This window comes from Sarcophilus harrisii, chromosome 6 (assembly GCF_902635505.1).
Source record: "Sarcophilus harrisii chromosome 6, mSarHar1.11, whole genome shotgun sequence".
NCBI lineage: Eukaryota > Metazoa > Chordata > Mammalia > Dasyuromorphia > Dasyuridae > Sarcophilus > Sarcophilus harrisii.
The window spans coordinates 107,709,994-107,998,351 of NC_045431.1; the positions used below are offsets into that span (position 1 = coordinate 107,709,994).

At 33.3% G+C, this 288,358-nt stretch overlaps 1 protein-coding gene and 2 pseudogenes across 1 annotated transcript; 2 read left to right on the plus strand and 1 right to left on the minus strand.

Annotated features, from left to right (window-relative positions):
• Nucleotides 1-16,445: 16,445 nt before the first annotated feature.
• On the plus strand, nt 16,446-17,682 carry LOC100930728 (annotated as a pseudogene).
• A 39,855-nt stretch (nt 17,683-57,537) lies between these two features.
• VEGFC (vascular endothelial growth factor C) lies at nt 57,538-212,539 on the minus strand. The gene is made up of 7 exons (XM_023505844.2): nt 211,593-212,539; nt 103,832-104,042; nt 101,820-102,010; nt 82,580-82,731; nt 71,830-71,939; nt 70,828-71,161; nt 57,538-58,061 (listed from the first exon to the last, which is right to left on the minus strand). The coding sequence occupies exons 1-7, from the start codon at nt 211,734-211,736 to the stop codon at nt 57,947-57,949; spliced, it is 1,257 nt and encodes a 418-aa protein (XP_023361612.1). The 5' UTR covers nt 211,737-212,539; the 3' UTR covers nt 57,538-57,946.
• Nucleotides 132,091-133,513, plus strand: LOC100929003 (annotated as a pseudogene).
• Nucleotides 212,540-288,358: the final 75,819 nt, after the last annotated feature.

The window sequence follows — 288,358 nt, forward strand, 5'->3', positions numbered from 1 at the left end:
GCTCCAGCCTTTTACCTTTACTCCATATGTATTGTGTTTCCTGTAAACAACATATTGTAGGATTCTGGCTTTTAATCCAGTCTGCTATCCACCTCCACTTTGTGGGAAAGTTTACCCTATTCACAATTATGGTTAAAATTATTAATTCTGTATGTCCTGCCATCTTGTTAACCCAGCTTATGCTTTTTTCCTTTCCTTCCCCTTTACTCCCCTCCCCAGTATTAAACTTGTGAGCATCACTTGCCTTATGCAGCCCTCCTTCTTTAGGATCCCTCCTCCCACCCTAGAGTCCCTCCCCTTTTCTTAACTCTTTCCCTCACAATTTATGTATTCCCTTCTATTTAGTGTACTTCTTCCCTTTTCACTTTTCCCCTCCCACTTTTCAATGAGGTGGGAGAAGTTTCTCTGTAAATCGAATATGTCTAGTATTTTTTCTTTAAGCCAATTCTGATGAGAGTAAAATCCACACTGTGTTCATCCCCCTCCCTTCTTTCCCTCAGATATAATAGGTTTCCTTTGCCTCTTGTGAAATGTAGTACCTCCACTTTTTGCTTTTTCTGGTACAATTTCCTTTCCACCTCTAGCTTTTTTTTTTTTAATATTATAACAGTAAAACCAAATTATACATATGTTCTTTATGTATACTAATAACAGAAATATAATTCATAAGATTTATTTTTACCTTTTTATGCTTTGCTTGAGTCCTATATTTGGAGATCAAACTTTTTGTTTAGTTCCAGTTTTTTCATCAGAAATAAATGAAATTCACCTATTTCATTGAATGTCCATCTTCTTCCCTGGAAAAAAAATGATTATTTTGGCTGGGTAAGTTATTCTTGGCTGCATACCAAGTTCCTTAGCCTTTCAGCGTCTCACATTGCAAGCCCTGCTAGATCCTGAGTAATCCTTATTGTGGCTCCTCTATATTTGAATTGTTTTTTTCTAACTGCTTGCAGTCTTTTTTCCTTGATCTCATAGTTCTGGAATTTAGCCTCAATATTTCTTGGAGTTTTGATTTTGGGGTCTCTTTCTGTAGATGATCAATGAATTATTTCAATGTCTATTTTATCCTCTGTTTCTATCACAGTTCTCTTTGATGATTTCATGGAAAATAGTGTCTAGGCTCTTTTTTTCCATCAAGAAGTCCAAAAATTCTCAGATTATCTCTCCTAGATGTATTTTCCAGGTATGTTGTTTTCCCAAGAAGGTATTTAACATTTTTTTCATTGTTTCATTTTTGTGTTTTTTTTTTTTTGGTTTTGCTTGACTGATTCTTGGTGTCTCCTGAAGTCATTCATTTCCATTTGTTCAATTCTGATTGAATAATGAATTATTTTCATTTACTTTTTTTATTTCTTTTTGTAATTGTCCAATTGAGTTTTTAAATGAGTTGTTTTGTTCTATGGAATTTTTTTCCATTTCATCAATTTTATTTTTAGAGAGCTATTTTCTTTTTCCAATTCACTAATTCTGTTTTTCAGGGATTTGATTTCTTTATCCACTCTATCTTTAAATGAGTAGGATGATTTATTCAGACCCTCTTGCCAAGCTTCCCTTTCCTTTCCTCATTTTTCTTCTAGCTCTCTTGTGAGAGCCTTTTTAATTTTTTCTATGAGAGCTTTGTGAGGTAGGGATCATATCATATCCCCCTTTGGGGTTTCATTTAGAGACAATCTGTTTTTAGTCTCCTCAGGGTTTGAAGTCGGTTCTCTATTGGTATAGAAGTTATCTATAGTTAGAGCTCACTTTAACTTTTTAGTCATTTTGACAAAAAAGACACAAAGAAAACAAACAAAAAGACCAATTGTGGTCTGCTTTTGGGGCAGTGTGGTATTACCAAGCTTCCTCTACAGACAATAGGAAGTAGTAGTGAAACAGCAGTGGGACATCAAAGACTGCGCTGCATCTGCACTCTGAGACTCTGAGAGTGTGCTGAGTCACTCCTGGTACTGGGTGGGTTTGGCAAGGTCCTGAGAGACCCTAGCATTTTGGGATTATAGTCTTTACCTCCTGTGTTTATAGCTTCTCTGCTGATCTACTGGCTTGCTGCCAGAGTCAAGTAGCTCATACTCTGGTAAAGTTCTCCCCCACAAAATTTTCTGCTGGCTGAGGCCACACCTCACCCCACTCAGGTCTGCTCAGCATTAGCTGCCTTCTGTGCTCTCACTGCCAACTTGCCTGATGCTGCACTTGGTCTAATTTTCCTCACCTGCTAGCAAAAACATACCATTTCTGGCAAATTTCGAGGATATCTTCTGTTGGTAATTTGTTGTACTCCCAATATTCATGGGTTTTTTAGTCAAGCACTGATTCTGAGGCTTCTCATAAAAGAAGTAGTCTGAGGGCAAGGAAGAGCTTAGATAGACATGTGTCCTCTCCACCATCTTGGCTCCACCCACTGATTCAAAGATATTTCAAGTAATTGTTTATAATTCACCTTCTTTTGAGAAATATTTATATCTTTTAACCTCATATCCTAGAGAATGACTTTTAGTTTTATATATTTTTGTTCCCTACATAGTTTGGATGTCATTCTTTTATCAGATATTTTAAAATGTATCTTTCAAGAACATTAATTTTAACTTACAGATGTCACGCTCTAACTGGGTTCAACTCCAGGTCAATTATGCTACTCAAAGGGGCAAGAGGGATTTAGTCACAATGGCTGCCCAGGAACTTTTGTCTTCAAAAGGCATTCATAGTTGCCATTGTTTCTGAGTACTCTTGCATTTCATACCTTGACTGCAGTTCATTCTCTGTCTAGAGCAGGAGTCTTTAATCTGGGGTTTGTAGATTTGAGTTTAATTTGTTATAACTATTTCAATATAATTAGATTTCTTTGTGATCCTATATATTTCATTTTATGCATTTTAAAATATTATTTTCAGCAGGGATCTATAGCCTTTATCAAATTGTCAAAGAAATCCTTTAATTAAACAAAAAAGGATTATGATAATCCCTAATCCAGAGAGTGTGACAGAGGGTTGTCCTTAGTTTAACAAAGGTATGGCTGCATCTGACACTTGTAATAAGGAGAAAATCACTTGTTCTTTCTGAACTTCAGTTTCTTCAACTGTAAATTGGGGCTAATAGTAGCTATTTCAGATGATCAAGATTATATAATTGACTTTACAGACTTGAATGTGGAATGTAAATTTAAGTTGTTGCTCATATTGTAGGGATTTTGTTGGAATCATATGGTGTGTTTTTTTTGCTTTTTTAACTTGAGGTATTCTAAAATGTCAACTATTATCAGGCTTAACTTTATTTTGATAACTTTCTCCTTGGGATTTATTGACTTTGAGCCCTGAATTGTCCCTTTTTCCAGACTGACTCACCTAGTTCCCAAGAATGCATTGATTCACAAAGACTCTCTGGTCTCTCCCTCATTATCACCATCAATTGTCAGGTAATCACGGTGGTATGACAAACAAATGAAAAGGTCTGCCCCCTTTGCAGGTCTTTTCTGTGCTTTTTATTGCCTCCAACTTAGTCTTATTGCATTTAGCTCTGGATAAGTCTCACACAGTTTAAGCTACCCCCAGTAGAACTGATTTTCCCTTCTCATATGACATAGGCAGCACAGCACAATAGAGAATGACCATTGGCTCTGAAATTGGAGGTCCTAGGTTTGAATACTCTCTGATACTTGCTACCTCTGGGATGGTGGACAAATCACTTTACCATTGTATCGGAATATCATTGTATTGGAATCTGCTATTTCAGGGTATTCATTACTTGTGTTTGCTGTAATCTAGGTAATTGATGTAAAAAAGGTGGAATCATCTAAAGTATTTTAGTCACAATTCAGTGCCAATAATTTAGAGTTGGCTTTGCTTTCATTGCCATAGCTAGCTTGGTGACTGGTAGTTTCCTTTACCATGCTTAGCCTCATTTTTTCCATCTATAAAATGAAAAAAAATACTATTTGCATTTGACAAGACAGTTTTGAGCAGAGTTATATAAATTGTAAAGGCCTGTGTAAAAAAAAAAAACAACTATTATTATATGCCAAAATTAAAGAGATTCTATGTGATTTCTTGATACACTTGAAAGTCAATCAGACATGATGACAGAGGTAAAACAAAAAGAAGAAATAGAGAATTGTGGGCTTGTGATCACCTGGATCAGAATACATAGACACATACATTATCATTTTCTCTCTCTCTTTATCTTTCTTCTCCTCTCCCTTTTCTTTTCCTTCTCCCTTTCCCTTTCCCCCTTCTGCTTTTCCCCTTCTTTTCCCCCTCCCTCTGTTCCTCCCTTCCTCTCTCTGACATAGGCCTGGACATGTTCAATCTCATGCCCATTTTCAGATTGGATGTACTTTTGTTTAAATGTCGAAGTGGACTGTTTAGAGTTATGACAAGCCCTCCCACTTGACCTTAGTAGAAAAGGTAAATTCCTCCCATGTAAAAACCAGTTCATTAGACTTAAGAGTGACTCAGAACTTTATCTCACAAGAACTTTCTAATAGGTCTGTTGTGCTGGTTATTCTGTGTGCCAAATCAATAAGCATTTGTATGACTAGTTCCTCATAAAATGACTTTTTGGTCTTACATTGTAATAAATGATTCTTTGCTTTTAGGTAAGATTTCTTTTCAAAACAGCAGGTTTCAATATCATGTATGTTAAAGGAATAGAGCACCCATAAAGAGTAGTAAACTTTTCCATGCTAAATGTTCTCCTTCCCTTCCTTTCTTCCTTCCTCCCTTTCTCCCAATTTTCTTCCCTCTTTTTTCCCTTCCTCCCTTTCTCTCTTCTCTTCTTCTTCCCTATGTTTTTCTCTTAATTCCTCCTTTCCTTTCTCACTTCTTTCTTCCCTCCCTTCCTCTTTTCTTCCCTCTCCTCCTCTTTCTTCCCTCCCTTCTTTCCTCCCTCCCTCTCTTCCTATCTTCCTTACCCCCTCCCTTTCATTTTTTGTAAAACTACATCTATTTATTTTTCCTTAGGCAACCTGGTAGCCCTACTGTTGACCAGGGGTAGAGCAAGGGCTAACTATATTAGTGTCAGATTTAGTAAGGATTTACTTTACCCCTATTATAGATTAGAAAACCCAAATTTAAGTGATCTACTAGTTTCAATTTAGGAAGGGATTATAGACAAAGGAGTGTCAAGCCCAGAATTTTTAATTTTCTATGATTCCTAACTAATGACTTATGTAACTTGTATTCAGGGTAATTAGTACAATAACTTGTTAATTAAAAAGAAACTCTAAGTAGAATAGAAGTATGATTGAGCCTGTGTCCTTTTACACAAATTATACTGGCATATTAAAAGGGAGAGAAGAACAAAGGAAAAAAAATAATCTGGAGAAAATATCCAGACAATAAATACATTATCCACCAGCTAGTGTTGTTTAAGGTTTTCCTAGAAGTTAATTTATGTTTTTTTGATTAGATGTTAAAATTTACACATTCTCTTCCAAAAATTTGCCATTTTGTGACATAACAAAATAAGATTCTTGAAACCGGGCAATACATTTTTTCCCAATCTCATCAGTGACCTATTTCCAAAATTCTTGTTTTTTCTCTTTCCACCCTTCAGTGATAGAAACCAGCTCTGTGTCTCTGGAATTCTCAAATAGTTCCTGCTACATTGGTGTCAAATGCTTATTCTCTGATTCTGCTAATTACAAAGGGTATCCATTTCTGGGCTAGTGGTCGGTGCTGGGGGCTTTTGAATCAATTTATAATGAAACATTAAGCTTTATGACTGATTTTTTTTAAAGACAAAATAATGCACTAAAAAAGGCATGTTTTAAAACTTTCAATATGAGGAAGAAAAGAAACATCTGTTTTCCTTCAAGTCTATGTCTGTGACTCTCCATTTCCATTCCTCAGCTATTACCAACAACGAACTATAAAGTGTGTGATTTTTCTAGAATGCTTGCTCTGTAATGGAGCAATGGGAATAAACAAACTAAGCAATTTGATATTTCTGGACCCATCAGATAGGCAATTTGGATTGGCAACTAGTCCTTATCCATTTTGAACAAAGCAAACTGTTACCTGAATTAACTAGCTAGACGGACCTGGTTTATGCTTATCTCACTTCATCAGGTTGACATGATGCATTGAAATTGTCATACTGGCACATTATGGATTTATGAGTGAGTGCATAACTTAGGACTGGGACTGTGGTAAGAGATGGTGGCATTAAAATCAAATCCTGCTTTTTCCATTAACTTACTAGGCTACCCCAATGAAACCTTTGAATGAATCTGTTCCTCAAATTTCATCGGAACAAAGAGCAAAAGAACCCTGGCCTACCTTGTTGGTCTGCTCTGAGCAATAGTAAATACAGATGTTGGTAAAATATTTTGTAAATTTTAAGTGACAGAGATATGTTTAGAAAGAGTCTAAAATCCAAAATATTAACTTTTAATAAAATAAACAGAATATTGTCTACAGTGTTGGCATCATATACGAAACTAGACTTTCCAGATGTGAGTTTACTTAATATTTAGGAAGAATGAAATTTTTGGTTGGATCCATATTAAATGTTTGAAAAAGATATAATTTGCTAGTTGACTGACCTGCCAGAATTCCACCAAAATTTATACACACAACATATGTTTTAACTGTTTTTTGAACTAATGATTATCAGCTGTGATCATGTTTTCCCTCTAATATTTTACTAGATGATACCCATGAATTTCTTGCTTACCTGAGTTTTCATCATTCTGCATCTATGGAATCTTGTCCCTTACAACTCTGACAAGGACTGCTGAGGATCCCTGGAGAAAGTAAGAAAATACTGTCTTTACCCATTGCAAATTCACTGTACATAAATTTTGCTGAGTCCTCATTGCTTTGGCAATTATTTATCAACCCCTATTCCTATCCCCATTTCATGGGGATCCCCAAAGAAAGAAATCTGTAAGTATTTTATATCATTTTCTCCCCTATTTACAATGAAATAATCACACTTGGATTTTTTTTTTTTATATTATAACTTATTCTGCATGTGGAGATAGAAATAGTATTGTAAAAGTTGGGAACAATAGCTGAATTAGATAAAAATATATCAGAAGTCTATAGAAGAGAATAGAAATTTGAAGGTATTTAAAGATGAGTTCTCAACATGAAAACAAAATAGTAAATGCTTGGAAAAATTTTTAAAAATTTTATTTGGCAAGAAAATGGAGCAGTATATATATAGAGTTTTAGACCTAGAGTCAGGAAGAGTTAAGTTCATATCTAATTTTGTGTACTTACTAAATATATGACAACTGGGAAAGTCACTAAATTTCTACCAGTTTCAATTTTCTTTTCTGTAAAATGGATCTAATAATAATATCTACTTCCCAGGGTTGTTGTAAAGATCAAATGAGGTTAATATTTATAAAGTGCTTTACAAACCCTAAAGTTTTATATAAATTTATGTAAAGTTTTATATTCATAAAAAGGTGATTGAGACTTTTCCTAATCACTGTCCCATATCCTAAATTTTCTTCTTTCTATAAAACATTTGTGAGAAAAATCTACCTACATATATTAAAAGATATATATTGTTGATGGATATATCAGTAGGAAACAGATAGGTTCTCACAGGTATTATTTTGTTGCAGACCATATCCTTGTAGTTGTACAATTGACAGAAAGTATAGACAATATAATTTCTTTCTGTTAGCTGACTATAAAAATAATTTGATTCAACAGAGCAAAATGCTTCCTTAAAGGCTCTACTGCAAGGTATCTTCCATGCTTATTTTAAATCCACACAAAATTTCAGTAAGATGCAATATTAAAGGTGACTTAATTCATGCTCACACAAGGAAAAGTTTGTGACAAATACCACACATGTATGATATACATGCATATATATGTACACACACATAAAATGCTATTGAAAGGCACATATATGTCTGTACACACATGTGTCTATACACATACATATGGTATTTGTAATTGTCATGAAATATGTCCAGTGACAAGTATATAGTAAGAGGAATTCCCCATAGAAGCACCATAGATACTTTTCAGATGGTACTGTACAGATCTATTAATTCCTGGAACAATGTAGAGCTTCTTAAATAATTGCTATCATTATTCAAAAGATTATGGTCTAAATATCCAACTAGGAAAAACCAGAGAAAAGAAGGATACCTGTTGTTCAGTTTGAAAGGACAAAATATACTTGGATGGATGGTAATCTATAACTAGAATAAAAAAAGGAATAGAGAGGATTAGATTGTCTTTAGGAAACTGAATTTTTTTTTCATAACCCCATCTCCTTAAGGGGAAAAAAAAGGCTCATTTTTAAAGTATTACTAGTCTTTAAATGATGTTCTCTGAGTAAAAAAAAAATTGAAAGATATCATAGGTCTTTGAAGAATTAAAATTGAAAGAAATCCAAAAGGCAATTAAAAAGTCTATGGTAGGCATGATTAGGATGAAATAGATTACTACCAAAAGATAAGAAGTGTCACAAAGGATATCATTAGATGCATTTCTGGAAAAAAAGATGGACAAGATATGCCTTGGATGGACAGTGATCTATATTAGAACAGAGGAAGAGGAATAGAGAAAGTTGGATTGTCTTTGGGAAACTGTGAAATGTTTTTTTAAAAAACAATCCTTACTTCCTTGAGGAAAAAAAGTTCGTTTTGAAACATTAATATTCTTTAAATGATATTTGCTGACTGAAAATTCTCTAAAGTCTTTGGCTTGGTCAAATGATTCAACTTCAGAAATGGATATGACTTATCAGTGGCAATAACATTAAAGAATATGCATTACTCTTTGTTCTTGCTGCACCCTAGAGGCTATGGGAACTATCCATCTGAATTGAAATATTGTCTTCCTCATTAGAATATAAGCCCTTTGAAAGCAGGAATTATTTCTGCTTTTCTAATTGTTATCTCTCACTCTTAGCAGATCACTTTTCACAAAGTAATTAGTCTTCTTTTGATTAGTCATCTTCTTGGCTTCCTTTAAGTCTCAAATAAAATTACAAGTTCTACAGAAAGCTTCCTCTCAACCACTTTTAATTCTGATGTCTTCCCTCTATAAATTATTCTTTATTATTTTTGAATATAGTTTGCTTTTTTTGTATTACTTTGCATGTTGTCTCCCCCATTGGGTTGTTAACTGCTTGAGAGTAGGGACTATCTTTCATCTCTCTTTTTTTTTTAAATCCCCAACACAACATAGTACTGGTATATAGTCGGCACTTTATGTTTATTGATTTTTGATTGAATTAAAACTTTTAAAATTCACTCATGAATTAATATTCATTCATCTAGCATGTATTCAATGTTGAGAGCCGTAAGAGGGCATTCATAAGTTGATTAACCCCTTCCTTCACATCCCCCCTCCCTGTGAGGAGTCAACTTCTAAGAGGAAATGAATAAGAAAATTAGAATACTTATGATGAAAATCAAGTAATTACAACCTGGCATGAGGACAAAAGAAATGTGGGATAAGAATCATTGGGGGGGGGAACATGGTTTGTGATATTCATAATTATAGGAAATCTCCACTTTAATTGAATAACAAATCTATTGAAGTATCATTCAGAGCATGAAAACATAAGCTCCTTTATCATAGAGTATTATGTATTATAACTGACTGCATTGTGTTTTTGATATACTTTTAAGTTCTAAGAAGATAGAGACACTATCTAAACTTCATATCTTTGCTTGTGCTTAGCATAGTGCTCAATAAAATTGTTGCTATTGTTTATTTATAATTCCCCTTTTCAGAAGTTACACAAAATTGAGTGTTTGGGATGGGGTTAGAACAAAAAATTTTTTAGAAATAAATTTTATGGTTAGATGATCTTTGACTTCCAAGATTATATAACCTCTGTCACAAACATTCTCTTGTGTTGGATAGCAGAAGTTATCATCAAGACAGCAGAGCCAAGATGGCAGAGAAAAGACAGGAAGTTGCCTGAGTTCTCCCCAGTTTCTCTCAGAAATATTAAATCAAGTCATTAACAGGTTCTGGATTAACAGAATATATAAAAAGATAGAGCGAAACAATTTTTCATCTTGATAAGTTATTTTTAAAATGTATTTTTAAAAAACTTAGAGTATAAAAATAAAAAATTATGTGTCCAGAATAACATGAATTAAAAATATGAAACAATAAATTACTATTTCAAGAAAGTAGATATAATAAATATTACACATTGTGTTCAGAATTGTCCATCTTCTCTTTGCTTCCTTGTAGGCTTTCTTTTGTTCTCTGCTGTGCAATTTTCATTTTATTTTTTTTTCTGCCTTTTCTCTTCCCCCCAATAGGCTACAATTAAGCACAGATATATGTGTGTATAAATATATATATATATATATATATATATATGTACGCATACATGCATGCACATACATAAACCCATGTCCAAATACACATACATATGCATATATAGGATATAGCTATAGCTGTCTATAATTGTACACATATACATTCTTATGCATCTTTGCAAAGCTGTACTACACTTATTTGTCATCTGTTTCTTTAAAGGTGGACTTCTTAGGTTCAAGTCTTTACATATTTTTCAAATTTTACCATTTCATCATTTCCTATATCACAGAAAATTTCAACCACATACTATCTAGTTGTTTTAAGTAGTCTAGAACAATATTGATTAATATGGTTGACATACAGTGTATTTTCCCTATTTTTCTCTTTTTATTGAAAATATTTTAACTTTAACTTTGAGCTGATTTGTTACTATTTTTTCCTAATATATTCTACTGCTGATCATTATTATCATGTTTGTGTATATCTCTTGTTTCTATCCCTGCAGACTCTTCTATTTTATTTCTACATTCGTCCTAGCTTTGTTATTACTTAATCTACCTCCCAAGATCCTTTCCTTATCCTCTTCCCCCTACCTTTTCTTCCTTTACCTCCATCTTTATTCCATTCTCATTATCTACATACCTCATCTAATTCTCATTAATTTATATACCCTTCCATATCCCCCTTATTCTATCTCCTTTCCTTTTTTCTTAATAAATTAAGAAGACTTTTATACCCTTCTAGATATATCTATATCTATCTACTTCTATCTATATATCTCTATTTATATGTATTGTTCCCTCTTTAATCTATTCCTAATGTGAGTAGGATCTCAGAACTACCAGCCTTCTTTCCCTATCTAATTCTTCTCTGTCAGTTCTTGCTCTTGATACTCATTTGTATAACATAATTACTCTTTTTATGTTTTCCTACATGATTTTGCTTGCTTTTAGAATCACATCATACCCAGCTGTATCATGGTCTTTATTTTGAACTATTCATTTATTAATGACAATCTTAGATATATGGTTTATATTCCTATGCATAAAGCAAAAAACGTTTGTCCTTATTGAGTAATATGTGATATTTACCTGATATTTTTCTTGAATCTTATTTGTCAAATTTTCTATTAAGTTTGGGTCTTTTGTAGCAAAATCTTAGAGATCTGACAATTCATTGGATGTCCATTTTTTAAAATTCAGGATTATGCTTAATTTTTCTGGGTAAGATATTTTCAGTTGCAATCTTAATTCTTTTATTCTTCAATATATAGAGTCCAAGACATGTTTTTTTTTTTTTTAATATAGACACTCCTAGATCTTGTGTGTTCTAATTGTGGTTGCATCACATTGCTTTTTTTCTTGTTGCTTACAATATTTTCTCCCTGACCTTGAGTTTTTGGAATTCAGCTATAATGTCCCTGTAGGATGTCCTTGTAGAATCTCTTTCAGGTTGTGATTAGTAGATTATTTCTATTTCTATTTTATGCTCTTGTTCTAAAACTTTGCAAAAAATTTCTTTTTTTTTTTTGTATTATTATATCAATATTCTTTTTTGGTCAAAACTTTCAAGTAGTCCAATTATTCTTATGTTTTCTCTTATTTATCTGTTCTTCATATCTGCTGTTTTTTGTGAGATGTCTCACATTCTTTTCTTTTTCATTCTTTATATATTTTAGTTTTACTATTTCTTGGTCTCATAACTTTGCTATTTTCCCCTTGACCAATTCTGGTTTTCAAAAAAATCATTTTTTCCCTTAAGATGGAAGATCTCTTTTTCTTGTTGGTTGACTTTCTTTACACAACTTTTTATTTTTATTTTTGGATTCTCCTCCTCCTCCTCCTCTTCTTTCTTTTCATTTTCCTTCTTTTTCTTCATTCTCTCTCTTTTGATTTTTAAAGTTCTTGTATGAATATCTTTTTGGGTAGGTGACTAGTTGATACAACTCTTTGGGGTAGGAGAGGCTTATTTCCTTATCCTCCCCTGCAGATGAAACCTGGTATTCTATATTCCCACAGTAACTTTCTATGATTGAATTCTTCTTCCTTTACCTGCTCATTTTGTAGCAGGGGTATGAGGGATAGTTCCTCTGACTTCAGGTCTTCCCTCTTGCCTGGAACCCAAAACTAAGAACACAATCTTCTTTTTTTTTTTTTTATTTTTTTTTTTTTTATTTTTATCTTATAATTTTATTAAAGTTATCAATTATTTCTTTTTTTTTATACATGACCAAAACATTATTTTGATGTATAAAAAGAATCAGACTCTGAAATATTGTACAATTAGCTTGTGAAGGAAATCAAAAATGCAGGTGGGCATAAATATAGGGATTGGGAATTCAATGTAATGGTTTTTAGTCATCTCCCAAAGTTCTTTCTCTGGGCATAGTTGGTTCAGTTCATTACTGCTCCATTGGAAATGATTTGGTTGATCTCGTTGCTGAGGATGGCCAGGTCCATCACAACTGGTCATCATATAGTATTGTTGTTGAAGTATATAATGATCTCCTGGTCCTGCTCATTTCACTCAGCATCAGTTCGTGTAAGTCTCTCCAGGCCTTTCTGAAATCATCCTGTTGGTCATTTCTTACAGAACAGTAATATTCCATAATATTCATATACCACAATTTATTCAGCCATTCTCCAACTGATGGACATCCATTCAGTTTCCAGTTTCTAGCCACTACAAAAAGGGCTGCCACAAACAATCGTGCACATACAGGTCCCTTTCCCTTCTTTATAATCTCTTTGGGTTATAAGCCCAGTAGTAACACTGCTGGATCAAAGGGTATGCACAGTTTGATAACTTTTTGAGTATAAGAACACAATCTTCTTGTGAGTACCTGAAGTAAGTACTGTTTCTGCCCCATTGCTTCATACTCACCTGATATGTGCTGTTATTTCATACCCAGAGCCATATCTTGGCAGCACAGCTGGGCCTGCCATTCCTTATCAACAGACGTTCCCTTAATCTCAACTCTCCATATTGTCTGAGAGGTGAAAATTTCTAAGGCTAGGACCAAAGTTACCTCCCAAACTAGACAGCCACAGGGCTTACCTCTTGCTGTTTCAGTGAAACTAGCCTGGAGCTGTTTATATTTCACATGGGCCAAACCTGCATCCTGAAATCTTTGTTTGGATATTCTTTGATTGTTTTAGGAGGACAACTATTCTGCCCTATCTCTTATTCATTTTAATTGATCATTCATCCTGAGGTGCAATTTTGTCTCCTTTATGGGGGAAATCTAGAGAGCCTGGAATTTTGTGATGTACTTTGCCATCTCCCCAGAATCCTTTTCTCAGTTTAATTAGAAGGACTTCCAGAAAGTTCTATCTCACTTAGGTAAAGGGGGAACACAGCCTAGTGCAGATATTGTCTGGACCAGCCAGTGAAAAGCTTTTAGCTGCTGCAAAAATAAAAAACTAAGCTTCATCTTATTCGCCTCAGATGTGGCTAATGGCATAGCAGGCCAGCTGTGAGACCCCAGTGTGGCACACAAGCTATCAGCCTGTGAACCCCTAATGCAACAGATGTGACTAGGGTAAGCCACCACAGTGCCATGAACAAGCTATCAATATTAGAGACTAGTGCATAAAGTCAGTAAATAGGCCCCTGATCCCTGGCACAAGAAGCTGGAGAAAGTGCCTCCTGTGCCCCAGGAACAGAGCTCAACTTAAAAAAAAAAAAAAACAACTGATCCACCCATTCTGTAGAACAATTTGGAACTATGCCCAAAGAACTATAAAACTGTTCATACTCTTTGATCTAGCAGTGTTTCTCCTGGATCTGTATCCCAAAGATATCATAAAAAAGAGAAAAAAGGACCCATATACACAGAAAAGTTTGTAACAGCTTTTTCTGTCGTGACTAGAAACTGAAAATTGCCTCTTGGATGGGGAATGGCAGAATATGTTAATGGTACAGGTAATGTAATGGAATAGTATTGTTCTATAAGACATGATCAGAAGGATGATTTCAAAAAGACCTGGAGAGACTTCCATGAACTGATGCTAAGTGAAGTGAGTAGAATCAAAAGAACATTGTACACAGCAACAATAAGAATAATGATGATCAACTGTGATGGACTTTGCTCTTTTCAACAACAAGGTGATTCAGATCAATTCCAATAGACTTGTGATGGAGAGAACAATCTGCATCCTGTGAGAAAACTATGGGCACTGAACATGGGTCACAACATATTATTTTCACCTTTTTGTTGTTCTTGTTTTCCTCTAATTTTTCTTCTTTTTTGATCTGATTTTTATTGTATAGCATGACAAATGTGAAAATATATTTAGAAGAACTGCACATGTTTAACCTATATTGGTTGACTAGCTTTATAGGAGAGGGGAGGGAAGAAGAAAAAGATGTAACACAAGATTTTGCAAGAGTAAATGTTGAAAACTATCTTTGCATGTACTCTGAAAAAATTATTACTAAAAAGAGAGAGATAATCAACAGTTTGGAAAAGGAAGGACAAAAATTGACTGAAGAAAAGAAGTATTAAAAAAAAATGAAAAGTACAATTAGCCAAATGGGGGAAAATAAATCCATTAAAGAAAACAACTTCATAAAAAGTAGAACTAGCCAAATGGAAAAGGAAGTACAAAAAGTACCTAAAGAAAATTCCTTAAGAATTAAAGTTAGGCAAATGGAAGCTTATGACTCTGAGACATCAAAAATCAAACAAAATCAAAAGAATGAAAAATGGAAGAAAATGCAAAATACTTCACTGGAAAAACAACTGACCTGGAAAATACATCCAGAAGAGATAATTTAAGAATTAGTGGGCTATGATTCTTTTTGTATAGCAAAATAACGGTTTGGACATATATACTTATTTTGTATTTAATTTATACTTTAACATATTTAACCTGTATTGGTCATCCTGCCATCTAGGGGAGGAGGTGGGGGGAAGGAGGGGAAAAATTGGAACAAAAGGTTTGGCAATTGTCAATGCTATAAAATTACCCATGCATATAACTTTTAAATAAAAAGCTATTAAAAAAAAGAATTACTGGACTACTTGAAAGCCATGATAAAACAAAAGTCTGGTTAGCATCCTTCAAGAAATTATCAAGGAAAACTGTCCTGATACCACAAAACAAGAAGATAAAATAGTCACTGAAAGAATTCATCAATCACTTCCTGAACAAAAATTCCAAATGAAAATTCCAAAGAATATTGTCATAAAATTCCTTCAGGTCAAGAGGAAAGTACTTCAAGCCATCAAAAAAAAAAATCAAATATCAAGGAGCCACAGTCAGTATATAAGATACCTTCTACACTAAAAGATAGAACACACTTTATATTCTGGAAGGCAATTCCAGATTATAACCAATATGCAACTATCCTGCAAAATTGAACATAATCTTTCATGGGTAAAAATGGATATTCAATGAAATAAGAAACTTTCAAACTTACCTGATGAAAAGACCAGAGCTGAACAGAAAATTAGATCTTCAAATACAAGATTTAAGAGAAATGTTACATGTTTAACATATTCTGGATTACTTGCCATCTAGTGGAGAGGGTGGGGGAAAAGGAGGAAAAAAATTTTGGAGCACAAGTTTTTGCAAGAGTGAATGTTGAAAATTATCCATGCATACATTTTGAAAATAAAAAGCTTTATTTTAAAAAAAGAGAAAAAAAAAGTAAAAAAGAGGTGTTAAAATGGAAACAGAAAAAAACAAACAAGCATTATTTTTCAATAAGGTTGAACTATTTGCACACCTAAATAGGAAGATATTTGTAACTTTGAGAACTCTATCTCTATCAGAGCAGTTAAAATGAATATACATAGAAGATATGATTCTAAGTTGATTTGATGTAATCATATAAAAAGTTAAGGGATTAAAAAAAGTATTATACTGGAAGAAAAAGAAAGCAGGAGGCTTTCCTTAATAGGCTATCCTTAATAGGATAAATTATATCATAAATTACATCATCTGAATTAGTGCAAAAGACCTATTAAGTAGAGAGAAAGAAGGGATTGGGTAAGTCTGAATCTTATTCTCATCAGATTTGATGTGGAATAACATACCAAACTCAATTGAATATTGACATTTATCTTGGCCTATAAGAAAGTGGAGAGGGAAGGGGAAAGAAAAGGGAGGGAAGTGGGGGCATATTGTTGCTAGCTAGCTCTAATCATCTCCAGCCCTGCTGCTGCTGCTGCTGCTGCTCTGGCCAATGGAGAAAGCCAGCACGCTACCTGGTTTTGAAAAAGAAGAAAAATCGTCCTTATATGATAACTTGGGAGTGGAGACCAGTGATTCAAAAACAGAAGGCTAGTCCAAAAATTTCAAACTGCTACAGTCTCAGCTGCAAGTCAAGAAGGCCATTTTAACCCAAGCAGAGTCAGAGAACAAAACAAAGTATAGTCCTTGTTCCAGTGATTGATCTGATTGGCAGATCATAGATACTCCACCTTATGTTGCAGCAGGCTTAAAGGAGCCTGTGGCTAGTAGATTTTCTGCAGGAGAAGTTTTGATTCCATTAGCAATAACTATGAAACCATGTTTCCTAGTGATTATGAGAAAGTAGTAAAACACCAAAAGGAGAAATTCCAAAGACATCAGGGAGCTGAAAAGCAAAAAGAGATTGAAGAAAGAGAAAAGAGGCTTTATAAAAACAGGCATGAAGCTAGTCTTTTTTGAGAGATCAGATGCAGATTCTGATGAAGATGAAGATTATGTATGAGAAAGGAAGAAAGAAAGTATAGGAAATGCTGCCATTGCACTACCAACTTTTCTTGTGGAAAAAAACAAAGAATTATCCAGAAAGTTTCCATTTGAAGAGGAGTTAAGACCTTGTTCACAGTCTTCCAAAGCTGTTATTCCTCCCCTATGTATGATGAACAAAAAAGACCATGATCCTCAACAGGGCTCAGTAATTCCTTCCTTGCTAATATGGGTGGTATCATTGCTCATCATACAGAAGGATAATTTCTGAGAAGGTCAGGGTCTTGGAAAACATGATCAAGGATTGATGCTACAGAGAAAGATGCATCTAACAAATCAGATTCAAATGCATTAATTGAGATCCTTAAATGTCCTACTGAAGTGGTTCTGCTAAGGAACATGGTGGGTGCTGGAGAAGTAGATGGGGATCTAGAAGGTGAAACCAAAGAAGAATGCGAAAATATGGCAAAGTTGGAAAATGTGTAATTTTTGAAATGCCTAGTGCTCCTGATGATAAAACTGTATGAATATTTTTAGAGTTTGAAAGGGTTGAATAAGGAATTGAAACTGTTATTGATCTGAATGAGAGATATTTTGGTAGATGCATAGTAAAAGCTTGTTTCTACAACTTGGATAAATTCAGAGAATTGTATCTGGCAGAGCAAGCCTCATTTTATGAACTCAGAAGACAATTTCTGACAATCCGGAGGCTGAATGAAAAGAGGAAAGAAGGCAAGCCTGCTTGATTATCGGGTACAAAGAATTTTGGAAAGGACTCCAAAAATTCATGTTGACCGATCCTTTTTTTATTATTTTGTGTTTTTTTTTATATACTATAAAATCCTTTAAGCAAAAAGGAAGAAAAAGGAAGGTTATAATGAAAGGCAAAACACTGGTAAGGAGGGACAGGGTGAAAGGAGAAAGGAAACTATAAACAGGAAGGAAACAGGGTGAAGGGAAATACACAGTTAGTAATCATAACTTTGAATGTGAATGGGATGAACTCTCCCAGAAAATGAAAGTGGATATCAGAGTGGATTAAAGGTCTACAATGTATTGTTTATAAGAAAACATTTGAAGAACAGATAAAAGGCTACAACATTTTCTTAAAGAACAAAATAAAACACTAGTCCAAAACATTGCCTAAGAAGGCCTGTACTTCTTTCTTTTCCTTTTTGACCACTTTTTTTTTGCAATTCTTCTAAATTTATTTTCATATTTGTCATGCTGTGCAAAAAAAAAATCAGATCAAAGGGAGAAAAACACAAGAAAGGAAAAAAAAATCAACCAAACAACAACAATAAACATGAAAATACTCTGTTTTGTTCTATATTCAGTCTCCATAGTTCTTTCTCTGGATGAGAATATCACTTTCTATCACAATTCTATTGGAATACCTTGATTCATTTCATTGTTGAAATGAGCCAATCTATCACAGTTGATAATCATACAATTTTCTTGTTACTGTATACAATGTTCTTTTAGTTCTGCTCATTTCACTAAATATCAGTTCATATAAGTCTTTACAGTTTTTTCTGATATCAGTTTGCTCATCATTTCTTACAAAATAATATTAATTCCATCACATTCACATACCATAACTTATGCAGCCATATTCTAACTGAGGGGCAATTGTCAGTTCCTTATTACTACAAAAAAGAGCTACTACAAACATTTTTGCACATATGTGTCCTTTTCCCTTTTTATGATCTCTTTGGGATATAGAACCAGTAGAAACACTGCTGGATCAAAGGTTATAAACAGTTTTATAGCCCTTTGAGCATAGTTCTGAATTGTTCTCCAGGTTGGTTGGATCATTGCACAACTCCACCAATAATGCATTGGTATTCCAGTTTTCTCATAACCCCTCCAAAATTCATCATTATTTTTTCCTGTCACCTAGCGAATCTGAGGGGTATGAAGTAGTACCTCAAAAAGTCTTAATTTGCATTTCTCTGATCAGTAGTGATTTAATTTTTTCATCTGAAAATTGTTCATAACATTAGGCCATCAATTGGGGAATGGCTTGTGTTTGAGTCAGTTTTCTATATATTTTAGAAATGAGAGTTTTATTAAAAACAGTGCCTATAAAATTTCCTCCCTTATCTTTCTGCTTCCTTTTTTTTTTTTATTTTTTTATTTTGCTGAGGCAATTGGGGTTAAGTGACTTGCCCAGCATCACACAGCTAGGAAGTATTAAGTGTCTGAGGCCACATTTGAACTTAGGTCCTCCTAACTTCAGGGCTGGTGCTCTATCCACTGTACCATCTAGCTGCCCCTTCTCCTTCTTTTCTAACCTTGGTTAGAAATGTATTGGTTTTATTTGTGTAAAAAAGCTTTTATTTATTTATTTATTTATTTTCAATGTTTCTTTTTTTATTATTATTATTTAATAGCCTTTTATTTACAGGTTATATGCATGGATAACTTTACAGCGTTAACAATTGCCAAACCTCTTGTTCCAATTTTTCACCTCTTACCCCCCACCCCCTCCCCTAGATGGCAGGATGACCAATAGATGTTAAATACATTAAAATATAAATTAGATACACAATAAGTATACATGACCAAAACATTATTTTGCTGTATAAAAAGAATCAGACTCTGAAATATTGTACAATTAGCTTGTGAAGGAAATCAAAAATGCAGGTGGGCATAAATATAGGGATTGGGAATTCAATGTAATGGTTTTTAGTTATCTCCCAAAGTTCTTTCTCTGGGCATAGTTGGTTCAGTTCATTACTGCTCCATTGGAAATGATTTGGTTGATCTCGTTGCTGAGGATGGCCAGGTCCATCAGAACTGGTCATCATATAGTATTGTTGTTGAAGTATATAATGATCTCCTGGTCCTGCTCATTTCACTCAGCATCAGTTCGTGTAAGTCTCTCCAGGCCTTTCTGAAATCATTCTGTTGGTCATTTCTTACAGAACAGTAATATTCCATAATATTCATATACCACAATTTATTCAGCCATTCTCCAACTGATGGACATCCATTCAGTTTCCAGTTTCTAGCCACTACAAAAAGGGCTGCCACAAACATTCGTGCACATACAGGTCCCTTTCCCTTTTTTATAATCTCTTTGGGTTATAAGCCCAGTAGTAACACTGCTGGATCAAAGGGTATGCACAGTTTGATAACTTTTTGAGCATAGTTCCAAACTACTCTCCAAAATGGTTGGATTCGTTCACAACTCCACCAACAATGCATCAATGTCCCAGTTTTCCCACATCCCCTCCAACAATCATCATTATTTTTTCCTGTCATCTTAGCCAATCTGACAGGTGTGTAGTGGTATCTTAGAGTTGTCTTAATTTGCATTTCTCTGATTAATAATGACTTGGAGCATCTTTTCATATGACTAGAAATAGTTTCATTTTCTTCATCTGAGAATTGTCTGTTCATGGAAACTAATATGGCAGAAACTAGGCATTGATCCACACTTAACACCGTACACCAAGATAAGGTCAAAATGGGTTCATGACCTAGGCATAAAGAATAAAATTATTAATAAATTAGAGGAACATAGGATAGTTTACTTCTCAGACCTGTGGAAGGGGAAGGACTTTATGACCAAAGCAGAACTAGAGATCATTACTGATCACAAAATAGAAAATTTCGATTATACCAAACTAAAAAGTTTTTGTACAAACAAAACTAATGCAGACAAGATTAGAAGGGAAGCAATAAACTGGGAAAATATTTTTACAGTCAAAGGTTCTGATAAAGGCCTCATTTCCAAAATATATAGAGAATTAACTCTAATTTATAAAAAATCAAGCCATTCTCCAATTGAAAAATGGTAAAAAAGCTTTTTAATTAAACATAAGCAAAATTATCCATTTTGCATTTCATAATGTTCTCTTTGGCCATAAATTCCTTCTGTTTCGACAGATTTGAGAGATAGACTATCCCTTTTTCTTCCAATTTACTTATAGTATCACCCTTGATGTCTACATCATGAACACATTTCAACTTTCTCTTGGCATAGAGCAGGGGTCCTCAAACTATGGCCTGTGGGCCAGATGCAGCCTGCTGAGGACATTTATGTGGCCCACCAGGTTATGGCAAATATCAGACTGGAAGTGACATTCGATGTAAAGTCGAGTTAGCAACACACACTTTCGGCACTGGGCTGCGGCGGCAGAGACAGAGTGTGAGGTGATACCGAGGTGAGTTGAGTTCCCAGGCCAGGGTGTGTGGTGTGGGGAAGGCAGAGAGATGCAGAAGATGGACAACTGATGACCTGTGGCCTTGTACAGTTACAACAGCCACGACAACAGACAGGCGCGGGGGATGTACAGTGCATGCTGCACATGTCACTACTGCTGCAGGGGGAATTCACTGAAGCAGTGAAGGTCGGAAGCGGGAGCATGAAGAGCAGGATAGAGAGTATGGGAAATGGAGGCATCACAGAACAGAGGCAGCTTGGAGGAAGTTGGGCATTGCAGTCTGTATGTCTCTGTGTGGGCAAAGTTATTGCTGGTATATTGTTTTTGTAGCATTGTATGTATATATATATATATATATATATATATATATATATATATATATATTTATATATTGACATTTTACTAATAGCAATTTGGAATTCCTAGGAAATAATGATGTCAAGAAAAAGAAAAATTGACTCAGAGTGTAGGATATTCAAAGAACAATGGACTTATTACTTTTTCATGCAGTACAAGGAAAGAGCTGTATGTCTGATATACCAGAATATAGTGTCTGTGTTCAAAGAATATAATTTGCATCAACACTATGAAACTCAACATAAAGATAAATATGATTGTTTTGTTGGAGAAGTGAGAAAAGATAAAATATTAAAACTGAAAAATACATTGACAACTCAGCAAAATTCTTTTGTGAAGCAGAAGCAGCTAAATATTTCATCACTGCAAGCAAGTTTTCAAGTTGCCAAGCTGGCACACCATTCGTGGAGGGAGAATTTGTTAAAGAATGCCTTTTTTCTGTTGCCAAAGAGATGTGTCCAGAGAAGGCTGATTTATTTAGTATAGTGAGTCTTTCAGGATCTACAATTATACAGAGGATTGAAGAAATGGGAGACAATCTACATCAGCATTTTCAAAACTCCATAAAGAAAATTTCATACTTTTCCTTGGCACTTGACAAAAACAATGATGTTCGTGATTCTGCACAATTTCTAATTTTTATTCGTGGGATGAATGATTATTTTGAAGTCATAGAAGAGCTTATTGCACTGCAAAGCATCAAAGGAACAACTACAGGAGAGGATATCTATGAAAAGGTTTGCCAAACTATGAATGGTTTGGAGCTGGATTGGGCTAAACTAGCCAGCGTAACAACTGATGGTGCTCCTAACATACTCCTAAGAAAGGAGTAATTGCTTGCATTAACCAAGTGATGGACAAACATAACCATTCTCATCTAATAGCCATACCCTGCCTCATCCACCAACAAGCGCTTTGCAGTAAATCACTGAATTGGGACTCTGTTATGAAAATTGTGGTATTTTGTGTTAACTTCATTAGAGCTAATACACTAAATCACAGACAATTCCAGGAATTTCTGTCTGAGCTAAATGCTGAGTATGAAGATGTTCTATATCACACAGAAGTTTATTGGCTGAGTCGAGGGAGAGTTTTGAAATGTTTCTATGACTTACTTCCACAGATTACAAATTTTTTGCTTTCAAAAAACAAAGAAGTACCAGAGATCAATGATGCAGAATGGAAATGGTATCTTGCCTTTCTGATAGATGTAACAGAGCTACTCAACAATTTCAAAATGCAATGTCAAAGAAAGGGGAAGCTCATCTGTGATATGCAATCACATGTCAAAGCATTTGAAGTAAAATTAGGCCTCCTCATCAGAAAAGTGAAGGAGGAAAACTTCTGCTATCTCCCCACAACTCAAAATTTGTTAGTGGAAAAAACACTGATTGCATTCCCAAACAAAACATGTGTGGATTCACTGTAAAAATTGCAAAAGGAGTTCCAATTTAGATTTAAAGAGCTTCATCTCCATGAACAGGACATACAGCTTTTCCATAACCCATATTCTATTGACATTGAAAATGTGGATACAATTTACCAAATGGAACTGGCTGAACTGCAGAATTGTGACTCTCTGAAAGACGCATTCAAGTCAAGCAGTCTTCATAATTTCTATGCATCTCTCCCCTCTGAGACATATCCTCATCTCAGGAACCATGCACTCAAAATGGCAACCATCTTTGCCAGCACTTATGTCTGTAAACAGACTTTTTCAAGAATGAAACATTTGAAATCTCCAACCAGATCAAGACTAACAGATGCACACTTGCATCACTTGTTACAACTAGCAGTGACAAATATGGAACCAGACATTGACCATCTTATTAGCCAAAAGCAGGCCCATAGTTCCCATTGAAATACTGGTAAGTTTGCTGATTTAACTTTACTTCATTTTAAATATTGCATTTGTTCCCATTTTGTTCTTCACTTCAAAATAAGATATATGCAGCATGCATAGGGATATGTTCATGGTAATTGTTTTTACTATAGTCTGGCCCTCCAACATTCTGAGGGACAGTGAACTGGCCCCCTGTTTAAAAAGTTTGAGGACCCCTGGCATAGAGTGTTAGATATTGTTGACCATATATGATAAGAATGGCTGATTCGTTGGGCAATATTGTTGGCAGCAAATGGTGTCTTCCTACTTCCACAGCACCATTTACTTTTCATAATTGAGCCACCCTTGAGTTCTGTGATAACTTCTGTATATTTACAGTACTTCTGCCACTGTGTAGTTATTTGGAGTTTTTTGGACTTTAGAAATGGGGAATGGGTCTTTGGAAGATTAACGGCATGACTCTACTAGTGTTGTTTATATGTGTATGGATATAAAGCTAAATCCAATACAATATCCTTGTTTTCTATTTAGCACATTAATTCAGCATTAATTATATTTGGCCTTCTCACTTAAAACCAAGGGCTTTATGCAATTCTTGAATTTAATATAGTTCAGCTGACAGATTTAGCACTTGAGTTTTCAGATAAGTTGACTATTAGCAAATAAGAGACAAATGAATTGATTTTTTTTTCTCTTGTATTTTCCAACATTCTCTCGTTTAAAAATGGTTTGAGGCTTTGGCCGAAATTAAATTTGTTTCATGTTTGGAGAAGGGTATGTCTCTTTATACCATGCAATATACAGAGACACAACTGGTGTCAGAAAGGTATCTTTCTAATAGGTACATTTTTATTCTTGATAAAGAAATGAATAATCACTATGGAAACAAATTATATACAGTTGAAAATTAAAAATGCTTATTAGATACATGGTGGATCCAATATTGGACCCAAAGTGTCTGGCAAATTTGCTATGCAGTCTTATTGTCATTAAATTGGCTTGGGCTAAACCTTTTTTGATATTTTAGAATTCCTTTACCCATATCATCCTTAGAACATTACTGGTATTTTAGCCGTTTCAATAAAAATTTAAAAATATACTCTCTCCTCTTTGTCTTTCCCTTTCTCTTTCTGTCAGTGTCTCTCTCCCTTTCCATATTTCTCAAATGTTTTTGTGAACTGAAGCTAAGAAAAAGTATTAAAAAGTTACATCAATCTCTTTAAGTTGCTGTTAGGCACATGATATGTTACAAATATCAAGTCAATTGGATTGAACTCTTTATGACAAATAAGCTCTAGAGGGCAGAGAATACCAATTAAATTTTTTAGAGTTCTGTTTTTATCACAAGATTATACTGATGGCTAGAACTACTTAAAAATATACTACTATAGGGGCAGCTAGAGGACCAGCCCTGAAGTTAGGAGGACCTGAGTTCAAATTGCTCTCAGACACTTAACACTTCCTAGCTGTGTGACCCTGGGCAAGTTGTTTAACTCTAATTGCCTCAGCAATACACACACACACACACACACACACACACACACACACACGAATTTGTTAGATTATTATCTTTGAACTTTTAGGACAAGTCTGTTCAATACTAATATTTGCTTATGCTATGTCAGTAGAATGGAAAAATCACTGAAATTGAAATCAGAGCAAGGACCTATGTTCTTAGCACTGATTTTTACTGCTTGTGTATTTTCAGAGAAGTAATTTTACTTCCTTGGTTTCTGTTTCTTCCTCTATAAAATAATTATTAAAATTAATTGGAATAAAAAATCATTTGAAACACAAGAAACTGCTGTAGATATTAATAAATTTCCCTTTACAAATGGAATAATATTGCCTCTTAGGGGAATCAAAAAGAATAAGATATTTCAAAGGATACCAGTCCTTCCAGGAAAGAAACAAGGCATATTTCATTTAGAAATGTACCAAAAGCATTTTTACAGCGGGATATGCAATGTGTGATCATATAGTTAAAGCTGGAAGGAACTTTGGAGGTCATTGAGGACCACCCCTTAATTTTTTTCTAGTTTAATCATTACTTATTTTTTTTTAATAATAATAATAGCCTTTTATTTTTCAAATTACATGCAGGTGTAAGTTTTAATATCCACCTTTGTAAAATCTTGGGTTCCAAATATTTCTCCCTCTGTCCCCACCTTCCCCCTCCCCTAGCCAGCAAATAATTCAATATAGGTTACACATGTGCAATTCTTTTAAGCATATTTCCACATATATCATGCTGTGCAATAAAAATCAGATCAAAAGGGGAAAAATAAGAAAGAAAAAAACAAACAACAACAACGGTGAAATATTATATCATTATAAGGGCACAACCACCTGTTAATACCATTGTTTTTTAGATTATTTTAGCATAAACATCTTGGCTTATTTTCCTCCACTGAAATGAATTCTATTATACTCATGATACACAAATCACTATATATTGTGATCTACATTGAGTCTCCATAGTCCTATCTCTGGCTGCAAATGGCTCTTTCCATCACAAGCCTATTGGAATTGTGTTTAATCACTTCATTGTTGAAAAGAGCTAAATCTATTACAGTTGAACATCACGTAATTCTTGTTACTATTGTGCACAATGTTCTCTTTGTTTTACTCACTTCACTTAGCATCAGTTCAGGTAAATCTTTTGCCTTTCTGAAATCATCCTGCAGATCATTTCTTATAGAACAATAATATTCCATTATATTTATATATCATAACTTATTCAGCTATTTCCTAGCTGATGGGTATCCACTCAGTTTCCACTTCCTTGCCAGTACAAAATGGGCTACTACAAACATTTTTGCACATGTTGGTTATTTTCCCTTTCTATGATCTCTTTGGTTTATAGACCCACTAGAAACAAAGGGTATGCACAGTTTGATACCCCTTTGTGCATAGTTCTTTATTGCTCTCCAGAATGATTGGATCTTTTGTTACGTGTGTGTGTGTGTGTGTGTGTGTGTGAGAGAGAGAGAGAGAGAGAGAGAGAAAGAGAGGGGGGGAGGAGGGAGGGAGGAAGAGAGAGAATGAGAATGAACATTTCAACATTTCCTTGCATTTTGGTTTTGGAATCTCTGGGCATAACTGATTCTTTCATTTTCTTGCATTCTTATTCTTTTTCTTTTTCAAATCCTGTTCAACAGTCACTTATTAAATGCTTACAATGTTTCATGCATAGTCCTAGGCCCACATAAACAAGGAGCTATTCCCAGAAGATATAGTATCTGTATAAATGAACAAGACCCATCTGTCTCCTGCCCTTCTTTCAAGAAGTGGCTGCTCCCTAAGCCAAAGAATTAAAGACCAGAATTTGGCTGCAAAATAGCTTTGAAATCTCCTTGTTTTCTCAGGTCAATAATTGTTAGTATTTTGGAGCAACAAGAGATCTAGAAACTTTATTTTAGCTAAATGACATTATGAGCATAGCACCTGTTAATACCATTGTTTTCTAGATCTTAGTATAAACATCTTGGCCTATTTTCCTTCACTAAAATATATGAATTCTATTATACGCATGATTTAAATTTATGATACACAAAACTTGAAATATTCTTTATATACTTTTTGCTGTCAAATCTTTCACACAATCCAAACAACATTGCATTAATTTAACATTCATATACATCTCTCATAATTATTCAGGTTTTAGAATCTTTTTTGATTAAATTTTAAGTGATTAGATAAAAAAGTGTTACTCAAGAAAAAAATATTGTTTCTTCCTCTTTGGTCATATTTACAATGAAATGTATGAGATCACTTTTCTGCAGAAAGTAATAACTTAGAATACTATGAAATATGAGAATTTATATACAAATATGTATGTGTGTATATATATAGATATATATGTATATGTATGTATGTATACACATATGTATTTGTTATTAACCACTGGTTGCCTAAAAGTAACAGTAAGAGTAACAAGTCAGCACTGACCACTATTACTACCACCTTAAGAAAACATCTCTCACCTCTATCCAGAGTTGCTAATAGCGGTATACAGCCTTTTGATTTATTTATCTATTTTTTTTTAAATTTATGGAATAAAATAATAATTTCTATAACATCATACAATAAAAAAGATGATTGCACATGAAACTACAAATTCACTATATAAAACTTGATTTTCCATTTTTTTTTTTTACATACACAACTGGTTATCATGTAAATTTCCTTTTCCTCTTTTTTTCCTCCTCCCTCTCCCTAGCCTCAGAAATGTCTACTGTTAGATACAAATAGCTATATACATATATATGTAAAATTATTCTATGATAATTTCTATTTATCAATTCTTTCTCTGGATACAGATAGCATCTTTCTTCATATGTCCTTTATAGTTAATTTGGGTATTTACAACAGTCAACATGATTTATTCACTCAAAGTCATTCTTCAAACAGTATTGTGTTGCTTTATACAATATTCTCTTGGTTCTGCTCATTTCATTCTTCTTTGTGTGTGCACATCTTTCCATGTTTTTCTAAAATCATTGAGCTCATCATTTCCTAAAGCACAGTAGGATTCCATCACAATAATGTAGCACAACTGGTTCAGTCATTCTCAATTGATGGACATTCCTATAGTTCCCAGTTCTTTGCCACCACAAAGAGAGCTAGACAACTTTTTAATTCAAAATGACAACCCCAGAATTAGAAGGCAACTTCATATGGTTTTATGTAGCATAACTTAAGAAAGTAAGGAATCAAGCATTTATTAAGTACCTACTATATGTTGGATGCCATGCTAAGATTACAATAAATATTATCTCATGATTTTCATAATGATTTTGGGAGATACAAGCTGTTATTATTTTCATTTCTCATTTGAGGAAGCTGAAGAGGCCAAAGCTAAAAAATCCAAAGCAGAGTTCAAGGCAAGGTCTACAATTTTATACATCTTAGCCAAAAAAAAAATATGAATTTCAATGTCTCTCTGTCTCTCTCCTTTTTTCCCTCTCTCCTTTTTTCTTCCCTCCCTGCCTCTTTCTTTCTTTTTCTTTTTCTTTTTCTTTCCCTTCCTTCCTTCCTTCCTTCCTTCCTCTTCTTTCTTTCTTTCTTTCTTTCTTTCTTTCTTTCTTTCTTTCTTTCTTTCTTTCTTTCTTCCTTCCTTCCTTCCTTCCTTCCTTCCTTCCTTCCTTCCTTCCTTCCTTCCTTCCTTCCTTCCTTCCTTCCTTCCTTCCTTCCTTTCTCCCTCTTTCTTTTTATCTCATGCCCAGTCTCTCTTGACTTATTTAGGTTGGGCAATGGATAAAGCATTTGGCTTAGAATCAGGAAGACTTACCTTCATGAATTCCAATAAAGTGGCAGACTTGTAGTCGCAAACATTGTTGTCCCTATCTTTTAAGAATTCTAATTTTTTTCCAAAATTCATTAACCAATTCATAGCTCCAAAAGCAAGACACTAATGTTTCTTTATTGTACATTGACTATTCCCATAAATTATCATTTTTACCAGTTTTTAAATGTGGAGTTATTTTGATTTAATTTTTCTCCTTTTGATGCTTTGAAACATTCTTCATAATGTTGTTAATAATTTGTGTTTATTCATATCCACTGGTTACTCATCTATTGTTCAAGTAGGTGGTAAAATAGATAGAGTGCTAGATCTGAAATCAGAAAGACTCATCTTCCTGAGTTCAAATCTGTCCTTGGCTACTTAGTAGCTTATTAGTAATCCTAGGAAAGTCACTTAAACCTGTTTGTCTCAGTTCCTTATCTGTAAAATAAACTGAGAATGAAATGGAAAGTCACTGCAGTATTTTTTTTCATAATTATAACTTTTTATTGACAGAACCCATGCCTGGGTAATTTTTTACAATATTATCCCTTGCACTCACTTTTGTTCCGATTTTTCCCCTCCCTCCCTCCACTGCCTCCCCCAGATGGCAAGCAGTCCTATACATGTTAAATATGTCACAGTATATCCTAGATACAATATATGTATGCAGAACTGAACAGTTCTCTTGTTGCACAGGGAGAATTGGATTCAGAAGGTAAAAATAACCCTGGAAGAAAAGCAAAAAATGCAAACAGTTTACATTCATTTCTCAGTGTTCTTTCCTTGGGTGTAGCTGCTTCCATCCATCACTGATCACTGATCAATTTCCACTTCCATCAGAATATATCCTCATACAATATTGTTGTTGAAGTATATAATGATCTCCTGATTCTGCTCATTTCACTTAGCATCAGTTCATGTAAGTCTCTCCAAGCCTCTCTGTATTCATCCTGCTGGTCATTTCTTAAAGAACAATAATATTCCATAACATTCATATACCACAATTTATCCAACCATTCTCCACTTGATGGGCATCCATTCAGTTTCCAGTTTCTGGCCACTACAAACAGGGCTGCCACAAACATTTTGGCACATACAGGTCCCTTTCCCTTCTTTAAAATCTCTTTGGGCTATAAGCTCAGTAGTAACACTGCTGGACCAAAGGGTATGTACTGTTTGATAACTTTTTGAGCATAGTTCCAAATTTCACTGCAATATTTTTGCCAAGAAGACCCCAAATGGGGTCATGGAGCATCAGACATCATCAAAACAGCTGAAAAACAATAAAAACTTTTCTGTTAAGAAATGACTTTTGGTCTTATGTTTCTGTTAATTTTCCAAAAATCTTAGTTTTCATAGTTATCAGTGATACTTGTTCTAATTTTCCTTGTCAGTGACTTTCTCTTATTAAATTGGTTACAATAATTTTAAAAGAAGACATTGATTAACCATAAAGACAGGCTATGTAGAAATACTTAACAATGATAGCTTTGTAAGAAAAAACATAAATAAGAAATACTAATACTAAGAAAACTAAGAAAATATTAATACCAAGAAAAGAGCCTCCCTCATCCTAAGGGAAGTGTGTAGAATGCATAGTCAAGTTAATAAAATGGTAAGGTTTGATTCTAACTTGGGAGCAGATCATTAAACTCTTAGATAAATTAGAATACACATCTCTTTGGTTCTCTAAGGAAGAAAAATTAGAGCCAGATAAGTGGAAACTAGTGGGAGAGCAACTAATTAAATATTACAATGATAATGGTCCTGATTCGATTCCTGAGGAAACATTCTACATATACAATATAATATAATTGGCTATAAGGAATGATCTAAGTTCTAAAATAAGGACAAATGAGAAAGAGCAGATGAAGGATGAAGAATTGGATAAGAAGAATTGGATAAATACAACCAGAGTTAAGTACAGTGCTGATGAAATTGAGGAGTGTGGTGCTTCTCAATCAGCACTACCCATGCAGCAGCTTTGTCTACCCCTTATGACACGATTTCAAAAGGCATTAATTAAAGCTAAAATGATTTGAGAATAGAAGTGTATTCTGTGATTGAAGATTTTGACTCTTCAGGTCAAGAAAAAAGAAAATACACTCCATTTAATTTGGAAATTATCAAAGATTTGAAAAAGGCTTGTACTTTTTATGGGTCTACATCATCTTATATTAATATGTCATTAGAGGATTTGGCTTTTCAAATTTTAACCCCTAATTACTGGAAATCTATGGCAAGGACAGGTCTAGAACCTGGACAAAACTTGGTGTGGCTTTTTGAGTATAATGAACTACATAGAATACAAGCCCAATGAAATAGGCAACATGGAGTTAATATGCCAGTCACCTTTGATCAACTAGCAGGTTTAGGTCTTTATGCAGACATTTTAGCACAGATTAATTACACTATAGCAGCATATGAGCAAATTGTTGTTGCTGCTATCAAAGCATGGGGCACCCTCCCAGGAAGACAAGATAGAGGGGAAGCCTTCATGAAAATAGTGCAAGGTCCAAATGAACCCTTTGCTAATTTTGTGGGATGTGTGCAGATAACTATCATATGAACTATGGGTGAAAATGTAGCAACAGAAATTATGGTAGAGCACTTGATAATAAAAATGCTAATGAGGTTTATAGAAGACTTATACTAGGACTACACAAGGCTGTCCTTTAGGTGAGATCATAAGATGCTGTGCCAAAATCGGCACACATACCTTTTATACCCAGGCTATGATGAAAAATTCTTAAGATCTGAATATGGGCAGATAGGGTCCCTTTTGGCAAGGGACTTACAGAAAGACTCATCAATGCTTTCAATATGGTAAAGTAGGGCATTTGAAAGCTCAACATTGGCAGAGAAGATAGGGTGGGAGAACAAGACCCAAAACTCTATGGCTAAAATGCAACAAAGGCTTCTATTGTGCATCAGAATATAGATTGACTCGGGGAAATGGGAAGCGGAGCCCACCTCCAGGGCCCCAGGTAAAATATACTTGGAGAATAATGGTAACTGATGTTATACCCAGAGTGTCTTTAGAAATTCAATACTCCGATATGATCAATCAGCCAAGAAGCAACATGATGGGAGAAAGGGATTACGTGATCAATCAGCGGAGAAGGAACCTGATGGGGGTAAAGAGACTACAAATGGGGAGAATAGAGTTGTATGCAGCTGGGCCTACTTAGATATCCCCTGGAGAGGTGAAATCTGTCCCTGTCCAGCCTATGGATCTTTTGCCTCCAGGCACAGTAGGCTTGACCACTTCAACTGCTGAGAGTGCTTACAAAACAATGTTCATCCATTCACTGATATGGGAAACTGGAAAATGTGTAGATAATATCCCTGTCACTAATACAGGTAGACAATCTGTGACTTATCAACCAGGAGATGTAATAGCATCAGGTTTATCGATACATACTTCTAATAGGCAATCTGGTGATATTTGCCCAGATTTTGACTCCCAACAACAGAATCCAGGAATATTCTGGACTGCAGCTGTTATAGCTGACCATCCTATGCTCACTATCTATGTAAATGGCATACCACTGGTGCAGATTGTACAGTCATTAGAGGTGACATAGCCCAAAGATTAAGGCAGACACCTATATGTCTGTCATAGGAGGATCAATAGCAACTGAATTTAATGCTACCCCTTTGAGGTGGATATTTGAAGGTGAAACAGGAGCTTTTATTTCTTTTATAGTTGAAAAAATCCCCATCAATCTATGGGGAAGAGACATTTTACAACAATTAGGATGACAATTGAGGACTTTGGCTTTTTAGGCAGGGCTGCTGTTGAAGTCCTGCCTGCACTCTCACCTGTTTTCATTCAATGGAAAACTGATACACCAGTGTGGGTAGAACAGTGGCTCTTAGCTAGTGATAGAATTCAGGCCTTATTAGATATAGTACAAGAGCAACTTGACCAAGGACACTTACAATCTTCTCTAACTCTTTGGAATTCCCTTGTATTTGTTATAAAAAAGAAATCTGGAAAATAGAAGATAGTGACTGATTTAAGAAAAGTAAATGAACAGATGGAAACTATGGGAACTTTTCAGCCTGGACTTCCATCTCCCATTCAATTGCCTAGAGAATGGCCTCTTTGGGTTATAGACATTAAGGATTATTTCTATTGTATCCCTCTAGATAAGGAGGGTATGAAAAGATTTGCCTTTGCAGTACCTAGTGTTAATTTAACTGAGTCTTATAAAAGATATGAATGGACAGTTTTGCTACAGGGAATGCAAAATATTCCTACTATGTGCCAAATGTATGTGGCTACTGCTCTTACTCCAGTAAGAAAAGCATTTCCAAAAGTTATATTGTTACATTACATAGATGATATCTTGGGTTATGCACTTGAGGGGCAAATATTAGAAGCATGGCTACAAAAGACCATAGAAACACTAAGGAACTACAAATTGCATATAGCTCCAGAAAAAATTCAAAGGCATGCTCCTTTTCAATATTTAGGATATGAAGTATATCCTAAGATGCTTACAGTACAAAAACTTTCTTTAAGAACAGAGAAGTTGAACACCTTAAATGACTTTCAGAAATTGATAGGAGATAGCCAATGGATGCAGCCAGGGTTAGGCTCAACTACCTATCAATTACAACCATTATATGACATTTTAAGGAGAAATACTGCTTTAACCTCATTATGTCAGCTTATGAAAGAAGCTCAAGAGGCTTTGAGAGAAGTTGAACTGGCTTTATCCAATGTGGTTGAAAGAGTCACTCAGAAACCCTTGGATATATCAGTTTTTGGTTACAAAAGAGGCACCCACAACACTCCTTCATCAAGGAGACAGTGGGTGAACCTCCCAGCACAACCAGAACAAAGCCTTACTCCTTACACAGTGCTTATGGATAGAATTTTATTAAAAACCATTAAGCGAGCAGTACAATTATCTGGAATAAGGCCTGACAAGATTACACCAATGCACAAATTAATGTATGCTGTGAAATCATCCCAAAGTGGCAAATTTTATTGGCCATGGCTCCAAATTTTACACATGGATCTCCATTAAAGATAATCAGACTATTACATAATTGGCAGTTGATTCTTGAAGAAAAGATTTCTAAAGTTCCTCTTAAAGGACCAACTATCTTTACAGATGCATCCAAACATAACATGTGTGCTGTATACTCTTGTGACTCAACTATAAAGAGAGTAGTCAGAACTCTGTAGTACAAAGAATTGCCACAGCCCAAATAAAATTTGTAGATTCTAACATATATCAGCTCTTTAAGGAACTTCAAGAGCAAGTGAGAAAGCATCCAGGTAATATTTATATTTTGCATGTCCACTCACATAATGGACTACCATTTTTGATGATAATTCAAAGGCAGATAGCCTTCTAACCATGTTGGCCAATACGCCTTTATTTCAGGAAGCCCAAGAATCTGATTCTAAATATCATCAGGCTGCTCAAGCTTTACATTTAGAATTTGGGATAACAAAAGAGGAAGCTAGGAGCATAGTAAAAGCCTATACAGCTTGCCTTCCTTTCCAACACTCCTACACTCCCTTCAGGGAAAAACCTTTATGGTTCGAGACCCAATGAAATTTGGCAAATGGATGTGACCCATTATAAATCTTTTTGCTGAAAAGATTTTATCCATGTTGTAGTTGACACCTTTTCAAGATTTACTTTTGCAATACCAGCAGCAAAAGAAACAGCCCAAGTGGTCACTGAATTGCTTATACAAGCTTTTGCAATCATGGGTGTGCCACAAGCAATAAAAACAGATAATGGACCTGCATATACCTCTAAACATTTTGCACACTTTTGTGCACAGTATAAGATTTTATACACCACTGGCATACCTTTTAGTTCTCAAGGACAAGCAATAGTAGAGAAGAAAAACAGAGACATCAAGATGCTCCTCGAAAAACAAAAGAAAGGAGGAGCTACAGGCAACACTAGAGAACTCCTAAATTTAGCTTTCTATACCATTAATTTTTATTTATTTTTGATAAAATTGCACTGCTCTGGCAGACAGGTTTTATAACCCACCAGAAGGGCAGAATCCAATGCGAGCAGCTCCACTATCTTTAGACAATTACCAGGTGATGTGGAGAGATCTAGAAAGTGGTGAATGGAAGGGACCAGATAGGTTAACTGCTTGGGAGAAAGGATTTGCTTTTATTTCTACAGATGGTGAATGAATCAGATGGGTGCCAACGAGTTGTATTTACCTTGTTAATCAGAGAGAGATGGAGAAGACCCTTGAAACAAAGAAGAGGACCCAAGAAACATCGGGTGGTTCCATCTCTGTCTACAAGTGCCACTGAAAAAGCATAACTGTTAACCTTATATGTATGGCAATTGACTCATGGACATCAAAAATTGTTGATGAGACTGTTGCAGGACTTCAAAACTTGCAGGAATCATTGGATTCCCTGACACATGAAGGAATGGATAATAGATTGGTTTTGAACTATCTCTAGGACTTATGTACATGTGTAATTCCTCATGTAGATTCATGTTGTTTGTCATATCACTACTATCCTGTGTTATATTACTATGTGCTTTTGTAATATCTCCCAGGCTGATGGATTTATGTATACCCTTTTCAGGTAAGACCCTTCAGCCTAGAGGAAACCTGCTAACAATATCTGGTTTGGTGTTCTCACCTCCCTTAGAAGTCAGGGAGGACTTGATCACCTCTTTTTTTGGTTGTTTTTCACCTCTGAGAAGTCAGGGAGGGTATGACCACCTGGGTTCTAAAACAAAAGAGAGGGAGATGAAGAGAATGGGAACTCTGGAGAAGTATACTTGAAACAAAGTGTTAACTCAGTTGAATTGATGAGATAATGGTTCTCTAGTTCACATGTATACTTAGTACTTAGTATGGTGATGTAATGGTTCTTTAAGTTCACACATAATCAGTATGCTGTAATGATGTAATGACAATAAGATATATAAGGGTTAAGAAGGACTGGAAGATAGGCATTCTATCATTTACCAGCCTCATGGTGGCTGTCCTGCCTCCTGCACTCCTGCACTAAGATCAAGGCTAGTCCCAGGTCCTCCAGAAAGCTAGCCTGAACATTACACCCACTTGTTTGGAATCATAATTTTATTATGTGGTCTACATCTTTTCAACTTCATAAAAATAGTTTGGCATATAATACCAAAAGTTTTACTAAAATCTTGATAAATCATATCCATAACATTTTCTTGATCTACTTATTTAATAAACCTGTCCCAAAAGAAATTTGGCTAATTAGGAGTTTTCTATTTTTAATGAAGTCATTCTACTTTTTTGTAAGTAGACTTCTCTTTTTAGATACTTAGTTATATGTTAATTGCTGACTGACATAACACACACAAAGCATTTTGCAAATACTAGCTATTATTATTACTGTTATTATTAAATCCAGAATTTTTGGAAGTTGAGTACTCTGGCCTGTATTGTGTAGCTTGCTCTCTAATTCTTTTTGAAAATTGGTTTATTTGCCCATTTCTACTTTTAAGATGTGTCTCCTATCACCTCTGCTAGTTTTTTTTCCAGTGTCTTAGAATGTCCATCTTAACCAGGTGACTTGAATCCACCAAAAGCAACTAGATGCTCACTTAATTTTGCTTACTTGTTTTGAATATCAATTCCTTATTAGAAGCTATTCTTGTTCTGTAATTTCCAATGCAAATTTCATTGGCAAAGAAAACCACATCAATAGAACAAATGATCTCCTCTACCTTATGAACAGAGTTGTTTGGGACAAACAGAGCCTAAACTATGAAGCTAATCGTTTTCAAGATAGGTCTTGAACTGAGATCATCTTGGCTGGAGGCTTAGCTTACCATGCACTTGTTGGATAAGTGATTTTTAAAAATCCATTATTTTTGAATGACTAATAGTCTTCAGTATTACATTGCCATGTGTAAAAGTTATGTGACCTAAATACTTCTGGATTTCTTCTTTAGTTGTCTATTCTCAAAATGCCACAAAAAAAAATTTGACTGTGCTCAAATGATCTCTAAGGTCCTTTCTAGCCTTAAACAACTATCATTCGATGTTATCATATTAGGGTCAAGTCTACACATAGAAAAATTTGTCTATATATCAATGAACACTATCCAATAAAATGCAAGCTCCTTAAGAATAGGATTTTTTTGCCTGAATTTCCAGCATTTCATTCAGTACCTGGTATATAGTAGACATATAATAAATACTTGTTGCACACACCAGAAAAGTTAAATTTTCACTCAAACCAATTTTGAATCAATGTTAAAACAAAAGTATTTGATTTAATTTTCAACAAAGTTTGACATCTAGAAAAACCTTGAATCATGGCAATTCACAGCACTATATATCTATTTAATCAAGTACAAAATATTTGTTTATTGTGATAGAACATCAAGTTTATAAGGACTATGACATATAAGAACTGTTCATGTGTTTATTGTATGCCTAGTGAAATAACTTTATATAAAATCATATGAATTCAATATAAATGTAAGAATCACCTAAAAGATAGATGTTGCCTTTTCTAGAACTGATTGTAAGCAGAGTTTGGGGTATTTTTTCTTAATGTCATAGATTTCTGCTTGCTTTCACTTTATTCCTTAACATCTTTAAGACCTCAATAAAGACTATTTGGTTTGAAGACTTTTTTGTAGCTTTATTCTTAAGGTCTTTACCACCTCCATCCTACACCCCCCCCACCAATTCTCTGCACTTTAACCTTTAACCTTCTCCAGAAAACTATGCTTTGAACTTCATTGACTGAGCCTTCTGTTGTTCATCTTCAACAAAATTTACACTGAATTTTAGTAGACCTCTATAAATTTTCCCCCACTTTGAGGAGGAAAAATGTTTTTTTTTAAAAATAGATCCAATCAGCATAGAAATAGATGATGATTCCCAGGGCTATTTTATTGAGTTATGGTATATTTCCAGCAGCCATTTAATTGTTAGCAACCTTTAGATCTAATCCTATAAGGGAGTTACATATTGGGAAATTCTGTCTTCCCCTCCTCCTCTTTTTTATTAATCAGAGACAGCAGAACAATCTACATGGAGCAGAATTGCTAAGTGACATTTGCCAGACCACATTATTTTGAAAAGAATGGAAAACAATTCTTACAAAGTATTCAACTGTGGATTCAGACTTAATCACAGAGAACTATAATTGAAAGAGTTTTTCATAAAATCATATGGGTCTCACTCCATATTCCAAGTCCAATAGTCAATAAGCATTATTAAAAACTTTTCACATGCCAGGGAGTGTGATAAATTCTGGGGATCCAAAGAATCACAAAGTCCCTGCTTTCAAGGACGAATGAAATTCTAATGTTACTTAGTTATTATTCATCAACCTGGAGATTATTTGAAATGTGTGTGTGTATGTGTGTGTGTGTGTGTGTGTGTGTGTGTGTATCACTCACACATACACATGTGAATATACACACATAGTATTCAATTTCACATCTATAATATGAAGAATATAATATGGTTATAATTAATATTTTTAAAGAAATAGATTCTCCTTCCTGCCTGGAAACTTTCTCTGGTTCTTGCAGCAAAATTGTAGTTCTTAAATATTCTATGGTAAAAGAAAAGAATTCCTTATTTTTGCATTCAGTAAAGAATTTGAAAGATCTATAGTCTCATTGAAGAAAATGTAGTTTTTAACTATAAGGTCTGATAATATATAAAAAGAATATATAAAATTGTGTATATATATATATATACATTTATATAAACAATATAGATTACTCTGATAAGAATATATAAAATAACATATAAAATAATATATTAAAATATTGCCTAACACTTCCTCTCCCTCTTTCTCACTCAGAAATAGTACCCTACAAGAAAACATTGTTTCATTTCCCCTTTGCTTTTCCAAATATCTAGAAAAGCTTTTTTTTACCTTTTGCCCCAGGTGAGTCTGCTATCTCATTTATCCAATAACCTTTATTGCCAAATATTGTGGAACACATATTTTGCTTTTTCTTGAGAATGCCACATTATATACGTCTTCATTTTTTAAATTCACCTTTTCTATAGGATTTGTAATATTACAATTTTGATTCTACTTTCACTTCTCTGCTTTTTTCAGTAGTGATTCTTCTTCCTCCCTTATTCCCTTGTTTCTCCTTATATGGAATTGAGGTTCCATGAGGACAGGAAGGGTTTTAATCTTTTTACTTTCAATAGTGTTTTAAAAATAGTAAGTACTAAACAAGTCAGTCAACAAATCATTTACTAAGTTCTTTATATGTCTCAATACTAAGCTATTTACTGGTAATAAAGAGTAAATTGAAATAGCCCCTGTTCTCAAATAGTTTATAATCCATGGGGGAAAGAAGGGAGAGACAGCATGTATATACATAAAGCAACTGATCTTTGAAATTTCCCTTGAATCCTTTCTAAGCAGTCAAACCATATAATAAGTAATTTTAGAGAAGAAAAAAATAAAAAGGAGAAAGAGAAAATAATTAGCAAAACTCATTAATACATTCAGAAAAATGTGATCATATTGTTGTGTTCCATTCTTAAGAACACCATTACTTTTACAAAGAGTGAAAGGAGATGTGTCCTCTGTGTCCTTGTTAAAGTCATACTTATTCTTTGTCATTTTGAAACATTTATTTTCAGTTGTTTTGTGGTGGGGTTTTTTTCCTTTTACATTTGTTATTATTAATTACATAGATTTCTTTCATTGTTTACTTAATTTTGAATGAGTTTATGGAAGTCTTCTCTATATTCAACATATTCATAAGGAATTATGAATTCCTTATAACATTCCTTATAACAGATTCATATTCCATTATAATTATTTAGCAAAATATGCCCAACATTTCCCTAACCAATGAATCTTGTTGATCCCAGTTCTTTTGTATCATACATTTGTGCATGTATACACACACTCAACAATATCAATAACAACAAAACTCTGAATAAATATGTGGTTATTTATGGAGTTTGTTTATTTGTTTGTTTTTGCTTATTATTTACCTGTTTGAGATATATGTCTACTAGTGAAATTTCAAGGCCCAAAGGTTATAGACATTTTACCTACTTTTTATGTTTATTTCAAAATTGCTTTTCAAAATGATTTTTAAAAGTACTTCACAGTTCTAAACTGACTAGTCCTATCTTTAGTCACCCTTTCCAACTTACTGAGTATATGACAAAATCAGAGTTATTTGGATGGATTTTTCTCTTCTTAATAATGATTTGGAGCATTCTTTCATATGGCAACTAACCCGTGTGAAATTTCTTTGGACCTAGTCATGTAATTTGACCATTGATCTATTGAGGAATGACTTTTGGTCTTAAATATTTCTGTTAGTTTTCTATTAATTGTCTAAAAATCTAGGAAATTGGATAGCAAGATTTTCCCCCCACATTTTTCCCATTTTATTCTTACCCTACATACAAACCTTTTTTTCTTTTATTCAGAAGCATCTCAATTTCATGTTATCAAAATAATCTAATTTATCTATTTCAATTGCCACTATGTTTAGTTAGGAATATATCTCCTATTATAGCTGTAAAAGGCATGTGATCAATATCCCTTCTATTTTTTTTTTTTTTTGGCATAGACTTTAACAGTCAGATTGTATATCCATTTTGAATTTATTATAAAATATTCCATGTAAAGTCTTGATTTAAATTCTACTTTCCAGTTTTTCCAGAAAATAAAAAGTTCTTTCCAAAGTATTTTTGTTTTGGCATTTACTGAAGACTGGGTTTTTGAGTTCCATTATTTCTAATTATCTAATTTGTTCCATTGATCTATCTCTATTTTTAAAAAGTATATTAAATGGTTTTGATAACTGCTACTTTTTCACATAGTTTGAAATGTGGAAGTATTAATTTCTACTCCTAACTCAATGAATGAATCAAGAAATATCCCTTGATATTGTATACCTTTGGTTTCTCCAAATGACTTTTATTATTTTATTAATTGCTATATAATATTATTTGGATAGTTTGGTTAAGTATTAAAATGATAAATTTATGTTATTATTATTATTTTTACTATATTGGCATGGCTCAGGATGACTTAATATATTGAATATTCCTTTAACTATTTTGATCTTTTAAAATAATTATTAATTAGCATTTTCAAGGAACACATAGCAATACAAAGGGTACTGAGTATGCTTTTCTAAATTTGATTTTTAAGATATTGAATGCACTTTTTATTATTTTGAATTGGATTTTCTTTTTTATTGTGCTCCCTTGGATTTTATTGCTTTATTTCAACATGAAATTGATTTTTGAGAGCTTATTTTGCAGTCTGCAAAATTGATGAATCTATTTATTTCTCAATTAGTATATTTTCTGATTGCCTAGGATTTTCTGTGTAAACCATCATGCAACATTTTATTTTCTTTTTACCTAACTTTATATCTCTAATTTTTTTGTTCTTAATTTCTTTTAATTATCTTGTTATTATTGTTATTGAAAACATTTCTAGAGCTATATCAAACAGCAATGAAGGATTAGGGGTAATGTTCTCTTTCTTGGTTTGGGTTTTCTTGGGGTCTCTGGGAGCAGCCTTCCTTTCAGTTCAGTAATCACCACTATCAATTCCACTGACTTAGTATCTCGTAAGAATCCTTTGTTTCCAAGTTCAGAGTTCTGGCCCATAACAGTAGGCATTCTTGCTTTACTCCTGTTTTTACTGGTAAATGTTTTAGTGTGTACCCCTTTGCATATGACATTTATTTTTGGTTTTAGATAGATACTTTTCATAATATTGAAAAAGATCCCAAGTCTACACTTTGTAAATCCTTTCTCTCCTTAAATGAGTGCTATACTTTGTGCAGGGATTTTTCCTGAATTTATTGAGATAATCATTTGGTGTGGGATATTTTTGGTTTTGAATTAATTAGCTATGTTTTTTGTCTTCCTAGTATTAGATCAAATTTGTATTTGTGGCATGAATCTAACTTGGTCATAATTATTATTAATTCAACAATTGTTATAGTCTGAAATATTTTTTGAAAATTTTTGAATTAATATTTACTATTGATATTGGTCTGTAAATCTTCACTTTACTCTTTTCTGATCTATATACTAAAGACAGGTTTGTCTCTGAAAAAAAGAAATTGGTAGAATGCTATTTTTTCAATTTTTCAGAATAATTGGTATTCACATAAATAGCATTGATATGAATCATTTTTTTAAAAAAATTGAGTATCAAAAGTTTTTTACTTGTTAGTTTATTTGTAGCAGTGATTCTCAAACTTTTTGGTTTCAGTACTCCCTTTACACTCTTTTAAAAGAGTATTTTTTTCCTTTTAAAAATTGGGTGCCATAAAGAGCTTCTGTTTATGACAGTTACTTCTATTGATAGTTATTGTATTTGAAATTAGAATGAATTTTTAAAAAAATATTACATTAAAAATAATGATAAAACAATTACCTAACATAAATAACATATTTTAAAGAGGATAACTATATTTCCTTTCTGAAAAATGAGGAATAGCATTGTTTCATTTTATTTTAATTTCTGCAAATCTCCCTAATGTCTGACTTAATAGAAGACAGCTGGATTTTTATATCTACTTCTACATTTAATGTGTTACAATTTGTTGTTTTGGTTGAAGTATACAAAGAAAAGCTGGCCTTATATAGCTTTGTTGTGGTAAAAGGCAAAAGTATATTAGTTAGCAAACAACAACTAAGTGTGATTATAAAAATAGTTTTCTTCTCACAGACTTATAGAAAGGATCTCAGAGACCTTGAGGAGTTCATTGACAATAGTTTGAAAGGTGCTGTTTGTATCTAACTTTATTTTTCTTTTGTGATTGGATTAAGATCTCTAATTAGCCTTTTGTTAATTTGGATATTTTACATTTTTGAAGATATAACCCATTTCTGATGTGATTCCAGTTTTGTTAGGCAATAATTGTGCACAGTAGGTTCTTATAATTCTTTTTATTTCTCCTGGTTTAATTATGGTTTCATTTGCTTGTTTGCTTTGGTTTGCTAAAGGTTTATGTTTTATTAGTCTAAATAACCAGTTTTTAGATTTGTTCATTATTTCAATAGTCTTTTTTGAATTCTAATTTATGTATTTCTCCTCTGATCATTAATATATCCTTGTATTTATTTTCTTTCTGCTCTCCTTTCCTATTTTTCTTGTATATGTGTGTGTGTGTGTGTGTGTGTGTGTTTAGTGACACAGATTTCTGCCTTGATAACTACTTTAATTGCTTCACAGAAATGTTTGGTATGTTGTTACCTCATTGAAATTTTAGTTCACATAATTATTGTTTTCTATGACTTAGGCTGTCACCCACTTATTTATTAAGCCTTCATTTGAGATTATTTCTTTTGTGCTCCCTGAACTGATTACTATTTTCATGCTTTGTGATCTCCAAGGATATCTTCATTATTTCTTCCCCTTTATATTTATGTCATATATTTGTACCCTGATACAAGGTCCACCCCCCAAAGCACCATATAGTGTTGAGAAATGTGTAGTTTATTTAGTTGTTGCATTCCAAAGACATCATGATTCTTTTAATATTAATTTCTGCAACAATTGATTTATGAAGTCAATTTTTCCGTCTATCTTTGTTATATTTATCTAGCTCACAGAAAGGGATACTGGAGTCACCTATTATTATTGTTTTGCTTTCTCTTCTAATTTTATTTTTCATTTATGAATTTGTGTCATGGGATTTGCAGCATAATATTAATTTTGATTTGTCTTTTATTCTTTTAACATAATAAAATTTTCTTATTTATCTGTTTATATTATGAATTTTGTTTTTGCCTTTTCTAACTTTATGGTTGCTACTCCTGCTTTTCAGATTCACCTGAGATAAAATAAATTTGTATTCCTTCCTCTTTTTTTAAAATTTTGTGTTCATGTTTGCTTTTTGAGATGCTTTTCTTATAAGCAAAAGATTATAAGGGTTTATTTTTCTAATCCTTTATGTCATTAACTTTCACTTTATTAAATTGTTTAGTTCATTCACATTTAAACTTATGAGAATTAGGTTTAAATTTTCTTTACTTGTGTCATTGGTATTTTATTTTCTGCATTAGAATTCTTTAAATTCTCTTTATTATTTAATTTATTCTGAAAGTGTGCGTGTGTGTGTTTAATTTGCTTTAAAGCAATTTAATTCTCACATACTTTCTTCTCATCCTCAATCCCCACCCTGCATTAACTTTTCATTTTAGAGTTACTTGTCCTCAATTTCTTTTTCTTTGTTCTCTTTATTTAATTATGTAATTATTCTGTTCTCTTTTCCCTCTCAATTAAATATTCCATTTATCACCACTCTTCCCTTTTTTCCTCTGATGAGATTTTGTAAGTATTTTCTTTTCAGCTCTTTTTCCTAAAAATGATTTAAAAAATCCTGTTCTCATTAAAACTTTTCTCTTTCTAACTGTTAAATTTTTAAATTCATTGTCTTTTTATTTATTTGTTCTTTAGTATTTTTCTGTTTTTGATGGAATTAAAGTCTCTAAATTTCCAAGTTTGAATTCCCTCATTCAAACTATTGCTTTTATTGTTTTGTAGATCTTGTTCCCACTTTCCCCCTTATTTTCTGTTTCATCTCAATTTTAAATGTATAAATTCCTGAGGAGATAAGGAAAATTAAGATTAATGGAAATTATCCTGTGTGCCAATTCGATCCTTCACCTTTTCATAATAATTTTCTTTCCCCTTTGCAATAAAAAACCTCCTCTTTGGACCCATGCACTCATACCTTTGATATATGATGGTTGTTTGCAATATTTTCCATGGGGGGGAAATTCTCAGAATTAATGATTTTCATCTCCTATATCTGAAGTCTTTGAAAATGATTAGTCCTGGCGGCAGCTAGGTGGCGCAGTGGACAGAGGACCAGGCCTGAAGTCAGAAGGACCTGAGTTCGAAACTCGTGTTAGATATTTAACACTTCCCAGCTGTATGAACCTGGGCAAGTCATTTAATCCCAATTGCCTCAGCGAAAAGAAAGAGAGAAGAAATTAATTTTTCCGCAACTCTCCAATATAAAATTTCTCCCTCCACTAATGGGAAATTACTTCAGTGGACTCTGACCCACCATTACAACAGAATCTCCCTTCCTTTTCTTCATTACTCCATTTGCCATTTTGCCCATTCTCCTGTAACTTCTTCCTTTTTTTTTTTTTTTTTTTTTTTTTTTTTTTTACTGAGAAACTATAGGGCCACTTTTTTTCTTTTGTGCTTAATCATGAACTTGATTCCTTCTCTTATGCTAAATCCTATTCTACAATTTAGTCTCTTAAAATACATTAATTCACCAGTAAGATTGTTTGTGAGATCTTAGTATAGTGTATTTCAGGTTGTTTTTCAATATCATTTCTATTTTTAAAATGGCATTTTATATTTTTTGCCTTCTGTACAAACCATTTGATAGATCCTCTCATTTCTTTTTTTAATCTCATAAATTTATATATGTTTTTCTAGCTTTTTTCTTTTAATAGCCAGTAGCTATATAATAACTTGTTTGGTTTCTGCTTTCCTCTATAGTTACAGATTACTGTTATTTTGGAGTGTTTGCAAATCAAATAATCTCACTTACTTTTTTTTAAGGATTTCAAATTCTTCTCTATTATTTACTTTCCATCTTTTTTTCATTGATGATTAGGTTGAAGCTTGTAGTATATGTTATTTTAAATTGAATCTTGAGTTTTTTTGCCATATACATCTCATTTCCCTTTGACATTTGAGGTGAATGGATCCAAAATGTTATTTGACTTTTCTTTCTTTAATTAAAAATTTGAAGGTCTTTCTCATAGTCATTTGGAGAATTTGCCACTTGTTAGAATTGTTTAGTTTAATTACTATGAATATTGAAGTTTAAGACATATGTTAGTTTTTTAAAATTGTTGTTTATTTTGTTTTTTGGAGGTAATTTGAGACTTCTTTTGATGCTTTGTTATTTATTTAGAAATCTGGTTCTTTAAAATTTTATTTCTTATATTGCATTATTAAGTTTTTTTTTTTTTTTTTGACATGCCATGGATTTCTGGTATGACATAAATTTTCTCTCTGTGTCTTCTTTTAGAGATCAGTGTGTTTTGTTAGTATAGAGATACGATATGTTCTTTTAATATAACTGCATTTTCTTTCTCTTCTTCCAAATTATCCTTCACTTGAGTATATTTGTATTCCCAATCTGGGATACATTCTTTCACTCATTTGCAGAGATTTGACACTTTAAATGCAAAGTGTTTTTTTTTTTTTTTTAATGGTGTTAATTATTTATGCTGCGTAGGCCATAAATTCTGCCATTTGTCTTTGGCATCTAAATTCTTTTCTCAGTCATCTGATTGTTCTCTTGAAGCTTAGGGAATGTCCTTTTGAGAATCCACACTATCTTTTGAATTCAGAGTTCTGTGTTTTATCAGGTGCTGGTTCAATTTCCTACAAGATATTTTTAAATGGCTTAAAGGAAACATTTAAATTATGACTGTTGGACTGCCATACCTGATCATCCTGTTTCTAATGTCTTAAGCTGGGCCAACAAAGAGTCTTAGGCATGGTTTGTCTTCCAATTTAAACAGGCCCTTTACTTAGGAGGGAGGTGATCTAGAGGTTAAGCAGAAACTAAAGACTAATAGACATAAATGCTTTCATATTGAGAGAGTAACCTAGGAATTGCTTTAGAAATATACTTTGTATTTGTAGGAATTCTGACTAGATTTGTCAATTTAGGGTTGTTGGGAGTAAATCAAATGAGTCTCAAATTTAGGGATAATGAAGTCATCTAATGTTTATAGAGTCTTCTAAATGTTTTCTGGCAACATGATTTTTTTTTTTTTTGAAAGTTGGATCATCATTTAAACAGCTAAATTGCAACTAGATTAGGTACAATCCCAGTTGACCTAAAATAGAGGCAGTCATGTGATGGATATCAAGGATATACTTTTGTGACATTGGAAACCTGATGCTATGAACATGCTATGTTGGCTTACCATGTGTTTACGAGAGGCCTTCTTTCTCTCTGCCCCCTCCATTGACTACATGACTTAGAACTGGCTTCATCTTTAAAACTATATAACTTAGATATTATCTATCTTTTTCCTAGCTGAATCCCGAGATAAGTGAGGACCCCATGAAGTAAGCAGAAAAGTCAATAATTACCATCTCCTCCTAGTCTTATGGGCTCCCGAAAAATGGGTTCAGGGTTTATTCTACTGAGATTATTATTATTAACTCTAGACATATGGAATGAACTCCTGGACTCTGGAATTGAAGACATGGGGTAGTTGGATCCCAAGATTCCAGACTATATGTTGCAACCAGTTTACCATAGAAGCCAGAGTTCTAGGATGCAAAACCAAGGATAGGTTTGGATTTGGATCTTAGTCGAGACTAATGCTACAAAAGAATGGAACTAACTCTTCCCTCACCAGAGTCAAAGTAGAGGAAAATGTTCCATGTTTTCTCTTGCTATTCTTTTGAAGCAAATTATGCCTTCATAAGAGCTATTCTTACTTTTAAGTGATAAAGTTCTATGTATATTAATAGAAAAACTAGGGAATTAACACAGGATATCAACAGAATTGATTAACAAGTCAAAACCAGGAAGATGAATATGAGTTTTATGTGAATTTTATTATTTCATGACTTATTGTCTGATTTTCAGATTCTCTTGTCTTGGAACCATGTGATGAAATACAGTGGTACAGTGTTTACCATAATATTTTCAGAGACCTCTGAATCTTCATAGCTTCCAGGTTTAAAAATGAAAAAGATTGGCATGCTATTTAGCCTCATGTGTTTGGGACTTCAGTGCAATGACTCAAGAGCTTCAACCCATTACAGAGGAGAATTTTGATAGACCTGTCTTGAAAGACTAAAGAAAACTTACATCATCTTAAAAGCAATAAAAAGATATTTCTTTTTTTTTATCCTGAGGCAAGTACATATTTTTTTCAAAAAAATATTTCTTATAGAGTCAAGATAAAAGTGTCTGCTCTTTCTGGTAAAGCTGTGATGTATCTCATTAAGATGGTCACTGATGAAAGCCATATCTACAAAATTCCAGTGATTCCTGCTGGTTTTGAAGTTCTGTAACAGTCTCATTATCAGCCATGCTCTTTCAGGGTCAGATATTTCTTAAGTCTTCTCCTTTGTTTTGAGATTTTTCTCTGTTTCTGCTTCTCTTGGATGGATAAGGCAAATACAGCTCATTGGCACCCATCTGATTCCTTCTTCATCTGTAGAGATACAAGCAAATCCTTTCTCCCAAGCAGTTAACCTATCTAGTCCCTTCTATTTACCACTTTCTAGATCTCTCCAGTTCACACTGGATACTGCCCTTCTGTTGGGTTAAAAAGCCTGTATTCTCCCCAATTGTAATCCCTTTCTCCCATCTGATTTCTTTTTTGCTGATTGATCATATCAGAGTCCTAAACTTTTAAAGACTCTCTGAGTGTAATCTTGATTGCCATCATGCCCCACCTGTTTTTTTGTTTGTTTGTTTGTTTGTTTGAGGTTTTGGAGCTGGGCTCTGCCTCTCATTTCCCTGGGTCAATCTACAGTCTGAGGCCCAGTGGAAGTCCTTGTGGCATTTTGAACATGGGATTTGGGGTCTTCTCTTACCCTGTCTTCTCACTTTATTTCTTTGCTTACATTGAGCTTTCAGATGCTCTATTTTTCCACAGTGAAAGCATTGACAAGTCTCTCTGGAAGTCCCTTGTAAAGAGTGGACCCTGTCTTCCCATGTTCTGCAACATAGCGTGGGTATAAAAGGTCATTTGAGCTCATTGTGGCACAGTGTCTTATGATCTCCTCTAAGGGAGCATCTTTGTGTAGTCCCAGTATAATTCTTCTATAAACCTCATTAGCATTTTCCTTAGTTAGATGTCTTATCATTATTGCTATGGTGGCATTTTCTCCAATCATTTGTATGACAGCTATTTTCAGATGTCCCACAAAATCAGCAAAAGGTTCATTTGGACCTTGCTCTATTTTCATGAAGACTTCCCTTTGATCTTTTTGTCCTGGGAAGGAGCCCATTTTTTTATAGCAGCAGCAGCAATTTGCTCATATGCTGCTATGGAGTAAATTATCTGTGCTGAAGTGTCTGCATACTGACCTTAACCTTCTAGTTGGTCAAAGGTGATTTGTATGTAAACTCTAGTTTGCCTATTTCATTGCCCTTACATCCTGCATTGTTCACTATACTCTGAAAGCCACAACAAGTTTTGTCCAGGTTCTAAACATGTCCTTGATATAGATTTCCAATCACTAGGGGTTAAGATTTCATAAGCCAAATTCTCTAGTAACATCTTAACAGAAGATGAAGTAACCCCATAAAGAGTGCAACCCTTTTTCAAATCTTTAATTTTTCTAGATCAAAAGGAGTGTGTCTTCTCTTTTGTTGACCTGAAGAATCAAATTCTTCAATCATAGAGTATGCATTTATTTTTAGAACAGATACAGCCTGTTCTTTTTTTTTCTCTAATACCTTTTATAATCTTGTCATAGGCTGCTTCATAGGTGGTGCTGATTATGCCACTGCCTCTCCCCCTCCTCCTCCCTCCACCTATGAAGGGTTAATTGAGGGGGGTAGGTCAGGGGATGGGGAATGCCCTAATGACTGTGAAGCACCACACTCCTTAATTTCATCAGAATTGTACTTGACTCCATTCTTGTCTAATTCTTCATCTAGTTTGTCTGGATCCTCCCCCTCCTGCACTTTCTTCTTTTTCCTTCTTCTAGAACTTATATAATTTCCTAAAGCTAATTGTATTAAGTTATATGTTTCTTTGGAAATTGAATCAGGTCCATTATCACTGTAATATTCACTTAGTTGCTCTCCCACTAATTTCCACTCCTCTGGATCTAATTCTTTTTTCTTAGAGAACCAAGGAAATGTGTACTGTACTGTTTCTAAAAGTTCAATGATCTGCTCCCAAGTTACAGTCAAACCTTGGTTTTTCATAAGTCTAACAATGCTCTCTACACATTTTCCTTGAATTGGAAAAGAAGGCTGTTTTCTAAATATCTGTCCCAGTTCAGCTGAAGCACTAGTTTAGCCTTTTACAAAGTTTCTGTCTTGTAATCATCCTAATTTCTGGGTCATAGATGTAGGTCCCTGGTCCCACGTTCAGGTGCCAAAATGTAATATTCTCTGTTCAGTTTTCTTGGGGTCTCTGGGAGCAGCCTTCATTTCAGTTCAGTAATCACCATAAGAGTAGCCAGGCATTAAAGTCCAAATCTTTTATTGTCTCCTTGCCTGGGACTGGGCAGCTTTCTTAGAGGCCTTCCAGAGTCTTGGTTTTAATGGAGAAAATGCAGGAGGAGAGCCTGCCACTAGGAGCCTGACTAAAGGTGAAAAAGAATGTCTGTCTCCTTGGCTCCAAGAGCTTCCAGTGTGTTTGTCTTCTTTAGCTCTGTGTGAATGAATCTAGCTGAGGCTCCTAGCTTATATGCTCTACACTGAGTATAAACCAATCATTATATTACTAGGAAACCATTATAAGATTAAAGATTAAATCAATCATACTGAATTTAGAGAACTATTAAGCACCAGGCTAAACTAGATAAACATTGTCTTATCAATTCCACTTAGTTAGTACCTTGTAAGAACCCTTGTTTCAAGTTAAGAGTTCTGGGCCATAACATCCATATTCATTAAGAGCAGAATTAGCAAAAGCTTATGAAAGGAGAGATCCTATCTTTTGGCTTTAGAAAGGATAAATAGGTTCCCAGTTAGTATAAGGAAGAGGCCACTGGGGTTACATAATATTTTTTAGTGTAACATATTTTGTTCAATTCCAGAATGACATTTTTAGTAAAAAAGATGAAATGTATAAATAGCTAAATGGAAAGATAGATCCTAGGTTTTCCTAGAACAGATGAATAAAATGAATTGACAGTTATTTTTATCAGGTTTCTAAAAATAAGAGAAAACAAAATTTCATGGGATCCACATTATTCCTCTCTATTAGAATAATGAATATAAACTGACCACTGTGAAAATAAATGCAGAATATATGCTATTTCTTATGTAGAATGAAGAATAAAAATTAGATAAAAAACTGATCTTACACTGTAAACTATATGAGTATATACTTGGATATTTTCTGATGTTAATGTAAAAGTGGGCAGAAAGGAAGATGATGAAAAATATGATTTGGGATTAAGATATAAAGAAAGACAGGATTAAAAATGTTATACTTATTAAATCAAAAGAAAACTTTGATAACAATGAAGAAAATTTAAGGATTAATTAATAGGATTATTATTACGGATTAAAGTTAAGTTAATTAAGTATTAAGGATCAATTGATATATTTTTCAATGGTGCCATATCATACAACTTGATATTTTTTATGATATCATTTGTATCATCAAATGATTAATATGATATGCTGGTACTCTATTACTTGAACATTATAGTTGTATCGAATGATTATGATGCATTTAAGGCTGGATAAAATTATAGATAATTTAAGAAATGGTATCCTAGAAGATACTATATTATTTATAGTATATTTTTTAGCCATATTATTATAATAGTAGTATGTTTTAATGAGAGGACGGTTTTCCAATTGAACATCCAATAATCCAACTTCTCATTATACTTGGATTTATTTATATATTTGCATTATAGGACTAGGATGTAAGTTTGGACCTGGGTAAAAAGGGTTTATGATCATCAAAAATGGTTGTATAAAGATTGCTTTCTAATGCCTTTTTCAACAATCAGTAACTAAATTGGTAGTGGCCTGCTGATTACAACCCTGGAAATTTTTGACACATACCATTTTTGTTGGTCAATATATTGTCTCTGTGTAAGATTGTGTGTATATACATACATATGTATGTGTATATATACTTTATATATTATATGGAGGTGTATAACACAAGCTATAAATATTATATGAAGTATATAAATGCTTAATTGACAAATATTTAAAGGAAAAATTTCATTTTTTGGTAATGAATTTGGGATATTTCCTGCTAACAAAAGTAGAGTAAAATGTATCAGAAAGGAAACCAATAAATTGTTTTGCTAGTCATTTATATACCATTGTGAAATATTTAGACTGATAATTAAATATTTTATTCTGACCTATCATTTTTCAATTTTGTAAGAAAGCTAATGTTTCAATCACTTTTTTGGCATAATTATTCGGCCTTTCATTATATTAATAGCATATAATATTTCTCTTTATGTTCTATCTCATCCATGCTTTCATTGTGTTGCATTTCTTTAAACAGAATTTTGGACAGAAAAATAATGATAGTATACATATGAACATGTTAATCACCTTGTTAATGATGCAGAATGATGACTTACTTGTACATGCATATGCTGATGATTCAGTGAAGCCAGAAAACATAAGTGCAAAGAAGTATAGTTCAAGGATACGAAATGACTTGGAGAATTATGCTGAAGACCTTAAAGCTGCATGGAATTATAGTTAAATAGCTTATTAGCATATGATTGTTTCACATTTACAAAATACAATGAGAACTCATGCAATCATTTGAAGACAGATATTACTTTAAAAGATGTGTCAATTAAGAAGGGAAAATTTTGAGACTAGGCATGTTTATATGAAAGATGATACACCTAATACTGGGATACTCTTACCTAAGACACTAAAAAAATAGGAAGCTAAAGTAGGCTGGAGATAAGAAGAATTCAGTGATTGAGATTGAAGAAACAAACAAGGGTACAAAACTGTGGGAACATCTTGTCCTTGTTCATATTCTTCTAGTTTTTGATCCCAATAATTATAACTCAAGAGGCAAATTTGTGTTACTTTTTCTGACAGAATTCAGGCTGCAATTTTCTTTTCTTTTTTTCCTTTTGGGAGGGAGGGGGGGTAGCAACAGACCATAGGAAGCTAATTTGTCAACAGTCTTTTAGATTTTTATTTTAAATTGATAACGTAATTGGACTCATTAATATCTGGTTCTAGAATTCCTTACCAATACTCAGAGTGTCACTTGAAGCCTGGAAATAAATATTTCTTCAATTTAATTTGAAAATTAATGTATTAACAATCTTCAGGCAAGAGACACTTGACAGCATTAACAGTGATATATTAGATCATTCTGAGTTGTTCTTGGTCTTGATCTAAATGTTAAGAGAAACCATGATGACTGTGAGATGAAGTGGCTAAGGACTCCTCTTGTAATTACAGAGAGACAATCATCTTTGTCTTCTTCTGTTTCTCACATTAATTTGTGACATTGATTTTTTTAAACTTGTCCCCTTGGAGGAATTTTTAGGAAGTTGTAGTCACTTTCAAATTTGTTTCTCTTTTCCAATGCTCAAGACTTTTAAATTATCTTTACATAAACTATCAAGAGGATGAATATCAGGTAAAGATGTTTGCCTGTTCAAAGGCCTCAGAATCTCAGGTATTAAAATGAAGGGAGTAGTACATGATTAATGCAATAAGTTTGTTTAAGAAAGCATTCATGGCTTTACTTCTCAAAGCACAAAATACTTGAAGCTTCTTTTTGAATTATACAGCTTTCTATAATTCATTGCAGCACAACATAAAATTTATACTCAGTTATTGTTTAATGTTAAAGTGGCCTATAATCAGTATCTTCATCTTTCAGTGTATTTTTAGAGCATGATTTTGAATCTTTTTATGCTTACTCTAAATCATTAAAGTATTGAAATACATATCATAAATGAATGTTCATGTAATTTTACTGATTTATATTTTTCTAATTTTTAAAATCCATTTTGTATAGTTAGATTGATGGTTCTATCTTCTTCACTCATGTAAATATGCTTCTCCATGGTCTCTAAAAGATTTTTTTCTATTAATATAAAGGAGACATTTATTATTTCTTTAAAAACTTTTATGAAGTTCTTTCCTCAAAAAACTCTGATACATCAGCATTATTAGCACCATTTTAAAATGAGTCAAGTGAGGCACATAGAAGTTAAATTATTTATTCCCAATCACAGCTTTCCATAAGGCAGCATGGTACCATGAAAATGGGGTTGAATATGGAGTAAGAGTATCTGGATTCAAATTCTGAATGCACTACTTAAATAGTAGTGACTTTGGATCATCCATTTAACCTCTCTGGCCTCATTCCCTCACTTTTAAAATGAAGAAAGTTGGATCAGATAACCTCTGAGATACCTTCTAGCTCCAAATCTCTGACCTACAATTATATGAGCCAGGGATAAAACATAGGTCATCTTTGTGTTAAGTTCTATGTTCATTCCATTATTCTATTCTCCTTTGACATTTGAGACTAAACCTTTTCCTGCAAGTGTTTTATTTGAAGTAAAATAAATAACAGTGGGAATATCTGCTCCCAAAGAAAAGCACTGGAATGTCAAACATTTTCATTGAACTGAAGAGCATGTATAATTCTTATATTTTGTCTGTTCCAAGTGCAGACTAGACTTCCTCCTAGAACATTAAATAAAAGGTGTTGAATTATTTCTCACTACTCTTTAGGTTATCCAAGATAATAAAATTATTTTCAAAATAAATAAATAAACAAAAAAAGCAAAGAAGGCATAGTACTCCATTGTGGAGGGAAATATCTACATATCTACATCTATCTGCCTGCCTGTCTGTCTCTCTGTCTCTCTCACTCTCTCTAGCAATTTGAAGAGGTAGAAGGGAATTCTAACCTATGCTAGGAGGTTAGGAGGTAGAAGTTTGTAGTGTAGGAGAGGAAAGAAAGGTCACAAAAGTTTTGGTAATAAATGATTAATCTACTCTGCTTGAAGAGAAGGGAGCTAGAAACGCTGATGTAGAAGTTACCTGATGATTCTCCAAGAAATGATAGTATTGTACCCATGAGCATTATAAGGTCAGAAATTATCCAGATGCTAAGGCTGAGGCAGCTATTTTTGATTCTATAATGATAAAGGAGTCTTCTGCCTTTCCAAGGCATGTATCTAAGATCTGACAGTACATAACTCCCAACAAATATAATAATCATCATGTGGGCATAAATGATACTGTCAGAAGGAAGTTAGAGAGTTCCCTTCCTGAATCTTCAATAGGAACTAGAAAGCATTAGGGCTGTAGTTGTTTTTGTTAGCAACGTCTGCTGATATCAAGAGATTCAAGAGAGAAGAGTATGGGAGTAAAGAGATAGTTATAATTATATTGTCTGAGAATGACATTGGATGTCATAGTTTAAATTATGGAAATGAAAATCTTCTGACAAGTGATGGAGTGGCACAAATATGGAGTTATGCAAATCTAATTTGAAGGGTTTAAAAGTGAAAATGAAGAAGAGAGAACTCCGTAGTCATACTCAGTTAAATATTAAAGTACAATATATGAAGAATCAAAATTCAGACACCAAATAAGAAATTAGATCTAAGAAAGAAGTTAATAATAAAACTCGTGGCCTCAGATGTCTATAACACAAGTATTACTAATAAGCAAGATAAAAATGACATGGTAAAGGGAGTAATTTGATCTTTTGGTTATTACTAGAATTTGATAGAATGAAATTAATAATTTGAATAGGATCTGGAAAGATGCTTTATTTAAAAGATATGGAAGAGAGGAGAGCAAAACAAAAGGAATGGAGAGTTTAGTGATTATTGATGTATACTAAGAACATAGGAATCATATGAAAATATGAAGTAAAGGAGATAAACATAAAAACCATTTGAATGAGTTTCAACAAAGACAGAAACAGAAAGAACATTGACATTGGAATGTATTCAAGAAAACCAGAATGGGAAGAGGAAATGGATAACAAACTGAGCATTTGGATAACAAATCTGATCCATCGGGCATGATATAGTTTTGAGGAATTTAAATTATCTAGATATATGCTGGACAGAGAGCTGCAAATATTTTCCTGACTAACCTTAATCATTAGACTTCATTCTCAAAAAGATGGAGGAACCAAGAAAGGTAAAATTATTTTTTGGATATGATTTTCATCAATGAAGAACTAATTATTATTAAAATGGTGGGAACTTTGAGGGAAAGAATTTTGATAGCAACAGAAAAATAAGTAAGTTATGGTTTGATAGGAATCCCAAATTTGAGGATTCAAAGTATTCATAAAATGAAAAGATAGGATTATATTTGTTAAAATTCTAGGAAGTTTGGAAAATGCAAAAGAGAAATTATTCTCATGAAGAAAAGAGGTAGTTTTCTCAAAAGAGAACTCAACAACCAACTTAGATTTTAAAAAGGCATAGAAGAAAGTAAAAAAAGAAGAAAGCAAAATAAAAATGTAGAACAATCTTCTAAGAATGGTATCCTGAGTGCTCAATCTGAACAAAAGCTGATAATACCCTATATCCAATAACAAGAACAAAATCTTTTTAAAAAAGTTCTATTTGGGAATAGGGTAGAATCAAATACAGAACAGAACCACTGATTGTGATGGATGGAACAATCAAAACTAAAGAAAGGAATAAGACAAAACTCCCCAACTCTATTTTTCTCTGTCAAGTAACATAATTGAATTGGAAAGGACAGAACAAAAATGGCCACTAAAATGTTGGCATTTAGTATATTCAAGGAGATAACAAAGAGAGCACTTAACTTTGATGAACTCAAATTATTTTACATAAATGATCTACAACTTAGGGTAATATAAAGGGGAAAAATTCTTAATGATAGCCATCCAAAAGAGGAATTGACTTCCTCAAGAAGTTGTAGATTATCTTACCCTGGATGCCTCTCCAAGCAAGGGCTGGGTGGTTCTTTACAAGGAAAATAGAATTCTTATTAAATTACAGATTAGACTAGGTACCTTTTGAGAATCCTTCCAACTCTGAGGTTTTGAGATTTTTCTATGATTTAAAAAATATTTCTGTGATATAATCAAAATAAATATTTCTTTTGGTTCTGTAAATACCAATTCTTTTCTGATTCTTATTTAAACTGAGGAGTTATAGCAACTAGCAAAATATATCCATGAAATCATACTTCTAGTAATATACAACAATTTTGAAAATACTTTAAGCTTACTATCTCTTAGGCCATGAACTTCTTCACCAAATAAAAATGTTTCCATCATCTATTTTGATTGAATGATAAAGAAAAAAATATTTTAAAATGAACATTTTTCTTCAATAAGGTTAAATGGATCTGAAGATAGTTTATGCTGTACAGGAAATGGAAGTTTGTCAAAGATTAAGGCCAGAAGAGTCTGGAATGGCTTCCTAACATTGGTATCAACTAAGGTCCTGAAGATGACCTGGTTATGTGTCTTCGTAGGTGTAATATCCAGATTAGTTCCTTGGAGGGCTTCAGGATCAGTCAGAGTCAGGATCAATCAAAGTTCTTGGTCTTTAGGGGAAGAAGCGAAAGAAGCAGGCAAGAGACCACACGGCTTGCCAAAGATGTATCTTGATTCTGAAGTCCAGAGTTTCCAACTTCTCTCTTCCTCATCCTGCAGCTGAATGATTCTGACTTCTCTCCCCCAGCCATCCAATCCTTGCCTATGATTATCTCACCACCAAAACATTCAGCAAGCATCAATGGTGAGGAGAGCCATCACATCACCATCTCATTTAAATATGTATATAGACATTATCTCACATCAAATAGGTAATTAGCCTTAAGTGTTCTGCGGTCTGATACCTTTTCAGAGTTTCAGTCCTCTACAATAGGAAGACTCTAAATTCAAAGAGGTTCCTCAAGATTAAGTGGCAATATTTACATTTTTTCCAACTATAGCAACTCTAATTTCTAAGTTAGAAAGTTGTTGTGGTCTGTGAAGATGAATCCCCCAAAGTACTGAAATTAGTCTCCCTGGCTATAGGTTTTCAAAATAGTGATTTATAATATTATAATGTTATGGGTAAGGGCTAAATAGAGCAAAAATTACTGCTTCTTCATTGATACTTCTCATACAACTATACATTTTATAGAAATTGTCACATGGTATTTGTTTTCTAAAAATTAAAAAAAAACTGATGGTTTTGTCAAATGTTAGTGAATACATAATGTATAATAGGATAATGGACTAAGCATTATTACAAATTTATAATACATTTTCACTTTATTTTAAACATACTTTGAATGATATAAAAATATTGATCACAGTGAGCTTTAACAATTGTTATTGCTATAAACAGGAATGCTGCACAATATTTTTTTAGTGGAAATAAATTATATAATCATTATCTTTTTAAAAATCACAATGGAGAAAAAACCGAGACTTTTCAGTCATTGGCAGAAAACAGGTCCTTAAATGAGTTCTTTATGCAAGTTCTTTGTGAGTTCTTTATGCCCCATCCACATTGTTCAGTAAAAAAGTTGTGTCTTTATAATGGTCCCACCAGGGTCTCTGTCTATCAAGAATTCCAAACAATAGCAATATAGTCTGATTTTCATCAAAGAAAAATATATGATCAACTGGCAAATGATGCTGTTTACTTAGTTCATATGCGGTCTTTTCCAATGTGAAGGGACACATCGACATACTTCTTCACTGAATGAAAATCTTGGCTCACAACGCTTCACTTTACCCAGACATGGTGGTCTATAACAACTGGGAAGAAAAAGCAGAAGAAAAACATACTTTGGATAAAGACAATAGAAAATAACGTAGCAGCACATTTATTCACATTATTTCTGTCAAAATCATATTCAAATTACAAACATGTCATAAATGTTATCAGATTTTAAAAAGAAGGGGGGACTTGCCCAATGCACAGATAACTTAGTAACTAGAATGATATTCATAAAAACCCATATGATGGGTTCATTATGAAAATCAAACCTTTTGAAGTGCAACTCTCTTTTGTGATGAAAGTACCAAGTAAAGAATTTATAAGAAGAAAAATGTAAGGGCTGCTGATTTACTGTGATCACAAAATCATGGCAGAATTTGCAGGAATTGGGGACTGGAATGAACCCCAGGCTTTTATGTCTTCAAACAGAGTCATGCTATGACTGAGTGAGTAGCCACACCCTCACTCTTCTTTTCTAGTTAGCAGATGACTACAAGGATGTCTTCCAACAACTTCCCCACTCCCACTTTCCCATCTGCCTTTCTGCCTGGTATTCATGTGAAACATATAAAACAAGAAGAAATAGGATTCAGGGAAAAGAATAAGAACTCCACTTGTTTTTGTCCCAAATAATAGAGAAAGCAGCAATCTCCACTTCAATTACAAGAAAAAAGTTTATGGGATGGATAAAAAAAGAGAATCTTAAAATCTATTGTTTACAAAAAAGTAGGATGAATTCAGAGAATTTAACATTGATCAGAATTTAAGTATTCCTCTAAAAACTATCATGCCCACAAACTCACAAAAAGGAAAATTGTTAATGATGATAATTGATAGAAATCCAAATAAAAATATTGAGATATTAATAAGGGAATCAAATTATGCTTAAAGATTATATTTAAAAGAACATATTATTTTAATTACAAACACAAGAAGTAATAAATCTTTTAAAATATATATAGTAATAACAGGAAATTATGGACAAAGTTAAATGGGCAGCCACTCAGTTAATTCATCGGTCAATATGTGTTGGTCAAGCACAATTAAAAAATAATATGATGATCTGAGAATTGAACAGGAGGAGAGCAAACTATTGCATTTGGGAAATTTGATAGTATTCACAATGATCCCAAGTTGCTTCCTGACATAAATGTCCATTTGTTTAACACCTATATTCTCTGTTATGCTATATGGCTATAGATTATAGAGTTGATAACCAAAACCAGTGAAGAAACAGAATTAGGACTGACTGGAAGGACAAAAAGATCTGACTTAAGCTGACTTTAAGTAATTTACATTCATTTCCATTTATTATATATTAATATGCACAAATCATTCAACAAGCACATGACATGCTCTTACTTGGTTCTAAGCACTGGGAAAGAATCTAGTGAAACTAAGGGGGGGGCGGGGAATGGCCTTTCCCCTAAAGTAGCTTACAAGGGGACACATAGGGACACACACAGAATATCTACCTAAAAAATCTGGAGAAAAAAAATCCTAGAACTCAGGGTATCCAGAATGGTTTTGCATAGAATGTTAATAGATGCATGATTGAGCTGAATCGAATCAATGCATTCTAAAAGCTGGAGGTGAGAAGGGAGGGCATTATAAATATAGGAGTCAGACCGTGCAAAGGTGTATGAGATGGACTATCCCATGAGGGAAACAGCAACAAGATCATTAGCCTAAATCATACAGTAAGAAAAGGAGCATTATGTATAAGGCTAGAAAGGTAATTTGGAACTGATTTATATAAGGTTTTAGAAACAAAACAGAAGAGTTTGCATGTTATCCTCTAGAAGCAATAGGAAGCCACTGGAATTGATAGAGAATTGATAGAGCATAGAAATTGAAGAGCAATCTGACATAGTTATCAGATCTACATTTTTGGAAAGTTGTTTGGCAGCTGTGTAAGTGGAAGATGAATTGACAAAGGGAGAAAGAAAATGCAGGGAGATCAGTTACAAGGATATTGTAATACATAGTTGAAGTGATGAGGATCTTAATTCAGTATAAATATGAACACAAGAAGGGGTAAAATGTGAAAGCTATTATAAGGAGGAAATGTTATAAAAGATAGCAGGAAGGATATGTGTAACTGACAGAGCAAATGTAATAGTTATATGTGTATGTGTGTGTATATATATATATATATATCAATAACAAAGAATAAGTTATTCCAGATATTTTACTGGTATTCACAATTTTTGAAAAAACTTATGAGGACTATCAGTGTGCTTAGGAGATCTTCTGTGGTGGATTTCTTGAAAGACTAGGAAAAAATACTTATTGATGGAATAATAGACCTATCTAAGTATCATAATGATATTGGGATATTTTCATTCTATTTTTATCAGACTATGATAAATTTAATGTAATATGAATAAGAAAGAATTATGGAACTAAAAGAAAATTCAGCAAGAAAGATAAAAATATACATTTTCCCAATTAAAAATGCTTGTTACAGTATGGCAAAAAAAGAAAAAGACAAAGAAACTTAGTTGAGTTTCAATTAGAAAAAAGAAAATAAGTAAAACATAGAAATGGAATTAATTAATATATCAAGAAAAAAAAAGAAAGAAAAATGATGTGAATAAAGACTAACTGGAATTTTTTAAAATGGGATTAAATATAAAACTAAGAGGTTTTTTTAAAGAACTCAAACCAATTGTCAACCAAGTAGCAAGTCTACTTTTCAAAAGAGAGAAAAACCCTAATAACCAACATAAAAATGAGAGAATAATGTCAATATAAACAAAATAAATTGGGAAAATTATCAGTAACTCTAAAAGTAGAACAGTGGTTTTTAAAAAAAGAAATGGTATGTTAATCATATTTTTTGTGAAGAGAAAAAAAACATGAAAGAAATTTCTACAGATAATGTTGATGGCTTTGCTATTATCAAGTTAAAATTTTATAAAGTGGAATAGTCATGCAAGTATGAATCTGGAATCAGGAATATGTGGATTCAAATGTCACCTTTGCCATATATTGGCTGTTGAATCCTGAACAAGTCAAACATAATCTTTAGTGTCTCCAGGCAACCAGGACAACAAGTTATAGAAATGGTACTGATCTGATTTGTATTGGTAGATGACTTTCCCCTCAATGAACTCCCTTTACTAAGGAAATCATAGACGCATTCTTGTTGTTCCTGTCCTATGTAAAATTTTGAATGACAAATTTAAAATAAAAACAAAAATATCATATTGGGAGGAAATATTGTAATAAATATAGCAAATATCAATGAAGATAGAAGATGTAAAGAGATAATATGGCATAGTGGATAGATAAATCAGATCTCTAAAATCTGGTTCAAGTACAGCCTTTGAGACACTGAATGGCTTGGGCCAAGTTGTTTAAACTTTCAAGATAACATAAGTTGCCCCCACCAAATTGGTAAGGATTTTCCTCACTAGAGAGGTCTCTATACAAATGAAATAACAATTTCCAGTCCTACCCTTTTCACTATATGGCAAAAATATGTGAAATCCAGAACTTACAAGAACTGACACATTTATAATATCAAATTTTAAAGTGGGAATAGTAAAACAAAATGAACAGATAATTTTTGAAGGAAGAAATACAAATTTTCAATAGCCACATGAAAAGCTATTCAAATTCTCTAATCTCAGGAAAATCTAAATTGAGAAAACTTTGAGATATAAGTTTACATACATTAAATGAGTAAAGGTAACTTTAAATGATGTAAGCCATCATGGGTGGAGTTACAGAGAAATAGGCCCTCTGTTTTGTTATTGTGGGGACCACAAACTGATGTAGGCTTTTTGGAGCACAAATTAGCAGTGTATAATAAAAGACACAAAATTGTTCAGAGGAACTTTTGATCCCACGGTCCTAAGTTTATAAAAGGAAAAAAAAAAAACTTAACCTGGTTAAAATATACAAAGCTAGATACTTTATTTTTAATAATGTAAAATAACTAACCTACACAGCCTATAATTTGAGAATGACTGAATATGTTAAAGAACATTAGTAAAATGGGATGTTATATTTTCAGAGAAATGATCAATGTAAAAATGCAATGTAATATGGGAAGACATGATGTCAGTAAAAGTGAAATTACATGCATATATGTATACATACACAAAATATATGTAAATTCAGATTTTAAGGTTTTCATTAATTTCATGATAAACTTCTGATTCCAGGGTTTATCACAGTGTGGAGTTAACTCTGTGTTCCCTGGTGTGAGGAGGAATATACATTCAGTCAAGCACTCTTTATTCTGGAACATCACTCAAGTCCTGGAATTCACCTCTCAATACCTGGTGAACTTTCCAATTATTGAATGTATCCCAAGACCTCCATTTAAGAATAGCACCTAGGCCAATTTTCTTTTCATGACTCTGGCTGTGATAAAACGATTCTATCCAAACTATGCCTCCTTTCTAATTGGCTTATTCTTTTCAGCAACTCCTTGGGGTAGGACTCCTTTTTTTACTTGTATTTAAATTTCAAGCATTTAGCACAGTCTCCAGAAGGAGTTAAAAGTCTAATAAATCCTTGTTGAGAGATTGACTTTGAAGTTGTCCTGTGCTAGAAAGACTCTGAGTGTCATCCTGTTGATAGATTGAATCTCTTAACCAAGGAACAATCAACTAAGTATACACAGATTGATTACCCAAGTGGTCCTCTAGGTGAAAACATTTTGACCTTATCAACACATCTTAAAAAAAGGAAAATTTTAAATGGCTTTCAGTTCCATGAAACTTGTTTATCATTCCATAGTAATTAGGAATGGAGTAGTTATCCAAAAAGAAGGTTATAATGCTTTAATAATCCATATAATTGTTAGGCTGTCAATAAACTTTAATTTAGTTATTGATATTTTAAATGTGAACACTACAATACTATTAATATATTTGTCATAAACTAACCAAAATATTGGGCAGTTAGGGGGCAAAGAGAATAGATTTCAGAGTCTGGAGCCAGAATGACTCATATTCTGTAGTTTAAATCTGGCTTCAAATACTTAATAGATGCGTGACCCTGGAGAAGTAACTTAATTCTATTTATTTACCTCAGTTCCTCATCTGTAAAATGTATTGGAAATCGAAATGGAAAACCATTCTAGTATCTCTGCCAAAGAAAACCCTAAAGAGGTCATAAATATTTGAACATTAGCGAGAACACTGAACAACAAAAACCAAAAGATAAAAGAAAACTGTTAATTGAAAGATCATTCACATCTTGGAGATGCAAAGGACTTTTTAAGAGTTGACTTTATTGAGTATCCAAAGGCAGTAAGAAACATTTTTTCAAATGGTACAATGAATAGACCACTGGATCAGGGACCAGGAAGACCTGGTTTTTGAATTCTGTTTAGAAACATTAACTGTGTGAACATAGACTGAGTTGTTTTAACCTCCCTAAGCCTCAGTTTCTTCATGTGTAATATTTGGTTTTTAATAGTACTTATCTCACAGGATTAGAGTAAGGATCAAATGAGATAATAAGCAACATACTTTGTAAAGATTAAAGTGGAATATAAATACTGGATATTATTTTCATGGGACACAGTGGTTCTGTCTTATAGCATTCAAGATGAGCACAAATAAAAAGTGATCATACGACAATGACAGGTTATATATCCTAATCTCTTGAAGAAGAAAAGAGAGGATATTTTCTGAAGAAGTTCACAAAGATACCCTTTTATATTTGATGACTTCAATATGAAAATGAGCATAAAGAAGGATGTTGAACTATATAGGGAAATAATGACTTCAGTTTAAAAAAAGAAAGGCCAAAATGTTGTACAATATTCAGATGCCTCTTATTTATATATCATGGATACTATATTGCAGAAAAGGCTGAACTCTTGGGGACCTCATTACATTTATTATATTCATGTAGAATTTTGATATTTACACAATAGTTTGTACACATTCTTCTACTTGATTTATTAATATGTGTGAAGTCCAAACAGATGGTTTTGATTAACAGCATTTTTGAAAAATATTGGATCCATTGCTATTTGCAATCTTGAAAAGAAAGGAAATCCTAAAAGCAAACATGATTTTTCAATCACTTAAAAATCATCTGTTGCTAAGTATCTGTGTGATTCTGAAGCAAGTAATTTGATCTCTCTCAGTCTTGGCTTTTTTTGTTGTAAAATAATGGAGTTGGGCAAGGTGATTTCTAAGGGACTTTGAAGCTATAATATTCCATGTGAATTGAGGTATAGAAAAATATCAGTAGATATAGAAGATTCCAACTAATTTTGTTATTGGTGTGAGTAATATCAATCAGGTGATTTTATTACTAAAGAGGAGTCAGAAAATTTAAAAGATTGCCATGATGGCAGTTTAGATCTCCAAATTCCATTTTCAGAATAAAGTTTCTGAAAGTTTCTCTTAGATATTGTTTTTCACACTTGTACCCACATAAAATACACATAAAAATATGTATCTCAATGTAATAAAGGGTTATGGATATGACTTATAGCAATGAATGCAATTTAATGAACTGCTCCATGGCACTGAAGAAAATAAATCTGATTTGAAAATTTTCTTCTGGCTCAAACTAAAAAGTCTATAGGCAATACATCCATTGACTAGAATATAGTACAAATATTGACTTTTAAGGTCATTATGAATATCTTCAAGTATTTTTATGTTCAATTTGTAAAAAAAAAAGTAAACTAAATAAATTAAATATAATAAAGAAATAATGTGCAAATCTGATTGGATCTATTGTATTCTCATTAAATACATTTGTGGAATATAATTTTTGAGCCAGCAGAAGGGAAATTCATATAACTGATATATTACTTCAAACATTAATAAAAATACTAATAGTGGTATAACAAGGTATTTTGAAACTTTCTGAAAAATAAAGGATGCCATTATATACATATATAAATCTAGTTTGTTTTTTGGGTATATTCTCTTTCCATTAAGAGACAGTCATTGATGTAAAGATGAAGTTTGATTAGAGAAGATACAAGGTAAGATCGCAAATCAGTGTAATAATGAAGAAAATCTTTTCCTCAGTGGTTCTTGTAAAAACCTAACACTGGTTATTTATAGGGTAAAAAGAAATAATAAAGATAAATGAAATTGCTTAACCACTGAGGAAAAAAGAACTCCAATGAAGATAATTGTAAGCTTATGCCTATCAACTTAATAGCCATCTGCAAGATTTATTAAAATGAAGAGATCTGACTTTTTACTTTAAATAAGCATGTGCCCCCCTCCTATGACCCACTTATTGGATGACATGTATGATCAAATCATATAGGATGTCAGGCTTTGATAGGTTGCAACCTGAATCATTGAAGGGAACATTCATATTGAAGAAAACAATGATTTAAGAAACCGAAACAGTATATTGATTCACAGTTGTTGTAATGGACTCAAAAAGAGAATCAGTATTTTTTTGTGAAGGAAATTTATGGAAAAAAACTCATAACAAACATGCAAAAGCATTCCTAAAAGATGTTTCTCATCATCTTATTTTTGTGGAAGGGAGAAAGTTTTTTTTTTTTTTTAAATCATGTCTGCTATTATCATTCATATAAATTTATTCTGACAATCCATATGCTACATTGTGCCAAATAGCTGTTTTGACAATTAATAGCATTTTCTGATAACTGGCAGTAAATCAGAATGTTTCAGGTTTCAGCATGATCTTTGTCTAAATCCTTTTAAATTATGCTTTTTTATGTAAATGGTAATGATTTATTCATATAATTTTACTAAACATTTTGCTTATAACCTTCAGTTTCTAGATACAACATCATAATGCCTTATATTGGAGTATCATCAGTGTTTTCCTTTCTAGGGCAATTTCAATGGTTATTTTATGCTGTCATGCTAGAGATTCATTTCAGGCACAGCACTCGTCTTACAGAACCGGAAATCTTATATGCCACTTACATGTCTACAAGCTGGTTCACTGGCTGACCAAGAATGTGCAACCTAAATTCAGTGCATGCAATTAGTAATAAAGACAATAAAAACAAAACAGTTCACCCATTTCCACTGAAGTTCTAGCTAGTTGGATGTTTTTAATGTGACACGGGCTTAATTTGCTTGCTAGCTGAACAAAGTGTTTAAATAGGATTCTGAAGTACTTTCTGATTTAAGAAGACAAATAATGACAAATTCTAAATGGGCATTATTTTTTTAAGTGCTATGTAAATGTTAATTTTTATTATTATCTTTCCCTTGGCTTTAAGGGTATTATTATTTAAATGGTTGGATCTTGTTCAGTGCAAATGAAAACTATAATAGGCAATCAGATTCTCTGGCTTTTAAAGATTCTCTTGTAAGCATTTAACTTACTCTCTAAAAAATTAACTTTATGAATACATTAATTCATAAAGACTTCTAAAATTTCTGTTGTTCAGTGCCAGTTTTTCATACCCATGGAAAAAAATATGGAAAAAAAAGGGATTTTCTTGGCAAAGGTACTAGAATGGTTTGCCACTTCCTTCTTTAGTGAATTATGTCAGACAGAGATTAAGTGACTTGCACAGAGTCATGCAATTAGTCTGAGTTCAGGTTTGAATTCAGTTCTTCCTGACTCTATGTCCAGTGTTCTATCCAGTGAACAATTTTAGCTCTCTCCTTCTAGGGTAATGCCAAGTAAGCCACTACAGCAAGTATTATCCGTTTCAGGACAGTCAGTGCAGTTATTAGCTAACACCAGTTCTTTATACTTGCTATCTCAATCACTCAAAGTGAGCAATTTATATCCTAGGAGAATGAAATTCTTGAGTATGAAAAGCAGAACCTGACAAGAGCTCTTAGACCAGATGGCTCCTTAAGTTGTTACCTGCTCTGGAACCATGATCTTGTAAGAGGTTATCTTTGGACATTTTAATACTTAAATGAATTAAACACATCAACTCCTAAACTTTCTCTGTAGTTCTCATTTATTATTCCTTCACTTATAAACCTAGTAACTATGCAACAATGCTCTAGGATTTTCAGATGATGCCAATGGATTTGGTCAGCTGAATGGTATTTTGTTACCTTCTAATTCATCAATTTTGATTCTTAGTCTTTCCAATGGACGGTTTGGTTTCTCTAAAGTAAACATTACTTCTTTCCATTAAATATATAGCTAAAACCATGAGTAGGAAGAAAATATCAATTTCATACAATCTCCATGCAAAACATTAAAAATAGGAATCAAAGTCAGAAGCTCCCTACTGGAAATGACTGATCTTATATAGTTGAATGGTGAAAAAATATTAGAAATTTTCATAGTAAAGGGAGAGGTAGACAAAGTAATATTACTACAACAGAAGAAATTTAATCTATGTACTTAAGGGTAGAAAAAGGCAATTTAAGTTATACAATGCAATTACTTAAATTAATTTTTAATCTTTTAAAGAGAAAAGTTGTATACATATAGCAAGAGTTCAATGGTCAGAGAAAAATGCAAATCATGTTAAAAATAAGAACAAAATAAAAACTGCATGCTTTATCATGAAAGCCCTTCATAAGTAAAATGATTCTTATGTTGTTAATTTATACTTCCTTTTATAAGCAGCATCACTAATCTGAGAGTGAATGAGATATAGAAAGAACACCAGACCTTATGTCTCATTTCCACCACTTATTATCTGCAAAATTATAAACAAATTACTTAGCTTTGGTGAGTTTCATTTGTAAAATGGGGATGGCAATATTTATAATAACTTTCTTGATTGTTGGAAGAAATGTGTTTTTTAAATTGTAAAAAAATACACACACACACACACACACATACACATATAGGGGCTTTCTAACTTTTGATGATTCTAAGGTTTTGTAATCTAGGAAGAGGTTTATTCACTGCCTTCCTGCTATGAGCTCTTTGTTGTCTGTTGGATTGTGTGTGGTTGAGTTTCAGTAGACCCCTGCTGGACTCAGTAATTCTATAGATTCAGAGTGACTGATTTCACTTTCTTTGTTGTTGATTCCCTGCCCTAGTTATTCTATTGTAGACATGTACAAGGCTAATGGTTAGAAATAAGTCCTGCTCCAAGATTCAGAGCTTCAGGGTTAAATTTGGGAAAGTTGTTTCTTGCTCTGTATGCACAGCTAGGATCTCGTCATCTGGAATGGTCTATTCTTTAAATTAACATAGATTCTACTCTTATCTTGGTAGAGGTGTTCTGGACATGTTATTCTATTAAACTTGCTACATCTTTTCCTGTTAACCCTATTTCCCATGGCAGAGTCGTCCAAACCTTCTATCTGCCTTCTATATATATCACATTCTTTTTACCTTGTTTCCCGTTAATCCATTCATGCTTGATGGGTCTCAATATCTAAATAATTCCTGTTTAATTTCCACTTAAACTGCAAACATCCTAGGAACCTATTAAGAGTAAAACTAAATACTATGTGACCAGGAAATCTTACCCATTTCTTGTGTCATAGACACTTTTGGCAATTTGGTGAAACCAATGGACTCCTTCTCAGAATAATGTTTTTAAATAAAATATATAGACAGAAAGAAAACCAATTATATTATAATAAGAACATATTTTTTTTCCAACTATGTTTGTGAATCCCCTGAAATCTATCCATTAACTCTTTTGGGGCCTATAGACCCTAGATGAATAACCTCTGATCTAGACTCATTAGACATCAATGGCCAACAAATTGAATCAATCAAGTTGGCTATTTTGATCCTGTAGTATTGTCAATAGGCCTCCATGTTATTATTTCATTTTCCTCAATAGCTTCAGCACTTGACTCTCTCTCTTCCCATCCATAGCAATATCTCTGAATTTTCCATGTTACAGTTCTTCTCATGTTTATCTTCATTCATCTTTAGTTATCAGCTTTTAACTTGGAGGTCTTCATTACTCCTCACCTAGACTATTGGTTTCCATATGTTTTGAGTATTAAGATTTTCTAATTATCATTAAATAATTTTCTAACCTGCTCTTTACATAATAATATCTTAATTTAATATCCATTGAGAAAGTACATAGTAATAAAATGTTATTATAAATTCATAAACGCTTTGAAATGAATTTTTAGTATTAATCACAATATCAGTTAAATGTATTTTAAAAATAACAAATATCTGTAATACGATATTATTCAGTCTACTGAAGGTATATTTTCTTACTAAAAGACTTGATGACCTAAGGCTCTAGATCAAAAGCTGAAAACACTGTAGCAATAGCCTCTTAACTCCTCTTTCCACTATTATCCTCAACTTCCAATTTTCCAGCATGCCTTTACATCCAAATAATCTTCAGTTTAGCAAATTCAATTCAATAAAGCAAAATCTATTAAATACCTTCTTTATACAAAGCAGGACTTTTGTGTTGCTTCCCTATTCAAAAACTTTTAATGGCTCCCTCTTGTTTAACAATAAATATACATTTTTTTTCCAACATAGTATTAGAGACCCTCAATTTTCTTTCCATAATCTATTTTTCCAAACAAATCTAAAACTCTTCTATCTGCCTCATTATAGTAAACCAGATTTCTCATTGTTCTTTGAAAGTCTCCTTCTGTTCCCTTTGTTTCAGAATGCCTGCCCCCTTTTCTACATGTTAAAATCTTTTGGTATCTATCAAGTTTTATCCTTTAATCACCTACCAAAGAATAGCGAAACTTACCCATATATCAAATCCACCCTTCTTCTGAACTTTACTCTTTGTTGGGACATTATCATATTTTCAGTCACTTAGGGTTGCAACTTCAGGGTCATCCTCAACTCCATATTTTCCCTCACATGAAATATACAATTAGCTTTCAAATCCTATGAGTTCTCTACCTTCATGATATCATCTGTCCATTCATTCTACTCATGTAGCCATCTTGTCCTACTGGAATGCCCTCTGAATTGGGTCTCTATGCTTTAATCCTCTTCCCTTTCCAATCATTCCTTCACATAGTTTGTCAAGGTGATTTTCCCACTCTCTCATTTGCTTAGTAAGCTTCAGTGACTCCATATATCCTCCTTTATTTGGCATTTAAGGTTTTTTTTTTTAACTTAGATTTCTAGCCTACTTATTATCTTTAATTTACATACAATTCAATCTGATTTTCTTGCTATTCCTCATACCTAATACTACATCTCCTACCACACATGTACTCTTTTCTTACCTCACATACTTTTGGTATCTCTGTTTCTTTCAAGCCTAAGTTCATATTCCATCTTCTGAATGAAACCTGACTTGATCCCCAGCTTCTTTGTTTTCCTCCTCTCCTTAGGCACATTTACTTTTGTGTTTGTATTTTATATACTGGACTCATATATTTTCAAAAACTCCAAATGGAAAGAGACTATTCTTGTTATCATGCCCTAGCCATGCCTATTCATCCAATTAAGTCTGCCTCTTCTGGGTTCCAAAAGCTTATACCTCTTTTTAAAAATTTAATTTTTTTTAAATTAACAAGTATTTATTTTTTCTTCCTGTTATTTCTCACTCCACACTTTAGAAAAAAGAAAGCCATTTTAAAACAAAAACTCATCATAAATCAAAACAAATTCTCTTAACTGGCCATATCCCAAAATACCATATCCATTCTTTCCCAACCAGTGCAACAATCATAGCACCCAGTGAACCATAAAACATTTCTTTTCTAGGATTTAGGTCTTGTCTTTATTTCCTGAGTTAGAAATTGGAGTTTTTCTCTGAAATTCCACCCTTATGTGCAAATCCATTACATTCTTTTAGACTGTTCTGATACCAATGGCTGAATGTATGGGATCTTGACTATGATTTTCTGCTTAAATCACCCCTGCCTCAAGAGAAGAAATTACATGTGATTTGTGAAAAGTGCATCAATACTGGAAAGATTTTGATGCTTTTACCTGCAGTTCTGTTGCCGAAACTTCTTTCCTTTTGATAAACATCTACTTGGAGATTCTGTACATTCACAGATACACTTTCCAGGATTTAGTGGCAGATGCCTTGGACAACTTTTCTTGCATACACACTGACATGTTTTTTCATCAAATTCTCTGTTGGCTCCGCATGAACTTGGTAGAAGTTTGTTTTTACACACACACTGGCAGGAATTTCTGTCCAGTTCTCTATGTGGTCCACAGCTTGAAGGTCTAAGTCCTCCTTTGCATACACACTGGCAGGTTTCTTCATCCAATTCTTTATTGGGTCCACAGATATCATGGAATCCATCTGAAGTTTCTAGAGAAAAGTCAAGACAAAAAGTACAGTAAGAGTACCTTCCTTTGTTCTTGGGAAGGTATGAAGAACAATTTAGTTCTTCTTGTACAGAGATGTTATTTTACACAAAACAATTTTTTAAATGTTCAACAACATTTTAAAAATGGGAACAATTACATTCTTCATGATTATATCTTTTAACTAATCAATAATAAATGCTATTTTAATATTCCCCATCTAGCTTTAATGTAATTTAATATGTATATATAGATACATATTCATTATTTTCCAATTATTTGTACAATTATCAAATTCATTTTGGAAAAATTTTGAGTTCCAAATTCTTTCCCTCCTAGCCTACCCTCTCAATACGTAAGCAATATTATATTGATTATACATATGAAATCATACAAAATATATTTCTATATTAGGCATACTGCAAAAGAAAATAAATACTAAAAAAAAAAAAAAAAGAAAAATTAAGGCAAAAAACCCAACTATGCTTAAATCTTCATTCACAATTTATCAGTTCTTTTTCTGGAGATGGATACCATTATCCATCATGAGTCCTTGGTTATTGTCTTGAATCACTGTCTAACTCAGAACTTTGATCTGAAATCACTTTATATTAATAAAACAAACAAACAAAAACTATGTGCAATTAATCTTTCAAAAGAAATTTTGCTTACCACTGTCTCCAACACTGGAGGAAAAAATGAAATCTTGCTGATCCAGGCATCTGCAGATGTGATTATTCCAGATATGATTTTTGGGGCAAGTCTTGTTTGTTGCATGACACCTTTTGACAAAATACAAAGTTTAAGGAATAACATAGATGTAACAGAAAATAGTTGGGTGGTTGCAGATATTATATGCAACTATTTTAACCCGATTCATACCTTTATAACAATACTTCTCAACCATGACAAAAAATAAACCACACTTTTTCAAAAAGTAGATTATATAGAAATGTGTAGAGGGCTGAAACTATTGAGTCCTAACTGAGAGATCGGTTCAAGCACTTAGGGCTAATTACTGATTGGACAATACTCTATGGGCATATGCTTAGAAAATGGTCCTTCCCACTATCCTGTGCTGGCTCAATGATTGATATATATAGAGGATTGTAGGAGGGACTAGGGGGTGGAGTAAGACAAGGCAGGGACACTTGGCAGTAGACGAGGAAGAAGGCTGTCACGGAGATTCTGCTTTCATCCTGTTCAATCCTGCATCTAAAGACCAAGAATAAAGACTAAGGACTTTTGCTTATCCTGACTCCAGCTGATTCTGGGGTGTCCTGAGTGCTAGCGCGGTCATCACAGAAATGTAGTTGAAACTTATAATGGGAGCATCAATTAAACTCTCAGAAACTCAGTTTTACCATCTGTAAAATTCCTTTCCTATCTCTGCCTCTGATTTTGGACTTTCTACTGTTCTCTTAGCTGCCTTCTTAATCTAGAAGCTACCTTTGGTCTTCTAACCTTGTAACAACTCTCTTCCACTGTTCCCCCTTTCTCTAGTTGGTGAGTTTTTCCTTCAGAACCATTTTGAGAAAAAGCCCAGGCCAGCCATCCTTGATTCTCAGCTTTGCTTCTGACTCTTTAGACTTTGCTATCACTCTCACATCCATTTTTCAGCTCCCTTTTTGTGATATCTTGCTTTATTAAAATACAAGCTCCTTGAGGGCAGGATCTATGTTTCTTTTATTTGTATGTTTAATATTTAACATAGGACCTGGAAATTAATAAGCACCCAAATGCTTCCTGATAAATTAGAATGTGAAGAAGACAAACAAAAAATGAAGCAAAAATATTTTAGGAAAATTGAACTAGGGAAAGATAGGTTTTATTCAGTAGTGATGGTGGGAAGAGTATGGATTTTATGGAGGAGATGGACTTTAAGGAGGATCTGGAAGTATTTTGATGGGCAAAGATGAGGAGGAATTATGTAAAATTATGGTGGAGGAAAGATGTTCCATGTAGATACATACAGATGGATAATAGTGCCATAGATTTAAAGTTGTGAAGGATATTAATGATTATTGAGTTTAACTTCATTTTACAGATCAGGAAAGTGAAGCTCAGAAAAGTGAAGATGCTTGCTCAGGTTTACTTAGCATCTGAAGCAAGATTCAGTTGCAGTTCTTTTTCATGACAAGTTCAGTACCCTCTCCCCATGCCAACTGCCTCAGAAAAGACAGAGAATAGGAGAATTGGATGAAATCAAAGAATAATTGCCAGGAAAATCAGGAATATTAATGTGTGAACAAGAAAAACATAGTATAGTCAGAACCGTAAGTCACATTTAGAATGACATTTCAAAACTTGCTGAAGAGATTTATATTAGCCTATTGATAATAGGGAACTACTGAAAGTGTTTAAACTGGGTTAGATATTGGAAAAGTCACTTAGCTTCTTCAGTCCTTTGTTTTCTTAATTCCTGGGCTATTAAATATGGATAAAGTCACTCAATTTTATTAACTGAATTCACTATAAAATTTGGTAATGTGATCTCAGCTGAGGCCTCCTACTACATTATAATCCTGATTCTCTAATTGGCTATTTTAGCCCTTTTCCTCCCACCCTGTGTCTGTTTCCAAACACTCATACTTTTCTCAAGTTATGTATGCCACCTTCTTCCTGCTCTTTCTCATCAGAGGACCTCCCCAGCTGCTTTACTAAAAGCATTGAAACCATCTGTTGGAATCTCTCTTTTTTCCAGTTCTATGCTTGAAATAACTAAGAAATCAATCCTCTACCTCTCTCTGCTCCCAATAATCTCCTTCATTCTCAGAGGAAGAGATATCACTTGCACCTCTATTGTTGGATAACTGTCCCTCCCTCTCTACTTAAATTTATATATATATATATATATATATATATATATATATATATATATATATATATATATATATATATTTAGTTGTACCTAGGGCTCTGTCCCAGGCCCTCTCATCTTCTCTCTATATACTTTCTCTTTGATAATCTCATCAATTTCCATGGTTCAACTTTCATTTTCAAGAGTAGGGAAAGTGGTCATATCCACAACATATAATTAATAATTGCCAATAACTATTTCACTCTCCTATGAAGTCAGCCTTAGAATAAACTAAGTTAGCCTATGAAAAAGGTAATGTACGATTCAGCCTTTGTATTCGTCGAACATCAGTGCCTACCATAGTATCTGTTGTATATCTGTTTGTTAAACAATTAGTTCTTGAAGTGTACATGACATTGAATAAGAAACAGACATACCCTGGCCATTTAAAAGGTTTTTTTGTTTGTTTGTTTTTGGGAGATAATCAAGGTTAAGTGACTTGCCTAGGATCACACAGCTAGTAAATGTCAAATGTCAATTTGAACTCAGATCTTCCTGACTCTAGGCTCTATCCATTGCACCACTTAGATGCTCCCTTTTAGAAAAAATAATCCAAGTGAACATTTTATTTTTCATTGAGAGCTACCTACTTTGTTTCCTTGTTATTTTCTTATGATTTATTAGCTGATAATTAACACCTATTTTTCCTTTACTACTTTTAAGGTGGCAGAATTTAGGCAATATAGAGGCAGTGAGATTTTTTTCCCCCTAATATCTAAATAAAAATGCCTTAGAGTCTGAAATTTCTATATGGACAGTGATTTTGGGAAACTCAAATTGTTTAATTCAAATTAATAAGCATTTATTAAGCAACTACTTTATTTATGGCACTGTATAGTAGGAATGAAAATAACCAAAACAATCCCTCCCATCAACAAAAACTATTCTTATGTTTTTTTTTTTTTTTTTTTTTTTTTCCTGAGCAGGACACAATAGATACTTGATAAATGTTTATTGGATCTGATTAGATGATTTCAATAAAGTGTTGTTTAGTCATTAAGTTGTGTCTGACTCTATAATTCAGTGGACCATGGCATGCCAATACAGTCCATGGGGTTTTCTTGCCAAACTCCTTGGAGTAGTTCTGACATTTATTTCTCAGGATTAAGACAACTGGAGGTTAAGTGACTTGTCCAGGGTCAGAGAACTAATTAGAAAGTGTCTAAGGCTACATTTGAACTCAAGTTTTGTTGACTTCAGGCCCAGAACTCAATCCTCTGAGTCACCTAGCTGCCCTGACTTCATGAGTAGATGTGGCTAAAAACAACAACAACAAAAACAGTAAATAGAGTAACATCTAGTGATGAGACTTTTAAAAGTTAGTTAACTGATACTCTAATTACAGATATAGCTGACTGAGTCCATATGTGAAAACTATGCAGAAGTGTTATGAATAGGGCCTAGGGCAAAGCCAGGCAAAGTTTGATTAACTGAATTTAGGGGAGCTTATGAGATCATTATGTTAAATATAAGAGGGGGTGGGGGACCTGATAGTCCTGAAGGAATCAACCCACTGGCATTCTGTGCCTGGCTAACACTCCAAAGGACATTTTGAACTGAATCTGGCAGAATATCTAAACATAAACTAGACAGACCAAATGTCTCAGCTCCCGATTATCTATGGCCAGGAAATGTACACATTTAATGGGCAGCATAATTACCACATTCATGTCTGCTCCTTTGCATTTTACTGAAATCTGTTTTGCAGTTCCATCTTTATTACCCGATTCTTTTTTATAAAATCTTTAAAAAAAAAACAACAACTTTAAATTAAAAGGAAGAAAGAGAAACTAGTTGGTGCAGTGGATAGAGAGAGCAGCAGCCCGGAAATCAAGAGGACCTGAGTTCAAATCTGATTTCAGATACTTAATACTTTCTACTTGGGTGACCCTGGGCAAGTCACTTAAATACAACTGACTCAGCAAAAAAAAAAAAAAAAAAAAAGGAAAAAGGAAACTTAAAAATTGAAAGATTTCTGCCTCCCCCCCAAAAAACAAAACAAAACAAAACAACAACTAAGGGAGGGTGAAGTTCCTAAGCATTTAGGCTGAGTGTCTATTACAGACTAACAGTCCAAAAACACTTAGGTCCCATGTCCCACGTCAGAGTTGCCCAACCTATAAATTCATTCTTTGTTCTTTAGTAAAAAGAGATGTGTTCTCATAAGGATGAAATTTTCCTCAATGAACTCTACTAGTTGTAACTTCTCATAAACAAGCACATTTTATATAATGTTGCAGCAAACATTACTGATATTTTTACAAAAGAATTACAAGATTGTAAATACAACAAACTAGTCCTCAAGTTAGATTTAGCCTTTTGTTTCTCCTTTTCTACCACTTTGTTCGCCACCACATGTTCCAGTTTGACAGTGACTGATATGTTTATGATCAGGTTGAAAGAGCATAAACCTAATTGATTCATTTTCTCATCCTCTGAATGTTGGTTGGCTGACTTTTCCTGACAGTGATCATTACCTTCCATGGATTCTCAGTGCCCAGATAACAAAGTCCAACTCTTAACATTCAAGACCTTCCACAATTAGGAGCTAATGACCTATCTGACCAGATTTTGTTCTGCTCCCCCATGTGAATGCTTTTTTAAAAAAAAATTTAGCTAGTCTACTTATATCTATGATCACAACACACTAATTTTTTTTTTTTGCCTTTGAACTCATATATTTCCATAAAATACAAAATATAGTTACTAAGCATTTTCATTCTCCTTTTCACTTCACTTTCCCTTCATTTCACTTTTCACTGACTTTTTAATCCTTTGAAATCTTCCTTCTCTATTACTGCCTTTGCATTATAAATGTCTCAATTCATAGGATTTCATTCACCTATGAACTCAAGAATTTATTGTCCTGTAATCCATTTGACTTTGCTGTAGGTGCTCAGTTTTTTTGTGATATGCCATTAAGTCACAACTTTTACATAATATATTATTTAGAATATGTTTGTTACATCACATCATTGATTATGGAACATTATTGTATGTGTAGTCAATGCTGAACATATATTTTTTGAATGGATAGACATATTGTTCCACTGAATTTTCAAGGGGTAATTATCTGAAAATGCTATGTCTCTCAATTTTCTTCCTTTCTTTTTTTTTTTTTTTTTGCAAGACATTTGGGGTTAAGTTATTTGGATCATATAGTTAGTAAGTGTTGAGTGTGGGCCAAATTTGTACTAAGGTCCTCACCTGAGTTCAGGGTTAGTATTCTATTCATTGCACTATGTAAGCTGTCACTCCCTTTTTTCTTCATATAATTTTTATTTCAGAAAAATATAAAAGTAATGTCAACTTATGCTTGAAAAGTCATGAATAGTATTCCTCATAATAGTTTTCAGACTGTGCCTAGCATAGAGAAATGAGTCGTTCCTATTCAACATTGAAGAAAATTTGATTTGTCAATTCTTTTATATCTTTGATCTGTATGACCTTTTAGATGCCAAAAATATCAGGACATTCAAGAGTAAGAACTTTTATCATCATTGATTTAGACCTAGAAGTGACCTTGGAGTCATATTCAACGATATCTTTTTTTTTTAAACAGGTATAGAAACTGAGTTTGGAAAGTTAAGTTGCCCAAAGTCACAGTGATACTGATTTGAATCCAAGTGCTCTATATCTAAGCCAAGCACTCTTTCTACTAAATCATTATTTGACATTGTTGTTCACTCCTTTTTTCTTGATTCTCATTTCTCAGTCTGTCATTGAATCTTGTTCCAGTCACCCCCACTAATGTGTGTATCTCCCAAGTCGTCTTCTGCTCCCTTTATACTATTTCATCTGGTAACTCAAAAGCTCCAATAGATTCAAATATCATCTCTCTAAGATGATGATTCTCAGATCTACTTAATCAGTCCTCTATTTTCTCCTGACCTCCACAATTGTACTTCTAATTGCTTATTGGATGTCTCAAACTGGATGTACTATGGACTTTATAAACTTAATATGACAAAATCGAACAAAAACCTCCTCTTCTGCCTCCTACATTCTCTATTACTATTGAGTGGCATATCCATCCTCCCAGGCTCAGAATTTGGGTACCATCCTCTACTCACTTTCTCTCAGCCCTCCTCTTCTGTCCTCCTATTCTGTTGCCAAGGAGACCTGTCAACACCTTTGTGACTCCTCTTCTCTTGTCTGACTCTGTCACTACTCTGGTATGGTGCCAGTCCTCATCATTTCACTGCTGATCTGTAGCAATGACATGCTGGTTAGTCTCCCTGACATAAGTTTCTTTCATTCCAGTTCATCTTCTACTCATTTGTCAAATTAATCTTCTCTAAACCACAGATCTGATCATGTCATCCTTCTCCCCTCTCCCATCCAGTAAATTCCATTGGTTTCATATTTCTTCCAGTATTAAATAGAAAATCCTTTGACATTCAAAGCCCTTTTCTGGCCCCATTCTATCTTTTTAGTTTTCTTAGATACTCTTTCCCTCTTTTCCCCACATATGCTGCAATCAAATGATACATGCTTCCATGCTGTTCCTCAAGTTGGATACTCTATTTCCCAATTTGAAGCTCTTTTTCTGGCTGTCCCCTAAGCCTTTCTCTCCATTGCAGTATCCTAGGTTCCTTCAAATCCCAGCTGAAATAGAAGAAATTCAAGTTCTCCTTCAGTATTTGCTTCTGCCCTCTATTATCTTCAGTTTGTCCTTATATGTCTTATTTATACACAATTATTTTCATATTATTTCTTTCATTAAGATATAAGCTCTCAGTAGATAGAAATTGTTTTTGCCTTTGTTTCCTCAGTGATTAGTTCATTGTCTGCCACATAATAAGTATCTAACAAATGCTTATTGATTGACACTAGATTATCTTCCGGAACACTTCAAATTATAAATATTGTTTATTTAAAGGCAACTAGGTAGTAGAGTAGATAGATTACTGGGCTTGAAAACATTTTTCTGAGATCAAATTTGACCCCAGACACTAATTGTATGACTAAATGTAATAATGTGCTTCAGTTTCTTCAATTGCAAAATGAGCTGAGAAAAAAATGTCAAATCACTCTAGTTATTGCCAGGAAAACCCCAAATGGGATCACAAAGAATTGGAGTGACTAAATGACAATTTTTAAAATTGGTTATCTCAATAGATGAGGAAAAAGCATTTGATAAAATCCAATAACCATTTCATTAAAAACACAAGAGTATAGAAATAAATGGACTTTTCTTTAAAATAGTCAGTAGCATCTATTTAAAACCATCAGCAAGCATCATATGTAATGGGGATAAACTAGAATCATTCCCAATAAGATCAGGGGTTAAACAAGGTTGCCCACCATCACCATGACTTTTCTATACTGTATTAGAAATGCTAGCTTCAGGAATAAAAATTGAGAAAGAGATTAAAGGAATTAGAGTAGGTAATGAAACCAAATTATCATTCTTTGCAGATAATATGATGTATATTTAGAGAACCCCAGAGAATCAACTAAAAAGCTATTAGAAATAACCCACAACTTCAGCAAAGCTGCAGGATACAAAATAAATTTACACAAATCATCAGCATTCTTATACATCACTAACAAAATCCAACAGCAAGAGATACAAAGAGAAATTCCATTTAAAATAACTTGATAATATAAAATATTTGGTAATTTATCTGCCAAGGGAAAGTCAGGAACTATATAAGCAAAACTACAAAACACTTTCCACACAAAGTCAGATCTAAGTAATTGGAAAAATATCAAGTGCTCTTGGATAGGTCAAGCAAATATAATAAAGATGACAATACTTCCTAAACTAATCTATTAATTTAGTTCTATACCAACCAAACTCCCGAGAAACTATTTTACTGTACTAGAAAAAATAACAACATTCATCTGGAAGAACAAAAGGTCAAGAATTTCAAAAGAATTAATGAAGAGAAAAGCAAATGAGAGTGGACTAGCTGTACCAGATCTAAACCTATATTATAAGGCAGCAGTCATCAAAACCATTTGGTACTGGCTAAGAAATAGACTAGTTGATCAGTGGAATAGGTTAGGCTCATAGAACAAAATAGCCAATGACTATAACAATCTAATATTTGACAAAGCAAAAAGCCCCACCTTTTGGGATAAGAATTCACTATTTGACAAAAACTGCTGGGAAAATCAGAAACTACTATGGTAGAAAGTAGGCATAGACCCACACCTAACACTGTATTTCAAAATAAGATCAAAATGGGTTCATGATCTAGACATAAAGAATGATACTGTAAATAAATTAGAAGAATATAGGATAATTTACCTCTCAGACCTGTGGAGGAGGAAGGAATTTGTGATCAAAGAAGAACTAGAGATCATTATTGATCATAAAATAGATAATTTTGATTATATTAAGTTAAAAAGTTTTTGTACAAACAAAACCAATGCAGGCAACATTAGAAAGGAAGCAATAAACTGGGAAAGCATTTTTACATCCAAAGGATCTGATAAAGGCCTTGTTTTAAAAATATATAGAGAATTGACTCAAATTTGTAATGGTTCAAGCCATTCTCCAATTGATAAATGGTCAAAGGATATGAACAGACAATTTTCAGATGAAGAAATTGAAACTATTTGTAGCCACATGAAAAGGTGCTCCAAATCACTACTAATCAGAGAAATACAAATCAAGACAACACTGAGATATCATTACACACCTGTCAGATTGACTAAGATGACAGGAAAAGATAATGACTAATGTTGGAGGGGATGTGGGAAAACTGGGATACTGATACATTGTTGGTGGAACTGTGAATGGATCCAAGCATTCTGGAGAGCAGTTTGGAACTATGCTCAAAAAGTTATCAAACTGTGCATACCCTTTGATCCAGCAATGTTTCTATTGGGATTATATCCCAAAGAGATATTAAAAGAGGGAAAGGGATCCACATTGTAAAAATGTTTGTAGGAACCCTTTTCATAATGGCAAGCAACTGGAAACTAAGTGGATGCCCATCAATTGGAGAACGGCTGAATAAATTGTGGTATATGAATGTTATGGAATATTATTGTTCTGTAAGAAATGACCAGCAGGATGATTTCAGAGGCTGGAGAGAACTACATGAACTGATATAAACTGAAATGAGCAAAACCAGGAGATCATTTTACACAGCAACAACAAGACTATATGATGATTAATTCTGACGGATGTGGCTCTCTTCAACATTGTGATGTTTTGGATCAGTTCCACTTGTGCAGTGATGAAGAAAACCATCTACACCTAGAGAGAGAACCCTGGGAACAGAGAGTGGAACACAACATAGCATTCTCACTCTGTCATTATTTGCTTGTATTTTGTTTCTTTTTTCTCAATTTTTTTTTCTTCCTTCTTGATCTGATTTTTCTTGCGCAACTGGATAGTTGTGTGAATATATATACACATATTGTATCTGGCATGTATTTTGGCATATTTGGCATGTATTGAACTGCCTGCCAGGTCGGAGAGGAGATAGGGGAAGAAGGAAAAAATTTGTGGCAGGGGGTTATGCAGGGGTCAATGTTGGAAAAATTACCCATGCATATGCTTTGTGAATGAAAAGCTTTAATAAATTTTTGTTGTAATATATGATTTTAATTGAGTTATGTAAACTTGCATCCTATATATCTAGTTTATAAATATGAATACTTTGTATTTATGTCCTTTTTTTGTTCATGTATACATTTCTTTATTGCCTTTAAATGGTGGAGAACTAAATGTTATCCACAATTGGGAGAGGGGAGAGAGAAGAGATGGCATGTCAATGGTATCTAACTATAACTGATAATGGGTAATGACTATATTCTCAAGATATAAATCTACTTTCAGACTCTTGTATTTGACCTTGGGGCGTAAGCGCTGCCATTTGTGAAACTATCAAAAATATGGGTTTGGAAAAATAAAAATGAGGGGCTATGGTTCTTCTTTTCATTTAAAATTATCTACATATATTGCTCAATATGCATGTGTATATGGATAAGAATATGTGATCTAGATATCTAATTTTACAAAAGGAAATGTATTAGAAATAGGAAAACTTTTAAATAAAGCAAAATTATTTCTTTTCCTTTATAGGAAAGAGATCCTTGGTTCATAGGGAATATGCCAAGGGAATGCAAATTCTAGCAGATCCTACAAATCTGGAAAGATTTTAATAATAAGCCCAGCAAAAGAGTATACTTTTGTTATCCAAATATCAGTCCATATAAATTTGAAAAGACTTCTCATAAGACTGGCTTTAAAAACTCACAAATGCTGGGAAACATCTCTGTTATGTGTTGCTAGCATCAGAACCTATATCGCTGAAACCATGCATCCTACAACACTCAAAGTATAAATGATTTTTGCCCCATTGTTATGTGTATGATTCATATTATATTATAGCTTATGATATATTATAAGGTATATTTATAAATATTACATATATATATTTAGCTATATTATTAGTTTGATTATGCTTTCATAGTATTCTATACATTTGACTTTACCTTAGCTTTGTGAATAGGATACTGGTAGCTTTGTTGTTATTTTTTAGATTGTTTCATATTGGTGGCATAGGATTCAGAAACAAAGATTCAGTTAATACTCACTGTGACTGTGTTGCTGGCAGGGAACGTCTAATAATTGAATGAACTTGTCTATAAACATCCAGTTTAGACATGCATCGGCAGGAGGTATGATTGGCAAAACTGATGGTAACTGGCTTGGGGCCATGAGAAAGAGGCACTGTAATCTCAAACAACTACAGAGAAAGGGGGGAAAAACAGCAGCAATTATATAGATTCTGTTAACAAATGTAAATAAAAATCCAGTATTTTGTTTTTATTAAATATGCATATATAGATTATATGTAAGAACATTTTACTTTTTTTGCCATCTTTATCTCATTATAGAGAATATTTCATATATTTTTAGTGGTAAAAGCAATATGGACCTTATATTAGAAGAAACAAATGTTCAATACTTTTAAAGAAACCTTTTAAAAAGTATTACAAATACATCTCTCTTAGTCACAAAATTATGAATTTAAACAGAACTAATGGGTTTAACTTAAGACATTTAATATAATTTGAGTACATAGGTTTTGTAACAGAGGTTTCCTGATACTTTAAGAATTCATTCATATTACCCTTTAAAAAATTGGAAAAAAAAAAAGAGAATGCAATGAATGCTTACTAATAGGCATTACTAATGAGCAGCCATTGACATTTTAATGGAAAAAGATTTCAGTTATAATGAACAAGATTAAGTTGAATTTGAGACAAATCATTTTATTTCATGCTGAGGGCAGAGATTTATAAAATGATCCTTGTTATAACAAGTCTGTTTTGGATTTTCTATTCATGAAAAATTCCAATTTTTCTTCCCTCTAATAATATTTATTTCTTATGAAACATACAAATAAGAAAATATTTCAGTGTAATAATGTTGATTTGAAACTTCAGAGATTTTAAATATAATTTCCAAAAGAATAATAATATTGTGAAAATGAAATGAAATGTTAAATGACTGATGAGCTTAGACTTAAAAATTTTAAGTATAATTTGGCTACATTTTCACATTATTATGTTTTGTATTCAGATAAGGGAAATATCATTAGAACTAAGAAAGCTCCGTGCCCTCCAATCACTTGCTATGATTTCAAAATTTTAGGTGAGATTTAGTTTGGAAGACAGATTTAGGGATGGGGTTGCATTAATCATTGCTACTCCTGCTATAGTATGAGCAAAACTGGTTAATCTACACCCACTTCTTATTTTGATTCCTAAGCCAAATCTCATGACTAGGTATATGTGTACACACACACCAACACACACACATACATACATACACAAGCAAATATATATATAAATATCAATATATACATTTTATGTTTATATATATATATAATACATAATACATACACATATACATATAGAAATTTCCCCAAGATCTTTGTATATGTGTATTTTATATACTAATGTATTGATATATGTTGTATATGTGTATTTTACATACATATGTATTGATATATGTAGAGGGCTGAAACTCTGAAAAGGTGTACTTGAATCTCAGACACAGAGCACTTAAGATTAATTACCTATTTGATATGCTAGATGGTGCAGTGGATAGAGCACCAGCCCTGAAGTCAGGAGGACCTGAATTCAAATCTGGTTTCAGACACTTAGCACTTCCTAGACAAGTGGCCCTAACCTCTCTCCCTCAACCCTCCAATCCTTGTCTATGATTACTTCACCACCACACATTCAGCAAGTACCAATGGTGAGGAGAGCTATCACATCACCATCTCATCTAAATATATGTATATAGAGGAATTATCTCACATCGAATAGGTAATTAGCCTTAAGTGCTCTGCTGTCTCAGATTCAAGTACACTTTTTCAGAATTTCAGCCCTCTACACCTATATCTATATCTGTATATGGATACACACACACACACACACACACACACACACACATTTTGGAGCAGTCAAACCTATGATTTCATTGATATAGAAAATTTCAACTGTAGAAATAATGTTTTGTTGAAACTCCCTCTACTGATTTCTATCAGTAATTCTATGTAATATAGTTTTAGAGAGTTGCAAGGACACAGACAGATTTTTGAATCTTGATCTTCCTCAGTCTGAAACCAATTATACCATGCATTTAAAATGTAGATTTTGAATATTTGTCTTTACAAAATATATATAAATATATGAGGATAGGAACTGGACTTATGATTTTATGCTATTTGGAATTCCCAGATAAGGAAAATGTTATTCTTCCCTGTAATAAAGGGATTTAAAGAATTGTCTAGGCCATTGAGAGGAAAAGGAACTTGCCCAGGTATACAATTGGCTACTATGTGTCAGAAATAGGATTTGAACTCCAACTTCCGGGCTCTGTAACCTGCCCTCTACTCGATATTATTGTTCATTCATTTCAGTCTTGTTTGACTCTTCACAATCCCATTTGGGATTATTTTGGCAAAGATATTAGAATGCTTGGCCATTTTCTTGTCCAGGTCATTTTTCAGATGAAGAAATTGAATCAGGATTAAGCAATTAGCTCAGGGTCACAGAGCTAGATGATTCTCTGAGTACATAATCCCTTGAGCAGAGGTGATCAACAGCTTTATATTCATTTCCCTTCCACAAAGGCCTAATTTGTTGATTTCATTTATTGCCGGAAGGACTTTGGGTTTTCAAAAACAATGCCAATATACTCCAAACTATGGCAAGTTTGATCAAGATAGAAACATTTTGAGTAAAGAGTCAGTGATGCACTTGTGTCTTTCAGCTGAAAAACAAATTAATCCTTTAGACTCATGATCAGAAAGTGACCACCAGGTTGTCATCATGACATGTAAATAGCTGCAAAGGTATTGATGGGTTTTAAACTGTATCAAATGAACAAAATACCATACTAATGAATTATGCATCTCAGGTTATGAAATCAGTTACTCCTAAAATTCAAATTAATCTTTCACTATTTTGAGAGGGAAGAAAAAAAGGGGGAAATCAAAGATTTGATTTTGGCTAATGAAAAAAGATAAGAAAGGAATCGCCTTCATCTCTTTAGAGTAAATAAAAGGAAATGTAAAAAAAAAAAAAAAAAAAAAAAAAAAGCAAAATAAAGAGCAAATCTCTGCCATGAAAAGAAAGAAATCTGCTACATCTGCTCAACAAATACATTAATTCAACAAATATTTGTAAACAAAGGTATTTTGATATATAAGTGCTCTCTCTACATAACACATATATACACAGAGAAATAGGTATATGTGTATACATACACATTTTTCTTTCTGCATATATATATATCTACATATATATATATGTATATATAGTCTCTGGGGAGAATAGCAAGCAAGATAATACAGGAAAAAGAACCTCAAGATGTATAAAATGTAACACTTGCTATTTCAGTAAGGTTCTTTTATAAGTACTTGTATAATAGCTTTAAGCAGTATAAAAGAAGAAAAAAGACATCTCAACACAAAGACAAAACAGAAAAACATAAATAACAACAGATAAAGGAAATAATTGCAAGGGTAATTAGGGAACTAAGTTTGTTTGTATGATGTTCACGGATTGCAAACATTTAGAGAAAGTGAATCCTTCACTTTGAATACAGCTTATGTTCTCTATTTTAAAAATAGCTTTATCTTACTTTTTGCCTATATTCTTAGTCACTTGCAATATGTTTTTTAACAGTACATCATTCTGTACTGTTAAAATTGTGGAGTGTTCTTAGGAGTTATGCAGGGTAGGTGTTTAACTCATGGTTCTTGAATTACTCATTGACCTAGACTGGTCATCTCCTATGATGTCTTCTCACCATGCTAACAAACACAGCCTTGAGATTTAGTTCCAGTGCATGACCAAAATACTTTCAATTAAAAGTTGGAACCAGATAATTAACAGCTGGCCCCCATGGCATCTTACTAAAGCAAATGCTATTTCCTGGCCTGTGAAAAATAATCAGATTTGTATAATAAGAACAGAAAGAATAGCACGAAAATTAGATATAGGATAGTTTAGAAAAGTTTTTTAAAGTGCAATCTACATATCCTATGTATCCTATGAGGATGTGCAAGACAATCATTTAGGGAAGTCAGAAGCAAATAGCTGAACTTCTATTTATAGTCACTTGTACTTTAAAAAGAAATTAATTTTTGATATTATATAATGCATTGATTGACAATGTCACTTTGTTGTTGTTATTTAGTTGTTTCAGTCACATCTGATTCTTCATGATCCCATTTAGAGCTTTTTTGGCTGGCAAAGATACTTTCTGCAGCTCATTTTATACATGTGGAAATTAAGGTAAACAGGGTTAAGTGACTTTCCTAGAGACACAGCTAGTAAATGTCCGAGATCAGATTTGAATTCATGCATATAGTATGCCAGGAATCTTGAGGGAGGAGTAGGAGCTAAATAACATGGAAGATTTGACTATGGAACCTTGATATAGTTTTTGTCTTTCAGCAGACTGCAAGTCCAAATGGGATCACAAAGAATTACCACTGAAAAGGACTCAGCAATTACAAAAATGTAAATGTGTAATTCTAAGGAAAATATGTTTCAAGTAAGGATATTCCTGTTTAAAAATACTATCTGTTTACAATTATTAGAAATGCTTCCTTTGAGAATTGCAGTTCTACCTGGCTAGTGAGTCAAGTATGAAGTAAATATCTTCTCTCATTGTGATAAATAAGAAACATCCTATTCCCATGTCTCATTGTGACATGGAGCTGATGACATTGGATCTCAAAACTACTGGCAATTGAGAACAAACTCTATTAGTTCCTACTAAACTAGAATATTTGATGGGTCTAGAAATATCTATCCATTGACCAAGACCTGGCCTAAGATCAGAGAACTCATGAGGAGACTTTTTTTTTTTTTTCTAATCACAACAATGCTATTTCATATGTATTTAGAAGACTTATGATCAGCATTAATAGAAAGAAGATTGACCTTGCTGAAAAAATGAAACCAAAATGTACTACCTCTTTAATAACTTTTTAATTGGTGTAAAAAGCTTATTCAGTGTTCATTAAATATTTTTCCTTCTCTCACATCAATCATTACTTTCGGTAGCTGTCATTTACTCACTCTCATAGAAAAATAAAAAGAAAACTTCACACCCTCTTTCCCCCCTTACTTTTTTCATTTTTAACTTCTCTTTTCCTATAAATATGTGCCAGGATGCTGTTTGGCAAAAGTATCTGAACTGAGAAATTTCTTTATAGTTTATAACTGAAATACTTACTGAGTCAGTAAAAATATTGAGCCAAAAGAAGAAAAGATAATTATTTTTAGAAATGAATAAGTCATTTCCCTGGAACTATATCTGTTTACTTAGAAACAGAAAAGAACCAATATTATGATCTAATCCCAAAATTTATAACTATCATTGTATTCAGCATAGTGAATATAAATATATGTATATATTGCAATACACATCTATTCACTTATCCACTTCTCTATCGACCAATCTATTGATATTTAATTATATACCATACTGTGATGACTTTAGGCGGACACCTATAGGAGCTAGATTAATGTAAAAGAAATTGTATAGAGTTGGAAGTAAAGCAACCTTATTCATGTGCCAATTATCTTTCCAATTAGCTGTGTGTCTATGGGTAGTCACTTTCATGTATCAGGGAATTTCTTGCCTCCTTCGTAATATAAGAATAGTTGACTAGCTAAGATGTTCATTAATGCCCCTTCTAGAGCTAATGTTCTATAATTTTTTTTCTGTAGGGATTTATTTCCTTTTGATGAATAAATATATATAAAGCAAAACCCTACTTGAAAAAATGGCAATATCAACCATCAAAAATAACAGTTACTGGAAGTGAAGAAAGCCCAACTATATTTCTTTGTTAAAAGAAGTAATGAAATAATTTTTTGTTCAATTTTACATGAGAGATGAAGAGTAAAGGCAGTTACAATAGATTCAATATTAAGGTGAGGGGCTAGAAGCTGACAGGTGGTCAGGATTAAGAGGTGGGAGAGCTTCCTGAGAAGACCTGAAGAACTGAAACATCATAGCAAGCTAATCTGAAACAGTAGCAAATAGTCTCATGCAATCCTATAGCCTCAAAATACAATAGATATTATTAATAATGATCTTTGTTCCATTGTTTCAATTATGACCAGCTCTTCATGACTCCACTTGAGGTTTCTTTGGCAAAGATATTGGAGTACTTTGCTATTTTCTTCTCCAGCTCATTTTACAGATTGAGGATAGTGAGGAAGAGTGAAGTAACTTGCCCAGGGTCACACAGATTAGTGTGTTTGATTAGACACTTGTCTGAGGCTAGTTTTGAACTTAAAAAAAGATGTATCTTCCTGACTCCAAGTTGGGCATTCTAACTCCTGTGCCACCTGCCTGACCTGTTGAAATGATACTAAGTTATCAAACAAGAGTGAAAACTGGGAAATCAGGAAAATTTGGCTTTTCAACATTGAGAAGTTTGACTTTGTATAAATTAGTTCCCCATTATCTCTGATTTTCAAGTTCTGCATCTATAAAAAAGAGGGAGTTGGACTAGTTTCTGAAGTCAGTCCTCTTCTCCTCTCCTCTCTTCTCTCTCTGGCAATTGGGATTAAGTGACCTGCCCAAAATCACACAGCCAGGAAGTTTTAAGTGTTTGAGGTCATATTTGAATCCAGGCCCTCCTGATTTCAGGGCTGGTGCTTTATCCACTACACTAACTAGCTGCCCCTGATCTCTGAAGTCTCTTAAAACTCAGATGTACTGTGTTTTTATTATTATATTAAGTCTAATAATGATGTTAAGTATTCCCTGCCCTACTATAATGCTTTAATGTAGCATTGAGTTCCTTGGGTCTTCTAAAACTATTTCAGTACTGCACAAGCTTTGGCAAGATCTATTTAAGTTGGAATGGTTGCATTTATGGGCAAGCCAGTGGATTAGATGTATATATATTCAAGGCTCAATGTAGCTATATTGAGGAAGATAACTAGGGATCATTACTTTCTTTGTGACACAACTCTTTGGCCACAACAATTCACAAATTTTGTTTGTTTTTTGTAAAGGTGAGAATTTGCTACAATCTTTTTTTTGCAGAGGGAATGAATGACAAGCTTACAGATCCTTGAAGAGTGGAAGCAAGTATACTTGCTGTTGAAAAGCATACACACACATATATGTGGATCTAGATATATATTCAATAAGAAATGGTTCCAATTAAAAAATTCTAAAAATGTAAATAGTTAAGTCTTAGTCAAATGGAAAATCAACTCATTCAGAATTCATCATTCCCAGAATATTTAAGCTAGAGACAATATTGTACTCATTACACATATATTGTATAATTGATTCTGAAACACTTTAGATTCAAATTAACCAGACTGTATAAAACAGTTGATAAAATTTATGCTTGCAAAAACCTACAAAATAGAAATTATTCTTGATTCTTTTGTTATTGATTATATAGGTATTTGCAAAGTTTATTTTGCATGTAAATGTATTCATAGTTTTCTATGGAAATTATTAGATTGATGATGTAGTCTTTGCTAAGAGATCCCTTTTATTAAAATATGACATATGGCACTGGGGAAAAAACAACATAGTTGCAATTAGAAGACCTAACTTGAGTTGTAGTTTTACCATTCTTGACTTATATGAAACTAAGAAATGCAGCTTGATTTGGTGGATAGAGAGCTAGCCTCAGAGTCAGGAGGCCTTGGGTTCAAGTTCCTTTCTAAAAAAAAAAAATTGGTTTGTAACCATGGAAACCTCTCGCTGTGCTGGGCTGTTCTCTAAACCTATAAATTATAGGGCAAGTATTAATCTGCTTTAGTAAATTCTATTACTTCATCAAGTCTTCCCTATTTCAATAACATTCCAAGTTAGGTCTAAAAAATAGAAGCCAAAACTAATTGGAATTCCCTCAGTTGCTGCTGAATATTTTACACACAATGAATCCAGACAAACTATTTCATAGACATCAACAGCAACAACAAAAATCACACTATTCACTTGAATTCCTTAAAGAGACCATAAGAATTTAACCTTCAGTGGTGAGATTAGTGTTAGCTAAACAAAATGTTAACTAAATTATGATAAATAACATTGTTCCACATGACCAATTTGTTTGAACTTTAAATTGAACTTCTCAGTTACTAATGTAGCAACTTAGTCAAACAAGCAATCATCAATTGGTTAGCAGCTTATCATTTGCACCAGTGATGGTATATGTACACATTTCTCTCACAAAGATGTAGGTGACAAATCCAAGACTGTTGGATGATTTAAACATTAATAATTCAGGAATGGTCTTCAAAGTATAGTATCTAAGTGGAAGATAATGACCAACTCCTCTCTATTGGCATTGAGTTAAGACCATAATGAAATGAAGTTAAACTAAAGCATAAGGGATTTAGGGTGGACTTAAGGAAGAATTAGCTGAAGAAATTGATAAACATGGAAATACTTTATTGAAGGCAATAGTGAAATATCTTGATTTGGGAATTTTGTCCAATTGAGACAGCAAAACTTTGTCTTAAAGTTACCTGGGAATTTTGTTTTAGATCTTCTCTCTCTCTAACTTGCTTATAGAATGGCAATAGTTTGATAGAGTATCTAATAGTTGTATGCCAGTATGTTATATTTATAGCTCATAATATTCCTCTTCTGTTTTTAACGGAAAAGCCCTGATGGAATTAATTTTAAACTCTTTGGAGAAAGATGCTTTTCTTCAGAGATTATCCCTGATAATGTGAATGTTTTAAATAGAGTTCCTAAGAAATTACACCCTTAAGGTTCACTGCTCAATTTTTCATCTCTCTTCGAAAAATGTTGATCCTGAAAGATCTACAAACCTTTCAAAGTAAAGTATGTGTTGGCAAAATTACAACTATGCTGCTGGGTATAAATTAACTATGAAACTTGGTTTTCCTTTTTATAGAGCAGGATTTATGAAAATTTTGAGTACTTGGTCTAATAAAAAAGATATAAAAGAAATGGAACAGAGAAATCTCAAATAAAGACATAATTTATTCTTTAATGGAAAAAACCCTGTAATTTTTAAGGAAATGAATGATGCTGATATTTTTAAAGGTAGTCTACAGTATATTAATGATTTATATTTCAAATGTATGCTTACAAATCAGAAATTTGATATTCAGAACACATATTATTCAAGGAAAGAATGTTATAAATAACTATTAAGTTTCTAGGCAACATAGAAAAACATATTTAATCAATCAGATTTCATTTATTAAGTGTCTACTGAATGTCATGTATCATGGTAACCTATAATACAGGGTATCACAAAAGTCACAGTACTGTTCTATAATATTTGGAACATTTTTAATGAGTACTACTCTTCCATTAAAGTCTTCCTTTGATGCCTCATCAGGTGGATAGATGAGCCTGGGTATACAAGGATCAACCTAGCAAAGTTTCTGAAAGGCTCATTATAGAGCAATTATAAAGGAGCTGACATTTTGGATATAGTCACTCCCAAATATTAATCAATAAACATCTATTAAGTACCTATTATGTGCCAAGTCCTGTGCTAAAGTACTAGGGATTTAAAAAAAAAAAAAGGAAAACACATTCCTTGCCCTCAAGAAACTCACAATCTAATGGGGGGGGGGAGACAATATGGAAACATATATATATATATATATATATATATATATATATATACATAAATAAGTTATATACAAGATAAATGGGAAATAATTAAGAGACAGAAAGGTCTAGAATTAAGAGGAGTTAGGAAAAGTTTCCTGTAAAAGATGAAATTTTGCAGAAGAGATAAAGAAGGAGTACATTCCTGGCATGGAGGTCAATCACAGAAAATGCCAGGAGCTGTGAAATAGAGTGTCTTGTTTGTGGAACAGCCAGGAAGCAAGTGATCTGAATTGAAGTGTACATGGCATAAGAAGATTGGAAAGTTTCAAGGGATTAGATTATAAGGAACACTGAATGATAAAGAATTTCTTATTAGATCCTGGAGGCAATAGGACACTATTGGAGTTTTGAATAGGCAGAATAGAGTATATATTAAAGTAGGGAGGGATTAGGCAAGCAGACCTATTAGTGGGCTATTGCAGTATTTTAGGACCTGCACCAGAGTTGGGATAATGACAGAAGAGAGAAGAGATCAAATTCAAGAAATGTTGGAAAGGTGAAATCAACAGACTGGATATGGTGGGGGGGGGGGGAGAGGGTGAGGGAGGGGGCTGTAAGAAAAAGTAAGGAGTCAGGATGATCCCTAGATTGCAAGCCTGAGGGACTATGAGTATGGTTTTGCTCTCTACAATAAAAGGGAAGGTAGGAGTTGGGGTGAGGAGAGAAAGTTTAGAGAGAAAGGTAATTAGTTCTATTTTTGATCATACTGAATTTAAGAATGTCTACTATATATCCAGCCTGAAATATTTGAAAAGCATTTGAAGATATGAAATTACAAGTCAGCAGACAGGTTAGGGAAAGATATATAAATGTGGTAATCACCAGTATAGTATAAATGGTAATTGAATCCAAGGAAACTAAGATGCAATTAATGTAAAAGGAGAAGAGAAGACGGACCAAGAAGTGAATCCTGTGGGACTCCTAAGGTTAGAGAGCATAATTTGAATAAGATCCCAAATAAGGAAACTAAGGAGTTGTGGATAAACTGGAAGAGAACTAGGAGAGAATGATACCCTGAAAGCCTAAAAAGGAGAGTATCAAGAACAGAAAAGTGATCAAATTCCAAAAGCTTCAGAGAAGTCAAGGAGGAAAACTGAGAAAAGGCTATTAGATTTGGCAATTAAGAGATCAGACTCATAAGTGGGATTATAAGGCATTAAGAAGAGACTGAGAAAAGTTTAACCACAAAAGCCAGAAGAGACATATTCTGTTACTTACCAAGTATGGAAGGATCAAATAAGAGTTTTTTTTTTTTTTAATAATAGAAACAAATGTTTGTAGGCAGTATGTAATAAGCCAGTAGAAATGAAGAGATCAAAACTAAGTGATAGAGTAAGAAGAACATAGGCCCATCTGTTGGAAGAGATGGGAAGTAATGGGATTAACTAGGTACAGAGCAGGTAAGAGTAAGACTACCCTATTATGTGAGATGGGGTGAAGGGGGACATCGTGGAAGAAGGGAATATGAGTGATTTAAGATGAGGATTGGAGAAAGGAGAAATTTATAGCAAATAGCCTCAACTTTTCATGGGGTGATGTCTTTTACTTGCACGTGAATTGGATTTAAGTAAGGCAGAGTTGCACAAAGTTATCAGTCTCATTCTCTTCCAGACTCATCAAAGGCCTGGAATGCAATGGATGACCTTGGCTTTTTTGATGTCTTAGTAGGCTCTAAGTGCTCCCTAAAGCCTGTTTCATGGCCTTTGGAACAAATTGTTCTCATCTATCCATTCAATTGGGGAAAATAGTCATATGTTTGGGATAGACATTGCACTAATGGGATTTGAGGCCTGTTTGGTGACCATCCTTGTTTAGTCTCCAAGGTGGTTTTACTGTGGTGTGCCCCCTATACACATTACTGCTTCTTGGAGCCACAGGTAAAATTTGCGTGGCAAGTGGACATGAAAGAAGAATGACAAGCCTTTCAAAGGCCTCAACAAGCCCTCACACCAGAGATGGGAGGGGGAGAATTTGAAAACAGCTTTAGAGAACAAGGATTAATCCAACCTCCCACCTAGATCAATCAGCTGAAGGGAATGATACTGAATGGTAGCAGATCATGTTCTATAAACATGATCACATTATATGTTCAGGCAGTAAAAGCTGGGCTGGGTAGGGTATTAGTATTAGATCTAGAAGCTATGAGGAAGTAAGGCTCTGGCAACTTTAGAGAGGGTGGATGTGTAGAGACTTATGTATATAGATAAATATAATATAGGAAACGGTGGTGTAATGAGCTGAAGCTCAAGTTGATGCACTGAGGTCCCAAGCATGTGAAGCTAAATAGTAATTGGACCATACTCTATTAATATATATGCTTGGAGAAAGAATGGCCTCGCCTACTCTTTGTGCAAGTTCTGATGTGTTGTATAGGAAATGACGATTTTGGTGGGTGGAGGCAGAGGGGCAGGAACAGAGGCGGAGAGAGACTGCCAGCTGGCATCTTGTCGCAGCTGCTCGCATTGCTATCTTCACCTCTGATCCCCCTTCACCTCTGATCCCCCTTCACCTCCAATCCTTCTTCATCTCCACAGAGAATAAAGATTGAAGATTTTCCCTTAACCTGAATTCCTGACTCCGGCTGATTTTAAATACATGGTCATCACAAGGTGGTGCTAAGCACCTTTGCAGGCAAAGGCTCTAGGGATATTTATTGAAGAAGAGAATGTTTTTAATTGTGCTACTTCTGAGAACACCTCCCAGATTATGACTGTGAACATCTCCATGGTCTTTGAACTGAGCTTTCAAGTAAAATTAGACTTCTGAAAGGTTGAAAACATGCATGTTTGCTTCCCAGGTTGGAGATAATGCAAGATAGGAGATCACAAGTTAAGTTTGGAGAACTATTAGTAATCAAATTTTGATATGACATTGGCTTTTTGAGGCTAGTTATAACTGAAATAATCAAGTATGTGAAAGGAAATAATGAGAAATAAAACTAGAATGAGGCAAATTGGAATTAGATCACACAGAGCCTTAATTACTTGGCTAATGAGTTTTATCTTAGAATCACATAATATTTTTGAAGATATAGTGATATGTCTTTCCTGATCTGTGCCTGTGGCAATTATTTTATCAGCTATGGGAAATATGAGCTTGAGAAAGAAGACACTGGATTCAGGGAGATTAATTGACAGGCTACTATCATAGTTCATATAAGTAGTAATTTAGACAGTAACATGGAGATTCAATTGGTGAAATTGCAGGGCTATAGGAACACAGCTCTAGAGTTGAAAAGAACCTTAAAAGGCATCTAATGCAGCCTCTTAATTTTATTGATGAAAATACCTTGAAGACTTGGCAAGGTTAAGTGATTTGTCCAGTAGGAGTTGGTAAGTAATTTAACATGATGGGGCTATGGGATGAAGGAGAGGAAAGAGTACTCAGAGTTGCAAAGTTGAATGAGTATAAGGATGAAAATGCCCTATGAAAGACTGGGTAAGTAGCAGGTTTGGTGGAGATTATAATTTTAATTTTGGACATGTTGGATATGAACTTCTGATGCAACATCCAGATGGAGATGTCTTAAAGGCAGTCAGGAAGTAGGATTTGAAGAAGATTAGGGCTGGATATATAGCACTTAAGAATATCTGTATATAGGTAATAACCAAATCCATGGAAATGGATAAAACAACCAAACTACAATAAGGATGTTAAAATAATTATTTTGTTGATAATAATAGCAAGCATTTTTATAGTACTTTGTAGTTTGCAAAGTGCTTTCTATATGTTGTAGCATTTGATTCTTATTTCAATCTATGGAGATATTTGCTATTTTTATCTTTGCTTTACAAAGGCAACTGAGGCTGTTAAGTGACTTATCTAGGATCACTTACAGTATCTATGGTGGAATATGAATTCAAGCCTTTCTTACTCTACATTCAATAATATCTCCTTTATTAGCTAATAACCTAGTATAAAAAAAGAGAAAAGAATTCAGGAGTGAGTATTAGGTGGCAACCAGTCTAAGGTGACAGAAGATTTAAGATAAACCATCACTAAATATATTATTATTTGGGCAGCTCAATGTAGAATATCACCTGCACTTGACTTTGCTCTGTAGTCAGAGATTCAATAATGTGCTTGGACAGTTTTAAAAAACTTCTCTATGCCTATCATTTTCCAAGCTTGACCCAAGCCTTATGTGGCAAGGTGGCCATTTGAAAACAGCTATTTGACTATGTGAATTAACTATACTATTGATTTCAGGAGTGATAATTCACATTTATGTGCTAAAATTTCCCTGCTTAAATTCTACCCAAAGCAAGGGCTTTTAATACTTTTCCATGTTGTGTCCCTTTTTGGCAGCCTGGTGAAATCTCTGGATCCCTCCTCAGAATAATGTTTTTAAATGAATGATATAAAATATTATATTATAAAATTATAGAGGAAAGCAGTTTTATTGGAGTGCAGTTTTTAAAACAATAATTAAGAAAACCAGATTCAAGAATTGAGGTTAATAAAAATCTAACTAAAAGCTTATGTTTCCATTTTGCTTACAAGGAAACAGATAATATTTCATAAAGAGAATGGAATTGGGGGCTTATTGACATCAGTCAAAATGGAAATTGAGTATTTTACTTACTTTCAAAGTTGAAAGACAATTAAAAGGGGTACACTTAAAATTTGCAACCATAAATCATTAAAATATTTATTGTTAGATGAAAAGGTCAGCTTTTCTCATGATAGTAAAAAATAGTTAAGTGTAGACCAGGAAAATGTTTTTACACATCTTTGATGAGCTTTGGAAATCACTCCTGGTAGCATTCCCAACCCCCATGACTGAAAAATTGCCTGTTTGCTGTTACTTACCAAAGGCTTTGAGCCTTCATTAAACACATATGACTTGCCTTATTATGAAATAAATATCAATGTGTCATGGAAAGTGGCATTTTCTTGGCATTAAAAATAAAAACAATATTTAAAATGTCCCTTGTTTATCCCTTGAAAAATATGTCTTAGGTATCTCCTTACTTTGCATACCTCTATTTTCATTTTTGTTTAAACTAACAATGTTCACTATTCAGATGAGAAGGAAATATAAATTTTTTAAGGAGATGATTTTTAAAAATCATAAGAAAAATGATTACACATTTGTTAGGGTCATGCAAAGTACTTTCCTCTCAAGAATCCTATGTAATAGCCAAGTAATTTGTCCATTACCAATCAACTAAGAAGTGTCCAAAACAAGATTCAAACCCATATTTCCTGATGTCAAGTTCAGCATTTTTTCCTATTAGCCACCATGGCTTTAGCTCCCAAGCCAAAACTTTTAGACAGGCAGGCTTCTGATATGTCGAACCTCAGTTCCAATCCCCTTCCAAGGGATTTGTCACAAACAGTCATTTGTTTGTATAATGGTTAAGTACACAAAGGATCTTCAATGTGAGAACACAAAGTAGTAGGATAACTATAAAAATAAATAAAGTGAGTCAGCTTTGGAAATACTAGGTATTAACAACATGCAGGTCATTTGTCTTTATGCAAATAATTTAACTGTGGTATAGTAACACAGAAGCAAAAATAGGTCTTGAGAAGAAAAGTTTTTCATCCTTATGCTAAAGGTGTGGAGAGATACAGAAGCTTAAAAAATTCTAATTACTGAAGGTATTAAGACATATTAGAGAAGTTGGCTAAAGCCACCTAAAAGATTAAATTTTGCCTTATTTGGTAAAAAGTATTCTTAAATCCTTTAATATTTTCTCCAGTTTTTTCCCTTGGCCCCTTTCCAATATATGCCATTCATTAAATTGATGCAAATTAACAATTTTCCTGTAATTTATAATTTTGCAATTACCTTATTCACTGGAAAGTTAAATGATTTGTTTAGGGTCATAAAGTTAGTATGTATCAAAGCACTTGAAGCTAAGTGTCCTAAGTCCTAGATAACCTTTATCATATTTAAAGATGTATATGGTTGAATCTGTAAAAAAAAAAAAAGGCAATAAAAATTTCTGAAGATCAATCAGCTTGACATACTTTTAATACAACATTTTATCAAGAAATGATATTACATATTGTCCCAAATTAGAATCATGACATCTTAAAATTCTATTTTCATGGATATTCCCTTTAAGTGAAACAAAATGATACTTAAAATGAAACTGATTTAAAAAAAACTAGACTATGGGTAGAGGGAGCAGCTAGGTAATAGCATGGATAGATGGTGATTTGAAATCAGAAAAATTCATCTTTTTGAGGTCATTTCCTACCTTGGTAACTTAAACCTGTTTAGTTTAATTCCTCATCTGTAAAATGAGCTAGACAAGGAAGTGGCAAACCAATGCTGTATCTTTGACAAGAAAACCCCAAATGAGGTTATAAAAGTCAGACATCACTGAAACAAATGAACAACACAGATGATGGGAACCTTTTGGGGAAAAATAATCTCCAGAAACATACTTTTATGATATTATAAACAAAAGTATCTATCTTTTAATTTCCCAAAGATCTGGATCATCTATTTGATTTTAGGATTAAAGGATCATAGATTTAAAGGTTGAAATAAAGGTCTTTGTGATTATCCAATCTACCCTCTACATTATACAAATGAGAGAGAGGAAGAGCAAGAAAAAATTGACTTAGGATAACAGAGCTGGAGAGTTTTAGAACTGAGATTTGAACACAGGACTTCTGGAAATGAAGCTTAGCAGACCATTTACTTCAACAATTTCATTTATAAAAAAAGGCAGAAAAATTTCATACATAGAGCAGAAAAGAAATGAAATCTAATTCTTGTATATGTAACTTAATATTAATGCAAAACAGCAATATTTTTGCAATAATGAGAAATTTGGTAAAGAGATCATCCTTTTTGAAGAATATTTGAGCAACATAATCATTTTCTATTTAATAGTGCAATGCATCAGTGACTTAGAAAATAGAGATTCCAAATACTTAATTGATAATACAGTCCACACTTACCAATGCAGGAATTTTAATATTTATAAAAGGATTTTGGAAAGAATGTTTATGTAAGATGCACAAGCTGTACCAAGTAAAATCTTGTTAAGCTAATATCAACTTATTCAAAATAATACAAATAATTGTTATTCCTTAGTTGATTGGCTAGCTATTATTTTAATGAAATGCCTTATAACAACAAAAATTTAAAATCCTATTCTTTCCTGGTCTTTTGCATTTAAAATTTGCACAATTTTTGTACTGTACTTTCCAATGTTTATATATCAAAGTTTGTTAACTAGTGAAAAGCCTTCCAATTTGATTATAACTCCAACTGTTAACAAATGCCAACCTTATAATTCTATGGATAATCTCTTTATAGTTTTATGAGAGTTAAATCAATTTCTTTTCTTTATATGTGACATGAATATGATTATATCATTTTTGCTATATTAAATGGTACAATCGATAGAGTGCCTGGGTTGGAATCAGGAATAGTTATCTTCCTGAGTTCAAATCTGTCCTCAGACCTCTTATTAAGTGCGTGACTCTGGGCAAGTCACTTAACTCTGTTTGACTCAGTTCCTCATCTGTAAAATGAGCTAGAGATAGAAATAGCAAAATACTCCAATGTCCTTACTAAGAAAACCACAATTGAGATCACAAAGAGTAAGACACAATTGAAAGTAACTTAGCAACAACAAAATCAGGAAATGTTTAAAGACTAGAATACTTATCACTTCGTTTAAAAAGCTGTGTGTAATGGGGCAAATATAGGAAGAATATAAGGTCCAAAATCACCCTATACAATTTTTCTTTTTTAGGGTTTAAACCCCGGAAATTAAATAGGAAATTCAGGTTTATAGAATTATTTTTTTCCTTGCAATTATTATCTGAAAAGGATGGAAAGAAATTAAAAAAAAATGTAGATTTGTTCTTTCAAAATGATGGTGAGCAGATATGGCAGAAAACAAGTCAACTAGAATTTTACATTAATGATTCTCAGCTTATTTCTTGCAAAGACATGTAGAATTCATTCAAGAAATCGTTAGTATGGTAAAGAGTTACAATACTTCTATATGGGTAACAGAATACAGGTAGGGGAAATGAAGTAACAGAGTATGGATTTGATTAGAGTTCAGGCTTCTCCTCTTCACACCCTCCACCCACATAGTGGCTAATGCCAACACCATACATATCACATTCAAAAAAGAAAGACTAGATTTTCAAATTACCATGTATTTTAACAAGATTCTTCTGCTGGGCTCTTGCAGGTAATTATATGAGAGAATATGACCAGATTACATTTTAAAGTTGATTTGAAAATTTTTTTTCTGCCAACTCTAGCCTTGAAAATTTGTTGGAAAAATATTTCAATACCACAAGAATTTACTTTGGCTGTGTAGTGTAAAGGGCTAAAACTTTTGAGTTGATGCACTGAGGTCACACAACCAAGCACTTAATCTAATTACTAATTGGACAATACTCTATAAGCATATACTTGGAAAATGGCCTTTCCCACAATTCTGTGCTGGCTTGATAATTGGTGTATACAGAGAATTGTAGGAGGGACTAGGGGGTGGAGTAAAACTAGCCAGGGTCCCTTCTGGGCGGGAGATGAAGAAGGAAGGTCAAGGAGATTTTGCGTCTATCCAATTCAATCCTACCTATAAAGACCAAGAATAAAGACCAACTATTTTTGCTTATCTTGACTCCGGCTGATTCTAAGGTATCCAGGGTGCTAATGCAGTCATCATAGTGTAGAATTTGAATTAGTCCAGCCTAGATCACCATTCTCCTACATATTTTTGTCTATAAACACATGCCATTTCAAATCTCCATAAACAATATGATACTCAGTTACATAGTTATAATAAGCCAAATACACAGCTGCTTTGACAGTGAGTCTCTTCTTCCATATATGACCCATAATACACACACACACACACACACACACACACACACACATCCCTTGACCCCATATACATTAATTAGGAATGGGCCGTTTATAAATTTAAACTTTACATGTTTCTTTGCTCACCAAAAACCTTAAAATTTAAACTTAGAGAAAGCACATATTACACAAAACACTCTATATGTAGTATCAGAACTACTTGTTTTGACTTTGTATCTCTATTATCCAGTACAGAATCTTGCAGACACTAGGCTAAATGACTGCAGACAGTCTGCATGAAATGCAGACACTTAGTAAATGTTGAAATGATTTTGATTTTGTTGAACTCTAGTCAATTTCCGTTCCATTGATCATTCTAGATAACCTTACAAAATAATTTGTCATATTTCCATGTGTAGAGAAACTAAATCTGTACTTAAAAATAACCAAATCATTATATATATATATATATATATATATATATGCATACATACATGCTTTATTTGTTATATATCTATAGATATAAACATATCTATGGATATATATGTACACATATGTACCTAAATTACAACTTTTATGCTTTAAACCTAAAAATAATTTTAATTTTATTTAATTAGCTTTGTACCAGCCATATCAAGCATTTCGGGTTCTCTTTAAGGCTTTCCTTTAAAAAAAAAAAAAAAAAAAGCATCACAGTCTTAGTAAGAAATACTGTTGCATTTTGATTCCCAAAGAAAAATACAACATACTTTCTGAACTGGTTAGATCTCTCTTCAAAGCTCCTATAAATACACAATCAAAACATTTCTATTGTGACAGGTATATATTCATTAAGTGTGATCTCAAAGCATGGCTAAAATACCTACCGTCTTGCTGAGGTAACTTGTGCTGGTGTTCATACACTGCAGTCCCTCACTGTTGCAGCAACCCCCACATCTGTAGATGGATACACATGGAGGTTTAAAGAAGGTGTTTGTTGCTGCTCCAAACTCTTTCCCCACATCTATACACACCTCACGTGGCATGCACTGAGTCTTTCTCCACTCATTATCAATACCTGCCGAGTCATAGGGAAGTCCATAAGTTATAAAGAAAACATGGCAGCAGGAGGTCACTCACATTTAGAATAAAACCAACATGTTCATACTCTTAGGTGCTTTATCTGGTGAAATATGGAATTTAAACAAAGAAGTGGGAGCTAGAATCCCAATTATTGGAATAAGTAGCAGAAGAGCTCACATACCATCTGAGGAAATTTTCAAAGGAAAACCTTTCTACAAATTTCAGCAATCCAAGATTTTATACTTTATGAACAACTACAAAGGCCAATTCAAGGAATCGATGTGAAGTTTTTTCCTTTGCTTCAGAGATTGAGAGTTTAATATCTACTATTTACAAATTATGAGGCAATGTAATCATGTCAGTTTTCTTCAGCGTGCTCTGTCTTTATGATTTTCAAGCAAAAACAAACATTATTACCTTGTTCTCATTAAACCAAATGTAAATGAGGAGAAGGTGCTGGATGCTGTTCAACACCATCCTCAGAAGAATTTTCTGGGAAATTTAAAAAGTGGCAACACTGCATCTCCATAAAGTGTAAATATCCTGCTCTCTTTTTGCAAACTAGTTGTCTTTGCCTATGCATGGTATAGTGGAAAGAGTAATACACTTATAAGCCAAGGACTTCTAAGACTTGAATTTTAATCTTGGCTCTGCTTTTTACCGGGCTTCAGCTTTCTTTACCTGTATGACCCCTTTTGGCTCTAACATGCAATGGTTCTGGGCCATTCACATTGAATTACTCTATGGCTCTGAAATGCAAAAGGCCCATTTATAAACCCATATGTTTAAATTATAATCCCTGTTATGATTGATGCAGTTTTCAAACTTATAGTCTGTTCTGTATCACTAAAACAAACACAAGAAAACAAAACAACAAAAACAAATAAAAAAGTCAAAACTCAAAATACTTTATTAGAGAAAAATATATTTTAATATGCATTGATTTTTTGCCTCAAATTATAAATATCAACACGTTCAAGTCCAACAAAACTATGAAATATGGATTATTTTATTTAACAACTTAAAGAAGCGCCATTAATTCAATATAGCATCATCCTCTAAAGGAAACTGAGGAATAATGGACAAAAGATGCCTTACTTATTTTATATGTCCATTTTCTCCCTAAGGCTTACCTAGAAAATGTCATGGAAATCACAAAGATCCAAAATTGAATATTTCACTGGAAGTGGCTTCTATGGCCATGTAGTTCAACTTCTTCATTTTAAAGGTGAAGCATATGAGACTGAATGAAGTTAAGAGGCTTATCTAAAGTCACACAGATACTAAATGAAAAAGGCAGGATTTGAGCTCAGTTCTCCTGATTCCAGATCCAATACTCTTTTGACTGTATTATTCTGAGTCTACTGAAGCCAATCATTATCTCTGAACAATCAATCATACATAACCTTTAGGAAACCTTGCTTTGAAGAAACAATCAGATGATTCATAAGATGGAGAATACTTACACTGGTAAGAATGAGCATGCATAATAGATATACACTTATAGGTATATAGATAAAAAGACATTCACTGTTCCATCCTCCAGGACCCCACCAACAAATGATGGAACTAAACCATCATAAGAAACACAAATTTATTTCCCACCCAATTTGGTTGCAATGAGGATTACTAGTAAATAAGATATAAATGTTTTCTTTTAAAATCAATTGCTTTCTTTTAGCACATGAAATTCTAAAGGCTGTATATAAAAGTTCAGATATTCATTTGGTGGGGTGGGGGACATCTGAGGAAGGATATTCCCCCCATTCTGATTTCATTTGCAGGACTGATTATACATTTTCTTCTCTGAACTTACTTTTCAAGATCTCTGCATTATAATGTGCTGCAGCGAATTTGACATTCTCTTCTCTTGTGTCAGGACTGGGGTGTTCCCCATTTTGCTGCCAGCCCCCTTTCCTCAACTGACATTTAAACATTTTCCAATATTCTGGATAAAGGACTGTCATAAGTTCATCCACACTGGACACGGCCCGCAACTGTTCTTCCAGATCTTTGCTTGCATGATCCTGTTAAAGAAACATGCAATATCAATTAATTTTCAGATTGTAGGATTTAGGAATCAAGATGCCAAAATGCTAAAGTTGTCTATGCAATGATTCTTTTTCTTGAAGATTGAGGTTATACTGATTTGCACATATTAGATGCTAAATGAAGATTTGAAGAAAAGATGAAAAAAGGACTTATTTTTGTCTTGGCTACAGTATTCATGTGAAAAACAGTAAGTTTTTAATAAATAAATTAAAAAGTTTTAAAATTAGACATGAATTTCAGTAAATTACTACTTGGAGTTATAATTATATAATTAATTATAACTTTTTGCTTATTTCTACAATAACTATTTGATGAATAAAGTACTTATTTTGTCTTAACTATGGAATTCTTGCTGAAAACAACATTTCAAATTCTTAGCAATCAATTCAAAGTTTTTAAAACTAGCTAAGACTTTTTTTTAAAGCCAACTACAATTTGGAGTTTCAATTTGATGATTAATTTTAACTTTTTGGTTATTTCTGCTCTTTAAAAAGATGCATATTTCCACTAAAATTTCCTTCCAACTATAAATATATGATCTTAATTTCAATTTTATAGACAGTTGCTTTTAGGAGTTTGATAATTAGATGTTTGCCCTTCTACTATTCTCTAGTGTAAGTCAAACAAAACAGCAAACTATTATGTGACTTTCATTTTACTCAGAGATATCATCAAGAACAACAAAAATCTAAATACAGATTTTGAAATAATATCAGGGAAGCAGTGGTCTTATAATCACTAAATAAATATAGGAGAACAAAATTCCATTTTAAAAATTTGATTTCTCATTATACTAATGACAGAGAATATTGAAATTTTTTGAGGAAACAGTTTTCCTATACTAGTGCTGATATTGCTTAGTTGTAAAAAATGTGTATTTCTCAAAACATAAAATAGTTCAAATAATATTTACTAGTTGTTTACAAGCATTTATATGGCTATATATGTGTGTATGTACATATATTTACTAAATATAATATTTTGAAGCATAAAGAGTCATATCAACAAAACTCATAAAACTTCTAAGTCTACTAAAAAGTGGAAGATAAGTTTTTTTAGTCTTTCTTAATCGGAAAACTATGGGGAACATATAAAAAACTATTTTCTATAATGTAGCATGTTCCCTAAAATTTTAGACCTAAAATGAATGAATTACTCTCTCCAAAGCAGGAAAAACAAAGAACAGCAGAAAATGATTTCTACTGCATGATATATACATATGTGAATATGTATGTTTATGTGTATATGTTGATATATATGTATATATACATACAACATACATATACATATATTTATGTATATATGTGCAAACTGCTTTTTGTATCATAGGTATTATTCAGTTGGAAGGGAGCGGTACCTCTACATACTATAATAGCATAACACTGCCATGTGCTCAATGTTCATAAAGCAAGTTCCATGTCTATGGAACATGGACAGATTGAAAAATCACTGAAACTGTTAAATGAAATGTTGAAAACTGAGGCAATTAAAAGACTAAATGATATTTTTGGATTTTAACTTTCCAAATTAGTTCAAGTCAGAGTAACTAATTTAATTTAATTTCATGAGATCATACTTTTGGTTTCTTAAAGGTGACCATACTAAAAAATAAATTATTTTAATATTTTAAAGTATCTATGATCTCACGGTTGTCAATATCCAATCTTTTGATGTTCTACCAATTTTATTTTGCCAATATGAAAAGAGCTATTAAAACAACTTTCAATATTTGTTTGGCTTATAACATAAACTAGTTACCATGTCTTAGCATATAGATATTTAAATTTCAATTGACAACTTAGGCAAAATTGACCTACATGGCAATGTATTAAAATTAATTAAGCAACAAACATTTATTAAGCACCTCTTATGTACAGTAAATTAGGTTAGGTCTTATGTATACAAAGCAAAAAATGAAATAGTTTCTGCCCTTAGAAAGCTTACATTCTATTGATGGAAATTATATATACATATATACAAACATATACAAACATATATATGAATATACATGAATAGATGTACATATAAAACATAAATGCACTTAAATATACCTATGTACATATGCATCTATCCACATAGCATAAAACAAAGTAATTTTGGTAAGTGAAAGTGATTAAAATATGTGAATTATTTACAAATCTTGACTAATTGCTTACTTCATATAGGAGGGAAACATACTTATAGGGACACAACATTGGAAAGATAGTCAAAAGGATTATCTGACAATTATAGTCTGGCATTTTTTGTTACTAGACTACTGGCTGCCTCAAACTATAATATTTAAGAATACCCATTCTTTTGTCTGATATGCTATGTATTTACTAAATAATGAAATGGAATTGTAGTAAAAAGAGGTCATATCATCACCTGCTATAGTTTGGAATTATATGCCATTTATATATAAACATATATATGCATATATACATGTTACTTCAAAATTTATTTCTGAAGCTTAATTTGGTCAGCAAGAACCTGGTAGAAAGTTACTGAGGATTTAATAATTCTAAAGTATGTACAAAATTTCATTTTCTTAAAAAAAATTCAAGGAATTGGGCCATATTTGCTATTGACATTTCTGCCCAGCATTTATTTTATCTGTGTCTAAATTTATTATAATTTGATTATTTTAAGTTGTAATATATATCACCAGCTAAAGTATAGGCTAACAAAGGATTTGTGTAGGTGTGTGTGCATGTATATATCTACTTATGTTTATGTGTGTAAATATACACACAGATATGTATATTCAGGTTTTTGTGGCTTATTTTGTGAAACTGGTAAAAGAAGGAGATAAGCATTTAAAGGGAAAAGGCCTACTGTGGAACCTCTACTGTGCTAAATGCTTTACAACTATTATCTCCTTTGAGCTTGATAAAAATCCTAGAAGGTAGGTGCTAGCATTATCCCTATTTTACAGTTGAGGAAACTGAGACAGAAAGATGTAAGCTACTTGCCCAGTTAGTGTCTGAGAGCAGATCTGAACTCAAATCTTCTTGAATCCAGGATAGAATTACCCAAATGCCTCCTTGGTGATACCTAATAAATGTTATTTGAGTGATGGAAGGCAGAAAAAAATAGATTTTAAAGGAAACGTCTGTTGTGAATTTGAGATGACCTTTGTCAGTTTAAATTATTATGATTTTTTGAGGAAAAGACAAGTGAACAAACAACTTTGTAATAATCTTTCTTTTTCCTACTGTTCTTTGAGAGAGAAATAAAAGACAAAGGGGTTTTGTAACATAATGGATAGAGCCCTAGCCGATCTATGATACAATCAACATTGTATTGGCTTGATTGGCTAAAAATGAACATGGGTTTGGAGGAAAGAATAAATAGTTCCAGTGAGTCTAGATCTAGTCTACAGTCTTAAATCTACCTTTAAAAAGTCAATTTCATCTATATTGCTAAGTAGGCAGTGATTGAAGGGTTCATGGGCCGCCATTATTATCTTAAAATAAGGTTAGATTGTCGATAATATAAAATATTTGGGAATCTATCTGCAAGGCAAAGTCAGGAACTATATGAGCAAAACTATAAAATACTTTCCACATAAATAAAGTCAGATCTAAACAATTGGAAAAATATTAAGTACTCTTGGGTAGGTCAAGAGACATAATAAAGATGACAATATTACCAAAACTGATCTATTTATTTAGTACTATACCAATCAAACTCCCAAGAAACTATTTTAATGACCTAGAAAAAATAACAACAAAATTCATCTGGAAGAACAAAAGTCAAGAATTTCAAGGGAACTAATGAAAAAAAATCAAATAAAGGTGGTCTAGCTGTACCTGATCTAAAACTATATTATAAAGCAGCAGTCACCAAAACCATTTGGTATTGGCTAAGAAATAGACTAGTTGATCAATGGAATAGGTTAGGTTCACAGGACAAAATAGTCAATAACTACAGCAATATAGTGTTTGACAAACACAAATACACCAGTTTTTGGATAAGAATTCATTATTTGACAAAAATTGCTGGGAAAATTGGAAATTTGTATGGCAGCAATTAGGCATTGACCCATACTTAACATTGTACACCAAGATAAGATCAAAATGGGTTCATGATCTAAGCATAAAGAATGAGATTATAAATAAATTAGAAGAACATAGGATCGTTTACCTCTCAGACTTGTGGAGGAGGAAGGAATTGTGACCAAAGAAGAACTAGAGGTCATTATTGATTACAAAATAGAAAATTTTGATTATATTAAATTTAAAAGCTTTTGTACAAATAAAACTAATACAGACAGTATTAGAAGGGAAGCAATAAACTGGGAAAACATTTTTACAGCTAAAGGTTCTGATAAAGGCCTCATCTCCAAAATATAGAGAGAATAGACTCTAATTTATAAAAAATCAAGCCATTCTCCAATTGATAAATGATCAAAGGATATGAACAGACAGTTTTCAGATGAAGAAATTGAAACTATTGTAGTCATATGAAAAGGTTTTCCAAATCATTATTGATCAGAGAAATGCAAATTACATGTAATTTGTATGTATGTATGTAATTTGTCAGATTGGCTAAGATGACAGGGAAAGATAATGTGGAATGTTGGAGAGGATGTGGGAAAACTGGGACACTGGTGCATTGTTGGTGGAGTTGTGAATGGATCCAACCATTTTAGAGAACAATTTGGAACTATACTCAAAAAGTTATCAAACTGTGTATATCTTTTGATCCAGCAATGTTAATACTGGTCTTATATCCCAGTTAAAGAAGAGAAAGGGACCCATATGTACAAAAATGTTTGTGGCAGCCCTTTTAGTAGTAGCTAGACACTGGAAATTGAAGGTATGTCCATCAACTGGAGAAAGGCTGAATAAATTGTGATATATGAATGTTATGGAATATTATTGTTCTGTAAGAAATGACTAGCAGGATGAATACAGAGAGGCTTGGAGAGATATACATGAACTGATGCTAAGTGAAATGAGTAGAACCAGGAGATCATAATACATTAAGCTTAAGTGCAGAAAAGCTTAAGTGCTACTCACTTTGGAGAAAAGATAGTTTTTTTTTTTAAAGGTATACTTCTAATAACAGTTATGTTATTTTTTTTAATTTTATGAAATTTCTGTAGTGTTTCTTCTATTAATAAGTCCTAAAAAAAACTTCACTGAAAATAAAAAAGAAACCAGGACACTTGAAAACGATGGCATAAGAAGAGCAAGATGGATTAGGTGTAAATTATCTCTGTGCTTAGAGAGCCAAGGTCTAAGAAAGTTTAATAAGAAAGCACTGGTTCCAAGAAGAGGGGCTAAGTGTCCCAGGAACCTAACTTCAAGGCATTAAAACCTAAGGCTCAGGGCCAAATCATGCAAGTATATCAAATCTCTCTCTTTCAGCCATGGAAATGGGCCTAGACAGCTGTACTTGACTAAATAGTTCCCAATCTTTCCATAGCAGCCCTTTGCCACTTCTGCCTTACTGACATCATTAATGGTCCTAAACTTATCAATGAAGCAGAACTAGGCACTGACCTAAGAATAAGAAGCCAGAGTCAATGGTACATCCAGCTGACTGGCCAAGATTTATATGAACTGCCCCTTATGGCTCTAAGAGTATCGCTCACTGGGTACTCCCAGGAATCTTTAGAAATTCATAGGAGGAAAAGTACACACATGGATCATGTTAAAGTAATTTGCCACACCTAAACCTTTTCAGATATTAAGGATCAGAGAAAAAGAAATTGATAACAGACAGTGAAGTTCACAGCTGCAGCTATTTATTCACCCAAGGCCTGACTCCATGACTACATTCTCATGCTGTGGCTACAGAGGGTCAACTGGGTATCTAGCAAATCTGCATTTTTTAAAGGGTGATCTAATATGGAAAAAAAAAATGTAGTTTTTTTCCTCTGAGAAAAGATACTCACACAATCCTAAGGCTGAATGGAATTTCTCAAATGTTAAAAAGGAACAAAATACTAGATGTCACATGCTCTTTTCCAGGGTTAAAACACAGATCCTTGCTGTTCTCTACTAGAGTTTACTGTTCAAAAAAACCAGCGCAAAAACACAGATATTCCACACTTGGGTGGGGTGGAAGAAATATTTTTATTAAATCCAAGAGAACAAATGACTTTTGCTAAAAATAAATTTTTAAAAGGGGAAAAAGGGGAGGGGGGCTTTCTTTTTTTTTTTTTTTAAAGACATCTGTCAACTTTATTACTTCGAGGTGAGAAAAGAGTAATCATATACTTTACTTTTTGCATTTCTACAGCTCTAATTTCTATTTTCCTATCAGCCTTCAATAATCTCAATCATAATTATGACAACCACACATGTCAATTAGCCCATTCCTCTCCCAGTACTTCTTCATTTCCCCCATTCAACTCTTTCACTTTTTGCCCTCTCACAAGTAGGGAAAAACCCAACCCCACTGCTGTAAGTGATTCTTGCTTAAACCCTTCAGCCCAAATTAATTCAGCAACAAAAATTATTTACATATTCCCTTCTCACCTGACCTAAGGAAACTTTCCTCCTAAAAAAAGGTAAGTGGTCAAGTAGTTCTTTGTATTTTTGAGGTAGTTAGTAATAAGTAGAAAAGACACAAGGCATACGGATAAAAAATGAAAAGAACTGAGGTCTAGTTATATTCTGGCCATTTATAAGGGATGAGATCTTGGAAAAGATATTTCATCCTTCTGAAGCTGAGTTTACTCAGTTTGGACTAGTAAATCCCTAAAATCTCTTTCAACTTTAAAGTCTTAGATTTAAACATAATGTGATTTTTAGTCATCAAACTATTTTAGATACTAAGGAATTTTTATGAGAGGAGGAAAAGGGGGCAAAGTTGAAGGGATATGAGTAAAGATGCCATCTAATTTTACACATTTTAGACACATGGATATTCCCTTCAAAAATCACCATCTTAAAAATAGTTGCATTTATCAGTATTAGACTTGTTGTTATTAATGAATATAACTCATATTTCCATAAATGTCTAAAGTTTACAAAGAATTTTTCTCATAGCAATCCAGAGAGGTAGTTAGCAGAATACAAGGACGCATCCTTAGAGTCTCAATGATGTTTATCTCTCTTAAAAATTAATGATTTAAATCCCCATGGTAAATCTTTTTGATTAATTTTTACAAGAAGTAGGTGATCAAGACCTTTATTTACCTGTCAATCATTTTTGCATTAATGTTTTGGTATATTGCTGAAAAATCAATTCACTTCTTAGCAGCCAGATCCACAGGATGAAAATTCCTGTAAATTTTGTTTTGTGAAGTAACACAGTAGATTACATTGAAGCCCTATGGGAATCCAAAATTTCTAGAGAGACTGGAAAGCCCTATCACAGATCTTTTGATTGAGAAAAACTAGGTATTTTTCATTGCTATACTCCCTGACCTGTAATAGAGAAGAAAATTCACACACATGTTGTCTTCTGCTCTAGTACCTCATTTTGATGGGTAAATAGCACAACTTCATTATTATTTTCACTTGAAAGATGACATTTTACCTCTTAAATATTTATCTAATTTCAGAAACACAATATTGCTATAATAAAAAAAGTTATTTAGGAAGACATATGCCACCTTTGAAATTAAAATCATTGGACAATTTCTTTATCTTGACATTTTAAGACATCTATTTTTCTACTATTTTATTAATAGAATAGTTTCATGGATTTACCTGGGATGACCTTGCTTTTTACAGTGGTCAAAAGTTCCCTCTCTCTTGAAAAATTTCTGCATCTTCCTTTCTCTATCTTTCTGAAAATTACTTCTGTTTTAGCTCTCTTTGTATTGACTCTGCTTGCCTTGTTTTCTCTCTCCTTCCCTCCCTCTGTTTCTCTCTCCTTCCCCCTTCCCCTTGCTTCCCTATCTCTTTCTCCCTCCCCCACTTTATGTGTGTGTGTGTGTGTGTGTGTGTGTGTGTGTGTGCCCCCGCGTGTTCATCCCATCACTCCTTCAATTTCTTTCTGTCTCTTAGGACTGTTCTCCCTGTTTTAGGGTCATTTATTGTCCATGTCTTGCTTTCTTTTTGTCTCTGTTTCATGTAATGGGCTGAGGTTTGAGCTGATGCACTGAGGTCCCAAGTACATGAGGCTAGATAGTAATTGGGCTATACTCTATTAATATACATGATTGGATTAAGAATGGTCCCTGCCCACTCTCCTTGCAAGTCCTGATGTGTTGTATAGGAAATGACGATTTTGGTGGGTGGAGGCAGAGAGGGAAGAAGACAAGCTGGGGGAGATTGGGCTGAGTTCGAGACTCCGAGCTGCTGGTTGTGTGGCTGCTGGTCGAGCTAGCTTCTTGACTCAGCTGCACACATTGCTATCGCCGATTCTCTTCCACCTCCGATCCTTCTTCACTGAGAATAAAGACTGACGATTTTCCCCTAACCTGAATTCCTGTCTCGTGCTGATCTTAAAATACACGATCTTAACAGTTTCAGGCAGGTTCTATTTCTGTGTGTCCATCATTGTTCATTTGTTTCCAAAATACCTGTTTTTTTTTAAACCTCTCTGCTGTTTTTTCTGTTTATTGTTGTTGTTAGTTTGTTGTTGATTTTCACTGATGTTATAAAATACTATGCCAAAAGAATGTAAGGTTCTTAGGTTCTGAGTTTCTAATGATCTAGAAAAGTTTTGGGTTTGTACATGTGTATATTAGAATAAACTATGTATGTGGTCTGAAGAGCAATCTACTTAAACAAGATGGGGGGCATTTCCAGAAGTTTCATTGATAAATAATGAATAATCTCTACCCTTAAACCTATGAAATATAGTAAAATACTAAGTAGTCCTCGATTCTGGGTGGTCCACTTTAGTTTCCAAAGTGAAGATAGAAAAGACCAGAGGGTCTAAGAATGATTTGATTCATGGACTACTTACAAGTATTTAACTAGCATTATTCTCAAAGTCTAATTTTTGTCTAATGACAAATAATTTAGTATATTTGTGGAAAAAGTGGACCACATTCATAATAGCAAACATTATTAATGAAATCTAGCATGAAATGGTGACTAAATGGTAGCAGAAGCTATAGTTTCTTTTTGGTATATGGAATTTAATAAAGTCCAAGAGATCCTTGTTAGTTCAAGTATATAAACTCCTGTTTGGCACTTGTTAAAAGCTCTTCAAAACCTAGTCATGTGCTACTTTTCAGATTTCATATAAATCAGTTCTATGTACATAAATAGTGCACACCAACTTGTCTTGCTGTTTCTTAAACATAGTACCCCATCTTCTGAACGTCTGTTCTTGTACACCCTTCTCCCTATAGGAATGCACTCCCTCCTGGAATCCCTGATTTCCTTCAATACTGAGCTGCAGTTTTGTCTTCTGCCTAATGCTTTCCTTTGGTTCCCCTCAGATAGTGCTTTCCAAGATTTCCTTAAGTCAGCACTGTTCATCTTTTCATTTACTTCTAGAAGTGCATGTTGTCCTCCCTATTAAAATGTAAGTAAAGTGCTTGGCACATAGTAGGCTCTTAATTAATGTTTATTAATTTGTTAATTACTTCTCAAAGAACAAAGCAGATAGAAAATATGTAATATGTAGAGAATGACAAAAAGTAGAATGTAAATCCCATTTAGTCAGTATGTCAATAAACATTTATTAAATACTTACTATGTAAGTAGTAATAGACACTGTAAGATGCTGGAGAGTTAAAGACTCAAGGGAGTCTTAAAGAGGTCACCTTCTAATAGAGAACATAACAGGCAAACAACTACAAGTTACACAGGCAAACCTTGTTATGATGGCCTATTCTTTATTGAGTTTTTCAGATATTTCATTTTTTGCAAATTGAAGGTTTGTGGCAATTCTGCTTTGAGCAAGTATATCGGTGCCATTTTTTCCCCAATAAGACGCATTCGTATCGTGTTTCTGAGTCACATTTTGGCAGTATATCTGGCAATCATTTTGGCAACAATTCTGGCAATATTTCAGACATTTCAATTATTTTTCATCTGTTATTCATTCATCTGTCATCAGTGCCTTTTGCTGTCACTATTATAATTCTTTAGGGGTGCCACAGATAGTGCTCATATAAGATTGAGAACTTAATTGCTAAATGTTGTTTGTATTCTGACTGTTTCATTGACTAGTTATTCCCCATCTCCTCATAGAAAATTCATATTAGAAATTTCCCTATTTCTGGAAATAACATTGAAATTAGGTCAACTAATAACCCCCTACAATAACCTCTAAGTATTCAAGTGAAAGGAAGAGTCAACTGATATGGTAAACGGCATTGTTTTCTTATTTTAAGAAGTTGCCACAGCCAGTTCCCAAGCATTATTCTTATTATTATTTAGTGTTATTATTGTTTTTCTATATATTAAGGGATCATTTTGTTAACAGCAAAATTGATGAGCAAGTTCCTAGTATTTAAATGAATTAATCCATTTGTGTCCATCCTATTGTTTAGGCAGATTATTTCAATTCTCTAAAACTCATTTTTCTCAACTTTTAAAAAAAGTAAAGTGTGCATACTAGAGTCTCTGAAGGCTTAATAAAATACATTGGAAAAAGGAGTTCACGCAGACAAACTAAGTTTGAAATCTGGTTCTGTAAGTAATTCCATTTGGGAATTGTGGCAACTCTGAGCCCTAAGGTTTCTCATTTGCAAAACAACAACTACAAAAAAGGTGATAGACCGGACCATTCTGCAATCTCTTTTCCAGTTCTGACTCCTATGTTCTTTCTTTTACTTTTACCAATGCCAAAAATAGGAGAAACAGAGAAACAGAATAAACATTTTAGGTTTGCAAATACACTTTATTTAATTTGTTCTTTAAAATAATTTCAAGAGATAGGTGCTATTATTATTTCCATTTTACAGATAAAGAAACTGAGGCAAACATAAATGACTTGCCCAGGGTCACATAGCATTGTCTAAAGCTGGATTTAAATTCAGGTCTTTCTGACGCCCAGTGCACCATTCTATCCAGTTTGATGTCTTGCTGACTCTATGTAATGGCAATTCCATTAACTTCTTAGATGTTAACAAGGTGGGATGAAATGATAAAAGCATAAGAAAAAAATGCTTTAATATTCAACAGTCCTTTCCCAAATCATAAATTTAGAGGTTGAGGAGCTTTAGAAAACCATATAGTCTAACCTCCTTCTTTTACAGTGAGGAAATCTCAGAACCATAGAAATTGTGAATTTGCCAAGGTTTCACAGGTTGTGTCAGATTTGCAATGGGAACTTAGTTCCTCTCCCTTCATGTTCTTTCCTTTACCCTAAATTGTGTAACACTACTTGTCCCACATTAATCTTAAATTAGATGTAAAAGATAAAATCTGATGAGTTAACTAACTGAGTACAAAGAACACAATTGTCTTTTTAATGAAAGACATTACAAAGATAATGAGACCAGGATGATTTCAAATAGCTGTATAGATTATTTGGAGATCTGAGTACACTGTACTTTTCAGTTTTTAGTCTGATCTTCACAATGCTGAGAGCTTAAAATGCACACCTGTTTTATATATTGCAATTAAATCCAGATGAATTTGTGATTGCTTATGTGCTTCTGTCTCAAAAGGATTCCAGATTCCTTACTAACATAGCAGGGAGGAGAGTTGGTTGCTATGAAACATTGTTGAATAAAACAAAGTTGAATTATTTAACCAGAAGTGCTCCATTTGAAAATACCATAATTTTTCTCCTGTTTTTTTCTTTTTACTAATCCCAGAACTGTTAAATCTTCCTCCACAGTTATGATATACTTAAAAATTAATAGAACAAACAAATCCACAGATAGTGTTACAAAGGCATTTATAGTAATGATGTAAAAAGTGGGTGCTTTGATTTGTGTCTCCTTTTATAATTCCTTTCTTTCCAGAGTTATTTTTTAGTTCTTTTTTTTAATCACTTAAGTTTGATGTAGTTTATTCATAGAGATTTATAGGACTAGATTTTTTGCTGAATGGTATAGTGGAATGAAGATTAGAAAGTGATCACTTGAATTAGTGCTTAATACAGCATCACATATGTTGTAGATGCTTAATAAATGTTTAATGACTGATTGATGGAGTTGCAGATATGCTGCTTATAGGCTATGGGACTTTAGAGAAGTCGCTCAGTGTCTTTTAAACTCTCCTATTAGTAAAATGAAAAAGTTGAACTAGATAACTCTTCCAATTCTGCAATTCTGTGATTCATTAGTATTTTTAAAAAGCATTCATCTAAGCAGTGATTCTTAACCTTTTTTGTGTTAGAGAAATCTTTAGTAGCCAGGTGATGCCTATGGCCTCATTCTTAGAATAATATTTTTACATGCATAAGATGCACACGATTACAAAGGAAACATATTGAAATACAACTATCAATAGGTTTAAAATTTCCAAGTTCCCATATTCCCTGAAGCTTTATTTTTTTTTTTTAAAGTAATGTTTCCTGTGGATCTTGAAGGAAGCCAGGAATCTTAAGAGGCAGAGATGAGGAGGAAGAGTATTCTAGCTTTGAAGGACAATTCTGTACAAAGATACAGATATATATGAGAAACAGCAAGTAGTCCAGTGTATCTGAACAGTAGAAGATGTGGAGGGGAATAAATATGTACAAAGATCAGAAAGGATGTTTCAGATTGTAAAATGTTCTTGTTCTCTCCATACTAAAAATCAGGAACTGTCAGTGTAGTGCTCTGGAGCCAAACATGATTGTAATACTAATTTAGATTGCAATCCCTTAATTACTTAAAGCAGCCATCATGCCTACCTTCTCCAATAAATCTGAATTTCCTCAAGATAAACATCTTAGTTATTTCAATTGAGCATCATGTAACACCGTATCTAGTCCTTTCTTTATCATTGCTTGCCTTTTTCTGAGTATGTTTCAGTTTATCCTATACTCAAATAGGTGTGATAAAGACCTGAACTATGGTTGTGTTGCATAAGTGGAGTGGGTAACATTCATAGATGTGTTATGAAGGTAAAATAAGAGGTGGAAATAGATCAACTATGTGGCACAAGTGAGAATATAGTGTGTAAATGACACCAATGCTGCAGGCTTGTATGTATAGCTTTGTCAGTATAAAGGAATTTTGGAGGGAGTTGGGAGAGTAGAGTAAAGATGATGAGTTCAGGTTTGGGTACATGTTGAATTTGAGGTGCCTATTGGACATCCAGTTTGAGATATCTAAGTGGCAGCTGAAGAGGTTAGAACTAGTTAGAAAGATCTGAGAATTGTCTGTATAGAAATGAAAATTGTATACATTAGAACTGATGGGATCACCAAGTGAGATGTTGTTCAGTTTTCCTGACTTTTTGTAACCCCATGGGCCATACTGTACATGCAGTTTTCTTGGCAAAGATACTCAGATATTTAACCATTTCTCTCTCTAATATGTTAAGGCAAATGGAGATTAAATGATTTACCCAGAGTCACATAGCTAGGATCTGAGACTAGATTTGAACTCATATTTTCTCACTCTAGGCCAAATGCTTTATCCACTAAGTCATCTAAGTCACCTACCTGTCTCCTGGGCAAATAGAGGATAAGTGACTTGCCCACAGTTACAAAGCTAATAAGTGTCTGAAGCTGGCTTTGAATTCAAATCTTCCTGAATCCAGTCCTAGTGTTCTATCCACTGAACCATCTAGCTGTCCCACACCAAGAAACATAATAGAGATAAAAGTAGAAGTGGGTCCAGGAGAGACCCTTGGGGGATGCTCAGGGTTAATATGACATGGATGAAGATCTAATTAAGGAAACATCAAGGGAGGAATAGGAAAGGAACCAGGAGAGAACAGTGTAACAAAAACCTATAAAAAGAGAAAGAATTCAGAAGATAGTGATCAACCATGTCAAATTATTCAGAGAGGTCAAGATTGATCTGCTTTGAGAAAACATCATTAAATTTTGTAATTATAAAATCATAGGTAATTTTAGAGTGGGTAGTTTCCTTTGAAAGATGAAGTTATTAGTCAGATTGTAGAAAGTTTAGATGTGAGAGATAGCTTTGCACTCTCTCCACTCACTCCAGTAGCTCACTCCAACAATTTAATAGCACTACAGAAGCTCTGACTTGTCCCAATTTCTGATCTGATCTACTTCATTTTTTCTTAGGCAGTCTGGTTGCTCACTGCTCCCAGAGATTCACCATATTTAGTCTTCGTGAACACAAATGACTGGCTTAGCACATTGTACCTTGGGATTCCTGAGCTCAAGCGATTTGCTGCATTCAGCTTTCTTCAGTATCAGGAATTATGAGACTATACCTATCTTGAACAGTATAATTTCATGACATTCACTATAAGTTATTTTGTTCTTTCTAATTATTTTGTTTTACTCATTGTGTACATACACATACACCTATATGTTACTTTCCTTTGTATCAGCTCATATAAATTATTTTCTATATTCATTAGATTCGCCATTTCTTGTGGCATGGTAATTCCAAAATGCTGGAGAAATATTTGGAATATCCTTTAATTCAGAAATACTGCTACCAGGTCTATACTCCAAGGCAATCAACAAAAAGTGGAAAAAAACACATCTACAAATATTTATAATCGCTTTTTTTGTGCTAGCAAAGAATTGGAAACTGAGAGGATGCCCATGATTTAGGGAATGGCTAAACAAGTTATAGTATATTGATATGATTGAATATTATTGTGTATTGACCAGCATGATTTAGAAAAACCTGAGAGGACTTTATATGAACTGATATAAAGTAAAATGAGCAGATAGAACCAAGAGAACAATTTACACAATAGTAGCAATATAGTAAAGATATTTAATAGTGAAAGACTTATTAATTCTGATCAATATAATGACTCGCCACAATTCCAAAGGAATCATCACATAAAATGCTATCTGACTTCAGATAGAGAACTGATGGTTTCATGGTATAGGTTGAAGTGTGCGTGTATATGTTAGATATATGTGTGTGTGTGTGTGTGTGTGTGTGCGTGTGTGTGTATTTTCCCCTTCAACTTTTTTTTTTAAACATGACTAATGCAGAAATGTTTTATATTACTATGTGTATATGTGTGTTTTTGTGTGTATATTTATGTACATATATTTCTCACCTATTCAATGGCGAAGGGTAGGAAAAAAATTTGATTAAAATAAAATTAAAAGTGATATACTCTTACTCATTCAAATCAAAATATCAAATCTCAGTAACTGGTTTCAAGTCTGACTTCCCTATCTCTTTTGATCCACTGGAAAGCACAAATAACTACTTTCTAAATGTTTGCATATCACTTTCCCTGATAATGTCCTTTGCATTTCTCACTCTATTATAATTATATATGGTTTTCTCCTCAAAAGTCATTCTTTCAAAGCACTCTCCTTATGCTTTTGACCCCCAGAACCAAGTAGAATCTCACACATATAAGAACATGATAAATATAAGTTGAATTGAAATACAACAAAATTGTCTTTTCTAATTAAATAAGTTTGCACTCCAAGCATTTTATAACATTTTATTTTGCATAACTTGTTACTTGTCTTTTTGAAATTAAAATTCAAAAAGCCAATATAGTACTTGGTTAATTCATTTTGGGACCATTTAAATTATCTCAGATTGATTGTGGGTAACCTAGAATAGTTAATAGACAGAGACCTGTAGTTTTATCTGGGTAATAAACTCCCAGTTTTCATATAAACTGCTTCCTTTGATGTAATAGGCTACTTTTCTGTAAATGTTAGTAAAGAATTACCTAGGATAGTGAGAGGTTAAGTCCTTTTTCCTTGATCACAAAACAGTAAGAGTCAGAGGCAAAGACCTGAACACAGATATTCCTAACTAAAATTTTCATTTTTCTCCTTAACTTTCACACTCAATTCTACACCTATTCAATAATTCAATCAAACAAAAAACAAGTGTAACAATTATTTTACTTTATTTAGAAAATCTGTTCAATGTTCATCATACATGTTGATAGTAAATTATTGAAAAAGTTTCTTTTTTTCCCTTAAAGAGTATCTCATGAGAATAAAATGCAAAAACAAACCAAAATAAAAAAACCTCAAAGAGGTCAAGACATGAGCAAAAGGAAAATATTGAATGTATCTGAAGTCAGATTAATGAATAGTAAGTTAATAAAATCCCTAGAGTCTTCCATCACAAATCTTTTAAATGGTAATTTTTCAAGCAAAAATTTTTATCCTTTCTTTTCTCTTTATAGCCCAAAGAAAAATAAAACTGATGGCCTCAGCTGTGTACCACAAAAATGGACGAACTTTGATTCTATTAGAACAGAAGAAAAGAATTACAAAGTTAAGATCTTTCCCTGAGAATGTCATGTTCTAAATAGTTTTCTCAAACTAGTGATTATAGGGAACTGCCAAGATTACTGAATTCTTTTGTGCTTCTGCTCCTTTAGTCTTTTTTATTCCAGCCCAGTAATCCCAAGGCCAAAAGATCCTTCAAAGAGTACTTTCTTGTCCCTCTTTAAATTCTGCTCTATTTATTGTGGGTGGAGCACTGATTTAGTACTGCCCCCTCCTTGGTACTAAAGCATATACACAAATTGTACAGACATGTACCTATTACGCATTCAATATCATCAATATACCTTTCAATTTCTAAAGCCATGGCAAGATTAGTGCGTATAGCCCCCTTATATAATAAATGTGGGTGGTATTTATCTCTTTTCATTGTTAAGAATGCTATTGTTTACTCTTTCAGCTATATTGAAGTGGAAAAAAAAAAGTTAGAATTCATTCCTGTAGGAGTTTAGTTGTGATGACCGCATTAGCATCCTGGATACCTTAGAATCAACTGGAATCAGGACAAGCAAAAGACCTTGGTCTTTGTTCTTGGTCTTTATAGGTAGGATTGAATTGGATGCACACAGAATCTCCACGACCTCCTTCTTCCTCATCTACTGACAAAGTGACCCTGGCTAGTCTTACTCCATCCCCTAGGCTCTCCTACAATTCTCTGGATACACCAATTATCGAGCCAGCACAGGATAGTGGGAAGGGACATTTTCCAAGTATATGCTTATAGGTAATTAGCCTTAAATATTCAGTTATCTGGACCTCAGTGCATGAATTCAAGAGTTTCAGCCCTCTACATTTAGCCCTCCTTTTTGGTCTTATATTTTTAAATATATAAATGAAATGCACAAAGTAAGGCACACAATCTTGACAGCTTCATCTTTCTTTTTTCAGCACCTCTATCTTAGATAGAGAAGCTCAGGGAAAAAAATCTCTCCAAATTAAATTGCTCATTTGTAACTTTTCATTTCATCACTATTAATGAAAAAGGGGAAAACAGAAAGATATTTTAGAATACTCTTGCAAACTTCAGTTAGATTTAGCACTGAATTAATCAATAGATTCAGAGGGGAGAAGGGAGAACATTCTAGGCAGAGAGAACCATAAATGCAAAGGTAAAAAAAAAATGGGAAGTAGAGAGTGAATGATTTAAACAGAAGAAGTATGGCTCAATCACAAACTCCATGGAAGGGAGTAATACATATGAAGACTGGGAAAAGGTCAGGTTTTGAAGATGTTTGAATTATAAATAAGGTAGATTATATTAGTTCCTAAAGATAGGGATCCACTAGAGTTCACTGAGAAAGGGAATGACATGTATATATATGTAATTTTAAAAAAAAGAATGAAGGATGAATTAAAGAAGGTAGAGACTTGGGCAAAGAGACCAATCAGAAGTAGTTCAGACAAAAGGAGATGACAATTTGAACTAGACTAGTGTCTGAGTTAGTATAAGTAGAGAGAAGGGCACATGTATAAGAGATACTTCAGAGGCAGCAAAATAACTAAATAAGTGTTTGGTGATAGTAATTAAATAATGTGCTAAAGCTCAGTGATTGGAAGGATGATGATGCTCTTGACAGTAATAGGGAAATTTGGAGTGACAGAGTTTTGAGCAAAGATGATAGGTTGTTTGGAATATTTTGCATTTGAAATGTCTATGGGACATCTGGTTCAAAATATCCAATAGGAAATAATGGGTGAATAAAACTCAAATCAGAGAAGAGGATGCATATTTAAATCCAGGAATCATTAGCTTAGCCAATGAATTCACAGTAGCTAATAGGTGCATCAAGTGAATTATTGTAGAGAGAAAACTGAAGAGACCTAAAAGTTTGAACGGCATTCACATTTACAGGGCATGATAAGGAATGGTCAGAAAGGAAAATGAAGAGAAAAAAATATACAAAAAACTTTAGAGAAGTACACAGGAAGAGAAAATGAACAATACTAGCAAATTGCTGCAGAGAAGTCAAGAAGGATTAGAATTAAGCACAGGGCATCAGAATTGGCAATCAAGAAATTATTGATAACTTTGAAGAGAATTGATTGGTGAATTATAGAAGAAAGTAAGAGGAAAGGAAAGCTGATGCAGATGACTTTTTCATAGAACTTAAGTGAGATGAAGTGGATAAATAAAAAATATATGGAGAAAATACAGAACATAATATGCCACCAAATTTAATAATTCCCATATAACATTTTATATATTTTTATCCAATGATAACAGTTAAACCATCTCACTTCAATTTTCTTTTTACAACAGTGCAATTTAGCTGGGACTTGAGTTAGGAGGTGAAGAAGAGGGAAGGCATTCCAAACATAGGTAAATGAAAATGCCTGGATTAAAGAGACTTTAGATTAGATTATTTATTATAATTTAGATTCGTGAGAATTCTAATAGCTTAAAGAAGGGTTATACAATTTACAGATCTGAGTAATAATATTAATTAGCCAACCACATTGTCTATCTAAAAAACATAAATATAAATGTAAGCCAAAATTTGAACATTTTTATAAACTTTTATAGATAAGGATTAATAGAAGTGTGAAGAAAAAATTTAAAAAATCCTTCCCCCAAATTCTGGATCTTTTTTGATGGTAATTTATTCATTTAACAAAATACTATTTTTTCATGAAGTATTCTTTTTGGATGATTAAATTATTTCTAATTAATTATTATTATTATTTTGCTTTTTAAAAAGTAGATTACTAACTTTATGGCAGTATTTTGTGTTGTTTATAAGAATAAACAATTAGATATTCTAACCAATCTGATTTATGATTTAAAGAATAATAGAGTTTTAGTTGGAAGGAAGTTAGTCAATCAATAAGAATTTATTAAGAGCTTACTATATGGCAAGCACTGTGCTAAATGATAGAAACATCAGGCCAAAATAATACCTCACCTCAAGAAACTCCCATTTGAATAAGGGAAACAAACATGAAATTGACTAGGGACAAAAAGTAGAATCTATAGTCAATGTAAGGTTAACCTCACAGGGGAAGGAATAAGTAAATAAGGTCTCTGAAAATGACCTCTGGCAAAAGGTAAGACTTGGGCTGAGCTTTGAAAGAAGTCAAGAAAGCCCAGTGGTAGACAGGTGGAGCTCCCCTCACAATTCTGAGAGGTAGTCAGGCAGATTCTACCTCAAGTAACTCATTACCTCACAAAATAATTAACTCCATTTTTTAATAGTTTTAATAATAATAATAATAATAATTTTGGGGTGGTGGAGGGAAGAATCTAATACAGTCTTTAACCAATAGCATCACTCTGATAATTCTTATCCTTTTTTGTTCAGTCTAGAGCTATAAATATTGTCTGATTGGTCTTCTAGATGACCATATTTCAGATAAATATAGGAGAAGCAGTCTCCTAATGTCTTTTCTAAACATTCCCAATTCTTTCAATCATTTTTTAAATGCAGAACTGAGAACAGGGTAGGCAGTATGATATGAAAAATAATGATGATTTTTAAAAAAATAAACACCAGTTTTGAATATCAAACAGTTGTACTTGCTGTAGAACATAGGTAGTCATTTTGTGATTTATCAAGTTTCATACATTCAACAAGAAGTCTAAAAATTCCACTAGACTAATGTTTCAGTTTTACTTAAGGTATACTAATGCCTCATCCCAAGCAGTAAGAAGTTAGGTGACTGGTTCAGACTTAGAAGAAAGTTGTCTGTCCCACTATGCTGCCTCTCTTCAACTGTTTAAAAAGAGGAGAAGTTTTTTGTTTGTTTTTACCTTCACAGAGGTTTAACCTTTTTTATTTCTTGTTTTGCTTCACATAAATTGTAATATAGAAAAGAAAAAGATCATTTTTTACAATTTTTACTCATTCAACTTCTCTATCATTGTGAGAGAAGGTTGTGTTGTCTTCCTCTATTACACTGTATGCTTCTTGAGGGCAGGAATTATCTTTCTCTATCCTCAGTGCTTGCCACATGACTGGCACATATTTAGTGCTTAATAGATGTTTATTAAAGAATACTCATTTAGATGAGTATTTAATTTAAATTTAAAATTTCAAAATGTACATAATGGATGGGACTGGGAGGTATTTGATCAAGATCTTCCTATCCATTAAGTAACCCCCCTCCCCCCAACCACTTGATATGACTACAAATTGTAAGAGACAGGTAACAAAAAATAAAACATAAGACTAATCTTTCAGACTTTAGGATCTGAATCTTCCCTATTTCTACTAGAATTTTTCCTCTGAATTAACTTCAACATACACTGCATATGTCTTTTATGTACATAGTTATTGATAACGTTTCCTGTTAAACTGGTAGTTCAAGGTGATGGACTGTCTTGTTTTCATATTCTAATTATACTAAGGTAAAATGGTAAGAAAATTAGCAAAGACTTAATAAATGTTTGTTGACTGACTGAATAGTTTCAGTCTGATGACTTAGAGCATCAACTTAGATGCTTGCTCTTATATTGAAGAGCAAGTCAGGTAGCTCAGCTCTGAAAGGAGGAGCTGTGGCAGTTGAGATGAGAAAGCATCACTCCTTTCCTATTTCCTGCTTAGTGCAACAGGGTAGAGAATGGAATTTCTCACTCTCCCTAAGTCAAATTACAATGGCATCTTGCAATTGATGCACAGAGCAGAGTCTAGCTGTGGGATCTATTCTCTGATCTGGGATCTGATTTGTGAGATGACAAATGCCAGAGTTGAGACTCCTTGTAATGAGATGTGTGTTCCATTTCTTTCCAAAAATTCATAGTATCATAGACCTTGATATCAGCTGGAAGCAGTGAGAACTACAATACAATAACAAAGACATGGATTACCCTTTCTCAAATGTGCCCCTAACATTTATTTCTTACATATGCATTTCTCTACTTAGAAACTTTTTGGTAATCTATTCCTTCTGCCTTTGCATTTATTTATGGAGTAGGATGGTCTAAAATCATAGGGATGATATTGCATTACTATTCTTTTTCCTACATTACAACATACTTTAGCTTAAATTGTGTCCTCTGAATGACTAAAGAACCTAGAGCAATCATCCGCCAGCAAATATAACTCATGAGTGTGAGTTGAGGTAGGGATTGTCTCACAATGGGGATTATATAATTAAAAGAATTAAAACTTTTTGGTGTAAGTACTTTATCTGTTGACTCATTACTAACATTGTCAATTAAAATTTCAATTAAAAATATGTATTAAATATGGTTAATTATTACCTTTTGTTTTTGCACAAGTTATTTCACCTTAATCTGATGCCTACTATTAAACCCTGTTTCATAAAATAAAACATTTCAACAAAGCCCCACTGATAAAGCAGCTACAACTGATTCCATATCTATGGTTCCTACTTCTCTTCTGAGAAAAGGAAGTGTTTGATCTTACTGAATTCAGATTATTATCCCAGTCTATCAAGATCTGGAATCTTGATTATTATACCATTAATTGAATGAACTGAATACTTTCTCCCACATTCCATTTCGTATGTAGTCAATCAATGTCTCCATCTAAGTCATGAGTAAATTTTTTTAAACAATTTGACAAGACAGAGTCAATAACATCATATTTTAGCTTTAATATGTCTATTAACAAATATCATAATGAATATTTTCATACAGCCCACTATAAATCTCCTGTACTGTAAGATTATCCTGTTCACATTTTGTAATTTTGTTGAAAAATGTATCATGAGAGATTTTGTTAAATACCTTCCTAAAAATCAAGTCACATTATGTTATATAAAGTAATTCTCTGTCCTTCTGATCTAATAACTCATCAACAAAGAATAGGTGAGTTGGTTGAGTTTTCAAAACAAATCCATGTCTTTTAAAAATGGTTATATATTTTCTATTGTGCACAGATAATTTCAGAAATGAGCAGCTAGGTGACATAGTGAATAGAGCATTGTGCTTAGCATCAAGAAGACTCATATTCCTGAATTCAAATGTAGCCTCACATACTTATTATGTGATTTTAGGCAAGTTACTGAACCCTGTTTGCCTTAGTTCTTTGTATATAAAAATGAGCTGGAAAAGGAAAAGTTTTCTTTGTCAAGAAAACTCCCAAATGGGATCATGAATTGTCAGATATGACTTAAGTGGCTGAATAATAAAAATAATGTTTTTTTATTAATAGTAAAGGTTATCTAAAAATAGATAATAAATAAGGTTATGGGTCCTTACTGTTTAGGGCTTAATTCTTTCCCCACCCTTTATTTTAGATGACTATAATATCTAACCATCTCCAGGGGCTTGTCACTGCTCTTTTTCTCCACAATGCACTAAAGCTAACTTTCTTAATTTCACAGGTGAGTTAGGAGTAATGGAGTAGCAGTAGAAGTATTCATCTACTTAATCCAGAAGTGGAGATAACACTAGGCTTGGAGTCAAGAAGAACTGCATTCATACCTCAGAAAATTACTAGCTGTATGACCCTGAACAACTCACTTAACATCTCTCAGATTCAGTTTCTCATCTCTAAAATGAAGATGGTGAACCTTTAGGATCCCTTCCAGATCTAACTCTATAATCCTTTAACTTTAATAAAGTGAAATCCCTCTATCAACAAAGAAAGACTCCATCACTTACCATGAAATTATATGGGGTATATGTGAACACATTGCTTTGTCCAAAAAGTATTTTTTCCTTAATTTTATTTGTGACCATTAGCATTAATTCACAAATCAGTATCCAAGCATTGAATATTCAAAACAGTTAATTATGACATGAAAAATGGATAAACCAGATCATTTGAAAAGCATTTATGGGGAAGGATTCTGAGGATGGCAGAGTAGGTTGGTAAATTTTAAGCTCTCTTGATTTCCCTCACAAATAGAACAAATTTGAGCCTCACATTGAACATAGACTGATGAAAAATGAAGATAACTTGGGACAGAACAGGGGTTCTCCTAATACATCTTGAGAAGATCTGAAGAAAGAGCCTTCTGAAGAAAGAAGGCTGGGGATTGACATGTTTGAGGTACAAATACCTTCAGGCTAAGTGGGGATCCCTGGGGCTGTTTGGTAGTGGCTGGAACTTCAGCAGGAAAAATTGAGACTTTCACCTCCCGGACTGTTGGGGTGGGGTTTGAATCCAGGAAGACTGAATGAACCTCGACTGATTGGGAATGCCAGGCCCAGTGGACACTGGGCAAGAAGGAATCAGCACCCGGTTGATTGCAGAAGCAGTAGGGGCAGGGACACTGCTTTCTGTGGGCACTTATAGGAGGGTGGAGCTCTTGGTTTGGAGTTCCTGGTGGGAGTGGAGAGTCAAAGAGAAGTTTGAGGCAGCATCCGCCTAACCCATGATTTGAGGTGCTTACACTAATACATCTCATTAAAAAATGAATTGACAAAGAAAGAACCTCAACACTGAAACATATTATGGAAACAGGGAAGTCCAGGGTTCATCTTCAGAGGAAGACACTAGTAAAAAAAAAAAAAAAAAAAAAAAGCTTCTACCTCCCCCACCAAAGAGTAATGTGAAATTGCTTCCCCCCCCAGAGAGAATTTATAGAAGAAGAACTCAAAAAAGAATTTACAAATCAAATGAGAGACAAGGAAAAACTAAAAAAAAAAATTAAAAAAAAATATTATGAAAAAAATGTTCATCAACTGGAAAAGGAGGTAGAGACTCAAATTTTTAAGACTTTGAAAATTAGAATTGGGCAAGGGGAAGCCAAGGAAGCTATGAGAGACCAAGTAAGAACAAAACAGATTATAAATAATGAGAAAATAGAACAGAATGTGACACATAATAAAAACGATGGATCCAGAGAACAGATCAAGAAGAGAAAATATAAGAATAATTGGAATGCCAGAAAGTTGTGACCAAACAAAAAGAACCTTGATACAATAATGCAGAAAATAATCTAAGAAAATTGTCCTGGAGTGATATAACAGGGAAAACAGAAATAGAAAAAATGCACCCATTACTACCTCAAAGAGTTCTTTTGTGGAAAACACAGAGGAATGTTATTGCCAAATTTTGAAATTCCCAGATCAAAGAGAAAATTTTGCAAGAAACAAGAAAAAAATTAAAATGTGCTGGAGCTACAATTGTAATTATACAAGACTTATCAGCAGTTACAGTAAAAAACCTGGAATTATATTGACCGACAATCAAAAGGAACTAGGCATGTGGCCAAAAATATCATATCCAGCAAAATTATCTAAATTTTGAATGAGAAAACATGGACCTTCAATGAACTTGTATGTTTTCAGGGCTTTCCATTAGCTAAAACCAAACTTAACAGAAAATTTAACATATAAAAGTCAATATCAAAGATCAATTTTAAGGAACAAAACATGGACAAACTGTTTAAACATGAACATATAGTTTATTTTTTTACATGGGAAATGTATATTATAGATGTAAGATTCACATCAATAGGGAAGCTCAAAAGAAAGATTGGCAGACAGTGGAAAAATAATAATCATGTTATATAAATGGGGTGCTGAGGAAGAATAGACACAGAGGCATTAGAGGGAGAAGAGGGCTCATAGTTCTGAAAATCTACTCACATCAGAAATTGGTTCAATAGGTACACCCTCCAAAATCTATAAAGAAATAAGGGGGGGAAGAGATGGGCAGATGGGGAAAAAAACAGTGAGGGAAAACAACAAGGGAGAGATCCTTTGATGGGGGGAGGTGAAGTAACAGCAAGGCAAGTTATGGAGCAGAATTTAATTAAAGAATCAGCAGGGATAGGAAAGGTGTGTGTGTGTATGTGTATGTGAAGGGGGCTGTATGTATGTATATAACTATATATTTTCTTAATTGCAACTTGCTTGGAGGTGGTGAGTGGGGACAAAAGGGGGGGAAAGTATAAAATAAATAAGGTGTGCAACAGAGAACCAAAGAATAATTTACAAGGAAGTAAAGAAAAAAATGGACATTCCTGGATATAATTTCTTCTACAAATATATGTGTGTATGTGTGTGTGTGTGTATATTTCTTGATCTAGTAATTCTTGTTGTATATTTTGAATCCTCCTGGGCACATGTTTTGCATTATTTTGTCTTGTGTTCCTTTTCTCTTTTGCTTTTTTCTTATTGAGTTTTCAAATAAAGTAAATTTTAAAAATTATATTGGCTTTAATTACCAATGAATAATAAATACCCAGTTATTTAGATCTAAATTTATTAGAATAAAAAGCATTTTATGTTTATATTCACATAGTTCTTATCTCTGGTGGGTGTATGCTTGGTTTTAGGTAATTCAAATGGTTTAAAACAATATTGAATGATAGTACTGACATATAGTATAGATTTTTCTATTTTCACCTTTGATTAAATCTATTATAACTTTAAAAAGAAGAAAACCATTTATAAAAGTTGAAGGAGGATAATGAAAAGTCATGGAATGAGATGGATTTTTCAGTATTTTTTAATGTTATCAATCTTAAGAGGAGAATTACTTTATTGTCACTCTACTCCCTCAGTATCTTATAGACAGACTGAAAATTTCAAATGAAGTTATAAGAAATGTTTGAAACTGATGATCCTGTATCTACAGGGGGAAAAAATCTATGTATGGTACAGCTATATTTAAAACATATTCAAAGGGATCAATTTGCAAAATAACTCAAAGAGGGAATGGATTTTTAAAAGAAGGGAAAGGATTCCATAGTCTGCTTTATACCAAGAAGTTACCAGCAATGATCAATTCCTACATGCCTACTTTTTCATCTCTATAAAATCTTTATGATAATGGTCTGTGCATCTATCAAAAAATCTTGATGATCTGTGCATCTTGAGAAAAATATGAGAAAGGAACAGGTGAGTTTTTACAATTTGTTACAGAAAACTGTAGATGTGGGAATTTATAACAGCCCACAATATTTATCATCTGTTGCTGAAAAGAAGTATTTAATTCAGGATAACCAAATAGAGCTTTAAAGACTCCAATATTAAGATTTCTTATATATTTTTCATATATGATAGGAACCATACATATTTAGGATAGATATCACTATGGAAGTTATTTTTGTTGTTGTTGTTGTTTGTTTTTGCTGAGGCAATTGGAGTTACCCTAGGTAAATACCTAGGGTCACACAGCTAGAAAGTGTTAAATGTGTGAGATCACATTTGAACTCAGGTCCTCCTGACTTCAGGGCTGGTGCTCTATCCACTGCACCACCTAGTTGCTCCTAGAAGTTTTTTTTTTGTTGTTGTTCATTTGTTTGTTTTGTTTTGTTTTGTTTTTCAACAAAGATCATCAAGTAAGGAATAAAATAGAAACATCCATTTCTCTAAGATCAGGGTCAGTAAATCTTCCAAGGGACAACAGAAAAAAGATCAAAGTTTTCTCATGCTTCAAAAGAATATAAATTCTTTGAGAGCTGGGATGACTTCACATTACAAGGCTATAGTTCCTGAGATATAATGAGTACTTCTTACCTTTTTATTGAATATCAAATGGCATTGTATGTAGTTCACATTGTATGTAGTTCCACTGAGGTAAAAAACAGAGCAAGATTTTCTTTGTGAAAAGTACAATCATTGGAGAGAAAATTTACATACAAATTAAGAAAAAAATTGATGCAAAATTTCACAATTCCTAGATCCCATGTATTTGGATATAAAGTACATATATAGTTTTTAAACAATGACTACAGGTGGACAACAAGCTATACACAAAATTGAATGGTAGGAGGAAATTGGGCTGGATTGGGTTTGGGAAAATGTCACAATTTTAATTACCCTAAATGATTCCCTACCACTAAAGTCCATTGCTTCAATACCAATATGTTCCTGGTGACAGTCAACATGACCTTAAAAGAGTCAAAGTAAAAGCAACCTAAAGAGCAATGTAAAGATGTATAACAAGTATAAGTAATTGCAGCATATTGGTATAGAAGACGTAGAACATGAATGATTCTTTAAGAAAACAATAAATTAAGGAAACAAAAAAAAATTGTGTATGTGTATGAATAGTGAAGAATAGCTTATAAACACAGGATAGCAAAAGACTGAGTATTGACAATTTATCCTAGAAATGAATGAATATATAAGGCATTAATAATTAGTACAGGGGCAAATTCAAGATTATGGAGAAGAGCCAGGAAATTGCTTAAGCTCTTCCCAATTTCCCTCAGAAACAATTATTCAATCAAAAAAGAACTTTGGAGTGACAAAATCTACAAAAATACAGTGAAACAATATACCAGATAAACACAATTTAGAAGGACTTCAGGAATTTGTTACTTATTTGGGTAGCATAACAGAGATGGTGTCCAGGCAAACCAATGGGGGACTCAGCCACAGCATAGATCAGTAGTTCTGGCTCAGCAGGCCAGTGGCACATAGGCCACTTAAGTGGTCTCCAATTCCAATGCAGAGGTAAACTGCCATCCCCAGAATCCAGGGCATAAAAGGTACAAATAGACTGGTTTAGCACAGTGTACAAGCTGGAAGCCCAAGAGGCCCTGTGAACAGAAAACCAGTGAACAGATCCCTGGTCTGCAGTACAAAGAAGATTGTGTAAGTACCCCTTCTGCCCCAGGAGCTGAGCTCAACTTTAAAAAATAAGCAAAAAACCAAAAAAGAGCCCTGACCATAACAAAGCTACTATGGCAACAGGGAAGATCAAAACTGAAACTCTGAAGAAACAATTTCAAAATGCCTACATGTGTGAAGCTCAAAAGATAATACAAACTGGTCTCAAACCCCAAAAATCCTCTTGGAAAAGCTCAAAAAAGATTTTAAAAATCAACCAGGAGAGGTAGAAGAAAAAATGAGAAAAGAAATGAGAATTAGCACAATTGACTGTATCAATAACAAAATCAACAGATATATGATCTAGATTGATGGAGAAAAAAGCTTTTAACAAAATACAATACCCATTCCTAATAAAAATGCTAGAAAGAAGAGCAACAAATGTTTTTTTTCCTTGAAATGATGAGTAGTCCCCTTTCTCTGCAGAATCACCATGGAAGCCGGGACCTTGTACACGTACCCTAAAAACTGGCGGGCCTTCAAGGTCCTTATTGCTGCATAGTACAGTGGGGCCCCGATCTGTGTGCTATCCACACCTCCCCACTTCCACTTAGGTCAGACCAACTGCACCCCTGAATTCCTCTGAAAATTTCCCACTGGCAAGGTTCTGGCATTTGAGGGTGATGGTGGGTTTTGTGTGTTTGAAAGCAACGCCATTGTGCACTATATGAGCAATAAAGACTTTCAGGGTTCTACTCCAGAAGCAGTTGCCCAGATGATCCAGTGGATGAACTTTGCCGACAGTGACAATGTTCCTCTGGCCAGTACCTGGGTGTTTCCCCACCCTTGGCATCATGCATCACAACAAGCAGGCCACAAGAACGCAAAAGAAGAGGTGAGGCAAGTGCTGGGGCTCCTGGATGCCCACCTGGAGACTTGGACTTTCCTGGTCGGGGAGCAAGTGACTCTGGCTGACATCACGGCCATGTGCATCCTGTTGTGGCTGTATAAGCAGGTCCTGGAGCTGTCGTTCCAGTAAGGTCTTTCTCAATGCCAACCACTGGTTCCTAACCCTAAATTCATTAGCACCACTTCAGGACAGTCTTGGGAGAGGTGAAGGTCTGTGAGAAGATGGCCCAGTTTGATGACAGAAAAAGTTTGCTGAGAGTTAGCCTAAGAAGGAGATCCCCCAAAAAGAAAAGGGACAACAAGAGGAGAAGCAGAAGGCCCAGGTGGAGCAGAAAGAAGAGAAGAAGGTGCCTGCAGCCCTGAAGGCTGAGGAGGAGATGGATGAGTGCAAGCAGGCATTGGCTACAGAGTCCAAGGCCAAGTATTCCTTCACCCACCTGCCCAAGAGCACCTTCATATTGGATGCGTTTAAGTGGAAGTACTCTAACGAGGACACCAGCTATGGTGACCCTGCCCTACTTCTGGGAGCACTTTGACCACAACGGAGGGTCCCTGTGGCATGTTGAGTACCGCTTTTCCCAGGAGATCAGCCAGACCTTCATGAACTGCAGCCTCATCACTGAGATGTTCCAGTGCCTGGACAAATTGAGGAAGAACGCTTTTGCTAGTGTCATCCTTTTTGGCACCAACAATAGTAGCTCCATTTCTGGAGTCTGAGTCTTCCAGGGCCAGGAGCACCCCATTGCTGCAGAATGGCAGGTCGATTATGAGTCTTACACATGGCATAAGTTGGATCTTGGCAATGAGATGGCCCACACAATGGTCCTAGAGTACTTTTTCTAAGAGGGAGCCTTCCAGGACGTGGGCAAACCCTTCAATCAGGGCAATATCTTCAAGTGAACCTCCTACTCTGTTACCACCTAGCTGCCTGCTTCCTCCTCTGCAGGAGGTGCCCGTCATCATTAAGAAAACTGAACACAGAAAAAAAAAAAAGAAATGATACGTAGTATCTATCTAAAATGATCAGCAAGCATTATCACTAATGGGCATAATGCTAGAGGCCTTTCAATAAGATCAGGTGTGAAACAAGGATGCTTATTATCACCACTATTATTCAATATTGTACTAGAAATTTTAGCTTTTGCAATAAGAGATGAAAAAGAAATTGAAGGAATTAGGATGGGAAATGAGACAAAACTATCATTCTTTGCAGATGACATGATACATAGAGAATCATAGAGAAAATAAACTCATGTAAATCACCAACATGTCTATATTTTATCAACAAAGTTCAACAGCAAGAGAAAGAGAAATTCCATTTAAATAAATGTAAACAAGATAAAATATTTGTGAGTCTACTTGCCAAGACAAACCCAGGAACCATAGGAACACAATTACGAGACAATTTTCATACAAATAAAGTCATATCTAACAAATTGGAAAATATCAATTGTTCATGGGTAATGTGAGATAATGTAAAGAAAAAATGGCAATTCTATTAATTTATTTATTTGGCACTATACCAATCAAATTACCAAAATTATTTTATAGAGCTAGAAAGAAATAACAAAATTCATCTGGAAGAACAAAAAGTTTAGAATATCAAGGAAAATGAAAAAAAAAGTGGCTTAGCCATACTAGATCTAAAATTATATTAGAAAGTGGCAAACATCAAAATTATTTGGTACTGATTAAGAAATATAGTAGTGGATCAGTGAAATGAGTTAGGTACACAAGAAACAATGGTAAAGGACTATAATAATCTAATGTTTGATTAACCCAAAGATGCCAGCTTCTGGGTTAGCAACTAATCACTAATTACTTGACAAAAATTTCCAGAAAAACTGAAAAATAGAAAGGGAGAAATGAGGCATAGACCAACATCTCCCACTGTGTACCAATTTAAGATAAAAATAGATACATTATTTAGATATAGTGATCCCATAAAAAAAATTACTTGAGCAAAAAATAATTTACCTGTTTGATATATAGAATAACGAAGAATTTATGATCAAAGAAGAGATAGATAACATTATGAAATACAAACTGGATAATTTTGATTACTTTAAGTTAACTTTAAAGGTTTTGCACAAACAAGATTAGAAGGAAAACAGAAAGCAGGAAACAATATTTACAACTAGTGTCTCAGATAAAGGGCTCATTTCTTAAGTATAAAGAGAAGTGAGTGAAATTTATAAGAATACAAAGTCATTCCCCAATTGATAAATGGTTAATAGGCAGTTTTCGGATAAAGAAATTAAAGCTATCTATAATCATATTAAAATGCCCTAAACTACTAATTGTGAGGGAAAAGCAAATTATTTTAGTCTGACAAGTCCTAGATTCTACTTATTCATATGAGGTAGACAATTGTCCAAGGAAAAATTATGGGAAATTTCTATCAAGAAGTCCATATGTAGCTAAAGTTTACTTGTGAAGTGCAAATAGTACCACTCTGACTCAACTTACTAAATATATTTTATATGTCTAATGCTTACTATTATGTCAATTTTTTGAAGCTGGGAAGCTTAGTGCTGTGAGCAAAAATATTCTACCTACCCATCCCAACTACTCATTCAAGCCACTTTCATTGAATGATAATAAGAGGAGCTAAGGAAACTACAAATTGAGACTGGTTCCTTTTCCTAAGAATCTAGACTTGGGATTAGTTTCAAGAATGTGAAGGAAAATAGAAAACAAGATTTTTTTTAAAACCATAGCCTAAAATTTTCTTTATGAGTTAATAAATGACACAAACAAAAGTTAAGCTCATTTTAAAAAAAAAATTGGTACTGAGTTAGATTAACCAATCAGTTCCATAAACCTGACTCCAAATGACTATTTCCATAAATTAATTTATCCCTACCTGTTATGAGTCAGAACTTGAAACAAGGTGTTAACTCAATAGAATTGATAGAAACAAGGTTTATGTTTATACCTTTGAGAGTTCACACATTAGCTCACACATTAGTTCACAAGTTTGAGAGATTCACAAGTCAGTATTCAGTATGAGATTCACAAAGTTTACACCTCTCACAATCCCACTCTCTCAGAGGAGGAGTCAACCTTTGGGTTCACACCTTTAAGAGATTATATATAAGAAGCTCTCAGACTCAGCAAGGGTCAGTTGGAGGTATTGGGAGCCAGGAGTCAGTGGGAGAGGTGAGTCAGTCAGTTGAGGGGATTGAGAAGCCAGAAATCAGAGTTGAGCTAGAGGCAGAAGCTGGCAGAGGGAAAAGACTAGCAATAAGAGCTCTCGGAACCAAAGAAAGTTAACTGGGCTATTTTGGAAGAGACAATAAAGAACTGAAATTTAACTCCTGGCTGAATTTGAGGTGATTATTACTCTGAACCAAAACTAAGGCTACCTCCAGAAAACCTCCCCAAGAAATCTGCTCCCAGAGAACCATCATATTTTAGAAGAGAACACTACACCTACCCCCAGTAAGGAACACTAATTGTCATTATTAATGATGTTTTGATGGTATTGTAATTTCATGATGGTGGTGTTGCTTTCACCAAACCACTCATTTAGACATTTATTAACCCTCAATATATGTGAAGTACTATCTTATGCATATAACTCCCTTCCTCCATAATATTTGATTCTGTGTAATTATTTTCTTTGTTTTTCCTTATAAATCCTTCGTAAAACTTCCCAAAGGAGGAGGGCCAAATTATGCCAACCAGCAACAATTTGCAATTTTTCTTTGTCTTTCTTTGAGGTTGTGAGAAATGTTTTTTTTTTTTTTTTTTTTTTTTTTTGAGGCAAGTATGTTATTTCTTACCCTGTCACTTACTAGATTTTACATATTCTGGAAAAAACCCCACAACTTTAGAAAAAAATCAATATTCTACTGGTGATGTGAATTAACACATGTAAATCACTTTACAAAACTTAAAGTGATATATAATTGTTCCCAAAATATGACTTTGAATTTTGGAATATTATGATTTAAGATTAATAAACAGTGTGAGTGGCCAGAAGAGCAATAGCGAGATGCTACTGAGTAGCAGGTTATAGAACAGATAAAATCAAGAAAATATGTCTTAAGGAAGTAGGATGGCTATATGCCAAAAAGTATTAGTATTAATCTTTTACTTACAAAATGCTAAAAGCCGTAGAGGAAGGAATCCAACATGTTGGGAAAAATCTGAAGTATATGAATGAAAGTTGTACAGGATAAAGAGGAATGGATAGGTTGCCATTTGAACCAGTAGAGTGAGTACTCTCTTACCAATGACAGTAAGATCAAGGTTATCTTTAAATATGTATGCATTTGCGGATATATAAACTCATTGGCATTTTGCTATACATTGTGCAGGAAGAAAAATACATAGCTCATCTAACAATGCTCACTGTTGGTCATTATCATGATAAAATTAAAGATTTAAGGAAAGATTCTTGCTTTTGTGTAGAACAAAAAGCATAGTCATTTATTCTGAGAAAAGGAGAAAGGCTTAGTATCAGGAAAGTACCAAAATAATGTCCTGTGCCCTTGAATACTTGCACCAGAAAATTCCTGAAATAGGAAATACAAACTGACATCCTTAAATGTGGTCATGAATGAAACACAGTCAGGAGGAAATGGAGTGAAATAGTGTTTGTAATAATTGTAAATTTCTTGAGGACAAGAAAAATATTTTCTCTCTTTCTTTCCTTTCTTTTTTTCTGACAGCACTTTGCAATGATATTGTTTTTTCATTAATCACTGAGACCCATTTACTTAATGTTTAAATCACTGGACTTAAACTGTTATTTTTTTTTGAATATACAGAACTCCAAAGCAAAAGCTTTACCCTCCCACAAATGCTGGCAGCTACTAGCATCCCTGCTCCACTCATCAGGTGTACTGACTGGTTCCAGGGCCATGTCTCTGCAGTACAGCTGGGCCTAGTGTTCCTATTCTTCCCCAAGTCTTCTACATTTTTCGTCTGTGTGTGTTTGTCCTGAGGCACAAATTTGTTCTGTTTGTGGGGGAAATCTGGAGAGCTCAAAATTTACTGACTTCACTGCTTTCCCATAATCCTCTCCCACTAAAAAGATTTTGCACAAATAAAACAAAATATTGCAAAAAACAATTAACTAGAGGGAAAAGTGTGTGTGTGTGTGTGTGAGAGAGAGTGTGTGTGTGTGTGTGTGTGTAGCAAATTTATAAAAATAAAAGTCATTCACTTAATGGTTAAAGGACATGAACATTACTGAGAAATCCTTGAAGTCTTATAAAGTGAAATTAGTTGAACTATAATCACAATTTGTACAATAACAACAACATTGTAATGGTAAACAATTATGAAAAACTTACTCTGATCAAATCAATTATCAAGCACAGTTCCAGAGATCTAATGATGAAGCATTCTATTGACTTCAGGATATGATAGGAAATATTTCACATACTACTACTGGATTTAAATTTTTTCGAAGCTTATTAAAAAGACAACCATATTCTAGAAACTTGTTAACTTTGATCAATAATATCCTTGGTAATTCAACAACAACAACAAAACAACTGCACTAGAATCATTTCACAGATAAAATATTATCCACAATTGCCTATTTGTAATGTAGATTCATATAATTTGAGAATGTTTTTAATAGTTGCATAAAATACCCATTCTCTAAATTAGATGGAATAAAAAAAATTTCTAAAGTATATGAACCTAGAGGAAAAAATGAAAATCACACACACAAAAAAGGATGAGTTACACGCGTATGATTTTTATCAACCTATCTGTTACTGGAGTTTTCTCAAAGTATATCCACAGAAAAAGAGCTTGTATTCCCAATGTTTTTATTTAGTTATAGAAAATAGTCATTTCATCTACCTATTCAATAGTATATTGAATATTAACAAAAGAAGAATAAATAACAGAATAGCAACCTGTCTCTGGATTATTTCTGAAATCCATTGAATAAGTTGAGAAGAATGAAGTTATAGTGATAACAATTACAATTCATATTTATATAGTGTTTTAAGAATTGGAAGAATTTCCCCTACAACAAGCCTTTGAACTAAATGCTACAAATAGCATAATACCATATTACACGTAATTAAACTGAAGCTCTGGGAGTTGAAGTGATTTACTAACGATCATATAGCTAAATAAATACCCAAGATATGATTTAAACACATATCACTTGTGTCTAGAACCAATTAAATGAAACCTAAACAAGGAGAAACATTGTAAACAGCAACTACACAAGGCAGAAAATGGTGAAGGTAAAAAGAGCAAGAAAAGACTAATGTGCAAAATCAAGATCTGACAAAGAACTATGAGAAACTGGTTCCTAAATACTAATGATAAAAATTTGATAATTCTGTCCATGGTAGCCACTTGAATTCTCTCTCGATTAGCCTGATTAATATAGCACAGGGATAATTGCCAGAGTATCACTTTGTTTTATGTGGTAAAGATGAAGGTTCAGGTTCCTATTAAAAAAAATGAATACAATTCCTGGTATGCCATATATCTTAAACACATTAGTCTGTGGCTAATGAAAAAGATGAAGTGTAACCTTTACTTGACAAAACATTTAAAATAAGTGTAAACTTGCTTGTTCTGTGCAACTGTTTCTGATTGTACTGATTATTTTTATCTGAATTTCAACCAAGACCTACATAGGGAAAGTGAAAGGTAAACTGGGAAAACAGGACCATGTTTTCTGGAATTTATCAACAGTTTCCAAAGAAATAATCGCCCAGGAAAAGGGGTTGTAAAACACAGGGGATATCAATTTCATCCACTTCTTTGGCAAGAATTTATTTCAAACATGGCATTCTGTGACTTCTCTGATATGTCCTCAACCACGTTGACACCATATTAAAGCCGTTTCAACTTTCTGAGAAATAACCATACTTTTAACAAGGTCAATGTTGCAAGTGAATATCTAGTTTCTGGTGCTCATATTTAACAAAGTGAACATTAGCAACCCTTGGAGAAAAACCAAACAAACAACAACAAATAACTTCTCTAAAGCATTAATAAAACAAATATGACATAGTGGACAGAGTATTGATCTTACTGTCAAGAAACTCTGGCTTCATATTCTGACTGTGTGACACTGAGAAAATAAATATTTTCAGGATTTAGTTTCCTCATTTGGAAAGTAAGATGGCCTCTGAGACCAGTTCTACCTCTAATAAGGATCTTATAAGGCCAAGAACAGATTCTGGAGAGCCTTCAACTCCCCACCCTCTCTCCACTCAATGATAATAGCAACTTCTTAATCATTATTCTTTGAGTCTAATCATTCAGTCTGTTTGAAACTACCTAAATATATAATTGTCTAGCCATGATCTCTCTCATTCACAAAAATCATATGAGAGACATCAAGTGTCTTAAAATCTGATTATGCTGTATGGTATCTTTTAATAAGTAACTATAATAAAAAGAAATCACAGTCTTTGAAGTGGCATTGTAGAGAATAGGCTAAGTATGAAATAAAACAAACAAACAAACCTGAGTTTGAATTCTGTTCATACAATCACTAGTTATCTGCCTCTCTCAGTCTTAGTTTCCTCATCTATAAAATAGGGATAAAAACACTAATTTTATATAGTTATTATGAGTTTCAAATGAGATACTACACGTAAATACCTTACAATTGTCACTGAATTATCTTACTGCTATATTTTATTGTTGTTATTTTTCAGTGAGCTTAGATATCAGTGATCATCAATACTCTGCTCAAATGCTCACAAATCATTTCTTTAGTAAAATATTCCAGGACTTTGTCATTAATTGAGCTCAAGCTCACTGGCTTGAGCCAGTGAGTAAAATCTAAGATTTCATTGCAGCCATGAAAGCAACCTCCCTCCTTCTTCTTCCTCTCCTCCTCCCCATTTTCCTCCTCATCTTCCTCTTCCTTTCCTTTCTCTTTTTCTTCCTCCCTCTTTAGGAGAAACTATTATGATACAACAGAATGAGCTGCTTCCAAAAGCCCCCCAAGAAACCTGCTCCCAGAGAACATTACACTTTAGAGAAGAACGTTACACTTACCCAATTGTAATTTCTTGAAAGAATTATTTTTTTCAATAAGATTTTTTTTTACCTCTTTTTCCATTTGGCCAATTCTGCTTTTTAAGAAGTTCTTTTCTTTGGTGTTTTTGTACCTCCTTTAATATTTTGCCTATTCTGATTTTTAAAGTTTTATTCTTCAGTGAACCTTTGTGCCTTTTTTGCCATTTAGACACTTCTAGCTTTTAAGGTGTTTTTTTCTTCAGTACTATTTGTATCTCCTTAGCCAAGCCATTAATCTCTTTTCAGAATTTTCTTACATCACTCTCATTTCTTTCTCCAATTTTCTTAGTGGAAGCAGCCTTAGTTTCAGTTCAAAGTAATCACCCCAAATGCAGCCAGGCATTAAAGTCCAGATCCTTTACTGTTTTCTTCAAAATAACCCAGTTAGCTTTCTTAGAGGCTTTCTCTATCCTTGGTTCTGAGAGCTCTTAATGCTAGTCCTTTGTCTCTTCTAGCTTCTGCCTCTAGCTCCCTCCAAATGTGTCCAGCCAGCACAGGGGTGGAAAATGGAATGAATCTGTTTCCTCCTCTGACAGTGGGCTTGTCCTTTAGTGGTCTCCTCCTTATATAAGCTCTCTTAAAGGTGTGAATCTTGTGGAACTCTAATAAGTACTATGTACATTATTGAACTAGAGAACTGTTAAGTACCATGGTAAATTAGATAATTAGTGTCTCTATCAATTCCACTAACAGCACCTTGTAAGAATCCTAATAGGTAAGTAGAAGCTAATTAATTTCATGACACTACAGTAAAATAAAATCAAAGGAATGAAAATAAATAGAAAATATGAAATATTTCATTGGAAAAACAAGTGATCTGGAAAATGGATCCAGGAAAAATAATTTTAAAATTATTAATCTAGCTGAAAGAAAAGATCAAAAAATAGCATAGACATCATCTTTCAAGAAATTATCAGGGAAAACTGCTCTGATATCTTAGATCCGGAGGCTAAAATAGAAACTAAGAAAATTCACTGATCATCTCCTGAAAATACTATCACCAAATTCCAGAGTCCTATATCAAGGAGAAAATATTTTAATCAGCCAGAAAAAAACAAAACAAAACAATAATTCAAATATCATGGAGTCAGTCAGAATCACAAAGTTTCCATGTTAAGGGAGCAGAGGGGCTTAGAGTATGATATTCCTGAAGGCAAAGGTGTTAGAATTACAACTAACCATTTGTCATTTCTGATAGGTGTGAGATGGTATCTCAGAATTATTTGTCTTTCTCTAAATCAGTAGTGATCTAGGGTTTTTTTAAATATAAGATCATCAGATGAGGTTTGATTTCTTTTGAAAACTGCCTGTTTTGCCAGTTAGGATATTCTTGATTACTTTTACTCTCTTTTCTCTTCTCTCTCCCTTTCTCACTCCTCCTTCATCTCTCCCCCTCCCACTTCTCTCTCTGTTTGACCTTCATTTCCAAGAGGATCAATGGCATCAGGGGTGATGTCTTGACTTAAGCATGAATTGATTTAAGTGAGGCAGAATTACACAAGTCCTCAACCTCATACTCTTCTACTGTCACTGAAGTTTAGTGGCAAGAGAAAAGTCAAGATGCCTGGCAATACCCAAGATACAGTAGATGAACTTGGCATGTTCAATGTCTGACTGAGCTTTAAGTGCTCTATAGTACCTATATCAGCTGGCTTCATGGGTATTGGAACAAATTATTCTCAACCACCTATTCAACTAGGAAGTCTTCAGATAGACATTCCCCTAATTCACCAATGAGTTTGAGGCCTATTGATTCCCCTCAATCTTGTTTATCCCATTTATTGAAACAGTTTTATCAGGATATGGCTGCTGCTTATAGTACTATTTCTTAAAGTCACAGATAAGAGTTGCGTAAAAGGTGGACACAATAGATGGTTGAGCAGTTCTGAAAAAGCCTTGGCAAGCCCTCATGCCAGAGATGTTAGTCCTCCTTGAACACCTTATATATGTATCTTTCTGTCATTCTGTCTGTCTCTCTATTTTTATATGTATATATATGCATGTCTTTATATCTATGTGTATTATATAGTACATACATGTATGCATATACATACAAATAGATAGAGAGACATTTATATACAGTATTCCTGTGATTATTAAATGAGTGTGCATATTCACATATTTTCTTTTGATTATATATCTATTTGTAATCAAAAGAGTAGATGTAGTCATCAAATAAGTGTGTATACAGATACACTAACTGCAGTTTACTGTTTTATCCAATATGCTACCTAGCTACCTATAATTAACCATTCTTCAATGATTTCCAAGATATTCAGGAAGGCACCTAAAATGCTAAGCAGACTCTCATAAGAGTATGTGAAGAATGGTTGCACAGAAACAAAAATAGTGGATGGGTTTTTCCATTGGAGGCAGTATCCACATCAATGAGATGGTGGATCCATTAAAATATTAAAAACATTTGAGAGGAACTGAAGGTTTTAAACATATTTCATGTGAAATAGTGTCTCCCCTCATCATGGTTTTCAAACAGAGGCTGTGATCATCTTTTGGTGATACAGTAGGAGGTAAGCAGCATATTATTTCATCAGGAAATGTCATCAAGGAATATGTACATGTGATTAGGTATCACTTGGATATTTCAACTCTTCTAAATTCTGAAATACTAAAATAACCACAGATTATAATTTTAATGCTTTCTCCCAAATATGTATTCAGAGAGGTTAAATGGCAATTAACTTACAAAATAGATACAACCTTCCCAATTTCTGAGGAGTTTGTTCTTTTCCTGTATGAGCAATATGTGAGCAATAACATAAAATTCAGGATGAAGGTAGACATAAACATATCCACAGCTATAAAGATGCATATTATTTCCTCTTCTTATGGCTATAGCTTCTATTTAAATATTGCTATTTTCAGGTATGTTAAGCTTTGGAAAGTTGAACAAGTTTGAAATATTTGCTTAAGTAACTGACCACATTATAATGTCTGAATAGAAAAACTCTGATTTTTTTTATAGTAGGTGCTGCACAATTTTAGCATGTAAATAACAACCAATAAGATCAAGGAATAGATAAGAATATTAAAATGTGTCATATATGGAATATAAAACCTGTGAGAATACTAGGTAATCTCAAAAATTATCAAAAGTCAGCATGCACTAGTTGTTCATATGAAGCTACCAAATAAAGGCAGATACCAGATGGTGATAAAGTATTGCTTGCTGAATATATTAACTAGATTCAGGAATTTTCTTGTTGCTTCAGTGCCCAGATAGCATGCTGATATACACCTTCTAAACATATAGATTGGAATACAAATATCACTACATGACTATGCATACTAAATAAGAAGCATGATTTAGCTTTATTTTTTCCACTTTGTACAATCCAAAGCTTTTACAAAATGCAAATTTATAATGGAGTTTTTATCATGTAACTTCATGCATAATATTTAACAGCATGGTCATTGAAGCATTAAAAACTAAAAAGATGATAGATAAATGAGATGTACCTAATAATTAATTAAGATCAATATGAATCATGTTCATGATCCAATTTTGTTTTTCTGCTAGTGATCTGGACTTACTAATAGCTTCCTTTGATTTTGTCATCCAATAATGATAGTGTAAGTCCTCTGGCTGGTAGCTGTTAGGTAAAGAGAAATATTTTTTTAAAATAAAAAAAACCTTCCATATTTAACAATGAAAGTCTTAGATACTCTGATCAAGATAATGATCCAAGACAATCCAAAGGAGCCATGATGAAAAATATCTTCCACCTCCAGAGAGAAAACTAATGAATTCAATGCAGATTATACTTTTTAAAACTTTATTTTTATGGTTGTTTTTGTTTTTGTTTTCTTTTGCAATATGGCTAATGTTTTGCATGTTGATTTTCTGCCTCAATTTATCTAGATGTATAGTTATGAATAATATTTTTAACATATTTTATGACCAAAGCTTTATTTTTATTAAAATAATTAAATAATTTTGAGATAATTTTTGAGAACAATTTAAAACAAGTAGTGCTAATTTGGAACTATGCTCAAAAGTTACCAAACTGTGCATACTCTTTGGCCCAGCAGTGTTACTACTGGACTTATATCCCAAAGAGGTCTTAAAGGAGTGAAAGGGACTCACCTATGCAAAAATGTTTGTGGCAGCCCTTTTCATAGTGGCTAGAAACTGGAAAATGAATGTATGCCCATCAATGGGAAAATGACCAAATAAATTAGGGTATATGAATATTATGGGATATTATTGTTCTGTAAAAAATGACCAGCAGGATGATTTCAGAGAGGCCTGGAAAGACTTGATGAACTGATGCTAAGTGAAATGAGTAGAACAAGGAGATCACTGTACATGGCAACAAGACTGTGTGATGATCAATTCTGATGGACGTGGCTCTGTTCAACAATGAATTGATTTAGACCAGATTCAATTGTTGAGTAATGAAGAGAGTCATCTACACCTAGGGAGAGGACTGTGGAAACTGAGTGTGGACCACAACATAAAATTTTCACTCTTTCTGATGTTGTTTGCTTGCATTTTTGTTTTCCTTCTCAGGTTTTTTTTTCTTTTTAGATCCATTTTTTCTTGTTCAGCAAGATAACTATATGGGTATGTATACATATATTGGATTTAACATATATTGGAATATCTGTCATCTAGGGAAAGGGATGGGGGGAAGAAGAGGAAAATTTGGAACAAAAGGTTTTGCAAGAGTCAGTGTTGAAAAATTACCGATGCATATGTTTTGTAAATAAGAAGCTATGAAAAAAAGAATAGAAAAAAAACAAGTAGTGTTATCTGTTAATATCACTGGAAACAAATATAGTAAATTGATCCTTGAACTTGAGAAAAGTGAACCAGAAGTTGCAGTTTCCTTTCCATCACTTTCCAGTGCCAGCTGTGCTGCCTTCATGCCTTCACCATATCTAGCAGGGAGTTAAAAGTCTTTGCTTACCACCACTTGCTCTCAAGTACACATTCTACCACTAGCATCTTGTAGCCCGTCTTCTTTTCAGTTTCACTTTATATCATTCACTTCAGTCATTTGTTACTATAAACTCAGATTCTTTCTGATAAATTATTAGGCCCTGGCAACAGATTAAATACCGTGGGCAAAAGTGAGGATTGAAGAATAGCACAAATTACAATATTGTCTCTGGACAATAATAGGAAATTTGGGAAGAGATCTGGGTCTGAGAGGAAAAATAATGAATTCAGTATTGGACGTCTTGAGTTGGAAATGTCTATGGGACATCTAGTTGAATATGGGAATAGGCAGTTGGAAATATAAGATCTGAGGTCAATAGCAGAGAAGCTAAGGCTGGATTAGAGAATCCTATGATGATTTAGTAGGTGTTAGTTTAACATGCACAGTCAGTAGAGTGATGTGGTAAATAGATGAAAGGTATATAGTTTGGTGAATAATTAATGAAAGTGTAAATACATGGGAGAAAGTGAGTAGGAACATGGGGTGAAAATGATTAGGTGAACAAAATAAATTTATTATCAGCAAATGCTGCTGATGGTGATATATGACTTTTATATGGCACATTAAGGTTTACTAAGTAAAGGTTTACAACCTCAATCCTATGAAGTAGTTGCAAGCTTAGACGGGGTCAAGTAACTTAACACAACAGCTTGTAAATGTCAGGAATGGTATTCACACCTCACACTTTCCTGATCCCAATTCTAGCTTTCATTACACCATACAGCCTAAGAGCAAAAATAAACATTTATTGAACATATCCTATTTGCCACGTTGTATAACAGAAGAGAAGCTCCTTGAAAGCAAAGAGGGACTTTTGTTGTTCTTTGTGTGTTCCCTTCTGCCTCTGGCACATGTTCTTTGAGGGATGTATTCATTGAACTGGATTTATTAGAGCGTGAAAATACAGAGGGATAGCCTCAGAAGTCCCATTCTAGTTGAGTAGACAGAACACAAATAAAAATAATATTACAAAGAAGTATCTCCCAAGGGTCAAATGAGTAGGAGAAGCAATAATTGCTTCAGGAATCTAGTCAGAAGCAAGGTCAGCAAGGTGAGCTCAATAAGCTAGAACAAGATCCAAAATTAACTAAACACATATTTGGTGAAAAAATATACTCATTAGGATTATTTAGACTCAATACAACTGGTTGGTAGACAAGATAACATTATAGATATAGATATGTATTATAATAATATATAATTAGATATAGATATGTATTATAATAATATAATAATAATATAATATATATATAGATATGTATTGTACATATGTGCATTCATGTGTGTGTAACTTACATTTAAATGAGTGCCAAGAGTTTAGAGCTTCTGATTTTGAATATAGAATAATGATCAACAGGTTTCATGTTAACAACATACTAACTTAATTCATTCAACTCATTTGTACCCAAGCATGCTACTAAACATAAAAATAAACTTTATAATATTAACATCATTAGAGGGATGCCAATACTAAAAATTTGCTCCTCTAACCCTTTGACTTTCTCAGCCCTTGACATCATTTAATGATAATTCAGCATCTTTTGAGTAAATTTCAATTCATTCACTAATGTTTCCCTTTCTCCTCCAATTCACAGTTAGTAAACTTTCTATCAGTTCTCTTCATTCTTTTCTCAGTTACTCCTCTATACCTTTTCTGATATTTCATGCATTTAAAGCTCTTTCTTAATTACATACACCAACATATTCTTCCTGCTGAAATTTTATTTAGCCACAGAATCATTGTCAAGCAGCATTTATCTACCTACTTTTAAAAAAAAATTCACTGGATATGGATTCCACAATTAATCTTTAAAATTCCTGTACTTGGTAAGAGTAGCAAAGTTGTGTACAGTAGTTAGAGTGCCTGGCCTGGACTCAGAAAGACTCATATTCCTGAGTTCAAGTCTGGGTTGAAACACTAGCTTTATGATCCTGAGAAGTCAGTAACCCACATTTGCCTTATTTTATTCACCTGTAAAATGAGCTGGAGAAGGATATGGCAAACCATTCCAGTATCTTTGCCAAGAAAATGCCAAAAAAATTATAAAGACTTGGACATGAATGAAATGCCTGAACAACAACAATGTAATGAAATTCTTCCCATTACATAACCAAATTCCTTTTTGGAATCCATCAAGTTATATTTGTAAAAGCACTGAAAATGAGAGCAGAGCCAAGATAGTAGAATAGAGGAAGCAACCTTGCTAAACTCTCTCAAAATTTCCCTTCAAATAACTGTAAAATAATATCTTATATCAAATTTTGAAGCAGAAGAGCTAAAAAACAGGTCACAGTAGGACATTTTTTTCCAATCTAAGACAATTTAGAGAATCAGCAGGAGAAGTCTCTAACACCATACTAGGCACTAGCCAGGAGCACAGTATGATAACATTAGTGATGGACTTTAGAGGCAGCTACAACAGTTGTAGCAGTAGCAGCTTCAGAAACTCTCAGCCAAGAGATGGTAGGAGGGTCAGCCAACTTGTTGGAAAGAGATTACAGAGGACCCTTTGTTGGCATTCTATACAGCTGGTGTGTACAATTCTATTATAATACACATTTCTGGGTCACAGTTCCAGGAGAAAAGAGAAATACATGTGAAATGTCAAAAAAGGAAGCAGACCCAGGTCACATTTCCAAAACCAAAAGGAAAACTAGTGTTTGTGGTTAAAGGGGGACAGAAATAATAAAGAACTTGACTATAAAAAGTTACTCTTTTTGGCAGGGAAGACCAAGGCACAAACTCAGAAGAAAACAACAATAGCTACAATGATAATAGCTACAAAGAAAATAGCTTCACTAAATGTCAAACAAAAAACCCAATTGGATCTGAAGCCAACAAGAATTCCTGGAAGAGTTAAAGATAAAGCTGAAAGTAGAAGAACAAAAATTGATAAAAAATGTAGAGGGCTGAAACTATTGAGTCGATGCACTGAGGTCAGGACTGCCAAGCACTTGAGGCTAACTACCGATTGGACAATACTCTATGGGCATATGCTTGGAAAATGGTACTTTCCACTATTCATGCTGACTCAATGACTGATGTATACAGAGGATTGTAGGAGGGACTAGGGGGTGGAATAAGACTAGCCAGAGTCACACTTGGGCGGTAGACGAGGGAGAAGGTGATTGGGGAAATTCTGCTTCGATCCTGTTCAATCCCACATATAAGACCAAGAATAAAGACTAAGGACTTTTGCTTATCCTGACTCTAGCAGGTTCTGAAGTATCTGGGATGCTAGTGTGGTCGTCACAAAAAAGAAATTAGGGTAATGCAAGAAAACTATGAAAAGATAAATAACAGCTAGGTAAAAGAGGAAAAGGAAAAAAAAATTTAAAAGAACAAAAGGAAAATTGGCCTAATAGTGAAAGAAGGACAAAAATTCACTGAAGAAAAGAACTCCTTAAAAAGCAGTACAGGCCAAAGGAAATTATTGGAAGAAAATTATTGGAAGAAAAAGATTTAAAAAAGTAGAATTGCCCAATTAGAAAAAGCTATACAAAAGCTCACTGAAGAAAATTGTTTCTTAAAAATTATAATTGAACAACTGAAAGCTGATGACTCCATGAGAAACCAATAAATCATAAAACAAATTGAAAATAACAACAAAAAAAGAAAAATGTGAAATACCTCCTCAGGAAAACAAGTAATCTGGAAAATAGATCTAAGGGAGATAATTTAAGAATTGTTTTAAACTACCTGAAAGTGACGATTCACTTTTTAAAAAGAGTCTAGATATCATGTTTCAAGAAATTTCCAAGGAAGAACTGTCCTCAATCTTAGTTTCAGAGGATAAAATAGAAAATTTAAAAGTCCCTTGAACATGTTCTGAAAGACATCCCAAAATGAAAACTTCTAGGAATATTGTGGCCAAATTCCAGAGCTCTTACATCAAGGAGAAAATAATTTAAGCAGCCAAAAAAAAATACTTAAAATATCATGGAGGTATAGTTAGGAACACATATGATTTATCAGCTTCCACATTAAAGGAGGTCTTGGAACATGATATTGTGGAAGAAAAGGAGTAGGATTACAATCAAGATCAACCAAGTCAGTAAAACTAAGTATAATAATTCATCAGGAAAATAGACATTTAGTGAAATAGAGAAGTTTTAAGCATTCCTGTTGAAAAGACAAAAGAATAGAAAATCTGACATACAAGACTTAGTAGAGGACTATAAAAGGTAGAGATGAAAGGGAAATGAGAAGATAACAAATATACCTCCTAAAAATTATCATTATTAGGGCATTTAGGAATCTACCTAGATAGAGGGCATAGAAGAGTTATTTATATTGAGGTTAAGTGTCTTGCCCAGAGTCATGCGTGGTTAGGAATTATTAAGTATCTGAGGTCAAAGTTGTGCTCAGGTTCTCCTAACTTCAGGACTGATGATCTGTCCACTGCACCATCTAGCCACCCCATGAAGATGATCTTTAAAAAATGAAGGTTTAAGAAAGAGGAATGCAGAAGGGAGGTTAAGCAATAGAAGGACAAGTTAAGGAGCTGAATTAAAGCAAAAAGTTAGCAGGGATAGGAAAGATATGTGTGTATCTATATATGTATTCATAAATATAAACTTACTATAGCCTGCTTGGGAGAGGTGGAGGAGATGAAGGGGGAAAAAAGAGGAAAGTAAAAAAAATGTGTGTATTAGAGAATAAAAGAACAACCTACAAGGAAATAAAGATGGTCACTCATGAATATAATTTCTTCTACTATTATATATACTTTCTTGAACTGATAATTTATTGTTATATTTTTTGAATCCTCCCTGATGTTCTATTGAGCCCATGATAATGTTCTGTTTTGTTTTGTATTCCTTTTGTTTTTTTTTTTCTTATTTTTTTTTAATAAAGTAAGTAAAAATTTTTTAAAAAGGAAAGAACAATGCCTTGGAGAAAAGGTATAGGGAGAGGTCAAAATGGGGGAAATGATCTCATTCAAAAGAAGCACACAAGAGTGCTTTTAAAGTAGAGGGGGAAATGGGTACTGTGATAGACAATCTTGAACCTCATTCTAATCAGAATTGGTTTAAATATAAAAGAACACACACATACATATATACTCAGTTGAGTATAGAAATAGGAGAAAATAAAATGGAGGATTTATAGTTAGTAATCATAACTATGTATGTAAATATGATGAAGTCACTCATAAAACAGAAACAGCAGAATGGATTAGACCCAGAATTTAACAATACATTATTTACAACACTCATACTTGAAACAGAAATACACATACACGTGGTTAAAATAAGGAGCTGGAGCAGAATCTATTATGCTCCAGCTGAAGTAAAAAGGCAGGGGCAGCAAACAATCTCAGATGAAGCAAAAGCAAAAATAAACCTAAGTTAAAGAGATAATCAGGAAAGTATATTTTGATAAAAGGTAACATATGAAATAATATTCAAAATTTCTCTGATATCAGCCTCTTTTCTCAAACATATAGGGAAATCAATCAACTTTTCAAAAATTAGAGCCATTTCCCAATTGATAAATTGTCAAGGGATATAAACAGGCATTTTTTTCAGAGGGAGAAATTAAAGTTATCTATAATTACATGAAAAAAAAAACCACTCTAAATCACTATTGATTATAGCAAGGCAAAAAAACAAAAACAAAAACCCACCACATCACAATACTTAGGTATATCTCATACTTATCAGAAACAACAAATTCTGGAAGAGATGAGGGAAAATCAGAATGCCATGATTGTTGGCAGTGTTGTAAAATAGTCCAACCATTCTGATGAACAATTTCATACATTAATAGTAATATTGTAATGATGGCTAACTGTGAAAGACTTGGCTACTCTGATCAGCACAATCATCCAAGACAATTCCAAAGGATTCATGATGAAAAATGCTAAATATCTCTAGAGAGATAATTGATAAATTCTTAGTGTAGATTAAATATACTTTAAAAAAATCTTTATTTCTCTCTGTCTCTGCATCTGCCTCTGTCTGTCTCTCTGTCTTTATGTTTCTCTCTGTCTCTCTCTCTCCCCCTCTCTTTCTGTCTCAGTTTGTGTGTGTGTGTGTGTGTGTGTGTGTGTGTGTGTGTATGTGTGTGTGCTGTATATGGTGTTTTCTTTTGCAACATGGCAAATATGGAAATAAGACAACCAGGTTGTGCAGTAGATAAAGCCAGGCTGACATTCAGAAAGATTCTTCTTCCTGAGTTCACCTTTGGCCTCCAAAAGTTACTATCTATGTGATCCTGGAAAATCACTTAACCTTATTTGTCTCCATTTCCTCATCTATAAAATGAGCTGGAAAAGAAAATAGAAAGCTACTTTGGTATCTTTGCCAAGATGGCAAAAGGGGTCATGAAGAGTCAGATGTAACCAAAAAGTGGCTAAACAACAAAATATGAAAATAGGTTTTATATGATTTAACATCAATAATTTATATATTTCTTTTCTTCTCCATGAATGAAGGAGAAGCAGGCAGGAGGGAGAGAATTTGGAATTGGTAATTTTTTAAAATGTTAAAAAAAAAAATTTTTTTGGGGGGGGGCAAAGCACTGAGCATAGTTCCTAGTTCATAGTAGGCCTTATATAAATCTTAAATCTTTTAGTTTCCTTTGCTTTTTTTTCCCTTTTATGCCCTTTGGTATTCAAGCATTCACTAGTTCAACAAACATTTATTGAGCATATATCCATCATGTCCAAGATACTGTGAGGTTTATACAGATAAACAAGAAATAGTTCTTGTCCTCAAGGAGTATGCAGTCTAGAAAAAGAGCTAAAGAGAAAAGCTAATAAGCAGAACAAATGGAACTTCTTCATATACTTGAAGACCCAAATCTTTTCAGGATTTAATATCCCTAATTTTTTAAACCAGGTTAAGATATATATCACTATTACAGATTTCATCCTGTTAGTTCAAGATAATCATTCCAGTCCCTTTAGCTTTCCTTCATATGTCATATTTTCAACCATTGTGATGGCTATCCTATTTTCACTAAACTATTGGTTTGGAAAAGTTCCTAATCTATTCCCAGATGTTAACTTCACACTCAAAAAATTTAGCTGAATAAGCTCCAAAAACATCAGACACTTCATGAAGCATAATATGTGTATTGGGATTACAGAAAAATCACACTTTTTAAAGCACAGTAGTAGAAGCAGATGAAGAAAATTGAGTAGATATATATCCCCAAATTGTGTTCAAAGATCTAGCTGTTTTTTCTGCAAATGAGACAAAAGCACAGAATAACTTGGTGTAAATATCATCATGTGTTTTCAAATTATTTTAGAAAAGCTTTTAAGCAACTGATGGAAAATTACACAGCTTTTTGTGTCAGCTCAAGGCCTAGAATCTGTTATAGATTTGCAGAGACAAGACAGAAGACAAAGACAGACAGGAACAGAGACAGAGAAAAACAGACAGACAGACACTGGGAAAAGTATTGAGATTGAAATATATTTGATACTAATTTGTTAAATGGTTATAGGTAAATCATCTCACTTCCCTGAAACTGTTTCCTCATTTTACAAATGATGGGGTATGATTTGATGATATCATAGGTTGCTTCTATTTCTAACATTCTAATACACACATACACACACACACACACACACACACACACACACAAACATTTGTTATCTCAGACAGAATTAAAGCTAAAAGAGATTTAATCAAAAGAGAAAAATAGGGAAACTGCACTAAATGTCAGTCATATTAATCAATAGGGTTTTAAATTACTTAAAATAACTAGACAGTATGGTCTGTGGGACAGGAAAAAATTAATTGGTGGAGTTATAAAAACATGGAAAGATTTGTACTTATGAAGGAAGATGTTATCTGCCTTCAGAGAAAAAGAGGAAAAACAACTATGGTATGGCCTCACATAGATGTATATGAATGTATATGTGTATATGTTTATCATATATATGCATGTGAATGTAAATATATATATTTGAATATATGTATGTATATGCATATATAAATATATCCATGCTTAATTGTAGTCTTCTTGGGGGATTTGGGGAAAGGAAAGGGGAAAAAAAAATTTTTAAGTGCACAGCAAAACAAAAAAAAAGAAAGAAAGAAAGAAAGAAAACCTATAAGGAAGAAAAGATGGACAATTCTAAACATAATGGGTAGTATTTATTACATAGGCTTTCTAGAAATGGAAATTTATTTTTCATACTTTGAATCCTTTCTAATATTCTGCTGTACACATGATGAATTTTTTCTTTTTTTCTATTTTGTATTTAAATTTTTTGTGATTTTTTCTTTTTTATTTTATTAAAGTTTTTTATTTACAAAATATATGCATGGGTAATTTTCAGCACTGACCCTTGCAAAACCTTCTGTTCTAAATTATCCTCTCCTTCCCCCATCCCCTCCCCTAGATGGCAGGTAGTCCAATACATGTTAAATATGTTGAAAGTATATGTTAAATCCAATATATGTATACATATTTTTTATTTATTTTTAAATTTTTAATAGTTTTTTATTTACAAGTTATACACATGGGTAATTTTACAGCATTGACAATTGCCAAACCTTTTGTTCAAATTTTTCCCCTCCTTCCTCCCACCCCCTCCCCTAGATGGCAGGATGACCAATACATATTAAATATATTAAAGTATAAATTAAATACAAAATAAGTATACATGTCCAAACCATTATTTTCCTGTACAAAAAGAATCGGACTCTGAGATATTGTACAATTAGCCTGTGAAGGAAATCAAAAGCCAGGCAAGCAAAAATATAGGGATTGGGAATTCAATGTAATGGTTCTTAGTCATTTCCCAGAGTTCTTTTGCTGGGTGTAGCTGCTTCAGCTCATTACTGCTCCATTGGAACTTATTTGGTTCATCTCATTGCTGAAGATGGCCAAGTCCATAAGAATTGATCATCATATAGTATTGTTACTGAAGTATATAATGATCTCCTGGACCTGCTCATTTCACTCAGCATCAGTTCGTGTAAGTCTCTCCAAGCCTTTCTGAAATCATCCTGTTGGTCATTTCTTACCAAACAATAATATTCCATAATATTCATATACCACAATTTATTCACCCACTCTCCAATTGATGGGCATCTATTCAGTTTCCAGTTTCTGGCCACTACAAAGAGGGCTGCCACAAACATTCTTGCACATACAGGTCCCTTTCCCTTCTTTAAGATCTTTTTGAGATATAAGCCCAGTAGTAACACTACTGGATCAAAGGGTATGCATAGTTTGATAACTTTTTGAGCATAGTTCCAAATTGCTCTCCAGAATGGCTGGATGTATTCACAATTCCACCAACAATGTATTAATATCCCTGTTTTCCTACATCCCCTCCAACATTCCACATTATCTTTCTCTGTCATTCTAGCCAGTCTGACAGGTGTGTAGTGGTATCTCAGAGTTGTCTTAATTTGCATTTCTCTGATTAATAATAACTTGGAGCATCTTTTCATACGGCTAGAAATAGTTTCAATTTCTTCAGCTGAGGATTGTCTGTTCATATCCTGTAGAAGGCTGAAACTATTGGGTTGATGCACTGAGGTTGGGGCTGTTGAGCTCTTGAGGCTAACTACTAATTGGACAATACTCTATGGGCATATGCTTGGAAAATGGTCCTTTCCACTATCCATACTGGCTCAATGATTGGTGTATAGAGGATTGTAGGAGGGACTAGGGGGTAGAGTAAGACAAGCGAGACATACTCTTGGCGGTGGACAAGGGAAAAGGTGATCATGGAGAATCTGCTTCCATCCTGTTCAATCCTGTGTCTGGGGACCGAGAATAAAGATTGAGGACTTTTGCTTATCCCGACTCTGGCTGATTCTGAGGTGTCCTGGATCTAGCGCAATCATTACAATATCCTTTGACCATTTATCAATTAGAGAATGGCTTGATTTCTTATAAATTAGAGTCAATTCTCTATATATTTTGGAAATGAGGTCTTTATCAGAACCTTTGACTGTAAAAATGTTTTCCCAGTTTATTGCTTCCCTTTTGTCTGCATTAGTTTTGTTTGTACAAAAACTTTTCTATTTGATAATGTATACATATTTATACAGTTATCTTGCTGCACAAAAAAATAATCGGATCAAGAAGGGAAAAAACTGAAAAAGAAAACAAAATGAAGCAAACAATAACAGAAAGAATGAGAATGCTATGTTGTGGTTCACACTCAGTTCACACAGTCCTCTCTCTGGGTATAGATGGCTCTCTTTATCACTGAACAATTAGAACTGGTTTGAATCATCTCATTGTTGGAAAGAGCCATGTTCATCAGAACTGATCATTGTATAGTCTTCTTGTTGCCATGGTTCTGTTCATTTCACTTAGAATCAGTTTATATAAGTCTCTCCAGGCCTCTCTGAAAACATCCTGCTAGTCGTTTCTTACAGAACAATAATATTTAATAACATTCATATACCATTATTTATCCATTCTCCAATTGATGGGCATCCATTCAGTTTCCAGTTTCTTGCCACTACAAAAAGGGCTGCCACAAACATTTTTGCACATTTGGGTCCCTGTTCCTCCTTTAAAATCTCTTTGGCATATAAGCCCAGTAGCATAGCTCTAAATTGCTCTCCAGAATGGTTGGATCTGTTCATAGTTTCACCAACAATGTATCAAAAGTTTCAGTTTTTCCATGTTGCCTCCAAAATTTGTCATTATCTTTTCCTGTCATCTTAGTTGTATTTAAGTTTTGAATAAATTTAAAAGTAAAATAAAATAAATAAAATTAAAATTAAAAAGAAGCATTTGTTAATTGAATATCCCCAAGGGAGCAGGAAATAGAGAAAGAAACTTTTCATCAACGTTTCAAAGATCTACAATTTCTTGACTGTGGATAGGAACAGCATCAGCTGTTATATGGACTACAAATATTTCCATATCATAATAGTTATCATGAAATCCTGGGATTGAAAGAATTCACAATTCGGTGCCCAGTCTTTTAGTGGCAAAGCTTTCTATGTTTATCTTGAACAACATACACTGAAAATTACTCATTAGATACTCTAGTTCTTTCCAATTTGGCAAGACTTCGTTTAAAAGCCAGTATGACATAGTGGATTGAGTCAACCTCTGAGTAATGGAGACTGGAATCAAGTTCTACCTTTTATAAATAGTGACTATGTGTCCCTTAACCTCTCAATACAGTCACTAGGTTATTGCCTGACACTAGAAATTCCAGTACAGGGTACATCTGCACAGTTAGGAGTTTTCCTTTCTATGTATTCTATATAACAATAAAACTCACATAACAGGTATAGTCACATATAAATCTACTGCTTGAGTTCCTCTGGCATATTTTAAACAAGATTTTTATATATTTTATTGATGCTTTCTTTTTTCATCTATAACTGTCATATCTCATTAACTTAAAACATCTCACTCCACAAACCAAATCTGCCTTATAACAAAAAATATACAGTCAATTAAAACACAGGCCATCTGAAAATGTAGGTTATCACTTTGTCTGCATACCACCATGGATCAAAAGAATATAGCTTTTGTCAGAGGACACTGCTTATAGCATTATTGAAGCCAGTCCAAATGTGTTCTATGAAATAAGGAAAAACCTATTCCTTTTCTCACTTAGTCTATGACTGCTTTGTTCCAATGAATATGATTTTGTAAAAGTCCTTTTTATCCCCAGTCATATTCCATTCATTAATAATATCCTTCTGATTACAAAACGAAAGAAATATTTTCGTAGACTAGACGACAACCACATTGGGGCAGATCCAAACTGAATTAATCTGAATTAGACTGTAGTCTAAACTTATACTTACTAAAAACATCAGCAACAGTTGTTATGTACATGGTTAAAGAACTCAAACAAAGTCTATATAAAAAAGTTTGGCAAACTGAAAGCCCGACTCATGGATGAGTAGCTGAGATATCATGAACTTGAAGTGATTTATTTTGTCAAGTCTAAAAACTTTGGCAAATTGTCCTGTTCTTGATCATGCAAAAACAAGTGATAAGCACACACCAAACAACAGCAAAAGAAAAACAAAACACTGCAAACTTTTTTACATTTTTAAATGGCTATTGTCATCTATAAAGAATTTGCCCATAATTAAGCATATAAACGTATTGTATTTGTATTAATATGTACAAGTTGCCTATTAAATAAAAATCAAGAATTTCTACACTATTTTTTCTCATGTAGGACTGATATAGAAGGGGGAAATATCAGTTGAAGGTCATAAGTAATAATATATATTAAATATATATATATGTAAATATATATGTAAAAATATATATATATAATAAATATATATATATATATGAAATTTAGAGAGAAATATATAATTTCAAATTCACATATTTAATTTTGCACATCATGGAGCACAAAATAACCCAACAAACCCAATGAATGGGTTTAATCAATGAACAAACACTTATTAACTCCTTGATAGATGTCAAGATTCTGTCCTAGGTACCTGAGGGATAAGGTGGTACGGCGCTAAGGAATAAGCATATTTATTAAGCACTTGCTATGTGTCAGGCACTGTGTATTATCTTATTTGATATTCACAACAATTCTGGGAAGTAGACGCTATCATGATTCCAATTTTAAAGGTGAGGAAATTGAGGTAGGATCATTAGATTGTGAGTTCCTTGAAATCAGGTACTGTTTTTTGCCTTTCTTTTTATCCCCAGAGCTTAGCAGAATTCCTGGCATGTTAACAGATGCTTTTAGTTGCTGTACAGTTGTTCTCAGTCTTGTCAGACATTTTGTGACCCATTTTTGGTGTTTGCTTGGCAATTATACAACAATAATTTGCCATTTCCTTCTTGAGCTCATTTTACAGATGAGGAAAATGAGGCAATCAGGATTAAGTGACTTTCCCTGGGTTACACAGCTAACAAGTGTCTGAGGCTGGATTTGAACTCCAGGTCCAGCACTCTATACACAGTTCTATTTTAGTTGCCCTATTGGATGTTTAATAAATGGTTAACCATTGACTGATTCCAACCCAGTACTCTTTTCAATGAAATACCTACTTGCTTCTTTAATTCCAAAGAATGAAATGATGTTCATTCACAATGAGTTTCAATTTTAATGAGGAAGATGAAAATTATAGATAGGAATATATGTATCATAAATATAGTTAATAAATACAGATATATAAAATGAATTAACCATAAAGGAGTTTGGGATGAAGGGTACTAATAAGTACATTTAATTCCTTACTGTGAGATGCAAAAGAATAACAGAGATGGTAGAAAAAAGCAGGAAATGTAGCAGAATGACAAAAGAAGAGAAAGACAGGAAAGAGATCTAAGGGAAAACAGAAGAGACTAAATTACTATGACTAAAATGGGTCATCACCTGGAAGCTCCCTGATAATGGACTTCTCCAAACTTGGCCATTCCAGTTTCCAGATGATAGATATTTATTGCATCTTAATGGCCATATCTGAAGTCTTCACTGGTTAGTAAGACTGATTTTTTTTCTCGCACTGGAAATATGAGTTGCTATAATCATTCTAAAAAGCAATTTGGAGCTATGCTCAAAAATTTACAAAGCTAGGCATACTCTTTGTCCCAATGATTAAAACACTAAGCCAATGTTCTAAAAGAAAGAGAGAAATGATGTATATGTTGTAGTAGCTCTTTTTTGTGGTGGAAAATGATTGGAAATGAAGGAGGTATCCAACACCTGGAACAATTTACAGCACATAAGCATAATGGAAAACTATTATTCTGTAAGAATTGGTAAAAGTGATGATTTTAGAGAAATCTGGGAAGACATATATGAACTGACACAGAATAAAGTGAGCATAATGTAACAACACTATACAATACAATACCAAAAAAACAACAACTTTTATAGATTTAGGAGTTCTGATCAACATAATTGCCGGCCATTATTTCAGGTGATAAAGAATGTTGTTCAATTCTTGACAGAGAAATTATATACTACACTGAACATATATGTATGTTTGTATGCATGTTTCAACTAACATGTGCATGGATATGTATACATGGATACACACACATACGTACACATAATATAGAGAGGGCCAATGTGGGCATTTGTTTTACTTGGCTACACATATCTATTACAATATTTTTCTTTTCTTTTCTTCTCCCACCCCCCACAATGGATTTGGGATGGGACAAAAATATAGGTTTCTTATTTGAATAAATCAATTTTAAAAAGTGGTTCTGAGCTGAGAGACATAGAGGGAATACATTTCTGAAATGGGGGAAAACTCATGGAAAGGCATAGACATAAAAGGTAGACTGTATTACGAGGGGAACAATAAGAAGACTAGTTTATCTGGCCAACAATATCTATAGTGAGTAGGGATATTCAATAAATTTGGAAATATAGTTGAATCCAGGTTGTGAAATACTTTAAATGCAGGTCAACAAAAATGTGTAATTCACTGATTTAAAGTTACCTGGCATAGTCTTCCCAGAAATCAGAGTAGCAATGTCCAAATCATGGTGGAACATCATAGGACTTTGTTGGAGTTTATAAAAATCATTAGCTTTGCAGAGAAACTAACAATTCAGTAGTTATGAGGCATTAGAAAAAAATAACTGTACAGTTTATAATATTTAGAGTAATATGCAATATACAAAATTGCATGACAAATTATACACACACACATATATACACATTTATAAACATACAGATATCAATGAAATATATCTTAACAACTATCAGTTTCTCTGTCATGTCTCTTCTCAAAGAGAGGTTCGTATTCTCTACTAATTTTTAAAAAATCTTGAATTAGGTATTTTATCAAACACTGACATTTTTGTATAACACTTTAAAATTTTTAGAGACCCCTTATATACACATTTAATCTCATCTAAGCCCCACACAGTTAAATGACATGATTACAATAAATATTATTATTTCCCATTTTCTAGATAAGCAAGTAAAACTAAGGTCACAGAGGTACTAAATAGAAGAGACTGCAATGGATCTCTGGTCTTCAGATTCAAACACCAGAACTTTTTCCCATTATACCATACTGTCTCTGTTTCTTTTGGTTAAGAAAAGTAAAAAGGGGAGGAGTGAATATGAATGACTTTATTCCCGTTTTGCCAAAGAGAAGCAAAAATAACTTTGCCTACAGATAAAGTATAGATAGAATGATACAAAGATGATAGCTAAAAAAGTTGAGAGATGATAAAGAAAGATGGTAAAGACAAATTATAAATAATGATAAATAGGACAATAAGAGAAGACATAGAGAAAATAGATATATGATAATGATATGATGTTAAAGAGAAAAAAAGAGAAAAAAACAGTTCAATTCATACAAAATTCACTCTGTGTTGACTGATTTCAGACAAGATGACCTAGAATCCTGGTCCACCTCACTGTTTCATGACTTCAAGAGAACACAATTGTGATAGCAGTGTGATGGTGAAGAAGGGGGACTCAGCCATCAATATTATTGGTGGCATGTTTGTCTGAGCAACATCATTCCACATGTAGACAAAGAACCCCAAAAGGGTTGTTTACAATTCTTTAAACTCACAAGGCTTTAACAATAGTCATAAAATTACCATATATTAAAAGTAACTTCTTTTATTTCTGGAATCAGAAATGCAATACTTATAACTGCGGGTTTCCTTTGTTTTTAATTGTGAAATTTTAGTTATTGGACTTCTAATAATTCATCAAATTTATACTGTATGATTGAACATATTGAGAATGCAGGTTAGGAAATGCAAAGTAAATAGAAATAATTTATAATTATCAGTTGATTTCTGAAAGTCAAATTAATTTGGATGTACTTTAATTTCCTTAATTTGAAGCTAGAACTAATATAAATAAGTCACAGTAGTAGAAATCAGAAGTTCTGGCTCTCTCCCTAATTAGCTATATGAATTTGGACAAATTCCTTAACATCTCTTGATCTTCACTTCACCACCTTCCTCCACCATTTTTCCTTACTAGCATATATTGACCATATGATTCTATGATTTTTTCTAGCTATAAAAAATTTGATGAAAAGTAGCCAAAGAAAGAAGAAAATTGGGGACAGAAATTTTATAGACAGATTCTCTGATAAAGTTTTATCTAGTGGGACTTAATGATAGTTCACTTTATTTTATTTTATTTTTTTTTTGCTGAGGTAATGGGGTTAAGTGACTTGCCCAGGATCACACAAGTAGAGAGTGTTAAGTGTCTGAGGATAGATTTGAACTCAGGTCCTCCTGACTTCTTTGCTAGTGTTCTATCCACTATGCCACCTAGCTGCCCCAATTTTCTTCATCTTAAAAAAAAAACGAATTTGGGACAATTAAACAAGGCAGAGCGCAGTATAGTACATTATTGAATATTTATAATGAAAACATTGCAATTATATAGACAAGCTCCTTTATTGCTGTCTAATTTCAAAAGTCAGTGTAGGGTTGGTAATTTACCATATATAAACCAATTTGTGCGTTTATGTGTTGACAGAATTTTTCCTTTTCAAAGCAATTTGTATTCTCAAAGGCTACTTATATTTTTGAAACAGTCTTAAATTAACATTTCTGTTTAAATATAGAAATACCAGCTATATAATCATTGCTTAGGGAATACATCAATAAATATTGATTCAAAGAGAGGCAGCATGGAATAGGAAGTAAAGACCCTATCTTGGAATAAGGAAGACAAGTTCCAATATGTCTTTGGCACAGACTAGAGACTGAGCCTCTTAGGGTCTCTGGTGACTCTCTAAAACTAAAAGTTGTAAGTCAGTTTTTGATCTGCAAAATGGAAGAAATCTCCACACCAGGGAATATGCTATATGGATAAAATTATACAGATATAAGTTTCTCTACACCAAAATGAATAAAAACATTTTAAAAGATTTTAGATTAACATCTACAAAATACTGAATAAGGCCAGAATTATAAGTATGAATTTTTGCCCTTGAGACAAAGTAAGTTAGGGTAGGGATCAGAGAAGTAGGTTTAGAGAGCAATTTGATGTCAAATGCAATGATACCAGGAGAAAGAATGAATTTGATTTGACAAAACGGAAAAAGAAAACAACTCCTTGAAAAACAAAATTAGTGAAATGAGAAAAATTCATTGAACAAAACAATTCATTTAAAATTTTAATTGGCAAAATAAAAAAGGAGCTAAAAAGGGTAACTTCAGAAAACAATTCACTAAAAATTAAAACTGAACAAATGGAAATAAATGACTCAATGAGACATCAAGAATCAGTCAAACAAAACCAGGGGGAAAAAATGAAAAAAAAATAGAAGAAATTGTAAAATACCTCCCTTGAAAAAACAGCTGACCTGGAAAAAAGAGATAATCTAAGGTTATTGAACATGATGAAAAGAGAGCTTAGACATCATCAAGGAAAACTACCCTGATGTCCTAGAACAAAAAGATAAAATATCCATTGAAAGAATTCACTGACCATCTCCTGAAAGAGACCCCAAAGGGAAAACTCCAAGGAATATTGTAGCCAAATTTCAGAATTATCATATCAAGGAAAAAATATGTCAAGCACCCAAAAGGAAACAATTCCAATATGGAGGAGCTACAATCAGGATCACCCAGGACCTGGAAGCTTCTACCTTAAATGATCAAGGGCCTGGAATCTGATATTCCAAAAGGCAAAGGAACTTGGATTACAGCCAAGAATCAACTATCCAGTAAAACTGAGCATTATCATTCAGGAAAGAAGATGAACATTCAATGATACAGGTGAATTTCATTTATTTCTGAGAAAAAGACCAGAGCTGAACAAAAAATTTAATTCTGTAAAAAATTTACAGAATTCAAGAAAAACATAAAAAGCTAAAAAGGAAAGAACTCTTGAAAACTATATCTCTGACATGGGTATACTTAGAGAATGCCATTATAATTTGATTGGTGTTGTGATAATATATATATAAAAAAAAACTAGTGGTGGAAAGGGGATTGTAGTGGAAAAAGAGAAAAATGGAGGTAAAATGGAAAATTACATCTCATGAAGTGGCAAAGAAAACCTATTATAATTGAGGGAAAGAAAGGAGGGGAATGAACATTGTGTGAATCTTACTCTGATCAGATTTGGCTCAAAAAGAGATCAGACATATTTGGTTTCACAGAGAAACTTGTCTCACTTTAAAGGGAAGTGGGAGAGAAAAGGAGAAAAGAAAAGGGGAGGTACATAGAAGGGAAAACAGAAGTAGTAAGGAAAAGTATAAGAAAGGGGGAAATGCTGGAAAGGGAGAGAGCTGTTTGAGGGAGGTGGTGGTTAGAAGCAAAATACTAGGGAGAAAGGAAAGGGGGAAAGGAAAGAGAAAAGCATAACTTGGGGTAAATACAATGGTGGGAAATAAATAATTAGTCATTTTAACTGTGAATGTGAATGGGATGAACTCTCCCATAAAACTGAAGCAGATAGCAGACTGGATTAAAAGCCAAAATTCTACAATATGTTGTTTACAAGAATCACATTTAAAGCAGAGTGATACATTTAGAGTACAGGTACAAAGCTTGAGATAATCTTATGTTTCAGATGAAGTTAAAAAAAAAAGCAGAATTAGTGATCCTGATCTCAGATCAAGCAAAAATAGATCTAATTAAAAGACATAAGGAAGGAAACTATATTGTGCTAAAGGGTACCATAGATAAAGAAGTAATATCAATATCAAACATTATTACACCAAGTGGTATAACATCCAAATTCCTAGAGAACTTAAGAGATCTGCAAGAAGAAATAACTATAGTAGTGGGGGATTTCAATTTTGCTCTCTGAGAACTAGATAAACCAAACCACAAAATAAATAAAAAGTTTTAAGGAGGTAAATAAAATTTTAGAAAAGCTAGGTATGATAGATCTTTGGAGAAAACTTAATGGAGACAGAAAGCAGTATACTTTTTTCTTGATGGGTCAAAATTGATCATGTATTAGGGTATAAAAAAACTTCAAAAATCATAGGAATAGTAAATGCATCTTTTTCAAATCATGACACAATAAGAATCACATGTTATAAAGAGCCAGGGAAAAATAGACCAAAAATTAATTGGAAACTAAATAATCTGATCTTAAAGAATGAGTGGGTGAAACAACAAATCATAAACAGTCAATAATTTCATCCAAAAGAATGACAATGATGATACAATATACTAAAATTCATGGGATGCAGCCAAAGCAGTTCTCAGGGGTAGTTTTAAAGCTCTACGTGCTTTCTTGCATAAAAAAGAGAAAGGGAAGATCAATGAATTGGGCATGCAACTAAAAAAGCTAAAAAAAAGAACAATTAAAAACTTCCAAGTAGATACAAAATTTGAAATTCTAAAAATAAAAGGGGAATATTAATAAAATTGAAAGTAAGAAAATTATTGGACTAATAAACAAAACTAAGAGCTGGTTTTATGAAAAAAATCCAACAAAATTGATAAATCTTTAGTTAATTTGATCAGAAAAAGGAAAGAAGAAAATCAAATTGTTAATATCAGAAATGAAAAGGATCAACTTTCCACCAATGAAGAAGAAATTGGAGCAACAATTATGAGCTACTTTCCTCAACTGTATGCCAATAAGTATGATAATCTAAGTGAAATGGATGAATATTTGCAAAAATATAGATTGCCCAGATTAACAGAGGAGGAAATAAATTACCTAAATAGTCCCATTTTAGAAAAAGAAGTTGATTGAACAAGCTATTAATGAACTCCATAAGAAAATATCTCCAGGCCAGATGGATCTACATGTGAATTCTACCAAGTATTTAAAGAACAATTAATTCCAATATCATGCAAACTTTTTGGGAAAATAGGGAAAGAAGGAATTCTACCAAATTGCTTTTATGACACAGATATGGTGCTGATACCTAAACCAGGTAGAGAGGAAATAGAGAAAGAAAATTATAGACCAATTTCCCTAATGAATATTGATGGAAAAATGTTAAATAAAATATTAGCAAAGAGATTACACCAAATTATTCCCAGGATAATACACCATGACCAAATAGGATGTATACCTGGAATACAGGGCTGGTTCAATGTTAGGAACATCATTAGCATAATTGACTATTTCAATAACCAAACTAACAAAAATCATATGATTATCTCAATAAATGCAGAAAAAGCATTCGACAAAATCCAATACCCAATTTCTATTAAAAACACTAGAGAGTATAGGAAAAATGGAGTTTTCTTTAAAATGATCAATAGTATCTATTTAAAGCCATCAGACATAATGGGGATAAACTAGAACCATACCCAATAAGATCAAAAATGAAACAAAGTTTTTCATTAATACCATTACTATTTAATACTTTACTAGAAATGTTACCTTTCTTAATAAGAGAAGAAAAAGAGATTAAAAGAATTAGGATAGATAAGGAGGAAAACAAATTATCACTCTTTACAGATATCATGATGTACTTAAGAGAATCCTAGAGAATCAACTAAAAAACTACTAGAAACAATTCACAACTTTAGCAAAGTTGCAGGATACAAAATAAATCCACATAAATCATCAGCATTTTTATATATTTCCAACAAAGTCCAGCAGCCAGAGATACAAAGAGAAATTCCATTTAAAATAACTATCTATACATAATATAAAGTATTTGGGAGTCTACCTGCCAAGGCAAAATTAAGAACTATATGAATAAAGCTACAAAACATTTTCTACACAAATAAAGTCAGATCTAGTTTCTTGGGAAAATATCAGATGCTCATGGGTAGACCAAGCTAATAAAATAAAAATGACAATATTACTTAAATTAATCTATTTATTCAATGTCATACCAATTAAATTCCCAAGAAATTATTTTATAGAGCTAGAAAAAATAATAACAAACTTCATCTAGAAAAACAAAAGGTCAAGAATTTCAAGAGAATTAATGAAACAAAATGCAATGAAAGTGACCTAGTTGTACCAGACCTACAACTATATTATAAAGCAGTAGTCATAGAAACAGCTGGTTTTTGGTACTGGATAAGAAATAGAGTAGTTGATCAGTGGGATAGGTTAGATTCACAAGACAAAATAGTCAATGACTATAGTAATCTAGTATTTGGCAAACCCAAAGGCCCCAGCTTTGGGGATAAAAACTCACTATTTGACAAAAACTGCTGGGAAAATTGGAAATTAGTATAGCAGAAACTAGGAATTAACCCATACCTAATACCCTTTGCCAAGATAAGATTGAAATGAGTTCATGATTTAGACATAAAGCATCTATCATAAGCAAATTAGAAGAATAAAGGATAGTTTATCTCTCAGATCTGTGGAGAAGGAAGGAATTTGTGGCCAAAGAAGAACTTCAGTACATTACTGAGTACAAAATATATAATTTTGATTATATTAAGTTAAAAAGTTTTTGTACAAACAAAACCAATGCAGACAAAATTAGAAGGGAAGCAATAAACTGGGAAAACATTTTACATTCAAGGGTTCTGATAAAGGCCTCATTTCTTTTTTTTTATTTTTATTTTTATTTTTGGCCTCATTTCTAAAATACATAAAGAACTGACTCAAATTTATAATAATTGAAGTCATTTTCCAAGTGATAAATGGTCAAGATATGAAAAGGCAATTTTCAAATGCAGACATTAAAACCATTTCTTGTCTTATGAAAAGGTGCTCTAATAATTACTGATCAGAGAATTGCAAATTAAAACAATTCTGAAGTATCATTGCACATCTCTCAGATTGGCCAAGATGACAGAAAAAGATAATGACAAATGTTGGAGGGGATATGGGAAAACTGGAACACTAATACATTGTTGGAGTTGTGAACTGATTCAACCATTCTGGAGAGAAATTTGGAACTATGCCCAAAGAGCCATCAAACTGTGCCTACCCTTTCATCCAGCAATACTTCTATTGGGCTTGTATCCTAAAGAGAACATAAAGGAGGAAAAGGGACCTACATGTACAAAAATGTTTGTGGCAGCCCTTTTTGTCGTGGCAAAAAAACTGGAAGTAAATGGCCATCAGTTGGATAACAGGTGTCAAAATTATGGTTATATGCATGCTATGGAATATTATTGTTCTATAAGAAATGATCAGCAGGATTATTTCAGAGAAACCTGGAGAGACTTACATGGACTGATGCTAAGTGAAATGACCAGAATGACCAGAATCAGGAGGTCATTATACACGGCAACAGCAAGATTATACAATGACCAATTCTGATGGACATGGCTGTCATCAACAATGAGGTGATTCAGACCAGTTCCAATGGAGTTGTGATGAAGAAAGCCATCTGCACCCAGATAGAGAACAGTGGAAACTGAATGAGGAGCACAACATATACAGCATATTTTCACTCTTTGTTGTTATTTACTTGCATTTTGTTTTCTCCCATTTTTTTCCCCTTTTGATCTGATTTTTTTTGTGCAGCATGATCTTTGTGGAATTATGAATAAAGGAATTGCACATGTTTAAAATATATTGGATCACTTGCTAACTAAGGGAGATGGTTGGGGGAAGGGAGGGAAAAATTAGAATACAGGGTTTTGTAGAAATAAACATTGAAAATTATCTTAGTAGATGACTAAAAACCATTACATTGAATTCCCAATCCATATATTTATGCACACCTGCATTTTTTATTTCCTTCACAAGCTAATTGTACAATATTTCAGAGTTTGATTCTTTTTGTACAGCAAAATAACGTTTTGGTCATGTAAAAAAAATAAATAAAATAAAATGGGGGGTGATGGTGTCAAAGTAAGGTCCACAAGATTTGGAAACTTTCAGAATATGGGGAGGGAAGTTAATGGATAAAGAAGAATAAAGAATGACTGCTTGAAAAAAAAATAAAAATAAAAAAAATAAATAAAAAAAAGAAAATTATCCTAGTATATATTTTGAAAACAATAAGTCTTCATTAAAAATAAATAAACAAATACATTTTTGATCCAGATTAAATGAGAAATATACAAAATAATAGATTATGATACAGGCTATCATCATTTTCTGGAGAAGGTTAAACATATATACACAAACTAATACAATGTATTAGTGGCCCGGTTTTCCCATATCCCCTCCAACATTTGTCATCATCTTTTTCTGTCATCTTAGCCAATCTGAGAGATGTATAGTGGTACCTCAGAGTTGTTTTAATTTGCATTTCTCTGATCAGTAATGATTTAGAGCACCTTTTCATATGACAAGAAATGTTGTGTATATGTGTATAAAGATATACACACATACCTATGTAACTTTTGTCTTATAAATTTTTCATAAGAAGTCAGCTAAATGTGTTAGGTCAGAGATTTTCTGTAAATTTATTTATTTTTAAACAATACAGGGTACCAGGGCAACCTACCTGTTTCCTCTATCGTACATAGTCCCAATTATATCTTTTAATGCTGTTTCTTGTAAACAAGTCATTACTGGCAAATTTTGCTGCAGGTAATATTTAAACCTATTATGTATCTCCTCACAAACTTTCAAATGAACCAAAGTTCACTTATTTGGCGAATGTGGAAATCTGCTATTTGTAGCTATAGGCCATCACTTGAAAAATAATAGGACTTACAAAGTTGTTTTATTGTTTGTTTCAGGAACAATCTTAGGGTCCACTAACAAGTTTCTCAAATTCATTCCACCCTGTACTCCTCTTTTTCCTGACTTCTATGAGGTCTTTCTTTAATAGTGGGGACTTTTTCATTCATTGTATTTGTAACTTCATTACTTAGTAGAATGCCTGATATATATTATGTGCTTGAAAAAAATGCTTTGTGATTGATTGTTTAATTCACTGTCCAACTTTAGTGTCTTTCAACTGGTTAAAAATGATCATAAAAACCAAATATCAGAAGCAAAGAAGCAGGAGAGAAAGGGAGAGAACAGCAGGAATGAGAAAAGAGAAGAAAGCGTAAAAAATTCAGGGAGAATTAAAAAAAAAAAAAAAAAAAAAAAGGAAACAAATAGTAGATTTGGTTGTGAACACTGGAAGCAGTAAAAGAGAGTAAAGAGCAGATAGTGAAGATCAGCTGAGACATGACAATTAAGGGTGTTCTAAATGATAATCCTGAGCCATGAACAAAAGGTGAAATTATATTCAGCACACATGCTTCCTGTCCCAAGAATTTACACAACAGAATTTAGAAAGAATTCTCATAACCATTAAATTTTATAAAGCATTTAAAGGGTTAAACTTCAGTTTATTGGAAAGTATGGGTCATACCTTAATCCTAAAGACCCTGAATAAATGAAATTATATTGAACTTCTTTTGTAACTCTATCACTAATTAAAAAGCAGGTAGTTAAAAATATTGATTGATGTGTCCAGTTCTTTGAAAAATTTAACATGTTATTATGGCAAAATTCAATATATAACAACTCAAAAACATAGTTTAAATTTATTTTGACTTCTCTCAAAATATTTTCATAAAGATTTGTTCATATACTAAGCCTGAAAATATAAACACTAAAGATAACTAAAATATTTTATTGAAAAAAATTATTTAATATTTTCCCGTTACACATAAAACAGATTTTAAGATTTGTTTTTAAAACTTTGAGTTCCAAATTCTCTCCCCCTTTTCCCTTCCCTCTTCCACCCTCCTCACTGATAAGGTACATGTAAAGTTATGCAAAATATTTTTATAAAAGTCATGTTGTGAAAAAAACATTCCCCCCACTCCCACACACACAAAAAAAGTATGTTTCAATCTGTATTCAGATATAATCAGTTCTTTCTCTGGGTATGGATGACAATTTTAATCCTAAGCACTTCAGAATTGTCTTGGATCATTGTATTGCTGACAAGATCAAAGCCATTCCCTGCTGATCATATTATGTTATTGCCAGGTAACTAAAAACTGGAATTACAGAAAGTAGTGTTTAAAATAATCATTGTAAATTGCCTAAGAAATATTTTCTAGGTGACTTTTGCAAATTGAGTTTGTTTCTAAGGACCTTAATTTTTGAATTAGATTATTTCTAATATACCTTCCAAGGTTAATGTTCTATGATTCTAAAACTAAACTGCTGTTAGTAAGGTGGGAAAATCATTTCTATTTAAGCCCAGCAATCCACAAGTAAAACCCACAGTTCTATACTTTAAAGATATTATATCCTTTTACATACAGAATTTCAGTTCTGCACTCCACTTATAAATAGGCAATGAATTAGGTTTCTAACAGTTTTAACATAAGGTTCACATATTTAAAACTCAATAATTTGAGAAATAGACAAAGAAATCCATTTATTGCAGCTGATGTGCATTACCCTCATATGATACAAAAGTCTGGTTGACCAGAATTTGATTGGATTCACTTCTTTAATGGATGTTTACAAATTCTAAAATCTGGAGCTTTATATGTCTTTATCCTTTGCTAGTTCATGAGAAGGAATGGTGACAAAGAATGACTAAAGTACATCAGCCACAGATTACAACCAGTTTCTATGTATTTAATCAATATCAGATTACACTTTTGACAGAAGAGAATCTGCTTATATTTTCATCCATACTCCCAAGAATAGACTCCAATGGACACTAAGTAAATCTGATTGACTTACAGATATTCTAATGATTTGTCAATTTATCTTGCACCCATTGGGAAACGATGTGACAAAGTTGAATTTAAGATAGTCCCACTAAAATTCAGGGAAATGCTTAACATCCAAAGGAGATGAGAGTAGTCATTAGAGAAGTGGCCTTTCCAGTGTAAGAGCACTCTTTATCAGATCACTGAAGCCTAGAATACAGGCTCAAGCTCAGATACTTGCAGACTGAAATAACTGCCCAATGGAAAGTGAACTTTCACTTACAGTGTGTTTATAAACAAATAATTATTTGTTTATAAAAACTGGCTTTTATTTGAAACTCAGTCTTTTCTCTTTATTTTTTACATTGGGATTGCTATTTTCCTCCTAAAATACTCAACTTGATCAGTACAAAAAGTAAAAGAGCAGCTTGCATACATTAAAAACAGGTACTGGACAGAGTATTTCCTAAGAATTAGTAACCTCTGTGTTAGCCAATGAGATTTCTTAAATCACCTCTGAACATTCCATTTAGTTTTATAATTGTAGTTAAAATGTTTCATATGACATCTGCAAACACTTGCTGACAGACAAGAAGATAAGCTTTCACTCCATGAAATGTATTCCCCAGCTGGTCTAAATAAAAAATTTGCATACTTTCCTAATTTCTCATCATGATAAATATGATGAAAAACTCAACCTTGCAAAAGATCTACATTTAACTAAAGCCATGAATAACTTAAAAGTTTAATATTTTCTCTCCTTTGACTGAAATGTATACAAATATTTTTTTCTCACATATTTTCCCTGTCAGTTCCTAGACTCAGCTTTTTGCTTCCCTTACCTCTAAATCCAGGATGGTGGAGGTTAGTAACTAGTAACATTTTTCTTAATCAAATTACATCTGGTCATAGATCACTCAAAAGCTTATTAATATTTTTAATAGTTAAAAGGGCCAAACTCTAAAAACTCCTGTAATAGTTTACTTAAAATCAAATTTGAAATGTAGTCATTGCATGGAGACTCTGGAAACATGAACATAAGGCGAACACAACAGTTAAATGGAATCCAGCAATTAAAATTCCCCTTCAACAAAGAGCCAAAGCACTAATTGGTAAAGAATGCTGGAGTAGAAAGATATATCAGGCATAATATCCAAAGGTCACTGATAGACTAAGGATAAAGAGAAGCTTCAGAGTCAAGAGCCCTCTACAGGAAATATTCCACCTCAAATTCTGAAGACTATCTGAACAATGGGAACAATATTTATTCTCCTATATCACAGAAATGTTGGGAGAAATTAAAAAAAAATTAAAATCACACAGCAGCCAGAAAGTAACTTAAAAAGGTGAATTGTTGTTCCTTATCCTCCACTATCTCTTGTGATAGCAGAATACATTTCATTTACTAAGTGTTTGTGTTTGCTAATACGTTTGCTTAGCATACTTGTTTTAAGTAGCTAGCTGATTCCATTTACTCTTATGAAGGAAGAACTCCCTACCAAAAATAGAAGAAGAGATGATGTTCAAATTTGGTCCTTCACTAGTTCTAACAAAGAAAGAGTTTCTTTCATTGAAAATGGATTCAAGGAGACCCTCAAATATGAAATGTGCTGGTTTTGAAACTGTTGATCTTTTTACTTGTTTTGTTCAATACTTTTTCAGTCATATCCAACTTTTCATGAGTCATTTTTTATGTTTTCTTGGAAAAAATATTGGAGTGGTTTGCCATTTCCTTCTCCAATTTAATTTACAGATGAGGAAACTCAGGCACAGTTAAATGACTTGTCCAGAGTCACACAGCTAGATAGTGTCTAAGGCTAGATTTGAACTCAGGTCTACACAACTCTAGAACCAGTGTTCTCTCTACTGAGCCACAGATCTCTTTGCTATATGTTACAATTCTGAGGTCTGTAGCTATCCCTTACACATTGGGGGATTCTTACAAAAATTGGAGAAAATACAAAAGAAAACAAATCCCTTTCAAAGAGGGTAGTGATTAGTAATCAGATGACTGGGCTTCTGAGACTGGATCTGGGGTAAGTGAACTGTGTAAGTTTGCAAGTTAAGCTTAGGTCACTGTATTCATATAAACTGAGTTTATTAATGTAAAATTATGGGACTGGAATAGCAATGTTATGTATACAACCCTAAAAGTTGGTGTCTCTGGCAAAAATGCTGTGGATTTTTAAATGGCACCAACTACATGTAAAGGTTCCAATTAACACCTTGGGTCACTCTGAGAAAGGAATAGGAAGCTTTGAGGCCCAAGTATAATACATACCAGATGATAGATTCCAGAAAGAAAAAAAATCTGCCACATGTGCATGAGATGAAACTTCCCAGCTGTTGCCAAAAGCACCAAAAATTTCAGCACAAAAAAAAGACAAAAATTGGATGGACCTGAAGAGATGAATGTAGGTCCCTTTGGGAAAGATGGTCACTAGGTACTGGCATCTAAAAGGAACTGATAGTATGCAGACCAACTCCTAGTTCAGTGCCTAGCATTTACCAAGTAGAATGAAATGTTGGCACACATGTTGCTAATAAGAAATTCACTATTGTGGACCATTTTTTATTGTTGGACATTTACTTTAAATAAAATAATGTCCAAAAGTATTGCTCTCAAATTTATTTGGTTAAAAAAAGTTTGGATAAATGGTCAAGTTGTTTACTCTAATGGTAGGCAACATTTCATCTTTTGTAAGTGTTATAAAACATCTAACTTTCTATTATTTCAAGAGGAAGCAAGGTGGTGAAGTTGATAAGAGTGCTAGGCCTAAAGTCAGGAAGATTCAGCTTTCTGAGTTCTAATCTGGCTTCAGGCATGGACTTAATAATAGTGATTTTTTGAGCTAGACACTTAACTTTGTTAGTCTCAGTTTCTACAACTGTCAAATGAGCTGGAAAAGGAAAAGGAAAACCATTGACTATCATTGCCAGGAAAATCCCAAAAAGGGTCAGGAAGAGTCAAATACAACTGAATTGACTGAATAAGAAATGCTGTTATAAGGATTACTGAGATCAATTAATTGGTTAGTCCCAATCATGGTGCCAAGTGCAGTGCCAGATGCTAGGGATACACACAACAGTTAAACAGGACCTACTGTTAAGGTGCTTATGTCTCAGTGGGAGAGGCAAAAGATACATATGTAAATATATGTGTATGTGTGTATATATATGTATATATATATATATATATATATACACAAAGTTACATTATATATATATACATATATATATGTAAAGATACATACAAAGTACATAAATAAATACAACTTTAGTGAAGAAAGAAGTGACATCTAAATGGAACAGAAATGGTAAATCTTAAGGCAAGTGCCAAAAGAAACCAGGATTTTCAAGAGGTAGTGTGAGACAGATAAAATCATAAAAAAATGGGATGTATGTGTGGCATAGCTGGTGCAAAAGTATGGAGATAGATGCACAGTATAGATTCTGTAGGACTATTTATTCCTATATCAAAGGCCCCAAATGGCAGTTATTTGGAATTATTTCTTTTTAAAAATTTGTTTATTTTTAATATACATTGCTTTATGAATCATATTGGAGAGAAAAGGCAAAAGGGAAAAACCATGGGAGAGAAAAAAAATAGAAAAAAATGAACATAGCATATGTTTATTTATATTCTTTTTCTGGAGGCAGATGGCATTTTCTTTCCAAAGTCTATTGGGATTGGTTTGGTCACCGAACCACTGAGAAAAAACAAGTTTTTTGTAGTTAATTATCACACATTCTTGCTGTTATTGTGTACAAGGTATTCCTGGTTTTGCTTGTTTTGCTCATTATCAGTTCATGTAAATCTTTCCAGGCATTTCTAAAATCAGCTTATTCATCATTCTTTTTTTCTAGAACAAGAATATTACATTATCTTCATGTAGTATACAACTTATTCAGCCATTGCTCAATTGATGGACATTTAATCATTTTCCAATTCTATGCTACCAAAAAACAGCTGCTACAAACAATTTTACACATGTGGGTTCTTTTTCCTCCTTTAAGATTTCCTTGGGATACAGACCCAACAGTGGCAATGCTGGATCAAAGGGTATACACAGTTTGATACCCCTTCAGATATAGTTTCAGTTTGTTTTCCAGAATGATTGGATCATTTTATAACTCTACCAACAATGTATTAGTGTCCCACTTTTTCCCACATCCCCTCCAACATTTATCATTATCTTTGCCTGTCATGGTTGCCAATCTGAGAGGTATGAGTTGTTTTAAATTGCATTTCTCTAATCAATCGCGATTTAGAGCATTTTTTTCATACAACTACAGATGGCTTTAATTTCATCATCTGAAAATTGTTCATATTCTTTAATCATTTATCAATTAGGGAATGACATATTCTTATAAATTTGACAGTTATTTATATATTTTAGAAATGAGATCATTATTAGAAACACTGGCTATAAAGATTTTTTTATCACAGCTTTGCATTTCCCTTTTAATCTTGCTTCTTTTGTTTTTGTTTGTACAACATCTTTAATTTAAAATAATCAAATTTGTCCATTTTGCCTTTTTAAATGTTCTCTAGTTCTTCTTTGGTCATAAACCTCTCCCTTCTTCAAAGATTTGATGGATTAATTATTGCTTGCTCCCCTAATTTATAATGGTATCATCCTTTGTGCCCAAATCATGTACCCATTTTGACCTTATTTTTGTACAAAGTGTGAGATGTATGACTATCCTGAGTTTCTGATGTATTTTCCAGTTGTCACAGCAATTTTTGTCAAATAGTGAGTTCTTATTTCAGAAGTTGGAATTTGGAGGTTTATCAAAGAATAGATTGCTATAAGCCTTGATTATTGTGTCATGTGTATCTATTTTGCTGATCCACCACCCTATTTCTTGGCCAGTATCAAATGGATTTGATAATTGCTGCTTTATAATATAGTTTTAGCTTTAATACTGCTAAGCCACCGTCCTTTGTATTGTTTTTCATTAATCCTCTTGATATTCTTGACCTTTTGTTCTTCTAGATAAATTTTATTTTTTTTTCTAGTTTTATAAAATAATGTTTTCGCAGCTTGATTGGTATGGCACTGAATAAACAGACCAATTTAGGGATTGTCATTTTTAATATGCGAGCTTGGCCTACCTGTGAGCAAATTGATATTTTTACAATTATTTAGATCTGATTTTATTTGTGTGAGTAGTGTAATTGTGTTCATATAGTTCTTGGGTTTGTCATTTCAAAAGATTGATAGTTTTATTTCTTCATTACCTCTTCTAATTCCTTTAATTTCTTTTTTCTTTTCTTATTACTAAAGCCAGCATTTACAGTACAATGTTGATTAATAGTGGTGATAATTAGGCATCCCAGTTTTACCCCTGCTCTTATTGGGATGTGTCCAGCATCTCTCCATTACAAATAATGCTTGCTGTAGGTTTTATATAGGTATTGCTTATTATTTTAAGGAAACCTCCCTTACTCTATACTCTGTAGTGTTTTTTTTTTTTTTAAATAGGAATGGCTGTTGTATTTTGTTATAACTATTTGCTGCATCTATTGAGATTATCATATGATTTTTGGTTTCTTATTGATATGGTTGATTATGGAAATAATGTTCCTGATATTGAACCAACCTTGCATTCCTCTTATAAATAAAACTTGGTCATAATGTATTATCCTGCTGAAAAGTTGCTGTGGTATCTGTGCTAATATTTTATTAAAAAGTTTCATATCCAAAAAAAGATAAAATAAAAATTTACATCAATATTCACTAGGGAACATGGTCTGTAAATTTCTGTTTTGGCTTTTTCTGATTTAGGTATCAATACTGTATTTGTGTCACAGAAGGAATTTGGCACGACTCCTTTTTACGTATTTTTTCCAAATAGAATTTTTAAGTGTTTTTTTTTATTATAGCTTTTTATTTAAAAAACATGTGCATGGCTGATTTTTCAACATTGACCCTTGCAAAACCTTCTGTTTTAACTTTTCCCTTCCTTCCCCCCACCCCATTTTCTAGATGGCAGGTAGCCCAATACATGTTAAATATGTTAAAGTATATGTTAAATCCAATACATGTATACATATTTATACAGTTATATTGCTGCACAAGAAAATTGGATCTAGAAAAAAAGAAAAAACTTGAGATGGAAAACAAAAATGCAAGCAAACAATAACAGAAAGAGTGAAAATGCTATGTTATGGTACACACTCATTTCCCATAGTTCTCTTTCTGGATGTAGCCAGTTCTCTTCTTTACTGAACAACTGGAACTGGTTTGAATCATCTCATTGTTGAAGAGAGCCACATCCTTTAGAGCTGATCCTTGTATAATCTTCTTGTTGCCATGTATAATGATCTCCTGGTTGTACTTATTTCACTTATCATCAATCATAAAAGTCTCTCCAATCTTCTCTGAAATCATCCTGCTGGTCATTTCTTATAGAACAATGATATTCCATAACATTCATATACCACAATTTATTCAATCATTCTCCAATTCATCTCTCTTCCTTTGCCAGCTCTCTTCTATGCATTGTATTCTGCCAGTAGAATGTAAGTTCTTTGAGGGCAAGAACTGTTATTTTTTCTGCTTTTATTTGCATTCCCAGCATTAACATAATGTCTGGACATCATAAGTGCTTAACAAGTTCTTGACTGTTGCCTTTCAGGTCAGATAGGGAACTGTTATTATTGTTCGGTAACTGTTATTATAGCATATTCATCAGCAATTCAAAAGGTGTTTCATTCATCCACTTATCACATAAGCAATTATTAGGCTTTTAGAAAATGTAGGTCATGATTACACGAACTGATGCTGAGTGAAATGAGCAGGACCAGGAGATCATTATATACTTCAACAACAATACTATATGATGACCAGTTCTGATGGATCTGGCCATCCTCAGCAATGAAATCAACCAAATCATTTCCAATGGAGCAGTAATGAACTGAACCAGCTACGCCCAGAGAAAGAACTCTGGGTGATGACTAAAAACCATTACATTGAATTCCCAATCCCTATATTTATGCCCACCTGTATTTTTAATTTCCTTCACAAGCTAATTGTACAATATTTCAGAGTCTGATTCTTTTTGCACAGCAAAATAACGGTTTGGTCATGTATACTTATTGTTAAATATATTAAAATATAAATTAGATACACATCTACTGCCATCTGGGGGAGGGGGTGGGGGGTAAGAGGTGAAAAATTGGAACAAGAGGTTTGGCAATTGTTAATGCTGTAAAGTTACCCATACATATAACCTGTAAATAAAAGGCTATTAAATTAAAAAAAAATTAAATTAAATTAAATTTAAAAAAAAAGAATATGTAGGTCATGGAGTTCAAAGCCAAAACCAAATTAGTTCTTTCCTTCCTTCCATTAGTAACTAAACACTTATTAAGCATTGTCTATGTGCAAACACCAGGAGAAGTACTGGAGATACAAAAAGAGGCAAAAATAATTTCTCCCTTCCAGGAGCTTCCAATCTTAGGGGAGATAACATGCAGATAAATAAATACAAAGCAAGCTTATATATAAGATAAATAAGAAATACTTAGCAGAGGGAATGCTACAGTTAATTTTCCCTTATTGGAAAAGGCTTCCTGTAGAAGGTGAGATGGTATTTGGGGCTTCAAGGAGCTTATAGTGTACGGGGAAGGATATATATATGTGCATATATGTAAATGGATATATGAATATTTAGATCAGACAGTTCTTCCTTTATGTAAATTTGCATTACATAAATTTGACTTGATGTAAAGAACTCCTAAAGATTATATTGCTTGCTTTCCTCAAACATATGGGGGGGGGGGAAGAAAGCCAATATCCAAACATCTTTCAATAACTTCATAAAAAAGGTTACACAACCAACTGCCAGTGATAAAGGTTAAATGCAGTGGGTGGAGAAGGGGCAACATATTTGTATGCCTTTATTGTATAAAGGTTAACTTTATTATACAGTATTGTACATACTTTATCATTAACTTCACCTTTAATTTCAGAATTCTGTTTATTATCATGGCACAGTATTTAATATTTCCACATGTACATTTTATAACTTGTGTAAAGGGTATTATTTTGTATATGCCTTTCTTATACAGGCTAAGGGAAGTGGGTGCCTAGGGGCAAATTAGCATTACATGACAATTCATAGAAGTCTGTGGAAAGGTCAACTTATATAAAGTGAGATCTGTCTGTATATATGTGTGTGTGTGTGTGTATGTATGAGTATATATTTATATGTGTGGGTATATATGCACACAAAGTAATTTCTAACGAAGGAAAATAGTGACAACTTGGATAAAGATAAGATTTTTCTAAGAAGTGATATGGTGGTACTGGAACTGAGTTTTCAGGCAATCGAGAGGTTTTTATGAGATAGAAAAGATGGTGAACACAGACAAAGATATGTGCTATTTCCTGCATTGAGAACTTGTATACACAATGGCTTGGTGGTCTTTCATTGACCTGTCCATTCATTTACACACTATTTTTTTCCACAGACTAGAAGTCTGCAAGAGATAATTCAAATTTCTTTTTCTCAAGTGATACTGAAGAGACATTTTAGACAGCTGCATGGGTATAGCTGTGATGAGTGACGGTCAGAGAGCTGACTCTTTCAACAGAAATTATTTAGGGATGAAAAAAATTACTTCTTTTCAGAGTCAATGGTAGAAAGAATCAAATAATTTCAAATTTTAATCTGCTGATAGTCATAGATGGGAAAAAGTAGCAGAGTGTCAGGATATAGTGGTTTTTCACCAACCTAGTTTACATATATAGATATAGATATAAATATATCTTTAAGAAAAACAAACGAGTACTCGTTTGTTTTTCTTAAAGATATATTTTGTCTAAAATTTTCTATTAGTTGGTTGCAGATCTCCATTGCTTATGTAGAAATTGAAAACCAAATTCTCCTTCCCTAGAATCTTGCCCTCCCTACTTATTAACATATATTCAGATCATGTCAATATATGAATGGAATACCTTCATCAGACTATTCCTGTGTTACAGGTAATGTATGTGCTATTATCATTACTTTATAGATAAAGCAACTGAAGCTTAGAGAAGTTATAACAAGAATCAGTAAAAAGTAATTAGAATAGCTGGGATTTGAGTCTAGTCCTATTGTTTTTTAATCCAGGACTCAACAGACTTCACAAAGCTGACAATTCTACTATTTCCCATCCTTCAAGATCTTATATTCTCTGTTAAGTTTTGCCAGGCTAACTCAGTGTATGCTGGGTAGTAACTAGGTAGATCATTAGAATCAAGGGCCTCTGCTTTCTAAGAGCTGAAGAATCTCCCTGCAATCTCTGCTTTTCCATTAAAATGGGACCTTTCAATCTACCTACCTCAGAGATCAGATTTCTTCTTTACAGCTTTGAGCCCATAGTAATTTCCCTCTGGTTTCTAATAAGATATATAATATATATATATATATATATATATAATATATCTTTAATATATATTATATATCTTTAATATAACATATATATGTATATATTATATATTATATTATCTATATATTATATATATATATTATAGCTTTTTATTTACAAGACATATGGATAATTTTTTAGCATTGACCCTTGCAAAACCTTCCGTTCCAACTTTTCCCCTCCTTCCCCCTACTTCCTCCCCTAGATGGCAGGTAGACCAATACATGTTAAATATATTAAAATATATGTTAAATACAATATATGTATACATATTTATACACTTATCTTGCTGCACAAGAAAAATCAGATTTAGAAATAAGGTAAAAATAACCTGAGAAGGAAAACAAAAATGCACGGACAAAAACAGAAGGAATGGAAATGCTACATTGTGGTCCAAACTCATTTCCCAAAGTTCTTTCACTGGGTATAGCTGGTTTATTGAACAACTGGAACTGATTTGGTTCACCTCATTGTTGAAGAGAGCCATGTCCATCAGAATTGATCATCATGTAGTATTGTTGTTGAAGTGTATAGTTCTGTTCATTTCGCTCCTGATTCTGCTCATTTCTCTCTCCAAGCCTCTCTGAAATCATCCTGCTGGTCATTTCTTACAGAACAATAATATTCCATAACATTCATATACCACAATTAATTCAGCCATTCTCCAATTGATGGGAATCCACTCAGTTTCCAGTTTCTTGACATTATGAAAAGGGCTACTACAAACATTTTTGCAATGTGCATTCCTTTCCCTCTTTTAATATCTCTTTGGGATATAATCCCAATAGAAACATTGCTGGATCAAAGGGTATGCACAGTTTGATAACTTTTTGAGCATAGTTTCAAACTGCTCTCCAGAATGGTTGGATCCATTCACAGTTCCACCAACAATGTATCAGTGTCCCAGTTTTCCCACATCCCCTCCAACATTTGTCATTAACTTTTCCTGTCATCTTAGCCAATCTGACAGGTGTGTAGTGATATCTCAAAGTTGTCTTGATTTGTATTTCTCCAATCAATAAGTGATTTGGAGCACCTTTTCATGTGGCTACAAATAGTTTCAATTTCTTCATCTGAAAATTGTTCATATCCTTTGACCATTTATCAATTGGAGAATGGCTTGATTTCTCATAAATTTGAGTCAATTCTCTATATATTTTGGTGTAATGTTTTTCTCTAAAGTATAATATTCTCTGGGAGCAGATTTCTTGGGAGGCTTCTAGAAGCAGTCTTCCTTCAATTCAAATCACCTCAAATGCAGCCAGCTGTTAAAAGTTTAGATCCTTTATTGTCTCCTTCCAAATAGTTCAGTTAGTTTTCTTGGAGATCTATCTTTCTCCTTGGTTCCGAGAGCTCTTGCCGCTAGTCCTTTGTCTTTTCCAGCTTCAGCCTCTAGTTCCCTGTGAATCCAAATCCTCCAGCCAGCACAAAGGTAGAATAAGAAATGAATCTGTCTTGCCTCCTCTAGTGGGCTCTTCCTTTAGTGGGCTTGTCCTTCTGACTTGTGAATCTCCTGGAGTGCCTGTCAATTCCAGTGACTTAACATCTTGTAAGAATCATAACATTTTGGAAATGAGGCCTTTGTCAGAACCTTTGAATGTAAAAATGTTTTCCCAGTTTATTGCTTCCCTTCTAAGACTGCCTGTATTAGTTTAGTTTGTACAAAAACTTTTTAACTTAATATAATCAAAATTATCTATTTTGCGATCATAATGAATCTCTAGTTCTTTTTTGGTCACAAATTCCTTCCTCCTCCACAGGTCTGAGAGGTAAACTATCCTATATTCTTCTAATTTATTTATTATCTCATTCTTTATGATTAGATCATGAGCCAATTTTGACCTTATCTTGGTATATGGTGTTAAGTGTGGATCAGTGCCTAGTTTCTGCCATACTAATTTCCAATTTTCACAGCCGTTTTTGTCAAATAATGAATTTTTAGATGATTTTTAGAATAAAGACCCCCAAAGCTGGGGTCTTTGGGTGTGTCAAACACTAGATTGCTATAGTTATTGACTATTTTGTCCTGTGAACCTAACCTATTCCACTGATCAACTAATCTATTTCTTAACCTTTACCAAATGACTGCTGCTTTATAATATAGTTTTAGATCTGGTACAGCTGGGGCACTTCATTTGATTTTTTTCATTAGTTCCCTTGATATTCTTGACCTTTTCTTCTTCCAGATGAATTTTGTTACTTTTTTGTAGATGAATAAGATAATTTCATGAGCATTTGGTATAGCACTAAATAAATAGATTAGTTTAGGTAGTATTGTCATCTTTATTATATTCACTAGACCAATCCAAGAGCACTTAATATTTTTCCAATTGTTTAGATCTGTCTTTATTTGTGGGGAAAGTGTTTTGTAGTTTTGCTCATATAGTTCCTGACTTTTCCTTGGCAGATAGATTCCCAAATATTTTATACTATTGATAATTATTTTAAATGGAGTTTCTCTTTGTATCTCTTGCTATTGAATTTTGTTAGTGATGTATAAGAATGTTGATGATTTAAGTGGATTTATTTTGTATCCTGCAATTTTGTTAAAGTTGTAGATTATTTCTAATAGGTTTTTAGTAGATTCTCTGGGGTTCTCAAAATATACCATCATATCATCTGCAAAGAATGATAATTTGGCTTCCTCATTACCTACTCTAATTCCTTTAATATCTTTTTCATCTCTTATTGCCAAAGCTAGGATTTCTAATACAGTACTGAATAGTAATGATGATAGTGGGCAACCTTGTTTCACTCCTGATCTTACTGGGAATGGTTCCAATTTATCCCTGTTACATATGATGCTTACTAATGGTTTTAAATAGATGCTACTGACTATTTTAAGGAAAAGTCAATTTATTCCTATACTCTCAAGTGTTTTTAACAGGAATGGATGTTGGATTTTATCAAATGATTTTTCTGCATCTATTAAGATGAACATATGGTTTTTATTAATTTGGTTATTGACATAGTCAATTATGCTAATACTAGAAATGCTAATAGTTTTCCTAATATTGAACCAGCCCTGCATTTCTGGTATAAATCCTACTTGGTCATAGTGTATTATGCTGGGGATGGTTTTCTGTAATCTCTTTGCAAATATTTTATTTAAGACTTTTACATCAATATTCATTAGGGAGATTGGTCTATAATTTTCTTTCTCTGTTTTCAACCTACCTGGTTTTGGCATCAGTACCATGTCATAAAAGGAATTTGGTAGGACTCCTTCATTCTCTATTTTTTTCAAATAATTTATATAGTATTGGGGTTAATTGTTCTGTAAATGTTTGATAGTATTCAATGTAAATCCATCTGGTCCTGGGGATTTTTTTTTTAGAGAGTTGATTAATAGCTTGTTCTATTTCTTTTTCTAAAATGGTATTATTTAAGCAATTTATTTCCTCTTCTGTTAATGTGGACAACTTATATTTTTGTAAGTGTTCATCCATTTCACTTAGGTTATTGAATTTATTGGCATAAAGTTGGACAAAGTAACTCCTAATTATTGCTCTAATTTCCTCTTCATTGGTGGAAAGTTCTCCCTTTTCATTTTTAAGAATAAATTTGATTTTCCTTGTTCCTTTTTCTAATCAAATTTACCAAAGATTTATCTATATTGTTAGTTTTTTCATAGAGCAAACTCTTAGCTATACTTATTAATTCAATAGTTTTTTTTCACTTTCAATTTTATTAATCTTTCTTTTAATTTTTAGAATTTCAAGTTTAGTATTTCATTGGCAGTTTTTAATTTGCTCCTTTTTCTAGCCTTTTTAGTTGCAAGTCCAATTCATTGATCTTCGCTTTCTCTATTTTATGCAAGAAAGCCTTAGAGATATAAAATTTCCCCTTATTACTTCTTTGGCTGCATCCCACATATTTTGGTATGTTGTCTCATTATTGTCATTCTCTTGAATGAAAATATTAATTGTGTCTATGATTTGCTGTTTCACTCATTCATTCTTTAGGATGAGATTATTTAATTTCCAATTACTTTTTGGTCTATTTTCCCCTGGCTTTTTATTGAATGTGGTTTTTATTGCATTGTGATCTGAAAAGAAGGCATTTACTATTTCTGCCTTTTGCATTTGATTTTGAGGTCTTTATGTCTTAATATATGGTCATTTTTGTATAGGTTCCATAAACTGCCAAGAAGAAAGTATACTCCTTTCTGTCTCCATTCAGTTTTCTCCAAAGATCTATCATACCTAACTTTTCCAGTATTCTGTTTACCTCTTTAACTTCTTTCTTATTTATTTTGTGGTGTGATTTATCTAGTTCTGAGAGTGCAAGGTTGAGATCTCCCATTATTATAGTTTTGCTTTTTATTTCTTCTTGCAGCTCTCTTAACTTCTCCTTTAGGAATTTAGATGCTATAATACTTGTTGCATATATGTTTAGTGTTGATATTGCTTCATTATCTATGGTACCCTTTAGCAAGATATAGTTTCCTTCCTTATTTCTTTTAATTAGATCAATTGTTTTGCTTTTGCTTGATCTGAGATCAGGATGGCTACCCATGCTTTATTTACTTCATCTGAAGCATAATAGATTCTGCTCCAGCATCACCTTCTTTAAATGTGTTTACTGTAAACAACATATTGTAGGATTCTGGCTTTTATTCCAGTCTGCTATCCACCTCTGCCTTATGGGAGAGCTTACCCCATTCACATTTACAGTTAAAACTATTAATTCTGAAAAAAATCCTGCTATTGTATTATCCCCAGATTATACTGTTCTCTTTCCTTTCACCCTTATCTCCCTTACCAGTATTTAACTTGGGGCACCACTTGCCTCAAGTAGCTCTCCCCCTTCAGAATCCCTCCCCCTTAGAGTCCCTCTCCTTTTCTTATACCTTTTCCCTACTATTTCTGTATTCCCTTCTCTTTATCCTACCTCTTCCCTTTTCACTTTACCCATCCCACTTTTTAATGAGGTGAGAGAAATTTCTCTGTAAACAAAATATGTCCAATATTTTCTCCTTGAGCCAAATCTGATGAGAGTAAGAGTCACACAATGTTCATCCCCCTCCCTTCTTTCCTTAGATACAATAGGTTTCTTTTTTCTCTTCCTGAAATGTAATTTCCCTCTTTTTACCTTGCTTTTCACTTTTTCTGGTATAGTCACCTTTCTACCTCTATTTCCTTTTTTATATTATAACAGTAAAATCAAATTAAATATGTACTCTCTATGTATGCTCATAACAGAAATACAGTTCTCAAAAGTTCTTTTTACCTTTTTATGCTTTTCTTGAGTCCTATATTGGAGGTCATTTTTTTTGTTTGTTTGTTTGATTAGCTCTAGTTTTTGCATCAGAAATAAATGGAATTCATCTGTTTCATTGAGTACCCATCTTCTTCCGTGGAAGAAAATGCTCAGTTTAGCTGGGTAGTTTATTCTTGGCTGTATTCCAAGTTCATTTGCCTTTTGGAATATCAGATTCCACACCCTTTGATCCTTTAATGTGGAAGCTGCTAGATCCTGAGTAATCCTTATTGTAGCTCCTTGATATTTGAATTATTTTTCTTTTTCTTTTCTTTTTTTTTTTTCCTAGCGGCTTGTAATATTTTTTCCTTGGTCTGATAGTTCTGAAATTTAGTTACAATATTTTTTGGAGTTTTAATTTTGGGGTCTCTTTCTGGATGTGTTTGACAAATCCTTTCAGTGGCTATTTTACCTCCTGATCCTATAACATCTGGGCAGTTCTCTTTGATGATTTCATGAAAAATAGTGTCTAGGTTCTTTTTTTCATTATGATTTTCAGGAAGTCCAATAGTCCTTAGATTATCTCTCCTAGATCTATTTTTTCATTTTTTTTTTTTTTTGGTTTTGCTTGACTGATACTTGATGTCTCCTCAAACCATTCATTTCTATTTGTTCACTTCTGAAGTTTAATGAATTATTTTCTTCATTTACTTTTTTTTAATTTTTTTTTTTACTACTTTTTGTATTTGTCCAATTGTGTTTTTAAATAAGTTGTTTTGTTCTATGGAATTTTTTTCCATTTCACAAAAATTTTTAAGGAGTTATTTTCTTTTTCCAATTCACAAATTCTGTTTTCCTGGGAGTTCTTTACCTTTTCCATTTCACATTTCAGAGAGTTGTTTTCTTTTTCCACTTTATCAAATCTTTCTTTTAATGAGTTATATGACTTTTCCAAACCCTCTTCCTCTCCTTACTCCATTTTTCTTCTAGCTCTCTTTTAAGATCCTTTTTAATTTCTTCTAAGAGAGCCTTGTGTGGTGGGGAACAAGTTATATCAGCCTTTGGGGCTTTATCCTACGTAGACAAACTGGTTTAGTCTCCTCAGGGTTTGAAATCTGTTCTTCTCTTTCACTATAGAAGCTGTCTATAGTTAGAGCTCACTTTGGCTTTAGGGGCAAGGAGGTTCCAAGCTTCTACACACCAGGAAGTGACATTGGCTGCAATAGGATCACAATGAGTCACTCCGGGTGCTGGGTGGGTGTAGCCAGGTCCCATGAGACTCTGTTGCTTTGGGGTACACTCTTTACCTTTTGCATTTGTGTTGGATGTTTCTCTACTGATCTACTGGCTTGCAATCAGGGCAGAGTAGCCAACACTGTGCTAGAGTTCTCCCCATAAATTCTCTGCCCCATAAAGACCACCTTGCCCCCAGTCTGCTCAGCATACACTGGCCTCCATGTTCTGCCTCCCTGCATTTGCCTGGCCTCCTCCCATGCTTGGATCCAATCAAAACAGACCTTTTCTGGTGATCTTCAAAATTATCTTTTGCTAGTAATTTCTGCACTCTCAATATTTGTGGATTCTGCCAATCCAGAGGCTGAATTTCACAATGGAGGTGAGGGTAGTAGAAGAGCTCAAAAAGAAGTATGTGTCCTCTCCTCCATCTTGGCTCTGCCCCCTTTTCCAAATATTTTTACAGTATTGGAATTAATTCTTCTTTATATGTTTGGTAGAATTCACTTGTGAATCCATCTGGCCTGGAGATTTTTACTTAGGTAATTAATTAATGGCTTGTTCAATTTCTTTTTCTAAAATGGGACTACTTAATTTATTTCCTCTTCTGTTAATCTGGGCAATTTATAGTTTTGTAACCATTCTTTCATTTAGATTAGATTGTCAGATTTGCTGTCATGCAGTTGGACAAAATAGGTCCTACTTATTGCTTTAACTTCTTTTTCATTGGTGGTAAGTTTGCCCTTTTCATTTTTGATGCTGGTGATTTGTTTTTTTTTTTTTTTCTTTCCTTTTTCTAATAAAATTAGCCAAAGATTTTTTTTTTTCATAAAACCAACTAAGTTTTATTTGTTAGTTCAATAGTTTTCTTAGTTTGAATTTTATTAATCTTTTCTTTGAGGTTCTAATTTGGTGTTTAATTGAGTTTTTTATTTCTTCCTTTTCTAGCTTTTGTAGTTACATATCCAATCCATTGATCTCTTCGTTCTCTATTTTATTTATGTAACTATTTAGAAGTATAAAATTTTCCCTAAAAAAAGCTTTAGCTGTATCTCATAGGTTTTGGTATGTTGTCTTATTACTGTCATTTTTGTGGATGAAATTATGGATTGTTTCTGTGATTTGTTGTTTGACTCACTCATTATTTAGAATTGGATTATTTAATTTCCAATTGGTTTTTAGTCTATCCATGCCCCTTTATTGAATATGATTTTTATGGCATTGTGGTCTGAAAAGGAAGCATTTATTATTTCTGCTTTTTTGCATTTGATTGTGAAGCTTTTAATTCCCTAATACATGGTCAGTTTTTGTGTAAGTGTCTTGTACTGCCCAGAAAAAGGTATATTTCTTTCTATCTCTATTCAGTTTTCTCCAGGTCTATCCTAGCTAGGTTTTCTAGGATTCTATTAGCCTTCCTAGTTTTTTTCTTGTTTATTTTGGGGTTAGATTTATCTAATTCAGAGAGGGAAAGGTTGAGGTCCAAGAAATGGATAGTTTTGCTATTTCTTCCTGTGACTGGCTTAAAATCTTCTCTATGAATTTGAAATTTATAATTAAATGTTCAATTAATATTCTTTAAATTTGAAAACTCAAGTTCTTTACCAAAGTTTAAATTAAATCTTAGTTTTCATTTTTTAAAAAATGAAGGCATGCTTTTAATACCACCTTTCTATGCCCCTAAGAGGAACTAAAAACTAATTTTGATAAAATTAATTTTACTTTGCTTTTTTGTAAAAGGTCTTTGTTTTAATGTTGTAGCTTTGTAAATCTGTGACATCACAATTCAAAACACTGATGAATAATTAGCATTACATGTGACTTAGAAAGACTTCTATTGACACAGGCCCCCAACACTGAATGTCCCCATTTCAACTAAAATTGGCAACACGAACAATAATGTGTGAGTGTCTTCAGAGAAGAATAAGACTGCATCTGGTAAAAGGGAAATCTGTGTCAAGGTTTTTCAGGTTTCTGTAGAGCTCTCTACAGGGCAGCTAGATGGCATAATGATTAGAGCCAGACACAGAGCCAAAAGTACTCATCTTCATGAGTTCAAATTTGGTCTCAGGTACTTACTAGTTAGGTGATCCTGGGCAAGTCATTTAACCCTGTTTGCTTTGATTCCTCATTTGTAAAATGAGCTGGAGAAAGAAATGGCAAACCATTCTAGTATTTTTTCTAAGAAAACCCAAATGCAGTCATGAAGAGTCAGACACAGCTGAAATAAATGATCAACAATTCTTTCTCTGTTTTGAATGACAAAGCAAGAAAGGAACAAGACAGATGAAAGATTAAATCCCAAGCTACCTACTATAGAGTGCTATAGAAAAAAACATGAAAAAGTGGGATTTGGCGAGTTTTTCTGAGATGAAAATTTGTTGAAATCCAACAGAAACCATCCAGGTATAGCAGCATGGAAAATGGAGTAGAAGAACTTTAAAATGGGTGCCTTCTCTGTAGACAGCCTAGGATTCCTTTTCATAAGGATATGAGTCAAATGACTAATGGTTGTTCAGGGAAAAGGGTTTCATATAAAAGTTCTTAGAATACTATATAAATTATAATTTTATTTTAAAAATGGAAACTAAGTTCATTTTAATAATGTTTATATTTTAGTAATTTGAAAGTAATATAGCCATCAGAACTATCCCTAGAGAGACAAGAGCTGTGAACCATATATAGGATTCCAAAGGCAGAACAAATTACACCACACACCATCACTCTCTATTCCCTTCTATTCTCATTACCATTCCCTTCTCTTCCCCAAATATTTCATTAATATTCAAATGATTATCTAGAACAGGAAAAAGAAAAAGTCTTGATTGGGTACACTTCAAAATTCAGTTTTGTGGTATGGGAACTTTTCCCACTGACTCAGGACAAATCTTTATAACTCAATCTATAAATTAGTTGGTTTTTTTAGTCACATTTAACTCTTCATGACCCCGTAACATCTTGACAGAGTTATTAGAATAATTTTCCATTTCCTTCTCCAGCTCATTTTACAAATAAGGAAACTTAGGCAAACAGAGTTAAGTTACTTACCCAGGGTCAAATAGATAATATGTTTGAGGTTAGATTTGAACTCAGGAAACTAAGTCTCCCTGATTCCAGGCCTGACACAATTATCTACTGCATTACCTAGTTTCTAATAAATTAATAGCTATATTTTAAAAAGGTGCATGAAGTTCAGAGAAGTTAAATGACTTGCCTATGGTGATTCAGTGAGTGCAATATCCTTCATATGAATGTACATATATAATATACATGTATATTATATATGTACATGCAAATATATAATTTTAACAAATAGCAAAAAAAAGCATTTTAACTTATAGTAAGGATCTTGATAAAAAAGATCTTGTATGAAAGTATGAATCTCTATTTCATATCATTTGATTGTTTTAAAGTAGGTAATAAATTTTGCATATTACTTTCAAAACTATGTTGCTTATCTGTGTTTCCTTCTAATCCTTCTGTTCTGTGTTTTTAAAGAAAATATTGCACTTTGTAATGTCATCATCCTTTCAGAAGTCCCCTCCCCCAGTTCTTCCCTTCAATTAACTAGATGAAAGGGTGGAGGAAACTTGTAGCAAATAAATATCAGCAAGTAAAATAAATTCATGCAATTGCCAAGTCTAAAACAGATGTGCTTCCATCTTGTATCCAGAACCTGATGATAATTATCAGGAACAGCATAACATGCTGCATCATAGCAGACTGATGGCTTTCTCATCTTTGGTGAATAATTGATGATTGCATCCCAATTTGTTTATTTTGTATGCTTAAGTAATAGCTAAACTTTAATATAGCATTATGTCCTCAAAACAAACTTGTGAGGAAATGTTAGCTAGACAGCTAGAACTGAAGGCAGAAAAACCTGAGTTCAAATTCAGCCTTAGATACTTACTACCTGTGTGAATTTGAGTAAGTCATTTAAGCCTGCTTGCTTCAATTTCTTCATCTGTAAAATGAGAAAAATAATAGAACTTCTTTCCTTCTTAGGTTATTGTGAGGATCAAATAAGATAAAAATTGTAAAGAACTTAGCATAGTGCCTGACACATAGTAAGCACTATGTAAATGTTAGTTATTATAGACATCTTCCTTAAAGATGAGGGAACTTAGGCTTAAAGAGATCAAATGACTTATTCAGTGTCATGTAACTCATAAATGTTCAAAGTGGTTCTTGAATTCAGATATCTCCTAGATCCAAATCCCTTATTTCATGTTTCTTCTCAAAAATCACTCAAACTTTTAGGGAATAGAAAAGAGTAAGAGAATAAACATATATTATCCATCTATTAAGTACCAGGTGTTTTGTAAATATTCTCTTTTGATTTTTTAGTTATAAGAACACTAAGAATAAGGGATTTTTTTTAATCCTTAGATAGTTTTGGCTTTATTTAAAAATTCTAGCTTGGCAGTGGTTGTCATACTTAAAAGAAAGATTAAGAACTCAAGAAACACAAACAATGAATCACCATCATGTAAAAAATTAATAAGGCTCAAACTCAACAGGATTAGTATGCATTTTAGAGAAGGCACGATTGTCTTGACCCATAAGCAAATATGAATCAAAATATGTGTTCCAATTTTTAAACACAAACTTGGAAAAGGTTTTTAAAAAAAGGATAAAGTAACTAATTACATACAGCAGACACAAACACAAAAAAGAAAACAATTTAAAATATTCTGCATAGGCAAGTGATATTGTAATAAAATAAACAATGTTGACTTTAAAGAGTTATGCATCTGGCAACTGCTATTAACTAACTATTCCCCATGAAATTATTATGGCCTGGGACCTCAGAATTCTGTTAGAGAATATCTCAGTCAAAGCATTGTTTTGTTTTTCTCCACTGGACTCCAAATAAATTCAAACAAAAAAGCCCTCAAATGTCTCAGTATAGTAGCTGACTTATTGATTGTCCATTCAAAAAATAAATAGTAATTTGGGATGTAAATTACTGAAGACACATAAGAAGTCAAGCAAGTACCTGTTTAAGGTTAAACAAGAGAAAAAGTATACACTCTTCTTTCCTTTCTGCTCATCCTACAGATCCAACTAGGTAAATAGGCAAAAGGTCCTAAGAAATACTTATCAATTGATCAAACAATATGACTATTTCTAAAAAAAATATCAGTGCCAGATCAAGACAGTGGAAGTCGTGGATTGCTTTTAATAATGTTGTTATAATAAATACAATAACATGCATGTAGTGTTTTCAGTTTTGAAAATCACTTTACCTGTTTTATCTCATTTAATTTGGTCCTTACATTAACCCTGTGAGGTAGGAATTATTAGTATTCCCATTCTACAGATATTGAAAGCAAGACTGATAGAAGTTAAATGACATACCCATAGTCATCATTAAGTATCTGATCAAAAAAATTACACTTCTGTCTTGATATCAAATTTGGTGCTCTATATACAATATAACATAGCTGCCTCATTATTTTATTAATCTAGCACAGTCCATTGTGAGATAAGACTAAAAGTCTAGTCTTTGGTGGCAGAGGCTATGGTTTCATTAGTGAGAATTCAGAAAGCTCCTATTCAGAAAGTATGGAAACATCATTACTGGTCAGAATTGGAGGTTCACTGTTGAGGATATGATGCAGCACTGACCTTCTCATTATTGTATGCATACTTTCAAGGCCAAGTAGAATATATGAAGCAACCCCTTTTTTAGATTATCCTTATGTTAGTTATATATACACACACACATACATACATATAGAAATGTGTGTGTGTGTGTGTGTGTGTGTGTGTGTGTGTGTGTGTGTGTGTATATATATATATATATATATATATATATATATATAATATAGTTCTATGATGTGAACATATAACTCTAAAGGAAGAGGAGAGGGAAGAGAAAGAAAAAAAGAGGAAAAAAGAAAAAGAAGAAAAGGAAAAGGAAGAAAAGGAGGAGACAAAGAAAAATGGAACTTAAATAAATGTAATAGTAGAGAATCAGGCCTAATCCACTAAACTTCAAAACATCCTATTTACCAGTGAATCAAGATTTTTGTGGGAATAATGTGTAGAATGGGACAGTGCATTAAAAGAAAGAGAGAATTTAGAGGGAATGTGTGATATACCTTATTCAATGGTAAGCAATACAGAGAAAATAATTTTCTGCTGTCTTTTAGAAAGATGGGCAATGGTACAAAGGTATAAAAGGCAGGGACTGAAAAAGGAGAAGGAAGGAAATACTTATTCTATTCTGGAAGGGGATTCTACAAAGGAATACTTTCATTGGAAAGAGAGATAGATTCTCTCTCTGCATATAATGGGAAATAGGAATATTTACATATAGATATCTATTTAAATGTGTGTATGTGTATGTATATACACATGTATATACACATACACACACACATGGAGATATAGACATCAAAATGGGTATAATCTCCAGGGGTTTGTTGAATAGGGACCACTACTTCTAAGAAAGTGTTTGTCTACTGAAACAGAATCATATTTCAAGAGAAGTGGAATGAGAGGTCCTGGGAGTAACTAACATCTAGAAGTATTGGAGGGCCTCACTTCATTAGTATTTCATGGTAAATGAGAAAGAATATGATCATGGCAATAGAAAGGAGTAGAAATGGACTACAAAATCAGGAACACATGAAAATTTCTACCACGAAGCAATACTTGTAGTCTATCTCTGATAAGAATAGATCCTTTTAAAAATGAGATATAACAGAAATAAAGTTTGCAGAAAACAAAATCTAAAAAGCACAGAAATCTTTGCTTAGAAGAGAGAACTCAAAATAGGTACTTCAGATGCTTTAATTTCATGAGGAACACAGAAACTAAATAAAAAATAAGTATCAAATCCATGAATCAAAGAAGTTTAGCATAGACAGAACAGGAAGAAAACAGATAAAAATGTGGGAAAGAAATTCTTTAATAGAAAAAATGTGCAAAAAATGAAAAACTAACAAAAGAAGCTTAAGAAAAAGGAGGAGTTCTAGAACTTTTCTGAGATAAAAAAAAGAAAGGAAGAATTAGATAATTTGACAAAAGAAAGAAAACATGATAAAATCTCCAAAACTAAGGAGAAAGCTGACAAATTGGGAGAGCAGAATATTTCAGGGTGAAAGAAAGCTAAGCTATGAGAATATGCTTACCCTAAAGCAACCTTAAAACAAACAACAAAAATAACTAATAGGAGAAAGTAATTTCTTTTAAAAAGATTAGAAACAAAACAAGTCTAATTTTAAAAAAAGACAATATAGGTAAAGAGCTTTGCAAACTTTAAAGCAATATAGTAGTAATAGTAGTTGTTTCTCTTTTCTCTTTTCATAAATGAAATTGTGAAAAATATAATTTGGAAATCTTTGTTGAAAGTCAACTCTATTCCATTAAACTAATTCAGCAGTAGGTTTTTAAAATCTTCTTTGTTTTAAAATAAATAGTGTCAGTTGTGAATATGTTAGGATGTAGAATTGTATATAGAGAGCTAGTTCAGAAATTCAGCACTTTAAGAAAAAAATAACTGAGTTTTAGGTCTAGCCCATTAATTTACTGATTGTACACTGGCATATTTTGTATGATTTATAATCATTCTTTTTGCTTGTTTCTTTTAAGTTTATTCTCAGGAAAATTATTAGCATCTGAACTGGATGGGAAACCTCCCAAAGTCACTGATTGTATGTTATCCTCAGGTTAATTGTGAGAGCCTGCCTATTATCATTTCCCCTCCACCCAACCAGATAACTCCCTGCTGAGGGTCTTAAATGTTTACCAAATTTGTATGACTCAAAAGACTGATCACAAATACAGAAGACTGCCCATGTGCTCAACCATGTGTGCTCTTGCCAATTAGAATTCCCCAATTTCCTCCAAGATCAATTAAATAATAATATTGACAAGAAATAATGACAGACATGGAACTTTTCTTCTATAAAGGAATGCATAATTTAACTTCAAATTGTATGGCTGCCAAAACCTCCTTCTATGATCCTCAAGTGGATACCACTGCTTATATCAGCATGACAAAAACTGACAGGGGACACAGGAAATCTACAGACCCAAAGAAATGTGTCTCTCAATTGTAAACACTCAAGGACTCAAGGGGTCCCTAGCTAGCACTTTTCAAACTCTTTCACGTTATCCATGCATGAACTGGCAAACTCTTAACAAATCCTTAATAAGTTCCAATGTACACATACACACACACACACACATATACACACACATATAATACATGTGTATATACATTTTTACATTAGGTTTTATCTTTGCTCTTTAGTGAGGTAATGGCTACTACAAAATTCTCTTTTAAATGCTGAGGAATGGATAGAAGAGCCTGAACCACTTCTCTGAAATTTTGTATTAGCCCCATAATCCTTGTCTCTAAATGAATGAATGAATGAATAAATATATATGTGTGTGTATATACACATACATACACACCCCTTTGTAAATACTAGAGCGAGAATAAATCTTAGAGGTTTCTAATATAACTTTTACATTTTATAGATAAAGAAGTTGAGGTCCAATGCCAAGTGAATTACCTAAAGTCACATTCAATTTTAAATCAGATCTTTTGACCTTCAAGAAGTATAATACATCTTAATTCACTGAGTGCTCATCCAGTAACTTCTTGGTTTATCAAACTTTGACTCCCAGGGAGATAAAGTGGAATTTAATTATCCTTATGACTAGACTTTTTTGTGGTAGGACACTCAATCCCTTTTGTAAAGAGATGAAGTAAGCAACCATATCCTAACTAACGATGCCAATGTCAACTTGTAAGCAAAGGCTCCTAATTCATTCAATAGGTTATTTACCAACTTTTATAATTCTCTGGAAGGATGAAAGCATAGGATTTGATATGAATAGAAATACTATAAACTCATTTAAATGACCTATGTCTATAGAAAACTTCTGGATTTAGAATCTCCTATCAATTTCAATGATGATATGTTTTGAATATACAAAGAATAGAAATTATTTGTGCACACTTCATCTAAGAAAATAATATTCAGCTAAATTTTTATTTGCTTGTGAAAGTGTATTAAAAGGAATTAGTGTAATTTTTAATTGCTGGTTTATATTGAGTATCCAACTATTTTCCTTGCTAAAGGAAATCTTATCCTTTTAAAAATTAACACAATTTACTAGATTACAAATTCCATAAGGGTAGGATCCATGTCTCATCTAAACTACCACTTAGTAAATACTGAATGTAGAAAGCATTAATATAGATTTTATGGGTTCTTAGATTTTTTTGGTTGCTGTCAAAGAAAAAAAATATATAGAATTTAAATATAATAATCCCGTGACCTCTAAATTAGTAGGATTAGACAAACCTAGCTACAGATGGAACCAGAAAATTAGTCTAATCAGACTAATTATTCTGGGATTATGTCGTCTAATTCTGTTAATCCAATAAGAGACAAATAAAGAAAGCTCCCCAGAACTGCTAAAGCTCCCTAAAGCAAAAAATTTACATATGCCACCTCCCTCTTCATTTTTAAATTTGGAGAAACAAAGCTATCTCTCCACTTGTTGGGAAACTAAGAAGTCCTTAAGAGATAAACTGGGAAATTAATGGAGACTCTTGTGGATGCCTGTTGACATTGCAATTCATTAAGAGATAAAATGCTTACTAGAAAAATAGAAAAAGTACAAAAGGGAACACAAATCAAAAGGGCAATTTTGTTACCTCATTAAATCATGTGTGTGTGTATGTGTTATTTCTTTTAAAAACTGAACATAGTAGAAGGAATAGTTTATCTTTACATAACTTTGTATATTGAAAATGTTGTCTATTGATAATCATCCAGTTCACAATATGAAAGTGTTTTCTAAAAAATCCTAAATTTATAAGAGTAACAAGCAAATGTACACAATGTATCACTATAGGAATAGGAGCTACAAAGTTTCTCCCTAAAGTCTTGCATAGTAAAATAGTTTGAAAAATCAGCAGTGCATAGAGCCTGGAGTCCAGAAGACATCTTCCTAAATTCAAATTCATCTTCAGATATTTACTAGCTGGGAGACTCTGGGAAAGTCATTTAATCCCATTTGCCTCAATTTTCCCATCTGTAAAATAGTGAAGGAAATGGCAAAACACTCCAGCATCTTTTCCAAGGAAATTCTAAATGGGTTCATAAAGAGTCACACATGAATGAAAATGACTGACACCCAAGACAGATCTAATTGTACTATATTTGACTTCTCACATATCAGAGAGTAGGTGGAAAATCTATTAAGTTCACAAAAAAAGGACTTCAAGAATTGATGATTGCCATAAAAGAAACATGAAAATTTACCTTCATGGCATCTAGAGTCTCCTCCAGCTTTTCACCTTGGTTTTTATGATTTTCACCAAATTGAAAAGCAACCAGATAGATATTAGAGGCAGCTAACAGCACAATGAATAGAGTACAGAAGCCTAGACCTACAAAGACTGGTCTTAGCACCTACTAGTTGTGTGGCCCTGAACAAGTAACTTACCTTCTATTTGCCTCAGTTTCCTGGGCTATAAAATTGGAATAATTAATAGTACCTTCCTCAAAGGGCTATTGTGAGGATCAAAGGAGATATTTGCAAAAGTGTCTAAATATTCAACAATACGTGGAACATAGTGTCTATTTATTGCTTATTCTATTTATTCTACTAAATGCTTATTCCCTTTCTCTTTTCATTCTGTTTTATTTTGTTGAATTTTTCTCTTCTTTCTAGTTTCAAACAGAGGTCATTCTTCAATATTGTCTTTGATTCTATCACCATCATTATCTCTTCCTTCTCTTATTCCTTGGCCTTGCCCTCTTCTCTCTAATTTAACTCAAATTGTTTTTTAAAATCATCTCTCTATAGATAGTTAAACAATCTGTATTACTCTTCTGAACTTCAGACTCACATCTCCAATGGTATAGCATGTGATATTTATCAGTAAAGAAAATCCCATACCTGGAGTCAGAAAACCTTGTGCTCAAATGCCCACCTCTTACGCTTCCCAGCTATATAACTACAAATAAGTATTTAGTTGTATTCAGTCCCAATTTCTTCATGTGGAAAATAGGGATACAAGTTATAATTAATCATTGCCTTACAAGTTTGGTTTGAAATTCAAGTTATCCTCCTGACTTCATGGTTTCTCTTTATAGGAACATCATTCACCTTGTTATTCTTCTTGTAACTGTAGAATTTTCTTTGACTTTTTCTTCTTTCCAATCTCTCATATAAAATGGATTATCAAGTCCTGTTAATTCTACCTCTTCAAACACCTTCCACTTCTGCTCTCCTTTAAATTCTCTTTTGTATCTCTCAAATACAACTTTCATTATCCCCTATCTGAAATATAAATTAGCCTTTACAAGTATTCCCACTACAACTACCCCCTTACCATTTGGGGGTACTATTATACTTCAGAGTAAGGATAGGTAAGTTTTAATAAAAAGTGAGAGTAAGTGAGTGTAAGTGAGTGAGAGTAAGAATAAGTTAACTGTTGCAGTGGATATAATGTCGAATCTCAAATCAGGGAAACCAAGTTCAAATGTGAACTCAAATGAGGGTGACAACTAAACCATTTTGTGGTAAATATTAAAAAAATGGAAGAAGGGCAGTAGAGTCAAAGAGGTAACCCTAGATTGATAGTACTCTTAAATTTTAGTGCATTTCTTTTGCTAAAAGTCCTCAGTCCTTCCTTCCTCTATTACATCTCAAACACTTAATTTCTCCACCTTGCCTCCTTTCTACTGCCTTTCTCCACAAAAATTCAAAATTTTCTACATCTCTATTAACTCAATCAACTTAAAATACTGCATATAGGCATTCTATATTTCTGCAAGTCATGTAAATATGAACATGATTGTGCATACATGTAGATGGATGAATGATGTGGTATTAAATTACTTTTTTTTTTTTTTTTGCAAAACATATCCAAAAGCACTTCTATTCTTCTTACATAGTTATCTCTGCCAGTAGCTATGTTCTGTACTCCCTAACTACAAACTCCATGTGCCAGTAAGCTTTAATTCATGGGCAAGAATTCAACATTGTTTAATAATAAGTCATTACAATTGATGCCAAATTAAATTCAGAAGATGGTGTTAATTCCAGCACGAAAAATAACATCATTACCATCATCACTTTTCAATGCAAAGCACAATCTTGCCTGTGAAGATGCAAATGAAGCCAGATTGCAAAAGGGAAAGACCTAAAAGCTGTTTAACTTGGATTATTGTCACTTTACATTCTGGTTTATGTTTGAGACATTCTACATTTAAATTGCTAGGATATTTTCCCCAGACATAAGCATCCAAAAACTTTAAGAGTAAAACTAATTTCACCCATACTTAATTTATTTTTAAAACAGGAAACTCAACACTGTCAGTGGAGAAAACTGTCTAACAAGTTGTGATTTAAGAGTTCTAGTTTTTTCACCTGTCAAATGAAAAGATAAGACTAAGATCTAAATTTAAGGTGAAAAGCTTTGAGTTCATGTTATATGACAAATGGTTGAAAGAACTGGGCGTATGTAGCATGGAAAAGAGAAGAAGCAAGGGGAATGAGATATGTGTTTTCAAATATCTGAAGAACTGTCATGTATATAGGATTTGATTAGATTTCTTTGGCCCAGAGGACGGCAGAACTAAGAGCAATGGATAGAATTTGCAAAGAAGCAAATTTGGGGCTGATATCAGGTAAAAAAAATATTAACAATTAGAGCTGTCAGGTATACAATATGCTGCTTCAAGAGATGATAGAATTCCCTTTGTGGAAACACATAAAAGGCAGAGGGATAACCATCTCTCAGGGATGGTATATTAGGAATTTCTTTCACATATAGGTTGAACTTGATAGCTACAGGATTCTCTTCCAATACTCCAATTCTATGTGATTCTTTTCCTTATTGCTTTTAAATCCTATAATTACAAAAATAATTCTAGCATTGTCTAAATGAAATTTTCTGAAATATATCTACATATATATATATATATATATATATATACATGCACGCGCACGCGCACACACACACACACACAAACACATACATGAAGAGAGGGAGGGAGGGAAGGAAAGGATTCTGGAATAGTTCAAGAAGTTTTGGAAAACTCCCATATACATTACATACCTTCAAGATTCATAGGATCATACATTGAGAGCTCAAAGGCATTTCAAGTGCGTTCTAGTTCAATCTTTTCATTTTACAAATGAAGAAATTGAGGTAAAACGATTTCCTTTTGTTCACACCATTATTAAGAGAAAGAACCAGGATTTTAATATAGGTCATCTAAGCATTTCATCTTCTCAAGTTTACTTTCATCTAAGATTCTTAGAAGATGTGAATCAGCAAGTATGGATTAGACACTTTCCTTGTACACAACACTATTCTAGATGTTTTGAGAGATACAAAAAGACTTGATTACAAATTGTTAAGTCTGAAGATGCTTTATAAGCTAATTTAATAATGTATTTATTGAGTACCTTTTGTGAAAAAAAACCACAGAACAAAACATTATATTAGGTGAGATAATGTGTAAAAGTATGCAAAAGAAAAATTCAACATTGACTACCTCACAACCTAAAGTGGGATAGGGAAGAGAACAGAATCCAGGGACAACCTTTCTCCTCTGGGATATTCCAGCTGTGACAGACACGAGGGAATAATGGGTACGTACAGAGTGCAGAGTTATTCCATTTAGGTCATTCATTGACCCAGAAATGGACCTGCAGACTATCAAACCTAAATAAGCCCACCCTACTCTTTGTCAATAGAGTGATAACCAGGGGAAAGTGAAGGAGGAGCTTATATAATTATTCTATATGCAGCTTTGATAGGTAATGCTATGAATTAAGTACTTAAATATGTACTTGGCTTATAACTTACAATTTTCATATAGCTGTCATATACTATGCATTCACTATACATGCTCAATACAACTTAAAGGGACTGAAATTTTTGTTGTTTTGTTTTGTTTTTAAAGAGTGGCATAAGAACAGGTTCAAATAGGACTGCATTTTCTGCCATTACTGAGCCCTGTGATCACTCACAAGAGAAATTGCTAGGACTACGAGACTATATGCCAATAGCTCAAAAAGTAATGGAAGCAAAGTGACTTGAGGAAAGGGTAGGATGGGATTTTAAGGCAGAGTTCTGTTACATTGGGAACCATGTCAAGAGGTCAGAGGGGCAACTAAGACTACTAAAGGGGATGTCTAGGAATGCAGGAGTCCTGGAGTGTGCCTGAGGGTCCACAAAGCAAGGAAAGTGGACAATTAAGCTGTAGGTGACCTGCAGAGGCCAGCTGATTATACAAGCAAAGGTCTCACACTATGTGGGTGAAATTTCATTACCTTCAGGCTAAAAAGGGACCTTCTTATCGGAGTAGTGAATTTGAAGGAACTTACTTCCCAAATTACCCAAGGAGGAAGGGGGATAAGATTGTGTTTGATCAGGAATGCATGTGATCATAAAATCACAGAATTTGAACTACAAAGAATGTTAGTGGTCCTTTAACTCAATGCCATTATCCCTTATTTCACCATATATTTCAGTCCCAATTAAATATTTTACTATCTCAATTCGATTTATTTCTTTTGTCTGTAAGTTTGGGGATAAAATGAATATCTAGAAGTTTACTGCCCAGTTTTCCAGTTTCAAGATTGGAGGTAAGAGTAAAGTAGGGGCAAAATGAGTCAAATAAGGTGAAGCACTATTAAAATTACCCATGGTTTGAACCTGGGTACAACAGAGTTGAGAGGATGACATAAAATAACAAAAAACAATTTTCCTCAACTATGTCTTTAATTTTTATATCTTTTACTCAAGTGACTCTATTTGTGAATATTTTTAACTTTACATTTTTATTGTTAGAATATTTCAGGAGGTTAATATAACTTTGGATTATATAGATCTTTCTTGTTGACCTAAAGAATCACTGTTTTTACCAAAGAACATTTATTTTCATATATTTCTATTTTATTTTGTGTTCTTAGTTAATAAACTGTCTGATCATTTTAATCAAATTAAAATCTGATGGTAAAATATTCATCATTGTATGTGTAATTATGTTTATTTGATTTAGAACACAAATTATAACAGTAAAGGTTCTAATTAATATATTTTATAAGTTAATCTTGAAACAAAAGTGAAAGGTGAATATAATAAATTAGAGGACAAGACACACAAAGTTGGGATTAAATTATTTATTGAGTGACTCAATAAGATTTTTTATCCTTAAAGTATGGAGTTGACTCCACATGGCTGGTCTAGAGAATATTTATAGGGGGAAATTCATTAAAGGGATTTTAACCTAATGGGGAAGAAGCTTAAAAAAAATGACTGTATTCAAAGTGACTTGCTTCTAATCTGGTGGAAGTGCATAAAAAGTTGTACCATTGGGGCCAATATTAGTGAACAGTGTTATAAGTAACTTGGATGGCTGATTAAAGACATAATTGATTTGTCAATATCTGTGATGTAAAATTACTACTTTAATACAAGAAAAACAGTTTTGCAAGCTACATTAATTTTTTGTATCACTAAGGAACTCGAAGAAATCATTCATTATTTTATCTATCTAAAAAATATAGATATTTTTAAAGCAACAATTTGTGCATGATTCTATCCTCTGAAGAATAAATTAAATGTAAATAGTCTTTAATCTCAAGCACATGGCTATATAAAGATAGAGTCCGAATGGATTTTATCTATGAACGTATTATACCCTGAAAGATAATATACATTATTCAAGAACACACGCTAGAAAGAGTAAATGACAGGAGAAAGCATTTAAAAAATACCTAAAAGTTTTGGATAAGTCATACTTTTAAAGAAGACCATTCATACTTTAATGCATGAAGAAATTCTTCACTGACTTATCATTACAATTAATAAGCACCCTTTGATGTGTCCTGTACATAAATCCAGATTTTCAGAAACTGACTTTAAGTATATCTCACATATAAAGTATAGTGACTAGAGATGATTCAACTGGGAAAAAAATTATTATAGCAAATGCCTGGAAGATGAAGAAAAAAATCTGACCTCTGCTGGCTAAAACTATGCCTCAAAGACATTTATTTGTGAAAGGTCATAGGGAATATACTTCAACCATTCCTGTAATAAAGTTATATACTAATTACTAATGAGTAATTCTTATTGGGATCACACAAACCTGTGGATCTGGCTGTACCAATGATGAATTAACTATCTCATAAGCTACCTTTAGTTAAAAGGTAGACTTAAGAAAGTACAGGTTTATTTCAAGTAAATGTCTTGGTGGGAAATTAGCCTATAGGCAATAACACTAATTAGTTATTTACTGTATTAGAATACTTTTCTCTGTTATGTTATTGATCTACTCCTTAGAGAACAAAGTCATTTCCAAAAAGAATGACAGGCTCAGTTAGATGTTGCAATGGACAGAGCACCAGCCCTGAAGCAAGAGGAACTTGAGTGTAAATCCAGTCTCAGACACAAACTTTCCTAGCTGTGTGACCCTGGGCAAATCACTTAATCCCCTTCCCTCCTCCTGCCCCCCTCATACACACTACACACGAATGACAATGGAGATTCATATTTAGCTGAACATTCCCTAAAATCTTCAGGCCATTCTCAGATGATTTTTCCTTATTTATATCTTTTCCAATTTTTTATCTCTCAATTTGATTCTTTGAACCTAAACCTGGCTCTACATTTGTTCCTACATTTATGAAATAATTATCTTTTACTCTCTTGTAAGACAAATTGTTATTATTTTTCATTTCAGTTCAACTTCTTAAGATCCCATTTGGGATTTTCTTGACAAAGATACTGGAGTGGTTTGTCATTTCTTTCTCTAGCTCATTTTACAGATGACAATCAGGGTAAAGTGATTTGCTGAGGGTCACATAGCAAATAAGTATCTGAGGCCAAACTTGAATTCTGGTCTTCCTGACTTCAGGACCAGTGATCTATCCACTGTACCACTAAGCTGTGTTTGATGAATAGTGAATAACAAAATAGAATCACTGCCACTGCAAAGAAATTTAAAATTCAGCTGGTCGGTTGGTCCAATTTCCTCATTTTACAGTTGAGAATAGTGACTCCTATTTCACTTAGGACACAAGTGCAAATAATAGCATATATAAATAATCACTTAATCATCAACTGATTGAAATGCAGTGTGGATTTTGAGGTATAAGGTTTGGGTTCAAAACCAGGCTCCTTTACTTTCTATTTGTGTAACTTTAGGCAGCTCACTTAACTAACATGGGTCTGTTTTCTCTTGCTACTAAATAGGAGGTTAGATGGATCATCTCCAAGGTCATTTTCACCTTTAAATATTATAAAACAAACACTTTAAGGTCAAAGAGTACAAAAATAAAGAACATAGATGAACGGAAAGTTATGGAATGTTTTAAAAATATATATACCTAAAGCGAGATATCCTCACATCTAGTCTGTATTACATGTATGGAATGCAAGAGGGGATATGAATAATAGACAATATACTATGAAATACCATTTCAGCATGAGAATGTACTCAGGAAGTACAATACAAAGAAAAGGGTGTCAATAACCCAGCTTTCCACCATTAGCTATCTGCCCCCTGAATCACCTCCAGCTAATGACATTTAAGGACTATAAGACCAGTCAGCTTCATTAACCTGGACATGTATAAAATGTTAGGAAGAAGAAGCAAAAGGACATTCTCTCTCCCCTCCCCCATATTGCCATATACACACTCTACATTTCTGAATTCTGAAATCTCTCCAGGTAACCAAGAGTGGGCAGATGGCAAGGATGAACTGTGGGAATCTGTAGAATGTCAGACAAAGGTTATTGATACTGCAACATATGGATGGCACAGAGATGGCCCTTAGTAGATAAAAATTTCTACACTTTTGTTAGTTATTAGTAAATGTGGAACATTAGGCTGAAAGGGTCTCAGAAAAATTTACAGTTGAGGAAACAGAGGCACAGTGACAAGTTTAGATCATACAGTGACTCAAGTTTAATTTTAATATGTGAAGGATGAATTATGGTAATTATTTGTTAATGTCTCAACATTTACCACACATCATACTTAATATTATACATAGTTTAAATCCTGTTGATTTAATTCCATGCTTTCCTTTTATAAATAACAAGAGGTTATTTGTTGGTCTCAGTTGAATTGAATTTAAAATGCTCACCTTGATGATCCTATTCTTTAAAGCTATTTCAAATCTGATTAATAAGCTTCCCCAACAAACCAGCTGCAGATTTTTTTTAATTGTCAAGGGTACCAACAGCATTCCATTCACCCATGTTTGAAAGTATGAATTATTTTTCCTTCTTCAACATCCAATCAGTCATCCACTTCTGTCAATTGAATTTTCCTTCATAGTCTCTAGCACATTCTTCCAAGTCATTACACCCCACACTGCTCCAACCTCACATCACTCTGAGACTAGATTATTGCATTAATCTTTTACCTTGATTTCTAACTCTGGTCTCTCTCACCATTCTCCCACACTCATTTAGCCATCCTGTATATTGTTGACCGATAAAGATTCTTTAAAGATTACTCTGTCACACCCTTCATTTGCTTAGGAAAGTCAAATATTTCTTAACAAGTGGTACTTGGGTTGATTCAAGAGGGAGTGCATTCTATCCATGGAATATGGAATATTTACAACATGCTTACAGTTTGTGAAATTTACTTTCTGAAAGAAGTTGAATAGTCTACTTTATCTGAATATGGAGTATGAGAAAGAGTAATATGTAATCAATCTGGAAGGAGATTTTAATTTAAATAAAAAATAAAAGAGATTGTTTTTGATCGAAGAAACACTGAAGTTCTTAGAACAGAATGTGGCATGTTCCAACCTAAGCTTCAGGAATATCCATATGGAAGTTGTGTGGAAGATAGACTAGGAGGAAAGACTGGATTAAAGAAAATAAATTCAGATTCTATTCAAATAGTCTAAGCAAGAAGTGATGAGAATTAAATTTTAAAAAATATTTATTTGCTGAGTACAATGAGAATCAAAGTAAAAGTGGAATTTGAAAATAACATTTTAATAAAAAATAATATTACATTCTGAAACAAAGTCACTAAGTGGCCTGCAGAGCTCCTTAGATATAGATTAGTGGTTTCCATTTCTATTTGAGTTTAACACACTGCTCTGGACAACTTTTTATAAACTCCAAGAGTTTACAAAAAGGGGCCAGATGATATAACAACCTGCAGAAATAAAGGGAGTTTCCCCTTCAGGAGTTTCCTGTTCTGATGACATCACAAATTGAATCTCTATCCCTAACCCTTATCATCAATATCTAGCACAGTACCTAAAACAGAGTAGGTACTTTTAAAATACATGATGTTGATGTCCATGTTGCTAAGCTAGATGATTATCCTAGACAGAATTAGATTAGTTAAGAAAAACTGATTTTAGCTGAGAAAGGTAGAAGACTGGTTTGGAATATGTTATGTCTCAAACATGCAGGTGGAGATTTCAACCAAGCAGTTGACATTATGGAGAAATTAAGGCTGGATTTGAAATTACCAAAAGTATAGACAAAAGAGAAGAGCCCAAGACATAATAAACTCCAAACTCCAGGTTTTCATACTCAGATCCTAACTCATTGATCTCTACATTGATCTGCCTCACTTCCTTCACACAACCAAATGCTCTAGTCAAACTTTTTTACTCATTGTCTCAACTATATGTCATGCAAATGACACAACATGCCCTCTAACTAGAACAGATTTGTGAATCCTTTCTACTTATTTAATAAAGTCCTGCTTGAATTCTGCCTTCCCTATGAAGTCTTCTCCAGCCTCCACAATTGACAGATATCTTCCTTATATTCTTGCAGCACCTATTGTCTGTAAAATATTTTTAGTATTTATTGCAAACTGTCCCACAAACTTGTTTATATTTGCTAACTGCCCTTAGTTTTAACTAGATTGTAAACTCCTTGAGGAGAAATCATGCTTTTTACCTTTCTATCTCTGTAGCACATTCCCTGGCACTAAAGTAGGCATTTAAACAAATATTTCATGATGATGGGGCATTAGATTAGGAGCAGAAGATTAGGGTTTTAGTCCTGATTGTCTTTAATGACCTGGATCACCTTTTTTAAATCACTTAATCATTACAAGCTCAGTTACCTTATCTGTAAAATGAGGTGATTGAGATGATTTTAAGGCCCCCTTCTGCTTATAACATTCTGTGATACTACGACATCTATCTAAGACATTATCAAAGAACACAGACAAATGAGATAGAAAACATTTGATTTTAGCCAAAATATCTGTTTATCAACTGGGTATTCCATTAAACAATGTCAGAAATATAAAGAGACCTCTTGGCACAGTAAATAGAGTGCTAAACTTAGAATGGGAAAGATCCTTCCTGACACTTACTAGTTATTTGACCTTGAGAGATGTCAGTGTTTAGCTTAGTGCCACAAATGAGGGCACACAGCTCCTCAAATGAGTGAGTACATGATAAATGTTTAATGATTAATTTCCCTAAGCCTCAGTTTCCTCATCTCTAAATTTGAAATAATAATAGGACATACTTCACAGTAATATTGGGAATATCAGATAAAATAATGTATATAAACCTTAAAGCACTATATGAATATGAACTATTATCATTATTATACAGACTTATAAGACATAAGCCCATTTACATATAAATACATGAATGTAATATAATGTAGATAAATAACATGAGATATACATGACAAATAAAATAAGAAAAATAGAATTATGTGCAAATACATATGTGTGTATATATATATATATATATATATATGCTACCTATTATAGTTTATTTTAGTATGAAGTACCATAGTCAAATGTCTTTCAGCTAGTTATTTTAAAATAATAATTATTAAAATTGATAATTCATATATTAAGCTAGTATGAAATACATGATTCCTAAAAATAAGTTACCTACAATAGAAAAGAAAGTTAATTTGTTGTTTTTCACCCATGTCCAACTCTTCACAATCCCATTTGTGGTATTCTTAGCAAACATACTAGAATGATTTGCCATTTCCTTCTCCAGTTCACTTTACAGATAAGGAAACTGAGGCAAACAGAGTTAAGTGACTTGCCCAGAGTCACATTACTAATAAATACCTGAGACCAGGCCACACAACTGCCCTTATTAATTCTTTCAATTTTTATAACAATATCAGAATGTCTCTACCAGCTCAGATCCATAATATATCCAACCTAGTAAGGAGTATGTTGTGCAAGTTGTTTTCCTTATCATCATCCTTAAATGTTATATCTTAAAATATTTTATTTCACTATTAGCAATTTGGTGTTCATGATGTTTTGTTTTTATCAAGATTATCAGCCCATACTTTCTCTTGGGATACTGATACAGTGTACCATAAGGATATAGTCTTTTGGATCACCAACCAAGGCATCCCTTTATACCAAAATAACACAATGAGTAACATTTAGTAAGGTCTTTGACTTAATACATTATTTTAATTACATTACACTGACTTCTCTAAAGATGCAAATGTCCTAAAATGAAATGACAAAGTGTGTATAATCCCAAATAATCTCATGTTGATAAGAGACTGAATTGAACAATTTGCCACATTTTCCTCTTCCTTTGGGTTTGATTAAACTCTTTCATGTTTTCTCCTTTTTATCCTCCCCTTTCTCTCACCAATTCTGGCTAAATGCAATCTCAAGATAAACAAATTCTTTGCTTTTTTGACTCTTTGCCTAGCCTATTGCACTTTGGAGAAAAAGGATTTTTAAAACCATTTTTAGTAAAATGTACACTTAGAATTATGTAGGATCCTGTGCTCCAGTGAGAATCCAAGAATTAGCAAGACCTGACTCTCATTTCTGATTTGACTTTCACCTAACTATATGATCTGAAGCAAATGGAGGAGATAAGGTTCTGTTGGAGATAAATTATAAAATCCTTAAATTAAAACACATATAGAAAATAAAGAACTAAATTCCAAAAATCTATTTTGATCATAAGTTTGGTAAGTAAAGAAATACTTGTAAGGCACTATCTCTGGGATTCCATTTAGCATATTACTGTTTCATTGTATTACATGGAAACTCTGTGAAGCCAATGAGTTACAGATCACTTAATACAGCAGAAATGCACTTATTGATTGGTATCCCTATAATCTCAGTAGCTTAATGATATAGATTCCTTTAGAATTCATTAATAAGGATTGTTATTATCCCTGATTAATAAGAAACATAGGTACTAGGAAGTAGAATTAAATGTCTATTATATTCCATAAAATTTACATAAAACTTAATTGAAACATAATTTATGTGTGCTCTAAAACAAAAATTTAAATTCTTCATTTAAAAAAGGAAAATTCAATTAAGTAATTATAAGGGATAAGAACTTCATATATAAAGATAATTAACCTTTTATTTAATTAGTTGTTTTCTATATTAGTAATGTTATTTATTCCTTCAGAAATTAAATTTAATTCTTCCTTTTCCCCCCAGAAGCCATACTTACAAACATCCATATACAAAGTAACACACTGAGTATAACCAACTCAGTTCTATTAGATGAGTTAGTTATCTTTCCCAGAGTATACATACTTGCTTTATCAAATGTTTTCTCATTCAGGTGTCCCTTTCCACATCCTACTCCCCAGTTCTTCAACAAAACCAAAGAAAATTATTTTAAAAATCACAGAATAGAAATTGTGTTTTACTCACACATCTCCAATGCTTTGCTTTTCTGGAAAGAGAAAATGACTATGTGGACATGTGCATTTGGTCCAGATCTGCAATTTCATCCTTATAGGGAAGTCTAACTGTAAAGCTACAGATTAGCAACTCTTCTGTAACTTGAAGTCTTGGAAAGTTATTTGGGGGACAAGAAGAAGGTATGTGACTTGTTGGGAGGAGTGAAGCTCATGGGTTAAGTGACATCACTTAACCTTTTACACCCAAAGGGTCACAAAGCTAATATATGTCAGAAGGCAGGTCTTTCTGATTCCAAAGTCACATCTGCTTAATTAATGTGCAATAATATTGAAAGCATAAGAAAAGTGCAACTTGCCAGATTGAATTTCATAATTCTTTAGATCAGTAAATCCCTAACAATGATGTAGTTATAGTTAGTATCAACATTAATAACAAAAACTATTTTCAAGAGGTATAAAATACATTGTTATTCATTTTTACACAACTCAAGCTTACATAATCATAGTTCAAAAGTGTTTTCCACCATTCAATTAATTAACTAAACTAATAATTTGGGGTCAGTTTACAAATTATGTTAAGGTCATCTTTTATATGACATTCATTTATTTATTAAATTGAATAGTCGTTGCATTTTTTAAAAGCTAGGTAATTAACTCAATGATGAATTTTCTTTAGTTTACTGAAAAAAATTTACACAAACTAGGAAAAGATTCATTAAAGTGATGTACAGTTGATTCTTCCGATTCATTCAAATATTCTAAAAGTTTTGTTGCTAAACAATTCAAAATGAATTTGATCAGCATTTTAAAAAATTAAGGCATAATTTGGCCTATTTAGTAGCAATAAAAATCTCTCTGCTCTCTGTAGCCAACATGTTTTAAATCGTCATTAATAAAAGAACTATTACATCAACAAATGATACTTGAGAATAAATAAAAGAGTAAAGTTTTAAAATAACGTTAAAAACTCAGAACAGATACATGTCTCTTGACTGCCTCTTTGCATTGTGCCATATACTGAAATTGAACTCTAGTAGAGTTCTACAGACATTGTTGTACTCACAAAAGCCATCCAGGTATATTAAACATATTTAATAAAACACAACATATAATACAACGTTTTGTTTAAGTACTGTTACTGCACTCCCCCTCACCAACACCAGATCTAAGTTAAAACATTCTGGAGGAACAGTTTTCTTTTAGCAGATCAAGAAACAAGTTTAAAGGCAAAGCAGCTAAACCTCAGGCTGAAAACTAAGGATTCTTAAGTGCTCCTCACCAGCAACAATGCTGAATTTGAAAACAAATTTGGGATTTGTTACAACTCTTAACAAACTTGATTAATCTTCAGCATATCATTAAGAGATCTCAGAATTTCAGCTTTAAAAGAGAAAACAACCCTGGTTTTTATAAGGACCTAAGAATCATCTTCAGTTTTATCTGAAATTGAACAAGCTTCTTTCACCAAGTGTGGTTGTGGCTTCTTAATCCACCCACCTTTCCCTAGTTATTAGTCTCTTCTACCCCTTTTGTATTCGTTTTCCTCCCCACTCCCTCCAAGGCGCCTGAGTGAGCTTCCCCGAAACATAGCGACTCAATGAAATCTTGTAGGTTGACTGGTCATCTATGCCCACGGACAAAATTGCCTTCATGTACCATTGATTTGCCTGGGAAGGCGCACTTCTGCTACCCTGTCTTCGACTGAGAGTTACAACACTTGGACTATATACATCCATTGGGATCGCATTAGCATTACTAGGCATCTCTTTAGTTACTTAACTGAAATTGTGTAGTTGTGTTTCTAATTTGAAAGCGCCTCTTAACCCCCTCGTTCCCATCCCACTCCCACCTCACCTTCATTTTACAGAAGTTTGTAAGTTTCTTTCTTCGGTAAAAATAAGAACAGATCTCCATATCCTTAACCCCAACTTCCCAAAGGTTATAAGACCACACAAACTTTCTCTTAGGGCAGATTAGTTAGTGTACACTGTGGTGTACACTAGACGACTGTGCCAGTGTCTTCCCCCAGAGGCAGCAGGAGCAGCAGTAAGGACAGCACTTACCTTCGCGTCTCCCAGATCCGGCTCTTCCTCGTAATATCCCTGTCCCGATTCATAAGCCGCAGCTGCGGCAGGCGGCCGAGGTCCCAGGAGCAGAGCTGCAGCAATCAGGGAGCAGACCAGGGAGAATAATCCCAGCAAGTGCATGGTGAACAAGTTCCTTGCGGGGGGGGGTTGGGGCGGGGTGGGAAAGGGGTGGGGGAGACTAGTGAGTTTACGGGGGGGCAGGGGGTGGGGGCTTGGGTGCCCCAGCAATGGTGAGCGCTCCTGATTTTCCTTGCCCCCGATATCTAGCCAGTAAAAAGCCTGGGGGACGGACAAGAGGCGGCAGCGGTGGCGGCTCCGTTGCGCGGGGGCTCCAAACTTTTTTCAAGTTGCTCTCCAAGTAACTGCTAGGGTAAGTTGGAGCTTGTCAGGTAAAAACCCTTACAGGAAACCGGACATCCGAGTTCTCCTCATTCAGGAGACTGGGAGGTGAAGGGAGAACAAGAGGAAAAGTCACCCCCACTCCTTTTGTTTTTCTTTGGGGAGGGGGGAAGTGCATAAACACACACCCCTTTAAAAAGTCTTAAATACCACGGATTGTTCCCCCCACCCCCCTTCCCTTCTTTCCCCTAAGTAATCCCCTCGAAGGGGCAATAGCAGCAGCCAGAGTCTGTAGTGGGGCTGTTAGGGCTGTTGGGGGGCGAGGGGGGCAAAAGCAGCGGCGAAAAAGGCTGCGGCTCAGTTCCCTGACTTGGCCAGCTTCGGAGCTCCTGGCAGTGGCACGGGCAGCAGCAGAAGCAGCGGCGGCGGCGGAGGCAGCAGCAGCTGCAGGGTCCCGGGTGCTCGGACGTCCTCAGCGCGTGGAGCTGTGCGGCCGCGGCAGCGGCAGCAGCAGCAGCAGCAGCGGCGGCGGCGGCGGCGGTCGCAGGGGGAGGGCATGACTGATGCGCCCTCTGCCTGTGCTTATGTGAGAGAAAGCGGGTGAGTCCTGTCCTCCCTCCCCTCTCACTTTCCCTCGGAAGCCTCACGCGTTCGAGCTTCCCTCCCCCCACCTACTCTCTTACCCCTCCCCCTGCAGTCCCCATGGCTCATCCTGGCTGCTGGAGCAGAAACCCCAGACCTCAGGGGTTGGCCGGTCCCTTGTAGGAAAGGCGGTAATTTTCTCTTCCCTAGCTTTAAAGGTTTGTGTGGTCGCGCTGGGTAAAGTTGCTGGGAATGGGAAATGGTTGAACTTGGGATATGGGAGCCTACTCCTTGTGGGCCCTTACAAGTCCCCGTCACCCCTCCAGCTTCTTGCCTCTCTTGGCTAGCACTAGGGGTTTTAGCTCAGTCTAGGAGTTCTAAGTGAGAGTTCCTAGAGAAAGTCATCACCAGTATGGTGGAGATCCCGCGGAAGATGCCCCCTCTGCTCTGCTCTTCTCCTTTGTAAGAAATGGGAGTCATGGGGCTGGAGCATGAATTGGGGGTGTTAGCCCGGGGGAAAAATCAATGGAGAGTGTTGTCTGTTTGGATGAACAAATCAAACTTTGGATAGTTGGCAACTGGGGAGGGAAAGGGGCTCCTTAGGAAAAGTCCTATAAAGGAAGGTCTGGATTTCACTGCTGATTATGTATTCAATATTGACAGGTAACGTCTGAGAACTCCTGGATGAACCAATATGAAGTAATTTTTGCAGTAGGAAGCAGTATTTGAGAGGATACAGTTAGCCTGGAGAGACCTCAATTCATCTATAATATTTTGTTTTCATAGATGAAGAAACTGAGGTTCACAGTGGTTATGTATTGCTCGAGACTACACAGAGAAAGCAACAGGATTTGGACATCATCAGTGTGTCCTTAAGTCAAGGTGCCTTGAATCCAATGATAACATTTTTAAAGACACTATTCTCTTACCAATAAAAAAATGTTTGAGTGATTGATTCCACTAGGTGGAAGTCACTAGGTGAACACCAGATTTTGGGGTTTAGTACAATGCTTTACCTCTAATAAATGCTCAATAATTGTTCATTGATTGTCTACCTCCTTAAAGCTGATTTCCGAAGGAAAACTGTGCTACAATTTCCCTTTACTTCATAAATCTGCTTTATGATGATGTTTACATTGGTCCAAGGTAACTAACAATATTTTTCAATTAAATGATTTGAGTTTATAGAGATGCTGCCTATTTCTTCACCTCTTGCTAATTCTTTTTTCTTCTTTTTCTGTTCCTTTATATATATATTATATATATATATATATATATATATATATATATATATTTCCTCTTCCTTTTTAAATTCTATACCCTTTTCATTCAAATTTTCTTAGTCTCTCCAGGTTTTTTTTTTTTTATTATTATAGGCGAAGCACAAGCACAGAAATAAGTACCAAAGGAAAATAATGACTTGGAAACATGCTATATCTGCAGGATAGAACTGGATTTAAATCTTCTCCATCTTGGGCAAATCACTTCATTTGATTGAGTCTCTTACTTTTTCTGCAAAATGAGATTATTGGATTGCATGACCCAATCAGGTTCTTTCCTACTCTAAATCTATGCACTAGAAACAGTATTATCCTATACTATCATTAAGACATCTTTGGAAGCTTTATAGGGAATATATAATCACTTTTCATTCACTTATCCAATAAATTTTTCTTAATTAAATTCAATGCAATAAGCTTTTATTAGTTGTTATCTACAGGCCACACTGCTAGTATTATGAATACGAAGACAAAATAAATGGACCCAACTTCTACTGTGATAGGTAGTAGGAGACATATAAAATTTAAGTGACACTTTCTAATAGGTTTATAAATGTAATAAGTAGCTTGCATTTTAAACCATTCTATAAGTCACAAAACATTTTCCTCACAATAACCCTATGAGAGAGAGATTGTGAAGATAATTCATTTTACCTATAAGGAACCGGAAGGCCCAAGAAATTAAAAGAATTTGCACATTTATATAGCTAACATGTAGCAAACTTGGAAATTGAACCACTTTTCTAATTTCAAAATCCCATGATGTTTCTCCCCCGCTCCCACTAAAACTGTACAAAGATTTAAGTAAATTGCTATAAAAAAGACTTAAGAGTTCCCAAAATTTATGCAGAAAATATAGATAGAGCTTTTTTGTATGATCTCTGGACCATGGTGGTTTCACTGCTCTTATAACAGTGCTTCAAAGAGTAGAGTAATTGACTTTCTAAATTTGGAAAATCAGAAAGCTTGGGTTAAAATCCTGTTATAACATATTACCTTCCTGTAAGATCCTAATCTTTAAATCCCAACTAAAATCCCATCTCCTACAGCAAACCTTCCCTAAACTCTCTTAATTCCAATGCTTTCCTTCTATTAGATATTTCCATTAAAGATACAATAAATGCAGCATTAGTTTTCTAGGCTAATCTAAATATTTTGCAGAATGGTGGCATTCACTATTATGTGTATCAAGAACACTGGAGAGAGATCAGAAACTAGATGCTTATAGTTCTTATCTCTAAATTAAAAGGATGGGTTCCAGATTTGAAGTTTCATCAGCATCAGCTCCAAGATATTCTTAGTCACGTAAAAGTCCTAGAATATAGTCAGTTTACCAATAATATACTGTTTGGAGCAATGCAGTTCTACTATGTAGAATATTATATATGTATGTGAGTATATGTATATGTATACATATGTATATATTTTTATATGTATGTGTGTGTGTGTGTGTGCACGTATGTGCACCATTCAGCTGCCCAAGCAGCTGCTAAATGATAAACTGAAGTGGGGTGATTAAAAAATGGGTGGTCAGACAAAATACTGAAAAAATGCATGGACTACATCTTTACCCCAGTGGTTAAATGCTAAAAAAAATGCAAGCAGCAGCTGCCTCAAGAGGACATGGAAGCATTTTTCTAGAGCAAAGCTTTTTAAATTTTTTCAACTCTTGTCACTTGAGAAAATTTTACATGATCCCAGGTAGATAGTTATATAAATTAGGTATACAAATCTAACATTTACTGATAATAAATCATAATTCATTCAGTTACCAGACCCCATATGGAATAGTGACCCTTAAGTTTAAAAAGCTGAACTCTAGAGGACAACCACCTATAATTAGGAATGAAGTGGCTCTTTTTAAGCAATGGCTTAAGTATGTGTCATGTCTTCAAGGGTACAAAAACTAGGATGGGAGCCACCAGAGTTTTGCCTCAGGCTCTACATTTTAATGGGTTTGGATAATACTAGCAGTTCTGCAGTAGCTTAGGAAGAATTAAGTTATGACCTACTCAGAAACAATAAAAGTTAAAACAGGAAGCTCTCAGGTATTATGAAGTTAGTCCCAGGCAACTTCTTTTCCATCCATTTCCCTTCAACTGAATCAAAGGTGACTTGTGCCACCAACACTAAAATACATTGCTAATTATGGCTCTGACAAATATAGTGGCCTTTGTAGCCATATACGTCCTATTTGTGGACCGAAGGACATTTGGACCATAACACAAATAACACCAACTTCTTTCTGTTAACTGAAATATAACTTATAGATATGAGAAACAGAAAAAATATTTGTCCTTCATTCGTTCTTTTTCATATACTTGAATACATAAACAATAATTATTAATAGTGTCAGTTGAATTTGTGGAATATTTATTAAATTCCTACTATAGACAGTAGGCACTATGTTAGACACTAAAATTGGGAGGGGGGCGGGGAAATGGAGCTTAAAATACTGTGGTCTCATATTGCAAGGAAACTAGAAAATTTGTAAATATAGGATCTTACTTGTTCTAATAAATATTATATTATATTGACTATTAAAGTTAAAAATACCTTAAACTAATCAAATATTCTACACTGAGAAAATGTACAAATACCAGTATATCAAACAGACTTCTTCCCTCACCTTAAACTAACAGATTTCCTTTTTAAGCTGCTATTCAGTTTAAAATGTACTAATTCCATCTGACAAAGGGATAGGAGTGGAGGTGAGAAAAGCCAGATTGATAAAGTAGCACTACTTTTCATGGGAATAAAATTACTTTTGAAAGGTATCCATCATGTTCAAAACCAAACCAAACAAACAAAATGGGTGAATTTTAGATGAACGAGGGCTACTTATGTTTCTATAACTTTGATATAAAATGTACATGTCAACAAGTTTCAAGTCAAAAAGTATTTATTAAACACTGTGCCAGGCAGCTTGTGATTTTTAAATTCTGGAAATACAAATGTAAGCAGAAAGAAAGACAATGTCTGATGGCAAAGATCCTAACATTCTAATGGGAGAAGACAACTCATAAAAAGAAATTGAAAAGAGGGAGGTTGAGAGGATAGTAATCTAGAAGGTCAAGTAGATTTTATGGAGGGAAGTGATGTCATGGTAGTCTGAGCATACTCCTTAAAGCAGAGGTTTTGAGAAGAACTCGTGCATTATAGGACTAAGATTAAGAGCAAGGGAGGGGGTTTATGGGTAGTAGAAGGGTTCTTCCATTGAAAGAAGTCCAGGGATGAATGAATGCAGGGATAAAGACATTTTTGTGGCCTGATCTAGAAATTCTGTACTGTTAAGGGACAGCAAGGTTAAAAGTAAAGAAGAGGAACAACTAGATGGCACAGAAGATAGAGTACCTTAATTCTTACTAGCTGTGTGACCTTGAGCAAGTCACTTAACCCAAATTGCCTTGACCAAACAAAAAAGTAAAAAAAAAAAAGTAATGTAAACATAGCTGTGAAGTTTTTGTAGTTTTGCCTTCTGCCCTTAGCACCCTTCACTAGATGATGGTAATCCTGCTCCAGGGTCTTATGTCTCTACTCTCTTAATTATCAAATGTTAAACCTAGAAAGAATCTTCCACATCACCCGGATGAAATTTCTCATTTTTTAGATAAGGAAATTGAGACTCAAAGAGGGGAAAGTCTTTTAATTAGATATGACAAAGCCTGATATCAACACAGGTTTCCAAGCACATGTGATCCATTGTCCAATCAAATTAGAAAATAATTTTTTTCTGTCAGTTGATTAGTTAATTTATTCACTTTGCTTGAAGCATCAATTTCTATACCCAGGAGTTAGTTCCAATCCTTTACTTTTCAAGATCTAATTATAAAATTAAGGGTTCCTACACTCTTAAAAATACAATTTCAGGTATCAAAAAATAGATGATATGTCATGCTAAACAGTAGAACAGTATAACATGACCATAATGGGGTCATATTCATTGCTTAGATTTGTAAGTGCACAATGAAATTAACAGCTACAAAATTGTAAATGAATATATCAAACTTCATTTTCTCTGAATATTTTTCTCTTTTCCTGCTTCTTCTCTAAACGCTCTATGGCAAGGACTACTCTGTCTATCCATCACTTGGCCCAAAAGTTTTCTGCCTTCTATTCTTCTTTCTCTCATTAAGTGCTGAAAAAGATCTGATATAATTTATATTCTGAACTGAAACTCCCTTACACCAGTGTGTTACCCTTCCCAGGCATCTGTATTTTTAAATTTTTCCAGAAAAGCTTCCAACAAACCTTTATTAAGTAAGGTTTTTCTATGAATGTCATATATTTAACAACTGGCTCTCCAAAAATAAAATGTATGCATAACACACAAATTCAGTCTATATTTTTAATGTTTTTTTCTATTACTTCCTTAGGTCTAGACAATCAACAAAACCATAAATCCAGCCCTTATTGTAAAATTTGCTGACTTCCAAGGTGAAAATGTTCATACTGAAAGTTTAACAATTAGCTCTCAGCAGCTGGCTCAAGCTGACTCCAGCACACCCCTGGTTTAAAGGGTCCTTGACACAAAAGTTTCTTTTATCTCTAATTGGCAAGGAGGAAAGGAAGAAACAAAAAGGAAAAAAGGACTGCTTAAAAGGATGAAGAGGAAACAAACAGGATTTAAAAGTAACCTAACAGGAATATATCATCTGGGTTATTGAGGATTAGGTTTAAAAAATGTAGAACTAAAAAGGAGCATTGAGATATTTTATGTTAATCCACAAAATGTTGTATTTACTTTTTTGTGCACACTTTCCCCCACAAAGCAGAAGCTCTTTAAAGGCAGCAGCTTTTTTTTTTTTTTTTTGACTTTTCAATACCAACGAAGTGCTTTGTCCACAGAAATAGAAATTAAATTAATTTGTTTAATTGCCCTTAATCAAATTGTAGAATTAAAGTCTTTGTCTCTACATTGGCAAAAATATAGACAATCCCTATTGCACGCTACTTCTTCAAAAGTAAATATCTTTAAAAAGAAAAAAAAATCCATAATACTTTTTAAAAGAATTATACAAAAATCACAGTTTAAAATATAAAGGAGCTTTTTTTTTTTTTTTTGTATTCAATTCTATTTTTTTTAAAGGAGCTTTATTCATAGAAGAATGTTGAAGCTAGAATAGACTGAAGAGATCACTTGATCCAAACTGCTCATTTTACAAATTAGAAGGCTGGTGACTTTCAAAGGTTAAGCAATTTACTTAGGGTCATATGGCTAGTAGTGACAAGGCTTGACTTGAACCTGACTTGAACTCAAGTCTCATGACTCACTCCTCTTTTGACTAGGCCTCTTAACTCTTTTCTGCTACTTGGTTTAAATAATTCTGATTATTCTTATAGCCATGACTGACACTATACATGGAAGGGATCACAATGGTGGTAGAGTAAATTGCCTAGGAAAGGTAAGAGTATAAGTCATTATTGTAGAGTAAGTATTCAATTATATTTCAAAGATTTAAAGACAGACAGAAGGTACAGCAATCCGTCTTCTCCTACCCTTTCATTATATAGATGAGAAAACTGAGTCTGAGAGAGGTAAAGTGGTTTGCCAGAGACCACCTAGGTAGTTACTGAACAAAAATTCTAACTCAGGTCTTATGAATTCAAATACATTGTTCTCATAATTTTGAAAACCTTTTTTACAAAGTTGTTTTCTGAGTATTAAGTAAGCAATGTTTATTTACATTCATGTACACACACACACACACACACACACACACACACACACCCTCCCCCTAAGGAAAATAGAGTAGACAAAGAAGTATAAATTGAGGCATGACTATATCCCTTGTCTTTTGAATAAATCACTTAATTCCTTCTTACACCTTGCTCCTAGCCTTAATCACCGATTAGATATTGCCTCAAACTGAGAATTATTAAAGACATTTGCTTAAAAATGCCAAGGCCTCCCATTTCATCCAGGACCATCTCCAATTGTCCTGATTTATAAATTTCCACTGAACTGGAGGAGACGCTGGAGGAGAAAGTGAGGCAGGAGACCTTGCACAGCCCTCCTTCACTTAATCTAACTCACTTGCATCTCATGACATCACCTCCTTGATTCCATAGTCCTCTTTGAGACTGAAGGACAAACAATAATAATCTACTATTCCTAATTGCCCTTCCTCCTTTGATTAGAAAACACCCTACAGGCCTTTCTTTGCCTTTCTATATTCATTTTCTGCTTTGAATACTGTCAGCTTCTCCAAACTGGTTTTTACTTATTTTTACTCCATCCTCACTCCTACTAGTACATTTTCTGCCATTTCCTTCCCTCTCCTTTCCCTGCCTTCTAATCAAGTCCATTTTTTCAATATCTCCTTGGAATTTTAGGTCACATTTGATATCCTGTATTCTAAAGTGCAAGAAGATTCCAGTGAGTAATTTTAAAGAAAAACTCATTAAAAAACCAGTCAACAACAAAAATGTGGCATGGGACATAATAACAGAAGTGCTGTCACATGGCAAAGGATTGAAACTTTTTGTTTGCTGGGGCGGAGGGGAAGAATTAGGACAAATTTGTAAAAACTGCAGAACAGCACATCAAGTAATGAAATAATAGGGGAAAAAATTACCAAAAATTAGAATTATCCAAAACAAGAATCAGCTGTGGGCAGCTGGGTGGGGCAGTAGATAAGAGTGCCAAGCCTGGAGTCAGGAAGAATTATTTCTTGAGTTTAAATCTAGCCTCAAGCACTTACCCTGTGACCCTCTGCAAGTCACTAAACCTTCTTTGACTCAGTTCTGTTATCTGTAAAATGAGCTGGAGAATGAAATGGCCAACCACTCCAATATCTTTGCCAAGAAAAACTCAAATGAGATCATAAAGAGTCAGACATGACTGAACAACAAAACCAATAGTTTCAGGAATGAAATAAAGAAAAAAAAAACTTGCTAAAAATCAGAACAATACAAAACTAGAATGGATTGCCACAAAAGTAGTGTTTTCCTTTCACTACAAAATTTGAAGCAACAATTGCTTGACCTTTTGTTGGATATGTTAGTTATACAGTAGATTCTTGTTTAGTCATAGGTTGAACTAGCCAGCCTCTGCGGTCTCTTCCAACACTGAGATTCTTTGAGTTGATATAAATGCAATAAAGATGTACTAATAGTATAACATGGTCACTTTTCCAGGGAAAACTGAGTTGTTAAGTTTATATTGGCTTTAAACCATGAGTGTGATGGAGCTAGCTTGTGCTAACTGGTGAGAACTAATTGTTAAACTTTCAGTATGCACATTTTCACCTTGAAAGTTAGCAAATCCTACAACCAGAAATGGATTTGACCTAAGAAAGTAGTGGAGAAATGTTAATTTTGCATACTGCTCTTAAATGTTTATATATATATATATATATATATATATATAATTACTTTTGGAGAGATAATTAAACATTTATTATTTCTCTAAAAATAATTATATGTATAATAAACATTTAAGATGTATGTATGTACATGTATGAATATGTAAGATGTATGTACCCTTGCATTAAATAGAATAGTATGAAAAAAATTGTTTGAAAAATTGAATATTCTGTAAACATAGATTCTAAAACTCATTTAAAAAAACATAACAATAACAAAAAAAATCCCATCAGGGAGCTTGGTAAAAATCATAATAAGGTGATTTTCTCTCTTCTTGTCCTTTGTCCACTCTAGGCCAGGCACAGCTCTTGGATTCTTCTTCCTAATGCTGATGAGCAGGACCTCTCTAGTTCACCCTCTGTCCTGGAAAGTATATTTGAATGAGCAGGAAATAACTGATTAGAATCCTTCCCCTAAAATAGCAGATCTTTAGGCCTTAACATATGCTCTATTTTTACAATACTAATAATTCAAACCTCTCAGCCTTCTCCCCCACTTTCTTCATCTATATTCTCGTATATGTGATTCCCCCATTTTCAATGAACTTAAGAACAGACACACTTTTTTCTTTTGTAGTTGTATCTCCAATTTTTAGCATAATGCTTTGCACTAAGGAAGCAATTAATAAATTTTCCTCCCCTTCCCCCCTCATTCATTCATCAATTGAATGCCAAAATCCTTTAAATCCTTACTGTCTGAGTTGCTGCTTCAGATCCTTAGCTACCTTAACTATCTTCAGTGTGCTGTAAAGCCACTTGGCTTTTCCATCTACTTGTTCTCTCTAACTTTCAGAAGGTTCAGCCTTTTTAACCTCCTTTTAGCTGAAATTCTCTTACTTGTGTTAGTTTTCCCCATTTAAAGTATGAGTTTCCTGAGAACTGAAGTTGCGTTGCTTTTTTAGTTATAACCACAGGACATTGCTTGGTATTAGGTAAACACTTAAAAAATGTTTTTTCATTTACTGATTCAACCACCACTTGCACATAACCCGATGGGCATAACTTAATCAAGTCTTAATCAAAACTTAAGTAAATTGCAACATAATATCATAAATGACTTAGTATAAAGCTCAAGAAAGAAATCTATTAGCAAAAAACCACGCAGACTTTTCATGGAACAAGATTATAGAATGACAGAGTTATAGACATAGTGGTGTATTAAGCTCTCACACAGTGTTAAAAAAAATACTGAAGAAATGGTCTCTAGGATATTCTATCAAAGATACATGGAAGGTTGTAGACAACATGTGTACAGAATGAAAAGATATGGCTAGGACATGATATGAACTGCTAGGGGGAATTCCTATGATGATGAAATTGCAGATCAATTTTAAGTATCAATCTACTGTTGATTCGATAGATCACAGATTATTCTGATAAAACTGCTTGACCAAAAAACCTCAATAGACTACCTATGTTTTATTGATTTTATATAGACTGAGATTGAAAAATCTTGAAGCAGGCTTTTCTTCTATACTTCAAGAATAAGTCTAATGACATGTGCGTGTGATTTAAAAAAAAGAATAAAACTAAGATCTTAGTTATAGGTTGTACTTAGGTTAAATATAAATCAGATTTATAAAGAAAAAGTGCTCTGCATTTGAAACAATATGATATTTTGATTGATGAAGAAACTTCCTTTTATTTGAAATTAGATTATACCTGACTGGCCAATGATAATGTTCAATCTATTTTAGTCATTTTAGCAGATCTTGTTCAAATATGATGATAGGATGTCTTCGTCTCTCACATTATCATCTCTCCCACCTCTCTCAAATATAATTTGTTTTATTCTTCTCCCCAAGACCTTCAACAGCTATGAATTCATGAATTCATTTCCTCTACATCTTCCCTTTGACTCTGAAGCACCAAGATTGTTTTGAGTCTCATATCTCCCCCTACAGAATGGATATCATAAGTGATCCTTCCTCTCTATTTTCATATGCCTCTATGCAGACCTTCATAGTTTAGAGTTTTAACTTTCTTGAATACTCTAGCACCAAGAGAACCTAAGTTGAGAGAGAGCTAGGAGCAAATGATCAAGGTCTGACTCAGAATAAGTGAATTTGAAAGATATTTGCTCAGATAAGAGAGAATGGACTGAATACAGCAGTCTCACTCTTGGAATGTGGGATGTCTCTTTTGTCTTTTAGATATGTTATGAAGATGAGCAGAAAATGAGTACACGCCTTTTCCAGCACAACACTATCTTGGAAGCAACAAAAATATGCAGACCTTTACAACTGGCTTGGAAAACAGCAGCACAACAAAGTTAGAAGCCTGAGACAATGCTTCTCTACCCCAAATGAGCAGCACTCAATTTAAACATAAAGTTCAAAATCAAGAAAGGGAAGACTTGGTCTGACTAAGTCAACATTTTGAAAACAACTACAAACAAATAACCCTAGAGATTATTTTTCAAGAAATAATAAGTAAAATTGCCCCAATATCTTAGATCCAGAGGGCAAAATGAAAACTGAAAGAATCCACTGCTCACTTTTTAAAAGAAATTCCAAAATGAAAACTCCCCAAAACATTATAGACAAATTCTAGAGCTCTCAGATCAAGGAGAAAATATGAAAGAAACCATTCAGATATCATGAAATTATAGTCATGATCACAAAAGATTTAGCAGTTTCCACTCTTGGAATATAATATTCTGAAATGTAAAGGAGCTAGGATTACCACCAAGAATAACTTACCCAGCAAAACTGAGCATAATCTTTCAAAGGAAAAAAAATGGATATTTAGTGAAATATAGGCCTTTCAAGCATTCCTGATGATGAATTATAGGAAGAAATAGACCGTAAATCTATACTAGTGGGGCACCTAAACTTTCTCTTCTCAGAATTTTATAAACCTAAGCATAAAATAAATAAGCGAGAAGAAGATAAATAGAATTCTAGAAATGATAGATATGAGAAACCTCTGGAGAAAATGAAATAGACAGAAATTTATCTTTTTCTCAGCTGTATATGGCACCTTAACAAAAATTTGACCATGTAATAGGACATAAAAACCTCACAAACAAATGAAGAAAAGCTAAGACAGAGTAGCCAGAGTTTAAAAGAAATGAACAAGAGCTATACAGTCCCCAAAAAGGTAAGGGGCAACATAGTACAGTAAATAGGATAATAGACTTAGAATGAGGAAAGCATGGGTTCTAATTTTGCCTCAAATATTTACTATCTCTGTATAACCCTAGATAAGTCATCTAACCTCTGTAAAATGAAGTACTTGAACTTAATGATCTCTAACATCTTTTCCAGGTCTAAATCTTATGATGCCAGAGCATCCAAAACTAAATATTCCTATCCCACATCTCACAAACTTTTCGATAGTTATTTACCTAAACTTCCATTGGAACAGTCTAACCCTTTTCTTCCTTAACAATTAGTACCCTAGCTCCAGTTGACCACATCATAAATTCCTTAGAATATAGGGATCACATCTTTTATAACATTTTTTTCTTTTTGGTACTATAGTCTAACATTATAGTACTTTCAGGTAAACTCAGCAAATATTTGCTAAGCACCTTCTGTAGAAAAGAAATACAAAAACAAAAATGTAAAGATTCCTGTCCTCAAGAACTTTCCACTCTACTTATGGGAGAGCATATGTTAAAATTATGTTTTTCTGTCAGCGATCTTTCATGTACAAATTGATTTCACAAATCAAACTCAAGTCTCCTAATGTCCTTAGTTTGATGTTTTTCCTTTGGGGCAACTTGGTGGAGTTCAGAAACTGGGTAAAGAATTTAGGTACAAAATTTGATGCAACATACCCCTACTTCCCCCATAGCCACCACAGAATTGATTGCACAAAAATCTTATCTTCATTGAATCTCCATACATCCCTAATCTGCATACTCTGGCTTTTACTAATATAAATCGACTCCCTCAAACACCATCTCAATTTACTCTCTTTCCCATGCATAGATCCACTGCTTCTATTCCACACCCATATGTAAATTTCCAGGGCCTCTAAGCACTAGACACTACCTCATTCTCCTTCATTCACAATGCTGTTTTTCCCCCCTTCCTATTAATTCACCTCTGAATTTGCTCAGTCTCACTGAAATTCAGGTTCTTAGTCCCAGGGAATACAAGTTTGGAGAAAATACAAGATGAATTGTAATTGACAGCTAAGGACAGTCAGCTACTTAACTCCAAAATCACTCATAAAAGGTTGTTCCTTAAGATTTTAACACTCTAAAGAATGAATTTTTTTTTATGTATATATGAGGGGATGGATGAAATCAGGATAATTTAAAATAGGATAATCACAAGAAGGTTTTTTTAAGAGAGAATTCTATTTATAGACTTTTTGGTTTTGGCTCTAATGTCTTACAAATACACAGGGAACTAAAACAATTCCTGTGCATCTAAAAAAAGAATAAAGACCTAAATTCCTTGATTCCCTTCTCAAGTTCAAATTGCATTTACTTTATATGACAGGGCTATAACAATAAAATGTTGTAAGGATAAAATAGATAAAAACAATTTGTAAATTGCAGATCACTACAAATTTTAAGCAGCATGATGTAAATGTGACAACATCATCATCAGTAAACTCCATTCATGGACTTTAGAAAATGATCAACTATAATCCCCATATCCACTCAATAACTCCATTTCCTAAGACCTTTTGGAAGCTGCTTAGAAAACTGGTTTCCTGAGTGAAATAAATGGTTACGAGTAGTACAAAAGAGCAAGTGAGACTAGCATTCTCTTTTATGCACTTTAACCTACAGAAAGCTTCTGACTCACAGGATAGAGGATCACTCTTAAAGAAACTTTTGAGAAGATGCTTCAGTGTTATTGTGGCATCTGAAGAGGCATCTATACTAGTATGTTGTAGTATATGGGAGTGAACAGGGAGGCGTAAAGATTAGAAACCAGTGGAAAAAAGCTTGAGAAGCAAAGAGACAGTTGTGCCAACAGTGATGTATCTTGCAGTCAATGTAGCTAAGCACCAAGGAAGAGTAATGGCACATATTTAGTATGGATAAGGTCACTCATAGGTCCTTTCATTCTTTCTCTATATCTCCCCCCACACACAAATAACAATACTTTGGATTTGAAAACAACCATACTCATATAATGTGGTTGAGTATAACTGAAAAATCTGTGTCTAATGTTGTTTAAAATTTTCTTCTAAAGTATGCACTTTGGGTACACAATATAATACAAACAATAAAAACGATATACAGATCCCAAGGTCCCAGTTTAGGGAATTTGTTCTTTGTTTTTTATTTATAGTGGGTTGTTTGTGGTAAAATAATGCTACATAAATACTTGGACTTTGCACACTTCTGGAAGAAATATTTCAGGCATGCCTATCATGTTTCATGCTTCATAGAGGTAAATAAAAAGAGCTCCAAAGAATGAAGTTCAAACATTGTCCATTGTTGTTAATAGTTTTCCTGAAGAAACTAATGTCATATAATTGTCTCTTTGTAAGACAGTCTTTGCACAAGTTTGAGGATTTTGAGCCACTTTAGTTAATCTACCACATTTTGGAATCCAGTATGCTATTAGAACTTAAAAAAACCAACATTCATCTCCTCTCTTTGATGACTCTGTCAACTTCTCTCCTCTTCTTCCTTTCCCTTCCTACTATCTCTCATATATTCAACTCAATTTTTCATCCTTCACATTCCAACTTAACTACCCTTTTTGTTAAAAAAAAAAAAAAAAGCCATTCTTCCTAGGTATATCACTCCTGGGAAAACTTGAATCATTGAATTTCTAAGGCTGAAGACTAGAGTCCCTTTGGGGGATTCACTCCCCATAGAGCAAGTACCCAAAAATATAGACCCAAGGTTAAAAAGCATTGTCAGTCTCCTTGATACTTTGTTAATGTGTTCCCAAATCTCATCAGGAAGACTAAAATGTAACATAAATCATTACCTAATTAGTCAATTAGTTACATTTTTAACTTATCCGAGGTAAAGTTGTCATAACAAAGGGGTGATATACTACATGGACTATAGACAAAAAAGAATGGAAGACTAAGGTATTTAACTGTTAAACCAGCATTGTCCAAGGGAGAGTGACTGCACTTAGATGACATGAATCTTACCATTCCTAGAAAGATTGAACTACCTGATGTAAATTCTCTACATCGTAGATGAGAAAACTGAGACCCAGACTTATCAGTAGTCACACGGTAACAAAGAATGAGACAGAATTCCAAGTTGGATCTTTCAATATAAAGTCCAAAGACTTTGCTGAATCCATCAATTATTACTAGTATGTGATCCATCCCAACTCCCATCCCCAAAAAATTCATTTTGTAAAAATATTTCTAATATATAATGTTTTCTAGTTTCCAGACCTCTGTATTTTTTGTTGTTTTTAACTTGTTTCAATCAGGTGTAACTCTTTATGATCCTATTTAGGATTTTCTTGGTAAAAGATACTGGACTGACTTGCCATTTCCTTCTCCAGCTCATTTTTACAGAAAAGGAATTTTAACATTGATCTTTGCAAAACTTTGTGTTCCAAATTTTTCTCTCCTTTCTTCCTACCCCCTTCCCTAGATGGCAAGTAATCCAATATATGTTAAATCAAATATATATACACATATTTATACAATTATCATGCTGCACAAGAAAAATCAGATCAAAAAGAAAAAAAAATGAGAAAGAAAACAAAATGCAAGCAAACAACAAAAAAAGTGAAAATGTTATATGGTGACCCACACTCAGTTCCCATAATCCTCTCTTTGGGTGTAAATAGCTTTCTTCATCACAAGATCATTGGAACTGGCCTCAATCATTTCATTGTTGAAAAGAACCATGTCCATCAGAATTGATCTTCATATAATCTTGTTATTGCCATATACAATGATCTGGTTCTGCTCATTTCACTTAGCATCAGTTCTCTCCAGGCCTCCACTATATTCTTTATATTATTATATTATATATTATATATGATTATATAAATAATCAATTTGCTTGCTGTCTTGAGGAAGGTAAGAGGTAAGAGAGAGAGAAAAAAATTTGGAACTCAATATCTTACAAAAAATGAATGTTGGAAACTATTTTTATACATAATTGGAAAAATAAAATACTATTGAAATTTTTAAAAGAAGAAAAGAATAAAATGATGAACAAAAACAATAATAATAACAACTATCTTTTTAACTTAAAAAAATATATATATATCATATGTATACCTTTGGAAACTGTGGATTTCTTAACAAATCCCCTTGTAAAACCCTTGAAAGATCATTGGATTATTAAAGAGTAGTCCATATTATCTCTCTTCAGTGGGTCTTAGATTTAGGGGGCCTCAGAAAGATTTGTCAATATCTTTTCTTAGTATGTGGTTCTATATGACTGGCACAGTATAGGCATTTAATAAACATACATTGGCTGAATTAAGCATTTATTTCCAGGTGTGCTTTATCCGGGATAGAAAAAAATATGTCATACCTTCCCTATTTTAGGCAGTATATGTTAATTAATGGAGCTTAAAAATCAGATTTTTTTTGGGGGGGAGGGAGGAGAGTCTATATTATACTATGGCATATTAAGCTTCCAAGCCACAGAAACAAAACAAAACAAAACAAAATTACCTCAGATCTTCACATAAATCTTTGCTAATTATATCTCACTACATCTTCACTTGTACAATTGATTTTTTGGATCCTTATAGGACTTTTTATTTATTCCAATTAATCTTCTCCAATAAAATTCAGTGCATTTTAATAAGCATTAATTAAATACCTAATATGTGTAAGAATCAGATTTCTTTTTACATTCTTTTTATATCACTAGATTTATGTCATTTGCAAACTTGATAAGCAGGTCAACTATACCTTCAGACAAGTCACTGACAGAAATCCTATCAAACATAGATCAAAGAAGAGATCCTCAGTTTCATCTCTTGGAAATGTCTCTACAAATTGAAACTAATTGATCATTTTTAGGTCCAGTTATTTAATCAATTCTCAATCCTCTACCATCTACATTTTTACATTTTTTTACTTTTGAGTCCACAAAATTGTCATCTGAAAAATTTCCATATCCAACTAACTACGTTATCACTAATCTTGTATTGCTATTCTGTTTTAAAAAATGAGAGATTTTACTTTCCATACAAATAAAATTAGATCTAAATAACTAGAAGAATATCAAGTACTCATAGTTAGACCAAGTAAATATAATAAAAATGACAATTCCACTTAAGTTAATCTACTTATTCAATACAATTCAACTGCCAAGAAATTGCTTTATAAAGCTAGAAAAATTAATTACAAAATTCATTTAGAGGAACAAAAGATCAAGAGTTTGAAGGGAAATAATGAAAAAAAATGCAAATGGATATGGCCTAGCTGTACCAGATCTAAAAGCATATTATAAAGCAGTGCTCATCAAAATAATTTGGTATTGGATAAGAAATAGAGTAGTTGATCAGTGGAATAGGTTCACAAGATACTATAGTTAATGACTATATCAATCTAATATTTGATATACCCAAAGACTCCAGCTTCTGAGATGAGAACTCACTATTTGACAAAAATTTGGAGGGAAATTGGAAATTAGTATTGTAAAATTGTATGGAAAATAGACATTGATGAATACCTAAAACTCTATACCAAGAAAAGATCAAAATAGATTCATGATTTAGATATAAAGGGTGATACTATAAGCAAATAAGAAAAACAAGGGATAGATTACATCTCAGATATGTGGAGAAAGAAGGAATTTATGAACAAAGATGAACTAAAGAACATTATAAAATTCAAAATGGATAATTTTGATTATATGAAATTAAAAAGATTTGTACAAACAAAACCAATGCAGCCAATATTAGAAGAAAAATAGTAAACTGGGGAAAAAATTTATATCTGAGGGTTCCGATAAAGGTGTCATTTCTAAAAAATATAGAGAATTTAATTTATAAATTTATAAGAATATAAGTCAAAGAATATGAACAATTTTCAGATGAAGAAATTAAAACCACTTCTAGTAATATAAAAAAATGCTCTAAATCACTATTGAATAGAGAAATGCAAATTAAGACCACTTTGAGCTACCATTATATGCATTTCAGATTGGCTAAGATGACAAGAAAAGATAAAAATAAATGTTGAAAGGGATGTGGGGAAACTGGGACACTAATACTTTGTTGGTAGAGTTGTGAACTGATTCAACCATTCTGGTGAGCAATTTGGAACTATGAACAAAGAGCTATCAAACTCTGCATACCCTTTGATCTAGCAGTGTCTCTACTAAGTCTGTATCCCCAAAAGATCATAAAGAAGGGAAAAGGACTCACATGTGCAAAATGTTTATTGGCAATTCTTTTTGTAGTGGTAAGGAACTGGAAATTGGTGGATACTCATCAGTTGGGGAATGGCTAAATAAGTTATGGTATGTGAATGTAATGAAATATTATTATTTTATAAGAAATTATTAGTAGGATGATTTCAGAGAGGTCTGGAGAGACTTGCATGAACTCATGCTAAATGATGTGAATAGAACCAAGAGAACGTTGTACATGGCAACAAGACTATGGTGGATTTGGCTTTTTTCAGCTATAAAATGATTCAGGCCAATTCCAAAAGATTTGTGATGGAGAGAACCATCTGTATCTGGAAAGAGAACTATGGGGACTGAATATGGATCAGTATAATATTTTCACCTTTTTTGTTGTTATTTGCTTGTTTATTTCCTTTCTCACTTTTTTCCTTTTTGAACTGTTTTTTTTTTATGCAACATGACAAATGTGGTAATATGTTTAGAAGAACTGTTTAACCTATATTGCATTATTTGCTGTCTAGGTGAGGAGGGTAGGTGAAAAGGAGGAAGAAAAATTTGGAATACAAGGTTTTGCAAGGATGAATGTTGAAAACTATCTTTGCATGTGTATTCCATCATTGGGATTTCACTCCAATTTTTTTTTCACTGAGCTTCCTGGACAAGGACTATGTGTTCAGGCTACTTAAATTTTATCCCAAGATGTCTACCTCCTTCTGGTTCCATTAATCTTTGTTTCTACCCTTAGGAATTTCTCACACCTTGTTGGACTGTTGGTGTTGTATTACACTTGAGTTATTTGTAAAGACAGATGCCAAGAGATGAATAAATGTTGCTGTCTTTATTAAATGAGTTGGATTTAGAATTAAACTGATTTATCATCAGCATGTTAAAAATGAAGAACAAATCTTCAAATTAATATCCCATTAAGACTAATTGGAAACACTCGTACCTCATTTTTTCCCTCCTTTGTGCAAGAAACCAATATATCTTCTAAATAGGCTGGCACAAAACATAGTTGGCACTTGAATCTTTCTATAGATTTCATGCCAATAGAATCCCATCTACCTTTAAACTGGGCTTCTATCTGAATAGCAGAAAGACCATTGCACATGGAAACAAAACTATAAAATCTGATTAGATGTCTCAAAAAAAGCATAGGGAAAGAAAGGAGGTTGAATTGATTTTCTTTTTTAAGTATGGCAGACATTACTCACTATAACTTGATGTTGTTTCAGTATATACATATCAAGCCTAATGATTATAAAATGAAACTGAGAAAATTTACTAACATTTGAAAAATGCCAATTACTTTGAAAAGAAGAATCTTTATTGATATAAGGACAGAGTAGAACTCTGCCTGATTAAACAAAGTTTCCCTCTAACTTTCCTCTAATCCTGGTGAATGTGAGGTATGCATGTTCATTGTGAAAATCTATAGTTATTTGGGGGGAAATGGCAAATGAATGATCAATTAACATTCTGCTATAACAACTCTTGATGTCCCTTGAAGATGAATTGTCTGGGACTCATGTATTTAGTTATATTATAATTGAGATTGTCAACATCTGTGCTTTAAACATCAAGTTAATATACCAGAACATTTGTGAGGTGATCTTTGACATGGTGTGATATCCTTTTCTTAGATAAAGAGCACTTTGAGGAGGAGCTTATTTAAGAGAGAGACAAAGAGGCACTCACTATGTCAGCCAAATGTGGTCAAAGGGGCCTAGTTTCCTAACTCCTGCCCTAAACCAGAACTAGAGAGAAGAAGCAGGGAAGGTGCTGAAATATATCTCTAATGCTCAAGCCAAGATAATAGCATTCTCCAATTGTCTGATGCTTGAATGTCCCCACATTAATTAATTATATACTCTTCACTTGGTTAATGGTTAATTTAACTATTTTGTGATTTTTTTTTTGTTTTCTTCCTGCTATTTTTAACCCAAATTTATCTCTGAAATGAGTGGGATGAAAAGCAGTGTAGAAGCTTGAGAGTTAGGATTATACTCATGAGTTTAGATATTAGTCATACATTCTGGCATAAAATACTTCTTTCTCTCCTCTGGAAAATCCCTAAATTTGAATTTAGTTTAGCCAAAGACTAAGAAAAGTGATGATAACTTAAGAAGTTTGAAAATATTTTCTCTGATGATCTTTAGAAATAGCATATGATATTTATTGGTTTTTTTGTTTCTATAATGTTTTTATTTTAATCTTAATATAGCAATTTTACAAGTTTGGATGATATCTCTTTCTTGTCATAGGATGGTGTTTGTAGAAAAGTGGCACCTTTGACTAAGTGTTTATGTTCTGCAGTGATAGAGACAATTGAATTATAAACACAGACCACAATATAAACATGTAAAATTAGTTCAGAGTTGTGACTTGATGGATGTGTATAAATCCAGGCAAAAATTAATACAAAGAATATGTCATTTACTATAATCTGAATTATTTTCTTTACATGGGTGTCCTTCATAGTATATATGTATATGTATATATCTTAGATATGCCCGTGCAATATCAAACATAGGAATATAAACCTTAAAATTCTACCATTCAGATATTAGATGTACGTAATGCTAAATATGAAATATTTAGAAGCATCTGAAAAGAAAAACCCTGAATAGTTCATTTTTTTCATTTTTATCCAGATATTTTGACATCATTTGAAAATAATCATAAACTTGCTCCATAATTCTCTTTGAATAACACAATTTTATCTCAAAAATGAAATTTGAGTTTTCTCTTACTCTTTTCTTAATTAAGATTTTTCTTTGGACTACAAAAAAATTGTCTTAAGAAAATCTTCATCAACATTAGAATTGAATTTGTGTTAAAATGATAATTTTAGCCTTTTAGCTACTGTATGTTGATAGTGCTTATCCTGATTTCCTAATAATTCTTTCCTAAACTCTTTTTATATTCTGACTTCTCTCTTTGAGACATTAGATATGCCTATTCGAGTTAAGGTATATTGTCTTGTAAAGACCTATATTAAAATGTAAATATGTTACATGGGGAGGATAGTTCATTAAACTATTTGTACCAACTCATACATCATCAAAGATTACTCTATCAGATTAGCTGATGAAATAATTTCATAAAGAGATGGAGTTGGGGTTAAGGAATATTGTGAAAATGGAATAGATAAATTCTGATGACTAAAAGCTGAAAAGGTTTTGAACATGAAGTCATGCCAAGGAGACCAAGTTTGACTTAGATAACAGCCAGAAAATAAAATGAAAATACTGGGATCCTGGAAGACCAAAGTGCTGAAAAACAGGGAGTATGCTTAGGTACTAGTTTAATACCCAAACTATCTTAGTTCAAGCTTGATATTAGTAAAGAACATTTTTCATAGTCTTGTTTCATCTCACAAAATCTCACAATTTTCTAATCTTACAAATCATTTTTTAAAAGGAGGGCATTTATTTTGCCCTGATACAACAAGAAGATGCACTAAAGATTGGAACAACTAGTTTCTTACTAGACACTGTCTTACTCATCTCCATTTCAAGATATCTGTGGTCAGTATTAGGTCATAAAGATGTGGCAACTCATGTAATCTTACCCACATAGCAAGTCTGACAGACAGATTCCAAGTAACTTAATGCCCTTAGTTATAGTTGATCAGGAAGCTGAATCAAGGAGGCCATTATCCTAGAGGACATTTTGTCTCCTTTTATATAAAGCCTTCCTATATTGTGGGGAAAAGAAAGAAATTATATTAGGGAAACATTGAAATAGAGCTTGGCCCCATTCTCTAGACCAGAAGAATGACTGGACAATCTCACAGACTGAATCTCAATATATGGAACTCACTTATTTAACTTTCAGAGGCTTCTTTACATTTTCAGAAACTCAGACTGCTCCCAAAATTGGGCCTGAGACAAGGGACATGCTTATGCCTGGACAGACATTCTAGAATAGTTTAAATTTAAATTCACAGATTTAAGAATGTATCTTTCTCCCTTCTTTACACAAGTGAGTGATTATGAGTGTAGAAGGCTATAGATAACATTTCACTTGCCTAATATATTGGATGTTTTTGCTGAATTGTATTTTTGTTCATTATTTTAAAGTATGATTTTTGGAAAGCAGGTGGAGAAGGAGATATATTGAATATTGTGGTGTTAAGCAAAATCAGCAAAATAGGGTTTAAAAAATTTTTTTAATTCCATTTTAAGGAAGACTACTTGATGAGTGACATTTTTGAGGCTAGATAACTAGCAAGCAAGCCATGAACAATTAGCCAATAAGCCATAATGAAAACTTTCCTCATTTGTATTGAGATTCTTTTGTGATATGTTCTGAATTTACTTTGTCAACAACCTCTTTCCCCTGATTTTTTTTCTATTGAATATTTTACAGGAATTGAATTCAAGGCATTTTGAGTATTTATATCTATGATGGCAATGAATCATCTGTTACTGAATACTGGACATGATCTCTAAATAAACAACATTTTTGTGTCTTAATAGGAATGAGTGTTTTTTGTCTTTTCTTAATTGAAAAATGTGGATTTCATTTTTCCTTTAAAATATTTTAGGAAATTCAACTATCAAAAATAATGTATAAAAGTAATATTTCTGAAAATCAACTATAACCTCTATATTTAGTTTTTTTGTTGTTTTTTGTTGTTAGTTGGTTAGTTTAGTTTAGCTTTGTTTTGGTCCTCACTTTCCTTAAGCAGTTGACAATAAACATCCCTTAACACTTTTTTATATTCTTTTCTGGCTTCTGCAATCCTGTTCTCTTGTTTTCCTTGTAATACCTCTGATTGCTCCTGTCTTGCTGACTCTCTTCACCCTTCTAGCCTCAGAGTTCTCTTTGAGGGTTTTCTTTTGTTGTTTTCTCTTTTCAAATTCATTCCTTGGTGATCTCTTCTAGTCCCATGCTTTCATTTCTCATCTTTGTAAAGCTCTGTCTTCCCAATGTCATTCCAATATTTGTACCTGTATGCCAACATATCAGATATTTCATAAAACAATTTGCCAGTAATAAGACAGCTTAAAATCTTTAAGGCATCTTTGTCCCTTCTCTTTTTTCTTACTTCTTTCAGGTAACTGAAATTAGCCAGGTCCTATTCTTATCTCCCCCCTCCCCCTGCCATACTTTCTACTACTTCTATTACTACTATATTACAACATATCTTCATTGTCATCTACCTAGGCCCCGGCAGTAGCCTTAAAGCAGGTCTTTTGCCTCTACTCTGTCCTGTTAAACCTTTCTTTACACTACTCCCAGTCCAACCATCTCTAGGTTTGGATTAGATCAGACCACTGCTCTGCTCAAAACAATTCAATGGTTCCCTTTTGCCTAAGAATAAAACTTAAAATCTTAAGCCTGACACTGTCAGTTCTCTTATATCTGCTACCCACTTAAAATCTCATGCTCCTTTCCTCTACATGTTCTATGTTTTTTCTAGTCAACACTACTCATGGCTCTCTGTATATAGCTCATTGTTGTGCTTTGTTCTATACTGTCCTAGTGCCTGGAATAGCCTTTTCATTCCTTATTCCACTTTACTTCTTACCTATTTGTCTACATAAATTGAAATTGACCTTCTTTAGGGATATTCTTCCTTTATTCTACCAAATGATAATGAAATTATATAGCACTGTACTCTCACCTTTTTTAAATGAATGTATAATATATTTTCATAGAATCATATATACTTCAAAGGGACCTCTGAGGTCAGCTCATGTAATCCTCTTGATTTTACAATGAAGAAAATAAGACTCATAAATGAATGACTTGTCCAAGCTGATGTAAAAAAAAAAGGTTGTTTTTATATGTGCCATATACACTACTTAACAATAAGTACATGAAAGCAGAAATTGTTTCATCATTTTTTTATCTCTTCCAGAACCTAGTTTAAGGCTTTACACAAAATATGTGCTTAATAAAGATTCATTGAATGATGATGCAATTTAAATATGTTTAAAAAGAAAGAACAAACATTAAATTTATTTGAAATCTTAGTGTGAAATTATAATATATATGTACTTTGAAATCACTTCTAAAAATATGAAATATTTAGATACTCCAGTTCCTATAGAACTATTCTGCATGGAAGTCATATAAATATACCAGATCATTGATTTTAAATGAGATTTTATCTGGATAATAAATAAAAGAACATTTATTAAGTATTTGCCCTGTGCCAGATATTGTACTAAATAGCCAGGGATACATCACACATAAAGAAGGGATGACTGGAAAAAAAGTTAACAGAAATGGTGAGTAGAGTCATAAGGCTGAAGTATCCTTTCCAGAAACAATGATCATATTGATTTGATCACTGTTTCTAAAACATAAGACAGAAAAGGTAGCAGCTATTCTGGTAGGGCATCTGGTCACTGCAGGAGTGGGTATGGGTATGGCAAGAAAATGTTGTATTGGGCTCAATTAGAAGTTCACTGATTAGCACAGCCCCCATGTGGGGAGGTTTTATTAGGAAGGGAAGTTAAGGTAAACAAGCATTTATTTAGTACCTATTATGTGCCAGGGACTATGATGATTGCTTTTTACAAATATTATTTAATTTGATCCTCATAAGAACCTTCAGAGATATTTATGGAGATATCCCCATTTTATAAGTGTAGAAACTGAGATAGACAGCACTTCAGTGACTTGTCCTTTGTCACAAAGGTTTGATATCCATTTTGATCATTTACTTTATAATGAACACATCTTAGTAGAACTTTGATCTGCTAGACAGGGAATTATTAACTTAATTATCTAATTAAATCAATAGCTAGAGCAGTTGAAGCTGTTAAAGGAAATAAAATTCAAACAGTAGTTCCTAATTGTCCCCGCAATTATTTGAAAACATTTTATAATTGCCTTATGGTCAATACAATTTCACAACTCTGGTGGTGAAAAGGCATTTATTTGATGCTTGGGACTATGAAATTGTCACACTGCCACCCTTCTCACTTCATTGAACACTTACAAAAAATTTATAAAATGTCACCTGTTATTAATCATGGTGATGGAACCTCTCCAGCAGACATTGGAAAGAATCTATAAGATTAGCTGCAGGGTCATTATAAATTACTCTGGCTTTAGTGAAGCTTTAGTAGCTCTCTAGCTACATGTTGTACCATTTCCCACATAGGAATCAACACAACGGAAATGAAAAACAATGAAAGGGCAGAAAAGGCATATGGCCTTTGCTCCTGGAACCAGTGGTGGCAAAAAAGGGGGAGAAATTCACAAGAACCTGTCAGTGTTGAAACATCTCGGTTCAACCCTACTTCACCAAAGATCAAGTGGAGAAGGCTAATCTCATTTTCTAGACACTTAAATCTCATTTTCCCAGGCAGCTTTACCTCCCAGTCTGTCCCACCTCTTAAATAGAATATCTTATTCTAAAGTGTCTCCTTTTAGAATGGCAAACACAATAGTCCTGAATACATCAATGTCACTCTAATTGTATTCAGAAGTTAGATAAGTGAAAGAACACAAAACATTCATTGATGTCATTCCTTCCATAGTTATACTTATATAATGTACAGTCTTAGTGACACAATCACATTCTGTCTCTACATTAGAAATTTTTATCATAAAATAGTGACCAATTTTAAGTTAAAATATTTCATATACACTAATACATTAAAAAAAAAAAAAAAACAGAACAGGGCTGTCTTTTAAAGTGTGCCTACATCTTTGGAGCCTGAAACATGTTAGAGTAAGCTAATTTTTACTTGTGTTTAAATATTAGGATGTTGGGACAGACATTTTATTAATGGTTTATGGACACTTTAGATCATAAGAATGGCAGCCTGAGCCTATAGCTGCCAAAGGCATGCTCCTAGAACACTTACAAAATCCAGCAAATTAGTTTTGAATTATTCTCCATTTAGATACTGAAAAACTATATCCTCAAAGCTGTAACTTTCTATGAAATTTGAAGAAAACTCTTGGAAATCATTTTTTTTATCTGGAGGTTAAAGGATCATGTGAAATAAGCAACCATGGTAATATGGTATTAATGCCACTTGAAGCTTTCAGGGTAGAGCCTGTAAAAAGATTTTGTCAAAGAATATAGTCTCCCTCTTGATTCTGGTTCCCCAAATACAGAAAATGGTAGCTATGAATCCTTGAGAGTGTGACATAACTAGCCAGCTTTGTGCCATTCCAATTAAATCAATGGATATTTATTGAGCACTTCTATTTGTGGACACAAAGGAGAAGGGAAAGTTTTTATCCTCAAGTAGTTTGTTACCTATTTGAGCAGTCAAATAAAAAAATGCACAGAAACACAGATAAGGCAAAGTTTTAAAAAATACAGGTACTGGAGTAATAGGACATAAAACCTCAGGTTGGTATTATCAGGAAAGGTTTTTCTATAAAAGCTATAAGATAGGGCTTAAAAGATGGAAGGGAATTTGAAAATTCAGCTATTCTACACAAGGGAAATGGTAAATTAAAAGTATAGAAACAAAGTACAAGCATATTTGGTTATTTGATTAATATTTGATTATATAAATATATTCCACATATCATCCAAATATAACAAAATTTTAAAAATCAGCCTAGCGTGTCTGTCATTCTAAAAAAAAAAAAAAACCCAACACTCCAGAACTATATATGTTGTATGTCTTATCAAAAAAGTTATGCAAGATATAATGAAAACTTAATAAACCATAGGTAGAGCAATATTTTTAGGTTTTAGAAACTCACCCAGAAAAGGGGGATTGGTAATCACTTGAAATAATACTTGTCTTATTTCATTTTAAAGATTAGTTTATAACAGAAATGTCTTTATTTTACTACAAATAAAATAATCTTGAATGTTCTTTGAAAAGTGTTAATTAAAGCTTTGTCCAGTATAAACAAGAACTGTTATCACCATCACCATTGCTATTATCATTATTACAGAATTTTAGAATTGAAAAGGGCCTCCAAAATTACATAGTCTAACTGGTAACTGAACTATAACTTTCTCTGTGACACACCCCATTTATGATCATTCATCTACTGTTTGAAAAAAATGGAAAATGACCTCCTAAAGCAGCCATATAGGTGGAGCTTTATCCTATTAGATCCCTAAGACTCTATTGGTTTTCTGATCAACTAGGTCATGAAAGGGATAGTTCACGAAGGATCAGTTTCTCTGAGACTTGACAGATATACTACAGTCATACTTTTTGTGACCAATAAAACAATTAAAATCTATCATCTACATCAAAGTTAACAAACATGAGCTGTGGGCTACATGTGGCCCAAAATACTTCTAAGTGAGATCTGAACCAGTTTAAAGTATAATGAAGATGGTGAATTTGCTAAATATTTTTGATTAGCATCAGCTGGCCTATGGGTTCTACTTGTTTATTATATATAGATCAATGATTTAGATCCAACCATAGATTTGGACAAGAGGATGAGGTATGTGAAGAGTCATTTGATACTTTAGATGTTGGCTACTTCAACATAGTCAGCTTACTGAAGGAACTATAATGTAGGCAATGTATAAGTAGGTTCATTAAGCTTCTGCTATGTAGTTTAGTAGAGTAAGGACTAGACTTGGAGATAAGAGATGGATTCAAATCTTAATTGTGCCATTTTCTAATTGTGTTTCCTTGAACAAGCAACTTCCTCAGTTTGAGGCTATTTCTTTATCTGTGAAATAAAAATAATTACACTTGGACTCCTAACATCATAGAATTAATATAGGAAAATACTATAAACCAAAGCTCTATATAAATTTGAGTTATCACTACAAAACGCTACAAAGTATCATCAAATAAAACTACCTTTTTCCTCCCCAACTTTCAAAGGATATAACATTCAGAGTGAGGGAAGGGGAGACATGTTCTTTCACCTGTTTGGATTGGTCCTATAATTATTTATAAAGGTGTAGCTCTGCTATAGTTCAATACAAACAACCCTGAATAGAAACACGTGGGAAAGCTATGTTTATTTCTGCTATAACTAAATTGATCACCAAACAACCAGAATTGTTATTACTTTGTACCAATAAAGTATGCGCTCATTATACCAGCCTTTCACTTTATTCACTATTAATATCACTTTGCAGTCAAAGAAGTCTAGATGGCTTTCTGTGCTGCCTTACATTAACATGCGAAAAGGGCAGCGTGATACTGTAACTTATCCAGTAAGGGAGTGTAACATCAGAATTGCCAGATTGCAATGTTTTTCATAGATGAGGTCCCTGAATACTTTTCTCTCCTTAATCCTTTTTCTGAGCTATTCTCTTTCTCTTTTTAAAATTTATTTGTGTATTTTAACACACAGTGCTTTATGAATCATGTTGGGAGAGAAAAATCAGAGCAAAGGGGAAAAACCATGGGAGAGATTTTAAAAAAACAGAAAAAAAGTGAACATAGCATGTGTTGATTTACATTTGGTCTCCTTGGTTCCTTTTTTAGATACAGATGGCATTTTCTTTCCAAAGTCTGTTGGTGTTGCTTTGATCACTGAACCACGGAGAAGTTTTTCATAGTTGATTAGTGCATATTCTTGCTATTATTGTGTACAATGCATTCCTAGTTCTGCTTGTTTCACTCAGCATCAGTTCATGTAAATCTTTCTAGGACTTTCAAAAATTAGCTTGTTTACAATATTTTTTATAGAATAGCAATATTCCATTCCCTTCTTATATCACAACTTATTCAGCCATATCCCAATTGATGGATATTTACTCATTTTCCAATTCTTTGCTACCACAAAAAGAGCTGCTACAAACATTTTTGCATATGTGGGTCTTTTCCCCTCCTTTATAATTTCCTTGGGATACAAAACCAGGAATGGCACTGCTGGATCAAAAGGTATGAACAGTTTTGTAGCCTTTTGGGCATTGTTCCAGATTGCTCTCCAGAATGTTTGGATCATTTCACAGTGCCATCAACAATGCATTAGTGTCCCAGTTTTCCCACATCCTCTCCAACATTTATCATTATCTTTTCCTGTCATCTTAGCCAATCTGAGATGTGTGAAGTGATATTTCAGAGTTATTTTAATTTGCATTTCTCTAATGAATAGTGATTTAGAGCATTTTTTCATATGAGTATAGATAGCTTTAATTTCATCATCTGAAAACTATCTGTTCATTTGCCCACTTATTAATTGGGGAATGACTTGTATTCTTATAAATTTGACACAATTATTTATATATTTTAGAAATGAAATCTTTATCAGAAACACTGGATATAAAAATTTTCCCACAGCTTTGTATTTCCCTTTTAATCTTGTTTCTATTGGTTTTATTTATGCAAAAATGTTTTAGTTTAATGTAATCAAAGTAATCCATTTTACCCTTCATAATAGTCTCTAGTTCTTCTTTGGACATAAATTTCTCCCTTCTCCAAACATCTGATAGGTAAATTATACCTTGTTCTCTGAATTTATTTATGGTATCATCTATTATGCCCAAATTATGTATCCATTTTGACCTTATTGTGGTATGGGGTGTGAGATGTAGGTCTATGCTGAGTTTCTGACATATTATTTACCAGTTTTCTCATCAATTTTTTTCAAATAGTGAGTTATTATTCCAGAAACTGAAGTTTGGGGGTTTATCAAACACAAGATTGCTATAGATCTTGATAATTGTGTTGTGTGTATCTAATCTATTCTATTGGCCCACCACTTTATTTCTTAGTACTAGTTGATGACTGTTGGTTTATAATATAGTTTTAAGTTTGGTACTGCTAAAGCCACCATCCTTTGTATTTTTTTTTTCATTAATTCCCTTGACTTCCAGAAGAATTTTGTTTTGGCAATTTGATTAGTATGACACTGAACAAATAGATCAATTTAGGCAGAATTATTATTTTTATTGTATTAGCTCAGTCTAGCCATGAACAATTCATATTTTTTCCAGTTGTTTAAATCTGATTTTATTTGTGTGAAAAGTGCTTTGAAATTGTGTTCACACAGTTGTTAGGTTTGTCTTGGAAGGTAGACCCCCAAATATTTTATATTCTCTATAGTAATTTTAAATGGAATTTCTTCTTCTATCTTTTGCTGAGGGGTTTTGTCAGTAATATGTAGAATGCTGATGATTTTTGTGGGTTTATTTTATATCCTGCAATTTTACTAAAGCTGTGAATTTTTTCCAATAAGTTTTTGGATGATTTTTTAGGATTCTCTAATTAGATCATCATATCATTTGCAAAGATTGATAGTTTTATTTCCTCATTGCCTATTCTAATTCTTTTTCTTTTTTTTCTTATTACTAAAGCCAGCATTTATAGTACAATGTTGAATAATAGTGGTGATAATGGACATCCTAGTTTTACTCCTACTCTTATTGGGAATGCATCCAGCTTCTCTCCATTAAAAATAATGCTTGCTGTAGGTATTAGACAGATACTGCTTATTATTTTACCCCTATGTTCGCCAATTTTTTTTTTTAAACAGGAATGGGTGCTGTATTTTGTAGAAAACTCTTTCTGTATCTGTTGAGGTTATCATATGATTTCTGTTGGTTTTCTAATAGTTTTCCTGATATTGAACAATCCCTGAATTCCTGGTATAAATCCCACTTGGTCATAGTGGATTATTCTACTCATAAATTACTGTAATCTCTTTGCTAATATTTTATTTAAAGAATTTTGCATCAATATTCATTAGGCAGGTTGGTCTAAAATTTTCTTTCTCTGCTTTGACCTTTCCTGGTGTAGATATTAGGATATTTGTGTCATGGAAGGAATTTGGCAGTACCCCTTCTTTATCTATTTTTCCAAATAGTTTACATAGTACTGGAGTTAACTATTCCTTTAAATGTTTGGTAGAATTCACTTGTGAATCCATCTGGTCCTGGAGATTTTTTTTCTTAGGGAATTTATCAATTACTTGTTTAATTTCTTTTTTCAAAAATTAAGTATTTAAGTTATTTTTTTTCCTGTGAAGGTGGGCAATTTGTATTTTTGTAAATATTTATCCATTTCAGTTAGATTATCAGATTTGTTGCCATACAGTTGGACAAAATAGTTCCTAATTATTGCTTTAATTTTTTTTTCCCATTGGTGGTTAAGTTTTCTATTTTTGATACCAGCAATTTGTTTTTTTTTTCTTTCCTTTTTCTGATAAAAATAAGCAAAAATTTTACTATTTTGTTAGTTTTTTTTTTCATGAAACCAACCCTTACTTTTACTTATTAGTTCAATAGTTTTCTTACTTTTCATTTTATTAATCTCTTCTTTGAGTTTCAGCATTTCTAATTTGGTATTTAATTGAGCGGTTTTAATTTGTTGTTTTTCTAGCTTTTATATTTGCATACCTAATTCATTGATCTTCTGTTTCTATTTTTTTTTTTTATTCATGTAGCTATTTAGAGATATAGAATTTTCCCTAAGAAGTGCTTTGGCTACATCCCGTAGATTTTAGTATGTTGTCCCATTATTGCCATTCTTTTCAATGAAATTATAGATTGTTTCTGTTGATTTGTTGTTTGACCCATTAATTATTTAGAACTAGATTATTTAATTTCCAATTGGTTTTTAGTCCATATTTTACTGAATATAATTTTTATTGAATTGTGGTTTGAGAAAGAAGCATTTATTATTTCTGCCTTTTTGCATATGATTGTGAGGTTTTTATGCCCTAATATATGGTCAATTTTTGTGTAAATGCGATGTATTGCCAAGAAAAAGGTGTATTTCTTCCCGTCCATATCAATTTTCTTCAGAGATCTATCATATCTAGGTTTTCTAGGGTCTTATTAACTTCCCTAGTTTCTTTCTTGTTGTTCTGATTAGATTTGTGTGATTCTGAGAAGAGAAGGTTGAATTCCTCCACTAGAATAGTTTTGGTATTTATTTCTTCCTGAAACTGGCTTAAAATATTCTCTAGGAATTACCACTTAGTGTATACATATTTAGTATTATTAGTACTCCTTTCTCAAGATGCACTTTCCTTCTTTAACTCTTTTAATAAAAACTATTTTTATTTTTGTTTTTGTTTTATCTGAGATCAGAATTGATCCCCTGCTTTTTGTACTTTGGCTGAAGCATAATGAATTCTGTCTCAGCCTTTTACTTTTATTCAGTATATTTCTCTCTGCATCAAATGTGTTTCTTGTAAACACATTTTAGGATTCTGTTTTTTAATTCACTCTTCTATTTGCTTCCATTTTATGGGAGAGTTCATGCCATTTACAGTCATGGTTATCATTACTAGTTCTGTATTTCCCTCCATCCTATTTTCTCCCCAGTATGTGCTTTTTTTCCTCTCTTTCCAATCTGTCCTCAGTCCTGTGTTTTTTTTTTAACCCACCTCACCTACTACCTTATCTCCTATCACCCCTCTCCCTTCTCTTAGTAGAGTTTTTTTTTAAACCCTCTCCATCCACTACCTTATCTTCTGTCAACTCTTCCCCCTTTCTCTTATTTTTCCCCCTACTTTTTGTGCCCTCTTTTATATCATGCCCCTCCCTTTTCTTTTCCTTTTTCTCCTCTTACTTCTTTATATGATTAGATTTATTTATATACCATCAAGCTTCAGGAAATGCTTAAACCATTCCTTCCTTTCCCTTGATTGTATCAGGTCTTTTACACTTCTTCATGTAAACTAATTTTCTCACTATACATCTCCTTTCTTCTTTTTTCAATACAGATCTTTTCCTATCCCTTAATGTCTTTTCCTTTGATGTCATTACATCAGAGTCTATTCCCAACTACATCTTCACTCCATATGATAATCACTCTGTCTGCCCCAATAACAGATGCAGTTCTCAAGGGTTACAAATATTGTTTTCCCATCTAGGAATGTAAACGTTTAACCTCTAAGTAATATATACTCCCCCTGTTTATCTTTCCATGCTTCTCTTGAATTCTGTGATTGTAGATTAAATTTTCTATTTATAATAGAAATAATTGAAAGTCTCAATTCCCTGAAGCTCCATCACCTCCCCTGAAAGATGATGCTAAATATAGCTGGGCAATCCATGAGTTATTCTCAAAACACCAGCTAGACAGTATCCCTTTCTCTCTGGCATAGAATAGTTTCCCTAAAGGTTGAATCTGTACATCAGAGTTTTTTCCAATGGAAAATTCATAAACTGATTTCCAACCTCCCTTTTCCATCCCCAGTCTGTATTGTCTGGCTTCAGATTTATTTAGGAAATGCAATGAAATAATAATTAAAATATTGCAAATATGAAATCAATAGAGTAAGAGATCTCACACCATCTATTTAAGATCTTTTCTTTTAGGACATTATCAATATTCTAGGATTCAGACATTTAATATACTGGGATCAAAAAGTTATTCAGCATGACAAAAATGGAAGTGAAGGGGGGCAGAGCCAAGATGGCAGAGAGGAGACATGTCTTTATCTGAACTTTCCCTCACATTCCTGGAGATTAACATCAAGTCAAGCCTCTGAACTAGTTTTAGAGTGACAAAACCCACAAATATTTGTAGTATAACAAATTTACAGCAGAACACATTTTGGAAGAACTTCATAAAATATCTGTTTTAATCAGATGATCACAGGAACCCTGGGCATGTGGGTTGGGAGGAATCTACAGCAGAGTTAGCTATGCTGCCCTTGTTGCAAACCAGGACATCATCAAATTAGCTGCAAAATATCCAATAAAATTCAAAAGGCAAATAAATGATACCCTGAACCCCAGCATAACACAGGGTCTGGCCACATCAACCCAGCACTGGAAGTTAGTCAATAGCAACCAATTCAGCCACCATTGCCTGTAGAAGAAGCTTGCATAATCCCCCCTTTGACCTAAAAGCAAACCTCAGCCTTTGGAAAAAAAATGAAGAAAAAAAAAAAGAAAAACAAACTCTGATCATAGGTAGTTTTTAAAGAAAAAGAGAAGAACCAATTTCAAACCCTGAGGAAACTAAAAGCAGATAATTTCCAGATGAAGTCCCAAAGTTATAATGTGAATTGGTCCCTATTTTATAAGACTCTGTTGGAAAATTCAAAATAGCATCTTAAAAGAGAGTTAAGAGAAAAATGGGAAAAGGAAATAAAAACTTTGCAGACTGTTTGAAAATAGAAACATAAATTATCCGAAGAAAACTCCTTTAAAATGGGCTTAGTGAAATGGAAAAGGCAAATAGCTTCTTAGAAAATAGATTTGACAAAATGGAAAAAAAAAAAACCAACTTCTTAAAAAACAGAATTTGTGAAATGGGGAAAAAAACCATTGAACAAAAAAACTCATTTAAAAATTCAATTGGCCAAATACAAAAAGAGCTTTAAAAGATAACTGAATAAAATAACTCACTAAAAATTGTAAGTGAACAAGTGAAAATGAATGATTGACTCAATGAGACATCAACAATTAGTCAAACAAAACCAAAAATATGAAAAAATAAAAGAAAATGTAAAATACCTCATTGGAAAAAAACCTGACTTGGTGAAAACCATGATTTTTTTTAAAAAAAGAACCTATATATTATATTTCAGGAAAATATCAAGGAAAACTGCTCTGATGTTCTAGAACCAGAAGATAAAATACGCATTGAAAGAATTCAACAATAACCTCCTGAAAGAGATCCCAAAATGGAAAACTCCAAGGAATATCATAGCCAAATTTTAAAATTGTTAGCAATCAGAAAGAAGAAATAATTCAAATACTGAGAAGCTACAATCAGGATTACTCAGGACCTCTCAGCTTCCCCATTAAAGGACTGAAGGGCCTAGAATCTAATATTCCAAAAGGGATAGGAACTTGGATTGCAACCAAGAATCAACTATCCAGAAAATTGAGTATTATCTTTTAGGGAAGAAGATGGACATTCAATGACACAAGTAAATTTCATTTATTCTGATGAAAAGACAAGAGATGAACAAAAATTTGATCTCCAAATACAGAACTCGAGAAAAGCATAAAAAGGTAAAAAGTAAAGAACTCTTGCGTATAATTTTCTTATTAGTGCAGATATAATTCGATTTTAATGTAATAATATTAAAAAAACTAGAATTGGAAAGAGGATTGTAGTGAAAAAAGAGAAAAATGGAGGTAAAATGGGGGAAATTATATCTCATGAAGAGGCAAAGAAGACTTATAATGTTGGGGAAAGAAGAGAGGAGGGATGAACACTGTGAATCTTACTCTCATCAATTTTGGCTCAAAGAGCCAAATATCAAACATAATTGTTTTTACAGAGAAACTTGTCTCATCTCATAGCAAAGTGGACGGGGAAAAGGGAAAAGAAAAGGGAAGGCTAATAAAATGGGAAAAAGAAGTAGTAGGAGAAAAGTATAAGAAAAGGGGAGGGCCTCTAAAAGGGGAGAGGTATTTGGGGAGGTGGTGGTCAGAAGCAAAATACTGGGGAGGAGGGAAAGGGGGAAAGGAAAGAGAAAAGCATAATTTGGGGTAAGTCCTCTGGCAAGAAATACACAGTCATTTTAAATGTGAATGTGAATGGGATGAACTCTCTCATACTAGCAGATAGCAGACTTAATTAATCTTTTAAATTTTTTTTATTTTGAAAATAATTCTTTACAAAATTATCCCCTGCACTCACTTCTGTTCCGATTTTTTCCCTCCTTCCCTCCACCCCCTCCTCCAGATGGCAAGCAGTCATATACATGTTAAATAGGTCACAGTATATCCTAGATACAATATATGTGTGCAGAACCAAACACTTCTCTTGTTGCACAGGAAGAATTGAATTCAGAAGGTAAAAATAACCCAGGAAAAAAACCAAAAATGCAAACAGTTTACATTCATTTCCCAGTGTTCTTTCTTTGGATGTAGATGCTTCTGTCCATCAATGATCAAATGAAACTGAATTAGATCTTCTCTTTGTCGAAGAAATACACTTCCATCAGAATACGTCCTCATACAATATCGTTATTGAAGTATATAATGATCTCCTGGTTTTGTTCATTTCACTCAGCATCAGTTCATGTAAGTCTCTCCAAACCTCTCTGTATTCATCCTGCTGGTAATTTCTTACAGCACAATAATATTCCATAACATTAAGATACCACAATTTACCCAACCATTCTCCAATTGATGGGCATCCATTCATTTTCCAGTTTCTAGCCACTACAAACAGGGCTGCCACAAACATTTTGGCACATACAGGTCCCTTTCCCTTCTTTAGTATCTCTTTGGAGTATAAGCAAAATAGTAGCACTGCTGGATCAAAGGGTATGTACAGTTTGATAACTTTTGGGGCATAATTCCAGATTGCTCTCCAGAATGGTTGGATTCGTTCACAACTCCACCAACAATGCATCAGTGTCCCAGTTTTCCCACATCCCCTCCATCATTTATCATTATTTTTTCCTGTCATCTTAGCCAATCTGATAGGTGTGTAGTGATATCTCAGAGTTGTCTTAATTTGCATTTCTCTGATAAAAAGTTATTTGGAACACTCTTTCATAGGAGTGGAAATAGTTTCAATTTCATCATCTGAAAATTGTCTGTTCATATCCTTTGACCATTTATCAATTGGAGAATGGCTTAATTTCTTATAAATTAGAATCAATTCTCTATATATTGTGGAAATGAGGCCTTTATCAGAACCTTTAATTTTAAAATGTTTTCCCAGTTTGTTGCTTCCCTTCTAATCTTGTTTGCATTAGTTTTGTTTGTACAAAGGCTTTTTAATTTGACATAATTAAAATTTTCTATTTTGTGATCAATAATGATCTCTAGTTCATTTTTGGTCACAAATGTTTTCTTCCTTCACAAGTCTGAGAGTAAACTATCTTATGTTCCTCTAATTTATTTATAATCTCCTTTTTTATGCCTAACTCATGGACCCATTTTGAGCTTATCTTGGTGTATGGTGTTAAGTGTGGGTCCATGCCCAATTTCTGCCATACTAATTTCCAGTTTTCACAGCAGTTTTTGTCAAATAATGAATTCTTATCCCAAAAGTTAGGATCTTTGGGTTTGTCAAACACTAGATTGCTATAGTTGAATATTTTGTCTTGTGAACCTAACCTATTCCACTGATCAACTAATCTATTTCTTAGCCAATACCAAATAGTTTTGGTGACTGCTGCTTTATAATATAGACTTAGATCAGGTACAGCTAGGCCACCTTCATTTTTTCATTAATTCCCTTGAGATTCTTGACCTTTTGTTCTTCCATATGAATTTTGTTGTTATTTTTTTCTAGATCATTAAAATATTTTCTTGGGAATCTGATTGGTATAGCACTAAATAGATTAGTTTAGGGAGTATTTTCATCTTTATTATATTTGCTCAGCCTGTCCAAGAGCCCTTAATATTTTTACAATTATTTAAATCTGACTTTATTTGTGTGCAAAGGTTTTTTGTGATTTTGCTCATATAATTCCTGACTTTCCTTTGGTAGATAGATTCCCAAATATTTTATGCTATTGACAGTTATTTTGAATCTAATTTCTCTTTGTATCTCTTGCTGTTGGATTTTGTTGGTGATGTATAAAAATGCTGAGGATTTATGGGGATTTATTTTGTATCCTGCAACTTTGCTAAAGTTATGAATTATTTCTAATAGCTTTTTAGTAGAATCTCTGGGGTTCTCTAAGTATGCCATCATATCATCTGCAAAGAGTGATATTTTGGTTTCCTCATTACCTTTCCTTTAATCTCTTTCTCGACTCTTATTGCCAAGGCTAGCATTTCTAATACAGCATTGAATAATAATGGTGATAGTGGGCAACCTTGCTTCACTCCTGATCTTATTGGAAAAGGTTCCAGTTTTTCCCCATTGCATATGATGCTTACTGACAGTTTTAAATATATGCTCCTGACTATTTTATGGAAAAGTCCATTTATTCCTATCCTCTCAGTTGTTTTTATTAGGAATGGATGTTGGATTTTATCAAATGCTTTTTCTGCTTTTTTTTTGGCTGAATAAATTGTGGTATATGAATATTATGGAATATTATTGCTCTGTAAGAAATGACCAACAGGATGATTTCAGAAAGGCCTGGAGGGACTTACACGAACTGATGCTGAGTGAAATGAACAGGACCAGGAGATCATTATATACTTCAACAACAATACTATATGATGACCAGTTCTGATGGACCTGGCCATCCTCAGCAATGAGATCAACCAAATCATTTCCAATGGAGCAGTAATGAACTGAACCAACTACACCCAGCCAAAGAACTCTGGGTGATGACTGAAAACCATTACATTGAATTCCCAATCCCTATATTTATGCCCACCTGCATTTTGGATTTCCTTCACAAGCTAATTGTACAATATTTCAGAGTCTGATTCTTTTTGTACAGCAAAATAACAGTTTAGTCATGTATACTTATTGTGTATCTAATTTATATTTAATATATTTAACATCTACTGGTCTTCTGGCCATCTGGGGGAGAGGGGAGGGAGTAAGAGGTGAAAAATTGGAACGAGAGGTTTGGCAATTGTTAATGCTGTAAAGTTACCCATGCATATAACCTGTAAATAAAAGGCTATTAAATAAATAAATTAAAAAAAATATTGAACCAGCCCTGCATTCCTGGTATAAATCCTACTTGGTCATAGTGTATTATTCTGGGGATGATTTTCTGTAATCTTTTTGCTAATATTTTATTTAAGATTTTAACATCAATATTCATTAGGGAGATTGGTCTATAATTTTCTTTCTCTGTTTTCAACCTACCTGGTTTAGGTATCAGTACCATGTCTGTGTCATAAAAGGAATTTGGTAGAACTCCTTCATTCCCTATTTTTTCAAATAGCTTATATAGCATTGGGGCTAATTGTTCTTTAAATGTTTGGTAGAATTCACATGTAAATCCATCTGGTCCTGGGGATTTTTTCTTAGGGAGTTGATTAATAGCTTGTTCTATTTCTTTTTCTGAAATGGGACTATTTAAGCAATTTACTTCCTCCTCTGTTAATCTGGGAAGCCTATATTTTTGGAGGTAGTCATCCATTTCACTTAGGTTATCAAATTTATTGGCATAAAGTTGGGCAAAGTAACTCCTTATTATTGCTCTAATTTCTTCTTCATTGGTGGAAAGTTTCCCCTTTTCATTTTTAAGACTAACAATTTGATTTTCCTCTTTCCTTTTTCTAATCAGATTTACCAAAGGTTTATCTATTTTATTGTTTTTTTCATAAAACCAACTCTTAGTTTTATTTATTAATTCAATAGTTTTTTTACTTTCAATATTATTAATTTCTCCTTTTAATTTTAGAATTTCAAGCTTAGTATTTGATTGGGGATTTTTAATTTGGTTTTTTTCTAGCTTTTTAAGTTGCAAGCACAGTTCATTGATCTTCTCTTTCTCTATTTTATTCAAGTAAGCCTCTAAAGATATAAAATTTCCCCTTATTACTGCTTTGGCTGCATCCCACAAATTTTGGTATGATGTCTCATCGTTGTCATTATCTTGAGTGAAATTATTAATTGTGTCTATAATTTGCTGTTTCACCCAATCATTCTTTAAGATGAGATTATTTAGTTTCCAATTACTTTTTGGTCTATTTACCCCTAACTTTTTGTTGAATGTAGTTTTTATTGCATTGTGATCTGAAAAGAAAGCATTTACTATTTCTGCCTTCCTGCATTTAATTTTGAGGTCTTTATGTCCTAATATATGGTCAATTTTTGTATAGGTTCCATGAACTGCTGAGAAGAAAGTATACTTTTTTCTGTCACCATTCAGTTTTCTCCAAAGATCTATCATATCTAATTTTCCTAATATTCTATTTATGTGTTTAATTTCTTTCTTATTTGTTTTGTGATTTGATTTACCTAATTCTGAGAGTGCAAGATTGAGCTCTCCCACTATTATAGTTTTGCTGTCTATTTCTTCTCACAACTCTCTTAACTTCTCCTTTAGGAAGTTAGATGCTATACCACTTGGTGCATATATGTTTCGTATTGATATAGCTTTATTGTCTATAGTACCCTTTAGCAAGATATAGTTTCCTTCCTTATCTCTTTTGATTAGATCAATTTTTGCTTTTGCTTGATTTGAGATAAGGATGGCTACCCTTGCTTTATTTACTTCCCCTGAAGCATAATAGATTCTGCTCCAGCCTTTTAAATTTACTCTGTGTGTATCTCCCTGTTTTAAATGTGTTAAAAAAGCTGTGAACAACATATTGTAGGGTTCTGACTTTTGATGCAGTCTGCTATCTGCCTCTGCTTTATGGAAGAGTTCATCCCATTCCCATTTATGATTAAAATTACTAATTCTGTATTTCCTGCCATCCTAATATCCCCAGATTATGCTTTTCTTTTTCTTGCCCCCCTTCCCCCCTTCCCTAGTATTAAACTTATGGGTTCCACTTGCATCACACAGCTCTCCCTCTTTAGAATCCCTCCCTCCTCCCTTTGAATCCCTTCCCCTTTCTTTTACCCTTCCCTCATTACTCTTTTTTCCTTTTCCTCTCCCACTTTTTAATGAGGTGAGAGAAGATTCTCTGTAAAACAAACATGTCAGTTATTTCCTTTTTGAGCCAACTCTGATGAGAGTAAGATTCACACAATGTTCCTCCTCCTCTTGTGATAGGTTTCCTTTGCCTCATTGTGGGATGTAATTTCCCTCTTTTTATCTCCCCTTTTCCCTTTTTCTGGCACTATCCCCTCTCCATTTCTACTTCCCTTTTTTATGTTATATCAGTAAAATCAAATTATTCATATAGTTTTTATGTATATCTACAACAGAAATACAGTTCTCAAGAGTTCCTTTTACCTTTTTCTACTTCTCTTGAGTCCTATGTTGGAGATAAAATTTTTTGTTTAAATCTGTTTTTTTCCTTAGAAACAAATGGAATTCCTCTGTTTCATTAAATGTCCATCTTCTTCCATGGAAAAAATGCTCAGCTTAGTTGGGTAGTTTATTCTTGGCTGCAATCCAAGTTCTTTTGCCTTTCAGAATATCAGATTCCAGGCCCTTCGATCCTTTGATGTTGAGGCAGCTAGATCTTAAGTGACCCTTATTGTGGCACCTCAGAATTTGAATTGTTTTTTCCTGGCTGCTTGTAATATTTTTTCTTTAATCCAAAAATTCTGAAATTTGGCCACAATATTCCTTGGAGTTTTTATTTTAGGGTCTTTTTCAGAAGGTGTTTGATGAATTCTTTCAACGCCTATTTTACCTTCTGGTTCTATTACTTCTGGGCAGTTATCTTTGATGATTTCCTGTAAAATAGTATCTAGGCTCTTTTTTCATCAAAATTTTCGGGTAGTCCAATGATCCTCAGGTTATCTCTCCTAGATCTATTTTCCAGGTTTATTGTTTTTCCAAGTAAATATTTGACATTTTTTCCAATCTTTCAATTTTTTTTTTTTGGTTTTGCTTGATTGATTGATTCTTGATGTCTCAATGAATCAATCATTTCTATTTGTTCAGTTCTGAGTTTTAGTAAGTTATTTTCTTCAATAGCTTTTTTTACTTCTTTTTGTATATGTCCAATTGAGTTTTTAAATGAGTTGTTTTGCTCTATGGAATTTTTTTCCATTTCATTATTTTTTTTTTTTTAGTGAGTTATTTTCTTCTTCCAATTCACAAATTCTGTTTCCCTGCACTTCTTGGAAGTTTTTTTACCTTTTCCAATTCACATTTCAGTTAATTGTTGTTCTCTTGCATAGCTTCTCTTTTCCCCCCCATTTTTCTTCTAGTTTTCTTATAAGTTTTTTAATATTCTCTTCTAGGAGAGCCTTTTGGGTTGGGGACCAACAATTGTCTGGAAATTGTCTGCTATTAGTCTCCTCAGGGTTGAAAAGCTGCTCTCTTTCTGTATAGAAGCTATTGATCATCCTTTTGATTTTTTTACTCATTTTTTAAAGCCTGTAGGGTCTGCCTTCAGGGCCATGAGGTTACCAGCTTCCTCTGCAGAGCAGTGATAGATGTATGGATGGGTAGCTGTCCTGCTACAAAGAGTAGCAAGGTACTGGAGTGCTCTGAGAAAGAGTTCCCCAACCTGAAGTAACTCAGGCCTGCAGGGCCAAACTGGGAAAGTGCTCTGCAAAGAACTCTGCTACAAGGGTTAACGACTGCCCTGGGGCTAGATGCTGAGCAGTGAAAGTTTCACTACTCAAAGCTAAAGCCTGCCCTAGGGCTGTGGGTATTAGTGGCTGAGCAATGAATAGCCCTGCAGGGACCAGAAATGTCTCTGCTCCAGGCAGCATAGTCGTGCTGGGGAAGTTCTATTGCCCCAGGCTGAGCCCCACACTGTGCAGATTAGAGGCTGTCAAGGGCTGTGCCTCCTGCTGTGTAGATTTGTAACTGCCCCTGCAAAAGCCAAGTATTGCAGGATGTGGCTGCAGGCTGTGGTAGGGGTCTGCCTGAGTCACTTCCAGTTTTGAGTGGTTACAGCCAGATCTTGTTAGGTTCTGGTGTTTTTTTAGAGAGTACCCTCTGTTTTAGGTTTTAATTTCTCTGCCAGTTTACTGCTTTGTAATCAAGGCAGAGCAGTTAGTCTATAGAAGAGTTGTCTCTATAACTTCTCTACACAGAGATCAACCCCGCCTCTCGTCTGTTCAGCATGCTAGTCTCTCCCTGCTTGCACTGGTCTGTTCCTGGCCCCTCAGGACAAACCTTTCCTGGCAATCTTCCACGTTATCTTCGGCTGGTGAGTTGTTGTGCTTCTAATCTTCCTGGGTTTTACCAGTCAAGGGCTATTTTTGAGACTGACTTTAATAGTTGGTTGTGAGGGGATGAGAGTGGCTCTGAGATTCTAGCAGACTTAATTAAAAGCCAGAATCCTACAATATGTTGTTTACAAGAAACACATTTAAAACAGAATGATATATACAGAGTAAAGGTAAAATGTTGGAACAGTCTATTATGCTTCAGGTGAAGTTAAAAAAAAAAAAGCAGGGTTAGTGATCCTGATCTGAGATCAAGCAAGCAAAAGCATAAATAGATCTAATTACAAGAGATAAGGAAGGAAACTGTATGGAATAGAGAGAAATAAGGTGAAGAACTTACAGGAATGTATGAATTATTTTTTCTGTATTTTATTTTCATTATTTCTGTGTTTCCCCTATGAGCTGTATAATATGTGCAGACACATATTTACTTGAGCCTTGGCCAGTTAGAAACATATTTACTTAACCTGAGCTGATGACATTTATTGGTATTTGACATTTATTATTTTTTTATAATTTAGGAAATTATTATGGCAGAAACTAGACTTTGACACACACTTAACACCCTATACCAAGATCAGATCAAAATGGGGTCATGATTTAGACCCAAAGTGTGTATTATAAGCAAAATAGAAAAACAAAGGATAGTTTACCTTTCACATCCATGGAGAAGGGAGAAATTTGTGGCCAAAAAAGAACCTGAGTTCATTATTGAATGCAAAATGGATAATTTTGTTTATATTAAGTTAAGAAATTTTTGCACAAAAACAAATAATGCAGACAAAATTAGAAGGGAAGTAATAGACTGGGGGAAATTTTTACATTCAATGGTTCTGATAAAGACCTCATTTCTATAGAGAATTAACTCAAATTTATCAGAATTTAAGTCATTCTCCCATTAATAAATGGTCAAAGGATATGAACAGATAATTTTCAGAATAAGAAATTAAACATTTCTAGTCATATGAAAGGATGCACCAAATTGTTATTGATCTGAGAAATGCAAGTTAAGACAACTCTCAGATTGGCTAAAATGACAGGAAAAGATAATGATGAATGTTGAAGAGGATATGGGGAAACCAAGGTGCTAATACATTGTTGGTGGAGTTGTGAACTACTTCAATCATTCCGGAGAGTAATTTGGAATTATGCCCAAAGGGCCATCGAACTGTGCCTACTCTTCACTCTAGCAGTGTTTCTAGTATCCTAAAGAGATCATAAAGGAGAGAAAAGGATGCACATGTGCAAAAAATGTTTGTGGCAGCCCTTTTTGTAGTGGACAAATACCAAAACTGAGTGGATGCCCATCAGTTGGGCTGAACAAGTCATGGTATATGAATGTTATAGAATATTATTGCTCTATAAGAAATGATCAGCAAGATGATTTCAAAGAAGTCTGGAGAGACTTATGTGAACTGATGCTATGTGAAATGAGGAGAACCAGGAGATCATTATACAAGGGAACAGCAGATGAACAATGTTGATGGACATGACTCTCATCAACAATGAGGTGATTCAGACCAATTCCAATGGTCTTGTGATGAATAAAGTCATCTGCATCAAGAGAGAGGATAGTGGGAACTGAATGTGGACTACAACATAGTATTTTCCCTCTTTTTGTGGTTGCCTGCATTTTTTTCTTTTTCATTTATTTCCCTCTTGATCTGATTTTTTTTCTCATGAAGCATATTTGTGGAAATAGACAGGAATTGCGCATGTTTAATTATATTGGATCACTTGCCAACTGGGGGAGGAGGGGAAGGGAAGAAAAATATTAGAACACAATGATTTGCAGGGATGAATGTCAAAAATTATCTATCTATCTATTGAAAATAAAAAGCTATAATTAAAAAGAAAAAACTAAACCTAAAAAAAATTGAAGTGAAGATAAAAAGTCAAGAGCTTCTATATGGAGCCTTTTACCTCCACTTGTCTTTCAAACCTATCCTTTCTTTCTCTTTCAGATTTAACAGGAGCAATGGGCAGAAAGTCCCAAACTACTTACATCTATAGCTGATGGAAAAAAATTAAGGGGAAAGTATTCTGGGATCTCATCTTTAAACACAAACTAAGAGAAATTAATAGGAAAGAAAGGGGAGAAACTAGTCTTTTCTTATTCACCAAGTGTGATAAGCTTCTTGGTTTCATTTGCTCTCAGAATTTAAGACCTTCCCTCCCATGCTTTTGTTCTCTAGCTTTTCCCCAGGATCTGGGTCTGTGGTACTGATCTTTATCTGTTTCAGTCACTTCTTGTCCATTGACCATTCAGCTTGGGGCACTAGCAGCTATAACTGCCATGGCTCCACAGATCTACCTCAATTAAATATGGCAGTACCAATTCAATAGCATAAAGATAGTCACAAAGCAATTGCTAAGTCCATAATAGCTGCTGACCACTCCAATCAAGAACTTCAAATCTCAAGGGCAGTACTGGGGGTGGGGTTGGGGAAGGAGGACTCCATTACTATTTGACATCAAGATGATTTTATACCTCTGTCTATTCCTTTTATTTCACAGGCAAAGATTTCTTATAAATGGTGTCTATGTCACTTTCTGCTAAACTCAATATCACTGCTGGCCAAGAGCTAAATAATAATTTGGGAAGGGTAAGAGGCATGGTGTGAACATAGGCTATACAACCAAAGCACTTCATTCTTTAGTTTTAGGGCTTTTAGAAACTATAAATAGAAGTGGAGAAGAAATAGAGAGATTTAAGAAGGCAAGGACTAAATTAGGGAAAAATACAAGTGAATCAGTTTAAAAAATATTTTTCATTTCATTAAATATTTCCAATTACATGCAAAGAACTTTAAGAACCATTTTACACAATTGTGTTCCAAATTCTTCTTTCTTCAGTCTCTCCTCCCTGCTTGAGAAGGAAAACAATTTGATATTGATTATATATGTGAAGTTGTAGTATTTCTGTGTCAAAAGATACGTACAGTATTAAAACTCTTTGGGCATAATTCTAAATTGCTCTTTAAAATGGTTGAATTAGTTCACAACTCCATCAACAATGCATGAGTGTCCCAATTTTTCCAAATTGTTTCCATCAATTGTTATGTTTTCTATCATTTTAGTCAATTAATGAATGAGGTGGCATCTCAGAACTGTTTTAATTTTCATTTTTCTAATGATAGTAATTTAGAGCATTTTTTCATGTGATTACAGATAACTTTAATTTCTTCTGAAAACTTCCTGTTCATATCCTTGTACCTTTTATCAACTGAAGAATGGCTCTCATTTTTAAAATTTGGGTCCATTCCCTAAGTATTTTAGAAATAAGATCTTAATTGGAGAATATTGCTACAAATTCCCCCCAACCCTAATTTTCTGTTTTCTTTCTAATTTTGGTTGTTAGATTTATTTGACAGTATCAAAACTATTTTACTTTTCATGATTTTTACCTGTTGTTTTGTCAAAAATTCTTCCCTTCCCATAGTTCTGACAGGCACATTTTCCCATGCTTCTCTAATTTACTTACTCTTTATCCTTCTTAAATCATTCAGACATTTTGACTTTATCTTGATAAACAATGTGGGATGTTGGTCTATTCCAAGCTTTTGCCAAAATTATTTCCAGTTTTCCCAACAGTTTTTGTGAAATGTTGAATTCTTACCTCAAAACTTTGGATCATTGCATTTATCAAAAACTATATTACTTGGTCCTTTATTACTGAATATTATATCTCTCATCTATTCAACTGATTCATCACTCTATTTTTTAGCCAGTATCAAATTGTTTTCATAATTACTATTTTTTAAAATCTAGAACTGCTAAATGGCTTTCCTAAATGGTAGAATTGTCATTTTATTATTTATAAATATTATATGTTATATTATTTATAAATAAATATTTTTTATTTATTATCAGCCTACACATGAGCAATTAAAGATTTCTCCATTAGGTTAGGTGTTTTTATGGAAGTGTTTAGTAACTGTGTTCATATGATCTCTGAGTTTGTCTTGGCAGGTAGATTATCAAATAATTTATATTTTCTGCAGTTATTTTAATTGTAATTAAAAAAATCTTTTGCTGCTGAGACTTTTAGTAACATATAGGAACGCTGGTAATTTATGTGGGTTTATTTTATATCCTGCAACTTTGCTGAAGGTGTTAATTGTTTTGAGTAGTTTTTTAATTGAATGTCTGGCATTTTCTGAGTTTACCATCATATCATCTGCAGCATATCCTAATTACTTATTTTTGTTTTTTCAATTTCTTTTTCTTATTGCTGTAGGTAGAATATCTGGTGCAGTGAATAATAGTGGGCTAATGGACATCATTGCTTTACCCTACTTCAAGTTTATCCCCATTACGGATACACTTTACTTTTGGTTTTAGATAGATACTGCTTATTTTAAGAAAGGCTTCACTGATTCCTGTATTTTACTTCAGCTGATGAATAATAGATTCTGCTTCAGCCCATATCTTTACTGGATATGTGTGTCTCTGCTTCAAGTGTGCTTCCTATAAAGAAGATAAGTAGGGTTCTGTTTTTTGATTTAGTCTGTTGCTTCTCTTTTATGAGAGAGTTCATCCCATTCACATTCATAATTATAATTACTGTGCATTTCCCTCCATTCTATTTTTTCTCCTGTTTGTCCTCTCTCTCTTTTTACCCTTTCCCTTCTCAACAATATTTTGCTTCTATCATCTCCCTTTCTACCCTATTTGCTATCAGTTCTAAGACTTCTTATGGCCCACATTTTCTTAATCTCCTTCCCTCTTACTTTCCTGTCAGGTAAGATAGATTTCTATATTCAAGTGATTGTGTATATTATTCTCTCTTTAAGCCAATATTAGTAAGAATAAGGTGCAAGCTATTGTCCATCCTTCCATTCCCCCTCCCACTGTAATAAGCTTTTCATTCCCTTTCATGTGAAATAATTTACCCCATTCTATCTCCTTTTCTGCACCCTTATTTTTTTTTGTCATTCCCTCAAATTCACCTTATACTCATTACCTCTGCCTATATGTATTCCTTCTAGTTCTGCTAGGATATCAAAGCATTTTTACTGATTTTTTTTTTTAAAGATTTTGCCCAGGTCTTTTTTTTGATTATGGCTTTCTGATAGTCAAATGATTCTGATATTGTATTTCCTGAATCTATATTCCAGGTCACTTGTTTTTTCCATGAAGTATTTTACATTTTCTTCTATTTTTCATAGTTTGAATTGGTTTGCATGTTTATTGACTTCTTATAGAATCATTAGCTTCCACCTGCCCAATTCTTACTTTCAATGACTTGTTTTCTTTGTGCTTCCTTTTCACTTGGATAATTGTACTTTTTTAGAAAGTTGTTTTCTTTGGGAAGTTGGGATTTTTGTATCTCATTTACCATTTGGCCAATTCTACTTTTTAAGAATTGTTTTCTTTTTCTAAGATGTTGACTCTTTTTTTTTTCATAATTCTCTTTCATCACTCTTTATTTTTCCCCACTTTTGCTTCTACTTCTTTTGTATCATTTTAAGCTCCCTTTTGAATTTTTCCATGAGTTCTCTCAGAGTTTTAGAACAATTCCTGTTTTATTTTGGGTTTTTTCTATAAGGGTTTTGACATTGTTCTTTTTCTGAATTTGTGTCTTGGTCTTACCCATTACTTGTTACCATAATAGTTCTTATGGGACCTCTCTGACCTTGTTTCAAATCAAATGCAGATTAAGCCTCTGAACCTGTTTTGAAGTGACAGAACCCAAATATATTTGGAGTATGACACATTTCCAGAAGAAAATACTTTGGAAGAACTTCAGAAGAGGTCTGTTTCAATTACTCAGAGGACAGTCCACAGGGTAGAGAGCCTGGGGCAAGGAGTTGGGGTGGGAACCAGAGCACTCTGACATCTACTCAGCAGGGGAATCTTCTGTAAGCCTTTTAGGCTACTCTGTCGTGATTACCAGTAGGTGATTTAGCAAATTTGTGGCAAAACACTCAAAAGCAAATATAAAAGACAAATTGTAATCCACAAAACCCCAGAAGAACACAGAAGCTTGCTATGATTATCCAGCACCAGAAGCCATTCAGCAGAACTGTCCCAGGGCAGCTATTGCTCCTTTGCCTTAAGAGCAAACCTCAACCCTTAAAAAATGAGCAGAAAGTAAAAAAAACTCTGACTATGGACAGCTTTTATGGAGAGAGAGAGAGAACAGATCTCAAATTCTGAAGTTGTGAAAGGCAAATCAATGCCAGATGAAGGCCCAAAGGGAGATATTAGCCGATCCCCATTTCACAAGACTTTCTTGGAAAATTTCAAAAATGATCTTAAAAGGGAGTAAGAAGAAAAATGAGGATGGAAATGAGATCTTTGCAAGAGGGTATGGAAAAAAATAGAAATTATCCGAAGAAAATTTCTTTAAAATAGATATGATGAAATGGGGAAAGTATAAAGCTTCCTACAAAAATAGGTATGAAAAAGAAACCAATTTGTTGAAAAACAGAATTTGTAAAATGGGAAAAAAATGCAATGAACAAAACAATTCATTTAAAAATTCAATTGGCCAAATACAAAAGGAGCTAAAAAAGGTAACTGAAGAAAATAACAAAACAAAATAAAAATTGAACAAATGGAAGTGAATGACTCAATAAGATTTCAAGAATCAGTCAAAAAATGAAAAAAAAAAAAGGAAGAATATGTGAAATACCTACTTGGAAAAACAGCTAATCTGGAAAATAGATCTAGGAGAGAAAATCTAAGAATTAATGAACTTCCTGAAAGTCATGATAAAAAAAAAAAAGAACCTAGACATCATCTTTCAGGAAATGATCAAGGAAAACTACCCTAATATGCTAGAAACAAAAGGTAAAGTAGCCATTGAAAGAATTCACCAATCACCTCCTGAAAAGGACCCAGAAAAGAAAACTCCAAGGAGCATTGTAGCAAAATTTCAGAATTATTGGATCAAAGAAAAATATTGCGAGCAGCCAGAAAGAAACAATTCAACTATTGAGGAGCCATAGTGAGGATTACCCAGGACCTAGAAGCTTCCCCCTTATAGGATTGAAGGGCCTAAAATCTGATATTCCAAAAGCCAGAGAAACTTGGATTGAAGCTAAGAATCAACTATCTAGCTAAGTTATGCATTATCTTTCAGGGAAGAAGATGGACATTCAATGATACAGGGAGATTTCATTTATTTCTGATGAAAAAACCAGAGCTGAACAGAAAATTTGATCTCCAAATACAGAACTCATGAAAATTATAAAAAGGTAAAAAGGAAAGAACTCTTGAGAACAACTATATTCCATTTATGTATATACTTAGAGAGTGTAGATATAATTTGATTTTATTCTGATAATATGAAAAAAAAACTAGAGGTTGAAAGGGCATTATAGTGGAAAAAAGGAAAATGGAGGTAAAATGAGGAAAATTATATCTCATGAAGAGGCAAAGAAGACCTAGTTATAATTGAGAGAAAGAAGGGAGGAGGATGAATATTGTGTGAATCTTACTCCGATCAGATTTGGCTCAAAAAGAGAATATCAGTCATATTTGGTTTCACAGAGAAACTTGTCTCACTTTTTAGGGAAGTGAGAAGGGAAAGGGGGGAAAAAAGGGGAAGGCTAATAAATGGGAAAACAAAAGTAGTGGAGGAAAGGTGTAAGAAAGGGGAGCGTCTTTAAAGTGGGAGGGCTGTTTGAGGGAGATGGTGCTCAGAAGCAAAATACTGGGGAAAAAGGAAAGGGGGAAAGGAAAGAAAAAAGCATAACTTGGGGTAAACAAGATGGCAGGAAATACAGAATTAGATATTTTAACTGTGAATGTGAATGGGATGAGCCCTCCCATAAAACAGAAGCAGATAGCAGACTTGATTAAAAGCCAGAATCCTACAATATGCTGTTTACAAGATACATATTTAAAGCAGAGTGATGCGTACAGAGTAGAGGTAAAAGGCTGGAGCAGAATCTATTATGCTTCAGGTGAAGTAAAAAAAAGCAGGGTTAATGATCCTGATCTCAGATCAAGCAAAAGCAAAAGTAGATCTAATTACAAGAGATAAGAAATGAAACTATTGTGCAAAAGAGTACCATAGATAATGAAGTAATGTTAATACTGAACATTATTGTACCAAGTGGTATAGCATCCAAATTCCTAGAGGTAAAGCTAAGAGAACTGCAAGAAGAAATACAGACCAAAACTATACTAGTAGGGGATCTCAACATTGCTTTCTTAGAACTAGATAAATTGAACCACAAGAAAAATAAGAAAGAAGTTAAAAAGGTAAATAGAATTTTAGAAAATTAGGTATGATAGATCTTTGGAGAAAATTGAATGGAGACAGAAAGGAGTATACTTTTTTCTCAGTGGTTCATGGAACTTATCAAAAAATTGACCATGTATTAGGGCATAAAAACCTCAAAATCAAATTCAGAAAGACAAATATAGTAAATGCATTTTTTCAGATCATGTTGCCATAAAAATCACATGCAATAAAAGACATTTCTATTGGGAAAATAGACCAAAAATTAATTGGAAACTAAATAATCTGATCCTAAAGAATGAGTAGATAAAACAACAAATCACACAGTCAATAATTACATCCAAGAGAATTAGAATATTGAGGCAACATACCAAAATTATTGGGGTGCAGCTAAGTGGTTATTAGGGGAAATTTTATATCTATAAATGCTTATTTGCATAAAATAGAGAAAGAGAAGAACAATGAATTGGCCTTACAACTAAAAATGCTAGAAAAAGATCAAATGAAAAACCCTCAATTAAGTACCAAATTTGAAATTCTGAAAATAAAAGAGGAGTTTAATAAAATTGAAAGTAAGAAAACTATTGAATTAATAAATAAAATTAATAGTTGGTTTTATGAAAAAATCAATAAAATAGATAAATCTTTAGTTAATTAGATTAGAAAAAGGAAAGAAGAAAATCAAATTGTTAGTCTCAAAAATGAAGAGGGAGAACTTTCCACCAATGAAGAGGAAATTAGAGCAATAAGTAGGAATTATTTTGCCCAACTATATGTCAATAAATATGATAATTTAAGTGAAATGGAGGAATATCTACAAAAATATAGATTTCCTAGGCTAACATAAGAGGAAATAATTTATTTAAATAATCGTATTTTAGAAAAAGAAATGGAAAAAACTATTAATCAACTCCTTAAGAAAAAATTTTCAAGGCCAGATGGATTTACATGTGAATTCTACCAAACCTTTAAAGAACAATTACTTCCAATGCTATTCAAACTCTTTGGAAAAACAGGGAAAGGAGTCCTACCAAATTCCTTTTTTTGCATAGATATGGTGCTGATACCTAAACCAGGTTGAGCAAAAACAGAAAATTAAAATTGTAGATCAATTTCCCTAATGAACATTGATGCAAAAACCTTAAATAAAATATTAACAAAAAGATTAAAGAAAATCATCTCTAGGATAATACACCATGACCAAGTAGGATTTATACAAGGAATGCAGGGCTGGTTCAATATTAGGAAAACTATTAGCATAACATATCATTAACCAAACTAACAAAAATCATATGATTATCTCAGTAGATACAGAAAAAGCATTTGACAAAATCCAACATCCATTCCTATTAAAAACACTAGAGAGTATAGGAATAAATAGAGTTTTCCTTAAGATGATCAGTAGTATCTATTTAAAATCATCAACAAGCATCATATGTAATAGGGACAAACTAGAATCATTCCCAATAAGAGCAGGGATGCAACAAGGTTGCCTATTAGCACCATTACTATTCAATATTGTATCAGAAATGTTACCTTTGTCAATAAAAGAAAAAGAGATTAGACTAGGTAAGGAGGAAACCAAATTATCATTCTTTCCAGATGATATCATGGTATACTTAGAGAACCCCAAAAAATTACCTAAAGAACTATTAGAAACAATTCACAACTATAACAAAGTTGCAGGATACAAAATAAATCCACATAAATCATTAGCATTTTTATATATTACCAACAATTTCCAGCAGCAAGAGATACAAAGAGAAATTTCATTTAAAACAACTGTCAATAGTATAAAATATTTGGGAATCTATCTGCCAAAGGAAAGTCAGGAACTAAATGAACACAACTACAAAACACTTTCCATACAAATAATGTCAAATCTAATCACTTGGAAAAAAAACCAAGTGCTCAAGTGTAGGCCGAGTGAATATAATAAAATGACAATACTACCTAAATTAATCTACCTATTTCATGTCATATCAATCAAACTCCCAAGAAATTATATTACAAATCTAGAAAAAATAGTAACAAAGTTCTTCTGGAAGAACAAAAGGTCAAGAATTTCAAAGGAATTAATGATAAAAAAAAATGTAATTGATGGTGGCCTACCTGTGTTAGATCTAAAACTATATTATAAAGCAGTGGTCATCAAAACCATTTGATAACTGGCTAAGAAATAAGAGTAGTCAATCAGTGGAATAGGTTCAAAGGATAAAATAGTCAATGACTCTAGCAAATTAGTGTTTGACAAACCCAAAGACCCCAGCTTTTGGGATAAGAGCTCACTATTTGACAAAAACTGCTGGAAAAATTGGAAACTAGTATGACAGAAACTAGACACTGACCCATACCTAACAACATATACCAAAATAAGGTTGAAATGGGTTCATGATTTAGACATAAAGAATGATATTATAAGCAAATTAGAAGAACATAGGATAGTTTACCTCCTAGATCTGTGGAAAAGGAAGGAATTTGTGACCAAAGAAGGACTGGAACTCATTACTGAACACCAAAAAGATAATTTTGATTATATTGTTAAAATTTTTTTGTACAAACAAAACTGATATAGAAAAGATTAGAAGGGAAGCAATAAACTGGGAAAACTTTTTTTATATTCAAGGGTTCTGATAAAGGCCTCATTTCTAAAATATATAGAAAATTGACTCAAATTTATAAGAAATCAAACTATTCTCTAATTAATAAATGGTCAAAGGCTATGAACTGACAATTTTCAGGTGAAGAATTAAGAAATTTCTAGTCATATGAAAAGGTGCTCTAAATCACTATTGTTCAAAGAAATGCAAATTAATACAACTCTGAAGTACCATTACACACCTCTCTGATTGGCTAAGATGACAGGAAATGATAATGATGAATGTCAGAGGGAATGTAGGAAAACTGGGACACTAATACATTTTTGGTGGAATTATGAACAGATCCAGCCATTCTGTAGAGCAATTTGGAACTATTAAACTGTGCCTACCCTTTGATCCAGTACTGTTTCTATTGGGCTTATCTGGTGTTGAGCTGGGGTTCTAGTCCGGGTTCTGGCAAGTATTTGAAGGTGGTAGTGATTTTCTGTATTTCCATGGAGTATGCTGAAGCTCATGATATTCTGGTCACTAGAGGCTGCCTTTTTTGCCCAGCATTATGCTGAAATATGCATTGATTCCCAGAGCTTGTGTATCTGCTAGTTTCCCTGGCTGTGGTGAGGCATGTGGGAGCTTATGTTATTGGTATCTATTTATTCCTTCCCTGGGGGTCAGGATCTCCTGATGGTTGCTAGTTGCTCTTTTGCAAGGACTCTACCTGTCTTGAATTGAGTTTCCCTTTTACTTGAATGAGACAGATCTTTCTTGACAATCTTCCAAGCTTTTTAGGATAAAAGTTTATCTCACTCCATCTTTTTGCTGGTTTTGCTATTTCAAGATTTTTTTTGGGGGTACTATTTTATGGTTTTTTTGGAGGTGCATCTGGAAGAGTTACAGTAATTTGCTGCATACTCCATGATCTTGGCTCCTGGAACTACAAATTGTGCTTTTACATTTGGCACCTATTTTCCATTTGTAATGTTTATAGGAGGTTAACGTTTTAAACCAAGGAAATGGAGGAAAGAAGAAAGTTCTTGATGTTTTAGGTTGCAGTGGTGATGGTAGTAGTGAAGAGGGTGATGGTTATTAGAGAATTAACAAGCATGGACAATATTTTTAATAGTCTGAGGAAAGTCAGAAATCTGAAAGGCTCCAGAATTGGGATAGGTCTCTGCACTGATGAACCTGCAAAGAAAATTCAATTCAATTCAAAGAACATTAGATTATATAAAATTTTGTCCATTTTAGTTAGAATTTGAAGATTGTTCCTTTTTCCTTTCACATTACTGTTCATCAAAGACTATGAGTTTTTGCTGTTACTCAAACAACTTAAGACAAGATAATGACATGTACCATAGAGAACAGTATTTTATGATTTTTAATAATATATTAAATTTCATATATATGATATTCGAAGTAATATTGGAAAATCCCTCACTATGCTACCCTGCCATTGTCACTTAGCTACCTACATTACTTCCCACTAGCCTCAGTCTTGAATTTACTAAAATGTCTCAACTATTCCCTGGCTGAAAGTTTGATATCTTTAACTTTATGAATTTTTTATAAAGCCAAAACCTATTTAGCACACTGAAACCGTCTTTAGCTAGGGGACATATTTATATTCCTTCTGAAGTTTGTGGGTACATCAAATATTTCATCTTAGAAAATTTTAGTGATACCCAGGAAAATAGATGCATTTCTATTCTTTACATTTCCCTTCACAAGGCAGTCAATGAAAAAGCAATTCAGCAAATTGTTCTGACTGGAAATGGAATCTTTAAAAATCGTTACAGAAAACTTTGAGTTTGCACATGGCTGAAGATTAGGTGCTTTCCACTCCTCTGTCCTTTTCCTACTCTTTCCCCCTGACTTTAATTTTAGTTCACATATCCTTAATAACCTCTGGAAAAGCAAAATGCATTGCTAAATACCTTGAATTCTATTAAATCACCAAAGAGAGACATTCTGGGTTTCTTTCTCTTTGAATCCATCATGTAATTTCTCATGAAGATGAATTAAAATGAGATAACTTTACAGAAAAGTGCAGCAAATTCCAGGCCTTATTACTGTTCATTAAGTTCAGGAAATAAATGTATTACTAACATTTCAGAACAGTTTAAACTTTTTTTTTTTTTTTTGTGATGGCTGCCAGAGAAGCTATTTAAGTACTGTAACTCCCTTATGGCTTTCTTCTCATGGTATTTATTCCATCTTCTGATCAAAGCAATCCACCTGACAGTGTTCACAGCATGAATGTATCTGGGTCTCCTCCAAAAACACCTTCTTCTATAGCATGAAATGTCAGTGAGACCATGTCAGCCTCTAGTGGCTATAGTCAATAGCTACATTCCAAAGGGACAAACTGCAAAACAGATATTTGTCCTACCATATTTACTGCAGAATGCTAAGTAAACCATGTAGGATTATTTCCAGATGATCATATTTCATTTTCCTTGGGGAAGTCATGGAGGAGTTTGTAAACACCATAAAATTGGTGTCAACATTTACAGGCACTTGCAAAACTAGGTCCAGTCCCAAAGGAGCTATTTAGGGACCAAGATGTCTGTATCCTTCCCATTCTGCTGCTAATCATCACATTGATTGCTTTGTCTTAAGAACCAATGATGGTATGTGTTCATTTCTCCATTCTTTATATTGCCTTTTTTTTGTCCCCTAAGTGGACAAAAGTTTGCTGACAATTTCTAAAGATTTCCAAGAAAATCACAGTAGGTTAGAATTGTGTTCTTATGGATTTCAATGGTGTAGTAATTTCAGCGTCATGAAAAATAGTAATCAAAATGGAGTCTCTATGTTTACCCTTGAAGTTTCTCTAGTAGTTCTAGATACTTTATCAGATTTTTATATGTCATGAACCCATTTGGCAGTATAGTGATAGATGATCTCAGAAAAAAAAATTCATAGGAAAAAATGTGTTTAATGAACAAACTAAAATACATAAAATTAAAAAGGATATATGTGTGTATGGATATATTTAAAGTTCATATACCCTAAATTAAGAACTCCTGCTATGTCAGACAGCAAGTATTAATAAAATACATACTACCTATTTGCTGAGCATTGTGGTGACTTTTGGGAATAAGAAAGGCACAAAAAAGATGAGGAACTGCTTACTTGTGGTGTCACCATTTATAATAAACCAATAAATAGTTATTATATAGCTACTATGTGCCAGACACTGTTCTGGGGTTGCAAAAACAAAGGTGAAATAGTCTTCAGCTTATATCCTTTCAGGGAACAACAAAATGTATTGAGGTATTAGATAATATCTTTAACTTTCTTTCAGGCATGGATTATTGGTTTCATTGTGATATTTAATTATTGCCTTTCTACATATTTCTTTTTAGAGTGTAAAAAATTGGAGTTCTAGCTAACTTTACTTTTTTCACTTCTTATCTGCATCTCTGCCTGGTTTCAGTTCTAGGAAACAAAATGTCACATCCCATAACCCCTGAGTCCTTTTCTGTCCATTACCACCCTCCACTTTAGCTTTCTTTTGTGTGTTGTTTTCCTGCATTAGATTGTTGGCTTCTTGAGAGCAGGAAAGTCTTTCTTTTTCTTATTCATACTCTTAGCACTTAGCACAGCACATTTAGAACCTAATGGGCACTTAGTAAATGTTTTTTGAATAATGAATTAATTTAAACAATTTATAACCTAATTGATATGTAATCAAAAAGCAGCCACATTTTTCCTATTTATTTTGGTGAGGTTCCTTCCTATAAGACTTCCTCTTCTCCCCTGTACTGTCATCTCTTCTATCCCATCTTTTAATAGTAATGAAAGTAGTTTTGTCTATGTTCAATTGATTCACTGAGTAGAACAGGCTCAGACTACTTTGATCTCCTATAAACGTATGCTATGGTCATGGAGAATGAATAAGCATAGACGTTGATTTGAGTATCTTTATTGAAACAGTTTTGGTCTAGTGCAAATACCACATTTAGAGTTGGAAGAAAAAGGCTTAAATTCCAACTTTGCTCCTGATCCTTGGTAAGGCACTCATTTTTTTTTTTTTAAGCCAGATTTCCTCTTCTGCCAAACAAAGGTAATCCATTCTTGCACTAATTTGTACTGTCTGGTAGGTTCTTTCACATATCTTTTACATGTAGTTTTTTGTAAAGCATGAATATTATTGATATTTCAATGGTTCCATCATAGCGAATACTCCTTATTTATCGGTAATTACATTTCATGCTTACTTGCCTATTATTAATAGTTCTTGCCTATGCCCACCTGCAATTTCTCCAAAATATTGAAAAACTTTCTCTGAATCTCTTGATATTGTCTCAAAACCAAGAGGTAAGAATGAAAATTGGCTCTTTGCCATTGATTATCCCTTGTTCTCACACATTTTACTCAATCATTAATTTGCATTATGTCATGTCTTCTATGCCTTTCTTCATTTTAATTTTGTTCCACTGCTGTCTGCCACTTACTACATGCCACTACATTTCCTATATTAGCCTTCAAGTTTAGTTCTATGGAGATTGTGCATTCCATGGCTTGGAATCACATAGAATTACTGAGAAAATATAGTTACTAAATAAAATAGGCATTTTGAACACAAATTCTGAGCAAAATAGAAACACAAAACAAAATAGTGACATTCTGGAGAACAAATAAGGAAAACTACTTTTATCCCTCAAAGCAGAAAGGGGAGAACCATTGTACAGAGTACTGTATATGTTTGTAAATGTTGTCAATTTGTCAATATATCATATGTTTTAACTTATTTTTTGATTTGTTATGATGGAAGGTTCAGTCAGAAGGATATGTATATGCATGTGTGTGTGAAATACCTGTGGTACTGTGATATGTAAACAGAAATAAAATGTATTAAACATTTATGACTAAATGAAACTTTGTGGAATTTTATTTATTACTAATAAATTATCTATAAAAAGAAGATGAATTTTTAAGGGGAAAATTTGGATTAGTTAAAACACTGTTTTCCAAATAGAATTTGGCAAATTCTCTTTCTATTTAATTCTAGACTCATCTCACTGTACATTTTCAGTATGTATCCAAATTAAATGGCATAATAGACCAGATTGTGGATCATCTATCTAAATATATATAATGGAATATTTGTTTTTTCCTGTGTGAATTTGTAGGCTAAACACTTTTAAATTACTTCCTTTAGGAATCTCTGGTACATTCCAAGGGTAATGAGTGGAAGAATCACTGCACTTAGAGACTGAGGGTTTGAGTGTGAATCTTGGCTCTCTTATTTATCTGCTATGTGACTCAGGATAAACCATTTCTCTTTTCTTGGGCTCAGTATTCTCATTCCTAAATTTGAGAGGGTTAGAGCAAATAATTACTGAAGTCCTTTCTGGTTCTAGTTTCTAAGATTTTATAATCCTACTCTTTTCTCTGGAAGCTTGATTTGATTGATTTGATTTGATTTGAAAATTGATTTTATTGATTAATATCATATAAATATATTTATTTGATATATATATATATATTTGATATCACATAAAATATGTCTATATTTTAGAAGGAAAAAAGGATAGATTTTGTGACTGAACCATAGCAATCTAAACCATTGAGAAATACTTTTTTTTTTTTTTAAGGTCAGAAAGCAGAGGAGACCTCTGGTGAAAGTAAGTGATGCAATGTGTATTACAGAAAATAGGATGGAGATATATTTGCATCCCTTTTTATCTTATATCCTAAGTAAAAATCCTCATTATCTCTAATACATTTTTTATCTTTATCCCAGGCCTATACCAATTATTTTTTCTGCTTTGGAAGAAAAATTGAGGTTTGTTCTTCTTGTTCATTTTTCATACTTAAAGTGAAACAATGACATCACATATATGATGAGTTGCTCATGAATTGAATTTTGTCACCATACATGGTCAATAGATATTTACAGATATCTTTAATTTAGAAATGTTTATTTTTGGATTCCAAAGTTTAAATTTCAAATTTTTATAGTCCATTTAAACACAATCATATACATTCTTACAGTCAATCTTGAACTTGCTTTACTCAGAATGATCAAAAAATTTTTTTGAATGTAAAAATCAATCTATGGTGGTAATTGCAAATATTTGACTTTAGAATTTTTTATTACATAGATATTGTGTTCTAAAATATCACATGAATATCTTAAATGCTGTGCTTTTAAAAATTCAGTGGCTACATTATATTCTACCCAAAATGCTTTTTTAGAATACATTGTTCTATTTAAGAACTAATATAATATAGAAGACTTTATATGGCTTTTTAAAGAGTTTTAATACTTGGACCTAGAAAAGTGCTAACAAATCTGGAGGCTAGACTTTTCCTTAAGGCTAAACATAAGGTAGTAATACAATAAAAAGAAAACTTTTTTAAAAGTTTTTTTTATCATTTATATCTTTAGCTCAAATTACAAATTAAACTTTTTAAATATTGTATTTCTAGCAAAAAGTGCTAGAGAGGCACTTCAATAAGCACTATCTATAAGTGTCTTAAGGAACAGAGTCTATATTTAACCTGTTTATGAAAAAATAATTAACATTTGTGGAATCTATGTTTTGGGTTAAGGAATTATGGTTGGTGAATGGGAATATTTTTATTATTAATGCTTAGTGGGTTAGTGTTAAGGATGGTAACATTAAACAAAAAAATTCAAAACCATTCAATATTCAAAACCATTGGTCAACCATGAGAAATTAAAGACATAATACATATTTCAAAAAATAAAATTTTGTGCCAATAATCACTACAAAATGATTACTTTTCTTTGGAAAGAAAAAATAAAAATTATTCCTTGAAGACCTAATATACCAAAGATGATCAGGATTTTTGACATGCAAATTGATCAGACAAGAAACTTGAACAATATCAATAGTCTACATAATATAAGCTGATGTATCTACCTTCACGGTCAGGTGATACAGTGGATAAACACTGCATGTGAACTTGATCCTGGATAAGTCACTTAACTTCTGTATGCCTCCTTCATCTGTAACATGGAAATAATAATAGAACCTGTATTCTAGGATTATTGTGATTATAAGATTACAATAAAGTTCTTAATGTTCTATATAGATGTTAGCTACTAGTTTTGTTATTTTTAAAGTAGATAAGGCTATGACTATTTTTTCAAATTCTTACATTGACTGAATAAAGGAAGGAAATTTGAGAGAAGCCTAAGAAGAGATATGAAGAAATAGACTAGAAGAAAGAAGTAATGTGAAGGAGGAAGAAATTAACAGTCTTTATAAAGACTTTATAAAGTCTTATAAAATTGAATGGCGATGGAGAACTTAGATATTACAGGCATAGGATCATAGATATATCAATGGAATGGATTTCAGAAGTACTTTAGTCCATTTCTATTATCTTAGAGATGTACTGAATTGAGGAACTTAGGAACAAAATAACTTGCTAAAGACTTTTCAATTGATGGGTGAAAACACAGATTTTGCCTCTATCTAACTCCAGAGCCAAAACCCTTTCAATTGCACCATGATTCCTCTTCCCAGAATACATTTATCTAGTAATGGGATTTCAAATATGAAATTCTTTAAAAGAAACAGGTAGAGAGAAGCATGTAAAAAAGAACTGAAATTACATACCTATCTAGATTTGGTTTAGAAGTCCTAATTTATATGAGTCATTAAAAACAAATGAATAAAAACATGTATAGACAAAGCTTCTGAAAAAGGAACATTTCTCAGAATTTTTCAAAGGGAGACATGGAGTAGGGAAGAGGAAGGTCCAAATTAAAACTTCTTTGAAGTTTTAATCCATAAATCAACCATTTTTATGTGCCTACTCTACTTATCACTGTACTAAACTCAAGGAACAAAAAGAGACAAAAAACAGTTTTTGATCTCAAAGAACTTACACTCTAATGGAGAAGACAACAAACAAACATATTACAAAGCAAGCTATATATATATAGAGAGATAATTAGCAGAGGGATAGCAATAGAATTATGTAAGACTGGGAAAGTTTCCCCTCAAAAAATTATTTAAAAGATGTTTTGTTGAGACACAAAGAAGTCCTGGAAATCAGTTGTACTGTACTCAGGGGAGAGAGAACATGGCTTGTTTGAGGAGTAGATAGAAAATGCCTGGAGCTGAGAGACCAAAAAAATGTCTTCTTTGAGAAAAAAGGTCTGTGAGACTGGATCAAAAAATATGGGGCAGGGAGTAAGGTGTAAGAAGACTAGAAAGATAAGAGGCTAGGTTGTAGAGGGATTTGAATGACAGAGTATTTTGTTTTTGAACAAATAGATAACAGGGAGCCAGGGGAGTTTGTTGTATAAGGGAGTGATAGGATCAGACTTGTACTTTAGGAAAATCACTTTTGTGCTGAAAAGAGAATAGATCAGAGCAGGGAAAAACTTGAGGTAGGCTGGGCCACATACAGGCCATTGCAATAGTTCAGGCATGGGGTGATATCACAAAAGTGAAATGAACAGACCTTGACAACAGATTGGATATGGTAGGCAGTGTGAGATGTTGTGAGGAGTCAAGCATACTTTTAGTTTGCAAGCCTGACAGATTGACAAAATGGTGATTCCCTCTATAGTAACTGGGAAGATAGGAGGGGGTATATTTAGGGAGAAAGATAGTGTGTTCTATTTTGCATATGTTTGGTTTGAGATGTCTACAGGACATCCAGTTTGAAATGTCTGTAGGGAAGTTGGAGATGCTAGATTAAAGATCAGCAGAAATTGGGAGAGGATACATAGATTTGAGAATTGTCAGCAGAGAGATAATGTAACATTATGGGAGTTGATGAAATCACCAAGTGAAGTAGTTGGATGGGAGAAAAGAAAGACTAAACCATGAGGGACATCTAACAGTATGATCTGAATGAAGATCCAGCAATGGACACTAAGAGTGGTGATATAGGTAGGAGTAGAACCAGGAGAAAGTAGTGTGCCAAAAACCTAGTGAAGAGAGCATCAAAGAGAAGCCAGTGATCAATACTGTTCAAAGGCTGCAGAGAGATCATGGAGAAGCAGGACTGAGAAAAGCCCATTGGATTGGAAACTAAGAGATAATTAGTAACTTGAAAGAACAATTTTGATGGTATGATAAGGTTGGAAGATAGATTATAAGGGGTTAAAAGAAAATGAATGGAAGCACCCAGACACCAGAAAGTCCTTCCTCCTTATGAGGCAAAATTCTCACCCACCCCGTCAGCATTTTGTCTATGGGATTATCAACTCATTATTCTGAATGCTCTTTTACTAAAATTTAAAGATTCTGTATTGGTCCAATCACACTTGAAGTATCACATTAATTTTTTGAAAGAATCACTGATGAATAAGAGTATCCCTAGCATAGAAAACATTTGGTGTTGGGGCTTGAAACTAGATCACAAAAGAACAAAGAGAAGCAGTTAGGAATATTTAAAGTGGAGGAAAGACGAATTGGTGTGGGAGTGGATGAGGAGTATATGTAACAGCTTTTTGGGATATTTGAAAAGTTGTCATTAAAATGAAGTTAGAATTACTCTGTGTAGGTTCTGAGGGATAATTAGAATCAATAAGTGGGGATGAAGGGATATAGATTTTTGTCTCATGAGGAGAGACTTTCTAACAATTATTCCTATGCAATAATGGAATGAAAGGCCTTGTAAATTATGGAGCTACATGTCACTAGATGTATTTGGATAAAGATGATAAATAACTAACTCCATTAGAAAACTTAACATTAATTAGGTTAAAGTTAAACTAGGTGAGCTCCAAAGATATTGTTAAAATCTAAGGTGTCATAGTTTCAGTAAATTAAACTAGACACAACATGAAATAGTAAGAAAGAGGCCTGGACCAGGAATCCCATGATCTGGCCATTAACTAACTGTGTAACTCTAAGTAAGTCACTTAATCTCTCTGATTCCCAGATTCCTCATTTGTTGAAATAAATGATCTCTAACCTCTCTCCACTATAAAATGATGTAATCTTAAAACCTGGCTATGCCAAAGGATTCCACAATGGCTCATTTTATAAAGATGAAGAGTTCTTTTTTTAAAGTCTGTAAATGCTCTTGTAAAGCATCTCCTATTTAGTACATTTTTAAATCTGAATTTTCATATATTCAATTTGCTTTGAACAGAGAATAAAGCTAAAGCAGATATAGCTTTATATCTTAAGGAGTCCCGGAATTTGCTTATCAATAGTCATATCAATATCAACCTATCAATGCTTAGGGCTACATCACAGCTGGCTTTTGTAATTGGCTCCAGGCATGCTATAGCAATGCTAATTCCCTGACCTGGCTTTCCTAGGAAGGGGAGCCCCTTTAATGTCTGAGGGTAGGATGTAAACACACTCCTATTTACTCCCCTAATGAGAAACAGGCTGCTACTCTGGAATAGAACACTCTCATAGTGGGTCTCTGAGAACATGTGGAACATAACTTTAAAATGGGTCTTGTTCTTAACTGATTCACAACATAGCATTGAAGATTACAGAAAATTAAAAGTTTCTGAAATGGAACTCAAAAAACCCGAAGTTGTGCAGTTGTAGATATGGGCTTTTAAAGTAGCCATTGTAAAGCACAGAACCTGAAAAGACTAAAGTTAGTGGTAATTACTCATAAAGTTTCACATTACTTGTATGTCCCCAGACCCAATCTCCTCCCTAACCCCTCATCCAACTCCAGTCTGCTGCTTATCCTTTCATTCTCTCCAGCTGGGAATTCTTCTGTAGTCCTCTTATCTCTCTTTGGGATCAACCAGTCTGTCTCTTTGCCTTTTCTGACATTACAGGGTGTCTGTTGTTTTATAACCTTTTAATTTTAGACTCCCCCCATCTACCGTTTGAAGTAGCTTCTGTAGATGGGCCAGATATTTTAATTTGAAAAGTACTGACTTTTAAAAAAATATATTGACAAATTCTCATCAGTCAACTACATAGCCATACTAGCATGCCTTGTTGATCATCTCAGTACTTTAAGGAAGTTTCTCATTTTAAAATATTTCAATTAAATAATTCATTAGAAACAACAATAAACATTAGTGCAAACAATTATTGTTGTTTAGTAACTATATACTTTTAAACAAATTCATTCTGAGGCATGAAATGCTATAAAATTTAAGTTCTTCCCTCTAAATCCCCATCAGGGTCTTTGTCTTTTCATTTTCATTAATTTTTCTTCTTATGACCCCATTTAGGATATAATCCTTTTTTTCTGGTTATGAGGAATCTTTTCTATTTGAAATATAAAATGCTTAAATTACATGGTTACTAGTGAACCAATAAATGGGGCTTAATTTTTGTAAATGTTCTAAATGTATATTTTTTGACATGAGATTTCCTGGTCTATAATCAGGCTCTGGGCTCAGAAAGACTGAGTCTAATCCAGGGGGGTTGTCTTCAAGGGAGTAATTGTTTTTAATTTTTGGCTCATTGTCCCCAGATGTAGGAACTCCAGGAAGATCCCTAAAAAAAATTTGCATTTAACCATATTTTCTTGAATGTGGATGACAGACTATTAGTTCATGCATAGGTACTCAAAATAGAAATGCAAATGGATAGAAGAACCTTTATTTCAGTATGTCAAAAAAAAATGCAGAAGATACTAATGATGCAGGAACTTTTAAATAGATACAAAACACATCAAGCGCTAAAATTCATTAAATGAGAACTGAAATTGGAGTTGCCCAAAAGGCAATTAGGGCTAAAGGTTTGCAGCTCATGGTAGAGACTGGATTACATATATAGATCTATTTGTCAATTTTGTAGAGATGATAGTGAAATCTATGGGGATTGATGAGGAGAGAGACAGAGACAAAGAGATAGAGATGGAGATAGAGACAGACAAAAAAAACTTTGAGAGTGACAGAAAAGGGAGAGAAGAAAAAGCCTATGATAGAACCTTTGAGGATATATCAAAAAGAAGCCTAACGCTTGATAAGCCATCAAAAGACAGGCAGAAGGTGTAGTCAAGCTTATAGAAGATAATCTCTATAATTGGAACTCCCTGAATTGACAAAGTGAATAGACCCAGGGCTATTTCTGTAATATGTTTATTGGGAGAATTTTGTAGTTACTCAGCTTTAGATACTCATCAGGAAAGACCTGTTGCAAACGCATGCAAAACCCCTAAAACTGCCAAATTAGTTTTGTTAAACTTCTAAGTCATGAGGGACTGTGTCCTAACGTAGGCTTCCCAGACCCAGGCCTACTTTTCTGACCTATGTTCTGAGCTGAAAAAGTAAAATAAAAGTTCAATAGAGTAACATGATTTATCATCTCATTTTTAAAGATCTGACAAATGTCCATCTTTCTGAGTCCTAATCATTCATAATTATCTTGGTGGTATCTCCTTTTGCTGGGAACTTATCAGGATCTGTCTTCTATTCCAAGTCTCTCCAAATTAAAAAATGAGCAATGAAATAAATAGAAAATAATTACAGGCTTCATCCTAGAATTTGGTGTTACCAGCCCGTAATTATTTTCTATTTATTTCATCTATGATTTAATTTATTTACTTGAGTACAATATATAGCCTAATGTAGAAGATGGTACTCGAACTCAGCCTTGAAATTCCAAAAAAGAAGTGAGGAGTGAGAAGAGCCTATGAAAAGGCACTACAGACACAGGGTAAAAACCAATGGGTAAATGGATCTGGAAGGCAAAAGTGAAGTTCGTAGTTCATCCTAATGGCAATAGGGAACTCTGTAGAAGGAAAAAAACAGAAGAACAGATGTCCAATTATTTATAGGAAAAATATCTGGGAAGAGAATCAGGAATAATGTTTTAGATGCCTATATTAACAATATGTTAAGTCTGAGTAAAAGCCACAACCATTCAAACATGAAATGATCTTCATGAACTAGAGTTTTCTGTCATTGGAGGTACTTCAGCAGAGGATTGATTGTCTGGATTTTGTAGAAGGGGGCTAGATTAGACAGCTTCTGAGATTCTTTCCAAAAAGAAAATTCTATTTTCATTAATGCTCTATCAGGTTTCAACCAAGCAAGCAAACTTTCAAGTACTATAATGGAAATAGATGGATATATGTTAACTGAAGATCAATTTAAATAAATATAGGAAGTTTAATCACAGAAGGATGGTAACTAGATGATGAATTTTCTAATCAATATGACTCAGAAAATTAATAAAAATAAATAGGTATTTTGTTCTGTACAGTTCCCAATTAAATCCAGTGTGATGTTTGTAAATTGGCAGAAAAAAAGGAGACCGAATGAATAGTTATACAATTTATACTTTCCCCCCAACTGCATTTAACTGTTGATACTGTTATCAACCCCTTCCTCCCAGTGGGAAAAGCACTTATAAAGTGCTTTAGAATTAGAGCATTGGATTCAGGACCTATCTTGCTTCTGACACTTACTAACTGTTCGACCTTGGACATACCCCTTTAACTCCTCAAAAGTGTTTTTTCATTTGTATAAAATGAGGGTATTCAATGGCCTCTAAAATTCCTCCTAGATCCAGAGCTAATTTGGATATGATGATCTGGATAAGATGGATATGGATATATATGATAATATACTATGTCCAATGGCCAATGAGTTAATACAGTAGTAGAATATACAAACTAAAGCCATCTTATTATTGTCATAGTAAAAAACAAAACAAAAACAACAGGCCATCAAATTTGTTGTTCAGTCATTTCTTTTGAATTGTGTTTACTTATTGTGACCCTATTTGAGGTTTTCTTAGCAGAGATCTTGGAATGTTTGCTATTTCTTTCTCCAGTTCATTTTACAGAAGAGGAAACTAAAAAACATGGCGGACTTGCCCAAGATCACACAGTTAGTAAGTGATTGAGGTGAGATTTGAATCCAAGCAAAATGGGTCTTCCTGACTCTAGGTCTGGCATTCTATCCACTGACCTAGCTGCCCAAAATAATTGGGGAAATAATGCCTTGTAGCCCATAAAAAGCTAATTTTATTGTATACCCATGAGTACTGATAGACATAATTTCAATGTACTGTGTTCATGATGAGCATGGGCAAAGAGAACATTCTAAACATAGCTCCAAATAATATATCAGTATTTCTTGTACATAATAAAGTGAATTCCATAGATAAATTGATAAAATCCACCAAACCAAGTTAACATATATTTTAATTTTAAGTGATTTTAAAATGAAGGTGAGAATGAAGGAATAGGAAAAATGGGGAAATATTTGGAAAATCATGATTCAGCATTAAAAAATAAAAGGATTTACAAAATTGCACATAAATGAGATGTTTTACACCTACATATCATTAAATTCTTCAAGAAGAGAGATGGAATATACTAAATATGTACATTTACAAATCATCTTTATGAAGATTAGACATGAAATCATGGCGGCAGATTAAATGATTAATAAAGATTATATGGAGAGAAAAGAAGGTCAAAGACAGAGCCATGTGTAATACCCATCATGCTAAGTGGCAAAGATGTAAATCATTATCTAACAAAAGAAAATAAAAATTGGCAAAAAGTAAGCAAGGGGGAGAAAGAGGCCAACATCAGAGATAATATCCAAGAGAAAGTAATCCAAGTACCAAAAATCTGCGGAGAAATAAAGGGAGAAAGTATTGAGAATAAAGCATCAGTTTTTAGGCAGTTAAGAGATTTCTGATAACTTAGATGAGGGTAGTTTCATTTTATTGATAGAGTTAGAAGGTATATTTACAAAGGGTTGAAAAATAAATGCATTGTGGAAGTAGATGACTCCTATTAGACAAACTAAAAATCAAAATGATGTATCTGATCATAACTTGAGATGATGCCAGAGACAAAAGGTTTTTTTTTTTTTTTTTTTTTAAGGATTGGATAAACTTGAAACTATTTATGTGCACTGGAGAAAAAGTAGACAGGGTGGGATTAAAGATGAGGATGAGAAGGAATAATGGAACACATTTTTCTTTTTTTCCTTCAATGTATTTTTATTTATTCCATTAAATTTTTAAAATACATGTAAACTTTTTTTAAAAAAAATTAACATTTTGATTTCCTTCTTCCCTCTCTCTTACTTGAAAAGGCAGATTGTGTATGTGAAGTCATGCAAAATATTTTTTCAAATTAGCCACGTTGAAAAAGAAAACAGACCTAAAAAGAAAAGTAAAGTTTAAAAAAGTATGCTTTGATTTGCATTGAAACTCCATTAATTCTTTCTCTGGAGGTGGATATTATTTTTCATCATAAATATTTCTGAATTTTCTTGTATCATTGTATTGATCAGAACAACCAAGTCATTAACATTTGATCAACATACAATATCATTGTCACTGTTTACAATGTGCTACTGTTTCTGTTCATTTCACTTTCTATCAGTTCATATACATCTTCATAGGTTTTTTTTTTTCCTTTCTGAAACTCTGAAACTTTCTGAAACTTTCCTCATACTTTCTTACAGCAAAATAGCATTTCATCACATATACCTCAACATGTATAGCCATTCCCCAATTAACATGCATCCCTTCAATTTCCAATTCTTTACCACCCCGAAAAAGATCTTTAAACATTTTACACAAATTTATCCTTCTACCTTCTTTCCCCTCTTTGAGATAAAGACATACTAGTGGTATTTCTGGGTCAAAGGGTATAAACTGTTTTATAGTCTTTGCACAGAGTTGCAAAGAGTTCTTTAGATAGTTGAATTAATTCATAACTCTACCAACAGTGACTTAATGTCTACATTCCCTCCAACATTTGTCATTTTTATATTTTTATCATGTAAGCCAATGTGATTTGGATAAGGTAAAATCTCAGAGTTGCTTTAATTTGCATTTTCAAATCAGTAGTGATTAAGAACATTTTAATATGACTATTGATAGCTTTAATATCTTCTGAAAATAAACCATTCATATCCTTTGATAATTTATTAATTGGGGAATGATTTGATTTAGTTCTTTATATATTTGAGAAATAAGGTCTCTATCAAGAAACTTGCTATACAATTCTTATATTAGTTTCCTATGTCTGTTTTTAATCTTTTCTGCATTGATTTTATGCAAACCATTTTAATTTACTGTAATAAAATTATCTTATTTATATTTCATAATACTCTCTTGCTTTGTCATAAATTCTTCCTTTAAACAAAAATCTGACAGATACAACTTTCCATAGTTCCTTAATTTGCTTTTAACATGACTATATCTAAATCTTGTACCAAATTTGACCTTATCCTGGTATATTGTAGGAGATTTTGGTCTATACCTAGTTTCTGCAAAATTCTTTTTTCTGTTTTAGCAGCAATTTTTTGTTGAATAGTAAGTTCTTCTTGCAAAAGCTTAGATCTTTGGATTTATCAAATACTGGAATACTATGGTAATTTGCTTCTGCATATTGTATATCTAATCTAGTCCACTGATCCACCATTCTATTTCTTAGCCAATACCATTGTTATTGTTGTTGTTGTATTTTTGTTTTTGGATGATTTATGTGTTGTAATATAGTTTGAGATCTGGTACTGCTAGACCACCATTTTAAAAATTATTTTTCATGGATTTCCTTGGTATTCTTGACTATTTGTTCATACAGGATGAATTTTGTTATTATGTTTTTGACCTCTATAAAAGTTTTTGAGTAGTTGATTGGTATGACCATGAATAAATAAACTAGTTAGGTAGAATTGTTTTTTATTATATTACCTCATCCTATCTATGCCCCAGTTGTTTAGATCTGTCTTATTTGCATGAAAAATGCTTGGAAATTATGTTCATATAGTTTCTGATTTTGTCTTGGCAGATGGACTTATATTGTCTGCAGTTATTTTAAATGGAATTTCTTTTCCTATATCTTTATGCTGTTTTTGCATAACATATAAAGATATATGGCTGTTTTATATTTTACAACTCTGAAGTAGTTGTTATTTGTTTCAACTAGTTTTTACTTGATTCTCTAGAATTCTCCATTATCTGAAAAAAATGATAGTTTTGTTTTCAAATTTCTTTTCCTTCTATTATTGTAATAGGTAGAATTTCTCATACTATATTGAGTGATAAAGGTGGTAATGAGCAACATTCTTTACCCTATAAAGTCTTCTGGTTTATCCCCATTACAGATAAGATTTATTGATGGTTTTAGATCAATACTACTTATCCTTTTAAAAGAAAACTTCATTTATTCTTATATTTTCTTATGTTTTAATAGGAACAATTGTATTTTGGCAAAAGAATAATTTCTGTATCTACTGCTATATTCACATAATTTTTGATGTTTTTTGTTATCAACATCAGCAGTAATGGTGATAGTTTTCTCCTATTGAATCAGCCCTGCATTCTTGGTATAAATCCCACCAATATTCATTATGATATATATTTCTGTAATCTTCATTCTAGAAATTTATTTAATTTTTTTTGCTTTAGTTTTCATTAGGGAAATTGGTCTATGATTTTTATTCTTTTTTTCCTTTGCTCTTCTTGGTCAAGGTAGTGTCATATTTGTGTTGTAAAGGGAATTTAGTAGGACTACTTCCTTGCCTATTTTCCCAAATAATTTATATAGTATTAGAATTAGTTGTCCTTTAAATATTTGGTAGAATCCATCTGTTTCAAGGATTTTTTTTTCCCTTGGGAAGCTTTTTGATGGATTACTCAATTAAATTTGCTAAGATAAGGTTATTTAAGTATTCTATTTCTTATTTTTTTTAATAAATACTCATCAACAGATACACAGTATTTAATGATATTTAATTTGTATTTGTATTTAATGGTAGTTATCTTTAGAATGGGAGCAGAGAGGGAAAAAAAAGTAAAAGGTACTTCTATGATAACTTTATTACATATTTAAAAGGAATAGCAAGTTATATATAATATATTTGCAGTCTCACATGCAATCATTTTTTAAAAAAATTATTATATTATATCATGGATATGCTTGTTTTATTCCATAAACTAAAAAAAAATCAAGCAGAAGATTTTATGCTTGATCCTGGAGGTAATAGGGAGTCATTGAAGTTTATTGACTAGGGAGAAGATTTGCTCAGAATTGCATTTTAGGAAGATCAATTTGCTATATTAGTGGAATATGGCCTAGATTGACGAAAGACCTGGGGCATGTAGATCCACCAAAAGACAATTATAATAATGCAAGAGTAAATAAAAAAATACTTGCTCTACAGAGATGGCAGTGTTACAGAAGAGAAGTTTGTAGGTATTAGAAATGTTATGAAGGTAGAAATGATAAAACGACTACTGATTAGAAACAGGGTAAGTGAAGAAGAAAAATAGGTTTTGGAGAAATTCAGCAAAGGAAGAGGTAGAAGGACAAAAGGGGGGGCATTTCTGAATTTAAAATTATATTTATAAAAAAAATCACGTGATTGTGAGTTCTATGACAGTATTTGTATGGATGTCTGAGATGAAATAAAGATCATAAGAGTTGAAGAGAATGATTAATTTTGAGATAAGTATATTTGGGAAATTATACATTTTTTGAAGTCTGTACCAAAGAAAATTAATTCCTGGCAGGTTCTAATGAATTGAAATTTTGTTCAATGCGGACATAATGATAGACTGTATTGTTATTTTCCAAGAACTACCTGGAAAGAAGACTGGAGGCCAGACATCACAAGCTACATACCAGGTTGTCTTCAAGATAATGAATTTTTTTTGGCTATAGTTATCTCTCAAGGTCACCTAGAAAATTATAGAAGGTTTGACTTCAATGCCAGTGGAAGACCAGATTTGTTCATCAAATATACTTCCTCCCCCCAAAAAGATATTTCATTTCTTGGATGAAGTTATCTTCTAGAATAAAGAGCACATTGCAAGAAATAATGATAATAATGATTACAAGTATCATTGCTCTGAGTCATTTAGTCAGACATATGATTCTGGAATTTATGATCTCATTAATTGAGAATTCCCTCCAATCATACTCATTGTAATCTATCTATACTTGCATATCATGCATACAAACTTTTAGCAATGAGAATGGTTGCTTAATAAGTAGAATTTTGCTTTTGGATTTTCTATCATTTGAAGGGTTCAAGTTGGAGCTCTTGGAAGATATTTTGTAGAGGGAGTTCCTTCTGAAGTATATATGGAGCTCTTTCCAGCTAGAGCTTCCCATAAACTCAAATTTGGTGATTCTCAGATACTTTTCTATTTACACAATTGAAAACATGCTGGAAATCTTTGGTGTTACATTGCAATTATATTAGCTAGTTTCTCAGAAATGGTGACTGAGTAATTAGGAAACAGCTATACCTGCCCAGAACTATGTAGGTCATCAAAATAATTCAGGCAGGCCATCCATCCAGGCTTCCAGAATAAAAAAAAAAAAAAAAAAAAAAAAAAAAAAAAAAAAAGACTTAAGCTTCCAGGGAGCAATTTGAATTCAGACAAAGTATTTTCTTTCCAGTTTTCTCCACATTTCAACTCTCTAATCTCTGAGATTGTCTTGGCTTTGAATTCTGACTGGCACTGCACCTCTCATATCTTGGGGGTTTTAGTGGACTTCAAGATTGATATGAATTAACTGTATAAATATGGCAGCCAAGAATGCTAATGTAATTGTAGGCTGATGAGTTCAAAGAGGGATTGTTTAGGAGTGTCTAAAAGAGGGATACTCTGCTCTGCCTTAGACATAGCACACAATAAGACCAAGATCAGTTCTGCATGTTACATCATAAGGGAGACATTGACAGGCTGGAGAGCGTTACAGAGGAGGACAAGCAGGATAGTGAGAAAACTAGAGGTTGTGTTATTGGAAAGCTAGCTGAAGGAACTGGTTAGCCAGAAGAGGATGACAGAAACATAGGTTTGAGGCAAGTCATGAAACTGCCTTTTAGGTATTTAAAAGGCTATAATGTGCTAGATTTATGCTTGGTACAGAGAACAGGGCTATGATGAATATCGCAGAGAGCCAAATTTGGGTTTGAAGCAAGGAAATTTTTTCTTTAGTTAGAATTATTTAAAAATGAAATGAACTATCTTGGAAGGTATGATGCTTTTACTTTCACTGGAAGTCTTCAAGCAGAGATGAATTGTAAGTGATATTGTAGATGGAGTCCTTGGCTTGATACAGGTTAAAAATATATACCTTGTGAAAATTAAACTTTGATATTCTTTTGCAGATAAGTGTTCTGCAGCCCCTGTATCCTATCCTTTGGATTGTATCTTTTTTCTCCCTTTTCCTTTTGAATTCCTCCTATCCAGGGGATATGGAAAAACTGGGACATTAATGCATTGTTGAAGTTGTCAAATGATTCTACCATTCTGGAGAGCAATCTGGAACTATGCCCCAAGGGCTATAAAACTGTGCATACCCTTTGACCCAGAAGTGCCATTACTGGGTCTGTATGCCAAGGAAATAAATCATAAAGGAGAGAAAAGAACCCATATGTGCTCTTTCCGTGGTAGCAAAAAATTGGAAAAGGAATGGATGCCCATTAATCAAGGAATAGCTAAATAGATTGTAGTATATGAAGATAATGGAATATCATTGCTCTTGATAGTAACTTCCAGGCAGTAACTTGAGAGGCTACCCATGTCCTGAATATATATTCTTAATCTATATGCATATCCATGGTCCATATTCATATTCATAATCAAACTCAGTTTGTTGGGTTTTGGTAATCCACTTTTTTATATGCTGGATCAGAAGCATTCTTAGCAAAATTATTTAGGTATTTTTAAATATTTCCATAAATAGTCAGGGACTAGCTCTGTTTGTTAAAGTCAGTGAGATACATTACCATTTTCTCCATTACTATAACATGCTTTCCCCATCAACTCCCTTATCCTACCATGTTGTCTTCATTCTTACAAATACAAGGCAACAAAGTAATTCAAAACATCCTCCTAACACTATACTTCTGGTTGTAAGGTGCTGTGCTTTATGATTGTTTCTTTATTGCTTCTGTCAATGGAACACAGTATGGTGTAATTGAAACTCCAGAATCAGAAGAATTGGTGGTTCAATATTTCAGATATTTACTTCTTGTGCAACTTTGGTTGTTATTAAATCATTCTAGACTTCACTTTCTTCAATTGTAAAATGAGGATCTTGAACCAGATGGCCTTTGAGGTTCATTCTGGTTCTATAGAGTTCAATGACATTATGTTATGCATCGATGTGCCTTTGAGGGGCATTATGGCATGGCATGCAAAGCATTGGACTTGAGTGATGAAGATTGAAATCAAATTCTTCCCTACATAATCCTAGGTGTCTAATTCTGAGCAAGCTACATAAGTCTCTATGTCTCAGATTTCTTATCTACAAAATCAAGAAGTTAAACTTGAGGGATTTTAAGATACCTTCAAGGTCTAAACCTATCATCCCACAAATAGCCAAAAAATTGTCAATGCTAACCACTTAAAATGAATATTTAAGAAAGGTAAAGATCTTTACTTCAGTTTTAACTCATTGCAGTACATAAATCTAATAGGGTGTAAATGAATATTTCCAGATGATAGTAGCTATAAAAATAGGCAAGCCAGTCTTTTCCACTTTGTTTTTTATGCTTTTTATAATTTGTCTTGGTATACTTTCTTGACTCTCCCCTAGAGAGAACTATAATCCACTCTCTTACTATCTCTGTTATAAATCTCTCTAATGTGAACAGTGAAAAGTCTCTAAAATCAGTGATATTGAACGTCAGAAATAAAGGCAAGGATTTGGAAGGGATTCAGACAAGTTTTTTTTGTAAATAGAAATGTCATATATATAAACACCTCTATAAAAAGATAAAATAGTACTTATTCAGCTTTACATAAAAGTAAAGAGACTAATGGGATATTCATTTTATGAATATTAGAAAACTTTTAGGGAGATGTGAGTACCAAAAATTACTCAATCAACAAATGTGTTTTAGAGGCACTATGTTTTGGAGATACAAAGACGAGGCAAAAACAAACAAACAAACAAACAACTGCTACCAAGGAGCTTATATTCTAATGGAAGAGACAAACTATACTTATTTCTTGTATTTAAAGAGATGTTTATATATCTTTACATTATTTGATAAACCAAGCCCAATTACTTGGACCGAAAAATATTGTCAACACGTATTTGTTATTATTTGTTCTAAGTGTGAGTTACACTGGCTCCCAGAAATAATTTTTTTCTTTACCACTGTGATTATAGGACTATTAGCTTTCATTTATAATTCAATTCCATGCAAAATATTCAATAGTCAATGCTATTCTACAATTTAATTTTCTAATGACAATGTGACATTTGCCTTAAAAACAGCATCATGTCAAGAATAAAGGGGACAATCATTCCATTCCCCTAGGACCTGGTCAAACTATATTTAGAGTTTATGATCAATTTTAGTTCTCCCTTTTTAGGGGTAAGAATATCCAAAGCTGGGTAACTGGATTGGTGAGAAAACAACAATATAAGATGCCATGAATAACCTATTTCAGATTGCTTGCTGTCTTAGGGAAGGGAGAAGTAATGGAGAGAAAGAGAAAATAATTTTGGAATTCAAAATCTTACAGAAATAAATGTTGAAAACTATCATTACATGTAATTGGAAAAATAAAATACTGTTGAATTTAAAATATATAAAAGCCAAAAGGTATTGCTTGAAGGAAGAATTTAAATTATTCATCTAAGCTTATTGATAATTGTTAAATAAATTATCTTCTGAATTAGAAAGCTTTTTTTTGCACTCTACTTT

Excerpts from the sequence above, each read along its gene's own strand:
- VEGFC (XM_023505844.2), bottom strand. The coding sequence starts at position 211,736 with ATGCACTTGCTGGGATTATTCTCCCTGGTCTGCTCCCTGATTGCTGCA. Across the intron at positions 71,162-71,829 it reads CTCCAGTGTTGGAGACAGTG|AAACTTCAGATGGATTCCAT; the intron begins GTAAGCAAAATT and ends ACTTTTCTCTAG. Across the intron at positions 58,062-70,827 it reads TTTCGGCAACAGAACTGCAG|TTGTTATAGACCACCATGTC; the intron begins GTAAAAGCATCA and ends TTTTCTTCCCAG.